This window comes from Poecilia reticulata, chromosome 6, assembly GCF_904066995.2.
Source record: "Poecilia reticulata chromosome 6, P_reticulata-male-v2, whole genome shotgun sequence".
NCBI classification, from domain to species: domain Eukaryota; kingdom Metazoa; phylum Chordata; class Actinopteri; order Cyprinodontiformes; family Poeciliidae; genus Poecilia; species Poecilia reticulata.
This window is the reverse complement of record NC_088835.1, coordinates 13909942-14136525: the sequence shown is the minus strand read 5'-3', so window position 1 is coordinate 14136525 and position 226584 is coordinate 13909942. Positions and strand designations below refer to the sequence as shown.

The 226584-nt window shown below is 37.3% G+C and overlaps 4 protein-coding genes across 4 annotated transcripts; 3 read left to right on the top strand and 1 right to left on the bottom strand.

Annotated features, from left to right (window-relative positions):
• The first annotated feature begins 5024 nt into the window (after nucleotides 1-5024).
• Nucleotides 5025-94514, top strand: spon1b (spondin 1b). The gene is made up of 16 exons (XM_008411699.3): nucleotides 5025-5737; nucleotides 9432-9538; nucleotides 27520-27653; nucleotides 37045-37118; nucleotides 39120-39242; nucleotides 39750-39898; nucleotides 68692-68756; nucleotides 72234-72435; nucleotides 75549-75689; nucleotides 75926-76001; nucleotides 77772-77954; nucleotides 83601-83771; nucleotides 85725-85892; nucleotides 86509-86667; nucleotides 90882-91085; nucleotides 91330-94514. The coding sequence occupies exons 1-16, from the start codon at nucleotides 5512-5514 to the stop codon at nucleotides 91494-91496; spliced, it is 2349 nt and encodes a 782-aa protein (XP_008409921.2). The 5' UTR covers nucleotides 5025-5511; the 3' UTR covers nucleotides 91497-94514.
• Nucleotides 94515-107452: 12938 nt separating this feature from the next.
• Nucleotides 107453-143127, bottom strand: syt9b (synaptotagmin IXb). The gene is made up of 8 exons (XM_008411700.3): nucleotides 142489-143127; nucleotides 128709-128884; nucleotides 127970-128187; nucleotides 127049-127589; nucleotides 115193-115313; nucleotides 114627-114798; nucleotides 114372-114501; nucleotides 107453-108344 (listed from the first exon to the last, which is right to left on the bottom strand). Exons 1-8 carry the CDS (start codon nucleotides 142634-142636, stop codon nucleotides 108261-108263), a joined length of 1590 nt encoding a protein of 529 aa, XP_008409922.1. The 5' UTR covers nucleotides 142637-143127; the 3' UTR covers nucleotides 107453-108260.
• Nucleotides 143128-167783: 24656 nt separating this feature from the next.
• On the top strand, nucleotides 167784-173592 carry olfml1 (olfactomedin-like 1). Its single transcript, XM_081608000.1, has 9 exons — nucleotides 167784-167936; nucleotides 168031-168245; nucleotides 169005-169108; nucleotides 169201-169391; nucleotides 169515-169618; nucleotides 170570-170758; nucleotides 171776-171956; nucleotides 172881-173040; nucleotides 173183-173592. The coding sequence occupies exons 2-9, from the start codon at nucleotides 168114-168116 to the stop codon at nucleotides 173337-173339; spliced, it is 1218 nt and encodes a 405-aa protein (XP_081464126.1). The 5' UTR covers nucleotides 167784-167936; nucleotides 168031-168113; the 3' UTR covers nucleotides 173340-173592.
• A 919-nt stretch (nucleotides 173593-174511) lies between these two features.
• Nucleotides 174512-222542, top strand: LOC103466246 (uncharacterized). The gene is made up of 15 exons (XM_081607999.1): nucleotides 174512-174787; nucleotides 175793-175880; nucleotides 175959-176066; nucleotides 176282-176468; nucleotides 177398-177523; nucleotides 178630-178753; nucleotides 179223-179292; nucleotides 181361-181475; nucleotides 181715-181832; nucleotides 184896-185008; nucleotides 204917-205015; nucleotides 206669-206853; nucleotides 209090-209217; nucleotides 211241-211489; nucleotides 222279-222542. The coding sequence occupies exons 1-15, from the start codon at nucleotides 174642-174644 to the stop codon at nucleotides 222343-222345; spliced, it is 1923 nt and encodes a 640-aa protein (XP_081464125.1). The 5' UTR covers nucleotides 174512-174641; the 3' UTR covers nucleotides 222346-222542.
• The last annotated feature ends 4042 nt before the right edge of the window (nucleotides 222543-226584 follow it).

Sequence of the window (226584 nt, the reverse complement as noted above, 5' to 3'; positions counted from 1 at the left end):
GGTAGAATTATTTCTATGTTGAATGAGCGAGTGATGGAAATGAACACACTTAACAAGCAAACACAAATTAACAGTTAACACAACTTTTGGTTTCTGGGTCAACTGGAAAATGCACCTATAAATATTTACAGTCATTTTATGAAGGAAACAGATATTTGTGAGTTTATGTAAACAATGAATTCATTTTTGACCTGGTGTGACCGTTTTATGGTCTATTCACAGACCAAATACTTTCCAGCAGCCAGTAGGCAGGAAAACTCATTTAGCCTATTCTAAGATTAGCTCACAGCTGTTTCAGATGGAAAACATAAATTGTAAAAAGGCTCTGTCAGAAACTGCAGTTCATGTAATTCCAGCTTTTTACAATAACATAACCTGCCTGCTAACATTATTTGAGTCGACTGTAACTTAAGGAACATGTTAGATATCCCTTTCTGAAATCATTTTACACACGCACCAAACTTAAACATTTCATTTCTGTCGTTGGTGCAGCTGATTCCAAGTCGGTTAGAGACAACTTCAGTAGTTGGCACACTAAGTAAATGCCAGTGCCAAGAACCAGCCCAGAGAAGATAAACACTGTGAGGCATCGTACTGGTACTCTTAATTGCAGATTGCTAATTCACTGGGGCATTTCAGTTAGCGTAACCATAATAAATGCAAGCAAGATATTTTATTATGAGTATTTTTTATGATTCTTATGGCATTGGTTCTGGTTTTGTGTTAAATTTCTGGCTAGTGTTGTACTTTTAGTTTTAGAAATATTGTTAAAAGTCTTGATTTGTTTTTTTAAAATATTACCCTACTTCCTGTTTTATTTTGGTAATTTGTCTGCCCTTATGCAAGAACTACGTTTTTCAGTGTTCCTGGTTACACCTGTTGCTGAGGCATGGCCCAAAAGGCATGTTCTAGCACCTGTCTCTTAACCTATCCTCTGATTAGCCATTGTTTCCTCCTTTTGTGTATTACTTATGTTATTTATGGGTTTTCCCCCCTCCAAACCCTTCAGCACCTTGCTGTCCCTCAGCTGGTTTTAATTAAGTGATTAGACTCATCAGTTTTCCATTCTAGTGATTAACCTCGTAGGTATTGAAGCCTCTGTATTTTATTCTTTCCATGATTCTGTTGTTTCTCTGGTGGTCCTTTTTCTTTCCGCTGCTCATGCCACTTTCCCTGTTGCTTTCTGTCAGTGGCAAACCTAGACTTCCATTGTTGGGGGCACAGTGGGGGCTACGGCTAGCTCAGGAGGTCCAAAATAGAATACCATCTACTGCAGTGGTGCTCAAAGTCGGTCCTCGAGGGCCGGCTCCTACATGTTTTAGTTCTCTCCCTGGTTTAACGCACCTGGATCAAATGATGGCACCTTAGAAGCCCTAAGAGGAACATTGACAAACTGAAAAGGTTGTTACTCCCACCAGGGAGAGAACTAAAACATGCAGGATGCCGGAGCTAGAGGACCGGCTTTGGACACCCCTGATCTACTGGTTAAAGGTCTAATCGACTCGGCACAAAGGGAGTGCTGAATGACAGCGGAAGGTGAACAACAACAACATATGGGATGAGACTGCAGCAGCAACAAAAGTTTTAAAATGTTCAACTTCCTTATGCTACATCACTAGTTACATCACTAGTACTACATGTGCATGTCTACATGCACATGTGGCTCAAAATTTAACATGCAAAAATGACAATCCAGTTTTCCTGTCAAGCTAATACATAAACAGTTCTGAATACACACATGAAATTAGCCCCTATGCAGTAAAGTACAGAAAATAAACTTGGTAAGAATAACCATCACTGAATATCATCAAATTATATTTGGGGATCATATTTTCACTTATACCAGCTCCCCTAATGCAATAAGTGTGTGTCCATGCAATAGATGGACTGATGGTTTTCAATCAAGTAAATGATAACACCATTAGCTGCACCTAGTCAAAGCATTGAGTCCAACCAAATGTAACCAAATGTGAACAATTTATCCTTAATAACTTAGAAATACATTTCCCTAGTTCCTTTTTTTTAAGCAGGCAGTGATTAGGATGTATGCACAGTTGCTTCATTTTAAGGTTGAGTAATGTGATTTTTCAAAATTTCTGAAACTAACAGAAAATTGAATTCATGACATCTCAACACTAAGCTTTTAACGGACACGGCTTGGAGGGTCATTTATATTACTGGAGGCAAAGATCTAAATGAAGCAAATGCTTCCTGACTTCCTAAAAGTCTATATAAAATGATTAGAAATTCTATTACACACCTGAGTGTAATACAGAGGTTTTTTTAAGAACCTTTATAGTCCATTAGAGGAAATTACTTGCACAGTCTGAGATCTTTGCAATTTACATATTTAATACACCCTTTTGACCCATGCTGTCTGCATCAGAACTTTATCACCCTCATGAAAGGCTAATTTGAGCAGGCAAATTTATTTGTCATAAGAAGGCCTGCAGGACTTTCCTGAAAAAAGAACTGAAATTAAGCACATCAGATTTTGAAGAGATAATTTTCTGTTAATTCTTTGCTTTAAAATATCCCTCAGAATAAATTCTCTATTTCTAACAGGGATTGCTGAAAATGATACATTTCATGTGTCTTTTACAATACATTTCATTTGATCAGATTACAGGATTCACTTTTGATTTTCCTCCTACAAAGTTGTGGGTTTGCATGGGAAAGTTTCTGGCAGGCCTTGAAACACATTTGTTTTTATTGCAAAAGGTCAAAGAGTTCTTTTTTTTCAGGCTCCGTATCTTGGTCCAGACCATATTGTGGACATCGGATATTAGCCACCCAGAGGACACACCAGAGACTCTCCAGATGGGATCCATCTGCAGTGTCTCTGGGGGTGTTCAGGCTGAGCATTTCCAAATTGAAAAACTGCTTTCCTTTTGGGAGCTCTTAATATAGAAGAGAATCCACACTAGTTTCACATGTGAACATAAAGCCAGAGATGCAAATGGAAGTCAAGTTTAGTTCATACTCATTTCACTGTTGTATTTACATAGAGAAACAATGTGTTGCAAAACAAATTAAAATCTCGAGTAAAAATAACGAAAACATAATGGACTAAAATTGAATCTAATTAAAACTTTTTCAAATCAGAAATTGATGCATTATCTGCATTTTTTAAAATCAGGTAGCATCATACTCCCAGCTGAAATGGTACTTTGAAAATTGCCAGGTGAATTTGGCATCAGCGGACATAAGAGACATTTAGCAGAGTTGTGAAATACCAAAAGCTCAAATCCAAACCTCTTTTTCTCTCTATAAAATTTACTTGTTTTTTTGTTGGTTCTCTTCAGGTACTCTCACTTTCTCCTGCAGTCCAAACCACAGAAATGTTTGGTTAATTTGTTTACCTAACGTTCGGGCACCTGCAGATCTCATTATGGTTGAGCTTGCATGGAAAATTTCCACCTGTGCTGTAACATTGATTACTGTGACTACTTTACCTGAAGACCCAGTGAGGCCTTTGGGTGCTTTCAACCTGACTATGAATCACTTTCCTTGCACATTGCAACATTTACATTCTCTACTCATGCACACCATTTACCACTGACTTTCACGTCAGGAATTTTGATTTACAGTTTAAACTAAATCTATAGATTTTTTTTAGCAGTATTTATGTATGGTGAAACCCCTTTAAGTATGAGTGTGTGTTTGCATGGGTGATTGCTATGTATGTTACTGTGTTGTTTTGTGATGGTCTGGAGCCATGTCCAGGGTACACCCCTTTTCACTCTGACTGCTGGATATTGGCACCCACCGTTGCAACCCTGACGAGATGAGACAGGTCATGAGTCTGTCACAGGGCAACACAACCAGCCACACGCACGCACGCACACACGCAGTCATGTTTTCATCACTTGTGGGGACTTCACATTGACTTCCATTAATTTCTACAGCCTAACCCTTACCCTTAATCTTAACTCTAACCCTATCCATCACAGACCTAACCACTAACCCAAAAACAACAATTTCCCTTATGTGGACCAAGAAAATGTCCCCACAAGGAGCAACGGTCCCCATAACTCCACATTGTAGACGGAGGTTAGGTTCCCATAAGGATATAAAAACCTGATACACACACACACACACACACACACACACACACACACACACACACACACACACACACACACACACACACATCTAAGAGGGATTAAATGTGGATGTTTTCAAACTTTGTTTGAACTGAGAGTACCCAGAGACAAGTGCTGGTACATTATGCCGGTCTGGCTGAGATTCAAACTCTGAATTTTTTTTTTCTGCAGCGTAGCAAAAATGGGTCGTATCGGAGTATTAAACTGAATAATTAGAACCTCATTCATTTGTTGAAACAAATGCACTGAGTAAGGTAATCTGAAAGAAAATAATGACCAGAAAGAATTTGACAAATTTAGTTGTCTAAGGATATCTTGAAAACTGGTCAGAATGTAACAAATTAACTCATTCAGAAATTTTTATCTAAGCAACTTAAATTTGTGCAAGTTGAATTGAACTGTAAAATTGTTAATTCTTGAATTTCCCATCTGTGGATAATAAAGGCTATTTATATTTCTAAATTGTTACTTTCACTTCCTAATATCACAATACGGTTAGGTACAAAATTTAGCATGTTGTAACTCCTTCATTTTCAGTTGGAATATAAAATAGACAGCTCTAATGTGTTTAAAATAATGAATACAATAAAATAAATAAAATCTGATCAGTCAAATAATTCATCAGGTTAAAACTAAAAGACAATCAGAAAAAGTCATGTTAGTCAGGAAAAGCACGATCAGGGGATAGTTAAACTTGCTTTGCATTATCAGCATGCAGAAAATGTTCACGATGAAAAGCTGAGATTAATTTTGATCACAAATAGATAATGTTTAGAACATATGCTTTTGCCACACAGTAGATGGACATGTTTAGATTCTTGGATACATTTCTTGTTTATCAAATATTTTTTTGCACCGTTGCATGACGAGTGACGTCACGTCACAAGCGGCTAATACAATAAACTAATGCAAGTGACCGGAAAGCGTGGGATTATTTTACACCGAGACGTTTCTGCATCCGTGCACATTCAGACCGAGAGTTAACTGCTTGTGTGAGTTAAGTGCGAGGGGAGGAAGTGTTTGGGAGTCAGTCTAAACTTTTCCTCGTCTCGCATCAGGGAGATAATCGCCTGTATCGGCGCACCGTTGTTCGCAGAGCCCTCCTATCTCCTCTCTACCACCCCAGCACATCACACTGACTGATCCAGAATCAGCAGCTGCTGCTCCTCTCCCCTCTCTTCTTATAAGCAGCGCGACACCGCGCAGAGCTCCAGCCGCGCTCTCTCCACTTCGGGATGGACTTGTCTTGGTCTCCTTCTGCGCATCGCTGTCTCCGTCTGTAGTTCAGCGGGAGTTTTCGGCAGGAGGGAGCAAGCGCTGGTCTTTGCTTTGCTTAATTTAAATTTTTTTTTTTTTTTTTACCTGAACGGCCACTGCACAATCATTTCCGAGCGGCAGTTCAGAAATGGGAATGTATTTGCATCTCCTGCTCTTGCAGGGTTATTTTGTCTCGAATTTTTTGTGCAATGCCGTTGCTTTCGTGGAGGAGCCCGCCGGAGGGAGGTCGGACGGGTACTGCGGGCGGATCCTCCGGGCGCAGACGCAGGGGACCCGGCGGGAAGGGCACCACGAGTTCAGGATCAGGGTGGAGGGGGACCCGGAGACCTACCTGCCGGGCAGCACATACAGAGGTACATCTCCACTTTTCTTTCCAGAATCTGCCGTGTGCAGTCAGTGCGCGAATCTGCATCCAATTAAACAACTGGATGTTTACCAAATTGAAAACAGATCACTTTTTCAACATGTTTATTTTTTTATTTTTATTTTTTTTATTTATGTTGTCTTTTACAATGTTAAGTGGAAACTGCAGCCGCGGGAGATCCAATTTCCAAAGCAAGTCTTCCTCAGCCTCCTGCTGGGAGATACCGTTTGATAAGGCTATTTAATGTTAAAATATGTTGCCTATATTCACTTCCTCTTCTCTTCCTGCCAGAAAGTGGAATCTCTCGTATAACAACATGCAGATACAGGCATAGAGACACACACGGACAGATCTGGATCCAATTAAGTTGACAAAACAAATTTTAAGTTCCCATCCGGCCGGCCAGATGTGTTTGGCCACAGTGAAAAAGGGGCGACTTTCTCACAGTGATTTCAGATGAGCTCCGAAGAACGCCTTAAAAGTTTTTCAACCATTTAGACAAAAACTCACAAAAGACGGCGTAAGTAGGCTTACTCAAACCATTTAAGCTGGGATCATTGTTTTTTTTTTTTCAGTAAACTGAAAAAGTATGTAATAAATTTAAAGAGATGTAGAAAATTGTAAAAAAGGGTCTTGAAACTGAAACTGAGTTGCTTGCCCATCTTATGGCATAATTATCCTTGCTACTGCACAAAGTCCTGCAGGTGATTGAGCATGTGAAGCAGAATGAAAATTAAAGTAAAAAAAAAAAATTATTAAAATCTAAAATGTTTGTATTTATCCCTCTTGGGTCAATACAGTACAATCGCCCTTTGCTGTAGTTCCATATTTAGGAGTCATCTCACTCAGTGTGTGGTTTATGGTTTAATATCTCAAATTAAAGACATTTTTCTTTGAAAATGACTAAAGCCAATTTAGATTGGATGAAGAGCATCTCTGATTTTCAAATATTTATCTTAACTGTATTTACATTTGGACTCAAGTAGATATGCCTAAAAACAAACCATTCAATTGTAGCTGTATGTTTAAGACCTTTGTGCTGCTCGAGTCTGGAGTCTTTTGCAGTATCTTCCAGAACTGGTCTGTATTTACTTACCTTCACAACATTATGATCCCACCACTTTGTTTTTATTTATTTTTACCAACATTATTATGCTCTGGCTGTTTTGTGCATGGCTGACTGGAAATGGGACTCATAATGGTTTTGTTTTAAATTAAAAGGGTTATTTCCCCAGTGTTTCGAAGTGGCATGTACTCTCACACATGCCACTCCTCCAGAGGGAGTGCAGCCATAGACCATTTCCCTGATTAACACTTTTTGCCTGTCACTTCTGTTTGTTCTACTGTTTTTGCATACTTGGATAATGGACTGAACAGTGCTGTGTGAGATGTGCAAAGCTAAGATACCCCTGACCATTGTGATGTTTCTTGGTCTTCAAGATGCGGTTTTTTCACCAGTACTCTCTAACACCTGGACTTAAATTGAGATTTCACATTGATGGAGTCTAATTGGGTGAGATCTGATGGCAGATGCTATGTTGTGGCATCAGAATAAATGCAGCTGATTACAAATGCATGCTAAAATGATCAGATTTCAGTACAATTTTCTTTGATGTAAAGTCACAATAAAATATGTTGAAGCTTGTGGTGTAAGGTGACTAGCACTCATCCTTTGTGTTACTTATTTTTATGCTGGTTTCACATGGTGAATATGTTTGATGCAAAACCCTAAGAAAACAAAAACTTCTGACCTCAAAGAGGAAACTGACCCAGATAATTATTACACTTTTTGGTTTTTTATTCCGAGGAAGATTAATTATTAGGAGCTTATTAAACAAACAAAAAAAAAAATCCCTCAAAGTCTGCAGAATCGCTTTACATTAAGTTATTAAATGTTAAACAGATTTTAACTTTGCTGTTCAAAGTAAATTATTTCCAAGCAAGACAGATGTAGCGGGTTGAATATTGAATCGTTTCTTGCCGTCTGACGCTTTTGTGTTTATGATTTTTCTTTCTTTTCATAGAAGTTTTTTTTTTTTTATGTTGCTTCAGTAATGAATAGCTGCATACAAAAGATAATTTGCTACAACAGTAAAACAATTCCAGGTTTCTTGTGCACAGCGCACAAAGCAGTTCTGAGTTGGAGTGGAGGTAAACAGTAGGGGAGAGAGAGTGGAGCTGTTTTCAGAGACTAGAAACAGATTAGCCCAAAGAGAAATACCTTAAACAGAGAAGGAAATAATCTTCAAATCGTATTGCAAACAATGTCCAAGGAGGGCGCAACAGAACTGACTGACAGCTGTCATTTGTCTCAGCCCATTCCCAGCAGTTACGAGTTTGTCTCTTTTTGAATGCAACTCCACTTCCCTTGTTTTTTTTTTTTTTTTTTTTTTTTTTTTTTGTATAAGCCGTAGGCTTCAAAGTCGCTGTTTGGATCGGCGTTTAACCAAGCCTTACGCTTGTGTCTTTGAGGCTAAGTGTTGTTGAATTTGCATTTCCCCATTCTAGCAGCAGTGCTTCTTTGGAACATCGTGTGGTTTTGCCTGTAACAAAAGAAGCTGGTTGACTGATTGTATTTTTGGAACTTTTGTAGTTGAAAATACAGTCCATAAATGCAATAAAGTGTTGTGGCATTTTATTAAAATTTTAAAACATACTTGTAATAATTTAATACTTCACTAAAAGAATTAAATGAATTAAGACTTTTGAAGGCCTAATGTTGTGATTTTGAAATTTTAGACTTTTTTTTAAGACCCCATGAAAACTTTGAACATTAAAGTTTAAGGCTTTTTATTTTAACATGTAGCCATATTTAATAAACTAGAGAATTATTGCAAAATTAATCAGTTTTAGTAACTCGGTTCACTAAGTGAAATACATATCAACTAATTACACACAGACTGATCTTTTCAAGCCTTTATTTCTGTTAATTATGGTGATTTTCTGCTCACAGTTAATAAAAACACAATTACGATTAAAACATTACATTAGACTAAAAATAATAGAATTAATACAGAAGTGTGGAGTAAATAAAACCTTAAAGATCATTTTCAAAAGGTACTTTTCTGACAAACGAGCTTTATCAGAACACATAACCTGATTTAGTAGATATGATCATACTTAAACGTACTTGCAGTTATATTGCTTATGAGAACTCTTAGCATCTGTTACTTTTGGATTAACTGTATCATAAACAATATTTTTTCTTTGTGGTTTTGCTTTGTTGAAAATCTAAATGCATTTGAAACATATAAAAGTAGATTTTATTTTATTGTCATGCTTGAAGGCTGTTAACTGTTACACATTTTATGTCCTGTATGTTTATGTAGTAGAAATCAACAAGAACTGATGCTGCTCCAGGTTCTTCGAGGAGTATCCCATTTCTCAGTTGATCGTTTTAAGTAATATCTGATTAATTAACTAGTGCTACGGATGAGGGGAAAGCTAGGAAGTGCGATTCAGCTGTATCCTCCTTTATTAACTCTTGTGTGAGATGCTAAGCTGCTGTTTGCAACCTTCACTCTTCCACATCATGCACACTGTTACGATAAACCCTCTTGTCGCGATTATCTTCAGTGACCCTGGGTGCCGCAGACAAACCATGAAAATCCAAAGCCAGTTTAATACCCTGATTCTCTGTGGCGCTGATACATACTTACTCACATTCTTGTTTTCCCTCGCAGTGGTGCTTCTAGCCAGCAGCCCTGCTTATTTCAGAGGCTTTACTCTCATCGCGCTGAAGGAGGGCAGAGAGGGCACCACAGACGAAGACTTCGCTGGCCAATTCCAGGTAAGCCTGACAAGGTGGGGAGAAGAGTCTCCGCATATAGAATATGTTCTGTGTTCTATGGGAACATTCGCAGCAAAGGAGCTCATTTGCAAGCTTTAGTGCACCTTGCAGTCGACGAGGCGGCGCCCTGCTGTTCTCTGATGTGGAGGCTAAAGGAGGTGTTTCTGACAGATACACCTCCTTTAAGGTGTCGAGATGGAAAAGAATAGAGGATCTCTTCCTGTCTTTGGTGCCACCCTTCCAAGGTGTAGCAAACATGGCACCCAGTTCCTGCTAAGTACCAAATATTTCCTCCAAAGGAAGAATAAGGTGACAAAAGGATTAAGAGGGGGGGAAATGCATGTGGGAACAGAGAGGAGATATAAACAGTGAGAAAGAGATGTGAAATGTTTGTTTCAGTAGTAACACAGCTCCCACTGAGCAGCAGAGAGCTCCCAAGGAGTGAGCCAGACTTTCTCAATTACCTTCCTCTCAGTGTAAACAGGAACAAACATCTGTGTTTCCACACTGATTCCTACCAGAGTTACAGCAAACAGCAAGAAATGGCTTTCCTGTTAGTAGCAGTTCAAAAATAGCTTTTTCCAAACTTTTTAGCTTGAAGGATTCTGACTCACGAAATGAGAGTGGAAGACGTTTGGTTCCGATTATTGGTTGAATGCTGAGTCAATTAAGACAGCATGGCGGGACAGACAATATGTTGCTTTTGTAATCTTTTTTAATATTTGCAGAATAAATATGTTGTACTGCTACCAAAGCCTTGCCAAGATTAATTTCTGCATAAGACCTCACCACCCCAAATGTGTTGATACTCGACCCTATTGCAGCCCTAATCACAACTGCAGGATCTATTAGTTCAAAGAAAGGACCGAATCTCCTGACTCTTCTAAGGGAGGGAAAAGGGAATCCTTCATTCATCTAGCTAACTGTGCACAACAACAGGTGTGTGTAGCTTAGATAGTGCTCTATGTGTACTCAGGACAATGCAGAATGGATCTATACAGATGAAGACAAGAGTTATTTACTTAAAGGTTCAGTTCCCTTTAAGGTTGATGGGATTAAAGTATATACATACATATTTTTTAAGGTTTTATTGGCTCTAGTGGCCTTAATTTGATAGTTAGTTGACAGGAAATAGGGTAATGAGAGAAGGGGGAAGACATGCAAAGGTCGCCAGACCGGGAATTGAACCTGCGACAGCCACGTCAAGACTGAGGCATCCATATGTGGACTGTGCTTAACCCCTGTGCCACCAGATTAAAGTAAATAAGGGAAACAAGTCAGAGAAGAGACATCAAAATAAAGTAATTTTTTTGTTGGAATACCATCCATTGATGTTTCAAAATTAATTAGATTTTTTTTTAAATGTCTTTAATTGATAAAAATGTTATAATATCAGCATATCAAAAATACAAATTCAGACTGCTTAAGATGTGAAAGCACTTAAGCAGTCTTAAGAATAACTGGCTAAACAGTTATTCTGTTGAGCCATAAAATTCTTAACTTTAAAAAGTGACTTCATGACTGATTCCACCCTATGTTTATTCTTAGTATGTGAATAAATATAGGATTAAGTGAAATTATTTGAAATTTTATACCACTGGAAATGAACCCTCAATTTACAGACTGAGAAGAGAGGATTTGCGTCTAGATGAGGAGGTGTTCTTGATTGCTCTTTTTCCGCCTGGAAATGATGCATTTCTTTAAAACTCCAGGCCTCTATGGATCCTGGTTAACAAGACAACTGCAGTCAAGTTAATACGTTGCAGACAGTTTCAAATTCCCACAGGGGCTTCATAGGCTCTAGAATCCTTTTAGTAAAACATATTTCCTTGTTCTCTGTGGTTGTAAAATATGTTGGTGTAATTTTTACATTATTGTGGAAGAATAGAGGTTGTGGGAATTCTTATTTAAACCCCAGCATCCAGATACTTGACAACGTTTGTGAGTTCTGCTTGTGTTGGCATTTATTCAGTCCATTAACCTCTTACACCCTAAGGGGTATAAATAAATTTCCGCCTGACAAAAACACACAAAAGTAAATCACTTATAGCCTCACAGCTATTAGATTTAATAAGAAACTTTTGGTACCTCTGTAAAGGTAAGATGTCATAGAATGGTTTTCTGGTGTCAGCACCATTGTAGCTTTGACCCTGCCTGAAATATTAGGGACAAAATACAAAATATTTTGCATTTTTTTGAACCTCGCCAAAATTTTCTTTGAAATAAACATTGAAAACACTACCAAAATAGTATTTGTAACACAAAAAAGTAGTACAGACTTTTAAATCTAAATGTTGTGTAAAAGTATACCAAATTTGGACTCAATCAGATGAATCATATTTATTTTAGAATGGTATTAGTGAGAAATTTTTTAGGCGGAGAGGCCATTTTGGCACATTTATCCAAAATGTCACCAAACTGTGCCAAATGTGTTTTTTACATCAATACTGGGGGTTTGTTAAAATTAAATAGCTTATTACCACCTAATGACACTTTCTACATATAATATAACCATTGGTCATGACATTTACCCCATTTATATGCAAAATGTACCATTGTGCACAGTGTAATATGTATAATAATGATGATGTGAAAGCTCTTTCTTTGACTCCAAATAGAAAACTTTTATTGAAACAAGATAAAACAGTCAAAAATACTTTTTGAATAATTTAAAAGAGCAAATAAACAATTTTGAAAATCCACCACCACCATCACCACCAAAAAAATGGACATCTTACCTCAAAGAAGGTGAAGAATCATGAGAGGTGGGGGAGGTGGGGGGAGGTTCAGCGTCACCCGAGCTTGATGGTTCGGCTTCCACTCGACTATAAATAAAAATAAAGTATTTGAAGAATTAGAGGTTTATTACAAAGTAATGAACCAAAGTAAACATGAAATCCTTACTAGTAAAATAAAACATATTTTAGTAAAACATAAGTAAACAAATAACCACATGGTTTTACTTCCTGCCGTTATTACAAGCATATAATCACTGAAATAAATAAATAAATAGAACCAAAACATCAAATATTTTGTGTGAAATTGCGGGGGGAAACTTACACATCACCGAGATCAAGTCTGTCAGCTGTGTCCTGCTCTTCCTCTTCCTCCTCGTCCGAATCCCACCAGCTATCAGAAGATTTAGCTCCACTCGTAGCAAATCGGAAAACCGTTGTTGTTCAAAAGCCTTCAAAAGCCTCTAAATCGTCCAGTTTCTGCTGCTATGATCGATTTATCATAAAAAAATCAAAACTGAACTCACGGAACCGAGATAACTCCACGTGCTCAGACTCCCGTGTACCACACGTGCTTATGCACGGAGAGCCACCGAGAGCGCACCGAGAACGCGCCGAGAACGCATAAATTACGCACACATTTAGATCGGGTTCCGAAAAATACGTCATGATTTTGCATAGCCGACATCTTGTGCCATACTCTGAGAGTCTTTCCACTGTCTCGTGAAGCCATAAAATGGCCGTGATGATCAGCTGATCGGGGGTTTTCCGGGCAGTTGCGTCATCGCCCGAGGACCTTTAAATCTCATCAGCTGTTTTTAAATAGCTCTAAAATCTTAACATTTTGGGCAAAACCTTTATGCGGAATAGTTTTTGAAAGATTAAAGCCTCTTTTAGCGGATAATAATAAAAAAAAAAATTTAAAGGCACACGGAGCCTTTGTTTACAGAGCGAGTCGAGGTCACATGGCAGCTGGAACCCTCGGAGGGTCCGTCGGGCTTAATTAATGTGCTGTTTATCTGACTGTTGCTGTGTTATGAAAAATAAAGTCACGATTGGATTGAAGTAAACAACTGAAACATTTGTGCACAAAGAGCTGTGGGTGAAATGAGTAGTGCAGTGCCTAGTGTGAACTAGTGAGACATGCATAATGGATCTCTGTATAAATGCACCTGAACACTGACCCCAACAGCATCTTCTAATGTGTACAGGTGAGTCATCACCTCTGTAGGACAGTTTCAGCAAAAAACAAACACATTCATCTTTTACTGCAAAACTGCATTCCCTTAGCTTTTCACTTTTTCATATAGCAGACTTGTACACTTACATGTCCAGGATGGAAACTTGGATTAGTTCCCCCGGTGAGTTCTGGGCACTCCCCAAGATCTCTTCCCAAATAAGATGTGCCTGGAAAAACTCCAAACTGAGGTGCTCCTTGTGAAATCCTGATCAGATGCCCAGATCACCTCACCTGACTTCTTTCAATGTGGAGGAGCAGCAGCTCTCCTTTCAGCTTTGAAGGATAACAGAAGCCATCAAATCATCTTTGTGACAGAGCTACGATAATACACAAAGCATCAAATTTCAGCTGTTGGCATCTGAGATCTTTTGCGTTTGGTCATGATCCATTAATCATGACCGCAGCTGAGGTCTGGAACCTGGAGGGACCTGTAAATCAAGAGCTTCACGTAATGGCAGAGCTTTTTTTAACCTTGACAGTTTGGAGTAGAAACTGCTGTACTGCAGACCCCAATATGTCCATCCATCACCCACTTCGTCTTACCATCACTACTGATGAAGACACTAACATATTTGAACTTCTTTGCTTGAGGCACAAACTGACCTCTGACCAGGAGGGAGCAGTTTCAGATAAAATCAATCACCACATCTTTTATCACAAAAACTTTTTCAAGACTCCTGTCATGCTATCTATGGTCATGAACTCTCTGTTATACTTTCCCTCTCCTTTTCAATCATTGTTTTGCTCCAAATCTGTGCAATACCCGTTTATACATATCAGTTGCACCAAACAATGCAACTGATATGAGTTCAGCTAAAAATATTTCATCTGGAAATCTGTCCATGGTCTTGTTCCACAGTTTTCTTTCATGACCTTTGGGTGTACATGTGAACATGCAGTCCTCCCCTGAGACTCGGGTTATCTTTCCCTGACCTGCTCTCCATGAGTCAGCCCAGATAAAAAAAATAAAATAAATGTTGCACTATCTAAACTCTGGATGACTCTTCTTGTCCACATTGGGATTACAATTATATTTTACATTCAATTAAAGCACTAGACATTCAATCTAGAATATTAGACTCTGTGAAGCTTTGTGTTTTCTATTTCTAACCAACATAATGGATTTATTTAGTGAGGAACCATACACAGAGAGGGATATTTCTTATTAATCCAGAGTCATGCATCCTCTCTTATTGTCTCTTCTCTCTTCAGCTTCTTTTCTGGAGAATTTAGGCTTGTGGATTGAGATGACAATGGAAACAGACTGATGTTGTGTCTACAGACTGCTTCTTTGTGGACGTGACCACAAGGTTTAAAAGCATATTTTCTTGAAAATAAGACCAACTGACGACTCATCCATTCATTCATCGCCTTTGGCTTATGTGTGGTCAGAATACGGGTGTAATGATAATACTTTCAATCTTATTTATGGGAAATATAATCTGAGTCTGCCAAAGAGGCCAACACGTGTCCTTGGATGGGTCATAGGAGGCATCCTGATCAGTTGCTCGTAGGATGTCATTCAAAGATTACCCATTGAATTAAAGATCAATTTATTTAAAATCTTGTGACAGCACTTTGCACAGCAAAAACAATACAAGTAGTATGAGTAGTGAAAGAGCAGAAAAGACCTAAGACAAATAAAGAAAGCATTAGTAAAAGGTTAAAATCTCAAAATTTGGACACATCTTCACGAGGGATGCCACCCGAATTTATTTGTTTCAAAATAATTTTAAATGTTGGAAAATATGGACAAGCTGTTCTTTTTCTGTTTGTGCCCTCAGGGAGAGGAAAGTTTCAATATCAGATTTTCTTTCTTTTGCTTGAACTTGCCTACCCTTACAATTTTCACAAACTAGTTTGTTGTGTGAAAATTGAGACGAGAGAAAAACATGTCGGGCTTCAGCTCGAGGACGAGATTGCTCTAGGACCTCTGTGAAGTTGTTGAAAAATCCAGGCCACGGGAAGGTCAAAAGGACGGAGAAGGTTAGTGCAAATATCTAGCTTTTTGGGGTTCAAGTAGTTCAAAACTCAACATCTCAGTGAAACAACAAACAGCTTGCAGTCTAAGTCGAAGTCCCTGCAGAGTTTGCAGGGAGAAGGCAGCGAGCTGAGACTGGAACCATGTGGGCAGAGCATGAACAGAATTGATGTTGACAATCTGGCTTTGCAATCTGTCTGATATATATTCAGACTTTTTGTGGTCTTTAAACGACAGACGTAATTTACCCGTTTACACTCAGGAAACAAAATACTTTTGGCAAACACTGTCAAATGTTAAAAAATAGTTTTCCTTTTCAAATTTTTTGAAACACGGGGTGCTGTGGTGGCACAGGGGCAAAGCACAACCCATGTATTGAAACCTTAGTCCTCATGCTGGTGGTCGCAGGATCGATTCCCAGCCTGGTGACATTTGCTGCATGTCTTTCCCCTCTCTCATAACCCTCTTTCCTGTCAAATTACTTTCAAATAAAGGCCACTAGAGCCAACAAAACCTTTAAACAATTTTGAAACACAGCTGTGAAAAAAGAAATGCATCTGGTTCCATTGTAGAAGCATTACCGTGAAAATATGTAAAAGCAGACATTAGCTTTAGAATCACTTTATCAAATGTGATGTTATTCTTATTGCATTCATGCAGAGATAATAGAAAAATAAAGCATGATGGTGATTATGAAAGTTCATATAATTTATTCAAAGTATATCTTTCAAAGGTTAGCTATGACTCTACATCTGCAGTGACATGACTGCTCTTATTCACTGGAAGGGAAGACAGTCGAAGGAAGTTGAGGTTCCCTGCATGGCTTTTCTGTCTCCTCACGCTGTGGTTGTTTCTGGCAGCCGTCCTGGAATGTGCCCGCACGCTGCTTCTCTAAAACACCACAACTAGGAGCTGTTGTTCATTGACAGCTCTTCAAACAATAATATTCACTTTTAACGCATTACTGCCACTAAAAGACTTTCATTTGAATTTGTCAAACATTTGAAAAAAGTCTGAAGGTCTGTCTGAACGTCTCACTGAATTGGCCCATTCTCTGCTTTTGAGATGTGTGTCTTTGTGCTTAAATGTGCTTTGACAAGACATACATGTCTGGTTCTGCTTGTGTATGTTTTTCCCAGCCCTCTGTGTGTTACTGTGGGACGTGGGTCATATTTATCTAGGTCAGCAGTGTGTTATTGCTCTGGGAAACAAATGGAGGTTGTTTGAATAGGGGAGGCAATAAGAAGAGGTTAGATTATCTTTTATAAATGGTCTGGAGTTTTTTCGGGATACAAACACTTAATCAGTTTAACCCAAGCCAGAGACATAGAGGGACAATCTCAAAGGCAAGTAAAACGCAGCAGCTGAAATAAAGAGGGAACAAGGCTTGACAGTGACCTGATATATAACACAAACTCCAAGATAATCCTTAAATAATTGTTTCTGTAGTTTGCAAAGCTCTAGCTGAATATCTCTCGGTCCCTGTTTTCCTTTTAACATTACCTTATGAGGAAAAACCCACAGGCTTGTTGATTTTATTGAAATGAAATGCGTCTTTGAGATGGCGAGTTCCTGTGTGCCACTGTTTGTCCTTCCGGTAGTGGAAGGTAAGGCCCAAGCGAGTCTACTGAGAAACTCACGAGAGACATGACATGATTATATAGGCAACATCAAATGAGATCGGAAGAGGAAGGGTTGATTACCACTACTTTGATGGACAATCAGGCACTGAGGACTGTCCTTTAGCACCTCTTATGCAGCCAGGCTGATCAGCCTAATGGGGACCATGTGAATTGGCCGTATGAGCTGCCATGCCCTCACAGAGCGGAATCAGCAGCACAGGAAGAACGAGAAGAGGAATGCAACAACCAACCCAAAATCAGCTTTATTATCTGGTAGTTTCCTCTTCTACAAAGGGAAGAATTTCATTTTTTATAAACAAATTATTTTTCTGAGGAACCAGAACTGAGAGTTTGAAAGAGCAAAACATCTGCAAGTAACCTGTCTACCTGCACTTTGGAGGTGTGTGTGCTTCCTCACCACTGGTATCTTAGTGTGGGTGTGATTAGCTTCTAGACATTGTGTGAGTCCAGCATGTCCAGTTTTTCTTAATTCTTTAATGATAAGGTTGGTCTGTCTAAGCCACACTGCATGGGTTAGATGATCAGTGTTGCTACTATGCTTTTTCATGCAGCACCAAGGACTCGGATACACTCAGATCTATGATCGTGTTTATTAGTGTAGGACCCAAATGCAGGCAGAAGGTGGTGGCAGGAGGCGGAGGATCGAGAGGCATCAAAGAGTCTAAACACACAAAGGGATTTGATTAGCGTTATCCTAGAGGAACAATAATTATTGGCAATACTGTCTTCTGTATAGCAGAAGAATCCTAAATAGAATAGGTGGAGAAACTGAAGAAGAAGACTGGCTTCAGATACATAGAATAAACACAGATGTGGACAAGCAGAAACATGGGGCAGCAGCAGCTTACCAATGCAACCATGGAGTGAATTACTCTACATAAAAAACAAGCAATGCACTTTAAAGTGCTGACTAAACAAAAAGCAAAAAACTGAAAGTCCAGCACGTCACGACACCACCGTGATGACAAACCACAGTGGAATTTTTGTGGATGCTCAATAATATGCAATGAAAAGCCTGTTGCATTCCTGGTGTACCACAGTATGCCTCTCCAAGTTGCTGCAGAGACCGTCCGTGTTCGGACAGATTTTTAATGCTGTCACACAGACATAATCTCATGTGAAGTGATCCTAAGGCATTTTAGAAACCACGTTTAAAACACTACTTGTCTGGAAAACTATCACATTTGAGTAACTGGTCTACTGATCCCTTTTGTCACACTTTTTGCATTGTGACTTTGTCTTTCCCCATCCAGCTGCTCCAGCCAATTCAATAGAAATATAAGACATAAATAAAAATGTAAAGCTAAACTATAAATAATATATTTCTCTTTTTGCTTTAATTAAGGGGAACATTGTAATGAAACTTACATATGGAGTTCAACCTGAGCTCATCTTTTGATATTTGACCACTTTTAAACAAGTTAAAAGGATACAGAAAATTCTGACTAGTCACAAAAAATTGTCATTTTGCCAGCCTGTCGGTACCTCAGTTGCATGCTTTTGGAAGATCTGACTTTTGCAGAAATATTTACGAGAGAGAAATACAAATAAGTAAATTTCTACGTCTGCTTTTCATTCCACATTACTATACTGACGGAAGTGTATAATGCACGTGTATCTTTAGGCTAATGAAGGAAGAAATAGCTTGAAGAAAACCTAAGATGGAAGTAAATTCACTTGACATAGCTTGTTCTTGCCTGCTATGAACTTTGTGACTGACATGGGGGAGGTTGTGAACATTAACACCGCAGCAAAGAAAATTCGGTTTCAGAAAAAAAAGGGTTACATGAGGATTTTGAAGGTTTCTCATCTTGCCACATTAAAGCTTGATTAAGGTGTATTGTTCAGAATAATGCTATAATCTGCACTACAGAAATAATGGGTCAGGGGAAATTACTTATGAAAGAAAATTAATTACCACTCCATGATGTCATTAGAAATGTCTCCATTTAAATCTTTAGTGGTTGGAAGCCAAAAATCATTATACCGCTGTAGTCATTACAGCCATGCGACTCTGTGCGGGAGCTTGTTATAGTTTATTCATGCTGTTTCGCATTGATAACAGCTTAAGCAAACAAATCAAGACAAAATAGGCTGGAAAGACAGCAACACATGCAAACACAAGAAGGCTCACACATACAGATTCATTTGTTAAAAGTAGATGCACTAATATGTGGTAAGACTGCCAAAATGAGGACAGGGGGAATCTAGAGATAAAGCAAAGGTTTGATAATGGAACACTAATAATGCTGCAGTTCAATGACAGGTTCAGAAAGTCCAGTCAGAAAAAGCCTCAAGGTAAATCCATTTTTGTTTTTACAATGACTGTATAAACAGAGACAGAACACAAGGACAAGATGGAGCTTGTCAAAATAGGCTGCATAACAGACATATGGACTAAAAAAAGGTAAATTGTATTATATATCTAACACATGACTGGAGCAACTTAAAAGAATTGTAGACAGTAGCTTGAACTGCTTTCGCACTGATTGTTATGCAGGTATTTTGGATCAAAAGCACAAATGAATCACGTTTTGTTAGTAATCAACATCTTACTTGTGACTTTTGCAAATATGCTTCTGTTAAATTATGATTGTATTAGGAAAAGGTGTACATTTTGTTAAGTGATATCGTTTATGCTTAGGACTTTTTTTTTTACAGTGGGAGTAACTATCTAGTTTGTTTTTCTTTCATAGTTGATAGTTTGACCTTTTAAACATTCAGCTTAAAGTTGAATGCTTTATTTTGCCCTACAGGTCACATAACCGTATGTGGAGATAAAATAATTATTTCCAAATGCGCAGCTCTAAAATAAGACTTGATTTTGTATTTTTTATTTTACAGCTATTGCATTCCAGTTCTAATTGAATTCCAACAGAAGCTCACATCTTTCAGCACACTGAGGTTCTGACTGGGTGATCTTCTGAATCCAACAATAATATGAAAGACTGGTGTTTAACAAAATGAAAGTCAGGGTTATTCCATGAAATATTTATTTAACAATTCTGTTTTGTTGCTTAGCAAGGTATACAAACTTGTTTTTTTTATTTGAGGTTTTAAAAAAAGATGTATATATTTTTTTCTTTCTAAAATGAGAGAAATTTTAAGTTTCACAAAGGGTGTTTAATTATGACCAGTTCGAAATACTGATAATAAAACATGTTTTCAGTATGAACAAAGTCCTCCTGTAACTTAGTACACTGTGCATACTAATTGTGGCATGATGTAGCATTGGGACTTTACCGAGGCTGTTTGGTTTTGAAAATTGATTGGATTCCCTGTGGTGTTCCTATGTTTGACGTCCTGTCTGACTAATCTAGACTGTAGATGTCAGTTTTATCAGAACTAAAACAGATGTGTGTTTTTACACAGAGCTCAGTTTCGAAGACATCTGGTGGAAAGGAAAGCATTACACGAGAGTGGTTCTGATTCATTCCAGTGGTTGCAGTAGAAAAACATGTTGCCACTGCCTCTGTTAGTTTGAGGTAGACCAACTGTTCTTGTTTGTGCATGCGACGTGGGAGTGATTTTTTTTTTTTTTTTTTTAAGACCTCATTTTTCTTTCGCAATAAAGTCCAGTTCTCTGCAGCTGATGTCCCTGGACACTGACAGGATGGTTGTCACGTCTTTTCATTAAATCCTCTATTATGCAAGTTGTGTGGACCACCACTTTGTGCTAATAAATATCAGCAGAAATGACAAAACATTATCAACACTTGCCTCTATGTAATTATGTTGCCGATCAAGCAATGCATTACCTTGACATTTTAAAATATTAGACACTCCTACATACATCAGTGCACATCTGTTGCACAGATGTTAGAGAGAATAGCTGTTGCAATGCAAATGTTGATTCCCATAATGCTTTGAATATGTGTGAAAAGGGTTATCACAATATTTAAATAAAGTGCAAATGGTACCTTGGAGATGATGGCAAACTGTAATTAGGATTGAAGGAAGCATCTGTATCCTGAGGACAGCACAGTGTCAATAATGACACATATCACAATGATACTGACATAACAAGATGCTAATGGTGCAAAAATCATTGGTTATATCCCCTTCGGGATACTTGGGGAAGATCTAGAACAGTAATTTGTTGATGGATGCTCCCAGATGGGATATCTTCAGCTTGGATACTTTGTATTGTTGGTGTATGTTAAGCAGGGAAATAAAGAATGCGTACCACTGCTGGTCGTTACTCCTGTAGGAGTGACGACAACAAGACAAGTGACAAACCAGTGGCAACAACAAACAATAGCAAACGACAAATAAAATATTGCCTTTAGCAACTACTACGTCTACTACTACTACTACTACTACTACTACTACTACTACTATTTGTGAAAATCCTTTAGTGAAATTATTAAAATGTTAACTTGCTACAGATATTGGACATTTTACTGTTTCATTTACAGAAAGCAAGATAAGATAAGTTTATTTATATTGCTCATATTATGTACAAGACAATCAAAAGTGCTTTACAGGAACTCAGCTTAGTATGTCAAACACCTACTAGCCTGACATAAACGATACAAACATTAAACTACAGTTTTAAATGTGGTAAAAGGTAGCAAAAGTGGCAAAAATATTTGTCCAGTGATCGTTATTCTCTGTGTTGACTGTGTTCAATCTTTTGCTTCAATCTCTCATTTGTAATCAGCCAACAGTTCATTAGTGAGATTCTCTGATTAAAATCTGAAGCAAACACATTTCATCCTGTCTAAAAGATGCCAACAGTTTTTGCATGTTTAAGGTTTGCAGGGATTTTTTTTTTCTAGATATGAAAACCGTAGACCTTTTTTAAACACACCTGTTTAGAGTTTCTTTTGAAACATTACAAATGAAACATTGATAAACATTCTGATATGTAATACTACCACCATTTCGTTTTAATTGTTGACTGTCGTCTATGACTGTATTTTTTGTATTTTATGACGTAAAGCACTTTAAACTTTCTTGTTGGTGAAATGTCCTATACAAATAAACTTGATTAGAAGATTGATTGATTGATCGATTAGTAATGTAATGTGTTTTTATGTGTAAATGATTGGTGTCAAGCACTCCAGTGCTTTCACTTTTTTTGGTGATATTTTGCCTCAACATGTTACGTACTTTGTTCCCCTGATATGTTGTCCGGGTGATAAACTTGCCTGGTATTGTCAAAGCTTTTTACAACATTCACACAAAAAGACAAACGACAAGAAAAGGTCATGACAAAGTGAAAAGGCAGAAAATGAAGCCTTCTTTTCAAAGCAGAACAGACATTCAGACCTTCATTCAAATACAACTGAAATCTTTAATGCGAGTAGTGTGATGAACAGCTTTAGGATACTTGCACACTAGCTGGTTGATATGGATGATATTCCAGCCATTATACTGAAAGTATAGATGTATACGTGGAAGAGTGTGAGTTGTGATAGTCAGTGAACAGCATGCAGAATGTTTTTCTGATTGTTGCTTTGTGCAATTGTACAGTTCAGGTCAGAGAATCACATGTTGGAAAGTGAAGGGACTTTCAAAGGGCGGCTGTTTTCACATGTGACTCTGCTGCTATGGTTGGGTGGGTGAGACATAGAATGTAATATGATGCAATATTGATGATAGCCCCAAGATCTCAGAGGTGTTCTGCAGTAATAGAGCTGCTTTGATTGATGGAAAACTTCAGGCAAAATGTCGGTGCCTCCGAGGTCTTCATCAAGACAAGAAAACTTTGTGATTCTCTGAAATGAGCTCATCCTCAAGTGGAGATGTGACATTTCAATATATCATTCTGTCTCCTTGTAATTCTTTTCTTCTTTCTCATATTTGAACTAAAGTCCCAATGGTTTTAACTGTATTCACTGCTTTGCAACTGCATGACATTTAATTGCTATCCTGGAATGTGTGTGTGTGTGTGTGTGTGTGTGTGTGTGTGTGTGTGTGCGTGCGCACACAGTGACCAACAAACACACACACATGTGCTCGCTAATATCAGCCGTTTCTGTCAGATTTCTCCAGAGGATCGTAGGTTTGCCGTGCCTGTCGCCCAGGCTTTGTGTGAGTGTGTTTGAACAGAGCTCTGCGTTTGCTTGTGCAGGCACTCTAAAGCATCTGTGTTTACCGACTGAAGTGGGAGCAAGAGATTGAGCGAGATTGAGATAGACAAACCGTGGACTTTCACTGACATGCCAGACTCCGCAAAGAAAACAAACACCTCTTTTGACAGTCTTCCCACACTAACCTGTCCTGCTACTCTATCCTTCACTGGCTCAGTGTTTTGTACATGCACTGGCATCATTGATAAATTTTAAATTGTGCTGCATTAGATTTGCTGAACGTTTAATTGGATTATGAGCAATTGCAGTATTGCATATAAAATTTCATCGCATGAAAGTTGTTCCCTTCCACTAAAACTCTCTTTGTCTTGATGTAAACAAGTTATCAGTTTGAAATGGAGTTTGAAACTGATAAAGTCTAACCTGACCCGGTCCGAGCCCATAGACGACGTGCCTGAGCTCAATCCAACCAGACTAATTAAGTCTAATTACAGTCCTGTGCCTGAAGTAAACATGCATTATTATTTTAAGCTGCTATCCGTCTAAAATCAATTCCAGACTCCTGACTTTGCTCTTTTCTGCCTTATTAGCGTAACTTCTTCCATTTTTAGCTTTGTTTGACATCTTCCAGCTTTGTTTTGTCAATTGTTGTAACCACCAGGGTGAGTCGGGTACAAATCTGACTGATATGAGTGGAGCAGGGCCATGCAATGCGCATTAATTGTGCAATGTGCTGCACAACTAATGCACATAGTATAGATCTAAACTGTAATTTGAAACTAGCGCAGAGTAGAGCTGGACGACATGGCTGAAAAAGTATCATAATACAGTAATTTCATATAATTTGGTGTCGATAAATATTGATTAGTTTTTGTTTTGAATATCTGAAATACTGCTAAACTGGTGAAGTGACTTTCCCTGTTTTATCCACAGAGCTGGTGTATTAATTTAGCATGAGGCATTTGTAGTGGTTTTCAAGGCTGAAGCAGAACTTTTGACCACACAACAGCAAAGGTGTAACATTGTTTTTGCGAAATTTAAATTGCCAAGTCTTTGTCACACTTGGAAAAACATCAGTGTAAAGAGCAGATCCTCTACTTTCAAATGATATTGTGTTTGCAGTTGGTGACGCAAACAGAATCATTTATGACAGAACTGAGTTTTCTTAAATTGGCTCATTCTTTTGCATGGACTCCGCCATCCAAAATATGCCACACACTCTCCATATGGTTGTGGTTGGGACGACTTTGCTTCTCAAACAGTAACAGTGGTTTGGGAATAAACCACAAGCCAAAAATACTTATAATATAAATGTTCTTCAAGTACTTCACCCAGCTTTTTTTCTGGTATTTGGAAAACCCATCCATCCATCCATCCATCCATCCATCCATCCATCCATCCATCCATCCATCCATCCATCCATCCATCCATCCATCCATCCATCCATCCATCCATCCATCCATCCATCCATCCATCCATCCATTTTCTTTACACCCTTGTCCCTCAGTGGGGTCGGGAGAAGTGCTGGTGCCTATCTCCAGCTAACGTTCTGGGTGAGAGGCGGGGTCACCCTGGACAGGTCGCCAGTCGCAGTATTTGGAAAACCCACCTTAGAATTTAAAGTTCATCTCCTGGGAACATTTTTAAATGGACATACTCACACATTGCCATCATATTATCAGTTTCAATAACATTACTCAGGATTGTTTTGACTGCAATAGTTTATTCCAAGAGTAATGAATTAAGGGATTGCATTCCAGTCATATGACATATTCAGCCATTTGGATGATGTGCAGCTGGTGTTGATGCTCATACCTGATCGCAGAGAGCTGGCAGCAGTGTGTTGAGAGATGAGGAATAAAAGTGAGTAAAATGTGTTTTGATACAGAATTGGACTATAAAGTCATTACTCATATAATTTTGTAATATTATCCTGTCTTTTTTTTTTATAAATAACTACAGCTTTTACTTTTGGTATTTCACTCTGTTCATTTGACTTCAGATTTTAGTGTATTAAGTTGACTGTAATAATATTTAATCAAACCTATCTTGAACTATATTTTGGGATCAACTGACTTGCTTCATAAACAAACCCAGTGTGGTTAATATCACTGGTTTGCTTTTTTCCATGAACGTCTTTGTGATTGTTTGGCATCTCTTCAGAGCATCTCGGTTTTCTTCTTGTCTCCAAAGCAGCGTTGTACTTAATGCTTACGCCTCAGTAGATTCAACTTCAATTTAAATTTGCACGATGCAAATCTACCTTTATATCCCTGTCAAAAGGCAGTAGCTCTTTGCCGTCATTCTCCTTTGTTTGGGTCTTTCTGAAATCTGTCTCTTCATTTGCTTTTTAGTGAGTTGTTTGTTTCAGCATTTGACTGACAGAGCTTCAGTGTTAGTGGAAAAAAAAATGTAAATGAAAGGCGGATCAGTCACCGTAGAAATATGGAAATTATTCATCAGCGAAAAAAAGCTCCAAAAGTAGAAACTGTTAGTCAGTTTACGCCAAGCAGGATTTCTGGGAAAGAGTGCTGAGTCTTTGTTATTATTATGGTGAGACAGCTGGGGAACACATGCTACAAGGTCATAGGGCCACATGAGGTTCTGTTTCGCTATGTGTTTAGTCTGTAAGGTTCGTGACAAGGTTTAAGTATTGAGACAACTGGGCAGTGCATGTCTTGAATGTACAAGTCTGTTATTATCCAAATCATCACCTTAGGACTTTGACAAGGTTTCCCTTTCCCACAGCTTTGCTCTTGACTCAACTTACTGCCAAAGATTGGTCACAGAGAGTACAGTACTACTTGATAAGTTAAGGTCAGGTTGCATGTCTGAACATTCCCACATTCACAGGAAGTGGTGAAAGAAATGAACCTTTTGTCATTTCCCCCCGAACATCACCCTCCCTTAGCATTCACAAAATAGTTTTTATCTTGATAATATATGAAAAACATGTCTTTGTTGAACTCTCTTTTATTTTCCCATCTGCCTCTTGTTTCCAGTGACAACTGAAATTTTGCAAATAACTTGTAGACGACAGCAAACCGCCCGTAGCAACCTGTTTTACGAGCAGCTTGAAAGACGGAGTCAAATACCAAATTCTAGTGATGTGTACAGAAAAGCTATAGTTATGTGTTGAGAGAAATAAAAGATTAAAGTATTTATTTTCTATAGAGCAGCAAAATTGAGCTTTACGGCTTACTACTACTACTAATACTATGCATATTAGTTTTATTACAGATTGCATGTATCAGATTAAAAAAACAGTCAGATCAACAGTGTCGGATCACCAACCCACCTCCTACAAACAAATAAAGATAAGAGACATTGTGTGAAGATTAATTATCATGCTGTGAAATAATATTATTCCGGATGTAACGATCAAAAAAACATTGTTGGCATCAAAGAATAAATATTTATTAAGCCCTGACAAAGCACTCTATTACTTCCTGTCCTTCAAAGGAGACAGGATGTTGTGGTTCCCTGATGTGAAAAATAATTACACAGAGATGACATGGTGTTTGATAGCCATCTAATATTACTGCTGTCTTTCCTCATCACTTTGAAAGTAATGTACAATAAAACTATTGTTCACATGAGTTAAAAGAAAGAAATGTCATGATTTCACAGTGATTCAATAAAATCACATTGCAACCTTTTTCTTAAAGTAAATTTTAAGGTTTACTATGTTGCTCAAATCTAGTTCCCCTATCAAGAACTAGTTCTAAGTCCAGTTCACACAGGTTAAATCGAAGATAAACAGTTTGAACAAAGTTCCTAGTCTTAATATAAACAAAATATTTTCTTGAAATAAAGTCTTACTTGATTTATGGATCAGGGTGTGTGAATAATCTTACATTTGCAACTTGGCCTCTTGTGTTGTCTTTGCTCATAAAAACTGTGTTTCATGTGTTCAAGCTCTCAAAAAAGCTGTTCTCATTCACATATTTTCATATCTTTTAGAAAGCCAACTCTTAAAGCACTATGAAGTCGTGTCTCATATTTAATAAAATTTTGATGCTGCATAAACACATCAGCCGACAAATCATTATTCAAAATACGTGCTATGATTTCAGCTACTTTTACTCTACTAAAGTCAAAGAGCAAAGTGAGAATAATTATAATACATCAAGCTGTGACTTAATTCCTCTATTTGTTACTGTTGTAGCTCCAAGCTCCCACTCTGTGTGTTGAGTTGAACTTTTAACCTGTTGGATCTTCAACTTTATCCACTTTTTCTGCACAAAGCAACATACATTGTTCTGTTTCGGAGACAATATATGTTTTCGTGTCTTCTGTAAATCTGATATGATATGTGCATAATGCCACTTATTTTTTTGCCAGATCATCGATAACGACGACACCCAGTTCATGACCAACTGTCCTCCTGCGGTGACAGAGAGCACACCGCGCAGAAGAACCAGGATACAGGTCTTGTGGACCGCACCACCCAGTGGTACTGGGTGTGTTATTCTCAAGTAAGTTTTATTCTCATCTAATTATTCTCGTGCCTTTATGTTCAGAGCAACAACGGATGTTGAATGACAGTTTTCCATTAAATATCAGGGTTGCAATATCAAAAAACTAGCTGGGTTTAGTATTTGCATGTACATTAATATTTAAGTCAGTTATGTAACTGCTGTTGCAGTTACATAACTGACTTAAATTACTGCAAATAAAACAAAACATGTTACATTTTTTATGTAGTTTATGTTTTCTGATTTTCATTCAAATTTTTAAGTTGAGTTTGCTATTTTAAAAAGAAAAAAAATGTGTTGGGACTATTATTTCTACTGAAACAAAGCTCAACATTTTAATAAATGAAGTTCCCAGGCCTAGTTACCTTTGACCTTACAAGCAGGTGTTACTGGCTAAAGTCAAGTCGGTGACTCCAGGTGTTTTTTGTTTTTTTTTGTCTAGAAGCACAGCATACCTTAGCTCTTGTAAAGGGATGATCTTCGCAACACAAGTAAAGATGATTATTGGGTACAATTTGTTGTTTAAAACAGGTGTGACTTTGAGCATCAACTTTACTTTCAAGGAGTACGTCTGCATTATGTGTCTTATCGTTAAAGTGGGTGCTCAAACTTTAGGACAAACACTTTAAAATTTCAAATGTTTGCTCAGAATAGTGAGGTGTTCAAGTTTGAGGATTTAAATGGCTGTTCAGGAATGTATCATTTTATAGCTCCATTGAAAAACAATGTTAGGGTGTCATTTTTTCCCAGTGATATTTTTTCACCATTGGTGATGGTCTGGGAATATTAATCAGATAAATGACATTGAGCAGCTACTTAAAGGTTTACCCTGACAATTAAATTGCTCAGTCTAACTAGAAGTGTGCATATTGCCTGTCAGCTATTAGTAAGTGACATTTTGCTTTAATGAGATTTGGATGGCTCACAGGGAGCTTTGCTTTGTGGGAGATAGATTCCTTGGTTTCTTCCCTCTGTCTTTTATTCCTTCCTTCTTACTTTCCTTCCTTCCTTCTTTAGGTCAAATTGTGGTATCAACTGGTGAGACAAACCCAAACATTCTTTCCAGAAATTGAACCACTCACTTCTGAACATTTAGAGGATTTCATTCAGTGTAATGGAAAAAAAAATACTTAACATAAACCAGTTTAAAAATAAAGGCAGTTTGTGGTAAAAGTTATTTGTGTTGCTCAAATGGGTTGAGTGATGAAATGATTTATGGTCAACTTTGATTGACTACAGCAGACTTCATGACATCGGTGTTCAGCCTCTGGACTGTTATGATAAAGACATTTATTTCCAGCATGTTTTGTTTCTAAAAGCAGCAGCAGGCTGTTTTACCATTGAGCAAAAAAATTGGTTCGTTGGAAAAACAGAACAGAGCCAGAAGAGCGAAACGCAACAGCCCGGAGGGACTGATTTTCATGCACATCAGCTACAATTTGTGCTTCTGTAAATGTAATATTCTCTGATAACAGAAAGCACTTACTATTAATACATGATGAGATGTTATTCAAGCAATGTGCCAACAGAAATAAAACAAATGTGCACTACATGGAGTGATAGCACTGCACATACCTTCAAGACATTTTTTGACAAATAAGAAATATAAATGATAAACAAGGTAAACCTTGCAAAGAAAAATGTTCCTCCCTTGTTCATTTCCGTCTCCTTTTCTGACTACCTGAAGGGAATAAACTCCCTGACATGCATCTTTTCCTCCACTGAGCGATGAGCTTTAACTTGCCCTCACCTCCACAGCACAAGCACAGCTGTTGCTTTTAATTTATCTACCGCCGTTGTTTGACAAGTGGCATGTAGCCATCTCCAGTAATTGCTGGTTCAATAAATCTGACCCTGTGTTGTGGAACATCTGCTATTTCAAATTCACTTCATATTACTGTCACAATTGTCCAGATTTAGGATTACCTCATATAAACTCTCTGCATTATAAGTCTTAATTTTACCTTGTTAGGCTATTTTTGTTTCTGTCTACAACACTATGTTAATAGGCCACACTGGAGTTAAAGTGATTAGAACACGTTTAGATTTCTTCAGTTCTTCCTCTATAGTTGCGCTTAAATGTTTCAGACCATCAAGAAAATTGTCATATCAAATAAAGAGAACTGAATAAATACAAACTGCAGATTTAAATGCAGGATTTCAAACAAGCTATCAAATTCAATCTGACATATGTAATCCAAAACAAAAATACTTAAATAGAAACTGTCAAAAAACATGAAGTAGGTGAAAAAGATAAAAAAAACAACAACACATCACACCAAATTCTAAATAAATTCAAGAATAGATTGGAAACAAAATATCTGTCCCTTTTGCCATGACAGGCTACAAAGTCATTTTTAAGGCTTTAGGACTTCCATGATTCAGAATGAGAGGCATTATCTACAGATGGAGAAAAACAGAAAACAGATGGAACAATGCTGAACTTTGCCAAGACTGACCAACTCACCAAAATGACTGAAATAATGCACCGATTGATCCAGGAAATCAAAGAAGATCACAGAACAACATACATACAAAGCAGAAAAGGCTTAATTTGCCTCTTTTATGCTCAGCCTTCATGATTCAACAATAAGAAAGAAACTGGCCAAAAATTGCACCCATAGGAGGGTAAAAACTGAAAAATGGCCAAAAATGTCTTTCCCAAAGACTTTAGGGAAGATAATCTGTGGACTGACAAAGCGAAAATAGAGGTTTTTGGGGACCATGTTAATACATAAAGGTCTGAGGCTGCTTCAGGACATGGTCAATTTGATGGACACATGAATTCTGCGCTCTTTCAGAAATTATGAAGGAGAATGTCAGGCTGCCAGTATTGAGCAAAAGGTCAAGAACACTTGGGTTGAATCTGATGAAAACAATTGATCAAAATCAACTTTACTACACAAGACTAAATCTGACTTATTTATGCAAACTAATATCAATGTCACTTAATTTAATAATCCTTAGAGCCAAACATTTCATTCTTGTGTTTATGTTCAGTCTGTAATATGTTCAGTGTTGAGGATGTCAGACTCTTATCTCCGTGTTAACTGGGACTGGTTCCAACTCCGACTTCCTTAAATTGGTCTTTGTCTTTGTGCCCTTTTGGACTCTTATTAGTTTTTTCTTTGCCCTCCTGGGGTTTTGATCTAATAACTTGAAAAAAATCTGCTCCCTCAAACCACCAGTAGAAGCTGTAATACCATAAAGACTGGAGCTTTTTTTTTTTTATTATTAAGATCGCTGTACCAAGATTTCAACAGACACAGTGGAGGAAAAGTAATGTATGCAGTAAAATTTACTGTATGTGGGTTTGCCAAGAATTACATAAGATGTTTTTTTTTTTTATTTCTCTCACTTTCAAAGTTTGCAGCTGGCAGCTAGTTTGTTTATTCTAACATAAAAACGAGAAACAGGGAAGCCCAGCCAGCTTCATTGTGCTAGGAATAGTTACAGTTGATGTAAAGTGACGAAAAACAGTGGAACATAAAAATAAAAGGTGTCAATTGTAAAGTCTATAGTTTTCTTAGAAGTAAATGGTAAATGCCTTGTACTTGTACAGCACTTTATCAAGTCCAGGTGACCCCACTTGCTTTACACTAGAAGTATTAGTTATAATAGCGTTATACTCACAGATTTGTTTAAATCAACTTTAAATCACTTCTAGGATAACATTTTTAAATTGTTGTATGCCAGGTCACAGCTGCTGAATCTTTTAGCCTCTCTAGCGTCGTCACAGGTGTCCTGGAGTCCTCTCTCATTTGTCTCTTTCTTTCACCGCCACTCGGTTTGTGAGAACGCCTGACCTTAGAAGATTTACATGTTTCATATTGCTTCCATTTCATTGTCTCAGAGATTTTCTGTTTCCATCCGTTGGCTTATACTTTTCAGTGACCTGTTCTACGTTTTGCTTGTAATGCTCTCCTAGTCTTCAAGCTATAAGCCAGGAATACTGATTAACCAGTGAGCAGACCTCCCAGACACAGATGTCTTTACATTACAATCTCTTGAGACACACTCACTGCCCTGAGATGATCTCCGTTCCACCCCCTGTGAGATTACAAACAATTGACTCTTGAATTTTTTTGAATTAGGTCAGTCACTTTAAACGGGGCAACTATTTATACGTTCATTTTATCTTACGTATTTTTATTTAATTGAGATTATTCCGTACAAATCGGTTTTCAATTTGACATTCTTTTTGTCAAAAAGCCAGATTTATTTTGCTCATGATTGCTTTGTAAAAGCATTAAAAAGGTAAAAAGTGTCCAGTGGAATGAATACCTTTTATAGGTTCCCTCACTTTTGAATCCCAGTCTGTGTAAGCAGTAAACTGATGGTAAAAATAGATAAAGTCCAAAAGAAAACTGTGAAACGTCCTAGGAAAGTTTGGCTGTTCAAGAAACCTTCGAGATTTCACAAGAAAGTTACCTTTAAGGCACAGTTAAAGTAAAATAAAACATTTTTGTTGTTGTCACACACTTGATATTCAGGTTATTTTCTGGACATTCACAGATCAGGATCCATTGCTGTGTTCTGCGGTTTGCCAGGCTTGTTAGTGCTGCTTCTTTAGAGACACTTTTCCTTCTAATTTACACATTGTGAGCTGAACCCTGGAGAGAAGTCACCTGTTACAAACACTGCTATCAGTTTCTTGGCAAGCAAACCATGTCAGCATCTTTTAAATAGCACACTCCATAATGCGCTGTCTTTGTTTGTCTCACTTGTTCCTGGCACTTGAACTAACAGCAACTTGAAGATGCAGTATGCAACTTATCTTCTCGAGGCTGGTTGTATACTGTCAGGACTGCCCTCCTCCTCTGCCGGTCAAATTCTTGTCATTCATCTTGCTGAGCTGCCTAGAAATGTTGCCTCAGGCAGCGGGAAACGGCAGCTGTAAAACCTCCACAAAGTGTTGATCCTCCTCCCGCCCCACTTTTCATAACATATTTATATTTTTAACTTACCGTATTTTCCGCACTATAAGGCGCACCGGATTATAAGGCGCACCTTTAATGAATGGCCTATTTTAAAACTTCTTAAATATATAAGGTGCACCGCATTATAAGGCGCATAGGATAGACGTTTCAGTTTGGGTTGCAGATTTGTTCCGTACTCTATTATTACACATCCACATTTGTAAAGAAGTGGTCCCCGAGTACTTTATATAGTAGGCTGCCCCAGTCATTGTTTCACTCACGTTGTTGGTGTTGCGATATTGTGCCCAACTGCTTTCTGGGTAACACAGACTAACCAACACGCTGCCGCCGCAGTCTCTGTCTCTCTTCCCCCAACACCCCCGGCTTTAAATGTATAGGGGCTGGTCCCTTGGTACCCAAGTCAAAGCACACCGGATGAATGTCTAAAGCCACTTTGTTGACATAAAAAATGTCAACAAAACAGTCCGACTCGGGTCGGCGAGGAGAACCTTTCGCGACTGGGCCGGGGCGTGGCCGGACGATGGTCGTCCTTCTCCGTTCGCGCACAGCATGTTCGTGGAGAACGTGGTGCTAAATGACCTGCAGACGACCTGATTATCAGGTCGGTAGGTAGATAGGTCAGTCAAACTCTAATTATCACCCCTGGTTGTTTTGCTTGGCTGTTGTATTGTGTTGTATACTTCATTATGTTGTTTTGATGTATTCTAATTTCATTTAAATAAAGTTCTTTGAAAAAAAAAAAAGGTCAGTCAAACTTTATTAAACTGAAAACTATCCCAGCATGCACCGCACGCTTCTTCTTCTACGGGGGAAAATTAAGTCGGCGGCTGCTTACCGTAGTTGCTAGACCTGTTGTGGCTCAATATTGGTCCATATATAAGGCGCACCGGATTATAAGGCGCGCTGTCGGCTTTTGAGGAAATTGAAGGTTTTTAGGTGCGCCTTATAGTGTGAAAAATACGGTACTTATCCATCATATTTTCTTATGTTAAGACCTAACTTAACATAAGAAAAGTTGGGGGAAATTTAAATACTGTTGAAATATGAAGCTCCAGTGATATTTGATATACAGATGTTTGTTTATTTTTTTTTAATCTAGCAGGAATTGAGGACAAATAGCATTTAATTTAATATTTTTGAAGGAAGGAAACAGTTTAAACATCAGCAACAATCCAACATTTTTAGAAAATTTTACAGTTGTTGAAATACACTCAAAATAATCTATAGTTACAAAAGTTATCGATTCAGAACAGACTGTGCAGTAAAAATATTGCTCGAAGTAAAACATTTGTTTGGTGAGAGTAATTTTAGATAATAGATCTACCGTCCCTGGCCTAGATGACCATACCTGATTATAAGATTTGAAATCCATACATAGGATTTGGAGTAGAGCAAAAAAAAATTGATTTACACTCGAAAGTTTGGCTTGTATTAGAACAGACAACATAAACAACTTAATTAAATATTCTCAGATTCTTGCAATAACGATGACTCACCCACCCGATTTTCTTCCCTTTTTCTGTCTTGAAGTCTTCATCCCATTTCATCTGACACATGCTATGATGAGTATTTTCAGCCCTAAGCTCTTTTATATTCCTGCCTTGTTTTGACTTTTATCTTTTGCAAGCATAAATTTCTTGTTTAAGCAAGCCCCCCAGGCTGTAACAAAGTGCAGAGTGTGAACGAATATTAGACTGCGTGGGTATTTGTGTGTGTGTGTGTTTGTGTGTTTCCCACCTCAGGTCATAAAGGTCTTTCTTGTAGCTCTGATGAGTTTACCTCAAATCAGTGCTTTAATCTCAAGAAAGTCCTGAAAAGTCTTTTGGTGTCTAGGAAGTGTTTCCCACCCAGAGCTAAAATAGAGAAGGGAAGGTGAGAGAAAAACAAGTGTGTGTGAGTGAAAAGATGGTGAGGAAGACGGTTTTTCCAATCTAGGTTTTGCTGTCCTGGTGATCGTTATCAGGTTTATACTTAGAATTCTCCATCTCTGCCCTACGGCTGTCTGTTCATCACATTTTCACCCCACATCGACCTCTGGTTCATTTCTCCCCCCATCAGTATTCGGATGCTGTTACCGGGAGGAAGCCGGCGGGAGGAGGGGGAACACCCTTCGCCTGTCAGTGACAACACAAGTCAAACTGTGCGACTCTGAAGTTGTTTGACAAGATGACTTAAACTTCTCTGTCTAGTCACAGTCAAACGCGTTTTTTTTTTATTGATCACACGACAGGATTATTTGGAGCATGTTCAGTTTTTAAGAACTACCGCTCTTTTATCCTTGAAGTTCCCTGAATAAAAACCAGAGGACATGAATTCAGGCAGATATGAATTCACTTATTTTGCCGTGCTTCTTGCTTTCCTCCGCTGTGAAGAGTAATGACCTCTGAGTGTTACTATCACTTTTAATATTAGGCACCAGTTAAAATAAAAACATTTGTACTGTTCATGTCTAATTCATCTCCCTGCACTCAGATGAGAAATTTGGTCAGAGAAAAGTTTGATCCTATGCGGTAAAGGCTTCGACAGATAAAAAAAGAAGATTTTTTTTTTTTTCCTCATTATTTCCCCAGTTGCATCATGTAGCATGTAGCATGGCTTGTTTGACTGAAATAGCAGAGTTTATTCATGAAAGGTTATGTACTTTGACATTGACTATGACTATTCCTTAAGGAAATATGAGGAGTGAAAGTAAGGAACCTAGGAACGATAATGTGGCACGGCTGTTAAAAACAAATAGAAAATAATATCAATTTGTTGTAGAGCAATACTCAGGTCACAACATCTGGAAATAAATATCTAATCAAAGTAAATTTAAAACTGTGATGCATAGAGTAGTTTTACAGATGTTACTAAAAACATACAACTGACAAAATATGCATCAAAACATTGCAGATGAACAAAAAAGACACTTAAGTTCATAGTGTAACTCTCATTTACAGAATTAGGCTATAGCACCATAAATAAAGTTTTACATGAAGTTTTACCTATTTGTGCCTACAAGATGCAGTAACCGAGTTTTCTGCACACGTCTAATACAATTTGCCTTGCTTTACTAGCAGTGGCTGCTTACTGACAAAAAAAGAATAAGCAAATTATTTCAAAACATCCACATTTTAACATAGATGTTTAGTAGAAAGGAGAGCTGGAGCGACTGTACGTAAGGACTCATCCTTTCTCTGACTTAGTGAATAATACAAACTACCAGAGTTTTATTTTTCACCTATTAGAAAATTTGATAAAAAATGATCAGTCTCAGTAATAGTCATTATATTTCACTTTTGTTTTCCAATTTTATGCCCAAGTAGTCACCCCATGTTGCAGAGTATACTGCACCATTCAGCCCACGTGAGATTTATAGAAGCAATATAACCGATAACTCCTACCTAAAGTTGGCGCGGCCTCCTCTGTCTTCATTGCCAGGGTTGTTCAGCTCACTTTGAGGCAGTTTTATTTCTCTCTATTGTACGTGGGGCACACTACTTTTATAAAAAGAAAAGCACAGCTATTTATTTCTTTTCTGACCGGTGTAATATACAGTTCTACTTGCTTACAGTATCAGTTTGGATTTTTCCTTATGTTCAAGTAATTTCAAGTTTTGATGGAATAATGCTCTTTGCAGTGCAGAGCAAAGAGGATCTGTGAGAAATAAAACAGTTGAGGTTTTTTATAAGGATATTATTTTTGAATTTTTTTTGGATTATTCTTCCAGTCTTTCCTGCATAGTTGTCTCTGTCTGTTATCTTACCAGAAAAGCATGATGACTTTTAGAACCATTTACTGGGTTATGTATTTGGGGGTAGTATATTTGATTGAAGAACTTGCAACAGACTGTATTATTTACTGCAAGAACATTTGGCAGGTTTGTTTGGAAAGTTTTGTAAGGGCACCGTACCTTTGTGCTCCTCTGACTATTTGTTACTGTCTTTGTTTTCAAAATGTCAATAGAAGAGCTAAAAAACAAAGCATCTGAGCTATCCTGGTCCTCCATTATAATTTTTTACAAAACAATGCAGAAGCATTGGTAAAAAACAATCAATTTTAGACGGGGTAGTTAAATTTTCAGTCGAGATTAACTCCTCAGTTAATGGTTTTGTCTACAACAATTGCACAGATCTATATTCTGTCTTCTTAATGTAACTCCTGGTCTTTTCTCCCTCCTCTTTGTATCCGTGGGTATGATTGCTTCTGTTGTGGCAGGATGATTGTGCTGTGAGAATTGGAGAATGTGTTTCTTCCTGTGAAAAAATGTGTACTCGGTGTCCATTATGAAACCTCAGGGAAGCCATTACCCTCCCGTCTTACTGAGGATTTCATGGATCAGGCGTCGAAAAGAAACTCTGAAAAATCTCAATTTCATGCAGCTTTTGCACTCCTGTGATGATCCAACTTTTTTCTTTTTCATCTTTATCCTTACTCTACATTTCCTCCAAACTTGTTCTCTGTGTCTGCAGGGCCAGTATTGTCCAGAAAAGAGTCATCTTTTTCCAGGATCAAGGCTCTCTCACCATTCGACTGTGTGAGAAAGGTAATGACAGCTGCCCATCTTCTCTGCCACTCTGTCTTTTGCAGCTCATTTTTACAACCTATACTTGTCATCATGTAGCTATTGTAGCCTTCTCCGAATGTAGTATTTTCCCTCTGTTCTGGTTCAGATAACCTCACACCTCCCTCATCATGTTTTAAAAACTACATGGGAGAAATTTTCTTTATAAATATACAAAAAAAAAATAGTATTGACATGATATTTGCATCAGATATTTGTAAGAACACTAATAATCCTCACATTCAAAAACATCAAAACAAATTAATTCTTGAATGAAGTAATGGCTGAAATAGTATAATATATATAGTCTAAAAACATTAGGATTAGGTTAATGAATCTCTCTAATCTTTTCTGCATTGGTGCGTTCATGGTTGTTTGTCCAGAGTGTACCCTGCCTCTCGCCCAGTGACTCCTTCAGATAGACAAAGATATAATTTTTAAAGCAAATAATGTCACTAGTATGCTGTTTTGTATGGAGCTGTGTACTAGGGATAACTGTCTTGCATCTTCAGATTATTATTAAGAATGTTTCATTAGATTTCTCCTTTCATCCATCCTTCAATGCTAGTAGCCCACATATAGCATGAAAACCAGTCCCTCTACATAAATTACATATACAGGTCTAGGGAAAGAAGAAAGGCAGCCAGCATCTCTGCAGACCATACACATCCTGGACACAAACTGTTTAACTCTCCCACAGTCCTAACAAAACACTCAGGAAACATGAGGTGGATGTCACGGTCAAACTGTGAGATCACCAGGGCAATTTCTGAAGTTTTATGTCGATTGTATTTTCACAAAAAAAGAATTTGTCACCATTTTTTAAAATCTCTTAAAATCAGCACAACGGTCAGGTAAGATGGTACACTCACAGGCGTCTCTCAGCTCAAACGCAAACATTCATTGTACATTGAAAGCCGTATCTGGTTGAATGGTTTTATCATGCTAAATCTCAGAGGATTCCTGTCTTCATAAAGCTTTTCACTACACACTAAAATCTAATTTTCCATGCTATTACGCAAGTCAATCAAGCCACCCTGCTTCCATTTTCTGACATAAGCTAAGTGCTTAAAGTTTGACTCGCCTTTCTGCAACTTGGATGTCAAGAGAAAATTTCCACTAAATAATTGGGTGATTCATAAATATTCAAACTATCGCCTTGACCTATCTTTCAGAAACATTGGTCCAGGGCAAAATTAGAATATTTATGAGTCTGTGTGTCATTCCTTTTCTCTTCTTTTCCTGCTTGCTAGATTCTTACTGCCTCTTATTGCTATCAGTCATCATTTAAATTGACCCAAGTAATTGTTTATCAGGATTGCACACCATAATAACTTTGAAATAGTTTTGTTTGAGTGGAGTTTTGTACTTAAATGCACTATCTTTCTTTTCAGCAGACAGAATTCATGTAAATCAGTCAAAAGTCAGTGAGTTTCCCATTGAATGTTTGTAAAAAGGGACAATATTGCATATTTTACAGGCACTTTTTGTCTGACCATTCATGTGGACCAGATTAAACAATGCGCTTTTTTCATATTGTAGTCATTTCCCGACTTCTAGGTTTCAGCACATCCATCCACCCATCATCTTATGTTTACTGGTTAAATATATGAGAATATACTAGAATAAAAGCTGACTCAGGAGGATTGTTTAATGTCCTAGTGTGATGCTTACTTTGTTTGGTTTTGGTGCTTACTAAACTCATCCTATTAAAGAAACTGCACTGTTATTTAAACAACAGCCGATGTTCCCCCACTGAGTATCTATAGAGCTTAGGTTTTGTGTCGAAGTTGTTTATTTGGCTTGCACTGAAGCTGAAAAGAATGAGGTCACAAATGATTCAAAACCTACTTACATGTTACCTTAATAAGTTGGAAAATATTAACATTTTTATCATGGTATTATTTAGGTTACTGGTCTGTGGATTTATTGTATTATTTGAGTATTTGTGTTTGGTATCTTTCACATCCCGTCTCCCTGCAGAGCGTGTTCCCGGTGAAGTCACAGAAGTACCTGCAATCGAATGCTGTGCTTGTGGAACTGCTAAATATAGACTTACCTTCTACGGCAACTGGTCAGAAAAAGTACATCCAAAAGATTATCCAAGTGAGTAATTATAGCATTCTTGGCCCAACACTCACATACACTCTGTGTCTGATTAGTTTGTTCCTCACAGTGACTGGCGCCAACTTTTCTTTTTCTTTTTGTTTTTGTTATCCTGGACTTAAAAGGCAATTCAAATGGCCTGAAGAATCAGAATTTCCTTTGACATTAACCATTATGCAATGTTCTAATGACATTCATTATTAGTTAGTCTCACAGAAGAACTCTCTTCAACTGATTGATCTTATATAAAGCTTCAAAGAGTAAAAAAAACTTCAATCTTTAGGGTTTGCTTAGGTTAGCTGTTTAATGTGTATGATTTAAGGATGCCTATACCCTTAGGTATAGCTATGACTCTTTGACTTGCCATATCAAAATTAGTCTTTTAGTCATAGGTTGTTTGTTTTTTTTTTCTTTTAGGTTTTTAAGTTACTGACAGAGAACCCATGTTATTGTCTAACATCTTTCACAAATTAGTAATTTAAGTGCTAAAGCTCCCATCTCCTTTAGGACGTGCCAACCACTGGTCTGCCCTGATTGGTGCATCCCACTCCAGGAGTTATGTGCTGTGGGAATACGGCGGCTATGCCAGCGAAGGAGTTCGACAGGTGGCTGAACTCGGCTCCCCCATCAAGATGGAAGAAGAGATTCGACAGAAGGTAAGAATGGCATTAATTTTCACTTCTTAAGTTTTATATTTTCGTCTCCATAAAAATTTACTGTCCTTATGACTGAATAATATCTTCAGGTATTTTTTCCCCCTGAGAGCAAAATTTGACTTATCTTTTTACATAAGTTAAGGACTTTTCTTTTTTAAAATGTAGGGCCAGTCGTTATCATTCTCTCTTTTTGCTTTTAAGCTTTCTATGTATATATTTTTAGAGGTTTTTCATGAGCCAACACAGTAATAGTCTAACATTTTTTAATGCTCCACACACAGGCACACATAAAATTGGTCAAAAATAAAACCTAATATTTTGGCATTACTGTAAAATCTTCATGTTGGTATTTACATGAAGATGGGGTTACTGAAGATGTTACTCTTTTAATTAACAATTTTAGCACATTACCAGCACATAACCATCAGTTCTGTTGAAAAGAGCAGCAAAACCTGCTTGTCAATATAATGTGGTATCAATAAATTACATTTGGAATATAAGTCATGATCCAGTTTTTAATGGCTTTGGTTGCATGGAGGTAGGTTTTATCCCTAACCTTTGTTATCATGTATCAGATTGTGTTATAAATTAATTTTGCTGCCAGTCATGGTAAAAACATAAAGCCTACAATATTCCTCACCAGTAAAGACACTATTTTTGCTTTTATAATGTTGTTATGGCCTACAGAATCATTGGGAAGACCGTTCTCTTAGCTAGTCATTGCCACCCTCCACAAAGAGGGCGGAGGAGCCACAAAAGGTCATTGGTAAACAAGTTGTTTGCTCACAGCTTACACGCATATTGATGGAAAGTTAAATAAAAGGAAAGTGTGGTGGAAAAAGGTTCACAAGTAGCCTTTTTTTTTGCTATTTGTAGCAGTTGGAAAGTGTCGGTCACTGTGCTTCCTGGGTTTAAATGTTGCATGGTTTCCTGTTATTCAAACATTGCTTGTTTCATTGCCCGTTTCTTCCTGTTTTGAATTTAAGTTTTATGTTGGACTTCTCAGGGGTGCTTTTGTTACCTTCAAATAAAACTGCTAGCTAATGTTCATCTTGGTACTCCTACATTCTACATCTGCGCTTTCTTTCAAAATCTCATATTTCATTGTATTTCAGATCAGCACGTTTACCTAAAACCTGTAGAATAAATGAAGTGCTTTCAAAAAGCTGTTATGATGATTTTCAAAATAGGAGCAGGGCAAAAATGGTGGAAATGATTGTTGATGGCAAATGGTAGCAGTAATGGACTGCCTTTAAAAACCTTTTACTAAATACAAAAGGACATTGTATAAGGTTCTTTTCACTCACACACAGAACAGCACCAAACAGACCTGCAGACAGTCAATTTAGTTGTCGAGTTCACATATTAAAGACCAGCCTCACCATTCTGGCATTCAAACTGTTTTTAATCCATGAATTAAAACTTTAGGATTGAGTAAAATGACGCTAATATGTATAAAAAGTAAGATAGTAAATTATTTCAAATTAACGTGCTGCAGATTTATCCCAGTTTGATGTGGACGTCTGTGTATTGCCACACACACTCCTTTTTCTCCTGGCTCTAAAAGGTGTGGGCTGGACATTTCAGATGGGAACAATAGTGAGTTGTTAGAGGACTGTCGGCGAGGTGTGTGCCTGTCAGTTCAGGTTTGGGCTGCTGTGTGGAGACGTTTTATGCTGACAGAAAGCCCTAACCCCTCTGTTGGCTGGCTTGGTCTTTCTCATGAGCTAAAAACCACCAGAAGACAATGAAAACTTCAGCCTGTTTCGCTGAAAACATTTGATGGCTTCATTGTGCTCAGTAGGCTGGAATGCTAGCTGTCGAGTTGGAAGGAGTAGTTCGACTTCAGTAGTCGTGCATGTGAGGTTACAGCAGCAGAATGATCTTTCCAAAGGGACACATCTATTTTGGTTTGTGCAATAAATTCCAGTTTCTGTATTGCGTACTCCCCAAACAAAAACCCTAAGACTGTAAAACTAACTGATTTCAAAATAAAATCGGGGCCTTTCTCTACAGAGATAAAACTTAGGATGAGTCCAGATTTATTCAGAACATCTGCAAGGTCCAGCTTTAAAGTAATTTTTTAATTTTATAAGAAAGGGAGCTAAAGATCAGGATGATGGCAAGGAGGCCAACCATTCACAGAGATTTGAAGCTCATTACCAAAGATAAAATCACCAAATACCAGTAGAGAAGTGCAAAAACTCAAGTCAATGATTTTATGAAGGGCATGATGACTGTGGCAATACTTAAAAAAGATATTGTCACAAATCACTGAGAGGAGAATAAATAATTTTAGATTAACTGATTAATGCATAACTTTGGGCTTAACTGTATCTGTTTGCAAGTCTTGCTAATGACCATATTAAGTGTATTTAGAAGCAAAATATCAAAAAGTTACAGGATGTCAACCCTCAAAGTTTGGAATGTAAATCAACATCCAGTTAATTAATGTATCAAACAATCAGTAGATAATTTTTTAAGATTCTTTTACTTCATTTATCCACCTGTAAAAAAATATTTAAAATTTCAGCTCATACATGGATACTGAAAGAAATGTTTGTCTTGTTTGGCTTGTTCTTTGGCTTGTTCTTCAAAAGAACTGTTAGCAAGGCAAAATGAAGGATTGGTGTAAAGTCAAATATTTTATGTAATTGACTGGGCTGGGCCTCCTTGTAGTTCTGTTTTACTAATTAAAGTTTTATGATAAGCTGAATTGATTGAACTGAATTTGGACAGTATTATATTGAATTGTTTGTAATTCAATCCGAATCAGGTCGTGTGGTTCTTTGGTTTTCAAATAAAAGGTGTCAAGTTTTATGGGACTGGGTTCTGTACACAATTCACTGACAACTCAGCAACAACTTTCATTGTCGCATAATTGGTGAAGGAGTTGATTTTTTTTGTCATGAAAAGCAACTGCTTGACAGAAAATTTCAGTGATTTTTAAAATGCATAATAGCTTGAAAATGAAACCGAAATTGGCAGTTTAAATCAAAAGGAAAGCAATTTAAAAATGATGATATGACAATGAAAAACTAACAATGCACTGCTTAGAAGGAAAACTCTCAGCCAGGTTGCTTTTAGAGGTAAGAGTTGAGGGGATTTTTAATAAACATTGAAAACAAGACAAAATCAAAAGCTGTTCACCTACAGAAATACTCTTTTTCAATTCTCTGAGTTTTTGGAGTTCCGGCTGGGCACACATTGGAAAATCTGCTGTAAAGGTGGGAAGCAGACATGGGTCAGTAATTTCAGTCTTAGCAGAGAATCCCAACCATCCAGAAGAGCAATCAGCTGTGGTGAATTGTGGACAAAGCCTTAAGACCCACATCTCCAGCCGAGTGCTGACCGGCACTCCTATAACTAAGAGGGCTAAGCCTGCAACAACACCAGCAGACATCGCAGCCAGACATGAGCAGACACACAGGTGCTAAAGAATGACAAGAGCTGAGCGCTTTCACTGTAATGATGTGAGTACAAAGCCAGAAGTTCTCTTGCAGAAAAGCTCTTCCTCAGACAGCGCTGCACGCAGCAGGAGGACGTTGTATTAGAAAGTCTGCTCGCACAAACGAATTACCTGCGAGAAATTGCACACAGGTGTTGTCTGGAAGAAGCAAATATTTAGCAGCTGAATATGATGTTGACATAACAGCTTGCCCCATCTCACTAATGTAAACCTCGAGAGAATCGAATGGAAAGTTTTTATTTGCACCATTACTCAGCAGCCACGAGTTAAACGATTCTCCTTTGGATTGTTGCCTTAAGTTGAGCTAATACACCTCCTCATCAAACACTCCTTGCTAAGCATCTGAGCGTCAAGGTTCAATGAACACAATTCATCATGTAGAGACACGCGTAAAATGTGTGTGATTAAGACCATTTTCAAGTCTCCAGGCATCAGTTTGTGCTGCAGTGCATGCGGTTCTTCAGTCAAGTCAGACTTAGTGGCATGCAGTAAGAGATCAGATGTGCAAGCATCCTTCAAATCCTTACGTAAGTTTACTAATGTCTTAAGGTGGAAATTCTGCATCTAGGACAGATTAACTCTCATTCAAAGCATCTCAACAACAACAAAAAAGTACTTGATTTGTATCCTTTTTCAGTAATTCAGTTCAAAAAGTGAAACTTTTATCATAATTCGGTGTTGGAGAACCTGGATGCAGGCAGACTGGAGGTGTAAAAATGCATAGAGAGGGTTTAATAATTAAGCAAAGACGCTTACAAAAATGACACTTGGAGAACAGGACATAGAATAAGTGAGCTTAACAAAGAAACTAGCATGAACAATGAGAAAACCAAGTGAAGCTATAATCAAAGAGAGAATTGACTAACACTAAAACAAGAGCCTAAACCAGTGTTTCTCAACCTTTTTCGGGCCAGCGCCCCCCTAGCCTTTATCCAGGTCCCTCACCGCCCCCCACCAAAGAATTTCTAGGCTACTTTGCACTGACAATTATTTTATTATTAATGTTACTATCATTATTGTAGATGTTTTGAATCGGCACACCGATGATGTTTTCCCGTACACTTCAGCGCCCCTTACGCTCCTTCACCTCGCGCACATAACGGGGTAAATGTAGCGAGTTTTGCCCTAAACGTATCGGCGTCTGGAGGAGGGGGTTGAGGGGGAGGGGAGGGTATGTTTCTGCGCTCCTTCGGGGGGGCGCCGATTTATGTTTTCGCATCCACCTGAATAATGTGTAGTTGCGCTCCTGCCCATGACATTTCAACAATATGATTTTACCTTTTATCTGGAAGTGTCTGTTTATTCTTGCCATACAGTCCTCTGTATTAATTATTGCTCGAAAGGTCTTGCCTTACCAGTTTATTCCTCCGTATTTACTTTAGTTTCTTTCCTGTTGCTAGATTTATATGATCGTTTATTTGACCGTCAGTAATGTTCACTTATCACCTGCTGCGCCTCCAAATCGCCATGTGTTTCACGCAATGTGTTGATTTTTCACTGTTCAGCATCAGATTCTCTGTTTTTATGCCATAATTCACACCTAGTTCGTCGCTACGTTTGGCCCGCTTCTCATGTTTCAGAGTTTTGCGCAATGTGCGCGGCTTTTTTTTTTTTTTAACCCCCTAAGGTGCAGGGCCCACGTTGAGAACCGCTAGCCTAAACCAAAGTGCAAAGAAAATAGAAACATACGGGGCGACATTAAACAATAAGGGGATGAAAACATTACCAGTGTTAGTCACGTCCCGTTTGTGGTCATAATGTTATGCTTGAACTCTGTATGTAAGGCAAACTACTCTATGGTACAACAGATTGAAATTGAAACTAAAGGTACCGATGTCCGCAGGTTAAGGACAGACTAGTAAAGTCAGATTTTGACCTACGTTTTTAATATCGCCTCTCAAGGAACAGATTTCCTCAGCGCCTCTAATTATTGATTGCAAAATGTGAAGTGCTGCTGGTCTGGGAATAAATCTCCAACCTTTTTAATGCCACAGCACAGCAGCAGAACCAAAAGGACAATCTGTTACCACCTTATTATTGCTCGCAGAGAAATGCCACATGCTCGGCAGCCGGGGTGTGATCACATAAAGCTTGGACAGCAAAATGTCAAGAGCTACCGTGCAACAATTATGTGTGTCACTGTTAAAAATGTAGAACTGCAATTACGGTCCCGCTCAATTGCACCTTATCGGAATTTACACAGTTTTCTCCCTCTGTGGTGGTTTTGACCACCCAAACCTTAAGGCCTATCTGGGCTTGCTCGCTCCCATAATGCACCTTTGCTCACCTCTGAAAGGATTTTCCATCTGCATTCTTTTACTTTTCTGGAAGCTTCATTCAGAAGGTGCTTCAGGGCGCCGCCTGCCACGGCTACAGCTGTTAGGCTGTGACATTTGATGTGCAGTTCCTTTGTGCTGAGGTTCAACATGTTTTTTAAAAAAAAAAAAAAACTGGCTGAGCTTTTAGCAGTGTGAGAAGAGGTCTTTTGAAACAAGACAAAGGAGGCAGGAGTGTAAAGACAGGTGGACACAGTTTCTCTCCAAACTTTGCTCTAAGACACAGAGCTGATCATTTATTTTTATCCCCGGCAGGCATCTGTGAGGTTCCTTTGGGGAAGCCACAGATGATATTTCCTTTGAGAGAAAGAAACCTTTACCATTTCAAATAGTCAAAGCTGGACAAAGAGCTTAACCGTTAGAAATGTGATATGTGTCACAGTGACCTTCTCAAAGCCTGGAGAAGTATAGCCAAGGCAAGAGGATGAGCTGTGTGCTGCTCATTTCAAGTTACTTCTGCTATTTTTATAACGTTAACATTTGTTTTATATCTGAACCTTTGCATCTTTAACATGATGTTTGCAACCTTTACCATAATCATCTCTGTTTTTGCATCATAACAAGTCTTGATCTCTTTTTGATTTAGAATTGCCTTCACTTTCATTTTCTTCACTTTTTTACCTTATCAGCATACAGTAAATGGCAGACAGAGGTTGGGAGCAGAATTTGAAAGCACTAAAGAATGAAGTGAAGCATTTTCTGCTGGATACTTATTTTCCTAGCAATGTTTAGAGAATCACTCTGAGATTTTTTAACAATTGTAACTGTACTGATATCTAAATATGTTTCTTCCTCATATTTAAATATCTCCCAAAAAAGGCCGTGCTGATGCAAGCGCAGACCATTCTCCACATCTTCATTGATTCCCACAAAAGTCTGGATTTCACTACCGTGGAAAGTGAGGCAATGCACTTTGCTTCTAGAGTGCTGAAAAGTCTTCCACCCATTCTTTTCCCATGGCTGACAGCTGTCAGGCTGAGAGCTAAGGAAGCAATGGTGTGGAGTGCACTGTATCATTGACAGTGTGAATGCTCACAAACAGTTACTGCTTTCTGGAGAGTTTTGTCAAGCTGTCAGTGTCCAGACACAGTGGAGGGATCTGTCTTTGTGGTTCTTTTCAAAAGGCCGCAGCAGAAAAATTCAGTTAATTTGGGAAAACAATTGTTCAGACTGCCTTGCAAATATATTCAGAAACTTTGAACTTTTTCACACTTAGTCACATTGTGACCAAAGAACTTTAATGTGTTTTACTTAGATTTGAAAAGGTAGAAAAGCACAAAGTACTGCTTTATTACAGAATGGAATGAAATTGATCTGCTAAAAAACAAACAGGAAGGTTTGAAATTTGCCACAGATCATCTAGAGGACCCAACAAATATGGAAGAGGTGACAAAACTTGACCTTTTTGGCCCATACCCAACACATTGTGTGGAGGAAAGCTGGCTGTTCACATCACCCTGAACATATATTACGGTGAAATATAGTGGTGGCAACGTCATGCTGTGAGAAGAAAAGTTGCAGAGTCTTTTAAAGCTGAATAAGTTTGTAAAACGAATCCTAACCTGGGAGGATTTCATGGAGCATTGTTCAAACAATCATCTGAACAATGGGACATTTATGGCACAACAGCAAGCCTAAGAAGACATGTCTGTCCACCCAACCTGACACTGACACTAAATCATAGAGGCATCCAAGAGAAACACGGGAAAACTTTAAAAAGCTGCAAAGATCCACAACTTAGGTGAGAGAATCTGTTGTCAGAAAAACGTGTCATTCATGAAAGAGCAACAGAGAAAGAAGAACCTGAAAAGCCATGAATAAATGTGGTGGAAAAACTAACATTGGATCGCACCCTAAATACACCATGTTCATCTTACAGCATTGTAGCAGTAGTATTATGTTTTTCCTTACTGTTGACAAGCTGGTCAGAGTTAAAGACAGATGGAGAGTAGAGTTTAGATTGGGCCTGAAAATCCAACCTGGCCCAAGCCCAAAAGCATTGTGTCCAAGTCCATTCCAACCAGAACAATTGCTCTAGTTAGTAGCGAGACCCTGAAGTAAATCTGACATATTATTTTTAACTATGAGTTAAAAATCCTTCCAGACCTCTGACTTTGCACACTGTTGACTTATCAACTTCCCCCATTTATTGGTTTTTGCAGCTCCATTTTGTCACTTGTTGTAACCACAGGGTGAGTCAGGTGCAAATCTTCTGGATGTGTGACAGATAGGAGTGGAGAAAGGCAGAGCCAGATGTTCATTCAGCGTGCTGCGCTTGCTAGTCTCATTAACTTCTTTCCTCAACATGGCAAACTTCCACCTTCTCCATTATCATATGTCTATTAAAACATCATGCATTCTCCGATAGTTTTATCTGTGCTGTGTATATTGTATACTTATTCAAACTGTGCTATAAAAACCAAACCCAAATAAGAAACCCCATACGGTAACACTTTATTTGAAGGGGTGTACATAAGACTGACATGACACTGTCATAAACATGATATAACATCTGTCATGAACATAAAGGAGTCTTTATGAATGTTTATGTTTTTGCTCTAAAAGTTGCATTTAAAGTCCATTAAAAGTGGCAACTTTGCATGATTTTGTAAATTATGATAATTTAATGCAAAGTTGGCATTAGATGATGCCGAATGATTTGGGCATTAGGCAAATGCCCAAATCATTTGGGTAAATACCAAGTTTCATTTAACATCTAATCAGTTTTAATAAGCAGTAGCTGTTCAATAAACAGTTCAACTGTCATGCAGTTTATCCAAATTTTTATGGAATCACATTTTTTTCAGAGTTTGTTTCATTTGACATTATTTTTGAAGCTATTTTTTTAAAATACCAAGAATATTGGATATTTGCTCTATACCATGACAACTCTGTAATTACTTCTGAGATCAGGGCACTGGGACTTGTTGTCTCTCCTAACAGACAGAAAGTAATAACCTGTCAGAGCTCCAGATACATTTACAAACTGAAGCTAACTGTTTTATTTTTATTTTAAAATTGCCATTTATTCAGTTTCATTGTATGCTGATGAATTGTCATACAAATGTCAATAGCAAAAGTTGATGCTCCAACACTAACGCCTTGTGTCTTCACACTTTTTAAATCAGATTCTTTTTAAATTTAAAAATGCATAATATATATAAGCTTCAAAGCTTGAAAATAAAACCCTTTTTTTCTCTTTCTATCAATGTGTGTCTTCCCTATGCATCACTGGTCTCAAGGGTGATTCCACTGTTTGTCAAGCTGGTCATGTAGCAGGTTGCTATGAAGGGTGTGTTGTCATCCACACTATATTTGGACTCCACCTCGGTTGTCTCGGAGTGTGAGAGGTGGGTGGAAATGAAGAGACAGCTCAACCATGTGTTGGCTCTGTGCGTGTGTGCCTGAGTCTTCACTATTTTTTACTTAGGGCTATCTTGATTTCTTGATGCAAAAGACAGAGATACAGTTAAGTCAGAGCAGCCAGTGAGAACATACACACCTCACAACAGAGAGCCATTCCTGGGGGATTCTTGGAAAGCTTTTGGCGGCTAAAAGATGGATGGCAGCTTATAGCCATCTCTAATTGGCTGAGAGTTATAGGAGGGAGACAACTGGACAAATGAAGCAGAAGATAGTGACAGCCAAGCAACATCATCCCAAGGATTTGACTCCATTTTCCTGTAACCTATCAGCTCAAAGCACCAATTAAAGGCTGTGCTTCATGTATTTTAGTTCTATATTTCTTTTCATTGCATGCCAGGACATTTTATGTTGTACTTTTTTTTGTCTTTCTTTCGGCAAAACCAAGAAATCAGAGACCAGCTACAATTTTAAGGTTTCTAGGAACTTGCTGTACTTTTAAAAAAGTATGTTAAAATGCAATCAATAAGCATTTGTGGATCACTGAGAACAGATGTCAGTTCACAGAATTACTTTTTCTAAAACCTAATTTCGAATTTCAACTAGAATGAAAGCATTCTGTTTATCTCTGATAAGACAGATGTTTATTTCAAGATATGAAATCAAAAACCATTTTTGTATAATAATTAATCAACTTCACTGCTCTCAATGTGTTTGTCAGTCTTTATATTTTCATGGAATCTTTTATTTTTCCCATGAGACAAATCTCACAGAAAAATGTCTACTTATCCCAGCTGTAGGATCCTTAAATTTGCCGAAGTTTATACTAGGGGTGCACCAATTTCAGATTTCTGGCCGATCGCCGATTACCGACCTTTTAAAAAGCCTAACTTACCGATTCCGATTTTGGCCGACACCATTTTTTTGTCTGAAATGTTGCTCAATATATCAAGAAAGTTGCTGAATTGGCAACAATAGGGAAACTATTGTTAACTGTAAATGTGCAGACATGACCTTGTTGGCCAGTCAAACATCTCTCACTGGAGAAAAGAAAAGCACAGTGGTTGATTTTTAGACTTTTTCCGAGGTTGATAACATCAGTGGATTAGATCGGCTTCACATGTAAAAATTGGCCGATAACCAATCTCACAAAAAGAAAAAAGAAACAAAAAATCTTTGAAGAGTAGGTTTTTGTCCCTTTTTACCAATTACCCATGTGCAAATTATTGCATTTATGCAGCATAAACAATTTACACTACATGGAAAAAAAAGTTATTTAGATGAGGTAAAGTAAAAAAAAAAAATTATTCACAACTTGTTGAAATTGTATATTATTTGTATTAACATGACCAAAGGTTTGCAAAATTAACATTTAAAAAGTGTTCAGCCCAAGGAATTAGGTAAGTTCTGTGGCTCTGCTGTGGCAGGTGCCTTATGAGCAACATGGACTCATGAGGCACCTGCCACAAAAGGAAATGTGAAGGACTTTTTCTACCTTCAGAATCCCCAGATGCAAATATTAGACTGATTTGTGTGGTCACATTCAGCCCTGGTAATAGCTGTATCTGGAGCTCTGGTTGTTAGATATTGTGTGGCATAGATTAAAGAATGAAGTTCAATAATGCCTCTATAGAAAGCATAAACAAATTCATAATAGTGGAATGCAACTTTAAGGTCTAAAGAATTACATGAAGCTCTGTGAATTCTATGTTTTGCTGAGAATTCACAAAACATAGCTGCATCTTCAACACAAGCTATTTTACAGTTGTTTTTGTGAGTGTGGACTGCATTACAGTATTTGTGGTTCAAACTCTAAAACACTTACAGCCAGTCATGATTATGAGTGGAGTTCACTTTTTAAAAGGCTCAACAGGTGTGGAGGATAAAAATACATAAAGCTCGACTCTAGTAAACATCTTTTTTTGTTCAAGATAAAATATTTTGGCATGGAATGTACACCAAGAAACACCAAAAAGGCCAATTTGCATAACAGCAGATCCTCATTTTCCTGCTTCAGTTGTGCTTCAACCATCCACAGTAAATATTACCGATCATGACTGTTTTTCTCTGCTTGTTATGATGCAGATTTTATTCCTGTTGGTTGGAATTTGATTGAACTGTGCTCTGGTTCCTGGGATTAAATTATGAGTTTAGAGGAGGTTGCTTCCACTCTTGGCTGAGGAGACACATCCAAGCTCAAATGTGAAATGCAGACTCTGCACCGAGAGACAGCAGGACTCACAGACATAGGATATCTCTCTCCTTCATCCCCTTTTGATATAAAGAAGCGTATACCGTCTTGGTGGGTGACCATTAATGTGCAACTTAAAGATAGCAACACCTCAGAAATTCTCCTTCCTCTTCCTGCCGTATGGTGATTCCAACATAAAAGCAAAGTTTTGGCAAGCTTTAATGCATTTCGCAGAAACTCTTCAAACAAACGAACTTTACACAAATGATTTAATCCGAATAAGGTTTTCCTCTTGGTTATTAGTAGCAATGGACTAAGAGGGTTTATAGCTCAATTACACCTTGGTGTTAGACAGGATGACGACATCCCTCGTAGCTCTTCTCATGTCTATGTCTGGCTTTCATCTCGTGTTGAAAGGCTTTAACGCTTCGCTTTGTAGTGGGACTTCATTCCAACTCAATGCTCAAAAGCACTGAGGGAATTTGTGCTTTCACAAGTCACCGTTGTATCATATCCACTTTATTGTGGAGATTACCTCGGCTCAAAAGTACTTTTATCCCACAATTTGCCCACATTTTAACATATCAATTCTTATTGTGACACTGCAGCCATTTGCGCAGTGAAGTGATACCCAGTCTTACATGTCAGGCCGTACTATGAGATTGAGATGATTTCTTAGATTGTCTTTTGAAAGCCCAAATCAGATTCGACCTCGTAAAGTTACCGTGACAGTTGATCATTACCTCGTGATGTATCCTTTACATTTATAAAGCTGTAAATTCAGCAATACTCGGCCAGTCACTGACCTATATTAATACATCCTTAGATGTATTAATAATGTGGAAATTATTAATACATCTGACACCACTTTTGTGCAAAGTGGTGTCGAAAAATTTCTTCAGGTCTGGACTGTGAGATCTTAGCCACTGCCGAACAAAGACACTGTGCCCCGACGGACTCGCATGCTGTTGGTTCACCTCGTTGTTAAGCAGATGTGAAGTGGTTTGCATTGGTTTATTATAACCAGTGACATGAAATTATGTGATCACAATAGTGGAATATGACATGAGAAAAACAAAGGCAACTTAATGAGGGTCTCTTCTATGCATCTGAGTCTTGAAATATTTTGTTTAGTGGTTTTTTTTTTTACAAAATCTGAAATTAATCTCGGGTCTAAATGAAAAGGAAACTTTACAATGTTTTTTTTAATAGGATTTGTTTTTTTTACAGTTTTTTTGTCATGTTTTACTTGAATTTCAATACATTCAATACATATCCCTTCTTGATGTCCAATCACAGGTAGATAGGTGTCCAAATTCAGGAGCTACTAAGTAATATTAAAAACCTGCTGGACACTTTTGAGCTCAGGTTTCTCACTCTGCAGATTTATTTTAAACCATTTAAGGTTCACACATATTCCTTTTAATGATTTACACTTTTGGTGTCTCTTTGCTGTTTGTTGTTTTGTTATTACTCTAAAGCTTGAAGCTGCCAAAGTTAATTACTCCAACTGAGAAGTGAATCTACCTTTTCCACAGTTCATCTTAACTTTTTGGAGTATTATAAACCCAAAGGTAAGCCTATGAATGTAATGAACCCTTTCTGTGAGAGGGTTCAACCTTGCAAATGTTCTTTTAAATTACGCCCCAAACTAATGCAGAGTAGATTTTACTTTGTGAATATGATGAAGGAAATTAACGGTTAATTGCGATTTTTATTTTTACCTGAAGATGGCATAAAACCATAAAATTTGAGTTCAGATTTTGTTTCTTGTACAAATATATTTTCTCCATAGCTGGGATCCAGGGGGAAATAAATGTAGTCAATGATGAGGATAAAAGAAATGCAGAAAGCAAGTAGATGTCTGCATTCGGTAAACAGAAAATAAAATCAACTACTGGGCAATTGCAAAATCTTGTACTATTCATTGTGCTGATCAAAAAAAAAATGATGGCATTTCCTGCCATACTATGTCTAATATCATGATGTGATGTTTACATTAACATTGTTTAATTGGGTTCCAACATTTTGAAGCCATCTTCAGTATCCTCCCTTAAGTTATTTTCAATCAATATTGTTCCAGTGAGAGAGAGAAAATAAATTACTGCAAGCCTCTAGTCTCTCTTTGTTACCATCTTGTTTTTGCTCCTGGTGAGGTTTAAAACCTGTCATTCTGTATGTTTGCTTATGAAACCGCTGTGTTTGTGTGCACGTCTGTGTTTGCGCGTTCACCCTCTGCTAATTTGGAATTTGTATTCATTAAAACCTATAATTGAGCACAGAGATGCACGCTCACACCTGTTGTTTATGTCACTAGCAGCTCCGTTTGAGGCGGGTCTGGATAAATAGCATTCAGCCATCCTCTCCACTTCTCTCATCAATAATCACAATCACTTCATGAATCTCCAATTATCTCCCAAGCTGCCGCCCGCCCCCCCTCCTCCGGCAAAATCCGAGTCCGTCTTTTTGAAATGATGAAAAGATACTTTTAAGCTATTAACATGCTGCACATCACTGTTTCTATCGTTATTATTCTTTTTCATTTTACCTCATTAGTGTTGAAAAGGAAAGATTAAGTTCTGATGAGAAGAGGTGCACTTGGGCATGTGGGCTTTTGGAAGCATAATAAAACAACATAGATGACATGATCAGGTGTCTCACTCACGGATGGTACCAGAAATACACTGACTGGAAATGAAAGATGCGGAGCAGTTAATGATGTTTACTCACCTATCAAAGCACAACTATTCTGACTTCTTACTTCTAAAATAATTAACTCCACCTTTTGCTCCTCTTCTTTCCACAGTTTGCGCTGTCACTTTCCATGTTCCTCTCTGCTTCAATTTCATCTACTTTCTCACACTGTTTCTTCTGACCTTGTCGTCTTGTTAGTATTCAAACTGACTTACCCAGTTTCTTTTTCAGACGGAACATCAGCCAAAATAATGTCAATTCCACTTGGCATTTGCAATGTGGGCAGAATGGCAACAGTTAGTTCTCACAAAACATAACTTCTATATCTCATGTATATATACTTCACTTAATTAAAATTAAATCCCAATTGAAAACTGAAACTTATGTTTACTGGTTCTATCTACTGACACTTGGATGTTAAGAAGCTATTAGGCCAATTCACAAATGTCATCTTGGGCACTGTATTTTAATTCAGTCACACATGCATTCCCATTGATCCCAGTTACCAAACAGTACAGTAAGCTTAACTAATTATTCAAAGTAGTTTGAAAAGTTTCTTTCTCAGCACATCATTGTGGAGAGAAAAAACTGAGCGAGAACAGAAAGTCAACAGTTGAAATTACAGCAAATTGGAGAGCAGTAGAAGAAAAAAGAGAAAAGTGATCAGTTTGTCCTCCAGCATCCTGAGCCGCATAAATACAAAGAAAGTGCAGAATAAACTCACAGAATAAACTCAGTCAGTCTAACTAAAAGCTTTATCAAAACAAAAGTTTCGAGCTTTTAGTTTATGCCCTCAACATGAACAGGTTTTTAGAATGTAGTTTTAAACTGCTTCTACATCGTTCGCCTTCCTAAGTTTGAAAGAAAGTGATTTTAATGAGACATGGGAGGAAGTGCTGCAGGGAGCTGTTTTGTTGGTTGGTCTATCAAAGAGTAGCCATCCAGTCAGCTGGATGAACAAAGGCTGCCACACTTTTTTCATGCTCACAAGATAGAGAAAATTGTCTATTTAAAATATTTCTGGTAGTTGCAGTTTGGAAACTAAATAAAAACTGCCCAATTCCTGCTATTTAAGTGACACAGATTTACAACTACACTTGGAAATCTACAAGCAACATGTCTGTGAGGCAGCAGATGGGCGGGTAGTTTGAGTAATAGTCTCAGCTAATATCTGCTTGTTAGTCTCCACACTTACTACGTGGAGAAAAGATGAGCAAAAATATTACATTTTTCTTCACAAAGTATGTTTACTTGATGACTCATATTGCATTTTCCTTAATCTAAATCAAATTTGCTCGTAGGTCTTTTTTTTAATACTGAGGAAATACCAGGAAGCCTTGGTAAATTTACTTAAGCTTGTCATACCCAACAATCTCATACTGGCTAATGTTTAACCCCTAGAAATATATTGTTAAATAAATAGTCTCTTTCCAATAGTGACCTTGCCTGTGTGCTTTTTTTTTTTACATCAACAAGATGATAATAATAATCATAATCATAATAATAATTAATGTCAAATCTTTGTGTAAAGATGTGGTGTGAAAGGGAACATTCACACCCGATGATAACAAGGAGCCAGGCTGCAATTTTTGTGCCATAGGCCCTTATGCCCAACACCAGCAGGCAAGGTGGTTGAAGTGTCTTGCCCAAGAACACAAGCAACAAGGGCGGGTTTGATGAGATTCATGCTTAGTTTTGTCTGGATATTTGACCGTGCGTCCTGCTACAATTGGCTGAGCTTGTTTGTTAAGCTAGAGTCTATTATTGTCAACAGTGCTGAGGTCAGTGCTTACAAAAGGTCATTCCTGAGGCTACATGTTGCTTTATCCATCCCAAGGCTAGTTTCTATGTGTTTTTGCAATTATTGTCCTGTTCAAATCAGTTATTGCGTCAACATCTCAACTGCTGAGTTGAGGTGAAATAGATGAATCTGAGGTCATCCTCCTCCTTCCTTTTTGCGTCCATTTTGTGCAGCACTATACAGCTCAACTTTGCCTGATGAAATTCAATAAATTTGGCAGGTTGCAGTTTTTTTTTATTTCCTGAATTGGTAACCATAGAAACACATTGTTTTGCCTTCTGAATAAATGTATTGGCATATTTTGAACAATAAAAAAATAAAAATAAAAAATAAACTTCTGTCATTGTCTATCCTTTGCTTTTTCCAGCAACAAAATTTTACTGAAGTCTTATTTAAAATGTTTTTACTATTGTAAATACTTATTAATTAGCATTCTAAACATGATTGTATTTTTTTTACTGATGCTTCAAAGTGGAAAAACTTTGAGTTTAAACCTGAGTGCAAAACTCTCATTGTAAAGAAAACATCTTCTATCCCTGCATTTGTGTTGTAAAATAAATACTTGCAGCAATGTAAAGACATACATCACATGTGAGTCTGAGCTGGTATTAATTGGATAATCTCTTTTTTTCATTCATTGTTGTAATTTAATTTGAACCAACAAAGCCAATTAGTTTTAGACTTGTAGACCATTGCTGTGAAAAGAACTGGTTTCTCCTGAGTTAAGTGGCACATTTCAACGTTGGCAGCGTTTTAACATGCCTGTCAGGTAGATTCTTTGTTCTCTGTAGGAGGACAACCACACCTCCAATGTGCTTGCAACACTTACACCTCCCTGATCAGGAATAGAGAACAGAGACACATTGCTTCCACAAGTCATTTAATTTCTTATTTAAAAAATATGTAATATGTAAAAACAAATCTATATTTTTTTTTTTTTAGGTAAAATTATATTTTACCCAGATATTTGTTCCTGCCACCTTTCCTCGCCTCCTCTGCTATGTGTTATTCTTGTAAGTCCATCGTTGTTTAACACTTATCAGCCGGATATTGGATGATAAGGCGTAATCAGGGCCCTCATCTCCACCTCAGTGCCCGTGTCAGCGCTGACATGTGGGTTGGCATTTAATGTGTGACAGCAGCTCGACACCAGTTCACATCCCTCTTCATTAGAGACGCTGGAGCCAGTTATATTTTGCGCCAATCAGCCTCAGTGTAATCACTTGTGTTCAACAAACCAATCTCGCCCATGACAAGATAATTATCATGGAATCTCGAGGGAGACGTGCACTGTGGAGGACCGGAGAACTCAAATAGAAGTCGGAGAGGCAGTTGCACCTTTTAAGAGTTCTGTGCAGCTCTGGTTGCATCGGTTTAGTGACGGTTTCTCTGTAGCTGTTTTTAGAAATGGGAAGTTGGAAATGCTTTCGTTAGGGACCGCTGCAAAGGCCAATCAGTGATTAATTACCTATCAGAGTGTTCATGAAAGCCATTGGAGTGTCAGATGATTACACAAAGGTTTATTTTTCATTGAGTGCAATGATGTTGTATTTCTCCTTTCATTGTTCACTGCATTTGAAATGAATCTGACGTGGAAAGCTAAGAAAAGCGACAGACTGCAGCTCAGACAGGTGATGTGATGCGGTGTATATTTTACTGTGGAGGGACGACCCTTATCATCAGGCAGTGACATCAGTGCGTTATGGACTGCTAGTAGCTCATAACAGTCTGTTGATGTCAGCTTCACAATAACGACCGCATGGATTTATGTAACTAAACAATGTTTTGAATGATTTAAGATCATTCCAGAACAAAATAAACTTAACTTGACCCTGAGAGTCTCTCTCTATACTAAAATGAAAATGAATAGAAATTCTTAAGGGTGAAATTGAACAAAATTAAAAGTGTTACCTTAAGGGTTAAACACATAATCAGCCAGTCACATATTGGCAGAGCATGACAAAGAGGAAGAAAGGGCATTGGTGTTGGTTCCAGACAGACTTTTCTGAGCATCTCAGTAATTTGTGATCTACTTTTATTTAAATGGACAACTATATCTCTGGTCTATAGAGAATAGTTACAGGGTGCAATTGTACCTAATACATTGGGTGATCAGTGTATGTGCTGTGTAGTAATGGATCACCAGAGTCTGGATATTCATCACATAATGGTTTTGATCAGATGGGTATCTACCCAGAGCGTTGTGAGGCTAAAAATATAAATCAGGGAAACAACTAAAAATGTTATGTCTGTTCTGAGGCCAATAGTCACATCAGAAAATATACCCTGCTAGTGGTGGCCAACATTTTATCCAGCTTTGGCACCGATGTATGCAGAAAGGGGGACGTACTCCATCAGTTTCAAAGAACAACAAAAAATACCTCCATCACACACAGTGGCGGTAGTATATAAATAAATGATCATTCTGTGATCCTTTTTGCCTCAACATCGACTGATAACTTAAGACGAAATTAAATAAGTGAACCTAGTAAAATTATATTTAATGTAGGTAACTCAACTAAGAGTGTGCTCTTATTGTTTAAAGTGATAAGAAATACAGTGCAGAAGAACAGGGATTATGTATGAATTTGAAGTTTGAGTGCTTGGTTGTACTCGCAGCAGAGCATCACATAAAACATTGAATACCAAGAAGCATCTAAAAACTCTTGAGTCCCTTCCTTGTTGAAAAAATTGATGTTATAATGTAGACACTTTGCACAAAGGTTTAAATAATAAAACAAAACACTGAAATTCAGCAGAAATCTCCTAGAAAATACTGTTGTAATCTTGGGGTCTAAAACTGCATAAAAAGCACAAAATGTATTATGAAGAATCATTCATACAGTGGGGTCACCTGGTGGATGCAGTGTACAAGATGACAAATTTTACTGCTGCTGTGGGGCTTATAAAACTTTAATAATAAAAAAAATATATATTTTCTGTGCTAGAAAACTCTGCAGCTGCTGTAACTTACCTGGGAGGGGAAAAAAGGGGCAGCTTTCTGCAGGTCACTCTCAGTGTCCAGGATATCGAAACTCATGAACGTCCATCTGACGGGTCATACAATCACAGCCCATCTTCCCTAAACGTGTTACAATTTTCCCAACTGCAATCCGTCTTGTTTCTCTGGACCTTAAGTATCCCCTTCAGTCTATCTCTCCCATTTAACAGTTTCCCCTGGCTGCAGTGAGAGCTCACCCGCCCAGAGTCTCCCGCTGCCAGTCTTCTGTCTTCCATACATGTTTTGCTCGAAGTGGTCATAAACAAAAACCCTGAGAGTGGTGGCTTTATTCCCACAACAGGGCCGAGGGCATGAAATTCATCACTCGCTTTGACTGAGTTACACCCTGTCTCAACGCAAGGTCAAAGCAATTACTGGACTTTCACTCTCTGACCCCCTTCTTCTCCGTTTGCCTCAATCTGCACTCCAACAAAACTACTTTTTTTGCTCCCTTGTGATCCTTGCTTTATTTTTGCCTTACCAGTCTGCACAGTGCTTCTGTGTGACATCCGTGGTGTTTTGTGCTTTTGGTGTTTCTGTGCTGCTCCTTTTTCCTTGTACTATATACCTCAGAGTTGTAGTTCTTTCTGTAAATTAACTGCCAGTAAAATTGTGAATGCAAAGGCCAGGTCAGCAAGAAGTAAACCTTCTGACTTGTTTGTGATTCAGGTCTCAAATAGTAAAGTGTGATAACGTTTTTGCTTCCAGATGTTTGAGAGTGTTTGATAAAATATGGAAAAAGTCTCAGAATTCAATAGTTAAAGCAAAACTTGGCTTCAAACAAGAAGAGAAAAAATGACAACAGAGCAGAATTTGATGAAATACAAGAGTTTGTTCAAACTAGATTTTTCGGTCTAAAGCATTTCTGCATCTGCAACAGCTCTCCAAATAGTTTGGTAAATTCCCTTTCTCCTCTATTTGAAATACTTTTTTAAATCAGTGTAACAATAACAAAACACTTACTGTACCTACGTACTTATAATCGGGTGGAGAGAAGCAGAAATCTCCCCATGTTCACTTTAAATATACATTATCTGCACTTCACATGGTTTCTTTCTGAAAGGAGAATAGGATAAAATGCAATTTAAAACATTTTTTAACATTAGCAAACTTCAATTTGATTTTGAGAAAATTAAAAACTCTAGACCAACTTTCTTCAGTCTTCTGGACCTGATTGGCTGGATTGCTCCTGCATGAATACTGCATCTGGTTTGTGAATAAAGTGCAATAATAAATCGGATAACGGCAATAGAACGATTGCAACAATTGGATGAAATGGCATTGCTTTATGAAAACCATTCTCAGTCTTTTTATAGAGAATTTCACGCTCTGGATCTTTCCTTGCAGTGTTTTAAGTATAATTTTCAGGTACAAGAGACCTATAGTCTAGGTGTAGTGTTATGGTTACAGTAGAATAGCTGTAAATCATCTCTCTGGATAATGCACGAAACATTTATTTTTCTAAAATGCAATCATTTAACGCATACTCGACCTTAATGACTGCCGATACTGCAAGCCTTAGGATTCATCATATTTTAGATCAAAGAGAAACGCAAAACATACAAGAGGGAACAAGAGGCATCACAAAGCGTAAAAATCCTTATTACTTGTGACAATGTATTAAATTACACAGGTTAATAAGATTATCTTTTTATCTTCCACCTCTTTTTATTCTCCCTCTCTTTCCCTCGTCTTTCAGTGGATGATCATAAAAAACGACGTTTAAGATTTAAAAGCCTCTGAGGTTCCTTCAGCTGAGCAGCTGAGTTTCACTGGATAACAGTCTTTAGGACGTCATCTCCATTTCCAGATCCACTTCAAATGCAAATTCATATCGTTTTCTGCAGCAGCTTTCCTCATTTTCCCTGTTTTATAACCAGGCCCTTATTACAAAAGCACTTTCAAGCCGCCAATGTGTTTTTATGGTAATTTCGGTGTCTAATTTCTTGTTTTACCTTGAGACTGTTCATTTTGTGCCTGCTGTGTTTTGTGATCTGTAATGTGCTTTTATTGTTTGCTTTGTTTCCGTGTATTATATTTCTATTGAAAAGTGCTACACTGCTCACTCTGTGGAGTTATTTACTTTCCCGTACAGCCTCAATTTTAAAGGGGTTGGTAAGGACAAAGGTTACATTAGCTTAAAATGAGATGTTTTATTTGTATGCTTTTGTTTAAGCATTTTTTTTCAAGTAATAATATTAATTGAAGGTTGTTTGTAACAGAGACTTTTGCAGACCTGGAGCTTGACGAAAATCTATGCTGATTGATGTTGGCTCCCTCAGGTGAAATTTTTATGTATTAGTGATGACATTGGTGTGTAATGTATTAACAGGACCCCGGGTTATCAGCAATGTGGAGACTGATACACAAACACACAAAACAAATGATTTCAGCTCTGAAATTAACTCGGGTGACTGCTGAGAAGAAAAGGTTATGCATGCAATTTTCTCATGAATAAAAAAATCACACACAAAGCTTAAGTTACTTTTAAAGTAATAAAAGTTGAGATTTGGTCAGAATAAATGGTCACACATGGGGAAGACGAGGGAAATAGCACAAAGGTAAAACGGTACAAGGGAAACAGATTCCTATATGTTTGAAAATCTAGAGTAGTTCTGATTAGACACTCAGACAGGATCATAATAGTTATCAATACAATTACAGCAGAACAAATGTATAAAGTTAGGTAAGCATAAGCCATCTCCAAAGATATGTCAGGGAATATTGCACTACTGCAGACCACATGTAACCACACCATAACAGGACATCCATGTCCAGAACGTTCACCTTCGAGATGAGGCCAGACACCCGGACAGCTGCTGCAGCAATGGTTTTCTACAGCCAAATAATTTCTGCACAAACTGTCAGAAACCAGGGACTTAGGGAAGCTCATCTGAATGCTCGTCACCCTCATCGGGGTCTCGACCCGACTGCAGTTTGTCGTTGTGATTGCCTTGAGTGGGTAAATGCTGATATTCAATGGCATCTGGCACACTGGAGAGGTGCCCTCTTCACAGATGCAGCCTGGTTTTCACTGTTCAGGCCAGATGACAGACAGCATGTGTGGCTGTATTTGAGTGAGCGGTTTACCGATGTCACCGTTTTGGATTGGGTGACACATGGTGGCATTGGGGTTATAGTATGGCCGGCTGTATGTTATAGACAAGAACCATTTCATTGATGGCATTTTAAATGCATTGAGATACTATGACAGCGTCCTGGATCCCTTTGTTGTGTCATTCATCCATGACCATCTCCTCATTTTCAGCAGGATAAGGCACTGCCCATGTTGCAAGGATCTTTGCACAATTACTATAAGCTAAAAATATCCCAGTTCTTGCATGTTGGCATGTCTGGTTTATCCCACTTCCTACCTCTCTAAAGAAAATCTATAGAAAAAATTTAATAAGCACAACAGCAATCAAACCCTTTATTACTGGCAAGCTTTTTGCATCTTTCCACTAGTATTTTTATGATTGTCTTTGGGAAAGAGTTCCACCTCCAAAACAGTGATAAAGCTTTTAGTCAGAAAAAATGTCTTGGTAAAATTACTTTAAGCCAAAATTACATCAAACCTAAATCTACCAGGATTATTTATTCACTTTACAGAACTTTAAGGTATTGTTTTCTTTGTCATTGCATAATTTCTAAGTCCTTATTGGCATTAACGATGTTAAAATGTAACAAAACTGTTGACTATATATGAGCCCAGGTTTTCAGGCTTTTAAATAGTGATTCTGTCTTTTTTGTGTCAAAAACCATGTGGAGATTTTTCATTTTGCAAAAACAGCAGTCCTCTGAGCAGCACCATAAAAAAAAAATCATGTTTTCTTCTATTACAGGATGATGTTACTCCAGTGGCTGGGAGTATCAGAGCTTCCAACATTACATTTCAGGAAAACATTCACTAAATCTCTGTTCTAACATAAGTTGTAGAGCTTTGTATACTCAAACTGTGGTTTTCATCAGGAAATAAAATTTTACACAACTTGCTGGAATATGAGAATTGATGGAGATCAGAGAGCACATACATTCTGGTGCCACCACTTTGGATCTATCTAATTACTACCCAAGTTATGAAATATGTCTCAAACACAAACCATTTCACTACCAGAATTTATCAGATGTCTTGGAAATGAAAAACACATTAAATGATTGGAACTGGTGATCCCTCAGGGAAAGTAAGATGTGGACTTTGTGCATTTAAGCTCACTGTTGCTTTGAGGGAATGCAGGCTGTTATTTTGTACAGTACAATTACAGCCTTTTGCTTGAGGGACAAGGAAATTGCAACATAATTGGACAGATGATACAGCTTCATGTCACAGGTGGTTGATAAGTAAGCTCCTGAGCCAATAGAGTTGTGTTTGCAAAACAAGATTCAGCAAATGATTGAAGACACCTTGCGAGACGAGTGGAACTGCGGTCTATTTACCCCAGGTTAAACTGTTTCATCATTTACTCGCCTTTATATAAAACCATTAAAATCGTTTGCCATTTTTCAGCCTGTGTGTGTGCGTGTGTGTGCGTGCGTGTGTGTGTGTGTGTGTGTGCGTGTGCGTGCGTGTGTGAGTTCTTACGTTTTGACTTGAGCTGTGAATTTTATCTGACTGAGTTACAACAGTGGCCTCGTAACCAATCTGTTCCACAGCCTCTATGCGATTGTAATTGCATTAGTGCAGTGTTGATTTTTTATTAGACACCTTTTCCCAAAGTCTCCAGGCTCATTTTCCTTTATTAGACAAGTCTAAAAAGACAATACAGAAGCTCTCGTCACTGAGTCTCTCCAGACAAAATTCATTCCAAAGTGAACAGAACTGGGCAGAACTGAGCCAAATGAGGAGATTTGCCATGGAAATGCTGCAGGTTGCCTTTTGTTTGTGCTAAATATTTTAATAGGAGCACACGGCTCGCCTGAAAACAGCTGAAATTTGCCAAATAATTAATATGTTACATGAAGGACCTGTGAGTCAGACATAAATATATTTTTCATATCCATTCAGCAAGAAATTACAAATAATAAAAACTACCTACATGTGAATTTATAGTGTACTAGGTAGTCACAACGTTACCAGATCTAAATCTTGCAGATAGAATTGTCTTTCTAGACTCAACAGAGCCTGTCGACTCACTGATTCTATCAATCCTGCTGTTCAGACATTTGCTTTTTTGAAAAGGGTGTCAAACAAGCAAATGTAAAACCAACTGAGCTGGTTTGTTAGATGGTGACAAACGAGTAAGTCTTGCATGTAACTGTAAACTTGAATTCATGCTGTGGCATCTACTGTCAGTGTCCTCAAGATGCTGGTGCAGTGATGCTTCAGGAGTGAGACTCTGCATGCATGACTTTGAACAGCAAAGTTTTATTTTATTACAAACTACAGCCTAGGACAGCACAACCGAATCCCGAGGAAATCTTGGCCCAGTCACAGTGAAATCCCCCCCGAGCTCTGGACAGCATCTCTTTCATAGGGTTCTGGCCAACACAAAGTAAACGTTACCACATAAATATGTTCCAGATATAGGCATGTTTAGGTATGGAGTTCAAAGATTAAACTTGTTTTTTACAGTCGGTGTCTTTTGGCATCACTGTTTCTCTCAAGCATTTTCAAACAAAGTCCTCCTGTACGACCAGACAGTACAATGTTCTCATCACTAGACAACCCCACACCCTGGGCCACTGGAGCCACCAACTTCCAGTTACAATAATCCATTAGTGTACTTTACATGACAGTTCAAAGTTCACTGTTCCAGCTAAAATTGGGATGAATCAATATTAAACAATCATATGAACATGCTTATGGTAATATTTTTAGCCAGTAATTTGAATTTTTTTCATAAGTCTGTTGATTACTGCAATCAAAATGTCTTCAACTATTATATTATATTATATTATATTATATTATATTATATTATATTATATTATATTATATTATATTATATTATATTATATTATATTATATTATATTATATTATATATTATTTTGTTAATGGCATGTGGACTTTAAATTTAACCCCTTAACTGTCACAAGGACACTTTTTTTGTGCGAAGGCTGAGGGGTGTTGTGATGAGCTATCTGCATCTACACGTTTATCTTGTCATAATCTAAGTTGTTTTATGTTTAGTAACATATGCTTCAGCCATTCAGCTTTTCATTTAAAAATTCTTGCACAAGAGCTGAATGATTGGAGCTGTTACATCCAACATGCCTTTACATTTTTCCATCTCTCTCCTTCTCTGTGTCCTTTTTATATATATATATATATATATATATATTTCACATTTTTCTCCATCCATCTGTTTGACAGACCAGATATAGATGTTTGCTGTCACAGTGCAGATGCAGCGCTGAGTCACAGTAATCGTTTTACTGAAGCTTTCACCTGAGCTCTGCATGCCCTCGTGTTTGCCAGCAGTGTCACTCACTAATCTTTGTAATTTCTTTGAAAGATGTGTCCGGGGCCTCAGCTGTTTCCTCTTTATTTTTATTGCTGTCACACCTGGTGCTGTGGAGGCTGGAAAAGAACAGATGACAGCAAAACTCTGACAGATAGAGGATTCAACAGGTGGAGAAGTCATTATCTGTAAACTGTTTTATAAAATTCTTTAAAGTCAGGCTTTTTTGGCATCTCAGTGTGACATAAGATAAGGAATGGTGGAACTGAAGGTTTAAAGTCAATAGGTGGCTGCCACCTCTCCAATAGAGGATCTAAATTGGTGAGGAGGCGTAACGATTCATGATGCTTCCATGATGCTGCCCTCATATATCTCATGGGACATGGTCAGCTAATGGGGTTAAATTAATTTGGATCCAAACAGCAACTACAACCTAACATGGTATAGAGGCCATAGAGCCATTCTTGCTTTTGTTCAGACTGTTTGTTGTGTGACTACCTGTTTAAAACTAAATCCATAAGAGTTGTTTCTGTGTAACATTGTTTTTGTTTTAAGAACAATCGGTGTGTTTCAAAGTTCTTGCATCGTATCCGCAGAATGCATGCTTTATTATCTCCCTGTCTAGCACTGTTTAACCAGCTTATTTTGCCGTTTGCTCAGTTATTATCTATGCACATGGAAAATCTCACTAAGTGACTCATATCAGGCCATTGTGTAAAAATGGCAGAAAGGAACTGGCATGTAATAGAGGCATTTAAAGATGTAACTCCAAAGACAATATATTGACTGAATGAAAAGAATACAAACTCAAAGAAATCTATATTTTTTATCTGCTCTTCATGTCTTCATTTTTATTCTCCACACTTATTTTCTCCAATGACTGCATTGTACTCCCTCTCCTTCTCTCAGATGTGTTTTTGTTAGTACCCCAACCCACTTAATTCCCATTCCTGTTCCATCTGAGTGCTTATATTCCTCTCATCTTTCTTGCTATCTTTGTTATGTTCAGCAATATAATTTTGTGAGTCCTCCATCACATCTGGGGCTCTTTCTTTCTATCATGCTGTGTAAAAATTCTTCAGTTTTTTTTTTCTTCAATATAATTTTTTTCCTTCCCAACCAATTTCTGAAAGTGTGCCTTGCTGCGCTCCTTTCTTTCTTCTCTTCTTAAAAACATTCTGTAAAAAAAAAACATCATGTGCTTTGAAAAATTGGAAAATCACAGTTATTTTGTACCATTACTATAATTACCATAAACAAACAGGACCATTACAGAGAAATTTGCATTCCCAAACAGCCTCCACAAAGCTTTTTGTGCCATGTGTTTTCAGCTAAAATGTGCAGGACAGTGTGACTGTCAGAGAATGCATTTCTTTTATCCTTTATTGAGGAGAAGCATTGGCTGTCTGGTAATGAATGCTGGTATGAAAAATTACATCAAATCACCTTAAACCTGTTTATTCCAAGAACCAAATTGCTGAGACGAGGGGGAAAATTTAAGCATGACTGACTGACTCTCTAACAGTGGTTAATCTGATTGAGATTTCATTATGCCATCCACTTAATTTGTACAAAACAGACCAAATAGTAGATATGTGGCTGAAATAATTTACTTGTAGATCAAAGAACTTGCAATTTACTTTTGAACTGCTGATGTGTACTGGACAAAATGCAACGCAAAACAAGCGACTTGAGCTTCTGTTTGGTATTTTATTATTTGTGCAATTCACCAGACGAGGTGGCAGCACAGTGTCGTTATAATTGAGAGTAGAGATGAGCAGTTATCACACTGTTTATCTTCTTTATGATTCATGTTTTATCACAGTGAGAATATTGATTTATTGTGACAATAATAAACTCTTCATGATGATCAAATCTCCCAAAACTAAACATTAATGTGATAGTTTGTCTTCATATTCTTTTGTTAGTTCCATTAGTACAACAATAAATAATAATATTTTTTAAATGACAGCTGTTGTTGTCTTTGAAATCGCACCAGTTAACTTATATGGTGCCCAGAAACAGCCTATTCATTATTAGTAAATGGCTGTTTGGTTCTGTTTGCAGGGGGAGGAGTTAGAGCAAGTGTTGGGTTTATGAGGCATTTATGCAGTGATGCAAAATAACATACAATGTATTGCTAAAAACGACTTCATGGGAGTTTTTTGTCATCACTTTATGGTTGTCACAATAAATATAAAGTATTTTGAAAAATGTTTAAGTTCATACTGCCCATCCATAATTGACAGCTATACAGTGCTCTTAGGTCTGAAAGCCTCATATTAAGTCTTCCATACATTATTCCTACCACTGTGGCCAAATATCTCATTGTTTCTTTCTCACCTTAAACATCTCTGGAAACAATTTGAATTGTTTGGATGTCACCAATACTTTTCATCGCCAATACTTTATTAGTCTCAGTTCAGAATTATACACCCCTAGCAACTTTATTGTCGTTACATCTATAAAAAAATGCATAAATCAAAACAAATGCCTTTATTTTTGCTCGCTCTATTGAATACAATCGTGATGTTCTCATGCAAAGACCTGTTCTATTTGAAAAGATGCCAAATCCAGAAAAGTCGAATAAATAGTTTTTCTCCTCATGAAATGGGTTTGCTGCAGAAGGAAATGTATGATTAGGATCTCTGTTATTGCTTTACCTGAAATCACTCCTGTCTGGATTTCTGTCCACTGCACATTGATTAATGCATTTATGACTCTGTTCCTCTTGACTTCTTGTTACTTTGCTGGAACTGTTTTTGGATTCTTGCTCTATGGGTGTTTTTGTATTTGTCTCCATATCTATTTGTGTGTGTGTGTGTGTGTGTGTGTGTGTGTGTGTGTGTCTTTCTGTCTGTATGTTAGTTTGTTGCTTTGCTGCGTGCATGTGTGTGTGTGTGTGTGTGTGTGTGTGTAAGTGTGGGGTGAGGTCTAAAGCCACTGAAGCCTCAAAGCCCCAGGATGCTCGAAAGAGAAAATGAACACTCACTTGTTTAAATTGTTTTTAACCACACAAACTCAAACAGAAGACACAACACGCATCCATGCTCCAGCCTGAACTTGTTTTTTTCTTCATTCAGCCTAATAGAGAAGATTGTAACCTTTAGTCAACCAGATAAAAAGTTTTTCTTTCTGCGTGTCTGAGAAAGTGTAATAGATGGAGAATTTGAGATTGCATTAAGGATATTTGTTGAACTGTAAAGGTGTGTTTAAAACTTCAAATTAAATTCCTCTACAATTAACTTCTTCAAGATTAGGCAAAATCTTACATTTTTTTTCTCCTGCTTTTGACATCTAAAGCAAAACACCTGAGGACCATTTTGTCATGATGACTCCCACTTTACCGACGCTCTTAAGCCTAAGAAAATTGGGATATACTATGCTGTCCTTGAATGAGATTTCTCCCCACCAGTCGTGTCAATTTGTCAGTTTTCTTCTTTTCCCCGTGAATGTTTCTTTTCACTCCCTTTGCGATTGTACATTTAGAAGCACATTACACTGCGTAACACCCACTCTTCACTCCATCTGTCTCTTTGCAGGGTGATGAAGTGCTGACCGTCATTAAAACCAAAGCTCAGTGGCCAGCATGGCAGCCACTTAACCTGTAAGTATCACACAATTTCAAAACAGAGGGTACTTCTGTAAGAGATGAGATTAAACAGAAATATAAGTGAAAAGTGTGTGAAACAGGAGTATTTAGTTCTTGTTTTTTAAAGTGTTTTGCTGATTGTGAGGAACTTCTCCAACTCCAATATACAGCGAAGGAAATGGGATCATTATATACATAGATAGCTACTTAGAATTTACTGCTGTGTTCAGCAATGTGGGTATTTAAAGTTCTTCACATTTTCTGATAGTATTGGTCTTCTTAACTGAATTTGAATTGTATGGCTGATGAAATAAATAATTCAATTGACAATATGCTTTAACACAGGAATGTGAATTTAAATATTCTTAAATACTTACTGAAATACTTGTATTTCCTAGAAACACAATTAACTGATGCAGATTAACTCAATTAAATCAAAAGGTTCATATGATGGCTTATTCATTTATTAAACTAACACTTTCAGTCCTTGGTATTAATTAATATTAGCATCACGTTAGTGTCACCTTAGTGTTACCCTTATTCCTGCAGATTTGTCAGGAAGCTGTTTTTTAATGCAACTCTAATTGTCTGAGGACAATTCTCTAAATCGTATGTGAGCACAGCAATAACAAGTTGTCACTTTGTGTTTCTGCCGAAACTAAAAACTTATTAGCATTCAGATTGGGATCTGAAATGATCTACAAGAGCGGCTGTAGCAGACCTCCTCAGTTGTTGCCACAAATAAGACAAGGTTCTGAACCTATGGATTGAAGCAAAAAATGAGCAATAAAGATGGCTTTCCCCAGCAAAAGTTTGGGATCAACAAAATAAAAAAGATACACAGGTGTGCATGTTTTTTTTATTATTTTGACCAAATACTAATATTTTAACTATTTCCAATACCTAGGAAATTGCTGGAGGTGAGTGGCATCCTTTGACTTCACAATAAAGCTTAGTTAAATTCACCGAAGCTTAACAATTGTTTGCTTGTCTTTGTTGTGCTTCTTAGAATGTGTTAGTGATTGAAAACAGATGTTAGTGGAAAGATGGGACTTATGCTGCAGCAACTGTGCATGTGTTTGTGTTTGTATATGTGCGGTATTTGGTAGGTAGGTGTGAGCAAACATGTTTTCATCTCGCTTCTTGAAGAAATGTGTTCATCTCATTTTGTTGTAATTTCTGTTTAAAAAAAGAAGTTGCTCACTGAACAGTCAGAAGTCTGGACAACCTTGACTTTACTTTTGAGACAAACAAAGAAACGGATGATTATATTTTGTTGAGAAACTACATGGACACGACTACAAAATTATTCAAAGCATATCCCAAGAAACAACAAACCAAACAAACGTGACTAAAAATAACAAAGAAAGTTCATCATCTGTAACAGACGATCAAAAGAAAACCATGAGACACTTTATTTCCTTTGTCCTGGATGTATCTTCAGATGATGTGGTTTATACATGAATGGCAGAATTAATCTGCATCATAAGTAGCAATTAGCACAATTAATAAGCAGAACATAGAAGTTGTTTGAATAAAGTTTCAGCTCCAGCACAATCAATGAGCTATTGTTGTGCATGAATATTAATAAACCTTATTGTTTTCTGACGGCATCGTTTATATGCTTGGTAAGTGGCGTGCAGACTTGTTTGAATATTAACACACTAGCATCCTCTAGAATTAGTTCAAGAGCAATTAGAATCTTATCACGACTGCAGCCCTGGAGGCTTTATGTGCACACTCACTTACACGCCGACACTTGTGTATCTTTCACTAAACATCTGTTTAATTGCCCTTCCTCGAATTGTCAGCAATTTGCGATAGCTTGTGCAACTCTTATTTTTATGAGTACCAGCAGTCACATATTTGCATGCACCTGCAGAGTCACACTCTCAGAGAATCTGAAACATTGTTTCTATTCTGCAACTGTGTTCGCTGAGATGTAATGTTTTTGACCCGTGTATGAGTTGGAATAAAAAGTTTAAGGCACTAACAAAAGCTCTTGCAACCTGATTCTTTCCCAGATGTCTCAATGCAGCCTTGACTTTATGGCTTCGCAAGATGATTGCAGCATAATCAGACATTTTCAGCTTCCGATTAGCTATTTTGTGGATGCAATTACCAAGCAATTAGCGGTCTAACGGAGGTCAGAGGTCAAAACATGTAAACTGTCACATTTGCATGCAATTAATTGAGATTCCAAAGATTTTCTGAACTTGCAAATGACTATGTATGTGAATAAATTACAGACTGGACAAAGGTTTTGAGACTAACAGGAATTTGACTTTTCATTAACTCTTCTGTTTTAGGTGTGTTGTTTTGATCTTTGAAACATTTCATGCTGGAAGAAAATTGTTTTAATTTCAAAATTGTTCCTTGTTTTTGTGCAAAAATTGCAGAACTTGGTCTTGGACAATGTTAGGATCCCATTTGTTGTTCATCAAAGCGTTTTTTTTGGCTAAATCTAAGTAGTAAGTACTTTTACTAGTAAGTGATGACAGATATACCCAGACATTAATTGTTTTAGCCTGCCTTGCTAACTTACTTACTGTCGGCATGATTCAGGACTTATGGTAATGTTAACCTTTTCTATCCACATTTTCTTCTCCAAAGAGCCTGAAGGGGCCATCATCAGAAAAAGAACTTTATCCCAGTTCTTCGCTGACATTTCCTGGAACTTCTTGCATAGTGTCAGCTTGGCCTTGATGGTTTTCTTGAAGAGAAGTGGCTTCTTTTCTGTCCCTCTTGGCATAAGGCCAGAATCCAAAACTCTCAGTGAAACAACTGCGACTCCTGAGCAATCTCTGCACTGACAGCAATCCGATCCCTCAGTTGAGTCATCTTTAGAATATTGCACTTAGTGGCCTTCGTTGGGTGGCTTGACGTTTCCTTCACTGCAGCACAAGCTTCCTTCTTGGAGATGTTGACGATTCTAGCAAAAGATTGATTTATGCTAAGTTTCACTAGAAGCAATATTATTGCCTGTGAAGATCTTTTGCTGTGAACCGAAGAATGATTTCAAGCACTATGCAAATGGATGACTGTCACCACAAAAATTGAAATAGTAAACTATTTCAATTGTTAAAACAAGATTTTTAACAACAAGACTTGTTGGCACAATTTCCAAAAAATTGAAGGTTTTGCAGTGGCCAACTCAAAGTCTGTATTTGAGTCTGATTGCTGTGGTATGACCTTATGCAGCCATTCGTTTTTGATCACCCCCGAATGTGGTGAAAAAGCTGATTGCCAGTCATGAGAAAAGCTCGATGGTACTTGCTGCCACCAAGGGTGACTAAAGCAATTCTTAGCTTTAGAAGGAGATTACTTTTGACGCAGAGCGTTAATGATTTGGATAACTTTTATTCCTTAATAAATGAAATCATCATTTCAAAAATGCATTGTGCTTTTACTTCAGTTATTTGTGTGTGATAATAAAACGTCTCTGACGATGTGAAACATTAACGCGTTTTATTTTCTCACCACCTAAATCAGGCGAGCTGCTCCCTCGGCAGAGTTTTCTGTGGATCAGAACCGGCACCTTATGTCCTTCCTGACTATGCTCGGGCCCAGTCCAGACTGGAACGTGGGGCTGTCCGGAGAGGACCTTTGTACCAAGGACTGTGGCTGGGTCCAGAGACTTGTCGCAGACCTCATACCGTGGGATGCAGGCACAGACAGCGGTGTCACATATGAGGTACTATTTTATTACATATTTTTATGTCGGACGATAACTACCAAATTAAGAATCCTGCCACAAAGAAGCATCTTGTTGACAATTTATAAAGTCTGTCATCATGACGGTCAATAAAGAATCATAACATCAGTGAGGAAAAAGGGTCATTAAGTGAAAAAATGAAACGTGGTCACATTAGAGACACATTACTGAAGTCTTTGCTGTTCAGCATTGCCATCACAGTGAAACATGAGCTAATAGGCAAATGCTGTCACACAATTAGGATTTATCTTGTTAATGGTCTCTCAAAATGCAGCTTTAGCATTTCAGTCCGGTTAAGGGCAACATTGCTGGACTTTGAGTCCTTTCTGTTTCATTTATCCTGTTGTACATTTGCTGTTGTGCTTGGGATTATTGTCCTGTTTATAACCCAGTTTGGGACAATCATCAGACAGTCAGACAGTTGAAAATGTTGGCTTACAGAAGAGTTCATAGTAAACTTAAGGAACTCAGTGTGCAAAGGTCTTGACAAGCCCATATCATCACTGCACCACCGTGCTTGAAAATGACTAAAACCTGCCTATGCAGATATTTTGAGATTATATTTAAATGTGGTGCTGTAAGTTATAGTCAGACATCCCAACTTTGGTCGTATCTGTTCAGATTTCATTGTTCTGGAAGTGTTTTGGTTCATTCAAACTACATTCTTCTTAAAAAGAAGTCGTCTTCACACAAGAAAATTAAAACAATTTACTGACTTCAGTCTCTAACTGAGGCTTTCAGAGTGTCTGAGATAAAGTCACTGTGATTTTCAGTTATTTCTCAGAACATAGGGGTGGATTTACTCTGATCCCTTCTCCTGGTGAATAGCAGCTGTTCTAAATGTTTTCCACTTGTCAATAACCTTTGTTAGTTTACGTGATACAACAGTTCCTCCTCTACATTCATTGCAGTTGTCTGCTTGGCCTGACGTGGAGCCAGCAGACATAACAGCTCCATTTTGTATTTACTTAAGTTATTTGTATATGATGGTAAATGGAAGCTTACATCTTCCATAAGAGGCAACAAGGTTGGAATGTATGTGTTTTATTTTCCCCATGATTCTGTTTTAGCTTATACCGAACATCTTTTTAAGGGCAGTCTATCAAACCTATAGACTTTCTACATGTTACTCTGTACAATGATGGAAGGACCACAGGCAGTATGTCTAAATTAGCCTGTTTATAAAACACAGCCTCCGAGTGCTTTTCACTTTCTGGTACTGTGAAAGGCGTCTTTAGATTCTGCAGTCATGGAATAAAAGAGGCTTATACATATTCACCAAGTGTTTTGAGACTAGAGCAATTTATTTATAGCTTGTGTACTCATGAATACGCATGGATCTCATCCCGCAGAGGAGAGATGGTAAATATTTTCCAAAAATCTCACTCACATGAAGCCAGGTGTGTTACTTTTGAAAGGCGAAGTGTTTCTTCAGTGTTCAGAGCTTCATTTTAGCCTTGTGAGCTTTTTGGTTGTGCCACTTCTGCAAACATTAGCACTCACAGCAGGGGAAAGTTATTCTTTATGAAAGTCAGGTTAATAGTAGAACAAAGACAAAACCATGGGAGTTTATTTTCGTTCTTTCTTAAGATTAATGTGAGTTTGAAGAATTTTCCTGGAAACACTTATTTGTTAAATTGTCTGTGTGGTTTTCTAAAACCACCAAGGTTCTCCAAGGCCTAACCTAGTCTAGGTACTCTTCGCACAGAGTGAGACTAATATGCCTGAGTCGTACTATACCCATAAATTTGTAGATTTATGACTATATTTTGCATACTAGATTATACTAGGACTTTTTATTTCTCTTTAACAAAAACCTTTATCTTTGTTATCTTGGATCAAACATGTCTTGCGTTGATTATAATAACCTCTACCAGTATTTATGTTTTAATTCATTTTGGTTCCTCTGTTGAACATTGTATGCTAACAATTAATCTTCTGAAAATAACTGAAAATATCATTCATATTACTAAACAAAAATGAAGTGGGAGTCACAATGCAAAGCTCTGTCAATGTAAATTAAGAACCCAAGTACCTGCCACTGATACTCCAGATACAGACATTAGCTCTGTGAAGCTATGCTGGAGCAATCCTGTATATATTAATGCCACGCACTGTTCATAGCAATATTGTTATGGTTTAAAAAAAACTTTCAATTGATGAAAAACATAATGTTGCTAAAGTATTTATTCATCCATATTTTTGGTCAAAATGATGAAATGCACCCAGTAATGCTGCATGTTGACTTTAATAGATCATGCAATTTGCTGTCATTGATGTTTGTCATGTTTCTTTCTTTACATTTTCTTTTTAAGTGCATCAGAAAACACACACTTTGACTCACCTGAAAAGAGAGCTGTGTCTCTCTTATTAAAGCAGAATACGAAGGGAATCACTGATGCATGGCAGAGATCAGATGATAAAACACCTGCCATCCTGGCTGGTTATAAAATCTATGGGTTATTGTTGCATTATAACTTTTTTATTGACTCTGTTTAAAGAATTGCGACTAAGTTGTTCTCATCATCAAGGAATAACAATGCCATTGTCCTTCTTTGAAATGCTTGTTTTACAGCCATTCAATCATTTTATGCTGCAATTGGATTAGTGTTCTTGTTCCATGAATAACTTCTTGGTTCTAAATTTCAGCTTCTTATTTTTAATTACTAACCATTGTTTCAAACCTGTACTCTCCTCTCTTTGGCATATCTGATGTACAGCATACAAAATACACAGTATCGATTAGTAAAGATATGGTTGTATGTACACATATGTACAAAACACACATATTTGTACACCAGATTCAGGTGAAATCTTCTAAACAGGTAAATATTTTGTTGTTTTATAAGTTTTTTTTCTTTTTTAGACATTTTCAATACTTACAGAATTGTGTTGCTTTGAGACATTTCAGTGATTCAAAATGATCCATGTTTATTGTTTCAATTAATGCCTCAAGGTGGCAAAAAAAACTTCAAACACCTCTTGAATGTGAAAGCTTATGTTTTATGCAGTTACTGATCTTTGCTTCTTGATTTGCTATTATTTCACAATATTTTACAGATCACTGACACTTTTTCCTTGTGGTTTTTCAGTCACCAAACAAGCCCACTGTCCCTCAGGAGAAAATCCGGCCTCTGACCAGCCTGGATCATCCTCAGAGCCCCTTCTATGACCCAGAAGGGGGCGCAATTACTCCGGTGGCTCGGGTAATGGTGGAACGTATTGCTAGAAAGGTAAACGATTCACCGTATATGTATATTGTGTAACTGTCAATGACAGAGAAAATGGGCATGCCCAAATAACAATCGATGGTTTTATGTGCAAAAATCTAGATATTCTTTTGATGGCATAGATCTGGTCCAACTTTGAAGGAATCATAGATTAGACATTGGTAATAACTTGACTTAAAAGCGACATCTAGGAGCTACAGCCCCTGTGATCCTAATCGAATCTTTCCTCCTGTTTACAGGGAGAACAGTGTAATGTGGTGCCAGACACCATCGACGACATAGTAGCCGATATTGGACAGGAGGAGAAGGAGGAAGGTAAAGCAAAATGGACAAGCAGACACGTTGTACTACAGCTGAGCAGAAAGTGAACCCTCACACAACACAGTAGCTTTAAGATGTTTATGAAGTGTTTATTAAATAATTCAAGCCTTATTATTACTGGATTTTATATTTCCTTCATCTTCCAGGAAAACGGTTCTCTTCTGATGTCTGTATTTATTACATAACCTTTTAAATGTAACATTTGAACCTCTTTAGCTGAAACACCCCGGAGGCTGTGTTGAAAGTCTTTTAAAGCTTGAGAAATCAAACCATGCTCATTGCAGAGACAGCTGGTTTCAGATGAAGCTCAGATTAGAGGTCAAATAGTAACTTTATAGATCTAGCTGGCCTTTGGCTTCAACCTGCTGGGTGAAGGTGGAGCTCCTGTTGTTGCAGAGCACAGGCCCTGGTTCAGGGTCCTGTCCTTCTCAAATACACCCAATAAGGTTTTTTGATCTGAATGTCAATAGCACTGCATAGCGGGCCTTTGGAAAGTCGTACCCCTTTAAATGTTTCTAAAAGAAAAATTTCACAATAAAACAACAACAGAAAACTTGTGCTTTCCTGTAAATACAAGGAAACAAATTAGTGCATTTTATGAAACAGAAAGAAAAGGATGCAATAATTTGACATGTGACAAGAGTCTTTGATGTTTATGGTCATAGCATCCAGTTCAAACAACTTCTATTCTATTCTATTCTATTCATATGGATATATATACTGTTTATTTATTAGTATTTAGATTTAAATATTTGTATGATGAGAGTGTGTGTGAAACTGTTGTAAAATTACTCTTTGTGTGAACAAACTTGGTCATTAGATCTGATTAGACTTCATTTTCCACTTCTTTTTAATCAAAGTATTCAGATTTTTTTCAACCCACTGAACAACTCATTATTAAGAAAACAATGTGTAATATTTTTCCTCTCTCAACTTGGGCCTAATACTTGTTTTTACGTGAAACGATTTTTGGTTGAGTGCAAGATTTTGCACGCAGGGCGAAAATCTTAGCAGCATCACCAGCTGTCTAATAAATTTCTTCCCCACTGAGTCACGACCCGTTTCCCCTCTTCCTGACTTTCTCTGTCCCTCTACATGTCCAGGATTTCTTTCTCCCTTCTATGTGGGATGATTCTAAAGAGGAGAGGTTCCATTCAGGCTGCTCCCTCTGGTCAGCCCAGACCTTTAACGGTTTCACTTAGAGATCCACTCATCTCTCTCTTTAGCTTTTCAGCTCTTTTCTTTCCTCATTTTCCTTTGTCATTATGTGTTATCCCAGGTAACTGGGTCCATTTCGGTTCGTCCCTGCAGTCCTAAAGTATATTCACTCTCACCTCCTCCTCTCATTTTCCCTGCCTTTCCAAAGACCCAGGAGAGAAATTTTAATTGAAGCTCATAGCCCTGCTGGTTCTCATACCTCTGCCTCTGCTGATAATTGGATGAGACATTCACAAATCACATTCGTCTTGTGCGTAGCCCGAATCCCTTGCTGCCTCCTTTCTTGTCAAGATATGATTTGGGGGATTCTGGTGGTCTGCTACGTGCTGTACTCACATTTACACTCGGTGTTAAGTAATTTTCTTCATTCTCACCGCACCTGAAAGAGAAATCTGGCTCATTCACAGTGAGATAGATTATTAATCTGTTGAGATGCAAATTAAACTTCCCACATTGACCGTTTCACCCGAGGCTTCCCCCCAAATAATAGGAAATAAATGAACTTAGTGCTTACCCTTTCATGATCTGTCCATCCGCCTCTCTTAGACGACACACCGGAGACGTGTATCTATTCTGCCTGGTCTCCCTGGTCAGCCTGTAGCAGCGCCACCTGTGACAAAGGTCGCCGAATGAGGCAGAGGATGCTAAAGGCTCAGCTGGATCTCAGCGTACCTTGCCCTCACACCCAGGACTTCCAGCCCTGCATGGCGCCGGGATGCAATATGGAGGGTAAGAAGGCGTACGAAATGCATGCAAAGATTTGGAAAAAAGAATAAGCATTCTGTGTCAGCTTGCTGTCCATAAGTAAAAATTATTTGCCTATGGAGCAGCTTGGGTTTACACTGCTGAAATACAGATCAGGATAATTCTTTATTTTCTCTCATTAAACTGAAGGAAAGCATTCTTTAATTCCCTTTTAATGGGGTCAGCTTTATCTTGCTGAGCCTCTTCAATACTTTGGAAATGTATGAGTTAGCCCTGATTACACTTGGCAATAACAAATCCTAGCTCCAGCTTATGTGTATTTAGATCTTGTAGTAAGCTAAAATTTATTTAGAATTTATGCAGTTTAAAAGTTTATTTTTTGGCTTCTTTTATGTTTGTAATTAAACAAACATAATTTGTTTGTTTAATTATACAAAGTCAGTAAAAGTTAACAATGTGGCCCACTTGCTCCCCACAGTTGGACCCACAGTTTTCACCAAATTGCTATTTCAACTGTGTTCTGAGTTTGGTCTGGATTTGAAGTTTTCACACCATGTCTAGTTACTTGTAGGCCAATAGTTGCATAATGGGTCCACATTTTGACCTAGACTTCCCCATTTTGGACCAACCTGAGCTCTATAATCTGTTGCACAAGGTTCCCTAAATCTAAAAATTATGTAGTTATTTAAAATACACATTTTTTATTTCCTGTTGTTATATTTGTCTGAAATTAAAATTTTACTTTTAAGTTTAACAAAAAAGCATAGACTAAAGAGAATACATATGTAAGTTTAAAATTACTTTTTTCCTTGCACTGTAAATTCATATAGAACACATTTAAATATTCTGTTTAAATTACAGAATAAATACTACTGTCTTTGGTTAAAAAAAGGGAGCTTTGTATCATCCAAAATATCTAGCTAAAAATATTATTTTTTACAATTTAGCTCATTTGGTACTATATTTTTTAAAGCACTTGAATACCTAGCCATGTCATCTCTAGCTTGGTTACCCAAAAGAAAAGGAGATCAGTGTAGTTTCCACAAAACATCAAAACAGGATTACACTTATGTTTTGTTTAAGCAGCTTACAGCAGCACTTTCTTGTGTTGTAATTATCTCAGAGTTTGGGATGCTCAGGCAGATTAAAGTTCAAACTAGTTAAAACTATTTTAATGTCAGGCCTTTTTGAAGACATCTCTAAAAACAATTTATTTTCTTTCAGTGCTTTAAATCCGTTCTTTGAATTGGCTCTTGAAGGTACAGGGTCAATGCTGACGTTTGAACTACCTCAGCTTTGTCTTTTTGGTGCAGAGGAGCAGATACTCTACTGAGAGCTCCTCTCCCTCCCTACACGATCTCTGAAAGCGAACCTCGACCACCTTACAATGGAAGTAAAGTGTTTCAGCCACTTGAATCTGGGATCTCATTCTTTCAGTCACAATGGCTTTTGGTCATAGATGAACTGGTAAACTGAGAACTTTGCTTTTTGCAATAGCCGTTTCTTTACCACAACAGACGGGATCAACACCTGCATTACAACGGAGTCATGAGCCTCCACTGTGGGCATCCATCTCCTGCTCAATCTCACCATCATTTGTGAACAAGACACCATGATACTTGAACTCCTTCTAACCCTTCTCCATATCCTCTAAACAAGTGGAAAATCAAGCCAAATTGTCAGTACCCTCTAAGCAGCTTTTCAAGGGTAAGAAGCCGATCTGCTGTCCCGTGCCTTGGATGACATTAACAATTTTCCTCCTGAATCTGAGCCTTCTTTCCAACTACCTCGATAAAAGTTATTTAGAGAAAAATAAAAAAACTCGATCCCAAGTTGTAGTTGTCAAACAAATGTCATTCTCGAGCGCAAATTGTTTGAACTCGTATAAAGTCTTTTTATCCATCCTGATGACTCAAAATGCTTTTTCATCAGATCAGGAGTTTTGAAAGACAACCGCTCTTCCTACTAAGATGTGCAAAGGAGAATCAGCAGCAATTTGATGAAAAAGTGATCCTACTAAGGTCACAGATCTTTGAGGTTGATGGGCAAATAATGAATGTACACAGAAATCCCATGTTGCATAAAGACTAATAACCACATGGTAAAATTGTGAGGATTAGCAGTTTAATCTCATCAGTATTCAGCTTCCAGGATCTCTAAAGGATTTGATTGTGTTTTCTGAGGATCAAAGAAATCAACACCCCATGTGTTGATTGTTATGTCAAACCTATCCAGAGCAAATAAAAAAAAAACTGTATTTTTCTGAAGGGTAATTAGGACTAATACACACAGCAGGGAAATTAAAGATACATATTTAATAACTCAGATCTCTGTTAATTTTCAAGGTGTTTACAAATTAACATCAGCCTTTGACTGTGTTTCTTATTTATTCTCTTCTGGCAAATGTGCGCTTCTTCAGCATCATCATCTCTACCTTGCAGGATGATGATGCTGAAGAAGCGCACACATTATCACAAAAATGCCTGAAGTTTGCTTTTGCCCAATTTTTATTGAAAGCATCTGGAACAAGTGCTGAAAGGCAGTGCCTGTCTTTGCTGTCTCCTCAGGTCCTCAGTTTTCACTCCCAGGAAGTCTTTTAGTGATCAGACAAGTGAAACAGTTCAAGGCTAAAGAAGCTTCTCACAGACACCCACGCTTCTATCCTCCACTACACCCTTTATCGATTATTAGACAGCAACACAGATAGCTTTTTATTCCCAAGCACCTCTCCTTTGTTTTCATTTAGTGCTCCATTAGTGTGTGGTGGGAGATTGATAATTGTGGGGTCCATGCTGGGGCAGGATGGGAAGCAACGCTCAGGATGATTAATATTCCAGGGAAACACTCCGACTCTCTGGAGGCCCTACTGAGCTTGAGATACCTGTATCTTTTATTAATGATTCACTTAGTTCTGCTTTATTAGGCTGCAGCTGGTAAGCAATGTACAAGAGTCAAGTGTTGTTAGTCAAAGAAAGGCTCATTTGGGTTTGTCAGAGTTCATTGATCATTCCCGAAGAAAACCTCCAATTTACAAGGTCTATTCCCACATAATCATCTGCTTTTGACAGCCTCCCTTTTTACACTTGTGATATGTTATCTATTCCTATCTCAGAGGGCTTGTTTCAGTCGAAAGCAGTTAGGGTTGTACAGTGTCTTTCCACAAGCAAATAAAAGTGGGGCCGTGGAGCACCACCCTGACTAATAGTGATGGGAAAAATGGCAGAGCTGAGCCTCATTAAGCTTCGGAGGCAGCAGTTCACTCTTCACCTGATCCAAGCCGAGGTCATACATATTGACTTTGGCTCCCTCAGGCCCTTGCTGTGAATAGGACAGTCCCTAAGGAAAAACGGGGTTGAAATCATTTCTGTGAAAAGAGAGCTCTTTGAAAATGCTTCTTTAAACTTTGAGCTTAGTGAAGAGGCTGCTATCCAAGCAACTGCATGGAATATTCAGTGTGTAGGGACAGGTGTCCTGCGACCAGGGGACAGGTGTCCTGCGACTAGGGGACAAGGCACAGACATTCCTGTCATGCAGCCTTTGAAACTGTTCAGTTCAGAGAGCGTTTGACTGAAAATCTAAAGGTCCCTGGTGTGATCCTGGATTCCAGCAACATGATGTTTATGCTCTTTGGACCCGCACTGAAAGCATGGGACATATTAACAATTGGCGGTGACAAATGGGTTTGATTGAGTAACAAAAGCATGTAATGAACCAAAAACATTACAACTGCATTTCACATGATGATCAGAACGGACATGTCAGATTCAGAGCTTCTAGCTTCAGGGTGCAATAACCATTTACCTCATGTGATTATTGCACAGTCTCCATTCAAGACCGAAATACCTTCAACTGTTTTTCAAACCTTTCTTTTAACCTGAGAGAGAGAAAAAAATCTATTTATCTATATTTCCTTCTTTAAACTACAGAAATTGAAGGATGAAAAGACTACACAGTGATATCTGTTTAAAGTTCTAAACGATCGTGAATCAAGCTTTGAAAGGCCAAAGTTCACTTACGCCGGGGTGCCGCCTGGTTCATTGCTACAGCAGACACATGTACATAGCTGCTGCAGTCCTCCACAACACTGTTGTGGTTTTCATTCCCTGTGAAGCTTTTAATCAATAAAGGCCACAAGTTACACAAGCTTGTTAAGTCTGTCGTGCAAGCATACATTCGTACATAGAAGAAGCATTTCACATGTATTCAGTAATTTAAACAGTTTGGTGATTACATCTCCTGGTTCTAAATTTTCCATAATTTTAAGATCTTGGGGACATTATTTGTGAGATAAAATATTATTTGATCCTAGTCTGAAATCATGGTGGAGGCTTTTTCAGAAGCCTTGGTCATAGTGAAATGTGGCAGATTTCTGGTCACTATAATAAAACACCTTATTATTATTTTTTTTCTTCCAACCAGCCAGACCTTACGAAGTGTTAAAGGTGCTCATCATCAATAAGTCCACAGCCATTCTTAATGTATTTCAAACTTTTTCTTTAAAGATTGGCTGCCTTTTCATCAAGGAGTGATGAATCTAGATGGCTTAGAGGAAGTTGTTACTTATTTCACTTAATGTTTTGCTTGACATTTAGGGGAAATGTCAACACAACCTTCCACACCTGTAATATGAATCCATACCAGAAACATCTATTAACAAACATTGAACTTCTATGTATCAGATTGATTATGTTTCAGTAAAGGCTGAAGTGAATCACAGCTAAACAAGCAAAAAAAAAGTCAATGTTATTTATTAAGTAAAGTTTGCATTAGGTCAAACATACAAACCCATCATATCTGCAGCTAACTAGATTTTAAAATCCATTCAATATAAGAACTCAAAACAGCTTATCTGATTCAAAAGTGATCTATTTAATATAAGCATAAGATGGTTCTCATCTATAGTGCTAGTTGAGGTGAACACCCATTTGACTGAGGGTGTAGCAAATAATTTTAAGAAACGTACAATATATATCAGCATTTCTGACTTTTTGATTAAATCTGTCTTTCTTAATTGGGCTTTTTTGTACAAAAGCACAAATGTTTTTTTCTCGTTTGTTCTTTCTTTCAGTTCAGTTTGCAAATTGTGTCAAATAAATTTTAAACTTGTTTCATAAATGTAAAAAATTGATATCCATAATGAAATTATGATGACGATTAACTTACTTTGAACTAAAAAGAACACTTGGCAAATGTGTTTTTTTTGGAAACCACATTTTTATGACACCAAGAAAAGCCACTCATTACTTGTATTTTATTATATATATTTTTAATGGAGTTTCATACTGTTGGCATTAATAATCAGTATATTTTGATCTCAAGTTGTAAAATCAGAAGGAAAAAAAAACTTGTCAAGAAAATGTTTTTTTTATGACTTAATTGGGCTTTTTTGTACAAAAGCACAAATGTTTTTTTCTCGCTTGTTCTTTCTTTCAGTTCAGTTTGCAAATTGTGTCAAATAAATTTTAAACTGTTGACGTAAGAATTTTGAGAAATATTCATTTGCTTTTGTAACACATTTCTATTCAGATTTGCTCCGAGTCTCTGAGCTCAGAAGAATCTGTGTGTGTTCTGTCATTTCACAGAACACACACATTTCTCTTTGTCAAATGCAAAGAGAAAAAAAAATACCATGTATTTTTAAAAGTATCTGTTTCTTATCCCGGTCGACAGAGCCTTCAACGTGCATGATGTCGGAGTGGATCAGCTGGTCCGCTTGCAGTGTTTCCTGTGGGATGGGGATGAGGTCCAGAGAGCGATACGTCAAACAGTATCCTGAGGACGGTTCGCTCTGTCAGCTTCAAACTGAGGAGACTGAGAAATGTGTTGTCAACGACGAATGCTGTGAGTCTGCCTTCAGTGACGCAGTGCTTGTATCACTGTGTTCAAATATGTTTATATAGCAAATTAGATCAAAATAAGCAAAAAAATAAAAAATCACAAGTTACATTAATGGGCCAATGATGTACCGGTTAACTGCTCCTCTCTGTTTCCTTATAGCCACATGTAAGCTAAAATTCACTTTGGTTTTTACTCTCGGGACATTTGTTGTACTTTATCTGGGTTTTAGGTGATAGACAAATACAAAGTTGAGGTGAAAATATCACAGCACATGAATTTACAAAAACCTGAAAAGTCCTGAATTTTAGAATGTTCTTGTGAAGTATGTAGCTCTGTTCGTCTTCACATTTGATCAACTTCTCTGTTCATGCTGAAAAAAACATATCCATACATCTAAAGGCCTTGAATTTATACTGGGAATAAGTTGTTGATTTGTGAAACCAATTGTTTTTTCCAGATCTTATTGAGGACGCTAACTATAAATTCTCACCACACTTTTCAGTTTCTTGTTTGTCATAAAGTTTCCTTCCACTTCTCAAAAATGCATTTCTTTCTTTTGTTCTTTCAAATTAAATTAAATCAATTTGAGTATTGAGGTTTAAGTCTATTGCCTCTAAACAACTGCAAGTACACTTGGAAACAGTAATTAGTTTTTTTCTTTACAGAAGTGATCCAGGAAAACATTGTATAATTTTTATAACATAATTCTTTATAGGCCTGGAAAGAACATGGTGTCACAGAGCTACAAGCTGGATGATGAAACTTTTTTCACTTTCACAATCCTCTGTGCCCTCTGTGCTTTTCAGGGCATTGTAAAGTCATACTTGGATTGTTTTTGTCTACAATACTGAAATACTTTATTTTATATATACGCACAAGTTAAGCTTACCAAACTTCAGACTGTATTAAATCATGTGACCAATTTGCCAGAACCTAGAATCTGGTCAAATTTTGATAGTTACATTTCAAATCTAGTTACATGATGCCCCACTTCCTCTTAATCACTTGAAATATAGCTAGATTAAGTAAAAGTATTGAAAACTAATTGGTAAAAAGTACAAGCAATACTCATTTATTTCCACTATTAAGGCATACATTGTGTGGTTGGAAACAAAGAAAAGAAAAATATATGAATTTAAATTGATTAAATCTTTAAAAAAGCAATAAGTCAGTGGAAATACATTGTTAAACATGTGACATTTTAGTAAGATTAAAAAAAAATGATTGCAGTTAAGCATCGGACTCTATGTCACTTTCATTCTGGCTGCTGTTGTGCTCAGTGACAAGGTCTTCCAGAATCCACAGTGAAACTCCTTTAAACAGTCCAAAACAGCAGCACATCTGGTGTTTGATCAACCAAAAACAGACACGCGTTTGGTCAGGTCTCATTAATCCCCAGTGGCTGCCTGGATACGATTCAGGTTGCCTGCAGAGGGACTTCTGGCTCTCTACGCTCTCCACTGCTATTCACACCCTGTTATTGAGCCTTATGCTCCTTTTCAATCATAATGGGTTTCTCTGAGGAACACGATCTTGCATAAATAATCAGTTGCAATAAGAACAGCTTGAAGAATTTCCTTACAGTGTCATTTGTCCCAACAATTCTCCCTGTCTTGATGCTTGTCTAATATTTAGATCTTCTTTTTTTTTTACCTTACAATTTACATTTTACGGCACTAATTAAGCTTGAATCTTACTTTTACATCTATTGTGAATAGCAGATTAATAATAGTATATTCATTTATTTACTAAAGTATTTCTTCCATCAGTGTGCACAGTGTGATTTTACGATTTTATTTTTACATTTTCTGCAGCTGTTATATCCCATAATTTCTGCAGATTTAAAAAATTTAACTAAAAGAGTGACCATTTCATTCTTTTAAGATGAAGCAAAAGTGTTTAATTTGGAAGTTGTAGTTTAGCTTTTTTTTTTTTTTCTCGTTTCGCTCCCCACAGCTCCCAGCAGCTGTGTGGTGACAGAGTGGGGAGAGTGGGACCCCTGCAGCATCACCTGCGGTGTTGGCATGAGAAGACGTGAGCGCATGGTGAAGATGCCCCCTATAGACGGATCCATGTGTAAAACCGAGGTGGCCGAGGTGGAGAAGTGCATGATGCCAGAATGCCGTGAGTTTGCAGTTATTGTTACTTTTATTAGCTCGAGCCAAAGATTGTTAATCGTTCCCCAAGCAAAATTTAAGACCAGACGACATCAATGCTTTTGTTCAAATTGTACAATGCTTTGCTTCCATCTTTGTGCTGCCTTGGTTCTGTAGATTTTTGAAAAAAAAATATTTATTCAGACTGACTTTTAACTAGTTTTATATTGCATGACATTATATGTACTGTTTTTATCTTTCCTTGTTTGTTTTATCGTGATCTTGCTTATTTTGTATTTTGTAGTTTTTGTCCTATGAAAGCTTCTAAACAAGAAAAGTTTACTCTCTCACAATTTAAATAACCCACTTCCTGAGAACCTACTCACGATGTGTTTGTCCTGTCACTGTTGCTATGAGGGTTGATTTGCGTGTAAAATATGTAAAGCAGAAACCGACTACTTGGAATTCATGCTTGTTTCTTCATGTTGTTTTGCATTTGTGTGAATCAGTAACCAACATAAAAGTCACAATTTAGATCTATTATTACATATTTTTCCTTTACAATGTTCTCTCTAAGGAAATTGATCTACATATTTCAGATTGTAACTTAATGAGTGTGTGTGCGTGTGTTTGTGTGTGTACAGACACTATCCCCTGCATGCTGTCCCCCTGGTCGGATTGGAGTGAGTGCAGTGTGACATGCGGCCGGGGAGTTCGAAACCGTCAGAGGATGCTGAAGTCGGATCCTGCTGAGTGCACCGAGGAGCTGGAGCAAACCGAGAAATGCATGTTGCCTGAATGCCGTGAGTTCTTGAATTTTAAACTCTTTGGGACAGTGACTTGCAGAGAACAGAGGCAGGTGAGGCGGCCTCACTCGCCATCATGACAAGTAAATTAACAGTGATGATAGAAAATCAATTTGTCCAGTTGACTAGTCTATGAATTTGCTTTCTCTACAATTTCAGCATTTCATGGTCAGAATTGCTGAATTTATGCATTGCCTTTCAAATACATGGGAGAAAGGCAAGGCGAAGCAATGAGAAACTGTGTCTCCTCTCTGAAGACTCACTGAATGATCCTGCCGTTTCTGTCTCCCTTTATGTCGTATATCTCATGTTTAATTAAAGTGTGTGTGATATTTAGTGTTTCTGATTGGTCATAAATGCACAGTGAAAATGCACAGATTGCAGTACTCTGCTGTACTGATAGAGGGCGGTGTTGAGTCCCAAAGACACAGAGGGTGGCAATGGGTCCCTGCATGTTTCTCTTTTGATTATTGAAAAGACCAAAAATATTGTCAAACTAGGACCAACTCTCTTCTGTGGTGATCATCTCCATTAAGGCAGTGATATTTTCATATGTATGTAGTTCATTAAAATATAATTAAGTCAACTAAATGTTTAAAAAGTGAATAAGCTTCTGTTTGGGATTTACATATGCGACTCCAGATGAGTCGGTGCCTCACCAGTCATGAACCTCACTGCATGTCACTGGTGCAGGATATATGTACTTCTTCTTTATCAGCCTGCCATGTGCAGTTCTGTCATTCTTCACTGTGGTTTTATTGTATATAGTCAGCTTTGGAGAAGGAGCTCCTGGATCAATCTGAACTTTGTCCTTATTGTAAAGATAAAGAAAAATGGGACACATTTAACTTCCCCCCCCCCCCCCCTCTAGTTTCTTGCTTAACAAAATGAGTCACATTTTCAGAACACTCAACATTTTTTCTACACGTGAGTTTCTGAGAATTAATCAGATTTATAATATTTTTCATTAATTCAGGAGATTCACTTTTTTAATATTCTTAACTGACTGCATATGGTTACATCTGACTGGTTCTCTTCACAGTTTTTCTGCCCAAATATTGGCCGCATTACCCAATGAGGTGGTGTGCCCATGTGAGACCACTGCAGAGAAAATTATGTTGTAATAAAAAGACAATAACCATGATTAGATTAAGTTTTTATAAGAATTTTGGATGAATCTGTTTTAAAAAGATTATGTTGGTAAAATTGAATCTGTTCAGATTAAGTTTTGTAATGCAGCTCCTGTTCTGGCATATTGAACTTGTGCACATTCTGCTGCAGACTGGTCTTATTTGCTTGAAAGTGACTCTTGTTCAGGAAGAGACTGCAGCATGTGGCAAAATAAGACTTTTTTGAATCTCTACAATTCATCGCAATTTACTTCAACCTGGTTCATGTAGATAAACTATAGTTGAACTATTCTGATTTGTCGCAAAGTGTTCTGCCATGTTCTACTAGGCTAGGCTACTAATTGTGATTATTGTTGTTGTTACTGTAAAAGTGCAATAAATTATTTTTTTGTTCACTTCTGTCTATTCCTAAAAAGCTGATACTTTTATCTCAATTTAATACAGTCTCAATCTTTTGAGCATATTAAAAGATTTGCTGCCTTGAGCTCTGTGATGTACAGTCGCAATATATACTAATTTTCATGATATGCGGTTCAGACACACTTGCTGCAGCCAGGAAGTTCTTGTTACCTAAACAAGACTCATAGCTGCTGTCGGGAGTCCCTCCTGGGTCAAATGTCTGCCTATAGGAATTCATATCGAAACAAAACATTGAAAAACATCATTCGTAAACATCATTTTATTAACATATTTGGATGCAACACAAAATCATTTGGGTCATTTTTCCTGTTAAAAACAAATGGCTTTAAAACTAAATTAGTATTTTAGTTTTTCTTCTTACTAGAAAGATGACAATGCTGCCACAACATATGTACTTCTAAGAAATACCCTAAAAATAATGTATTTTTAATGTTGCATTTTTCAACCATTAGCCAGCATCTAAACAGCATGAGTCGATGCTGGGTTTGAAATGCCAGGAAAGTTTTGTGAGAAGTGTCAGGATGCTTTGTTTTTTTTGGGCAGACTGGAGGGTTACGATCAATGACGGGGATTTCACATCTGAAAATGGTTCGCAACCTTTTTTGCAGCTTAGTTTATGCCAGTCATCATTTTCTAACAGCACACACGCATTCTGAGTCTACTTGTTCTACCTATGTAACATATACCACCACAAAGATGTGTTTTAGCTGTTGTACAAAGATTACTCCATATTTGATTTTAGTTTGTGACTCTTTATTTCCTTAAATTGAAACAAAACAAACCAGTGGAAAAAATGTTGACCACCTTTTCTCTCAAAGGCCAAATGAGTTTACACCGATATGAGTTTGATGGTTAAAACAGTACAATACAAATGTTACTGGCTTTTTTTTTTTTTTTTTTTGCAATATTGGTAGGCGTTTTGTAACTGGGATTCATTTAAAAACATTTGAACATTACAACAGAGCAAACACCATCTATCATAAGCGTCTCCTGGTCATTTCCCTTGTCTTAAAAAATGCACAGTGTAGCGTGACACACTTGCTTTTATGTTCTATTGTTTCTGGACGGGAAGGTGCAGCGGCAGTGGGAGCAGTTCTGCTGTGTGCTGATCTGTCCAATGTGATGATAAATCTTCACAAGCCCTGGATTTGCAGAAAAGGCTGTTTCAAAAGTTAACTGTGAATGTGCAAGTTTCATAAAATAAAATGATCTGTTGGGTTTGTGGTATCAAACTGAATCTCATAAATGGTAGAAGGTTTTCTGCTTAAGATCCTCCTAAATATTCATTACTGTTTAAGGAGTCAGTCTCCCAGGAGCTCTGCACAGTTTGTGCCCAACCAAAATGTGTCACATGCTCAGTGCCTTGATAAAGTTATCATAAGCTTGACCTTGTTCTCGTTTTGGAACATAAGAGACGCAGACTTCAATCGTTTTTTATTAAGATTTTATGTGATAGACCAACAAAAATCTATGGTTTGCTCATGGTTTACTCTTAATAAGTAAGAGTAGATTACTTGTATTATTGATCCAACTGTGCTCAAGAGGTTTAAAGAGGTTTAACAGACACCATTGTGCATTGTGGAAACCAAGGGGGATAAAAGATGTGTATAAGACGATGTTGAGTAAAAGTTTAAAACAGAATTGGGTTATAAAACGCTACACCAAACTCTGCACGTCTCTGGAAGAACTGCTCAATCTGTTATCTGAAAGTGGAAAGAGTACAGCACAACTGCAAACTTAATAAGACCTGGTTGCCCATCCAAACTTACAGGTTGGACCAGGATAGCACTAATCAGAGATGGACCCAATAATGGTAACTCTGAAGGAGTTTCAGAGATCCACAGCTCAGTTGGGAGAATATGCCAACAAGGTAATCCCAGTAATTGTATTCTCCGCATTTTGTTTTTCCTTTAGAGAGGCGTTGCAAGAAAAAAGACATAGAAATTCTGTTTGCTGCACAAGCCATGTGGCTGACACAGCAAACATGTGGAGGAAGGTTCTCTGGTCAGACGAGACCAAAATTGGACGTATGCAACATTTGCGCTATGTGTGATCAAATACTATCACAGAAGATTACCCATCACACATCATCCCCACTGTGGAAACTGGTGATGCTGTGGGGATGTTTTTCCTTTAGCACTGGCTGGAAAGCTAATTTGAGTTGATGGGAAAATGGATCTAGCTAACTGCCTGGAGATAGCCTGTTAGATGTTGTAAAAGACTAAAGATTGGGGTCGAGGTTTATCTTTTACGAAAGACAACGACCCTGTAAAAGGTAAGGTTTACAGATCTTCTGTCTAGCCTTGGTTAAAGTCGAATTTTAGTTTGTATGTGTACAAAGCTGGTTGAAGCTTCCCCAGATGGCCTGCAGCTGTTTTTGCAATGCGCAGTGGTTCTGCAAAGTATGTAGATGAGAACGTTGAAAACAAAAGCATGACATTTTCACATTATCACCCAATAAATAATTGAAAACGATGCATCTTTTCAGAATTAAACACTTCTTTCTGCTGGTCTACCACATGAAATCCCCCCCCAAAAAATGATAGAAATTGTTTGGGTTGTAACATAAAAACAAGTTTATTTATTGCTTTTCTTTATCTTCTGATTTTTCTTTCTCTTTATGTCTTTGCCTTCCTATCATCCTATCATCCTATCATCCAGCGGTGGACTGCATGGTCTCAGAATGGTCGGAGTGGTCGGAGTGCAACAAGTCCTGCGGTAAAGGACACACGATTCGCACTCGAATGATCAAACTTGAGCCGCAGTTCGGGGGCAGCTCTTGTCCCGAGACCATCCAGCGGAAGAAATGCAAGATCAGGAAGTGCCGCACAAAAGGGGGAGGCAGAAGCAAGGCCAAGGAATTGGGTAAACAAAAGTATTTGGATAATTGTATTGCATCTCATCTATTTAAAATCACACTAATTCATAACTATGTAGACATACAGTAAGTCTTTTTTTTTTTTTTTTTTGCGACGTGCATGCATGCACTGTGTTGTAAAGCAGGGAACTGCTGCAGCAACTGATGCAGCAGCATCCGTGTTGCTGATTACTTCTGAATGACGGTTTCTCACTTTGTTTCTGCCTCCCCTGCTGCTTCTCATTTGTTCAGGTGCAGCGGGTTGCCGTATGCAGCCATGGACCAGCTGGACTGACTGCACTAAACCCTGCGGAGGAGGCTTACAGGAGCGCTTCAGGACGGCAAAGAGAAGGGGAAAGGGCAACTGCAAGGACCGGAGGGAGATCCGGGCCTGTAACAATGATTCCTGCTACTACTGAGCAGGGAGGAAAGGAGTGTCGCAAACATCAGAAATGTCAAAATTTAATAAGAAACGTGTTCTGTGTTGGCAGAAGGGAAGAGAGGGCGATGATAATGGGTTAGTTTCAAACTTTAAAAACAGGAGAGACGGGCAAAGGAGGAAGCAAGTGATGAACTCAGAAGATGGAAAACAGAGTACAGAAAGAGAAGGTTTGATGTTTAGTGAAGCTGTTGTAGAAATTAGTAAACAGGGAGGGTTTTCATTTTAGAACACAAAGAAAGTATTAAACACTAACATCTGTGTCCTGCAAAAATGCTTTCAGAGAACTAACAGCTTTGTTAACCTCAGCATTACCAACTCACACAACCCTCCCACTGTCTGCAGTATTGGTTTTAAATTATTCAATCATGGTTAAAAAAAAAAAAAGAAAAGAAAGAAAAGACGCCCTTTTTCAAATGTTTTAGCAAAGTATAACAAAGATGATTTGGTCTTTACAACATTTTGAAGTCTAACCTTGAGTGTAAAAACACGTTATAGCCTGTGCTTTCTTTTCAACAAAGATGAAGCCAAACGGAGGAAGCTTCATTTGAAAAACTAAGTACTCACATAATCCAATAGCTTGTAGAAGCACGTTTAGCTGCAGTGACTCTCGGTAGTAATTTGTCTGACTTTATCACTTCATTGTGAATGATTTTTGGGCCTCTTGTCTTTCAGCATTGTATCAAACTGAGGTTTGTAGACATTCGGTTCTGAAACATCTCTTTTAAGGTCCAACCAAAGCATCTGAACTATGTTGACGTCTAGACTAGTTCACAAACCTATAGCATGATGCCATTTTATTTTTAGGCAAAGGAGGATTTGCTCAGTAACTCTTTGTAAAACTCTATACTTGTTTAGAATTTTTCTAATTATTCTTTAACTGAATTTGACTTGTAACTGAGATGATCGTGAAGTTTCTGTCACTTCGCAAAGCACTGCAGAGTGTGTTGTTGGGCCACTGTCTCTGGGATGTCCACCCCTCGCTAGATTATCTCTCTTAAATGTTTTCCAACTGTAAGTAATTGTTGTAACTCTAGAATGACGGACTCAACTAATATAAAAATGGCATTTTAACTGTTCCTATCATGGCAGGCATCAACAATTGCTACTTAGAAAATGTATGTTGTTAAACCCCAGAGGAGCAATCTGTCAAAACTCCTGAATTTATAGTAAGTTATCACGCCGATGACTCATTTATCAAGTAAATCTGATGTTTATTTTATCACACATATTCCTTTTGGCTTCACATTTGTGCAGTAATTAATAGTCTAGAGTGAATTGTGTGCTTGTACACTTGAAGTTAGATTTACATAATTGTAGAAGCTGTTAAAGGCCCGATCAGTTCTGTTATGTTTTGTCCTAGAACTGAAAGGCGGAAACACTTTTGTTTTTACCATGCTTGTAGTTCAAGTTTAAAATGTAACTCCAGACATTTGAGATTTTAATTAATGATTTCCATCTGTTTTCTTGTCCAAAAATATTATCAGGCTGCCACAGTTTATCACGTACTAAACAAAAACATCACTTATAAATATCAGTAATACCAATATGCAAACATTTAAATTCAAATTTGTTCTATGCATAAAATTTGTCTTTGAAATTTTCTTTTGAGATTTAAACAAAAACTTGGATTTGTACTTTAAATCAATGAAAGGTAAGTTTAACGACAGAACAGATCGCTTAACGGCCGCATCTGCTCTAGTTAGTTCTAAAAAGAAAAATTAGATGGGATCCTAGGAGAGTCGCCCTGAGCTGATCTGCTGTTCACAAAAACCCCTTTTACATTTTTGTAGTCATTATTTAGTACTAGATAATACACAGCATATGTAACACTATTGGTGTGATTTTACGTGTGAAATCTACAGCATCAACTTGCTCCACTTTTTCTTTTTTTTTTCTCAATATAAACTAAACATATGAGAAAACTGGAAGCAGCCAGTTTGCTTAGTTGCAATGGAAAAACAAAACAGCTGCTGGTAGAAGTTTCATGTATACTACACTACGAGAAGAAGTATGATTCAAACTTTTCCATCTAACTTACAATGGAGAAGGACAGTAGATAAAACTGACTCCCAAGTTACCAAACGTTTCATTTCAAATGCGATATCCCTGGTTTAGTGTGCTTTGAAAAGTATAAAAGTAATTTAGTTGTCAAAAGAGGATTGTTATTCTTCCTTACAATCATGTATTTTTATAATTTATTATCAACAGCTTTTACTTTTCATCTCCAAAAGCATAAGGCTATGTTGATTTTTTTTTTAAATGGAAATATTGGGGGCTTTTTGCAGGACACAGATGTTTAAACAGGAAATCTTTTAGGGCTTCAAAATGTACTGTAAATCTATCTAACCACACTTATAAAAGACACTGCTAGGTAATTACTAAAACCGCTTTCTCTAATAAACAAATACTTTATGTGGAAATGTTTTATACTGTTCAGATTAGTTCTTTATATACTGTACTGCTGTTTATCTGTTTCAGCTGATGTAGCATTTAAAGCTGCGGTAACTTTGATTTAGCATGTGCAATTTTTTTTTGTTTTCGGTAGTATGCTTTTCCAGGTGTACTTATTGCCACAGAACAGATAGTTTAATGGCCGCATCTGCTTTAGTTAGTTCTGAAAGGAAAAAATTAGATAGGGTCCTAGTAGAGTCACACTGAGCTGATCTGCTGCTTTGATCTGGAAGTTGTAAGACTTTTCAAACATATGGCACAGCTCTCCATGCAGGCAGTCACTATCTGAGCTTTTTGCTAGAAGATTTTGTCGTATATAGTTTTTATGTTGCTTACTTTCTTTTTTGTTTTTGTACTTTTTTTTTGTATTTGTCAGCAGGTTAGTTTTCTGTTTAAATAAAAAACATCACCAAAGTTAGATTTCTGTAGCTACTTTCTTTAAATTCTGCTTATTTAGTTGCTTTTGCTCTTTTTTTTTGTTCATTTCTGTGTCACATAAGTGTTTTGTAACAAACCGCCTTTACAATAAAAGTGTAAATGTGAAGATTTTTTCAATTATTGAATTTTTTTTTAGTCTAAGATTACTTTCGGCATTATCTAAGTTCAATAAGGTGTACTATCAAAATTAGGGGGGGGAAATGAGTGCAATATGTTACTATTCATAAATACAAATATAGAATTGTATTCAGGAAAGGGGTTTTTATTTCTAAAATCAGTAATTCACTTTTTAGTTCCCAGAATGATAATTGGTCTGGCATCCTATTTCAGTTTAGCAATCATCAAAACTAGATTTTATTCTTATATTTAAGATCAAACAAGAAATATCTTTGTTAGTAAAATCAAATTTAAATGAAAGTAAGCATATTTACTTTGTAAAACGTTTGAAACCAGGTATTTGCACCCACTGTCTAAAATGACACATAACTCTTTTTTCCTCCATTACTCTCTTACATCAAACCACAATAAACTTTTCTTATTTTAGGTCAGTTTGGATTTTTGGAATTATTTCTATTTGTTCAATACCAGCAACTTTTTACAATAACAGCAAAAAGTTGCAGAGCCAGAATGACATTCTCTTTTTGTTATCATTCAGAAGTGTCTTTTACTGTAGGTGGTCTTGGAAAAAATTCCTCTAGAATTTTTCCTGTAGTTTGTTATTCTGATATTTCTCACTCACCTTATGTGAAGTACACAAGCAGGACAGAATATTGTGCAGTAAATGTTTTTTTTTAATAAATGTAATTTTGATTAAAAGAGGAACAATCAGCTGATTTATTTCCCCCTGATCCTTGGAGAAGAGATGTAACTAAAGATTGTGTTGTAATGTGTCACGGCAGTACTACATTAAACTGTGTATAAAGGTGGATGTTACTGAAATATTTCTTATTAAACTTTTAACAGTTGACACAATATTGGTTCATTGTACAAGTTTGAACCTACTTACTGATTAATAAATATAATTGTCTTACCAAGGAGAATCCATTCTGGTAAAAGTGAACAAGTATTGAAATTAATATGGACAAAACTTTGCCTTGTAACAAAAGAAATACGTGTAGAGAGCATATTAGTTTTATACACAGTTTTCTACTTATCAAATGTAACAAAATAACTACAAAACTAACATGCAGCATCATTCTCTGATGGCGAGAAACATGTTCTTCACACAAGGTGAGAACGTTCTCTATTTTTTAAATTTTTTTTTCATGATACAGAAAGCACATAAATACTCTTTCATGTATCTAATTCAAGATTAGAGGACTGGACTTGAGCACCCTGTACGAGTCCGTTTCAAAGAAATTATGTAATTTCAGTTTTTGTCCACTAGATGGAGACACAAGAATGTAGATTCCTGTCATAAATGGTGAGGAGAGACGCAGGTAGACCCAGGATGTAGATGAAATGATGAATTTAATGTAGAAGCTCACACAGTCCGATACAGCAGAGTTAGCACACAGCTAAATACCGGTAGCAACTGACGACAGACTAAAAACGAGAGCTAAGCAGACCAGGACTTAACAGTTCAACTGGAGAGCCGACACACAACAACAACGGACATACGACAACTATCCGACAAGAGACAAAGACAACAGCTGGACTTAAATACACAGGGAGGGTAATCAAGGAATGAGACACACCTGGGAAGCAATCAACGGGGAAGACCCAGAGACAACAGAGACTCACAGGAAGGAAACTGAACACAAGAAATCCTAAAAATAAATACACAGAAACACGGATCATGACAATTCCCAGAAGTTCAGTAACAGTCAAAATTAGTAAAAAAAAGAAAAAAGAAAAAGGATCTTGGTCTATTATTATTATTATTATTATTATTATTATTATTATTATTATTATAGGAAACAAACTCATTTTCATGAAGTCTAAGAATTCTGGCATGAAGAGTCGTTAAATTTCCAGCCGGACCTGTAACAGCCAGAAAAACAAAACACAAATCTCACACACAAAACATATGATTGGTTTGCACCCTGCTATTTAACAACACATTAGTGAGGATGGTGTATAGATGAGACTACTGTATTTGTATCATTTAGACTAACAACTTCACATGTGTACAGCCAATTCTTATTTTTGACATTCTCAAAGATGTATGTTTGAAAGACCAGTTCCAATTCTTAAAAGCAGCAAAATCCTGCAGTATGTTGCTGCTTTCACCCAGAAGTTTAAATCATCTGGGTTAAGATGATTTAAACTTCTGACAGACTTCCTTGTTCTCTACTCTAAATGGTGACAGTTCAGTTTGCAGCAAAGTGAACACCTACTCAATAATAAGCAGGTGGTCATATTGTTTTGACAGATTAATGTATCTTGATAAAACCTCTCCTGACTTGCAAACCTAATAAACCTTTAATAGTCTTAGATGTAGCAACTCTTTACTTAAACTGCCAGATGAACTCAACTGTTCAACACAAAGAGACATTAAGACACATGAATAATGAAAACTGAGCAAAGTATGATGGCATTTTATCCACCAATGATCAATAGTGAATGATGTTGTGCTTCTGTTTGTGTTGTGGGGATGTTATTTCAGCTAAAACAATGAAGGAAACCATTAGACATGCTTTCAGGTTAGACGAGAACAGAGGCACTTTGTAGCAGCTCCCAAGCAGGCAAGTCAAGCCTCATGGAAATGTTTATCTGTGGATGTTGTGAATCTGTGGAAGACTTCCTGACATTGCCAACATATTCAATATTTAAACCCTTTAGCTCCCCGAACGGACATGTTACAGGAGTCTTTTGAAATTCTGAAAACTATACAGTACCTGTAAAACGCACTGACTATTGTGGATTTGCACAGTCCTTTTCAAGTCCTGTCACAGATTTTCTATGAGATTGAGGGCTGGGCTTTGACTGGGGCACTCCACATGGTGCTACCAGCACAATGCTACTACCACCATGATTCACAGTGGGGATTCTTTGCTTGTGCAATGTGTTGTATGTTTCTCCCAGCTTGGCTGCTGAAGCCTGTAACTCTTATCGTGGTCAGGTGTCCTGGTGGCCTATTTCACTAGATTCCTTTCACAGACACTCAATTTGTAAGGACAGTTTGATCTAGGCAGATTTGCACGCGTCATATTTTTTTCCATTTCTCTGTGACAGATTTAACTGCCTAAGATATTTTTTCTGTTTTTATCCTCTGTCTTTTCAAAAACCATTTCTCTGAATTTCTTTGAGTGTTATTTCGTCTTTATGCTTTAATGGCAGCCAGAAATACTTAGCTGGTCTCCAGTCCACTCATTGTTAAACTACTAGCTCATCTGTTGCATACAGCTTTACGTCTGTTGGATTTGGTCAGTCACCTTAAATAATTATGCAATCACTTTTTTGTATACAATATTTTTTATTTACTATCACTATTTTCTGAAAATCAGTTTTCACTTTGACATTAAAGGTTTTGGGGTGTTTTTGTCCATGATTTATGAAAGCAATTAAAAGGGTAAGGCAGACAAGAGGGTGAATACTTCATAAAGGCAATGTACTAGATAAAAATACTGCGCCATCACATAATGCATTTTGGAAAGTTACTACACAAACATTTCCACATGTTGTAGCATGTTCTTCCCACATGGTGGCAGTCCTGAACAGCCTTATACATCCTTAGCTGGATGACAGATGAAAACATAACGAATGTAAGTTTTGTATATATACTCTTCCTATAAAAGACAAATAAATCCTCCGAAGCCTTTTGAAGGTTTACTTCTTTTTCTTATCTACTCTACATACTGACGTACCCCACCAGGGCTTTTGTCTGGAGTACTAAGGGCAAAGGAAAAACATATGACCCCTGGGATCAGCAGTTCTTCAGAGAGCTAAGGATTGATATGTACATAGGAAGGCATTAAAATAAAACGGTAAGAACAGTGAGTTTGTGTTAAAACATTTGGCTCTTTATGCCAGTTTTAAAGGAGATTTATAAAGTACTATTCCCCAGTCTGGACATCATGTTTGTCTGTCCAACTTTTCTGTCGTTTAGCATGTGATGAGTCGATTTTGCTTGAGAGCGAGGTCACGCCTCTAGTTACTTAACAAACTTACATGTACTCACTTTGTCTTGGGCTCTCCACCACAACTACTTTTTGTCACTTGTTTATTAGAACGCAGGGTCCTCACACATCAAGTGTCCATTTGAGTGAAGATTGAGATAATAAGATAACAAGCAGTATCTGAATCCCTGTCAGTAGCAAGAACACAAAGAGTAGACCAGAAAAAGCTTAGATGGAAGCATAAGTTTTTGTTGTTTTTTTTTTTAAATACAGCATTATCAAAATTTAAAGCATATTTCTTCCTGCATTTTTTTCTAAAATGTATCGGCGAGGAATTCTAGCTGAGTCTGTAGACATAAAATATAATCATAATCAAGTCTTGCTTCATTTGTTTAGCCAATGATTTTTATGCATGTTTTCATTTGAAGCATGAAAAACACAATTTTAATGTATCGTAACAATTATTTTACACATTAATTTCTTTAGCTGAAATGCAATGATTTTAAATATTTGTCCTGACCTTTTAGCTTCAACCAGACTTTTCTTTGCACCTTGAGAGGAATATTTTATAGGCTTTGTGAATTGTCAGTGCAGCTCTGACTCTTCTAAATCAATACATTTTCAAGTATGCACAGAAATATTTCATTAGTTGAATAAAAATAAACTGATGCGGTTATAATCCGTCTATGATTCTTTTGAAGCGTGTAGAGGTTTGTGTTAGTTCTTAAAGAGTTTCTCTTGACCTATGCAAAGCAATAAATAACACCACAAGTTGTAAAGTAATTTTATTTTACTTAGGAAGTTTTATTTTATTTTGCAATAGTTTTTTGACATTTTAGCTTTTACATTATCAGCATGAACCTTACAATTCTCATATTCTAAGGTTCTCTCCAGTTGATTTGTCCGTGGTCGCTACTCTTCCTTTTTATTAACATGATGCTGGTGACTTTGCAGCTGTAGAGATTCATGAAATGATGTTCAATAATGGAACTTTTGGTTTTTCAACGACACAGCTGCTTTTTAACATTTTAACATTTCTTAGCTGTTGAAGCTTCAAAAATAATATCTTGCAATTTCCATGAAGTTTATATCTTAATTGGTCTGTAGTCCTGTTTACAGATTCCATTTGCGAAAGCATAAACTACCAACCCAACATGATGATGCAAAGAAGATTGATCCAGCCTGAAAAGGCCTGCAAAGTTAAAGACACCCGAGCTATTTAAAGCTCAAGATGGCTGCAGATGCATCACGTCTATGTCTGTAGCAGCTAAGCTGCAACACTTTTTATTCCAGTTTATCCCACCAAGCATCAGCGTATTTGTTCACAGATTTGTATGTACAGATCTAACTAAAATGTTTGCTCATTTAAGTGAAGGTGTCTGAATAAAAATCAAAATTTTAGAGGACCAGAAACTAAGGTAAATGAAGCCATAAGCTGTGGTGCTCCAGGCAGACATTAAGGCTCACTCAGTGAAGGTGGAAAGCTTTCCCACCTTCTTGGGTAAACAAGAAGAAGAAAAAAGGTTTTCCATATTTCATGACATTTTAAAGTGGACCCTCTTCAAGTAAAGTCCAAAATTTTCAAGTGTTGGCATAATGTGGATAATCTGTAATCCGAATTGAATCTATCTGAGAGCATGACTTCAGTTCCACAAAAAAAAAAACAAAAAAAAAAGTCTGATTTATGTTGGTAATTTGTTGGATTTGTAGGTTTGTCAAAACTTATCTTCTTGCTTTTATGTTTAACTTACATGCACCAGAAAAATGTATAAGAATATTAGTTTGCTATGAACATTTTGTTCTCCTTGAAACTGTTAATAATTACTTAATCTGGAAGGATTAAGTAATCCTTAGTTAATTAACTGATTAGTTGCTTGTGACATCTGAGAAATATGATAAATAATTTGGCAATATTGGGAAGTCAGAGTTCACTTAAGGGGAAAATCTGTGGCTTGGGAAGGATATATATATATATTTTCTTTTTCTAAATGACGAAAAACTTTGAAAGTGCCCTGAACTGATATTCACTGATTATATAATAGTATGATTTTTGCCTTGCAAGTAAAAGTACAGCACATAGAGAATGGAAAAATTAACATGTGGTAAATTAGCAGTATTCTTCAATATTATTATGCACTTTGCAATGTTGGTGTTGGCCCTTATTAGAGGGACAAGTGTAAAAGAAGAAATGATCACGAGATGATATCAGTGCTCTTTCACTTACTCTTTTATTGAGTGTAGAGAAGAGCGCACTAGTCCCCCTAGTGGACTCTTTTCACTATGGCGCCAACGCACCCCTCTTGCAGACAAAGGACCCAACTGTATCCCTTGCACCCCCCAAACCAAGCTAAATTAATGCAGATAATCAAAACTATTGGACCTAATATTAACAAGGTCAAATCAGTATTATACCCTGCAACATTGCCGTTAAGTGGAGAACCCAAAAGCTGTAGGGGAGAGACAAATGTGCAATAATGAAAAGCTTAACGAAGAACTGAAAATAAATACAAAGACTAGAGGAAGGCTAGAATAACAGAGGATCCAACAAAGAACAATAAAACTGGTGAGTTATAAATACACAGAGGAAGAATGGAGACTGGCATTGGATGCAGGTCATGGCAATCAGATGATAGGCAACAACTGTGAATAGAAGCAGATTGACAGGCTGTCAGAAGATGAGGCTGGTACTGGCACGCTATGGGTGAAAGGAAAAAAATGATCCAAAACTAACAATAAAACAGTAATTTAAAGAGAAGTTCAAACAAACAGACAAAAATTACAAGCAAGAAACTACCAAACACCTAGAAATTATGCTAATTTAAAAATGTTTACATTAATAACTGACATAGTGAGTTTCTACTTTTGGTAACAATCTTAAAATGAAATAACAGGATTTTCAGAATCACCATGGTATGTTATTTATTTTGTCCGACCATCAAGGCAATGCGTGTCTTTTTTTTTAAACAATAGATAACACTAACATTCTTTAGGGAATAAGAATGAGCCATTAGCTCCAGTTTTTCCTCACTGTCACGGCTTCCTGCTCCTCTCACAGCTGTTTCTTGTTTGCTTATATGTTTCCTCTTTTCATCCTATAGCATCCTTCACAACTGCATTCAAATAGTGATCAAGTAATTATGCTGTAATAAAAAAACTAAAAAATTGGCTGTGCAAGGCAGTTTAAGGATTAGATACAGACATAAAACCATACAATCAAACACAGGTAGAATAGATTTTTTGTTTTATATTAACGTAATGATGAAAGTTGAAAACTAAATACAATAAAATAATGTAAAAACACTAAAACATTCATTTCAAATAAAATTTTTATTTTCTGCAAAATGACGAAGGATGGACAATGTACATTATCTCTTCTCCAGTTTAAATGCCTCTTTTTAGTCGCAGTACATTTTGAACATAGCACAGTACTTGGCATTTTTTTGTCCCACAAAGATCACAAACAAGTCAGTAACTCACTGCTCACTGACAGGAAGAAGAAAATAGATCTCGATAGTGGTACCATTAGCATGCCTGAGCAATTACGGTATGTGAATCGGTGTGTGCGTACACATGTTTGTGTGCATCGCAGCTGATGCTCAGAGTCCCGCTGGGGGATGAAGTAGCTGCACACTAAGTGACCTCGTTTGCAGCTCTTTCAACTTACTCTTGCTTCACATCTACTTACTGGTGGGATGATCCCAGTACCACCTCCAAGCCCCTTTTATCCTGTTTTTTTTTTTTAGAGATCAAAAACACACAATTCTGTGCGTTGACAGTTTCCATGTTGATGAGAATGTAAAAATGGGGCATCATTTACCCAACCTTCTATAATTAGCTTCCCTTCGGAGCAGGCTATTGTTCACTCATAATTAGTGGCTTGTACCCTCTTTTTAAAAGGATATTTCAGTTTATTTTTAAAGTATAAATGAGTATTGTACCCATACTACATAGCAGTCAGATAAAATTTTGGGAAACAGGAAGAAAATGTCATACAGGAGTCAAAATAACTTCTGCTCATAAGAACATCTGACCAATAAAATCTCTCAAAACGTAAGAATTTTAGAACAACTTAAAAAGTGAACTGTGCATTTTCAATGCAATCCCATCAGAAACACTGTTTTATACAGGGGCCCTAAAAAAGTTGTGAATACTTTATAAAAGAGTGAACAAAGAGGCCCTGTTCACTCTTTGTACTATGTAGACATAATAAAACTGGACTAACTTTAAATAACTAAACACAAGACACAAACAGTGAATTAGAATCACTAAGAAAAGACTAAACTAGAGACAACAGCAACAAAGCTAATCTAATCGAAGAAGGAGACTAAGGAACACAGAAAAATAATGAGACTAGAATCAATAACTTTAAACAACCCAAGATAAAAAAAAAATGCATTACTTGTAATGGGCAAGATGGAGTGTCGTTGATGTGTGTTACTTTTTTTTTTTTTTTTTTTAATCAAAGGCAAAAGTAGCAAAAACTAAGAAAGTGTTTTGTCAAAATAACTTGCCTCAGTTTTGTGTGCCATTTAATACTGTTTATAAAGACTGAATGAAAAACCAGGCCAAACTAGAGCTCTCACTATGATTGGCTGAATATGTTGCCCTGACAACGCTCCCACACTCTATCCCCTCCCGCTAACAGCTGGGTTGTTATACAAACAACTTGGAAGACGTGGATCTGAAGTCACACATATTGAGCAACAGATTTGTGAAGCTGTGTTCACTGACTTGTACTTGTGGCAAAACTGAACAAAAATAGAAATAAGTGAATTATTTGTGCACAGAGACACACAGGACAAACAACCATGCACACGCACAGTTCTAAGGACTGTTTAGAGACGATTTATTTACCTAACAACCATATTTTTGGACTGTGGAAGGAAACTGGGGTGCGCAGAGAGAACGCACCCGCAGAAGAAGAATGTGCAAACTTCACACAGGCCAGTGTTAAGTTTTAATTTGTATCCATAATGAAAATTAACAGTTGGTTTTGATTAATATTTTTGATCACTGACCATGTGATTTGTGAATACAGTACATCCATGGACAAACACAAACAGGCCTTTGTCTCAAAAAAGTCTCTTGAAATCCTGTATTTTCTGTAAACCCAAAAGTTTGAATGCAAACGTGTTCACAGCTGAGTGTAGAATCTCCGTTCTCATGTCAGTAAATGGTCGAGTAGCACTAATTCAACAGGTCTCTAAGGAAATGAAAATATTATATGTTAAAATGGGAACAGGGAGATAAACAGCTCAAAGCATCCGTGTGTGGGAGAGTAATCAAATTGGGCCCTAGTGGAACACCTACATGTCTGCATAAGCAGAATGAGCAGCAAAGCAAACCACAACTGGAACATTTAATGATGAGTGTCTCAAATTTCCCCTTCTCTTATACAGCATGGTGCTGTCTATCTTAAATAAATGTGGAGGGAACATTTTTATGGAAAAACGTGTTTTAAGAAATTGCCAGTGAAAGAGCAAATTTTTCCACTACGAAGTTTGACTTGTTCATGGGAGGTATTTCTTTTTTTTTCACTAGGTGTTTCCGAGATCAGTATTGACCTTCAGAACATAGAAATACATTTTACGAGAACACAGCACACAACCCTGAAAGTCCAGACTAGAGAATAAACGTAAAATAGTCATAGTCTGATTTGTAGGATATCAAAAAAAGGGGAGGCCATATTTTGAGATGGTGTGCATAAATACCATTGGTATTCTGTAATGTAAATTACAATAGTTTTGGTGCTTTGATGTTGAAAAGCAATCAACACCTGAAGACTTAATTAAGATTTCACCTGGTTGTTTCTTTATAATGTGAATATTATCTAAAAGTTTTGTTCCTCCAAAGAAAAACACGGGAAAGTTTCTCAAAGGACTGCAATTTCGTCTTGCTGTAGTTTTTTTTTTCTTTTTTCTTTCTGTCAAGGGCATTTCAAAAACACCACATAACAGACAATAAAAGTTATTACAGGTCAAACTGCAGAGTGTCACCTCAGCACATCTCTTACTAACTGAAGAGAAAACCCAGTTACGTCTTTGGGCACAAATCATTTCTATGGACTGAAAAGAGGATTCACATGAATAAAAATCAGAGAAGAAATGCATGTCTGATGGTTTTTGTACTAAATCTTCTCCTACTTTGCATTGTCTTGTAAAACGCTGTTTTTTACGAGTTCCAGCTCTCACAGTGTGACCTCTCATTTTAAAGTCAGTGGAGAGCTCTCATCTTTCTATAACCTGTAAGCAGACCTTTTATTTTCAACAAGTTCTCTGACCCAGTCTGTTAAATGCTGTGTTCTCTCTCTTTTGTAATTTGCAGATGTTACAAATATAATATATATGTGTGTGTGTGTGTGTGTGCGTGCGTGCGTGCGTGCGCGCGCGTGCGTGCGTGTGTGTGTGTGTGTGTCTCTATTTATGACTGACTGGGTCAACAAACTTGTTGAAAATAGAACATGCGCTTTTCCTTTTACGGCATAACAGCACAAATGCCAACGGTTGTCTGTATGGCTCATGATAAATCTAACATAAAAAACAATTGAGCTTTATTGATTGAACAAATTGTTCATTTTATGACACGTTTCTGCTTTCACAGAGACCTCTCTACTGCCTGTCTTGGGTCTTTGGGGAAAAGTAGGATTAGTGATTTATTCAGGTCAGTTTGGGATTTTCAGTGTCACAAAGCTGGTTCACTTCTTACCTGGGTCTTTCACCATGGCAACATGTGATGGAAGCCCAACCTGCTTAAAATTCAAGTTCCAGTTTAAAGATCCAGGCTAAAGAAGCATGACCTCTCATCCAATCAATGCACCCAGGTCTCCCTTTTTCTCCATTTCTTCGTAACAGCTCCATGTCTTATTTTCAGCAGAAAATGTGAGATATTTCAGAACACTCTAAAGGATAGAGTGGTTTATTTAAAATTTGATCCTGAAGTTGATGATTTAGAAAGTAAAGTTGAATGAGTTTCTTGCTTGACATTGGTTTGAAATCTCGTAAGTGCCATCTTTAGTGTACGTTAAAATATATCTCAAATAAAATAGGAATATCTTGAACTTGTTTTATGGAACATTTGTTAGAAAAACTAAAAGACTGGAGGGCTTTGATCAGTAATTCAGCAGCTTGTGGCAAAATCTCAGAGGTTTTTGAAGGTGTTTTCTAAGTCTGAACAATTAATTTTAAAGCCATAAATTCTGTTTTATTTTCATTTAGATTCAACTTCAGTGCTGCAAGTCAATTACAAAATAGGTAGCGTGTTTTAAGCTATGGTTGAAAAGACTGGTATCAAGTCAGATATCTTAATGCTAACATTTCTCTTTTTGCACAATTGCATAAGTTTTACCAAACTAAACAAATCAGTTTCTCTTCAAAGCTCAGAGGAAGTGTCTGTGGCAACATTTACTTCTTCAGGTGCAGAATACAAAATTGTGCAACAAACAAACAACAGCAACAACAACAACAAACACTGAGACAGTCAGCTATTTGTAGAAGAAATCTGTTATTTTTTTAGCAATCCTCACAATGAGTCATACTCCTTTTTGGGAACTGAGAATGTTTTATTGAAATAAACCACAACAAAAAAATTAAACACTTTGATTTAAAAGCATTCATTTGGGTCATTTTGTATGATATCACAGAAAAGCCATTACAGCCTTAGATGTAAGAGAATGATGTTAATCATCTCTCTAGAGTGTCAACTGGAGCACACCGATGTTAAAGATAAGCGAGTCTGGCTGCCATATTCAGAAAGTCAATGCTATAGTAGCCTCAGGTCAAGCTCTGATGTGGGGTTCACTATCTGGAGCTGCTTTTTTTTGGGCACATACCAAAGGTAGTGGTAGATAAAAAAAATAACAAATCTGTATGCATTACTCCAAAAGGCACATGCTAACCAATATTAGTGGAGCTTTGAGAAAAATATGACATAATACTAAGACATCAGCAAAGCTCCATGAACCTAGAAAAGGAAACAGCATAAAAAGACTTTACTGCTTTAATGTGTTGCATTCATTAGAAAGCTTAAGAGATATTTTGCTACTTCCTCATACGTGAAGATTGGATATAATGATTTAGTGGAATCTGAGAGGGGTCTATTAAAGCGTCAAATTCAGAGATCATTTTCATTCTGCTCTGCTGTTCACCTCAACTCTGTGGACTGCCTTAAAACTAATTTTAGGATTTTTACAATCCACAACTTCACTGCTTCTGTCGGCATTGGTGGATGGATATTCAAGGTGAAGATTCTTTAATTAAACAGGAGACGGCAATCGAAAAGTTGAATGCTTACTGAACACTACACCCAGAGAGCCTGTGTTCACATTTCTGTATGCTAAATTTACATTTAGACAACATTGCTCCCCATTGCCTCCACAGTCCATTTAAAAATGAAATGATGTAGCTCTTTATGGCAACAAACCAGTAATTTTTACTTGTCCCAGAAATTAGGTAGAAACTCGGGAGGAGATTGTGGCTTTTTATATTTGTCTCTAAAACTTTGAAATACCACACATGCATTTTCACCTCCTGTTTTTGATTCTCTTTTAAAGACACACATTTCTGTTCTGTTTTCTATTTTATGTCTTCTTATTATCTTATTTTATTATTCCATTTTTATAGCTCACAATTTGTCAGATGCGTATGAATAAATAGGACCTGGAGTTGATTGGCTTGGACAAAATGATGAGGTGGGTCTAAATAACTACAAAGTGGCATAATGTCGTCAGACTGAACCGAGTTTTTCCAATTCAGACAATTCAGAAACACCGATGTTTCTGAATTGCAGCTTCTGATCAAGTTTTCTGCTTGATGTGCTTCTGATCAGGCAGAAAACTAGGTAGTTTTCTTCATCCAGTATTAGGAGGAGACTTATTTATGACACACACAGACAAAACAATAAATAAATCAAAAAATCAAAGAGCACATTCGTTTATCTGAGACAATGTGCGGCATTTGCTCCAGAGGAACGACTGAGGACAACTCTCAAAATTTTCTTTGCTTTATTTTGACAACATCCTGTTAACAAATAATGACAATTTAACATGCACAAAAACAATATCCGTCTCTGCCATTGACAGTCTTTTAGCAAAACCTCTTAACAAGAAGTGCTCTGCAGGAAGGTCTTCCACTGGGGTAAAACCAAAGCCTGCAGTACAAAATCCCCTTTGTTCATTTCCGCCAGTACTGACAACATACAGTGCATGTTAAACTTTGACAACTCTCCACAACAGATAAAGAAATATAAAAGTTGAGTTATCTAAACAAGAAAGTTCTTATTAAATTCTAACTTATCTTTTGTTATAAAGCAAACACTTTGTCTATAACTGGCCACTCACACAAATTAACAGTTTAAGCCAAAACACATTTGCCTAAAAGCAAATCATTTTAGTCCACAAACATCAACAAGCTTAGGCAAAAGCAAGAAAAACAAAACACTAGACTCATCAAATAATTTCATTTTGTTAATACTATCAGTAACAGATTGGTATGACAAATAAGAGCATTCTGGTGGTTCAGTTGGAATGTTAAGTGTTTTTTTTTGTTTTGTTGCTTTTTTGGTTTGTGAGGACACAAAAGGATGTAGACGAGTGGAATAAGCCTTTTTTGTGGTATTTGCACATTGAAACTGATTTCAACCCATTGACAAATCAGCTTTAATGCTGGCCTACAGCTGACGATGCTACTGTTAGTCACACCTTACATGTCTTAACTCCCAAACAGGATTATCAGTTGATAACTCTTGCAACGCTTCCCACCCTGAGACATTGGATCTTTTTGTACTTGTGCATGTGATCATGGTGACGGTGGTGGTGGCGTCTTCAGAGAGTTGGTAGATCCTCCTTGGCTTCCACTCACCGTCGCTCCCTGTCCGACCCACTATAGCGCAAGAAAGACAAACATTTTTTTGACAGATGTGAAACAGAAGCGTCAGAAAGTTTTGAAGAGACACAATTGATATGCAGTCAGACCACTTGCTTGTGTATGACAAAAATAAAAAGAAGATTCCTTATTAATTTAATTTAATAAATGATGATAAATTACACAGTTGCATGAGTAGAGTTGGCCCATCGCATTAGCAAATTAAATGTCTGTTTGGTACAGAACGGACCAGTAGGGGGCCCCAAAGAGAGCTTGGCCTCTAAGGTGAGTCTCAATTAAATAAATAAAAAATAATAATTCAACAGGTGCTTCATTTGGGTGGTTTTCTGCTTTTTATATGTTTTTTGCTGGTATTTTGATCATTTATCTTTGGAGGTCTACTCCATGTCTTTAGCAGTGGAAGACGTCTTTGCCATTATTCTAATCTTTAGCTCCTTTCCCAGAGTCTCTTTCAAGTTCAACTGGACTCACTGGGCATATTACATATTACTGCTAAACAGTAATGTTGCTTACAGTCAGAGGATAAAGCCGGTAAAATCCCAGGAGTTTACCTGCTTTAAACACTGACTTTTAAGGTTGTAATGTGGGAAATTGTAAAATGGTTCAAAGGGTGAAAATATGTTTTATGTTTTGGTTGTTTCCCAGCGGCTCTTGTAAATGGGATTGAGTATTACAGTTCTTCTGTGTCTGTTGTTGAGAATCCAAGACTTGATATAAGATTTCATATCCGCCTATTGACCATAACCACTTATCCTTCCATCACAGGGCAACGCAGAGGTACACAAGACCAACAACCATGCACAAACACACTCACTCCAAAGGACAATTTAGAGAAAACAATTAACCGAACAGTCCTGCTTTAGGACTGTGGGCGGAAGGCAGAGTATGCAGAGAACACACAACATGCACAGGGAGAACATGCAAAATTCATGCAGAAAGATCAGGAACTCAAGACCTTCTTGGTGCACAGCAACTATGCTACCATAGTTGTTGGTAATCTGTGCAGCCAAGACCCAGATTTACAATCATTTTATTTTGGTCTGGTTGTCTGGTTCCAACAGGGAAAATCCAGATTTTAAAATTAGATACCCAGACTCAACTGCTGGTGCGAGTTTATGATTTAAAAAGTTAGTTTTGGTCTGATTTGTGAACTTTAAGTTCATTTGACATAATTGTATGCATGAGCCTGGTACATCTATTAAATACATTAATTGGAGATTAATAAACATGGAGAGGCTCTCTGCTAACAGAGGTTGTGCAGTGTGCTTGTAAAAATAAAGATTTTATTCTATTGTACATTTTGGATAAAAAAACCAAACTCGGGATTTAAAACAAGGGCTCTATGGTGGGAAAACATCTGTCAATACCTTTGTACATCATTGGATTGTGAACAGTTGTGGCATGTACAGCTGACTGAATGAGGTACTAATTGGGGGTACATCAGAGTTTTGAAGACTCTTGGCTCTCAGTGGTAGCCCTAAACACTAAAATACATTTTTGGCACTACAGATATGCACGTGTGGGCATAAAATATTTCCATATTTGTGTACAAATGGAGCACAGAGAGTAGAAGTCCCATTTCCAAGGAAAGCAATGCCTAATGAAGCCTGCACATCACCATCATCTTTATGATTTGTGCAACTATTTGAATGATTACTACCATTTACATATTAAATAAATTGTGTTTTTATTTGTAGATGCTAAAATAGTTATTTTATTCATGTAAAGGGAATTATCACCCAACTGTGAAACTGTCTTAACTCATTTAAATTAATCTTCTGGTTTCTGTCTCTGGTTTTATGAATATCATTTCCAGCCACGAGCAGTTTCTCAGAGACTAAAAACAAGTTTTTCAGTCCCATCCTCATCAGCAACTGACAGAGACCGCAAACAAGTAGCATTCAGAGCTTCTTTCACTTCCAAAAGAAGTATGATAAAGGTTTGCTCTGGTTTTATTTTAGTGTCTCTTAAATATATGGTCTATCTTTAGAAGAAGAAGATTTTCTTCAGTATTACTTGACTACTTCATTGGTTGTTGACCCTATAGGGCATAACACATTTCACATAAAAAATGTGGGGGTTGATCTGGTCACTTTTGATCTGAATTTAACCTGCCCAGGAAAAGGCAGGATGACCCAGTGATGGATTCCAACCTGAGTCAAGCCCCTGAGACCACAAAGGCAGAGACTGAAGCTCAAAGTTGGTTTGTGAGCACACCTACCTCTCTTTGAGCAGGAAGTCCCTGCAGTAAACCTCTTTTGAGATTCAGTCATTCATTCATGTGACAAAGAGAAACAGCTTCCTGTATATTCTTTACTTTTCACCCAGTGGCATCAGAACTGGTTGGAGTTATTCAGGGGGACTCTGCTGTTTTTTTGGTGGACGAGTGTGTGTGTGTGTGTGTGTTTACAGCAGTGGCTGAAAAAATCAAACTGATGAATTATTAATGTCCCCAGTGAGAAGTTCAAAGTTTCTGTTAATGTATAACATCGGTGTATGCGAGTGTGAATTTGTAGGTGTGTGTGTGTGTGCGTGCGTGTGTGTGTGTGTGTGTGTGTGTGTGTGTGTGTGTGTGTGTGTGTGTGTGTGTGTGTGTGTGTGTGTGTGTGTGTGTGTGTGTGTGTGTGATTTTATGCGGTACACTGTATATAACCGTATGTTTAGCCTGCTTTACTCCACTACCCCAAAGTAAAATTCAGTGCAAACTAATTTATTGAGAAGTCACCTAATTTGCAAAAAGCCCCCACCTGAATTAGGCAGAAAATAAATACTGCCATGGTAACTATTAATCCCTCTTACCTCCTACTTTCTCACACCATTAGGCACTAAAATGCATTGAAGCTTGTGGCAGTAATGTGACAAAATTTGAACATGCTTATAGTGTGAATACTTTTGTGAGGAGTCATATGAATGTGTCAGAGAGAAAGAGAGCTTTTCTGTACTCAGAGCTTGTGAAAATATTAGGGTCACTATCCCTTCACTACCACTGAAAATCTGTGGGTAATCTGAGTGAAGGTTCAAGCCTCATCTTGTATGATGCAACTCTCACAGAAACACTGATGTGCTAATTAGGGAAAGTGGGTGGAAATTTGGTGGAAGAAGAATTATGATAATGTTGTTTGACAGTGGGGTGTAAAAAAAGCAATTGCACAGCCTACCTGATGTTATGTAAAGCAGACAAATCAACTCTTTTTGTAAAAAGATTTAACCGGAGGTGGATCGAGTCAAATTGTTGAACTCATCACTTGTCTGCTATGTAAATAGGATTTGAAATAGGAATGTTAAAATGATTCTTAAGTAAATATTTTAAATGTTGTAAGTGCACACAGTAATTATGAATGCTCCAACTGGATGAAGCTGTCAGTGCCTGCATTTTTTCTAAGGCACAACTGAGGCTTAACATCATTTTGCAGCAGATACATCAGTCATGTAGAAGGTGGAATGATGGAAACAGATTATGTTCATTAAATTTGGTCTTGTTTCTGAGGGAAATGCCGTGATTGTTGCAAATAAAATCTGAGTGTTCGTTAGGGGCAGAATAACGTTCCAGGAGTCCCTCACCTTTCTCATAATGAACGCTGCCAGATCTGCTGTGGACGAATATAAAACTAATGATGTCTGGAGAGGGTTTGCATCAACAGATTTTGTGAGGACAGGACCAAATAGCCCATAAGTTGACGAAATAACAAAGCACTTTGCATTACAGCAAGCGCGGCAAGTGGAACATAACAGGGAAGCTTGAGTCAATCTGAGCTTACGTTTTAATTTCTTTAGTGAGAGGAAATAAAACAAAAATAATGCTGGTTGATGGAGATGATCTCAATCACTGGGACAGATATAAATTTTGGGAGGTTCTGACGGAAAACCAACATATTAAGCTTTGACAACGCAACATGAATTTACATGAATCAGTGCAGGATCTGTTTTAGCATGCCCTGTTTTTTTAATGAGTGTGGGCTGGGAAGTCAGGAATAGAAGCAGCTCTGTGAATGCAGCCACCTCGCTCCCTCTGTCTCTGAAATCGGAGCATCAGTTGTGGAAATCACAGCAAAACAAGTCAAGTGTATGTGAGGGTTATGCAGCATTCCTGTTACATAATTGTTTTTGTTCTGTTGGAAAACACACACAGTAAACGTGGGATTACAGACGCGTAAGTCTGGAAGTTATCCATCAAAGTAACTTTTGTAATGAAGTGCATCTGTTATTTACTCCATATGCTCAATGTCAATGAATAGCGCGAAGCCTATATTAATGTAGCTAATATAGGCTACATTATATTATGTAGCCTATATTACATAATATAATGTAATATATTACATTATATTATGTAATATATTACATAAAAGAACAAAACAAAACATACCATGCATTCAGGACTGGATCCTTCTTCCAGTACATGGTAAGCTAATTTCAATGACAAGTGTGCTAACTTTATTTAAGTCTTGGTTTCATGACATTTGAGTGCTAATTCAGAATTATCACTCAGCAGAGACAGTATTTTACAATTTATACTATTATAGGTAAATTGGTCACTCATGGAAATGTAATTGTCGCTTGCAATGACATCCGGTTGTATCAATCTGCGATAAAAATGAATTTTCATAAGAGACTGAATTAATCAAGAAAAAGTCCTCTTTAGCATAACATTTTAACTGCTAACTGTTAGAAAGTAAGTCTGGTAGGGCCAGGATTAAACGTGTTGATTATGATTAATAAATTACATAGATTTTAACACGTTACATATTTTAGTGCAATTAATCGTATCTACACATTTGAATACAAAGGTTCCAGCCAGAGTTTCTGGTGTGCCTATATATCTGACGCACAAGCGATCTTTTGGTTAATTTGTGCATTAAAAAAACAATCTGATAGAGGTCTGACAAGGGATTTTGAATTAAGTTGCTGTCTATCTTGACTATATATAGTTTTCTACTCAAATGTGAATAATTGTGATTAATTAATTACAGACACAGCAAACGCCTCAATTAAAAATTTTAATCGAGTTGCTCCACTAACGTTCATTGATTAAAGCCTAAAATTAGTGTTCCTTAATAAACTAACGATTACAAATGTCCTCCTACATGATTGCCAATGAAAAACCAGTGAGATTTGATGACCAGTGGGTCTGCTAAAAACAGTGAGGTTATAAAATGTGTTCTCACAAGCTAAAGTCATGACTAAAACAAAATAAAAGGAAGTTTCAAAATAAGTGTGGAGTGTAAAAAGTGTCCCATGGCAGGAATGTGTGAGGGAGAATATCTACCTTGTGCACAGCTAGATCTGACACCGTAAAGTTTTAATTACTCACTGAGGATTTAGTGACGTCAAGCAACATGTAGTGGATAAGAAAATGTCTTGAAAAGCAAGAGGCAGATGACAGGGAACAAGAGCAAAATTATGTTCTCTGCAAGACGTTTCAGATGATAGGGGGGTACGATCAATTCAGCATTCTTTCTTTTTTTTTGAGAAAGAGAAAAATACTGAAAATGTAGATAACCAACACTACTTAGAAGAAAGCAATTCAAAACGTTTCAGTCTTATTAAGCCTGGATGGGATTTTCAAACCCCTCCAAGTTTACAAATTGTGTATGTCTAAATGTGCTACCCATTGTTAGCAGCTACTGTATTTTTTAGTTGTGTTATTGGCAAATAACATTAAGCAAGCAATCTGTGATAAGTAAATGAATTGAGCATTGATAACATTGTATGGACAGGAAATAGGTCTACATCGGGGTACAGAAAAAACATTTTTTAAGCCTTTATTAACTTTCTTTTTACAGTAAAAGCATAATCTCTTACTTTTATAATGATAAAATACCAACTATCCTTGTGTTTACTACTGATTAGCATGCTATTGCAACAAAACATTTAAGTAATTTTTTATTTGAAAAAATCCTGTCATTTTATTATTGCCTTAGAAGCGCAGAAAAGTAGGAGTCTTAAGTTCATGATAATTTTGTTACATTAACATCAATTTAGAACATTTAGAGATATGCTTGGCCGCAAAGTCTCAGAAGGCCCTACCTCAATGAGAGGGTGCCAGTGTGCGATGGGTTTTCTGGGGTACGTTAGCATCTCATTCCAATGGTCTCGACCCAAGCTTTCGGCTTCGCTACCAACCCTGCATACTCCGATTACTTCATTGTGTCCAACCCTGTGGGATAGTATTATAAAAAAAAAAACACACACACACAATTAGTTTTTCTGGGTTTTTTCTTTTTAGTGAATGCGCCTTTAGTGAATGCGCCTTTAGTGAAAGGGAGCTCTAAATGTACAGACCTATCATAATCCATGACTGCAATGAGCAGGCTGATTTGGTCAATATTCTCGGGAGGAACGTCAAACACAATGGCTTCATTGTACACTGGGTTCAGTGTGTTACGCTTGGTTGAAGTCTTTCTTTTCTTTAGCCTCCTTCCCTCGCACATCAAGGACACTTTCACGTATGGATCTAGAAAGAGATTACATAACAAAATAAAGCTACACTCTATTATTTGAGGGGATTTTACAGTGCAAGAATTGGCATCTTTTATATTAAAAAGCCTACTGACTATTAGGCTACTGCTAATATAAACCCCTGGTATTCACCCATAAAAAGCTGAAATCTCCAAACACTCATAATTGTCTATTTTAATGGCTCAAGCACCATATGTAGCTTAATATGCATTTATACAAATAGTGGAAACTGTCTTGGCACAACCGCAGAACATAACATGGTCTTCCTTATCTCCGCTCATGAGCCAAGCAGAGCCAAAGGAAATGAGAGAATTAGTTTTCCTTTCTTATACATTTTTAAATACTTTAAATCCTCTCTGAAAGGAAACACTGAACTGTTCAACTCTCACCTGAGGCTCCAGTGATGTCCATGGCTTTTAGGTTTCTGGCTTTGATTATGGTGATGGTAAGTCTGCCAGCCGTGGGGAGATAGCACAGCGAGAACATCAGCTCTCCAAGATCCACATTATCCTACAACGAAACATAGGAGAATATTTTACTAGCATGCGTCTCCTCTCTTACAGAAACCACATGTCTATATAAAAACTGAAATCACTTTAGAAAGTTACTGCAGACACATATAGTACTTGAAACCTTCATGCTATAATATACAAACTCTGACAGATAGAAATAAGGTGCATAGAATACATAACATGAAAAATTGCCCAGACCTGTATCTTATTATTGATTGATAGATCGGGATGGGAATGAATGTTTGGTGATTAAATTAATTTGACGTTCAGGTGGATTTAAAGTACAGCAAATTCCAAACATGATGAAGCGATGAAGCGTGTCTTCACCTCAGGCATGGATCACACCCAACACACCTCAAACTGAAAATATCGAAGACCTTTCATAATGACATCTGCCTCATCTCACATGGCTCCTCTTATTTTTCTATAGTTAAATTATCCTTTCGTCATTTTATGCTGCACTGCAGCTGTTGTAACTCTAATTGAGCCTGTGCTCAAACTTGTTGACTCCTACCTCACATTTTACCTTCTCCTGTTTTCATACATTCAGAACGAATTTACATTCGCACTCACGCCAGGCTCCCTTTTCCCAATTAGCACTTCTGAAAATAACGTGTGACGGTGTGAAGGTGAGCTGTGCATTCATGAGGCACAAGTGCTGACAAGCTCTAGTTTTACATTTTCATAAACATATTGGGCTCCAAAAGAGCTGCTTGTGAAGACATTTTCTGAAAGAAAAAAAAAACCCAAGGTTTTGTTACTACCTTTAATATTTACATTGAAGAAATGCTTTCATCATATTTATGCAATGCCATATGAGTCCCTGCTGAATAAACCTGTTAATAGTAAGAATATTAGCACAGACAACTTCTGAATAGCATAATGTAACATTCCCAACTATCTTTATCACAGTGACAATTGTCATTCAACTATCCAGTAAAATACAGCACAGTGGTTATGATTAATTTTGGCGATTGTATTTATGTCATCTTAGAACCTGAATAAACACCTTGAAACCTTCTACATATTGGAATAAGGCATTGAAAATCAGCCAGGATTATCTTTGTTGGATCTTGTAAAGTTCCCTGGATGGATTGAAATCAGTCCATTCTGTGTGATGGAAAATGTTCTCCACCTGTTTGGTCATGCTCAACATTTCTGTAATGAAATTGCTGTGGTCATTATTGATCTTCATTATTGTGATCAGAGTTATTGCTTAGGCAGCTATTCTTGGTCTTGGGTGGTGCCATAGTAAGACTGCACATGCTCATAACAATGCAGTTCTTAATTATATTAAAATAGTCACAATGGACTCGTGTGAAGGTGGAATTTTGTTACATATTTTAAAGAAAAATCATTGATCTAGACGCCCTTCCTGCATTCCCACATTCCACTGCTAGACAGCCCAACAATGTAGTTGTTTTCATGTGTCCTTCCGTTCATCCTGCCTGTCTTAAAATTTCAAACATAAGCTGAAGAAATTCGCTGAAAATAAATGAAAAGACTATCGCTTAAAACTTAAGCTACAACTACTTCTAGAAAGGCTCTAGCCCAGCATTGCTTTAGCCAGGCCTAGTATCTGTTGAACTTTACTATAGGTCACATTAACATTGTTTCCCCATGATGGGGCAGTATGAGTCACACTGTACTTTTCATTGGAATCCCATAGACTGAAGACTTTTTCAACAGAGAAAAAAATGAATTCATAACATTTTTAGGAACAATTTTTTTGCCTAAGCCTTGAACCAGTTTGAAGAGGAATGACACTTGTAGTGAATGAGTGTAGAAATACGGTACTCCTTCATATGCTTATTAAGATTAATTGGTGTTATTTAAGAGACACAAACACTCTCACACATGCACATTAGAAACCTGCTGCTCTGGGTCTTCTTCTCAATACTGTTGAAAATCAAATGGATAAAAATGAGTTAATTCATCATGGTTGACAGCATCTGCACGCCTGGGGACACATAGAATATGTTCACACTTCCATGTGTTCACGCAAACAATCATCAGCCGGGATCTCTGACACTGACTGATGAGTCAATTCATTACAAGTGTTGCCGAGGAAGAATCTACATCTGACACCTTGTCATCGCTGTTGCTTTGAGCATTGGCTGGTAATCACGTATGGCTGGCTTATGATGTCTCAGAGGTGTAGCGCACATAAATCCTGGCAGAGGCACAAGAATCTGCAACCTGATACATGCAGGCAAGGAAAGAGATGCAGGATAAATAAGCCCTTAAAGCGCTCCAGCGATGATGTGATCTCCTTCTTCCATCATTCTCTTACACACAAAGACTGTAGAGTTAGGCTTACAGGATATAGAGTGTCGGTCACTACTATTATGAGCACTCAAATCAAGCCTGCGGTTAGGATTATGGTCACTCACGCTCTTCCAATGAAATTAGCCTGTATCTCTAAAGCACCCCAATAAACAAGCGAGAGTGTGAGCAGTCCATCTTCTCCAATATAAGACAAGCACCTCACTTCCCTCAGGAGCTGCCAGGTTTTTTATACAAGCATCTTGCAGACTTAGACCAGCTCCACTTTCGGTCTGCGTGTGGTCTCATTAATACCATCCGATCATTGTTCACAAATGTATTTGTATGCAGGTCAGACTAAAATGCTCATGTTTTTCAAGGTAACTTATGTTATAGTATTTCTTATACAGTACATGAGTTTGATTCCGGTTTTGCCGTCCAACACCTTTGTGAGAAAAGTTCAGACAGGATTCTTACTTTTGCCAGTCATGTAACATGGAACAATTTCCGCTCTTGTTGCACAGAGCTAGATGCCTGGAGATAAAAGGGACAAAATAAACCTGCTGCTGCACAACAAGGGAATTGCTTGTTTACTGGAACAACCAGCAAAGTGTTATCAAAAATGTTCCAAAGCAACTTAATGGGAGTGGAGGGAGACCACAGAAAGTTAAAGATGCAGAAGCCACGTGATCTCCTGTTTTTTTAGTTGGGTCAACCAAAGAAAGACAATCCTACATGTTTTGGAAACGCAGTGAAATCCTTTAATATGCTAAAATCAAAGGTAAATGGTAAAAGATATTGAGTACAGCGGTGACTAAGGTCAGTTGTTAAAACTTTAGATGGGTTTAAACTAAAGATCTTGTTCTCTCTGAACTTGTCGACAGTACAGTAGCTCTATCTGCCTGAGTGAGCACACTGGAAGTAAATAAATCACTGCCTTGACTGCACTTTAGCAGTAATAAATACACCATGGCAGAATCAGGCTAAGCGAAACGATCCTTTATAACTGCCTGTGAAGGATAGTGAGATTGTCATTTTGTCCAAACTGCCAGTTTTTTGCAGTTTAAAAGAACTGAATAGTTATTTTATCTTAAAACACGTTTACTGGCCACAGTTCTATGTATTATGTAGAAAGCTTCTCTTTCATGCAAACTTTTTAATTATTTAGAAGTGTACACAAGCTTCAAAGTAGGTAATAGTAAGGTTATCTTCAAAGGGTTACAATGTGAAACGTATTTTTTTTTTGGCTTCTGTAGTTCAGTTTGCATATTTGCTTTAGTTCTGTCCATGTATACTCACAATACTTTGAAAAAAACAAAACAAAAAAAAACACTTAATAGATCTTAGCTTATTATCAAAAACAGACATTTCTGACCACTTAGCATGGTAGACAAAGCATAGCAGATTTACTTGTAATTTAGCAGTTAATTATCGTCATTTCACTGTCTCTTCACAATATAAAGATGAAATATATCTGTGTCTTCCCTCTTGTCTTGTAAGGAGAAAGAAGAACTTCAAGCTTTGGCTAAATGTGGGTGCATAAATGATGCATCTTAAAAAGGCTGAGGTATGTGAATGAAGTGAACAGCTGTCATGAGGTATAACATCTGATTACATATTTTTGTCAGTAAGACATTAGGTTAATTCAAAAACTGAATATTATTTCCTTGTCTTATTTTAATGCCAACAACTACAACAATGCTTCCCACCAGTTCAAGTAGGGGTTAAATCATCTCCCAGTAAGATGGAATACTCCTTTAAAGAGAAGACACTTGATCTTGTTAAATCTTATCATGTAAAAGCAGTATGCCTTATATAAAGGCGAGACTAGATATTTATACACAGGTTACATGGGAAACGTTATTTCATCACATTCTGACACAGATGCACCTTTTTCTGTTTAAGCTGAGTTTGCGTTGTTAATGCAGGACCAAAATGCAGGAAGGAGGAAAAGAGGCACAGAATTTAATAGCAGAATTGAACAAACAAACTAACAGAGAGGACACAAGGAGAACAGAACTAGAGAGCAGAGCGGCATAACGAAAGGAAGCAAAGTTAACAATTGAGACCAGGGAGTTTAAGTACATAGGAGACGTGATCAATGACAAGGGAACCAGGAGTCTAATTTGGAGAATTTGGAACAGCTGTTGGAGCAAAGAAGAGCAAAAAGGGAGACTGAGGGAAAGGAGACTCATAAACACAGATAATAAATACACAGGGACCTGAACTAGATATAAAATTGAGAAATCAAAATCGGAAAAGACATGCACAAACATAAGAGAATAAACCAAAATGCATAAAGGGAAGAACACAGAAACACAAAAATAAGTAAGAAGCTAAACATAAAGGACAACAGGAAGTGAACTGAACATGGAGAGAATGTGCTCACATAGATAAGCCAATTTACTAACCCTATTATCAAAAACAAACACCATAAAAAAACACAAACACTCATGGATTATTCTAAAGCACTTTAGATAGAATTACCAAAATTATGTATTTGCCAAATTCCAGAATAATGAGGGAGAATTTTGAAAGTTTTCTTCAAAGTCACAGGTTTACACACACTAAGGTTGCTTCTAGGAATTTAGGAAATCCAAAGTGACATTTTCATGTCTGTGTAATGTTCTGATTTATCACCCTAAACACACTGCTTCCTTTAGTGACATTATAGAAAATTGAAAAATAAATAAAGCGTGATATCTGGAATGGACTTTTGGACTTCCAAATGTCTGGTTCATCCTTTGGTATAATTTATAGGTACCTGAAGGTGCCAAGTTCATCTGTTCAAGTGATCATGTGCAACTGGAGTTCATCCCTAGGCCTTATAAATCAGTCGTAAACTTAAGTTGCTTGACAACATAAGCAGGCTGCTGCTTTTCCAGAGCAGTGAGCAACATATACAGATTTTTAAATGCCAGGGCTCTGGGCCTGTCCATTTTTTATTTTTATTTTTTACATGTGTGTATTTTCATCTCAGCTGCTTGGTGAGTTGTTTTTAGAGCAGTCAGAGATGCATGAAAAAAATGTGCATTACAAACACAATGCGAAAAAGGTTACAATTAATTAAGCTATACCTGAAGAATAACCCAGTTTGTGTAAGACAAATCCTTGTCCTCTTCCTTTCTTTTCTGATGATCAAGACACATAGATGCACACAGATCCCATCGCTAAATCAAGCTGCCTGTCCTGCTACAAGGCTACTCTACCACCTGGGACCTTGATATATTGTTACAAAACTAACAAACAGCACAGAAGTCAACGCAGATGTTTTATGCGTGCTCATAGCTTCTGAATGACCTCTCTAACCCTCACACACATAATGGGAAGTGAACTTGTTGATGCAGCCCAGAAAACGTCTCCTGGAACTTGCAGAAACCATCCATGCCAAGGATGATTTTTATTGATGTAGCAGTGCATTCATAATCCTCAAAAAGCACAAATTTCAAGGTTAAGAGAAAATTCAGTAATTTAAGGAAGATAATTGTTTATGCTATGGATGTCTCACTGTGTAAAATGTTCTTTTTAAAATAAAACGTAACAATAAACACGAGACGTGTAGTTATCGCTCCAGAGATCAAGTCAAAGTGTTATGAAGGGATAAGTTAAAGGAAGAGGATTCTTTTCTAGGCGGCAGACGTGTGGCTTCCTGAAGAGGTTTTAATTAATGTTCCACTAATTAACAGCATATGGATTAATAGTGAGGCGCTACATCCTTAACATGAATACACAACGAGTTGCTATTACAAGCTTGAGGTTGCAGTTTATTAAAACTCACACATGATGCTCACCAATTTTCACCCACAACACTAATCAGCAGGTTCAGGCACAGTGGGGCATGTTGTACTGAGCCTGCTCTGAGACAAAAAAAAAAAACCTTAAAGGCACCGTCTTCTTCTGAAAGATGATGCCTGTTATTTTCCTATACGGTTCTAATCTCAAACTCTGTCCACAGAAAATAATCCTGAATGGTTAGAAGATTTTTCTGTCAGAAGTCACAATTAACATGCATGTATGCACACATATCGAAGAGTGGACTAACCAGGGTCCCAGCCGATATCCCAAGGGACGTAGCCTAGTTCTGCTTGGGGACTGGGAGAGAGTGGCAGAAGAAACTTAATATTTATCATGTCTTCAGACCTTCCTTACAGATGGAAAACTGTTGAAACTCTAGGTCATATTTCCACTTCTGTGTCAAAAACGGCGGCAGGAGTATGGAGCAACGCCCAGGATCAGTTTCTACATTTTGTTAAGCCCAATAAAACTGTTGAGGCAAATATTTGAAGTCAGCTATAAATGAATGATAAGTTAAAGCAATGTTTTACACTCGTTTATACAAATCAATAACAATCAACAATATCTGGATTTTTAAAATACATTTTTAAATAAAAAATACCCTTTCAAGTCAAACTGAAAACTGGTTTCTATAAAATAATTAAATAAAAACACTACTAAGCCAGAGGTCAGAGGTCTGGAAGTATTTTAAACTGGTATTGACAACAGGAACTGTGTTGGCTTTGAAGATATTTAAGTATGTGCCTATGAATGCGCATATATATATATATATATATATATATATATATATATATAAGTATTTTGCATGGCAACAGTAAAGTATATTCTTTGCTGGAGCACTATGAGTAGAGCATACAAGCAGCTGATATGATCATTTGACATTCTCACTCCAAAATCTGCTTAGTTTGAGGTTACTGAAATATTATCTTGTGATCTTAAATAATCTGCATACTTATAATAGTAGTTATTTGCAGAAAGAGGAAAACATGTCTTTCACATCTGACTGATATCGAAGTATGTGATGGATGCATGCATGATTAATAGGAGATTATATTTAGGAGTTCTGACGCCTCTGACTTTGACACAGGAGACAAGAACTGCCACATTTCACATGTTAGATGCCTCAAAAAAGGACCTAACCCAATTTATACTGACCTCATTTAGCTAGGGATGCTGTTTGAGTCTGAAGGGGAAGAAAACAAAATTTGCGATCAAACAAGATGCGTCTGCCTGCTCCGAGGTGGGAGTGTTTTCCCCGGGTCCTTGCATTAGTTACCGGGCTACAAACAGGTTAGAGCTCGTTTAGTGCTGGCCTGGCTAATGATCATTGTGTTGCTTTGAACTTAAAGTAGTTGATGAAGAAGCAGCTGTCTTTAGAAATCCTCATCAACAAAATTCTAGGTAACAAGTGGCCTCGAAAAAAAGGAGCCGCATGCATTTTTTAAATAGATTCTTGCAGAAAATGTGTATCTATGGGATTCCTCTTGTTCAATTTATGAAGGAGTACAAAATCCATGAAAAATATCAGTTATAGAAAAGGAAACACCAGCAAGTAAGAGATGCAGTTTTGTTTAACAAGAAAGCAAAATATTAATATAAGGGGAGAAAATTAAACGTTTTGTTTGATAGTGTCAGTTCTGCCATCACAAAGAGAACAAATGAAAACCTCAACAATCAAGCAGAATAATGGCAATTTGCTGAGTGCTTGTTACTCCCACTCACTGTAATGATAGTTCATTTCTGTCCCAGTTTTTATGGGCTAATCAGTTTTCCCTGCATCCATAATTATTAGGGATTCAATGTAACACACATCAAGCAAGCCGAGTGACACAAATCAAGAACGCCCACACACTACGTGTACCGTCTCTGCTTGATGTTACCAAAGTGCTGAAGGGGAGATTTTCCATAAACTTTTAATTTATGAAAAAGTTTCTATAATAATTTCCATCTGTTTTTGACCATGTGTGGATCTTAAGCACTGAACACAAACTGCATTCCTCAACGGCCAGAGTCCTGCAACTTTCAGGTGTGTCCCTTGTCCTACACATTTGATTTAAATGGTGAAAGTTTCTCACTAGCATGCAGTCAAACTCTAAAGAGCTTTGCTAATGAGCTCATATTGGAGTCCGGTGTGCTGAAGCGCAGAACTGGAGGAGGACTGGAGTTAGAGACCACTGATCTAAAGGCAGATTATGAGACACAAGGCTCTGCTAAAGTCTGACTAGTCCCTAAAGTATCATTCGTGAGTAAAAGTTACACTCTGTTGCTCTTTAAACTTTCCCTAAAGCTACTTTAATGCTGTTTTCATCTTGTGGATAGTATGAAAAAATAAAATAAAATCAAATTAATGTGAAAAAAATTTAAGATTTCAAACAAGACCTGAAAACAACAGTTATTAAAAATGAATGAGAAACAGCATGCGACTACAGGGAAAATGAACCCACCACCTATTATAACATAAAGCTGAAATATGAATGGGTTAGCTGGAGATATTTTTTACTGTTTTTTTTTATTATGGCCTCTACAAGGAGCCTGAACTAAATATTATTTATCAGATACTGTTTCTTATCATGCTTCTGCTAAAGAGAAGAAAAAATGTTTAGAGAAAGAAGAGAACAACCTCTAATGCATGAAGTGGCTTGAAATGGCTAAAAAGTGAAAAAAGAAGCAGGTGAGCACAATTACAAAAGATCCTCTCACACTGAGAATAACCAAAGGTAAGAGAATTCAGAGTAGTCATGAAATCTGTCGATGAAGAAGGTTGAAATGCGTCTACCAGTGTCAGAGCATTTCTTTTAATATTCTTTAAAAGCACTTCTAACTGCACTGTGTATGAATGGTGCTATATGAATATACTTTTGCCAAAGCAACTTAAATGAAAAGCAGCTTCACACAAGCAACTGGTCCAAGGCTTGAATATCTACAAACACACTAAAATCTTACCCCTCTTCACAAGATTTTTTCATGTTCTGTATGCTCAGTTATTAAAACTATATATCTTTACATGTTCAATGCCCATTAAATTAGGGTGCTGGTGAAAAACATGAACGCTGGATGTTGTTGCTGAACAAAAACATCCTTTCATGCCGCCCAGGTGCAGTTTGATTTGTAAACTCTCGCCACTGGTAATTCACGCCTTAACATTTGCCTTTAGCAACTCTGGAAAGTATGTTTATTGGTCTGCTAAATGCCCACCTTTGGAAAGCAGCGGCTCTTTACAGTCGCTGTGTTTCCTAGCAACATGGTTTTTGTGCATTATGTGCAGTGCAAACTGTGACCTGTGTTGAATTGAATTGGGTCTAAAAATTTGACAAAGTTCGATCAAAAATGACATGGTATTTAATTTGGAGATCAGACATGCTGGTTATACCGACGACCGTCTATTCTCTCTTTCTACACATCAATAAATTAGATTGCTGGATTTTGAAATCCAACAATTGATGATTACAACTAGGGCTGAAACGATTCCTCGAGTGATTCGAGTACCTCGATTATTAAAATTCCTCGAGGAAAATTGACCTGCCTCGAAGCTTCGTTAATTTATGTTTTATCATTTAGCGCACCGTGTTTCAGCCGGAACATTATTTGCGTTGAGCGGAGCTCTGACTTCCGCCTCTGAGTTGTTGACGGAAGCTACGTGTTAGCGACATAACATCCAATCTTCAAGTTCGGCCCGCGGGGATTTTACTGATTGGTGATAATTCCGGGTTTTCATAGTTTTTGTGGGACCAATAAACATCCTTAAAATGACCGGCGCGATGCCGGGAGTTCAGCAGCCTTTCTGCTCCGGAGCTGCTGGTTGAACGGCGGGAAGAAGCTGAGGAGGATTTATACAGGTGAGCGGAGAGACTGAACACGGCGGGCGGCTGAGGGTTGATGCTTACAGGGTAAGAGCAGCTTTACGGATGAACCGCACAACAAACGTATATCATCCCGGTCTGAACAAACGGGAGGCGGAACATGGCTGGTAGATGAGTTTCTGAACGGAGGAGCCGTAAATATCCTGTCTTGCTCCCAACTGAGTGACCGCAATGAACCCTTGACACTCAAAAACAATTAATTTGGTTATGTTTGCTGTTTAAATAGCAAAACATTGGACTCTTTGTCTTTATTAAATTATCGATCACTACTGTGAGTAACTAAGAATCAACTCTCCACAAGGTTATTCATCTATAATTCAGTCAAATTAAAGAAATCTTCTTTGAAATAATGTCTTGTGTTTGGAAATGCATATCAAGTTTGTCAATTTGTCTAAACTAATTCTTATTTCAATTTAGAGCTAATCAGCATCAAAAGCAAAATAATTATCACCTGAGGCATTTATTATTATATCAACCATATCTTTGGTATGCATGGCATTTTTTGGAGAAATTTTCTAAAAACAAAACTTATCTGCCTTATCTGAATATCTTATTGTGCATGCTGTAATATCAGATGAGCAGAAATGATATGCTTCAACATTTACTTTGAGGTGTGTGTCTTCATAGATACGCAAGACTAATGCACACCAGTGTGTGATGGGGATCTAGGAATTAATGCATAAAAAAAGACTCATGCAAAGCCTGGAGACAGTGTTTGGATCATAATGTCAACAGAACAGAAGGTTGAATGGATCATGCTTTGCAGTCTATTGTTCAGGAGGACTTCCATGAGGCATTAGAGTTGCACCATTCAAAGAACTGTGAATATCATTCTCAAAAGCATTGGGTCATAACCAAAATAGAGACTGACAGTAAAAACATAAAGTTTAGAATTATCCTCAAATCAGCAAATAGATCAGTTTTGATTATTGTGCACAAATAGCAAAAACTGAGTAACATTTAACAGTCTAAATCACTGGGTTCCATTTTTTCCTTATATTGTAACAAACACAAAATCTTTGCTACAACTGGATCCTCTGCCTTTGTTTTGCTCTATAGTGTGTAAACGTCTGTCCTTCTAAAATGCCCATAATGCTTCCAAATTATTTCGCTTAAGAAAGCTAAATATGCAGAAGAATTTGCCTTCATCTTTTCCAAATATTCCTGTAAATTTGTGCTGGAATATTCACAGTCATCCGGTGTCATCGTCAGAAACTGCTAAGAAAGAATGAAATGATCCCAAACTGATTCATGCTGAACTGGAGCCTTTCTAAATGAGGAAGCTAAACCGTGAGGGACTTCCTGGCAGGAGAATCTGATTTTCACTCCTATAGATTTATCTAAGTGAATAATGTAATATAGACAGCGTTGCTGTATCTCTGTCAAGCCAACCCCGGTCTTATGTCAGCAAAGATCTGGGTCACTACCCCCAAGTGTTTCCCACTGCTTTCATTAAACATTAACTATGTCTAAGTATATTTCTATGTCCTCGCCTCTGAAAACCCAGATGAGCTCCACTTGGAGAGAAAATAAGATGCAAGGCAGCTGATATGTTTCTCCATCTGCTCCAATGAAAGGAATGTATGGAAGTTTTTGCTCTTTTTTTTATTGTTTGAGCAGCTTTTTCCTGTCTAAAAACGAACTGAGATGGAGTTTTTTTTTGTTTTCTTTTACAGTAATTTAATTTTATCAGATATATAAAAACTAATAACCTGAACTGTGTTTGTATAAGACTACTAAGATGGCTATTTTTTAAATGGAAGACAAAAACTGTGACGGTAACAGAATTTAGAGAAAAAGATGGCGTTCTCACCGAGGTCACGTATTGTATATCCCGGCATAGTCTTGTTTCCCGGGGAAAGTCAGCCAGTTCCAGGAAGTTGTCCACCACCACTTGGCCAATCAAATCGTGTCGTGAGAACCTGTCAAAGTCATAGACGCTAAAGTGCAGCTTGCGGCTTGACAGCTCAGCATACGCCACGGGAAACAGAAACACCTCATCAAACACTGGGTTGAGAGTCTTGCGGTGCACCTTGGTTTGGTGCTTGGTTTTGCGGTCAGGCAGCAGGTAGATCTTGACATAAGGGTCTGAGGTCCCTGAGAAGTCCTTGGCAGGCAAGTCCTGGGCCTTGTGAATCTTCACAATAAGCTGCTCCAGGTCAAAGTCAAACTTTAGGATGAAGTGAAGACGACCGCAGCTGTCAGTCCGACGACCGTCTTCAGCATCTATAGATCGCTGCTTGTATAGCTCTGGTTTTATCCGGCCCAAACCGGACAGGGAGTCCTGGCGCTGAAACTGAGCTGGGTTGAAGTCGGGATTAGACAGGTTCATCTGACGACGAATGGAGTTATGCCTGTGAAAACGCATGTACATATAAAGCTTAATATATCCTTCTTAAAATGCCAGGTTTCTGTAACATACAAAACAAAACGATGTGAAATAAATTCAGAACCCTTTCTCCCATTTATACGGCAATAATCTGTACAATGTAATGTCAAAGACAAATACCGCACAACTGCCCCAATTACAAATTTCCACTGGAATGTCCACAAAGTCATCTGCAAACACACAATTGCAACTATTTTTATTTCAAGGCAACAAAAACAAAATAGTTTTCTAATAGCCATTTAGTTTTGTGAAACTCAGTGCGTGTAGCTGTACTCAATCTCTCATCAGCATTGAATTGAACACCAAATACTGGAACAAAACCTTCAGGGACTCATTTCTACTAACCGTACAGACGAGGTGGGCTCAGTAATTTGCCTCTGAACCCTGTCTCTGGCCAGAGTGTGAACTTGGTTTTTTTCCACTTTAGTCTGGGTCTCTAGCGGGATGTCAGGCGATGTGTGGCTTATCTTCAGGGCCGACTCGGGCACAGTCACAGCCGAAGGGGGGCCCGATGGTTCCTTCACACAACCATCCTCGCTGTACTCCCTTTCTTCTCCGTCCACCTAGACAGCATCCAGCAACATTTATGTTACTACAAACAAGTTGGTAGAAATATTACCTGGGAATATAACTGTAGAATCAAAAACATGTTGCATAGTTTTTTGTTCTCTTCAAAACAATGGCATTTGAAAAAAAAGTAATGGTTGCTGATTGTTTCATAATTGGCTACTGTGTTATGTTTTTATCATGTACATCACTTTGAATTGCCTTGTTGCTGAAATGTGCTACACAAATAAACTTGATTTTGTTATAAACACAGATCTAGATAATTGTCATGTATTTAAGAATACCACCTGACTCATGACACATACACATTATACATACGTCCTAACTCACAAACATTTAACCAGAATTATCATGCACATCTGAACTCCAAATGATGTCTAAATTTGTGCTTGAACAAAATATTTGTATTCAATAACACACATAAATGAGCTGTTTGTTGTTGGTCAATTTTGAGGCTGTATCCTTTATAAGTCGCATTACTAAAATGAAACATCATCTCGTGGAACAACTTCTTTACCTCTGTGAGGACAGGTTGTTGATCTCCTCCCAGGAAGTGTGCCCCCTTGAGGACATCTGGGAGGAAACGGCCACTTAGTGGCAACCAGCACAGTTTCCATGAGACAAAGAGAGAGACGCTAAAGAGCGCCAGACCACAGGTGGTCACCAGTAGGGACAGCAGACTCACCGATACATCTGCAGAGAAAGAGCAGGTGTTCAGTGAACAGGCAGTGAAAAATGCTGGCACAGACAAACCTACAGCAGAGTTCCAGGGATGGCAAGTTGCATTCATTCAGAATGCTAAATGAGAACACAATGTGACTTTTTTTTGTAATGCAACTATTACAAAAGATGATGCAGTCATGCAAGTACAGTCCACAGATACTTTCAATGTGTGGTGTACCGTATCGGTATTTTGAACCAACAAGATTATTATTGGATCAAAATACCGATAATGAAACACCTTAATCAGTCTAAAATAGTAAATACTAACACACTAAAATGCTTTGGTTATGTTTATTTTGGGATAGTAAGAGAGATTGGGATAGTAAGTTTAACCTTTCATCTGAGTACAAAGATAATTTCATAATCATAGAGGAAGTGCTTTTTAGCCTGCATACACGCTCTCAGCTGCAAGCTTACACATACACACACCTAAGTGCTGAACATCACAGAGGCTTAAGGTTTTGGAGTTACACCCCCTAGAGGGGGTGTAGCATAGAGAATAAGAACTGCAGTTTAGTTCCTGGTTTGCGGCTTCTCTTTTCTCACAAGTGGACTAAGCTGAAGTTCCACCGCAGGGACAGATTCTCTGCATCATAACAAGTGACATTTTGCTTTGTAATTGATTGAGAATTGTTTACATTAACTTTTTGAACTTATCCCAAAAATTCCTTAATTGTCGAGTCCTTGACCACCTAAAGAACCAGGTGTTTCACTGACAGGCACAAGGATGCAGCACTGAGGCACATTTATTTCAAAGCCAAAAATTATAGACTTTTCTTGTTCTAGGATGTAAGAATTTCACATCATTCATGGTGTTTCTTGTTAATAAATCTTAAACAGATCAGTTTACTTATTCATATTATGTATCTAATCCTATTTGAGGAGGAAATATGTATCCAGGACTTTCCTGTTGTTTTCTTACAGCAAACAACAGACAAGAACTAGGATTCTCTCTGCACTGGTTGTCAATCCAGCTAAGTCTAATCAAATTAGATTCAAAATGAACTCCCCGGAAATAAAAACAATCTGATTTAAACTAAAACAATTTAGTTTTATATGCATGTTTCTGCACATGTTCACCTACAGAGTAGTATTTCTTCCATAATCCATATTTCATTTAGACTGTAAACTGTATCACAGAAAATTGGTATCAATTAAGCGCAATCACATGCATTAATGAGTCCCCTCTATTAGTGAAACTTCCACCATGTCATTCACTCTGGAGCTTATTGGTATAAACGTGGTTTTATCTGAATGACGACTGGAGCTAAAGTCAAAAGAGGCAGAAGTAATGCAATAGAGAAGAAAACTGTGGATGAATAAGCTAGGTTTGTATTTGGAAAAAAAATACTCTGCCATGACAAGATAAAAAAAACAAAAAACTTTAGCCTTACTACACATCTTTTTTGCAAACGAGGTTCACAACACATTCAGAAGTGGATGCATAATGATTGATGGATATTTGAGCTCATCAAACATGAGTTATGTTATCCATTAGCAGAGAAGAGGTTCTTCCTCTTTAACAGCTGGGTAATAGCACAGTGTAGAGTCAGACAGATGATGCTCCCCAGTACATCTTTCTTGGGAAGCAGCCTTTCAGTAAGTCATCTAAAAACCATGGCTGATGCGGTCTGCTGAGGTCAGATGCTTTTCAGGGGAAGGGTTTCAGAGCTGAGAGCGTCCCCCTGTACATGTCTCTCTGGGTGGTTTTCTTTGCTGCTAATCATTCCAAATTAGATTCAACAAACTGAAGGAACATCTGAACTGTTGAGCAGCACCAACATTTGTGATCCATCGAGCACCCACAAAGTTTCAAGGAGGATAATTTCCCATGTGCATTGAAAATTATGGAAAAGAAATGCATTATGCATTCTTCCAAGACATCAAATGCAAAATATGAGTGAAGGTTATTTAGACTGATATGTATAGAAATCCATCCATCCATCCATCCATCCATCCATCCATCCATCCATCCATCCATCCATCCATCCATCCATCCATCCATCCATCCATCCATCCATCCATCCATCCATCCATCCATCCATCCATCCATCCATCCATCCATCCATCCACAATTACAGAATTTATTTGAACACCAAGCCAATGATAGCTTTTTGTTTTAGACACTTCTGGGTTTTTTAGGACTGAGAAATTAAAATACTTTGTGTTTAGCAACCTGAAACTCCAATGGAAATAACTTTAAATCCAGTGGTTGTGTGCAAAATGCCAGACTTTCTAACACTATAACATTCTCATAGTTCATTGCTTGAATTTTGTAATGCAGTCTTGTCCATGATAATGCCTCTAAATTCAAACCACGTTATTAAAATGCAAAGATGTAGAAATTAGAATAGTCAAATGGTTTCCATAGCAACTACCAGTGGCTTTGTCAGCAAAGCAGGTGGCTGTGAACGTGGAATCGGTGTGCCAGGGACAGGTACATGCTCATTTAATTCATATTTTTGTCAGTGTAGTATGCTGACTGTAGTGAAAAAAAACTACGTTCTTGGTACGAGTTTCATAAAACATAATTAAACCTAAAAGAGGCAGCTGAACTAAAAAACTCAGAATCTCAGCAGCTAAACAATTCATGATTGATCAAAATGTGGAGCAGATTTTAAAACTAGACCTGATTTACCAATGAAGCAGATAGACAGCAGGTTATTCCAGCAGTGAAAAGCGGGAGGATCACCTTCTTTAATAAATTGGTTTAGCCGAGGATCAGAAACAGCCAATGAGACGAGACCCAAATCAGACTGCCAGAAAGCGACATAAATAGATGCTGTTTGCACCTTTACAAAATGCATAAACATATAGTTTATGCATTAGATGTGACTTTTGACACGTATTCGACAAGGTTAGTTCAGCTTTATGAGTTGTTTGTGTGTTTACACATCGAGGTCACATCAAAGTAATATGAAATGTTCATGTGCATGTGGCCAGGAAGGCTTTCCATAACTTTGTGCACCTGTTGCCACTGAACAGATTGGAATGCAGGTGACTTTAAAAACATCGTCAGCGTTGTGATTTCTCTTGTATTCAATTTTGCTCTTATTGTTACAGAGACAATAAAAAAAATGACTATCTACTTTTATTTTCAGCAGACATGTTTTCGTGTCACAATCCTACCTGCATCGCTGTCTCCTTGATGTTTTTGCCCACTATTTTGGGTAAAAACCCCATACAAAATCCATTAGTCTGAGTCAATTAACTTTTTAAAGCCTTTTTGAAACCCATTGGGTGTCTCTTCCTTTGAAGTCCTTTTGCGGGGTGCAATCAAGACAGTCAGGTCTCCACTCTATTGAGTTAATTGGATTCTGTTAATCAGTAAGCTCATTCGTCACTGAAGGAAGTCAACAATTATAATTAAAAAAAGGTCAGAGGTTTGCTAAGAAACTGTCTGCAGTGGGGCTGCTTCTTTTTTATGTGACAATAAATACAGAAATAATGGTAACAGAATCAAGGTTTCTGAGAACCAATAATAGTTGAAGATGATCAATGTAAACAGTGCAATCTATAATGGAAAATTTCAATTACTTGGTTGGTTGTCATTTAAAGACTCCCGAAGAGCATCTTTTTACTATTGGCTAGTACAGTAAAATCATGATGCATTAGGGTGAAACAGAATTTCACAAAAGAAGACCAACGGTAGTGTTTTACTCTACATTGTGTCAAATAGACTGCTGCACTAAAGGTGTTTTTCTGCCCCTGAAGCTAATAAAACTTTAAAGCCCCAAAGTGAACTGACACAGCAACGGCGGCTTTTATTGATTTCAACTAAATCTCCCTTTGATGAGGCAATGTGTGTACACAAACAGCGGGTTTTAGTGTGGCTGATGATTGTCTAAGGCTTATTTGAACTGAGAATTGTGATGCACAGCCAAAAAATGGAAAGTAAAAAATCCCACCCCCACTAGCTTTGGGGGTTCAATATGCTGCCAGCTCCACATGTTTAGCTCTTAAAATAAAAGCACAAACACAGCTACCACTTTACAATGTTGAGCAAGATTGGTTTCTTCTGTTCTTTTTTCATAACTAATCAATTGGTTTACCAGTACTTCAGCTGGAGATTAGGTCAAATAAAATTGTATTCAGCTCACAGTCATATCCCATAATTACTCAATCTGCCTTTTTTGTGTAAGACAAAAAAGTCAGCCTTAAAAATTCAGACAAATACGGTAAGTTATATTTCTACATTTTTGTTTCTTATACCTATTTCCTATTCCATACAAAAAGCCGTAGCCAATACCTTTACATTTAGGCAAGCACATTATTTAAGACATTTTAAGCTGATCTGTACTGGCCTCTAAGACAAAACCCAATGCCCATTATTTGCTTATATACTTTGTGTGGTTTTATGTCAAGCAGTGCTTCTGCATATTGCACAGCTACATATTGCACAGCTACATTTTAAAACAACTGCCTGGACATTATTCTGGTGATGAAATAAAATCTAGGTTTCCTCTAGAAACCCTTTACAATTTTGTCCGCACAGTGAAAGAATGTCTGTTTTGGTTGCTGCAGCTTCCTCACCTTCTTTATATCTGCTTTTCTCAGACATATTGCTGTCTGAGTTGCCTGGAGTGCAACTACAACACGAGATTTAAAATTGTATGATGTTCATAATAAATAAACAGCTTTTTTCCATAAGTTTTTTTAGCTTCATTAACTGGAACCGCAATGATCTATGACACAAGCTGACCCATCAACAAGTCATATCAAAAGTGACAGTAAACATGTCAACATTCAGCTGGTGCTCCACATGAAAACATGTTCAGCAGGAGCAATACATGAATTTACTAGTGAGGCATAATGCACTTTTTACATGACTGTTTAACCCTGAGCAAAACTTTACTTCTCTTTCCTAAATACAAATTATTCTCTAAACTTCTACCTAACAGAATTTGCTTACATTTTGTCAACACCACACCTCATAATATACAGTAAACAGTTGATTAACAATATACTGGTTAAAATAGCATGTTTCTGGTTTTAGATTGTTGTTTTTTCAGTATTCTTTGCAGAGGATTTTTTTTTCCATTTTGGTCTCTGTGGTACACACATAACACATCATGACTGAATACCAATATCATTATCCATCCATTATAATGGCTTCCAATGAGTTCCAATCATCTGTTATCCAATAGATTGCACAGCCACTTTTACCAGGAATAACATTATGGATTTGCTGCTTTGTTTGAGGTAATGACTCAGTTTGAGAAAATCTTCAGCTGCCATAAAGATGGCATCACAGTTGCATCTGGAATACTTCTAAATACAGATGAGTATAACATGTTGGTGGTACACTGACTGCAAGATGTTTAGGTTCTTTGTCCTGGTTTTATGGTTGCAAAACAAGCCCAAATTATCAGCTCTCCATCCCTTTTCTCTACAGTTGGTATAAAGTGCTTGTGCATTAGCAATGTGTTTAGTTTTCCAAAAACACACTGTATTATGGAAAAAGTTTTAATCTGTAACTGTATAACCTGATGTTGCTTCATATATGTAATCTGCTTACTCAATATTAATCTGTTTGTCTTGGACCTTTTATACAATTCTTCTGCATTGTCTTGCCTTGTAGTAAATTTTACAGAACATGGACTTCTGAAAAATTGGTTGCTGTCATGAAAATTTTCTACTTCTGAATAAACTTTACTATCATGTAACTGAAACTCTTTAAAGCCACTTAACTATTCCTATAAATTACAATGAATTGATGGACGTCAATACTTGTTTTCTCTAACTTTGATAAAGGTACACATGACTTCTACTTTTCCTTCTAAATTCAATGGAAACTGCAAGAGTATACTTAGTTGAATCAACTGTACATCAAAGTTTTCTGACCGATCACTGATTACAAATCTTTAAAAACCCGACCTGCTGATTCTGATTTTGGCCGATACAAATATTTTTTGTCTTCAATGTTGTTGAGTTGGCAACAGTGGGGTGACTATTGTTGACTGCAAACATGTAGACATGACATTATTTTTAAGTCATCCAGAGGTCACCATCCCCCCATTTGCTCTACAACAAACCATAGTGGTCTACGTTTTTAGTGCCTCGTTTGAGCTGGTTTGTGCCGTTAAAACTGTTCTTTGTGCAGCTTTCATTTCTGAGCTCCACAACAGGCCAAAGTGCTCTACTTTGCTTTGAAATTTTAACAGCACAAAACTGCACAAACGTAGCTTTAATACTTTATTCTATTTGCTGAAATCTTTCACAAATCAGGTTTTTGTGTCTGCAGGAGACATGGATAGGCCTGAGGAATGTTTATTTGATGTGGTAAGGAATTATGCACATTTGTCCAATTCTTCAATAAATAATACCATAATAACAAGACTGACGAATGGTTAATAACTTCTGGATGGAAACGGTAACTTCGTTGTTTATGGAGAAGGCTGTCTGCAGAAATGCGTGGCACTCTTTTCCTTACAGGTTTGCAGAAGCAAAACAGGATTCACGGAAAGAAGAGAAACACACACGGGTAGTTGCATGATGCATACTGAAGTGAGCACGGTGTCCCTCAGGTTTGAAACCACATGACTGCGGATTGACTGTTCGGCTCCAGACAAAATATGTGTGAGCCTATAGAGTGACCAATTAACTTGTGAAAAGAAACCAGAGTACCAGGAGAAAACCTACCCAAACACAGATATCCTCCACACAGAAATCGCTGGCCTGGATTTGAACAATGGACCTTCGTTCTTTGAGCCAACAATACTGACAACTACTCTGGCATGCATTCCATAAGCTTTCTAATATCAGTAAATGATTCACCCTTATGGTTATACTGTTACTCCAAGCAGATAAGACAGAGAAAGCCAATGATTATGACAGAATTGTTGTTTTCTGCAAGGTCTAGCATCACGTACAGACCCAGGTCAAGTTGCAGCCTGTGGCTATCTCGTTAAACGCTTCTATTTCCAATTGGAACAATCTTCTATGTTCAAAACATGTTTCAGTTCAAGAAATAGTTACAGCCCAGTCAGTTGTGGGTCATTAACAGGCACACAGAGACTGAGGGAAAAGTGTCTTTCAATGGCAGTCATGTTTTAGAAGTATATTTACAAATGGCTGAAGGATAAGAGCTGCACATAAGTTCATAGACATTTTTAGGAGAGGAGAGGAGAGGAGAGGAGAGGAGAGGAGAGGAGAGGAGAGGAGAGGAGAGGAGAGGAGAGGAGAGGAGAGGAGAGGAGAGGAGAGGAGAAGAGAGGAGAGGAGAGGAGAGGAGAGGAGAGGAGAGGAGAGGAGAGGAGAGGAGAGGAGAGGAGAGGAGAGGAGTCATTAACTTTATTGGGTTCATTCAAGAACATCACCAGAGGCTTGAAGATTTCTAAACCAAATATCCAATAATGTCATGTTGCCGAGCAACGATACCTCCAAAATGCAATCAAGGGTGTAATGAAACTAAACCTGTTTCTCTCGGCATTTAATCAATCTCCCAACTCGGAGACCAAGAAATGAACGTGATTTTGCCTTTCAAACGTTTAAATTTCAACATTGCTCTCATGTGTGTGATTTGGTTCGATCTGTTCTGCTTGATATAATATGAAACAAACTTGCTTAACACTTAAAATCATCATGCTGCATAGTTATAGATACAGCAAGCTACAAATTTGAGCAGACGAGTATTTATGTTGTTTCAGCTTTTTACACAGGATAAAATGAAATATGGTACTTTTGGCTGTACAAATACTGCCAAAAGAACCTACACAGATTGAAACTGTAACACATCCAGTTTTAATCTGTTTAGTGTAAGTCACATGAGTTACTTTCCCAGCAGCAACCTTCCCCATGTCAAAGTTTGCTGTTTTTTGGTCTCAGTTATTCAAAATCTTTTTTATTTATTTTTATAACTAGTTGTTGTCTCAAAAAATCTATAATGACAAATAATAAACGGAACACTGGCAAGTTTTGATACCCATGTCACACATTTTCTTGAACAGATCAACTGTGGCAGCTTGACTTATCTTAATATCAAACTAGATAAATTACAATATCAGGTACATAGACTGGTTATGGTGGAGCATTTTAAAGCCACATGGTGTTATGGGGATTTCAGCAGATGTTCCAAATTAAAAAAGTACTTAGTAGAAATGTGCCGATCAGGCTTTTTCCTGCCGATTCCGATCACCCATGAGGGCCGATCACTGATATAGATCACCGATACCGATCACATAATTATTATTTTTTTAATCATAAGCACTACATGTTACATTATGTGGAAAAAGGAACCATGAATTCACCTTAATTTAGACAAAAAACGTGTTTTTAATAACTTTTTCCAAGAACAAAACAAAACAGGCATTACTGCTAGTTCTGATTGGCTGTTTCTGACTGAGCGGAGTAATTATGCAGAACAGGGAGGAGATCGATTAGGTTTTCAGAGATTATCTGTCTCATGTTAGGACTGCTAAAGTTTTAATACGTATGTAAAAAAAAAAAAATTAAGTTAGATGCTGCAGCTTTAAGCAGAGGTTCGGTGTGAGAGTCACAACCAGGTGGAGCAGAAGCGGCGCTCCCTCTGTGAAATATTACTACCTGTAGCGCGTAGCAGCGGTTCAACAGCGAGAACAGAACCAGCGTCTTACATCGCAGCTCGACGACTTAAATAATTTTGTGGGTTATTTGTTTAGCTTTTCTGACTGTCTCGCTAATCCGGGTGAGTGTTTATAGCTGTACGCTGCTTTACCTGCTATCTGATCCTCCATATGTATTTTTTTACTGCAGTGAGCCTCAATGTAGCCAAACTCCGTCAAGTATGCCATTGTTTTTATGCCATATTAGATTCGTCGTGTTGATGCATTTTGACGTGCTTCACCCCACGTGCTTCGCCGCAACACGCAAACTTCCCCATTTACTCAGTGTGTTATAATTTCACACCACATGCTTAGTATTTGTTGCTGCGCGTTTGCTCAGAGTGAAGGAAAGAGGAGACCAGCTGCACCGGCAGGCTGCGAAATGAGATGCAAGTGATCGGTTTGTGTGATCGGGAATATGAGACAATGATCGGTGATCACCGATCATACACTTTTTCACGGAAATCGGCCAATTTTGATCGGTGGCCGATCGATAGGCACACCTCTAGTACTTAGACATGCCACTATTGTAACTGTACCAATCATTGAGTCTAGGAGGACGCATACGGTTTTCATGGCTGGATCTGAGTGGTATAGTTATCTAGCATTGCACATAGTGTTCAGACACCATCTTAGTCAGTCCGTTCTGTACGCTGCCATCAAAGTAACTCTGACCTAGTTAGGTGTTTGAAAATGTTCCAGTCAAGTGAAAAAGAACAAGCCTAGACTTTGAAAACGATGCTTATTGGACTCTGCAAATTATGTATTTTGTGAGATAATAGTAGCTCAAATCGTACCTCAGATTTTGTAACTGCAGGCATTTTTATGTTCAAAAAGACACTGAGCAAATCAACTTGAGTAGAACAAGTTGGGATAATAAAAATTGCTCTTATAATGTCTTATCTCCTCTTCAAACAGAGAAACTGAGCAAATGTTTGTGAAAACCATCATGGAATTTGCACATTATCCTCCTGAATGAAGCTGCACCAGAAGCCTGAAATAATCAGACACAGTTTAGGGGAAAGCAAAGGGAGACTTAGCCACTGAGTTTAATCGTTGTCACAGCCACAGTCCATATCTATTTAAGTTTACACGTGTAAGAACATATTTATAGAGTACAGTAAACCTAAATAATCTATTTTAACCTGAAAATAGTACAAAAGGTTCCTAGAGGCTTACTAAAAATGTGCAGTAATTGTGAAACTAGACAATATGGGCAAGAAAGCAGACTTTGTGATTGTGCCACCAATCTTAGCACCCACCGCAGGCGGCATTGTGAAGTCCCATCAAGTAGCAAGCAGCCTCATAAAAATAGTGGCACAGTAGTAATACGGGTTTACAAATTTCACAGCAGCAAAGACATATTCACCTTTCACAGTACGCAGGTGAATTGATTACAATTGACCACAGATTTTAAAGGTCTTTATAAATGAGCAGCACACAACTGTTCTGCAATTTTCGCCACACGTCAGGTGGAGCCGTTAGAATGTAAAGAACCGATTCTGTGAACGGGTTTGGTTTGTATTGGAAGTTTCAGTATCGACTGATTGTAATCTGTGTGGCACAAGTACAAAGACTATTTTACCAGTCAGTTTGAGCCGTGATTCTTGCTTGTCTGTATGTATCCATTATTTTACACAGTGAAATGCAAATGTTACTTTGCACACATTGCAGTTTTTCATGATTGTTGTTCAATATCTTTGCTTTACACAATAAAATAAGCTACTGTTAAAAATGCAGATAGTTCTTCTCGTTCGCTGAGAGCAAATTTCAAAATCAACAAATATCAAACAAATTTTTTTCCAAATTGAACATTTTTAATTATTTCCCAGCAAATGGGGTAAATCTTTCATCCATTCATTTATCCATCCATTAACCAGCTTATCCATGTTGAGTCTCAAAGAAGGGCGATTAGGCATGCCATTGGGCAAGGGATAGGAAGCTGCATCATACTATTGCACTATTGGCAGTAGTTTGGTAGTCATGACAACTTTCGCAAGGAGAATAAGCCACAGAAGGTCATTGCTGAAGAAACTGGACTAAGGCCTCATGCCAGGGTCTTTTTTTAACTTAAAAGACCCAGTAAGTATTTTAAGTTAAACCAAGAGAAATTGAGTAAAAACAAAAAAAAGCTGTTTTCAAATGATTACATTCCTTATGAGGGGTTTAAAGCCACCCAAACCAACCTGACCCTGAGCTATAAAAAAGTGATTGACCGCTACGTCTAATAATCTCCTCAGGAGTTTGGAGTTCAGAATTTTAAAAATGAGAAGTTGTTACTGGTAATAGGTTCATAGCAGTAGAAAGATGTCATTTCAATCATTCAATTGTTCAATTTCAATTATATGCCCAAACTGATATAAAGCTAATCAAACATGAATTGTTTAAGTTCCTATCATCAGCTTTTTTTGGGGGGGATTTGCTGATTATAAGTCAGGATCAGTTTCAATCAATTGTATTTTGCTAATATTTATATAATATTAGTTTAACCAAACTGTTCAATAAACAATTCAAATGATTCCATTCCATACTATACACCCCAAGACATCAGCAGAAAAACTGTCCTTTGTTGTGACTCTATTTTTTTTCTGTGAGCCACTTATTTGGGCCTCAGCTGCACAAGGTCCACATTGAGACTCTTACAGCTGCCAAAATGAGAGAAAAAAACAGAAATATTGAGTATCACTGCTAATCTCCAGCCTCTCCCACAATGATCAGAGGGAAAATTGGTTGTTGGGAATCAAACCGTGTTTGTGCGTACATTAATAGTAGTCTACAAGAGGAAGTGGGTCACACTGTCTCTGGGGAACCAATCTGGTAGCTTGAACCTTTTCTCCAGCACACATGTTTAATAATGGATTGTAAAAATTTTAAAGGGTGTGCTTGTTACAATTTGATAAGGGGGAAATAGTAAAATGAACAAAACGTGTGGACATGCACTACATGTCGTCCATCAAGACCATCAGTACAAGTATTTCAATTCATTTTTAATAGAGTAATTTAGATATATTTCATGGTGGTTTTAGCTGCAGAATATCTTTACAATTAGCTTAAAATGTGTGCAGACCAAACGTCTCTTATGTTAGGTAAGTTAGAATTATATAAAGTATTTCTATTTATTAAATAATGACAGAGAGAATATGTCAGGGACCTATTAATGTCTTCAAAATTAGAAGATCTAGTCTCATCTTTGAAGGATTCTCCCCAAAGACCCGTGGCTTTCCAAGTTAAGGTCAGCAGCTCACCATTCCAACCATAAACAGTGCTGGTGGCATCACCACTACCCTTTCTTCACCCGAGGGTATAAGACATGCTTCTGCAGCTCAGATGACAACAAAGTTGACCATCAAACTATGACTTAAGATGTCCTGGTCCCAAGAGCACAGATGAACAACCTTTTGCTTGTACATCGTGTTTGCTATGAAGACTCCATAATGAGCACAGAAGTTCAATAACAAAGCAACTCGGGTTCATATCGAAGGGGCCATTCGTTCCAAACACACTCTAAAAAAGGGTGGGTAATCGGAACTACTGTTAAGACAACACAAACAGAATTTAATAGAGGAATGATGGCTTAATGAAAGGTATGTTTAATACCTGCTTAAATATTATTTTAAGGTACTTTTTTATCTGGGAAAAGAGTCTCATTGGAAAACATATTCTTATCAATTTAATGTGACTTTAAAGGAGTGTGCACATAATGCCATTTTATAACACAATCAAGTAACTGTTAACTTCAGTTGTTACAAAAAATACTATGCATCAAATATGACCCATAAGAAATTTGACTTAGTAATTTAACACCTTGGAATTAAATGTCTGTCTCTTTAAAAATTCCCACTTATTCTGAAACTCTGCCTTCAGACAGTCATCACAACATCGCTCCACGTTTTTGCTAGCTTTGCACTTACAAGTAGCTGATGTAATGAGCTCAGCAGAGTTCCACCAGATGTTTGCTAATTGCTGCTGGGTAGTCTGAAGGAGCTGAGCGGGGGCGTTGTGGGGGAGGGGGGCCCTGTGATGTGGAAGTTCAGTATCTTGCAAACTGTGCAGCTCTGAAGAAGAGCTGCGACTCAAAGGCGGCGTTCAATCCATCCAGGCGTTTTGCACAGCTTAATGGTTGCCAAAGGAGACTAAAGGATTTATCAAACATGCATGAAACTCCAGATATGTTTTTGATAAGGGAATAACATTATATCAAGATGTAAAGCTTTACATAATACTGCCTCTTTAAAAGAAAAACTAGGATTTTATTTATATTGAGAGCTCCATTATGGTTTTATGTCAAGCAGCACCCCTGGTTTGTACAATGGATTCAAAATGAATCCTCGAGGTTTACATTGCTGATCTTAGTGCTGGGAGTTGTGATTGATAATGGGTGGGGCTGCTTCTCTCTCTCTCTTTCTCCCTTTTCCAGACTGGCTGAGTGAACAGCAAATAAAAGCAGCAGTTCTATCCAGCCGATGTGAAGGAAAGGGTTTCTCACACACTCAGATCTAAAGTGCTTTAAATCCAGTGGATCTAAAGGATCTGAGCAACAAGTTTTACAGCTTAAACTTCTGAATTGCTAGTTAATTTGGAACATGCAAAAACTGTTGGTGTATGTTATTTATTTTACTTTATTTATTTATTTTTACTTTTTACATCAGAAAATCAGGGGTTGCCCTCCTTTCTTAAACTGACCATAGATTTAAAAAAAAAAAGAAATTAAATTCAATTAAAGTGTTATTCTGCGATTCAATTTAAAATCAGGTAGAACAGGTGTGATCTGTTTAAATGTTACATTTTGTTTCTTTAAAGAGGAAAAGGTCCCTCTCATAGCAGTGCAACGCAGCTGTCGAAATAAATAATAAAAATAAAAATAAAAAAAAGCTTCACTCTTGTTAAAACATTTTCTCAAATAGCTCCACGAACTCACTATAATGACATACTATAGCCTAGATTTGACTAAACAGTAACTACAGTGAAAGGCTTTGTGTCACAGAGCCTGACCTGAGTCCGTGTAGCGCGGTCTGGCGAGGTCCCTGAAGTAGTAGATGAAATCCAGACAGTTGTCGTCCTGCACCTCTCCCTTTGAGCACAGGTCGGAGAGCAGCTCCAGCGCCTTTCGACAAATCTCATCCTCTCTTTCTGCAGGCATTGCCTTCCAGCATCCTTCTGACTGCTCCGGCTGATCCTCTTTGCCCCGCACACGAACACGCACCCACTCGGCCAAAAGCGATCGCTCCGTCTCACCAAAGCATCCACCGGCGTAAACACGCGCGACAGAAAAAGAGAAAGATCGCCAAATAGTTCCTGCGCGCTCGGCGCATTCGCGAAATCTGCTGGAAGTCGATTGTATCCAAAGTTGAAGTGAGTTTGAAGGGGAGAGGAGACGCGCAAGGTTTAGGGTGAGGTTTAAGAAGTTTTCATCTATTAAAAAAAAAAAAAAAAAGAATCCGTGTTTTTTTTTTATGTTCACTAGGTATTGCTGTTATGCGCCCTCGTTTTCCTCTGATTGCTTTTTTGTGCTCGTCGCTCAGCGATGCTTCTGAATCACTCCTTCTCCAGGCTTTGGCTGCGCCAGTCAAGGTTCCTCCTGAATGAATGCGCTCCTTTCACCGCGCTCACTTATTTCTCAATGCACTGATACAAAAAAGGCAGACAGGAAATTCAGCCTCCATCAACACTACCTCCTCCTCCTTCACCACCATCACAAAGCCATCCTGAAAACCAGTGTTGAAAAGCCCCAGTCCTTCCTTTTTCAAAGGTGCATCTCAGTGAATCATAACATTTTAGGTTAATTATTTTTCACTAATTCAATTAAAAAAATAAAAATAAAACACATGATAATATTTATTCTGTCAGATTATTTCTGTTGATTAAGGTCAAGGGTCTGCAGCTTTTAGGGGCCAAGAAAAAAATGATGGTAGGAAACCTGTAGCCATTTGTTGAACTACTATTTTCTAATTGTAGGTTTAAAAATGTAACAGATTTTGCCAACATAGAGCTAAAAAGAAATTACAGGTACTTTATGTTGCTCAAATTGATAAAAACCTGTATTAGCAATTTATATTAGCAAATTGTATTTTATATTATAAAATACAGGATTTACAGGTATTATAAAAGATCATTTTAGGCTATTAGTCGTCATTAGGACCTTGTTATAGGTCAGTCCTCTGATAACAAAAGCCCAAAATTTGTTTCTCATAAAATATAATAAATATTAGAATTAATGATAGCGTTACTTTTTATATATAGTGTCCAGCAGATTGTCATACTCCCTCCACAAGATGGATCATGTAAAGTTCTAGGCTGAAGAAGGTGGAGTTTGCAAAGTGCTGTGTTCAAGTTGAGTAGAATGACAAAGTATGGCTAAAAAAGTAAACAGACGATTGGAAAAACTGGAACCTTCAGGAGAAACCAAAGCGAAGCCTATTCAATAGATTGAGATTTACAGTGAATTTACTGCAATTAGATTCAGTGCTTCAAGAGCGCTACCCCACTCTGATGAATCCAGGACAACGTTTAAGACTCACATTTCACATGCATCAAGCCAGTTCAAAACCAGATACAAAAATCTTAACAGGGCTAAGTAACAAAAAAAAAAAGGTCTTGACCATTGCTTGGTGATGCTGAGCAAGTTTTGCGTTTCATCTGGAAGCCGAGGTCACAGAGTCGCAAGGAAGAGCAAAGAGTCACGGGAATCCAAGCACCTGTTTTAAGTCAAAAATCTCTAGTCAGCATGTAAGCACGTGGTAATGAAGTTATTTCGGTATGCACTCCTGGGCAGCACATGTTAAAAATGTAGTAGGGGGCCTAAACACCTGAGAAGGGCCGCATGCATGAGCCTGACCTTTACTGAGCCAAGTAATGAAGGGCAAGAACGACAGATAAATGTCACATTAAAGCCGCAGTAAAGGAAGCTAAGAAAGGTCTCCCTCCTCCTTCTCTGTTTCTTGCTGTGGATGTTTGGCTCTCAACAAAATTGACAGATAACCACAATGAGTTGTTACTGTGGTGTTTATCTGTGTCTTGCAAAAGTTTTCATACTGTTTGAACTTTTTCACATTTAGCAACATTGCATATTAAGAAAGTGAGCTTTTGTTTAATTGTGTCAGATGAGAAAAAGTCAACAAGTTTGCAGCTGGCATAACATTGTGAATTAGAGTTCAGAGCTTCTTCTTAAAGCTTCAAAAACAAACATAACTCCACAAATATCTCTTTATTTTAGCAGGATTTTTGTGATAAACCTTTACAAATAATCGTAAAGTTACACAGAAATGCTACATGATTTTCACTGTTTTGTGTTCAACCCCGTTCCTCTGATGCAGCTAAATAAATTTCAGTTCACACAATTAAGCTAAGTTGCCTAATAAGTGGACAGGGATTTATTATTGTATAAAACAACATAATTTTAGGTCCTCTTCCCAGTTATGTTGATCTGTCACTCAAAGCCCAAGTCAAAAATAAATGTAAGTTTGTTTGTATCATGATAAACAGCTTATGGGGGTGTGAATACTTTTTACAGTCACGTAGGCTGTTGTTTTATAATGTTGAAGAACCAAGTTAGAGCAAGTAGATCTACTCAACCCCTTAATCCTCACCCCCGGAAAATACAATGGAAAAACAGAACACAGGCGTTCCGCTGCATGATAAGGGGTTTTAAAGTAGCTCTTTAAAAGTGATGAAAGATAATTGCAAAATGATTTAAACTCATTTAAACTCGCCTCATATTGTGGAAAAAAAAAGTTAAATAAATTCCTGACAATTCCTCCTGGTGGAAACTCAGAGTTATTGTATTTCATATGTTTTAGCCTGTAGCAACGAGGTCTTGGGTCCAAATCTCATTGGAGGCCATTGTCCTTCAAGATTGGTTGTTCTCCATTTGCTTCAGGTTTTTTTTTCCTAATGTAGTCCTGTTTCCTCTCACAGGTCAAATGCATGCAGATAACTGGTAACTGAAAAGTGTTTTTTTGTGCACAAAAAGAACACAAATTCACCAAATTCACCTGTCTTATGTCTTGCAATGAGATACATCAGATAGATAAACATTTTGGACATAGGTATTGTTTGTACACTTGGTTTTTTGCAAACATTTTCCATTTTGACTTCCTCTTTTGGGTTTTGTAATGTTAGATTTGCAATTTTGTAAATGTAAGGCCAGATTAAAATTATTTTCTAAAGACAAAATAATTTATATCCTGGAGTTGAAGGTGTGTGTGCTTTTTTGACCATGGCTGTGTACTTCTTTCTTTCTGCATTGTACATTAAAAAGCCTTGCTTTAAAACATAAATGTTCCTTCTACTAAAGGGAGCAAAATGACTGCTTGGTTTTGCATCATTGACATTCAAAATAACATGAACTTACTTTAAACATATCTTGAAAAAGATAGTTTAAAAAAAACTGAAGTTTTTAAAAATTCTGTTCTACTTTTTAGAAAAAAACAGATTTTTTTTGTTGGTGTTGGTAATTAAAAATATATATATCTTTAATACATAAAGCATGCACAAATAATTAGGTCAATTTTACAAATTTCTTGTTTGTGGTCTGCAATTAGAAAAAATATTGAGTGACAGAGAGTGATAAAGTGAAACTGCACAACACAAGGTTTTAAATTCCATATTGGACCAAACGGCATCGCAGCTGAATTTAAACTAATTAATTTTCCACATAGAAATAAATGAAATATTCATAAATTAGAGGCTTAAGGGAAAATCATATAGCGGCTCAAAAAAGTCCAAACATCATGTGGCTTTTCCTGTACAACTCAACTGTGAAAATAAGCAGATCAAAAAAGAATAAAAACTTGTAGTAGATTCTGTGCATAAGTCTAAACTTAATATTTGCCCGCCATCTTGCAAAAGTTCTCCCAATCTGTTTCATTGTAAGGACATTTTTTGTCCACTTTTTCCTAGTGATCCCACAGATTTTCTTTCAGACAAAGTCATAAAAAAAAAGAAAACATTTTCCTCTCATGCAGTCATTTTATTTGTTGATTCGGAGACATATTGGACTTACTGTGATGCTGAAGGTTTGGGGTGAAGGTTTTGAACTGTTCATATATTTTCAAAAACTTCTTTGATTTGATAGATAAAATAACATTTAGGACACGGCTCTTCACTTAAAGATTCTGCTGTTTCATACCTTCAAACAAACCGTTTCATACTGATGCAATCAAACCATGCAGTGTCAGCTTGGTGTCCTTATAGTTTATTATTGTCAAGAATTATTGGGATAACTGTTATCAAAACACTATAGTCTAAAGAGTAGCTTAAGAGCATAAAACTTTGTGTTTCAACACTTCCCTATTTCTTTTGGTTTTATGTACATTGAGACTTAAGAAATCTAGTGTATTATGACCCCTCCTGCTGGTAGATGTTCTTTACTTGAATCGTAAAATCCCTTATTGTAAATGAACGAGCAAAATGCTGAGAAATTACTTTAAATCGTCGGAGGCCAAAGCGGGTCCAATATGTCCCCAACAGTGTTTGAATTAGCCGGTCCATCTCACAGCGGACAGCAGGTATGAAGCCATCAAAACTACAAAGGCGCAAAACTGATAAGTTAGTAGCCCTCCTTTTCAAACAGTGACTGAAAATAATTATTTTCCAAGCTCCATTGATAGACTCCATGTTGCGTGCAAGGATGAGTTATTTTTTAATTTGTAAATAATAATGCCACAATTAACACTGGTATTTTTTGTTCCTTTTAAAGCATGCAAGTCCACATTGAAGTATTTAAAAAAAATTTTTTTTACAATTCATATTTGTGCGCCATTGCTGCATGTACCTCCACCTACTGACGCAACTAATGGGTTTTGAGAAGCTTTACGATGATGTTTAACTGACCATACTATGACAAATAAATTTAACCGCAACATGTTTAAAAAGTTGAGCTTGCTGACGCTTTGTTTAAATCTATTCAGCAGTTTAGATAGTGTGGGAGTGTGTGTGGGTGCCTCTCGTACTCCGTTTGTTAGAAACTTGGTGCACATTACGTGTTCATTTCCAAAACTCTTTCCGATTGTGTTTTCTCACAGCATGCAGATGTACAAATCAGTGCACCTGCATGGACCAGTTCTCTCCAGCTGTGTGAGTGCGTGCGCTTCCTGTGAATATGTTTGACTTAGCGTCATTTGGGAGGATACTGCCAGGGCTCGTAGCCAGCAGCCCAGCTGGCTCAGGGGAACTGAAGGCTTCTGTTCAGCCTCCACACCGGTCGCTCTGTTCTTCAGAGCTCTCTTCACAGAGCAGAAGCTGCACACCAACTTCTAGCTGAGGTTAAAGGGGGTTTAGATATCCCCGAGCTCAAACCTGTTCTCGCTAAACATACAAAGATAGATAAGTGTGCTGATACCCTTCAAAAAAAAACAACAGCAAAAAAAGCACAACTTTCCCTGAAAGAACCTGAAACTGAAATAATTTAACCTGAGCTTATGCAATGAAAATGGCACTGACATAAACTATGGTACTCTTCTGAACATTTTTACAGCAATTTCTGCCAACAATTGATCTCTGCACTTCGCAGTGGGTAGAAATGTGCATTTTCCAGCATTTTGACCCTCACTTCCTCAGCAAATTGCTCAAGCTGCCTTGGGATTGAGGTGTCTCTTCTCCTCGCTGCAGTTTCCTAGTCTTTCCTTTGAAATCTAACAGGATTAAGATTTGGTCCCATGGGGGGGATATGAATAAATCAGTTTATACACATTTTTAAATCAGTCCATATACATTTTTACATTTTACCATTCTTGAGCGTTTTTAATTATCTGAGGAAGTGATTGGACAAACTCATTAGGAATACCAGCTCTTCCGTAGGATGTTCCTTTGATTCTGGGCAGGTGGTGGGAGGCAGGAAAACTCCGATAAAAATGACATCACTCTTGGACAATGTTTCTTTTGATATCATTGCATCAGTGGAGAACTCATTGAGTGACAGTCTGTGAAAAAATGAAAACATGAATGTCGCAGTCAGAAAGAGAGGTTGTAGTTCAGCTCTAATGATTTTGGATGGTATCCTTGACTTAATTTTCTATCTATTTTGACATAATTGTCTTTGGAACATTGATGTTTTATTTGGAGGAACAAAACAATGACATCTTGTGGCATGTGGCTTTCTTAGACTTCTAGAATAAAACAATGACGGGGAACCAGTTTGCTAATCATCTTTTTTCACCTGAGGAATGTTCGAACACAAGCGAAACAAACCTGTTCTGCTTTTGGTCTGCTGTCGTTGTACTGTAGCTTCTTTTTAGTGTAGCGTTATAAGTGCAGAATCAAATGATATCATGGTAACTGTTATGAAAACTGTTTATATTTACATTAATAATAAATGCTAAGCTATGTGAAGCTTCCTGCCCCACTGTAGTCAGTTTGGTAAGTCCGTAGCTAGAGTATGCAGAACAGAAAGAACACAGAGAGCCCACAGGATGCCTCAGTCTGAGGTTGTGTTTTTTCTCTGTCCATAACCTGTTGAGGTTGGATTCAGTTCCATGAAGCTTATTCTTTGATAATAATGACAGATTTGGTCAAAGGAGCCTGATGCTGCATGGAGATGGTCTTTTCATCTTTACTTATGGCATGGATATTCTTTCCTATCTTCTTAATCACTCCTCTTTTTTCCTTCCTCTGATTTTGTGTGTTCAGTGTGGCGCAAACAACAATACCACAAAACCCAGTAACATGCTTGTACCACTCAACTAACAAATAATACATTAATGAACAGTCTGATTGACAGATGAAGAACTTCAAGACATCACTTTTGCTAATTTGGCTAAACACCTGTAATCAAAACTGGCAACACCAAATCTGTCCACTGGTAAAATGCACAGTTTCTAGCTTCTTTTGTTTCACGTGCTTTGTGCACATTGGTAAATATATCATAGACTTGCAGAGCAAAATTGAACTTGCATGTTCAGAAGTTGAGATGCAAATCTTCTAGGAAGGAAAAAACAGAAACAAGTTGCACCATGGAGGATTGAAGCAACATAAGTGTGTGGCAAACAAGAATGGATCAGGAAATAAACAGGGCGAACAGACTGACTCCCAAAAAAGACAAAAACTTGGGACTATATATATATACACCCAAAGGCTGACGAGACACAAGCCAGAATGAAAGTAGACGGTAAAGTGAGCAAAGACACACAAGCAGAAGAAACTGAAATTCAAACAGGGATTGTAAACAAAACTGTAAAATAGCGCATTTTTTATTAAACTAACATCAAGGACCAAATGAAAAATTGATTTAATCAAAGAGTTGAAATATTCACCGAAGAGCTTTTTAAAATATTGGAAAGGTAAGAATTTACAACATGTCTCTGCTTGTGCTTTGATTTTGTCAGTCTTGTTTTGATGAAACTGGGCTACACTATGAGGAGGTTGTTAGACGTGTTGCCTCGAGGCAGGCTTGGGTTCGGTACCTACATTATTCACATTACAGTTACATCAAGGGCAATGTAGAGTAATTAGCTACCAAACAGTCCTGAACCGAGGTTGGAGGCCAGCACACTTGGAGAAAAGGAGAAAGGAGAAAATGCAAACTCCATGTAGGAAAGACGAGTAGGATTTGCATCCAGGGGCTACAGACTACAAGGCAACAATGCTAACTGTGCAATCATACAAGGCATCACAAAATGACTTTATAGTAATTTTCACAAACCCAATTAAGGTTGCAGCCACAGATGTCTGAACTTCTGAGGATAAAATGAGCAACTATAAATAACTATAAACTATAAATAACAATAAATGGGGGAGAGTGCAGCATCTTAAACTTCATGTAGGCCAGCTGATGAAATATAGTGTGATACCTCATACATTTTTTGCGTACGATGGCCATTTTAACCAGGACTTTAATTACATTCTCCTAAAATGCATGTGTGAACCATTTTACTTTCTAAAAATAACTTGAGCAAAACTACTCCTTGTTGGTTTATCTACCTTTATTGAGTTTGGGATAACTGTATAAAAGTTAATTTATATTAAACATTTTAGAATCTAGGCACATTGCGTGAAAAGAATGTGTTATACTGAGAAATTTAAATTGATAAAAAGGGATTTTTGGAACTTGTATGAAAATACATGATATTTATTCTTTTATTTTTCTTTTATTTTTATCTTTTCCAGTCATCTGTTGATTTAAAAATAATTTTCAAGGCTTTCTATTCATTATGCATGTCATCTAATGTGGTTAATTCCACTTTTTGTGTCCCATACACAAAACTTTAAAGCTGAACATTGTGCTGAACACTATAAAAGTGACATGCAGTCACTTTTATACAGTGACTGCATGTCAAAAGAATAAAAAAATAAATAAATCAGTACATTTTTGGTTTTGAAGTTGAAAAGGATTCGACTGATGGACTGTTAGAAAACGTTCAAGGGTCTTCTCAGACTACTCTACCTTCAGAGTAAAAAGAAAATTACCTCTTTCTGTTGCATTTTGCTTCCTCACATCTCACCTTCTGCAGTCAAATGCAAAGGCCTTCAAAAACTCACTTGTTTACTCAGTAAACTCCATTCCTGTTCTTCTGTTCCCTCCTGGATTCCCTTTTCCTCCCTTATTCATGGTTAGCCAATAATTCAACAGTTTTGTTTTAACAAACCTGATGATGTGATTGAATGTGAAGAATCTGACTTCAGCTTCAGTATGCTGCTGAATAAGCATGAATTGATGTCTTAACCCTGACCATGTTCGTGAGCAATTTTTATGCATTAAAGCAGCAATAATATGTGCATTCCAGGCACCTGGTGTCATTTAATAGCACTTGGTTTTACTTTCAGATAGCATATGCCTATAATGCTGTGTGTATATGACTTAAAAGAAATTTGACTTTGTAATTTAACGCCTTGAAATTGGGCCTCTGTCTCTTTAAAAAATTTTACTCTTTCTGAAACCGAAACTCCACTTTCAGGAAGTCACTACAACGTTGCTCCTCCATTAGACCTTGTAGCATTAAAAAGTAGCTCATATAATGAGCTCAGCAGATGCACAAATCTGCATCTGCTTATTTCTGCTTTCTAATCTGAAAAAGCTGAGTTCAGAATTTGCGGAGGAAGGAAGACTGCTCTGTGAGGCAGAAGCTTGGAAACTGCAGCTCTGAGGAGGAGTTGTGCCTCGAAGGCGGCGCTCCGTCCATCCAGGCTTTTTGAATATCAGACTTATTGCCACAGGAAATTAAAGGATTGCTTAAGCATGAATGAAAGAATCAAAGCAACACCCCATGTATGCTTTTGATCAGGGAATACAATTCTAACGTGATTTAAAGCTCAAAAAGTCAACGTTACATCATACTACCCCTTTAAGGAAAGAAGCTGATGACTTTAAAATACAAATAAGTACAACAAATGCAAATCACTCTATCTGTTGTCTATGCATCATATAATTATTTTTGGTAAATACCCTAAAATTTACATAAAAGGAGATGTCCTTTTTTTCTATAAAGGTAAGGATTTGCTCAGTTGATGTCACTCATGTGACTCAACCAGTGACGCCTCCTCCTGGTCAGTCAGTGATCCACAGTCTTCTAACCTCCCATTAGTGGCTCGATTTGGCCACAGCTGAGTAAATACTGAATAATATCTAATAAAAAATAAATAAAAAATGAAAACCAAGTGGAGCCAAGTAGGTACTTGGAACATGGAACAGCTTCTGGACACCGTAAAGCATTTTGAACAAAGCTTGTGGACTTCAGGCACAAAAGAGTTGCAAATATATATTTTAAAGATAGGCTGTGGTTGTGTGTCTTGTTTGTTAAACACTCAGGTGTTTCATTTCCACTATGAGAACCAACATCAAATCAGATTAGTTCAGACTTCTGAACAGCTTATGTTTTTTTTCTTCTTTTTTTAGTTGAGTTAAAATTGATTAGTCAGGAATGACTCACACTTTTGTTGGCAAGCATAACAGTCAAACAAAATGACATTCAATTCCTACATTCAACTGCATTAATAAAATCAGCTAACCTTGATGGAAATATTGATTTAAATAAATAAGAGGCATAGATTTTTGCTTTCAACTGTGGAGGAAGAGAGCAAACATCTTTCTGAATGTTTTGGCACATGGGTTCTCAAAAATAACCTGAAAAGGTTGGGCACCTACAGCCACAGAGCGCATTCAGATCTCAACAAGCAGACGGGGAGGAGGGGAAGCACAGTGAGACAGTCATGAAATAAAACCTTAAAACTTTATTCTTTCTATTTCTTTTTGTAAGTGTAAAGGAAATAACAGCATGTTGTCTCAAAATTACACGACAGTTTGGAAAAATATTGATGGAAAACATCAATATGTCGTACGACATCCATTTCTTTTTGCATGGAATCACTCTGTGGTATGCATAAACTTCACATTGTTGCTTTTGTTGACCGGATCTAAAATATAAATATTAGAAAATTACAAATACATAGCTACTTGACATACTACATAATACTGGCGTTTGCAAAACAGCCAGTCAGAAGTGCCATTTATTTTCCTTGCCACTGATTACCTGCATACACCAGGAGCAGAAAAAAAGAAACAGTTTGTTAGCTTCTGTAGTAGTGCTAAGACATTTTCCACTGTGCATATTAAAGCACATTAAAGTATGTTTGGTGTTTGAACTGTTAAAATAGGCAGTTATAAGCATTTTTAGAGGAATCTGAAGGATTTGCAAATTTCAGCTATTCAGCGGTTAACCACATGTGTGGAGTTGTGGATATGTTTTGAGCGGGTTATTTCCTAAAACTTTAAGTATGAAAAGTTAGCTTGATGAGTCTTCTCAGAACTAAGAATTCACTGTTTCTGAAGCCATTTTAATCACAAACACATTTGAGAAATCAACATCGTGTCTGCTTCAAGTATAGTAACGGCCTCATTTTGACAATTGAGAGGATTTCCTGCAGATGATAAAAAAGCAGATTGATCCTTCAGCTCTCCCTCGTTGTGGCTGCCAAACACACTTCCCAGATCAGAAATCATTAGGAACATGATCCCTCGCGGAGAAACACAATCGGAGCGCTGACTGTGTGGTACATACTCACTGCTGTTATGTGCCATCTTCCCCCTTCAGTTCTTCAGCGTGTAATAGAGTAGAGTGCTGTGTACCACATTAATGCTGTTGGTCTGCCATGTAGCATTAAATTATTGATGAGTAAAACGGCACCAAATAAAAACAAGCAAACACTGTTGAACTCAGTAAGGACCGTCAAATCGTGTTGCTTTTACCCATTAGGACATGTTGTTTGTTAGAGATGAAAATGATTGTGTGTGGTCTGAGTCAGCAGTGAGAAGTATTAAAACTAGAGGTTGAATTGAATTATGAAATTTAGGATGGTCAAAAGAAAATGAAATACATTATTTTTGGTTTTGTTGGTTATGTCATATAAAAGCAATCTTATCTGGACAATGCTTAAAAATGCAGGAACTTTAAGTAAATAATGGAAACTATTAAAACAAACTTTTAAGTGTATTAAAAAAAAACATTTTGGAGAGGACATGCCCCACATTTATTCTAATTTATATGGTGAAATTACAAATAATTTAGTCACATCAGGTGCTCTTCACTGGAGGCTCAACATTTTGAAGTAGGTTTTTCCACATTGCCATTGAACCAGAGTGCAAATCCAACACTTTTGTTTCTGTTCCCATTTTGTCATCCGCTGAACTCATCCAGAAGGATTAGAGCATTAGGTCTACCAAATATGTTTTCACAAATCTGTCTAAATCTCCGTTAGAGAGCACTTCTCCTTTGCTGAGATCATCCAACCCATCTCACAGGCGTGTCATTTCAAACGCTGACTAGACAGCATGATTATTGCACAGGTGTGCTTTTTGGCTACTTCATTGAGCTCCTGATTGTGGATGTGTGTGTTAACACCATAGCAAGATCGAAACAGCTGTCAGTGTCATTCAGAAAAAATAAAAAAAAATAGCCGCTTATGATTCTTGTTATGGTCTGGCTCAAGGACAAAATAAAAAAAAAAAATATCTAGCATTGTGCCCCATGATCACATTAACCTTTCTTTTGATATGTTGAATATATAAAGGGGAAACAGAAACAGAGAGCACCGTATGAGTCCCTGATTTGGATTGCAGAAAGAGTTCAAAAAAGGTCAATAGATTGTGTTATTTATGTGTTCCAGATTGTTATTGCTGGCAGGAGAGAAAGAGAGAGATTATCTCATTTAGCACCAATTTACCTGGAGCTCTGAAACACAAGCATGCTAACAGATGCACCAAAAGGTCGCATTGCTAAAAAATACAAATAGAAGTCAGTGGAACAGGTAGAGATGTGCTTCCCGGTATGATACAGTTGACTGTACTCGTGCTCTGTTCAGGGCTCAGTTCTGTGTAGTCTAATATTATCTCTTTACCGAGACCTTTTGGTTTTTCTGCATAACCATTAGACCCATAGAAACCATTAAAGCCTCTTTATTTCAATTTTGCCCTCTGCTAATTTGAACAGTAGCTGTATCCACTCCACATGTACTAGAGCTTTTCCCTGCATCTGTCTGTTCTGCAGTTTAGTCCATCAAAACCTTTAGTTTTTTTTGTTTGTTTTTTACATTCCTTATATTTTGCAAAATGTTATTCTCTGATGTTTCCAATAAGACAATAAAACTTGCATTTAATTGTGTGTCCTTGAAGACTTGTGTGTTAAAAATACAAAAAACAACTTCTGAAATTCCCGGAAAAGCTCGAGCCCGTCTGGACATTTTCTCCAGTGTCTGGCGCACACTGAGAATTGAAAGGTTCTTTTTTATGCCTGAGAGAAATTTTCTAATGTAATCCAGACAGGAATTGAATTAGATTTTCCTATTAGCCATTCCCTGACTCGACCAAGACATCTGCTTTGAATTGCCCTTAATACAATAAAATTATCTCTGAATCTTTTCAGTCGGTTGTCTTCCTTTTCCATCTCCCTTTTAGTGCGGCTCTCCTTTGGGATACTCTTCTTCTCCTGGATGTATTTCTCAATTTCAGGTCTTAGTCCTTCACTGTGTTGATGTAAGGCACTTGTTTTAATATATCACTATATTACTATTTACTGGTTTTTCTAGTTACTGATCACAAATTGAGCACCTCTCTCTTCCTAAAGAGCAAAGATTTTTTTTTTGTGTCACATAAAATACGATTCTCTGCCTGTCTGCCAATAATTTAAAGAAACAGTATTAACAATCGTCTCAAGCCTCTTTGTCTATAAATGATCAAAAAGTGTGGACTGTCTTTTGCTTAATTTGGCAGAAAATTGTAAACAATTTGGTTTATTTTCTCCCGTGAATGACAGTACTCTCACTGAATTGCAGTTCCTTTAAAGTCAACAACAAGTCAGAGAAAAATTATTTGGCTACTTTAATGTTTTAGAGTGTGAGGAAACTGTTTTGCAGAAACACATTAAGCAGAAACATAATGTTTCCTTATCTGGAAAGCACATTCTGAATGCTAACTGAATTTCAACTGTGTGTGGTGAATAGATTTCTTTCATTTTTCCCAAAATGTTGCTGCCAGACCGAGCTAGCTTCTACAGCCACACTCTACTAAATTGGATGTTTTGCACAGACCACTTCTGCACGAACCAGTGAATCAGGCTGTTCCAACATTAACATCATGAATTTGCAAACACACCTGTAATCTGGGGGTTTTGAGAAGAAGTTAAAGACGCCTTTCCTTAGAAACACAAGCACTAATTTTCCCTTTCTGCACTGGTGAAACTAATTGTTTAAAGAGAAGTTTCTGAATGTTTTGCCAATTAAACTGAAGTAGGAAAAGGGAAGTAGCAGTACACCAGATTGAAGGAAGCACTAAAGCTGCAGAGCCGGGTTAAATACAAATGTAAAAGGCATGCAGTCAGAGGAAATGGGCTCCGTTTTAATCACAGTGGAACCCTTACTGCACCCTTCTGAGAAGACGGTGACTCAAATTTGAGACTCTGATTCAAGTTCCAAAAATAAAAGACATCTGACTTGACAAACAGTGGCGACCTATGTGATTTGAACTCTTGATGTGAGACTTGGGTCTTGTTAACAGTTTTTATCTAAGAGAGAAAGAACAGAAGCCGGTGTTTGAGCTACTCACTGCAGCTGCTGTGCATGTTTTACTTTGAAAGGATGTCCTTTCACGCTATGTTCACTTTGAACATTTTTACCATCTAGAATTAAGGACAACATTTTTATTTGGAAAATGGTTTGCCAATATCATTACAACATCTCCAGCTCAGACTGAGAAGTAAACCCCAATTATAATGTAGTGCAGATTATAATGAAAGAGTGGACAATGTGAGCAAAGGTATTTAATTTACATCATTCAGAAATTCAACATTAGCAAGTTTTAATCTGTTATTTTTCTTAGAGCATAATTTCCTGTTTACATTTCTAACAGATTAAATATCACACTTCAGTGGTGCAGAGTTAAAAGTGCTATAGATGAAAAAAAAAGCTTATTTTACTCAGCAGAGAATTTACTTGGACATACCCCCTCAAAGATTTGAGACTTGGACACAGCACACTTGCTTAAGTTGCATTGCCTGCTGGCTGCGTTCACTGAAGGAATCAGAGCATTTGCTCATTACCAGGGTGTGGTTTCCTGTATATTCACAGTGGAATGAACTTGTACTTGCTGCTCATCACTGAGAGTGCTATGATGACCAAGATACAGTATCATCATATGACTCTTGTGCTGCTCTTTGTGTTCAACTATATGCTTCTGTTTGCTTTCCGTTGTCATTTCCATCTGATGATGAACATAAATCATCAGATAAGCATCTTTACAACAAAGGACTGAACATTACATACCACTAAAAGTTGTTACATAATTTAATTATTTTTTTATAAATATAATGTACTTCTCTTGAATCAAGTTGAAGTAACTTTTTCAGTGTGCTGCATGTCTGAAAGTATAAAATGCAGTAAGGGGAACAGAGACGTAAGGAAAATAAGGAGGACTAAGCATGTCTTCAACTTTATACACACCTGCTGTATTTGTTAATGAGATGCATTTCAGTGTGAGCTTTCTGGTAAAATATGGTACAAATAAAAGTCAGGCAATAGCAATATATACACCAAACAATAAGTATCAACATCTAAATTACCCTCTGTAAGTTCAGCTTTAAAATCCAATAGACATACATGGTTAATATTTAACAATACTTGACAACCACTGTAGATCCACAGGACAAACAACCATTCATTTACACACTCACACCTGAGGTTATGGAGACCAGTGAACAGTCATGTTCCTGGATTGTGGGAAAAGGCTGGAGTACCCAGAAAGAACCCATGCGTGCATGGGGAGAACATGCAAACTCTATCCAAAAGATTTGAACCTATCCTGCTGCAAGGCAACAGAGCTACCAACTGCAGCACTGTGAAGTCCATGTGTTTCCCATCAGATTAAAGTATAAGATGTAGCTTTACCTCGCATAGCAGCATGAAGAAGACACGGTTCCATTTCCCACTTAAATTCGACTGGGAAAATAACCTTTTTGTGATAGAAAGCAATCCACTGTTCACACTGTGATTTGCAACTCAGCAAAAAGCTAGGAAAGTCACGCATCAAAGCTCATGGTTGTGTGTGGATGTTCATATGGTACATGGGGTTCTTGTGCATTTGTAAAGTTGAGCTGTGACCTTACCATTCCTACCTTACTGCAGGTATATGGTGTTAAATCTCTTTCACAGTCTCTATGGAAACCTGCAAGATTCTACTGGGTGATGAGATGCATCCTTTTTTTTTTAAAACCTTTCATTCAAAGGCCACTCATTTTGCAAAACATTGCACCTTTGTGCATTGTTGCTATTGTATTCTCCTTATTCATCATCTGATTAGAATCACAGTATTTCACTTTCTAAAGAGGTTTCCCTTCTGTTTGACAATAGGAAAGCTTCCAGCTTTAACAGCTGCATGACACAGTTCTTTTTACTTCACACACATGTATGCAAATTTCTGTGCTTTCACAACCTCTGCTGCAGAGATGTGATTACAGAAGGTGTTGTTCCCAACTTTCTCATATTTTATGAAATGTGAGGTAAAGGAAACCTAGGAAGGTGCATTAGAACTTAGAGTGAATAAAGAATAAAATGGGTGGGACAATAACAGGGATGAACAGAACTGTTTAGTTGCTTACTTCAAATTCTTAATATTTCTGAAGACAGATTTCTAAGTTATTACTCTTTAGAATGAAAATATTCATTAACATGTTGTGAGCACTTCTGCCAGGTGTTCTGTTAGTAATGTCAGAAAATTATCTGCAAATTTTAGCACCGCAGTGTCACAAATTTATGAGAACGATGCTGTGAGCAGAACACTCTCCCAGACAATGTTCGGTTTTTGGGGCTGTCAATAAGGTAGAAAATGCAAAAGTTCATGTTGGGCAGGATATATCTTATGCAAATAACAGCTTAGGGAAATAGTGACATGATGAATGACTTTTAAATGTTCGGTATAGGTCATTTTCTCTCAACACTGACTCTGAGAATTACAGGACTATGAAACAGGATTTTTCTTTTCTGTGACTACTATAGTCTGATAATGGCAGCCTCTCAGAACATTTTTTCATGAGTATTATTAAAGAACATGCTTAATCACAGTCCCACAAAACCTACAATTCTGTACAACATATACACAATACAATACATAAATGATTGACATTTGTCCTTCTGACCATTTTAGAAAGCCAACTGGCAAGTTTGCTCTTTTCTGACTGTGTCAAAGCAAAGAGCCACTGCCATCTGGGGCTACAAAAGAGACTGTTTTATTTATTTATTTATTTTTGCTTTTAAGTAAAGGCATTGTGAGAAATATGCTTAACAGATATATAACTGTGATGGCAACAACAATTATCACTCTTCTGTATCAAGTACACTGTTTAAGCAGATGTTTGGAAGAATGGAAGTGCTTATGAATACCTATGGAGGTCAGTATAATGGTGCTGGACAGACTAAGGATGTGTGTGGGATAATGCAGCCAGAATTTCAGGGTTTTTTTTTTTAGCTTTCTGCCCTCCAAATCTTAGCTTCAAGTCCTGGCTGGACTTTTTCTGAATGGCATTTGCATGTTCTCCCTCTGTGGGCACTAAGGCTTCTTCTCACAAATTAAAGACATGTATGCTAGTTAGGTTAATTAGTGTGTCTAAATTACCCTTTGGTGTAAATATAGATTCTTGCTTCTCCTGGGTGTCTCTGTTTCCCCTTGCATTGGACTGGCATCCTAACCATGGTGTATCCCACCCATAGTTAGGTGGGATATACCTAACCTTTCATCTAACATAGATAAAAGCCCCTCACAACCTTGGATGGATAAATCAGTACATAAAACAAAGGCATGGACAAATTAACAGGATGCCAGTCTGTTAGATCTCCCGGCATTTGTTCTAAAACATCTTATGACTCCTGTCATAAGTACTGTGTGTTTTTGTTTTAATGTGTAAATTCGAGTGGAGATGACTATAAGAAGACATTGTTGTAGATTTATTCCGTCTAGCCACACCTTGGTTTATGCAATAACTTTGCATAAATCATGTAAAACTCATGATAAATTGAGGAACCCATTAAGGAACTGACAACATACGGGAATTTCTAACAAACCTCTCTTCCCACTGCTGGACCTCCTGTACATGAATCCACATTCAACCTGGATACTTTTTAGTCTCTACATGTGACATTAGTCCACATGCTCAGCCTTGTGCTTGCTTTGTGTCTTCATGAGATCTTTTCAAAATCACTTTAGTGTCTTCTTATAGACATGCACCACATGAATCATGTAAAATTTTCTGCCAAAGACAGTTCTTTAGTCTCATATTTTGTCAATTTCTTTTTATGCTTTAGGCACCAATTATCAGCATGTGGCTTCTATGACTTACTTTATTGTGAACTTCTTCTTTGAACATGCACTAATTGATTTTATTGACCACTTTCAGACATTGCAACAATACAGAGGACCCTGTTGCATCCTTATCTGAAAGGATACAGCAAACATTCACTAATTAGCACATCCAGTAGACACAAGGTAACTGACAATTCATCTTTCAACCCCGTGAAATTAAGTCAGAATTATATCCTGTTTTTGCACCTTTGTGTTTACCAGTTGCTAACCTTGGTTGCCATGTGGCTCTGGGCAACTGGTGTACAGATAATTTATAAGGTTTGTATTATTGAAAACAGCTGCCTGTTGCAGATAAATACAGAGTAAATAAGAGCCTTGAGCCAGAACCGTAACAGGACAGCTGGATTTAATCAAACCTGAAGGCTTATTGAGGAGGACCAGAACAAAACAAAAAATATATATATCCATCCATTTTCTTACACCCTTGTCCCTCAGTGGGGTCGGGAGGGGTGCTGGTGCCTATCTTCAGCTAACGTTCCGGGCGAGATACACCCTGGACAGGTCGCCAGTCTGTCGCAGGGCAACACAGAGACACAGGACACACAACCATGCACACACACACTCACACCTAGGGGCAATTTGGAGAGGTCAATTAACCTGACTGTCATGATTTTGGACTGTGGGAGGAAACCGGAGTACCCGGAGAAAACCCACGCATGCACAGGGAGAACATGCAAACTCCATGCAGAAAGACAAGGGCCGGGAATCGAACCCAGAACCTTCTTGCTGCAAGGCAACAGCTCTACCAACATATATATATATATATATATATATATATATATATATATATATATATATATATATATATATATATATATATATATATATATATATATTACTTTTATCCTTGCTGATCCAGGTGTACGCTACCAACATATATATATATATATATATATATATATATATATATATATATATATATATATATATATATATATATATATATATATATATATATATATATATATATATATATATATATATATATGTTGGTAGAGCTGTTGCCTTGCAGCAAGAAGGTTATATATATATAACCTATATATATATATATATATATATATATATATATATATATATATATATATATATATATATATATATATATATATATATATATATATATATATATATATATATATATATAAAAACCCAACATAGATAGAAATTCTAACATTTATCAATAGTTTTAGGATTGTTTCAAGAAATTGCTGAAAGTGAATTCCAAATCAGTCCATACCAGTGAAATACAAATATGAGAAAACATGCAAGCAAGTAATTATGGACTGGTTATGGCCTTGAGTGACCTAGGCTCGGTGATAGAGCAGTCATTTTGCAATCAGAAGGTTGTAGGTTTTATTGCATCTTCCTTCTGTCACATGTCAATGAAATAGTATCCCTAAGTTGCCATCTGATGTGTGTATTGGTGAATAACTTGATCATGGTTATTGTATAAATTCAGTTTATATTTACACAAGTTTAATGTGCTTGTATAAATTTATTTGAATTGAGAAAAGGAAGCCAAGGCTTACTAAAGAAAGAATACAGCTGAGAAAATGTGCAGACTTCAGACAGAATAATAAACTTCTGTTTCTAACCTCTCAGGTAACGCCATCACACACTGTGAGTTTACTCTTAATATTCAGATAAATAACAACCAATCAATGTCTACTCACACTTTTGGTAGCATAGGAAAATGGTGGTGGTTTGGATATTGGGAATGTAAAATCTGGATAGGGCTAAACAACCTAAGACCAAAACACAAACAAGTTATGTTACTTAAGCCCCACATCATGCTTCCTGGAGCTTATATGAATCAGATACCAGTTTCATGACTGAAGTTTCTGTCAGATATTTTATTTAATCTGATTATTAAAAGATTAAAAGGTAATTCTTAAATGTTGGTGTGCTGATTCCATTATTGGCCACGTCTTTCTGAAAAAAAAAAAAAAGATTTTTAATCTCAATGAGACATACCTGGCTAAATAAAGGTTAAATACATACATATAAATGTTCATTGGTAATTCAGGGTCTAAGGCCTAGGGATAAAGATGAGAAACAGGCGGGTGATCTTTGTGATATTGACCAGAAGGAAAGATGTGCAGTGGATGATCACATTTGGAGGTAAGTAAACCTGGAAGATGTTATTTGGGCCTGATGTAGTTTCTAAAGCACCTTCAGGTAGGAGCCATGTAATTTTTTTAAAAAAATACATAGAGATACGTGGAAAGCAATGAGAAAGCACTGAGAGCAGAGACAGTCACCTTAATTACCACTACACAACTGACAATCAGGCACCAAGTGGCCATCCCTCAGATCCTTTAAAGCTGAGAGTTTGATTAGATGATTGGCCTTTAGGTGCGTAGGAGGCACAGGGCAGCAGCACTCAGCAAGAATCAACAGTCAAAAGGAGGATGGGGAAAGCTAAAAGGAAGTAAACAAAGAGGAAAGACAACCAACCCAGGATTATGACAGGGCATGACGTGGCAAAATAAGCAGATTTGTCCTTTCAGTGTTTCATCAGTTCTGGCTGATGCTTAGTGTATTAAGTTTCATACCTCTGGGTGAAAGACCTACAACAAGATAAAGATATTTTAAAATCTGTGGAGTTACTCATCCAGCAAAAGATATCCTAAAGCCAGATGATCACCTTGAACTTCAATAGCTGATCATTTAATTGATCACATGATTGCACAAATTAAAATTACAAAAATAAATTTGTTTAATGGAAACACCCAAATTTCACAAAAATATTTTTATGCTAGGATGAAGTGGTTTTGTGGCTGTATTAAGTGTATTTTGTGAAACTGCCATGGAAACACTTTTTTTCACATCACACGAGTCACATGATCACCAATCAGATGTTGCTACTGGCGAAAAAATGAAGAAGATGGAAAGAAGTGGCACGGTAGGATTTTGAAAGACTTATTGTGTGGACAAATTCATTTATATGTGATTTTAATTGCTTTTCTTGCTTAATGGAAACACTGCAATGCAAATTTATGTTTTTTTCAATTTTAGTGGAATATCAACGAACTTTTGTTCACTGTTTACTTTTATCCTTGCTGATCCAGGTGTACGCTGAATGTGAAAAAATGTTGATGGATCCTTTTTTCAAAAAATGGATACATCCTTTTTTCACACTGAAATCCTGCTGTGAAATTTTTTTCTATCATCACCCAGCTTTCTTTCTTTGTTTAAAATTGTACAGTTGATAGAAAAAATGCAGCTATAGCCATCACATTTGAAAGTAAAAACTTTATTAAAGTTAAAGAAGGAGGAATAAACTTCAGGATAAATAACTTGCTTGTTAAACACAAGGTAGGAAAATCACCAGTTTCTTAGCATAAAGATATCTTTTTGAAGATGTAGCTCTGTTGTGTCTTTATACGTTCGGTCTAATTACTTCCTTCCAAGGTTTGTCATTTTCATGCCTACAGTGCATCTTAACACTCAGATCTGCAGTAAATGCTGACTGTTGAATTATCAGGATTGGAAGAGTAAGATTTGTGCTTCTGACAATAGAAATGCTGCTGGGAACGAACAATGGCTTGCACTTGTGTTAAACCCTAATTAATTTAAATACCTGGGGTTGACATGGCATTCATCATGGCCTGTTGCACCAGGGAGCATCCTGCTAATGAAATTTTTAAGAGTGGAGCCACAGGAAGCCTGGCGACCCGCTGAGTCTGAGAGAAACAGACTAAGTGACAAAGTGAGGGAGAACAGAAAGGAAAGGTCAAGTAGTAATTGTGAAATATTGTTCAAAACTAAAGGAGCTTTGGTGGGCGGAAGATGTTTCTGTATGTAATAGGAAATGTGAGGTGGTAAACAGAGATTGTAACAGTTTTGCAGTAAATTCACAGGTTGTGATGAACACTAAATTGCAATCTAACAATACAAGTGCTGTCAGTTCTAAGCAGATGAATCACTCACAAAGACACAACTGTAGTAAAAATAAAACATAGAAAATAATCTCCTAATAAATTTTTTTTAAAAAGGTGTGGTAAGTATTTAATTTACCAGAGAACCAATCCACAATAAGTCAATCAATCAATCAATGACTTGCCTTCCTTCACAATTCAACTTGATGCAACTCTCACTTCAGCTCTCCAACTGGGCTTTCTGCTATTTACTTGGATTCCTCCAATAGAAATTCTACCAGACCAAGCAGCGAACAGAAGTTCTGAACAATGATTTTGATTTTCTGTTGTGTTTTAGAATTATGGTCTGCTTGTAGTTTTAGTAATGGCAGCAGAAGAATTGAAAGAAGCACAATAATTCAGCATGGAGACCCTTTTTCCCACAAATCCAACCTTTTTTTAATTGCGAGACTCGTGGAAAAACACTTCTCTCAAAATGTAGAAAAAAAAAAAATGAAACGATGTCCAAGAGTCCAACATGTTTTCACAAACATTGCATCTTCTCATAGACTTTTAGTTTCCTACAATTCCGACAGTAAATGCACATATATTTTGGGTAACATAACATGAGACACAGCAGAGGCTATCATTCAGCATTAGCTTATGCTAAATAACGAATCATGTTCATGCCAAACAACAATACAAAACCCAGAAGACATCTTCATGTACTTCCTTTGCCACCATCTGCAGATTTGTGATGACCAGTAGAGACAGAACCTTCTTCCAGTCAAAGTATTTCGGCAAATCCTTCCATGCACTGCTGGTAGTTTGTAAAGGACTCCTCCCTAAACTGATTTGTGCAAACTGATTTGGCGATATTGCAGGGACTTTGCAAGCAAAAATAAAATGAAGCCATGCCGCTCTGTTCTCCGTGACTGGGAGAAAATTCACAGACTTATTTGGTAAAAATGCCTCAAAATGCCTCATAAGTATAAAACACTGAGTTGTTTGGATCTCGGATGTAATACTCATCATTTAGTGTGGACTCTGCCCTTTAAAAACAACTCTCTCCATTGTATCTCTGCATTTTACCCATATCACTACTATTCTCTCATGGGGAAAAAAAGAAAATATTTACTTAGATTTTTAATTTTAAAACGTTGTTTTCTTCCCCATGTTTGACGTCCATGTTCTCCACACTCAGTCGTATTGACATAGTTGCTCTTTGCTTGGCCTGGCATTAAAAACTCATCATCTGCCAAACACAAAGACTGATGCAAAAGGTCAAGAGACAGAGGGTGGTGGAAGGTTGGCATCTCTCACTCAATCACCAAGACACAGTGATTCAAGCACACATGCTCTTACATATAGTTGGTAGGAAACCTGCACACAATTATTTACATTCTTCTGACACACATGCATGCATTAAAAAGGACAGATGTCTGGTTTTTATTTTTCTCTGTAAGGAAATTGGTTTGCAGCATTGTCAGCAGGCACATGCATGAAAAGACCGCAAAAAAAAAAAATTCCCTTCTCACCCTCCGCGGGTGGTCTGTTTCATCCTCTGAGCTCGGGTCCTCTACCAGAGGCCTGGGAGCTTGAGGGTTTTGCGCAGTATCTTGGCTGTGCCTAGAACTGCACATTTCTGGACTGAGTTTTTGAATTTAATGGTGTGAAATTGGGCCTCTGTCTCTTTAAGAAACTCTTACAGAAAGTCACAACAACATTGCTCCTATGTTAACCCTTACCATGAGACAGTCTCAATCTGCACTCCATATGTGAAGGTTAGCATATCAAGAAGTTACACGGAGAAATAAAATATGCAAAATCCCACAGATTCTTGCACATATGCATAACAAAGTAAACGCAACAATATATTACATTTTTAAAAAAATTCAACAATGTGTATCAAACATACTGTCATACCTCATGCACATTTGGTGCTCATGGGATTCCTGCTGTCATTTACAGATGTGAGCTCAGTCACATCTCCTGCTGTGACTCCATGGATATTTTATGGCACTCCTCGGTGAACCATCTTCAATATTTCATTAGGTTACATCTCATTCTGTGTTTATGTATGTAGGGTCTGTATACATACATGTAAATGTATCAATGAGAGTAATCTGATCACCTAAAAAAGAAAGAGCAAAAACTTTGGCTTTGATATTTTAACAGACGCGACGAAAACAGATTGGATTTATTTTCAGTAATTCTAAATAAGACAATCCCATGACAAACTGTACTCACCGCAGATTTACTGGATTTTCATAGATTTATGTGTTTACATCCGCATGAGTGTCCTCCCTGCTGATATGAAGCAACGCATATCATGGAAGTTTAAATCAGGGACAATGTTCATCGTCATCTATTCATTCTCATTTAGTGTTGAGAGTTAATTATAGAAACATCTGAAGATAGAAATATCTGACACCCAGATATGTAAATATTTAGACCAACTCTCCAGACAAAGTTTGCATAGAATTTTTTTGATTGTTTCCAACAATCTCAATACATTTAGAGAAGACTGAAGGCATTAAACCAGTAGGTTTTCATTTGAAAATGCACTCGGTACTTTCCATTGGGTCCTGGGATTTGTTTTTGTCAGTTGTTTATTACGCCAGACCACAGGTAAAAAGCTGGGCAAGAAGGTGGTTGTTATGGGTTTTGTGGGGGAAGAGCAGCTACACTGTCAGGCTGGTTTTGTTAGCCGTTCTACTATATTCTAGGACGTAGCACCTCCTTGTGGTTGCACAATGATATAAACTTGAGATTTAAAATGAAGATGAAAAAAGGAAAATATATTTCTGCTTTGTGAATTTACTGGAATTTCTTCTATGTTCTTTTATGCATTTACTCTGAGTTCCCTGTTTCATATCGTATGCCCTACTATGTATCAGAGAAGGCATCCAGATGTTGCCTGCCTTCAAGACAAAGCAGGAAATGGCCTCAGCCCACTCTGAAATGCTCCAGATGGAGATAAAGGGTTTTCTTTTCTTTTAAAGTAACACCAAGCTAATGATTATCTACAAAGGCAGTGACAACTTTTGGATCTAATTCAGAGAGAATATCTTCAGGCTGAAAACAACCCTGCCAACAGTGTCCACTCCTTTAAATGTTCACAATCTGATCAGGATTTTAAAAATCAGTTCACACCCTTTAAAAGTTTTAGAACAACAAATATTGCTATTATAATTGTTCTTGTCAGATGTGCAGAAAAATAGATGGGAAGTGAAATAAAATTCATGTTGGCATGTTTTAACATCAATAGGAGAAAAAAAAGTCTACACATATTGGCATATCTATTTTTTATTGTTTACATATGCAAATGTAAAGCTAGGCAGCAATTTACTGCGTAGCTGACACCTTTTGTATTTCCACATCTGCGTGGAACTGAGGATGTGTCCATAAGCCAACCGGGGAGTATTCCAGCTCCAAAAAACTCTAAATGGATCCAAAGGTTTTGCTTATTTCTAGCTCACTCTCTGTCTTTCCCCCCTCCTCTACTGGCATCCTCTTTCATACCACAAATGTACAAAATCCGGAGAGGAGGAGAATGAAAGAGAGGCATGCAGAAAGACTGGGAGAGTGGGAGATTGGGAGGGACTGTGGGCAAAGAAAAGTTTGATCCAGCAACTGAGCACAGGCAGAAAGTTCATGAGCTGAAAGACTGACAGCAGCAAGAAGAAAGGAAAAGCAGTCAAGCAAGGAATCAAGAACTGCTCTTAGTACAGGAGGAATGTTATAAAGTGTGCCTGAAGCTGCCTTTCTTTTAGGATTTTTCCAGCACATTCTTGTTGGAGCCTGATAGAAGTTTAAGGGAGGATTTTGTTGTTATTACAGGTCATTTCAGGGCAAAACCACTGAAGACGTCACAGCAGTTTCAGGTTTTTTCAGGGACGTTTTGGGAATCGAGACACGGGGAAATGGCATCAACGAGGATGGTTCTGCTGTTGCTTTTATCTCTGTGCCTGACTTTGGGATCCGTCCAGAGCCAGGGTTCCTCCCAAGATGCCTTCATAATCCAGTATCTAGAGAGAAGGCTTGTTCAGATGGAGGTGAGTTCATTTCTGCATTACTTTTCCTCAATAACTTGCCACCTTTAATACTTATTCCACACCGGACATTTTTCTTCTTTATCACCTTGTTTTCAAAGAGTTTGTGTTTTCTTTGGATTTTGCGCCTGCCAGATCATCTGGCTGCAATGTTTTGGCACGCTTTCAGCTATCTGACTGTTTTTTATTAGGAACTCCTGGTATAGGAATCTGGATGAGCCAACACAGAATAACTATTTGCTTTTAATGCATGGAAAAGCCCAATATTCCTCACTAGATGGGCTAAAATGCATGCTCAGTCCTCTTGCTTCTTAAATGAAATTTCTTTTCTGTTTTTGAGAGAATGGACTTAAAGTGGAGTCTAATACTAAACACACCGGGGAGGTCACAATATAACACCATAAAAGTATCAAAAGTTTAGCTATGGATACTTATTAAAATGTAAATCAAGGTGGAGTACCAAAATGTCAATAAATGTTAATATTCTTCATCTAATACAGAATAAAATAGTGTGACAATAAAATAAAGCTAAGAAGTGATTCTAAAACTATGTTCAGTTTTTTTCTGGTTGTTTGGATCAGCAAGGTTAAATAATTAAACGACTAAAGTATTTCTTAGTGAGTAAAATTTGTTCTCTATTCTAACTAAAGATACTGTATTTTATGTAATTATCTCTTATGTTCATTTAAAATGTTGCTATGTACATAAAATAACAACTTTATTTGTATTCATTCTATTCCTTCCCGCTATGAATAAAACCAGGAGCGTCTCAGTCTATGTGAGCAAAACACAGTGAGTGCCACCCAGAAAACCTATGACCTCTCCTCTGAAGTCAGAGGATATCTGTCCACTCTGAGCAGCTTGAGGTAATCCTCCCTGAATTATCTGAGAACAAGACATGATTCAAATGACAAAATTGATTCTTCTGACTCATACATATATGTTTTTTCCTTCTTAGATCAGAAGTAAAGAGCCAGGTGGACAGTGTTTCTGTGCGTGTTGACCGGGTGGAGAGGGAGCTGGAATATTTGGAGAACAAAATTCCCACTCAGTCTAACATTGAGATGGAGGAAGCACTGCTAGAGCAGCAGGTAAAAGCAGTAGAACTGGAGCAGCTGAAGAAGAAGGCCAAGATAAATGTCGAGAATGGTAGGTAGCATTTGCATAGAGGAATGCTGGAAAATAATGCAAGAGGAAAAGAGATTAATAAAAGTTTTCAGTGATTTTGTTTTGTAAGACTATTTTTTTCTTGGTCTTATGCAATATATCTAGACTGCAGCACGGCTCTGAGTCAAATCAAGTCTCTTAAGATTGTGAAGAAATCTGGAGATCCAAATGGATGCTGGTTCAAGGACCCTTCTGAAGGATCAAATAAGGTATTTAATATCTGAAAAATACAGTGACTGTCACTGTGTTATTATGGGGCTGCATCAGTTTTCTTATCCAGTTACAATCAAAATATGCTGTCCTTAGTAGTGTTATTATCCCTACTCAGCTAAGTTTTCAGTGACTTCTTTGTTGATATTAATATCACAAAACATTATATTTTCCTGATATAATGACATCAAATTTTCACATAATCACATCAGAGACAAATAAAATTCCAAAATATTACAAGTTTTGATCAAGGGTTTCTATGCAAGAATTGAATTAAGCTACTTCAACATCAAGGTGAGCATAAAAACGGAATGAAAATTATTATTTTCTTTTGTTATTATTATAACCACATTTTGTTGAATGTTGTATCTATGTCTATCCATTCATTGGTACATCAATCTATCAGTATGTCCATGCACCTTTCCTTCCTTCCATCCATCCATCCATCCATCCATCCATCCATCCATCCATCCATCCATCCATCCATCCATCCATCCATCCATCCATCCATCCATCCATGCTTCCATATGGATGGAAGCGTATCCATATGGATGTGCATCTCCATCCATATGGAGATGCATATCCATCCAAGCTTATGGATGGATATGCATCCATATGGATGCATATCCATACTCTAGACTAGAAAGTTGTGGAAATGTGTAGTTACCCTGCTAATCTGTATATTTTTAAATGCGCTCTATATATTCTATGTGTATGTTAAAAGTTAGTCTTTTCAGATTCTCTGTTTATGACTCATATTAAGGACCATGTGGGGAATCTTTGGGGATGTGGCTGCCTTTAAAGTCAAAATTATCTAAAAATATCCCCAAGTAATTAGGTATGAAGTAGTATTGTCTTTATTCACCAATTAGCAGGCTGGGTTTTGCGTCAATGAAAAAAATAATATCTGTTTCCTTACATGTTCTTTTTTTTTGCCTTTTCTCTTCCAGGTGTATTTATTCAGTGGATTTCGTAACAACACCATTCTGGAGTACAAATCTCTGAAGAGTTTCACAAAGACTTCCACACCTCCAGCAAAAGAGGTGCAGCTGCCTTTTTACTGGCAGGGCACGGGTCACGTGATCTACAATGGATTTCTGTATTGCCACAAGGCAGATACACCCAATGAAATACTGAAGGTTTGTCACTGAAAATTTTTGTCAAAGTGCTTTTCTCTATTGAGCTACATCAAGCAAAGAAAGAAAAAAACAAACAGCATAGAGAGGAACTGCAAGTTCATGTTCTGTTATTGGTGTTATAAAGAACAGTCTCTGACTGCATAGTTTATCACCCTGAACATGATTTCACACAGATAATCTGTTAAACTCATGGCAGCTGTTGGCCTTCAGTCTGGTCATTTTAAGGAATCGTTGACAACAGGAACATAGTTCTGTGCTCTTTTCTTTGTCCCACTGTGTTAACTGAGGACACAGAGAACACTGTGCCAAAAGAAACAAGTTTGTTCCAATGAAGCTAATTTTCCTAGGAAACTCTGAGTGTTTATGGGGAAATTGCATTTTTACAACCAGTTCACACCAAAAAGTGCATGAACACCATTTTTTTTCAGATTTGGGGTTCAATTGTCTTTGTTTCTTTCTCAAACATGAGATTATTGTGCATGGAACATGCAATGAATAGATGGATTGAGCCTTTCTCTGTACAAATGTGTTCTATAATAAAGAAACCAGGTAAGCTTGAAAAAATAGCTTCCAACTTATATTTACATTCCAATTCTCATCTGTAATTAAGAAATCTGGATCATGACTAAGAATCACATTCCAGAGAGAAGCAGCTAAAAGATTTTCCTTTGTAGGGTTTCTAGAATTTGCTGTCGGCAATAACAACTGTACCTTTAATTAAGCTGAATTTCGATCGACTTCATTTTGAGGTTTTCATGACATGTTCCACTAGGACGAGGGCAAAGGGTACCAGATGAACTATACATTCCTTTTGGCTTGGGAACACCAAATGATCCTTATGCTGAAAAGCATAATAGGAACGTTTGGATTCTACTTTCGGACCTGTTACCTCTGTGACCTTGCATAAGACAGTGAATGGATAGATGATCTGTTCCGAACAAGAAAAACTCAGGCTCCATTTTCTTTGTTGATGAGCACAGTTTGTATTCTTTAAATTATTTCTCATCACATTTAAAGGTGGATCTTCTGAATGGCACTGTGGTGGATAGCACCCTTCTTCCCGGAGCAGGACGTCTTCCCGTCTACAGCCTCAATCCCAACACTTACCTGGACATGGCTGTAGACGAGCTTGGCCTCTGGGTTATTCATGCGGATCTTGAGTACGGAGGAAACCTGGTCATCACCAAGCTAGACAAAGGTGTGACGACCTTCTACTGTAGAATTATTTTTTTTTTTACTTAATTCATTAATGATAGGGCTGTGTTGCACTCAAATAAAAACTACCAACATTTCTCAAATAACTTCAGTTAATCTTTAAACAAACTATAATAAAACCTGTTATCAGTACACCTCTAAATTTTAATTAATATTCAATTTATTATATTCGATTGACAAGAAAACCTCATCTAACAAGACAATAAGGTTGAGTTCATATTCAGTAAGCTAAAGCGTGGATAAAAACAATATGTCAATGAATGGCTCTGTCCAGAAAAAAGTATACCAGGACCATTTACCATTGGAGACAATGCGAAAGAGTAGTTAATTAGGAAGAAACAGGGTTATGTTTTCCACCATTAAACATTCTCCATTATTATTATTGATTATAGGAAGAAACGTAAAATGACCACCACTCACAATCAGTCTGTTGCTACTATCAAGGCTTGGCTCATGCTGAGAGAATAATCATGACAAAGTTGAGGGACAGTCCACAGCTACATGTGGAGAGATTGTTAATAATGGATTAAAATCTTGCATTCAAAAGATTTAAGAGAGCTTCAATTTTCTTAACATCAGCCCTAAGGATTAAGAGTCTCTTCTTAATTAATAAATAATTATATTCCCCACAATTTCTTTTGGTGTATACAATATTTGTACAAAATCTTTGTTTCAGTTGTACCCTGAACAAGTTTGCTATTGCTTTTATACATTTACTTTCTGCTAACAAAAATAGGAAGGCTATAGCTTGCATGCTTTGTGCAGGACCACCTAGTAATCTGTTCCAACCATTTAACAAATGTAATTGTTGGGGGGTGGAGAAAGCCCGGGTTTGTCCAGGTTGACATTCAGGCAAGAACTGCCAATAACCGGTGGATACCATTTTAACAAATGTTGTTTTCACCAGTAAATTTAGCAGTGGAGTACACCTGGGACACACAGTGCAGAAGCAGTGACGCTGAGGGGGCTTTCCTGATATGTGGGACGCTTTACGTGGTCTACAACACACGCTATGGAGGTCGCTCCACCATCCAGTGTCTGTATGACATCCATGACACCATTCACAGGTTAGTGTACAACGCAGTCTGAGTGTGCAGCCATAAAGGTCAGGCTTACCAACGACGCACACTAAAATCATAAACTGCAGTTTGACACATTTTAAATGGATGTGCTTAAATATTTTATGTTTTCTATGTTGTGTCCATGCAGCAATGAGAGTCCAGTGATGTTCTTCCCAAAGCGCTACACCAGCCACAGCAGCATCCATTATCACCCAGGAGATAAACAGCTGTATGCCTGGGATGATGGCTACCAGACAATATACAAAGTGGAAACTCGCAGCAATGCCCAAGTTACAACCCAGTGAAACATGTTTTCTTTTTACTCTTTACTCAGCGTCAAAACCTGCATTAACATCTATAACATGTCAGATAGACCTATCCTCCACCCCCTAAAAAATTACAATTAAAGCATCAAGGAATTTGATGGATCTCATCAAATGTTACTTCATTCATCCTTTGCTGGCAATGGATGTGTTCTTTAGTAGTCATGGTTATCATTGTTTCATACAAAGCTTAGTGTTTGTGTCAGAGCAATAAAGATAACATAAGTTGTGTGCATTTTGGCTGGGTGAACATAATTTTAGATGACTTTGGAATGATAATGTTTAATTCATGTTAGATATGATACTATCTATCTATCTATCTATCTATCTATCTATCTATCTATCTATCTATCTATCTATCTATCTATCTATCTATCTATCTATCTATCTATCTATCAAAGCTCTACATGTATTAAAAATGAAAGTGGGCATCCATCTTCTAAAGAGAGGGAGTGGGTGGGTAGGGAATCAGTCCAGCTGAATGTGGTCTGCTTTGGTTTGTGATATCTATACATAAAAGCTTCTTTCTGAAAATTAATACTATTTCATTCATTCGCATTTCCAGATATCGACGCAAATAAATATTAAAGTACACCGTGGCTTCCCCCCCCCCCCTTTTAATTAAAAATTTCGACTTTTAAAAAATCTTTAATTTGGCTTTCCTCGACCTCATTAAGAATAAACAACAATACTGCATAAGTAATTTATCATAAAGTTCGCCAATGACAGGTCACCTTTTTGGCATCTTGTGACTTGGTCCGGGTCCGCATCATTTTCCAACCGGCTTGGATAGCGGCGGAGAAAGGGACTCGTATTACCGTCTGCCATTGCTCGTACAGCGCGTTTTATTAAACTATCGACGTGCTTTGACTGTATTTTTTATGCTCAAGATAGCAACTCTTCCCTCGCTTCTTGTCGTCACTTTTAGCCCGGTCATTTCACAGGCTGAACGGTAGGTAAAGAGTTAAACAACAAGAAGAAGAACGAAAGTCTTTATCCCGGGTATTTTCATTTCACAAAGAACCAGATTTGTTAAGATATTTTAAACTATTCCGAAACTACATTTACTATTCTAAATAAATTATAGCACCTAATCGGAATTATTTTGCCAATGTTATGGTATAAGAAAAATAATCCAGTGACGCTTCGTGACGTAGGATTAGGGGCGTTCTCAAATTTGAATTTCGTTGAGTTTGAGAGTAGTTGAACAAAAGCGAGTCGTTTAGGAACGTACTTAATCACGCTATTTTATCAAAACTTAGTAGATTGAAAAAAGAAAGTAAAATGAAAAGAAGAAGCAGCAGCAGTAGCGCCAGCTGGAGAAACCCAACAGATAAAAGGCGCAGTGAGAGTGAACGTTTTGATGAATTCGGCTTTGCTTTTACCAACAGAAGGGAGCAAAAACTTCACCACAGATGTCACGATTACAGGTGCGACACGTTGACCTAATTAATGCTGGTTTAGTTCCGTGAAATTAATACAATCCAGGCTTGTAATGACCTGATAAGGCTAAAGATGTGCTTTTCATTTTGTGATGTAAAAAGTTGTTTCAGTCTGATTAAATACCAGATTAAGTTCAATATTACTTGACACACACTAGATTATTAGCAGACCTTTAAAAAAAACAATAAATTAGGCTTAAGAACCTGTGACCACATGAAGTAAGCAGAAAAATTCTCACAAAATAGTGCATTTTGACCTGAGCTTAAGTATTTTAAGAGCAGAAGAGAAGTCACTGACATTTCTAGAACTGGAAATTGTTACACATCCCTTCCTGAGATTTTGGGACTAACAAAGCACTGTGAGAGTCTCTATATGGAATGGTGTGGGGGGGACTGGCCTATCAAAATTACTCCGGGAGTTAATTTTAACTCATCCAGGGAGTCATGAATCAGAAGACCATCCAAAGCAAAGCAGGCCTTGCATGATTTAATGGAATGGTTCATGATTCCACAAAAGAGAGAGACTGGGAACAGTCTATACAATAATTCTAGGGGCTTTTCAACCTACACCCACACTCAGCGGTGGAGGCTTTGTCCAGAATTAGATTCTCAGGATGTATTGATTTTTTATTTTTTTTTTACAAAAGTACCATTGTTCTGCTGTATCGTAATACTAAAACAAAAATTCAAAACATTCAGCATCCAGTTATTTCCCCAACTGGCAGAACTAACTACTGAAAGCCTGAAATGACCACTGAAAGCCAAATGACTATATCAGCAAAACTGGGACCTGAACTTGTCGAAAAACCTTTATGTATCTTTACGAATAAGCTGCAGAGTTTCCCTTTGGGGAGGGACGTTTGGATTTTCCTCGTGGACCTTCTAACTCCATGACCTATAATTTCCAATAACAGGAGAACATTGAAAACATGACTGGCTATATTGCTGTGGGCGAACAACATTGAAGGTTATTCCACAAATGTTTTCTGTCAGCTACCCCCAGCTTAGCTCGGTGAGGGTGAAGGAGCTGTGTGAACTGCTCAGCTACTGGAATGGAGCCAGCTTCATCTGCAAGAGTCAGGTTAGATCTATGTAAGAAACAGTGAAATCTTGTTCCTTACTGTCCAAGCTTGTTTGTTCTTCAACTTATTGTTTTCAGATTGAACGCTTTATCCGGATGGGCATTCCTCCAAGTTTGCGAGGGAGAGTGTGGAAGTGCCTTCTGAACATTGACGGTGTGAGAGAATGTAGTGACTTCAACTACCAGGTAAATTACAGATTCTCTGTTTTTACATGATATTTATGTGTTGTGTGTGTGTGTTTTGTCCCTTTTGTTACAGTTTGTCTTTACAACACATCATTAACTTATTAATCTCAAAACAGTTCTTTTATTCTTCAACAGATGAAACATTATACGTTTTCTTATAAGAAAAGTTTATACTTGTTTTTTTTTTTTTTTTGTTTGTTTTTTGCCCTAAACAGACATGTTTGTCAGAAGTTCGAGGGCCCCTTGTGGATTTGGGCGTCAGTGAATATGGCATTTTGTCTGCGATCGCCACGCTGAGCGACACTCAGAATGATCTGGGTTTGAAGCAGCGACAGCTCTCAGACTCAAATTGCTACTCTATCGATGAAATAACTCTGTTCAGACAGATCGCCCTGGACCTACGTGAGTTCGTATGGAAAAACACATTTAAAGTCTTACTCCATTCCTGACATTGCAGTGCTGTGAAAAAGCATTTAAAGAGCTCTTCTGTTTTTGTTAGATACATTTGTTTTATATGATTAAACACATGTCAACACGAGAAAAAGATTGCCTGAGTACATAACAAAAAAGCAGATTTTGTTTTGATGTAAAAAAAAAGTTGACCAAACCAAGTTTTCTCAAAGAGAAAATAGAAATGCCACATAAGCAGCTTTCTGTGCTCCACTTAACCGTAACAGCTGTTCATCATTGTGTGTGGCCCACTCTTCTTTCCCGAGTTGTTTTGATTCAGACAATCCCAGTTGGATTTCTAAGGGATGACGTGTAGCTTTGATATCTTGTGGCCTTTTGGATTTTATGATTCTATAGGTCTGGCAGTGATCAATCCTGGGTGTGGGTGGTGAAACTGAACCCAGCTTTCCAGATTTATTTTTTTTTTTGTCTTTTTCAGTTAATTTCTAATTTAAAAATTTGACTGTTAAAAACTGTACATAGTGATTGGTTGTTTCAGACAGCTTTTGTATTTATTTAAGCTATCTTTGATATTGAAATTTGTCTAATCTCAAACATTCAAAGATAACAAAAAAAAAAAAACAAGGGTGCAAAAACTTCATCACAGCACTACTGATTTTTTTTTCTCTCCATTTTACCAGTTTTTTCAAGATATATGTGAAGGGGTAAACAATATAAGCGACCTTTGTTTTTAGGTTGATTTACTTCCAATCATATGATTTTAATCCCTAATTTTTCCATCATGCATGCCACACTACTTCTCTGTAATCATTTGTTTATGCATTACAAAGTGTTAAGATAAGACATTACCTTTTATAATGATTTAGGCTGAGTAGAAGAAATTCATGTTGTTTATTGTGTGGGATCTCATCCGACCACAGAGCGATCCTTTCCAACCCACCGGTCCCTGATGGGACAGAGCTCAGAGGCCATCGAGGGTCAGGCTAAACTCTTCAGAGTCCTTGTTGCTTATGCAAAATACAATCCACAAGTTGGTTACAGCCAAGGTAACGTTTTCTCATAACTGCACACCTCTGGCTTTCTCTCTGTTCCTGACTTGTCCTCTCAGCTTAAAAACCTTACTTATGCAAACTTTGTCTTTATGCAAAGTCATTGTCTGCAGGTAGACATCACTGTCTTTAAAGGAGAGTTCATATATTTACAAGTATCTCGTTGTACATGTTTATTTGCATTTCCCTGAGGTGACACAGCTGTGTCTATATTTTTCTTCCATTTACACCCTGTAATAACAATATGCAGCATTGCATTCGAAATAAAGCAAGTCTGTTATTTATACTACTTACACTTGTGTTTTAGCACTGAAAGAAAAATTTTAAACTTTTTCCAACAATATTTACAAATGTCGGGAGTTTTCAGAAGAGGGGACTGCAATACACTTTATGAACAGAAGATGGTAGTAGAGGACAATAATTATGTAGTTTGATGTTTTGTTTTATTTTATTTCATTTTATTTTATTTTTTTTATTTTTTGTCCCCATCTTGAAGGAGTTACAATAAATGTGGAGGGCAATGTATTAAACATGCTTTACTTAAAAAAATAAAAAATAAAAAAAGCCGATGCATCTTACAATCAGTGAATGAGGTTCTGTTCTGACATTTCTGCTCTAGTTTAGTTTAAATAAGAGAAGTACCTTGGTGATTATAAACAATAAGAAATAAAATAAATATTTTTCTTTTGAAGAATTTGCCTTTCATTACATGCAAATTTAAACCAAAGAAGTAAAAGTAATCTAAATAAATATAAAGCCTTGCTAAATCTTGTCTGCTGTATTGTGTAAGACCTTGGCAGCAAGTTACTCCAATTTCAAGTGATATTTCATTAAAACTGTTATGTGAAAAATAATTTGACCCAATAAATGGACTAGATGAGAAAAGGAAAAAATGTTTTTGTTGTCTCTCTCTGTAGGATCAGTAAGGAAACATGTATTTATTGTAGTTGCTCTGTTAGACACAACCACTATAAAAGCGTTTCAAGCAATATACAGCCTATTAACTACATGTTCCCATGTTTACAATATTTGCGTTGAATCTAATTTGTACTTTGTCATCCAGAAAAAATCATACCGTGTGTGCTTTCTTGTTTGTTTCACAGGGATGTCCTACATAGCTGCTGTGCTGCTGATGCAGCTGGGAGAGGAAGAGGCTTTCTGGGCTCTGACAGCCTTGTTGGATAAATCCAAATATCTGGCTGAACTGTTTGACCTCAGTCTCACAAAGTAAGAACTGAGTTCGAAGGTGCACAACAACATTTGGAAAAATTATATTCCAGTTTTCTGAGAAATCCATGAAATTTGCCTGGAAAAGCATTTACTCTTCAAGTACTTGGCATTTATTTCTGATTTCTGAATCCACTCAGTCTTAAGAGTTCTTTAAAACTTTGATCTAAATGAGCTTAAGGATGTTGATATTATCCACAGCTTTCTGGTTCTGAATCTGTTTATTTTATCAAAAAATAAACTTTACAATATGTAGCAAAAAGCATCGGAGTAGTGATGTTTTTTGTGTAGGTTTATGTACAAGAGACAGATGATGAAAGCATTTCGTTTCTGCATTCTCTTTTCAGTGCATGTTAAATTCATCTCCTGAAACTGCGTTCAAAATCCTTTTTTTGTTGTATCCGCCTCTGTCTCTCTCTATTCCACTACAATCAAACAAAATCGACATTTTTATTCTTCTTCTGATCAGAGTCCAACATCAAGTGAAGGTCTTTGATCAGTTCCTCAAACACCGGAAGGCTCGGCTCTCCAAGCACTTGGTGAGAAACAAAAGGCCTTTGGCTTTACTTGCCAACAACGTAGTGTTTATAGGCTTAGATGTTTTTTTTTTCCGTACTTAAGAAAATCCTCAGTGTTGATCTAAACAGCAGTGATAGAAAACTTTACTGCACTCATCTCATTCTTTCAAAGTGTTCTTCTCTATCATGTGCTTATGTTTGATTTTTTTTTTCACTCGTACTCTCTGTCCTTAAGGATTTTTTTTCTAAGGAAACTTAGGGGTTCAGGGGGGAAACCTGCTTGTGCTGTTAATAAAAAAATGAACAAATTATTACTTGAGCGATCATTCAGAAGTTTTGAGATTCATCATCTCAATATTGCTTTGCAATTGTAATAGAGGAGGTAGCGCAATAAAAAACACTGTCAGGTAAAATGTCATGTGTTCTGTAATCAAAGCACTGAGTCAAAATAGGGAGTCATAGTTTTAAACTATCCACTAGAATTACAAAGCTATAGCCTGCATGCTTGTCCACAGGCTTGCCACTGGAACAAATGACAAATTTAACTAACAAACCCTGGCTTATTGGCTCCTACTTTAGTGATTTGGTTTTTACTATATTCTTACAGAAGTCTACATCTCAGAATACCAATAACTAAATATTACAGATTCCATTATAATAACTTGTATTATTTTCTCTCAAACAGTATGAGTGTTTGCTTTTCGGTGTAAAAATAAAAAAAAACTGACTGGATTAAATTTTTTGCTTAACATATATGTGTAAGCAACACCAATTGTATTTTTGCTGAAACTCTTGTCCTGCCCCATGCCCGGCCACAATTTTGGGGAAAGCAAATAAATGGGAGTAAACTAGGCTGTTCTGTTTACTGTGGACTTTGGAGGCTCTGAAAAGAGAGAAATATTCAGCACACTATCAAGTCCATGTCATAGTCAAGTAATAAGTAAGTCCTCTGCTTAGGGAGCTGTGTAATGAATCCATCATCAGCTGGGCCTCCTCTGCCATCACCTATTGGCTTTAGGCTCGTCATTGTTGTTGATGCAGTTCTACATTGAGCACATTCCTGGGATGTCACTTTCCTGCCGTACAAAAACGTGTACGGCACCAAACCTTTCATTTGGTGCATTTAGTCTTCTGGTTTGATGCAGGTTGCGTAAGGACCGGTCAGTTGAATCAAACAGATAATTTGTATCCCTACATATTTTTCCAAATTGATTCGATGCAACATTTACACACATCAGTTAAAGGGTGAAATAAGTTATTTTCTAGTAATGTTAAGCAAAAGGATGCAAAAAGGAAAACTGTCTCGCAGCAGCCCTGTAAAACAAACTTTAAAATCTGTGTTAAAACAAATTTATTTTATTAAATTTTTTTTGGGGGGTGGAAACTTATTTAGTGGCTGTTTGTTCACCAGATAGGTGCACTAGCAGGCCCACATGAGATGAAGCAATCCCACTTGATCCCACTGGTGTACATTTCTCAGTCGTGGCCATCACATAATCCTCTTTGAGTCTTCTTTTTTCTTCTTCATGGAGCGCCATTTAAAGCATGTGCAAACAGGAATAGAATTGCATGTTGTGGCTTGTCTAAATACTGTTTTTTTTTCTGTACTGTTATCAGTTAAAATTAGTTTTTTACTGCTTTAGAAATTAGATGTGTGGGAAGGTGGTGTTGGCTAAAGTCAACTCATCCACTCTTGTCCTAAAATGACAGCTTTTAGCCAATGTTTTCTTTCAAGGAAGCACAGGGGAAAACTTTCTCCTCCACTGACTCTTTTCAGTCTTTGCTCTGCAATTTATATATATACACACAATAAAAATATAAATTATACAAAGGTTTCAAATCAGTCTATTACCTTTGGTATTTTTCACAGATCAAATGACAGAAAATGTTTGTGCAAACACACCTCCAAGGGGAAGTGGCCAAAGAAGTTTGTCATTCAGAGTTTTTACAATACACAAGTGTTGTTGGATGCTTGACTTGGGATCAATTTAAAGAACAGATTTGTCATCCATGTATCTGTAAAACACATCTTGAATACGTTGTTGGTTATGCCAAGTCAAGCTTTCCCGTTGTGTCATCCTCCCTGCAGGACTCGGCTGGAGTCTTATTAGTCCATTTTGTGATGCCATGGTTTCTCACCCTCTTCACTTCCCTGCCCTGCTGGGACTCTGTTCTCGCTGTCTGGGACCTCATCATTTTACAAGGCAGGCAGGCACACACACACGCACACACACACACACACACACACACACCAACACGTAAAAATATATATATATATATTTTAAAATGACAGTTCATTAAATTTGAGTCGTCTATGCCAGTGAGTATTTGTGTTTCACCTGCACTGAATTTGATATTCTCTTGTAATCCAAAGGAAGAGCTGACGTTATTCTGTAACTTTGCAAGATGGACATTATTTTTAAAAAGGGTTTTCTCTGGATAGGCCTGCAAGCTGTGTTCCGAACTGCTCTGACCATCATCGAACTTCTGGAGCCTCGACTGATGGAGCTGAATGATGAAGGAACAATGTTACCCCTGCTATTAAGAGTGCCAGTGGAGATGTAAGTGACATTTATTTTATAGCATAAAAAATCCAGGCACACATCATTGCTTTACTGGGTGGAAACACAAGTATGGAGACATAATTTGAATTTTGTTTTCTAAAATATGTTGCCTCAGAAATGTCCCTCATGAATTATCTAAAAGAATGTGTCGTCTTTAGAAATGTGCAGCCGAGGTTTTAGGCTCAACTCCAAATAGATCTATTCATGAATCTCAATCAGGGTGTCAGAACTGGAGATGTTCAGATGCTGAGCGTTTTGGAAAAACAAGGTGGTCCATGATTCCGAGGAAGGTTTTTTTTTTTTTTTTTTTGAAGCTTGGATGACATCCTTTTTGCTGAATTTGTTCCTTCAATGGCAGTCAGAGCAGCTTTCTGTCTCAGTTTTCTATCTCTTGCAATGTTGAATACAAGAGTCACATGGCGACTGACATGTTTGCTGACATGGAGCTGTAGTTATGGCAACTTGGTAGGGTCACTGAACCTGATTTATGAAGCATGTGTCTATGGAAGAACTGATGCAAGTTAATAATTAAGATCTAGTTGATCATCTTTGCATAAATATATGCTCCCTTAAGACACTGCAGTTTTACCCATGTGAGGTTTTCATAGTTCCAGCATTTTGGATCATAATTGGTCTAAACCCTCTGGTTTAGTAAGTGCTGGTAACTTCGAGGAGTGTAACTAAGGACATTTATTTTGGAAAATATCTTTACAGCTGCTCATCCTAAAATGCTATTCATGTTTTTCCACCTTATATAGCTGAATTATGCAGATATTTGCTTGATCACATTTTGATCCATGTGTGAACCTCTTTTGCAGTTTGTTCATGCATAAATTAAGGCAACCATTCACAAACCGGTTTTGTTCTTGCTCTGGTTTTCAGTGGGCAGACTGCCACCACATCACATTGAGAAGTCATTGTTGCCTTCTTGGCATTGTTGCGAAAGGTTGGTCAGAAGTCAACACTAAGTGGTATGACTGGACGGGATCTCCTTACACTGGGAAGATCCTGGGAATAGTACAAAATGATGAGAGGGAAAAAAAAGGTTAAGTGCTGTCGGGTCAAAAAGCAGCAAGGAGATAGGAAATTGGGAGGGAGACTATCGTCAGTCTCAGCTTTATTTTTTTCCCCATCTCAGGCTGTGGCTTGTGTTCTTGCAGCATTAGGATATCCCTTTGCGTGGTGCCTGTTTATACAAACGTATGTTAAACAATTGCATTAATTTATTGAGAAACAGAAAATGTCAATACCGATGGAAGTTGGACTTTAAAATTTAATAAGACAGACATGTGGCCTCAAAGGCAGTACGTAGGATCAGCAGATTATAAGCATTTGCACAAGATTAAGGAAGCTCAACAAACATTAGTGTGAACTTGATTTGCAGTAATTTCTTGTATTTGAACATGTTTGCGGTTTTAAACAAGTGTCATTTCTATATTACTGCACAAAGTCCTGAAATGCTTAACGGAATTCTGTGTTTTCGACAATTTTGGAAAATTTCACAATATATTATAAAATTAGAATCAAATCACTTAGATGTTTACACTAACATGAGCCAGTAGTATCCAGTATTTGCTGATTTTTCTTTCAGATTCTGTTTAATCAATTGTACATGTTATGTGGACATAACATGTATTAATGCAGAGCATTTAACCTTTACTTTTCTGAAATGCATTTGTCTTTATCTTTTTTTAATGCGTTGTCTCCTGCAAACAGTCCCATCTCTATCAGTCTCCATCCCACGCAAGCCCTGCGTTTCCTTCCAACTCATCCTCTATAGACTCTGTTTTTATTAGCTTATTTGTTTTTTTTGTATTCTAAACTTCTTTCTTTATAATCCCCATGACCTTCTTGTGCCATCCGTCCTCCCACAGTCTCTTTTTTTTCTGATCCCCATGTCTTCCTCTGTGCTTCTTTTCATTCATTCATTTGTCCTTTTTGTGGTACTGATGCCTTCATTCAGTTAAAGGATTTGACACATCATTTGTTTACTTCTCACTGGGAAAGCTGGCTTCATTGAAAGCTCAAATTTTTGTCACTTATTTAAATCTTAAAACCATGGATACTGTAGTTTATTTGTTGGTTTGATGTTGTGTATTTTTTTATAAGTGAATTAATAATTGTCCCATTTTTTCCACATGAAAGGGAGAAACGGTAGAAAAAAACTTTTCGTAAATGTGATCCGTATCTTCATTAACACCTGATAACAGTAACCTACAAATTGGATGTTGGGGCTTTAACAGATCCAGTTTTGAAGAAAACAGTCCAAGGATGTGTTTAAGATTAATCTATATACAGGTATGGAACAAAATAACTAAATTTATGATCCACCAAATAGATTATACGATGGTTTTACACAGATCCAGGTTAGCAAAAGTAATGACATAGAGGCTGACTTTGCACATACCTAATGATTTTTGTGCTTCAAACCACAACGGTGAAGCTATTTTGTGAGATGTTTTTGTTTGTTTGTTTGTTTGTTTGTTTTTCCTACATCTGTCTGTCATGGTCCTGATTCCTTCTTACATTAAACTTCAAATATAAAAAGAAAAGTCAAGATACACAAGCACTCTACAAAAAACTATATATGCCAAATGAATCAGTATCATGTAGGGATAACTGGTGGCTACAATAAAGTTATTTTCCAGAAATGAGAATTGGCAGATCATGCTTTTTAAGTATCGGTGATCGGCCAGAACACTGCAATCGATGTTAGATGTTAGAATATGTTGGATATGATAAATTTGCTAGTTGACAAATATTCTGTGAATAATTTTGAGTTATTTTCCAGAGGAAAATCCAGAAATAGGTGAATCTGTGAAAACTAAACACACTGTAAAAATGTTTATATTCGGCTCTGTATTCCTGCTGTATCTGTTTTCCCTACTTGTTTTAGTCTGTCTTGTGTGCTCAACCAAACCCAGTAACAAAAAACATCCAGTATAAATCTGTAGTATTTTAACATAATTTTCTTAAATGCATGCAAACACATATTGGCAATTTCCAGTAATATTTCTTAACCCCCATTTCGCTCTCCTCCAAACACATTTCCTTCTGCAGGGCCCGCTACACTGTACTGGTTTCTGCACTGTGGAAAACTGAGGTCCAGGACTGGGAGCTTAAATGCATGAATAGCTTGCTGCTGGATGAGAGCCACCATGAACCCGAAACAGGTAAAGTGGGAAAAAAAAGACATGCTAACACTGCGTGTTTGTTCCCAGAACAAAAAGGACCATTTGAACCCTGTGCTGTTTATCAAACGCTGGTATCTTATTGAGGATAATTCACTTTAGCTTTGTTGTTTCACTGCCAGTTTTCTCACTCTGCAAGTGGTTGAATAATAGTTCTGCATGTTCCTGAGAATACTGCCTTAATAATTCATTTTTACTAATCAAAAAACATGTTAAAGTTGATAAAAAAAATCCATCCAGCTTTAAAAATATCAATTGCTTGTTATAAAAGTTATATTTCCAACAACTGAATTGATGAATATGAAATGGCTAGCATATACAAGTGAATAACCAATACTCTAGAAATAAACTTTTCTGGTTTTGATTATATAAATGTATACATTTTTTTTAAAAAGCTGCTCAAGGAAGCAGACTTTTTATAAAAGTGAATTCTTCAGAAAACCAGACATAAAATTCCTGTGTAAAAAAAAATAAAAATAAAAAGGAAGAATCTCATGTGCACATGTGTGTACAAGAGAGTCTGAGAGTGTAACTGGAAAGATCAAAGGAGCTGATGTCTTTTGAAGCTTGTTCAGATATCACCCACACACAATCTGGAAACCCCTCACCACCGGAGTCTGATCCTCTCTAAAGACACGTTGGAATGCAAGTGTCTTATGAACGTGCATGTGAGAGCACGCTGTGCACAGATGCTTCTGTGTGTGTGTGTGTGGGTGTGTGTGTGGGTGCGTGTGCGCGCGCGTGTGTGTGTTGGTGCATCCTGACAGGCTGAGAAAAGGCTAATAGATGAGTCACATGTTGGTGACTGCAGGGTATTAGTCTTGCTTGTGTGTTGCTTTCTTTTATTTGCTGAGCCTTAAAACTGAGAGCCCACAAACGGTTTGGTGTCTGGCTTCTCTTTAGGAAAACCAGACACTTTCCTAAAGAGACCAAAAATGCCGAAATCTACAGATCTTAATACATTTTAATGGCTCAAAACCATTTTTTTACGCTCTTGGATTGTAAATTCAATTCAATAAAACTTTATTCATCCCAATGAGGCAGTGAAAAAGATGCCGAGAGCAACAGCAGCACATTCAAAAACAGACATGGCCACATAAAAGCATCATGGAAAAAAGAAAAAGATAAATTGCTGCACATATAAATGATGAAGGTTAGCATGCGGATATCTGGGTTTGCGTGTTTGAAACAATAAATGTGTTTGAAAAAGAACAAAAAAACCTCTACTGTGAGTGTGTGCGAGTGTGATCGTTTTATACTGGAGATAATCCATCCCCATCACCGTGTGCGTATATGTATGTATATATATATATATATATATATATATATATATATATACACGCACACGTGTGTGTGTGTGTGTGTGTGTCTGTGAATCGAGATGAGTCATCCTTATTTTCTGGCCTGTCAGACTGTCTAGCCCCCAAGACAGCTGGGAAAATTGAGCTGATTCATTTGGTGCCTACTGAGGCTGTTTTACTGCTTTCTCTCTCTCTATCAGATTTTCACTCACTCCCTCTATATTTTATCATTTTCAAATTAAATTCTATCTGAGTGGTTTTTATTACCTCATCAGTTCAGGTTACCAGCATTCGGTGGTCCTTTTTCTTTAATCTCCACATTGGAGCATTTTTAATGAGATTGCACAGAAATGTTGAAACTTTCCTCAGGGAAATGTCTGAAATGCAGAAATGCAAACACTAAGTCCTGTTTTTAGCATCAAAAAGCAACATTGTCCATAATGAGAGATGAGTGTGAAGATTTTACAGTTCTTTTTTTAAAAAAAACATTACTGTAAGGTTGCTTAAATGATCTGAGAGAAAAAAAAAGTCCTCTGTCAAGACCTGTATGTGAGGTCCTCTCAATACGTCACATTGTTTAATCTTGTCATGCTACGCTGCGTCTGAAGCGGCATCAAATGGTGGGAAAGAATTTCCTCTCCTTGCTTTTGAACATGAGTAGCTTATGCTGAACCTTTTGAACATTTTTGTTGTTTCTTTTAACTACAAGGCTGCTGAATCATCAAATAAAAACACAATCACGATGATTTGACAAAGACACCGGTTTTGAATTTTACTCTTTTATTGCACTTAACAGGGAAGTGCAATATTTGTGCAATATTGCACTTATTTTTAGTTTTAGCAAAAACTAAAAAAATATTTTAGTTTTTGTTAAAATATTTGTTGTTTTTCTGAATAACATGTTTTATAGTGTAGTTAATTATTGTCTTCCTAAAAAGAAGAAACATGGAATATTAGCTTCTCCCATAAATGTAACACTTTCTTCTAGAGATGTGCCGATCGATTGGCCACCGATCATAATGGTGTGTGATCGCCGATCACGGTCTCTTGTTGCCGATCACACAAACTGATCACCTGCATCTCATTTTGCAGCCTGCCGGTGCAGCTGGTCTCCTCTTTCCTTCACACTGCGCAAGCGCGCAGCAGCAAATCCTAAGCGATGTGGAACTATAACGCACTGAGTGAATGGGGAAGTTTGCGTGTTGCGGCGGAAAATTGAAGCACGTCAAAATGCATCAACACGATGAATCTAATATGGCATAAAAACAATGCCATACTTGACGGAGTTTGGCTACATTGAGGCTCATTGCAGTAAAAAAGACATATGGAGGATCAGATAGCAGGTAAAGCAGCGCACAGCTACAAACACTCACCTGGATTAGCATGACGGTCAGAAAGCTAAACAAATAACCCGCAAAATTATTTAAGTCATCGAGCTGCGATGTAAGATGCTGGTTCTGATCTCGCTGTTGAACCGCTGCTACACCAGCGGTGGAGCAGAAACAGATGCAGCCGTTTCTGCTCCACCTGGTAGTGACTCTCACACCGAACCTCTGCTTAAAGCTGCAGCATCTAACCTAAAAAAATACATTTTACATACGTATTAAAACTTTCGCTGTCCTAACATGAGACAGATAATCTCTAAAAAAAATAATCGATCTCCTCCCTGTTCTGCATAATTACTCCGCTCAGTCAGAAACAGCCAATCAGAACTAGCAGTAATCAGCTAGCCGCCATGCTATCAGGAAGTTTTCATTCAGTAACTCAGGATTGTTTATTGTAATGGATCCTGTATTTGCCTTTGAATGTTAAGTTTTGTACTTGAATCTTTTGGCAATGTTGAGAGGTTTTATTTTGACTCTTTACATTATTTAGCCTCTTCAGAGCCTTCATATGTTTTCAGTCTGTTAAAGATAGCATTATTGATAGCAGTACAATTTGCACAATGCCTGTTTTGTTTTTTTCTTGGAAAAAGCTATTTAAAAGCTTTTGTCTAAATTAAGGTGAATTCATGGTTCCTTTTTCCACATAATTTAACCGGTAGTGCTTATGATTAAAAAAATAATAATCATGTGATCGGTATCGGTGATCGGCCCCCAACATATGAGGAAGGTTTCTTTACGGACTTGAATGAGCTTCTATCTCTCATATGCATTGATTATGATTGTTTAATAATTGTCGGTGATTTCAGCATTCATGTTGACAACCCCCAAGATCGAGGGGCAACAAAGCTCTGTAATATACTAGAGAGTTTTGGTTTAACACAACATGTTAAACAAGCAACACACACTCAAGGACACACACTGGACCTGGTTATCAGTAAGGGTGTGAATATTTCCAATATCTCTGTAACTGATGTCGCCCTGTCAGATCACTTTGCTGTTATCTTTGACAGTTCTTTATCCGTTAACCCACTTGGACAAACAGTTACTGTCACAAAATGTACTTTCACAGAAAACACAGCAGAAACATTTAATCAAATCTACTCTTCTTCCTCGCCCTTAAGCTATAGTGACATAGATAAGTTGGTAGATGATTTTCAGTGCAAACTTTCAGATATCATTGATTACATTGCCCCCATTAAAGTGAAGGTTGTGACTGGTAGGAAGAAATCTCCTTGGAGAAATGCACAAATAGTTCAATCTGCAAGACAACTCTGCCGTAGGGCCAAACAGAGATGGCATAAAGCTCAATTGCACGTTTATTATGACATCTACAAGGAAAGACTACGTAACTATCACACAACACTAAAACATGCAAGAGAGGCTTTCTTTGCAGATGTCATAAACAAAAACACTAACAACGCTCGAGCTTTATTTGCTACTGTTGACAGGCTCACAAATCCTCCGATGACGTTGCCACCTGAACTTCAATCTAATGCCGCCTGCAACAAGTTTTCCAGTTTCTTTTCAGAGAAAATTCAAAATATCAGAGGACTAATCTGCACATCTACTCCAAAGACGGTACCAATGCTGCCCCCAAACAAAACAAATGCAGGAAAAATGACCCATTTTCAACTACTTAATTATAAAACCCTAGAAGACATAAGTCAATTAAGCTCCGGTTCCTGCTGTCTGAATGTTCTACCCACACATTTCTTTAAGAAAGTCCTGCCTGTCGTTGCTACTGATCTGATCCAAATAGTAAACTCATCGCTCTCCATGTGTTTCCCCCAGGCCTTGAAAACAGCAGTTATCAAACCACTGATAAAAAAGAACAATCTAGACAAATCACTACTGCAGAATTACAGGCCGATCTCCAACCTCCCATACATCAGCAAAATTATTGAAAAAGGTGTTTTTAAACGATTAAATAACTTCCTAACAATAACAAACTGCTTTAACTCCTTCCAGTCTGGTTTTTGTGCTCACCACAGCACGGAGGCGGCCCTTGTAAAAGTGTTCAATGACTTCCATATAAATACGGACTGTGGGAGAACCACAGTGCTGATTCTGTTGGACCTCAGTGCAGCTTTCGACACTGTTGACCACGACATTTTACTGAATCGACTGGAGAGTTGGGTCGGACTCTCCGGTACAGTGCTCCTCTGGTTTGAATCTTGCATAAAGAACAGGGATTTCTTTATTTCAATCGGAAACTTCTCATCAGAGAGGTCAAAGGTCACATGTGGGATACCCCAAGGTTCAATCCTAGGACCCCTTCTTTTCAATATTTATATGCTCCCACTGGCTCAGGTTATAACAGGAAATAGGATTAGCTACCACAATTATGCGGATCATACGCAGCTCTACATCACTATGTCACCAGGTGACTCTGAACCCATCCAATCACTGAATAGATGCTTAGAACAGATCAATGTGTGGATGTGCCAAAACTTTCTCCAGCTGAACAGAAACAAAACGGAAGTTATTATCTTTGGATCTAAAGATGAGCGAACTAGAATCAATGCGCAGCTTCAGTTATTACAACTAAAAACCAGCGCTCAGGCCCGAAACCTGGGAGTAGTGATGGACTCTGACCTGAGCCTTCAGCCTTCTATCACCTGAAGAACATCTCTAGGATTAGAGGACTTATGTCTCAGCGCGATCTAGAGAAACTCATCCATGCATTTATCTTTAGCCGCATTGATTACTGCAACAGCGTCTTCACTGGTCTGACTAATAAATCAATCAAACAGCTGCAGCTGATCCAGAATGCTGCTGCTAGGGTTCTCACTAAAATCAGGAAGATAGAGCACATAACACCAGTTTTAAAGTCCCTACACTGGCTCCCTGTAGTTCAAAGAATAGACTTTAAAATACTGATGTTAGTTTATAAATCACTGAACAGTTTAGCACCACAATACCTTAAAGATCTGTTATTGTTGTACCAACCGTCTAGACCCCTCAGATCTTCTGGTTCTGGTCTGCTCTGCATCCCCAGAACCAGAACCAGACGAGGAGAAGCAGCATTCAGTTTCTATGCACCACAGATTTGGAACAAACTTCCAGAAAACTGTAAAACAGCTGAAACACTGGGTGCCTTTAAATCTCAACTTTAAACCCACCTGTTTAGAGTTGCTTATGGCTAAATTAGGGTTAGAGTGCAGGTTTTGATGTCTTTGATATGTTTTTACCTTTTTAATCTTTTTTTTTTATCTCTTTAATTTAAAACTATCTTTTTATCTTTACTTTTTAATTTCTTTTTATTTCTCTTTCTCACTGTTTACGTTTTAATGATGTAAAGCCCCACGGAAAACGTCCCAGTTAAACGACATTTAACTAAAGTCCTACGGGGTTTAGAGTCCCAGTTGGCTAAAAACCTAGAGGTTGGAGTCCTTGTCAAACGGTGTTTTTGACTAAAGTCCCAGAGGGGTAGAGTCCCAGTTAAACGACGTTTAACTGAAGTCCTAAAAGGAGTGCGGGTTTTAATGTTTTTATCTTTTTTTTAAATCTTTCTTTCTCACTGTTTATTCAATGTCACATGCTGTTTTTATTTTAATTATTTAAAGCACTTTGAAATGCCTTGCTGCTGAAATGTGCTATGCAAATAAAATTTGATTGATTGATTGATGGGTGATCGGAATCGCCAGGAAAACACCTGATCGGCACATCTCTACTTTCTTCTCACATCAAACCGACAGGAAGCTGCAGCATCCAAAATTATCTCTGTCCAAAGACTTTCATTATCTGTTTTTTGATCATAATTTATTGGATTACCACAGCAACACATCAGTCCTCTCTAACTCCACCAAGAATGCAGTAAATCTTTGGATTTTGCACTAGGATTGCATTGTGTAACAACATTCAAGATAGTCCAATTCAATAGTTTACAAGTTTCCTATAGTTTGCTATTGTCGACTTATGTGGCAAATCAGCATACGAGGCAAATTGTGCAACCACTAAAAGACTGAATTAGTCCTTTAAGTTGGCACACTTTAGATACACTCTGCAGGCTACAAGTGAAACGTGAAGCAGCTGACTACCAGAGCACATAGCCTGACTAATTAACCGTCCAAAATCAGCTTACGTACTTCTTAGTTTTACTCTATAAAGAGCAGGCTGGCAAAAAAGTAGACGATACTGGGGCCAATATGAAAGTTTACTTGAAAATGATCAAATTACTGTTAGGTGTGAGTTTAGCAGGGGTTTAATTCAAATTAAATAAATAGACAAAATGTCTCGTAGATGACTGTAACCAATGTTACTTTTGTAACATAGAAAAAAAGAAATAATCTTTAATTGTACCAGCTCATTCTTACTCGTCTCGTTGCTCTTGTAGTAAACTAGAAAAAAAACTTTCTTAAAGGTCAAACCAGCCTGGCCTGCCTGTGTGTTTAGCGTTGTCCTAGCGAGAGCAGGCATTTGTTGCCTGTCCATAACAGAAGGCTGAGTCAGCATTTGAAGAAAGTTGATGTGATTTAAAATTATGCTTACTCAGGCTAAGAGGGGCTGAGAACACAAAGGCGTGTTCTTCTGTCCTCTAGAGGCTGCTTACCTCTTTTATTCTCCTCCTTTTTGTGTCTATTCTTTCTCCTCCTGTTTTAATCTACACCTCCTTATCTTTCCACTTCACAACCCTTGCCTTCTTTCTCCTTCATCATTCCTTTAATTTTTCAGAAAATCTCTTTCCTCTTTGTTTTGACTGCATCTTTTTCATTCCCAGTGTGTCTTCCATTTTTCTGTCTCTTTTTTTATATATATATTTCTCTCCCTGTACTGTAGCAGATGCCAGGGACCCGTTCTCCTCAGCGGGCTCCCAGGATACCTGCTCCGTTGTCTTCCTGTCTGCCTTCTGCTTTGGCCTCAGTGCAGTGACTCAGCTTTAATTTCAACCAGTAACCCAAAACAACCTTCCACAGCCACTGCTGCATAATTAAGATGCATTTCACCATTGGCAGACCGTGCAATATTTATATGCTTCTATTATGCGTCTAGAGTGTGATTGATGGGTTAATCATAGTGACTTGATAACCAGACCAGATACCAAAACTATTGCTGAAATGTAAGTGAATCATCACTGACGAGGGAGCCTACTAGTCTTGCTGAGAAAGGAAAGTACGTGAATGAGTTTTTTGCTATCATAATTAGACTCTCTCTTTCACTCTTCACACTCTTCTGCAAGGCTGGTACTCATTAATGCTCAGGTTGCTGTGGGCCAAGGACATCTGTTTTGCAACTAATTATGAAGTCATTAAATCAAAAACCTGTTTGGTGCTTGAATTTCAGCATTTGCATGAAGTTACCTAACATTCTGAGTAGTTACATCACCAACCCATAAACCTAAAGAAATGGCGCACAGTAGATAAGAAAACTACTATTCCTACTTAATTTTGATATTAAAATTAAGCACTTCTTCTGTTTATGCAATGTTATGGAATAAACTGCCTAATCAATGAAAATGTAGCTGGCATTGTTGTTTTTATAGCGAATTAAAACTTAGAACTTAGTTACTTGGGCAATTAGAGAAGGTGGTTTGGTTTCAAGACAATGTCAGACAAAACCAATCCAAGAAGTCATAGGTGGTCACAACAAAATTTTAAATTATGATGGAATTTATTTTCCCATATAGAATACAGTAACTTAATGGTTTTAAAGGAAATTGGATCAGCCCCTCATGCTCATGCAGCCAGAATAATTTTAGTCAAATTGTTCTATTTTAGAAATAGAAGCATTTGCATGTTTTGAAAGCCGACTGCCTTGGAAGTGTTTCAAGAGTTTGCAAATAGAAAATGGTAGCAGGACAGCAATATTCTACCATGGTAAGGTTTAATAACGCATACACACACACAAAATAATTTTCTGGTGTTCTAACTTATGTCTGCTTTGTTATTTACAAAGGTGAAGATTATTTTTGTTCATTTATGTCATGTTTTTTGTTCACATTTTATTTTTCAAGCCTAAACTACTCCAGAGATTAAAATGATCAGAATTAATTTCTTACTGCTTTTTATACAAACTTTTGATTTGAAAAGTACTTTGGTAAAGTTTTCAGTTCTTTCTTTTTCATCCCTCTCCATTTCATTCTATCTCATTGTTTACAGCACTTTGACCTCTGCCCATCTGCCTCCCTCAGACACATGCACTGCTTTATGTATATTAAAATGCTTGTGCATATTTTTGTGCGTGTGTTACTGTCCTTGTGGGTCCCTGGACCATATCAGAACCCATCTAGAATCACTTAATGAGCAGCTTTTATTGTCACTTTCCTCTCTGGTATCATGATAAATGATTCAGGCTCAGAATAATAACTTTAGTGCTCTGTGTGTTTTTATACATGGGGAATAGTTTTCAGGAGAAAACATTTTACTTTTCAGGTTTTAAATGAACATGGTACATGGATATCAGTGCTATCATGACAAATTTTTGGTAATATACCATTGTTGAAACTGAATTGTATCCTTTAGTCCTGCAGGAATGTGACCTATTTAACCTCTAAGGGTGTTAGGCCTACTTATGACCCTCAGACCAGCCTTGCTTTCTAGTAAGCTGCTGTAATCCTCCTCCTTCCCAAAGTATTTGTTTCTGCTAGTTAAGGTGGAATGCCACCTGCTCAATCAGCCTCCAGGGCTGATCCAGCCCTATTATTAGGCAAAATCTTATGAGCAGGACCTTTGCCATTTAATTTCATAAATTTTTGACGGGCACATATAGCAGTTTGCATTTAGTTTATCTAGTTTTTGTCAATAAAAACACACACTTTTTTTACTTTGTAGAAAAAGAAATGACTGCTTTCTTAAACTTTCTCAAAATTCCAGATATTTCCTTATATTCTACTTCCAATGAGTTCAACTTTGATATAATCTCTGAGTAGCAGTTAAGCGTTTTTACTCGTGGAAGCTCCCTAACTGTATAAAAAGTTGAAGTGGAAAAATGTTGTTTTTTTTTTTTCTTCCATTTTTCCTTTTTCAATTAGTCTGCTGTTTGACTTGTATCAAGATGAATGTGTTGGGACGCTCGTAATACTTCACGTTATAGATGGGTATCTTTCTTTGCACACCTGAATTTAGCCATTTTTTGCAGAATCTTGTTAATCTGTTGTCAGTTTGAATTAGATGTGTTGAAGCAGGATGACATTCAGGGCACACATCCCTGAATCTTGACTTAAGACACCTAAACTCTTGTGCATTAAAATACAGGATTATACTGAGGTTATTTGGAAAAAACTTTGACTCAATATGCAGATCATGACTTTAGAGATGACTCACTCAGCTTTTGAGATTTAAACTGCAGTGGGTGTTCTTTTATCAGGTTTTATTCTGAAAGGTGTGTGGATGAAATGGGGATTGTATTAATGTCAAAGTAAATAGTTTTTTTTCCAAAATACTTAGTGATTTTTTTTTTTGATGAAAGGAAGCTTGTACACCATTTCTTTCTCCCTTTATGTAGTCATTGAATTAAGAGTTGGGTTAGTTCTTCTTTTTGAGAATATGTGTCTGTTAATGGGATAAGAAGCCGCAGTTGGGGCATGAAATAGGAGAGAGAGAAAAAAGAAAGAAAATAGGAAAAATATGTTGATCTTGGCTCATATCTTCCTGGGTTAGATCCCGAACGTTGCCCTTCCAGTCTGACATCATTTTTGAATGAATATTCACATTGCCAGCTCTCCTGATGTGCAACAATACATTTCTTTTTGTCATTTTCCCTCTTCTGCAGTTACACCCTGTGGCTGTCTTGGAATTTTGCCATAAAACCGAAGCAACGAAAGACTGCGTGTGCATTCGGAGTGGATGAAATTCCACAAAGGGAAAGACTCATGTGAATAAAGAGGGGAATGTGCTTTGTTAAAGATTACTGGATTATCTTAATTGTGTCAATTTTTACTAAAATCTAGGACGTGGTATTTCAAAGAGGCTTTGATGATTTTCATGCATGCAAATCATCAATGTGGGTCATATTTTACTTGCCAAATAATGTAAGAAGACTCTGCTCTTACATACAAAACTGACCTCTGGCAGGAAAATGTATTTGTATGGAACAATATAAGGAGTAGTTGGACAAAGTCTGAGAGTTGAATGTTGTCCCATAAACTGAGTGTTCTTTTGGATTGATGAAATCTTTCTGTAGCTCTTTCGATATTCCCCCAACCTCTTTGTTTCTAATAACACAAAGTTTACATGACCAATCTATTGCTCTAAACCAGCACTGTTATGCTTTTGAATCACATCACCACCTTGGACAAATCTTTAGTGCCGTTTATAACATCTAACATATTTTATGCTGATGACATTACGCTGGCTTAAGTTCTCTTTGCCTGAATGAATACAAGTGTCTGTTTTCTGGGTCAGCCACATACGTCACATAAGTTTTTTGGGTTTTTTTGTCATTACATTCTCAACAATATGGCTATATTTAATCTTAGCATTTCGTTTGTGTTTGCTTATCATCTGGCCACAGTTCATCTTATCATGCTCTACCAACGGTCAGAGAGTTGGGTTTTAATTAGGGATGTTTTTACATTTTAGCTAACATTCTGAACATTGCTGCAGTTTTCTGTACTTTTACACTCCTCCTCGTTTTGTTCAGGTGGTTTTCTAAACCTATTCATGTGCAATTTAAAAAGCTTTAAAAAATGTTGAATGAAATAATAACAGGGTCAAGATCTGATGCATTTTCATTCCATTCCTTCCATTTTTAATTGAGCTTTTGGCACTTTGTTGACTGACTCTTTGCAGGCAATTGTTTGTTTGTTTTTTTTCCTCTTCTCCTTATGCACCTTCTAAATACTTAGTATTCTCAAGCATCATTTAATACCACACTCCTTAGGGAGCTTTACCTGTCTGTCATTTTCACGCAAGCGGGAAGCACAGGAATGATTTGGCTGCTGTCTGATTAATGAGAACATAGTCTTTGAGATGAGATGTTGATCCCCTTGAGAACTGAAGTATTATTACAAACTGTTGTGACAAGTGTGTGTGGGTGGAAGTATTTGTCCGTAATCCATATGTGTTTGCTCAGGAAAAAAAAGGAACATGTTAATGAAAACTTTTCAAACAAAGTGGTCTTAAATGAAGTATTTATTACATAGTTTGATTATTAAGAAGCTAGATTAAATATCACAGTCCTTTGAAATCATTTTGCAGTTAGCTTACTTATGAAGGAGGTCACGCAAGGGGATTTAGTCAATTTTCTTGGGAAGTTTAAGAATCCATATGTTTTTATTTTTATAAATTAGATCTGTAAAAAAAAAAAAAAAAAGATGGACCAGTCAGGCTTTTATTTGTAACCTACTGATTCAAATTTCTCTTTGAAGACTAAAATATTACAAAATATAAAATTTGCCTTCAAAATGTTTTATGGAATTCCTGACATCAGCCGGAATTATTGGTAGCACTTTATTTGAAGGGGTGTGAATAAGACTGACATGACACTGTCATAAACATGACATAACATCTGTCATTGACATAAAGAAGTCTTTATGAATCTTTATGACTGATGTCATGAAGTGTCATTCGGTAAATGACACTTTTAATGCAAAGTTGCTCTAAAAGTTGCATTGAAAGTCCATTAAAAGTGCCAACTTTGCATGATTTTGTAAATTATAATTTAATGCAAAGTTGGCATTTTTAATTTATTTTCAGTGCAACGTTTAGAGCAACTTTGCATTAAAAGTGTCATTATTTAACGAATGACACTTCATGACAGACGTTATGTCATGTTTTTGACAGTGTCATGTCAGTCTTATGCACACCCTTTCAAATAAAGTGTTACCGAATTATTTATATTGGATGTACAACCTCAACGTGATTGTGTAAGGGTATTTCTAACATACCTCAACGTGAATGTGTAAGGGTATTTCTAACATAAAACAAGATAAAATAACTAGAGTTTAAAGTTTGGGTACTTTACAAAAAACTTTCTAATTTATATACAGAGCAGTATAATCAATCTCTATTAAACAGTTTTTACATTTACGTGTACCATTAACTTCAATTTTAAATTTTTCACCAATACTTCCAAAGGAACACGATCCATTATTCACTCATTTTCCATTTCTATGAATGTTGTTGTCGCCGTTGCTTTTTTATGACTCAAAAAAAGGTTACATTTTTACATTTTCAACAGAAAGTCATCATTTATAGTCAGTTCAGCAGATGATTGCCTAATTGTGGTCAGTAGATTTGTGTATTTCTACTAGTTCTTGAAATAGTTTTTAGGTTATCTGTTTTTCATCAGCCATCTCTATCAGTAAAATAACTACTCAAGACATTCTCTCTTTCTGATTTCAAAATAAGAACCTCAGTACATCAAGGGTGTCGAGTTTAAAACATTGATTCTTGTATCTGAGGCGTGCTATGATAGCTTACACTGACCTTTCCAGGCAAGGTCACATGCCAGCAGAGCATGTATAGTACACAAAGAAACGTGACATTGACAGGAAGTATTATGGTGCTTTAATACAACAAGATCTCATCCTGGCATCTTATTACATATTTATTTTATTTTTGAGAGGAATCATACAGGTTGAGCATTAAATATGTAACAGTATTTAAAATGGCTTTGTCCTGCATCCCATCTAAGCAGAAAGTGATTGATTTGGCAGTCATAGCAGTCCACTATTATGGAAAGCATTGGCTAACATAAACATAGCCTTTAAAATCTAATTTCTAAAAATGTTTTATTTTTATTGTGTGGCTCTAAATTGTCTAACTCTGTTTAATGAATTGGTAAGGAGATTATTTTTTTGTAACTTATTGTGTAAGCTTCCGTACTGCTTTTATGTTTATTTTACATACAGCCATCTTGGCCCCATCCCTCAGCATTGTACCTGCTGAATGCTTTATTTCCTTAACCTGCTTATCTTTTTTCCTCCATCCACTGGTCCTTTAACTTTCACTAGCTGAAGAACTATTGCTCTTATCATGACATTATTCTGGAGGCCAGAAAAATGAGAAAACTTTAAAGGTACCAGGTATTTGTTTTTTTTTGTTTTGTTTTTTTTTCTTAGTTTTTCCAACCGTATCCTCCATCTTGCTCTCTCTACACCATTTCTGTTTTGTTTCTGGAAGTCCCCATTCTTTCATTTATAATCTATGACTGCATTTTTCCCTGAGTTCACACATCTTTGTGCTTCCTGCTGTTTGCTTACTTTTGGCCTTTTTCAGTTTTCTATTATTACAGACGAATCAGATTGTCTTTTAGCAAGTAGAATGAAAAAGACTTTAAAATAAGCAAAGGTTTTTGAGACTTACTATGGTACACTTGCATATTTTGATTGATAAGTCTACCCTATAGAATGTTGATTTAACCTGTGTAATCTTAGGGAGATTTAAAGAGACCTGATAAGACCCAGAAGCTTTAACTAACTTTGATGTTCATGATGACCCAGATGGATAGAATGACCAAATGCTCACACCTCCTGTTGGTAATTTTATTTTATTTATTTATTTATTTTTAAGGAAAGGCTAAGATAGACTGGCTGAGAAACAACTGCCTTTGTTCTATAATCCAGTGTACCTTTGTACTATAGATTTTTTTTAAACATTTTTTTTTCATGTTGAAAGGCAAAGAGTCCTAATATAAGGTCTTTATATTGGGACTTTTAAATCATCAAAGTGATCTTATGATAGTTTAACTCATCTAACTTAAGGATCAGCAGCTTTTTCAACCCGAAGAGCATTTTTTGCCATCACTTTTACAAATTAAAACTTGTCCAGTGCTAAGAAACCACCCTTATGGGAAAAAAAGAGATACAACTTGATATGTACTGTATGAAATGTTTTTTGTGAACGAGGCAGAAGTGCTTCATTTCTTTGCTTTGGAGGAAGGTTTCTGTATGTTTAATTTAGAAAGTAGGCTACATCAGCATAATCTCTACAAACGCAAAAGCATCTGAGCATCCTGCTTTGTTTTTCTAACATCTTGTTTCTTTTCTTCTGGGAGTTTTTCCCTTCTTTCTGCATCTCATCACTTTCTCTAGCCTTTCACGTCTCTATCTTCTTTTTTTTTTTTCTAATTGTAAAATATTTAGCAGATTGAATTTTCTCTTTAAACAGTCTGCATAGGCAGGGATGTGATGACTGCAAGCTGAGTCATGTCCGCGAGTCTAAAACATGGACATCTTTTAACCTCGTGGACATCAGGGAAAAACTGACCTGGTCTTATTTTTTTGATAAAATTTTAGAAGATGACTTGTGCTATGTCAGATATGTCTCATGTTTTTTTTTAACCACTTGTATAACATTTCCCTGTGCTTTCAGTCCCATACAAATGGCTCCATGGATTCTCAAACATAAATAATACAAGAGAAGTCAGAATTTGACCCCACTTAAACCTGACATTCGCCTTCAATTTGTTGTTTGTGAGGTAAAATCTCATTCCTGCTTTCTTCAGTGTTGCATCTATTCTAAGATGAGTTTTCAATTGATTATGAGGAGAGTTTTCTTGGGTATTCTGAGGCAGGGTTGAGTAAGAGAAACTGTCTTGATGTCTTCTATTATTCCTCGGGGAAATTTCCAATCTTCATTACTTTCTCTTTCCCTCTCTAAATGATCAGCACCTCAAAGCTGCCATTGAGCATTGTCAGTGAATTCCCAGGCTACAGGATCTGCTGATTCCAGGCCTTGCATCAGAGCTTTTCACTCGGAGCTACAGGTGCTCTGTCCCAGAGGACGTCAGAGCTTCAAACGCACTAATACACAACCTTCAAATGGCTGTGTGTCATCAGCATTAATGGCTGGACATTGAAGAATCAGCAGTGCTGCGTTATCCGAAACTGACTTCCAGAGAGAGAGAGAGAGAGAGAGTGGGCAGTAAAACACCCGTTGTCATTCATACCTTCTCATTAAATCCCTGAGTCACAGAGGAAGCTCCAGACTGAGCTCACCGACTCTGGCATTTACAACCGTGCGTCATTCAGGATTTTATCATATGTTTTTATTTGTTAGTTTTAAGTTGACATAAGTGGTTTGTGTGCCATGTCGTAGATGCAGTGCAGCTTTTTCAGTGATTATAGGTTAAGTTGTCTGATAGAAACCGCGCTCCGGTCCTCATAAAAGTAAATGCGCTCATTGCATGACAACCTGTCTCAGCTGCCATGCTGACATTTAAGGAAATGCAGCTTAAAAGTAAATGTATTTAACAAATAGTAGCAATTAAAAATGCATTAAAATTCCACAACATTAATGTATGTTTGATGCCTTTTTTTAAGACCAGCTTTTAATTTGAAGTTGACTAAAGTTATTTTTGGTTACAAAGTGAGGCCTCGTTTCAACTCATCCTAAAAAGCCATCATCCTACTGTAACAGTAGATGCTCTACTAAATTAAGACTGAACAAAATGTCTTCATTGCATCATTTGCATTGCAATTGGATATCCATCCTGCTGGACAGACTGTCACTGAAGCACACACCTGGCACAGATGGTGATGCATAAGGTGCTAAAGGTTTTCACAGATTATTTGTCTCATACCAAACTGTCACTGCATAGTGACAGTTTCAACGAGTATGTAATCTTTTTGTTTTTATTCAGTTCATTCATGTTCAGTTACATACTGTAGCCTTAATGGCACTAAACCAGTGCTGCCCAGTATATATGTTTTGATTTAGTGGAACTGAAGAACCTGTGCAACAGGACTGCGCTGTGTTTGGAAACACCTATCATATTCCAAACTGGCTGAGTTACAGTGACAGAGCGGGATCCAAGATTAAATCATCTGAAGGATTTTCTTTGATCCTTAGCCAATACCCCAATGAATTATGGTTTTTAAATAATGTGTGGAGATAATCCAGAGACCTTCGTCGCACCCAAAAACCGTAGAATAACAATGCAGTAATCTTCTACTTTGAAAAGTAAAGATGGGAAGAAAGAAACGGCTTGCAATAAGTTATGTTGTCAACTTTTTCCTATATGACATGATTGAGTCTCTTAAAGGTGTTTGAAGTAATAAGACAAAAATCTTGTATCAAAAAGGGTTTACAGTTGTCATAAAATACTTCTGGGGAATTTTATTAATCAGGGTGTTACAGCATTAACGGTTGCAGGAAAACTTTTTATTCTATGCCAAAATGACAACGAATGTCAAGTAAGCTGTTTTTCCCCTGTTGAGTGCTATAACCGTTTCTGTCTCGTATGCAGGTAATATGGGCTATGAGGTTCTCAAAGTATGATAACCAAGATTTATCATTGTGGTCACACAGAAATTAGAAATAAAATGCATGACAATCTAATTGCTCTCTAATTTTCATTTTTCCTTCTGCGGTTTTGTGGATTGTTGTAACAACAACTTTACCATAATGGTGATTAGTGGCATGATTTTAGTTTCTACGTCATGACTGTGTTGTTCTTAATTGGAAATATATTTGAACAATCAGCAGATTAATATCCTTGTGGCAGCCTTCTATTATCCATCTCTGTAGTTCTGACCAAAACCTTTGACTTCATGTTTTCATATTTTATTTAGTGCGACTAATTACATGGCAGGGCCAGGCATGTTGTAAATTGGAGCTGGTAGTCATCTGATTAAAATAGACCTTGTCAAGACTCAACTCATTGTGCTGTGCTTGGTTTTATGAACCTGGTATCTTTCTAGTACTAAGCAAATACTGTGTATGGATCAGGAGTAGTGTTGCGTTTTATTCTGACATTTTATGACATGCTGAGGGCAGCTCGTTTTGTGTGATGAAACAAAGTTGTTTTCAGTTTTACTTTAATTAAAGTTGTTTGAGGAGGACTGACTGAGTGTCTGGCTGCTGGGTGGCAAGTCTAGTGAGGGCAGAAGTGCCTGCAGAAGGCTTAGCTTCAACAATAAATCACTCCTACATAGTCACACATTCACGCAGGCCTACTCATTACCCACTTGAGTCATACAGAAACTGCTCAGGTGAGCTCACCCGTGTTAATACTTCCACTGTCTGGATTTAAGTCTTCAACAAAAACGAATATTAAACACATAGATTTGTTTCTTGTTTGTTTACGACAGTTCTAACACCAGAGCTCAGAAGAGGCAACTGCATGCTAGTATTGAAAATGAACTTCCAAATAAAACCACTTGCTCCCTTGTAACTGTGATTTTACTGTAAATTGCATGCTGTTAAAGCACTTCGTCAACTGCGAAGACGCTTCATAAAGCGAGGCTACATATTTATGTGTATTCAATCGTGGTGGATGTCTTTTCAGTCCTACAGTTTCAAATTATTTACCATGTTATTTCAGACCATCTTGGTTGGTTTTTGGGTGGTTGACTGGAGGCATGCTGTGACACGTCGGTGTTTTGATTTCTGCTGTGGAAGGGAACCCCTCCTTAACTGATGTCTGACGGTGATTGAGATGGATCGCAGGGAGGGAAGGAAGGAGACAGAGACATGAGGCAGAGGGTGAGAGCCATGGGCTATAGGAAACGGGGAGGGTGTGTCTGGGAACTGAGTCGCTTTAACATCAAAGATGACCCTAGTCAAAATTCTGCAAAGACCTTGCATTAGGCCTGTAGACGCTGCACTTTATCATCGTCTCTTCCTGTTTGGCAAAGGAAGGCCTTATCCTCAAAACTCCTGTTCAGGCATATGGAAATTAGAGGAGTACGTCATCCCTTAATGTGAATGTGTGCATGAATGAAGTGCTTTGGAGTCCTCTGGACTTGATAAAGTGCTACACAAGTGCAGACCACTTACCGTTTGTTTTGCTGTGATGGACACCTACAACCCGACATGCGTCCAATTTGTGACTGCCAGTTACACTTTGAGAAATTCAATCTTTGCTCTGCTCAGTGTGATTTTTGACAGAAAATCAAATTCACTTTAAGTCAAGTTTTTGTTGCACATTTTCAGCAGCAAGACAATTCAAAGTGCTTTACATCATGAAAACGTCATACAGCTACCGATTATGAAACATGCAATAAACATCGCCAAAATAATCAAGCAAATACATATTTGTCAATGTTTGATCAACATAAAACAATGGTTAAAGCAAAAACTATATGTTTAGTTAGATAATATTCTGACCTTTTTAATGTTATAGAGATTAAGATAAAGTCTAACACTTTTAGAATAAATGTCTTCTTATCTGAATGGAAGGACAAAGCCGGAATTTGACTTCGAAAACAGAAATCATTGTGTTGATGCCCCAAAAATTATCATTATGGCATCAGAGATTTAAAAATAAGTGAATGCATTTTTCCTAAAACAATGGCATAGTTTTGTGAAAAAAAGACGAAAATCCTTGTCAATGTTAAACTGTTTTAACTGTGCAGTGGGATATATTTGAGGGTCAGTGCTGAGACACTTGTATATTTAACCAGAGCAAGATTTTCTTTACCAACATTGTCAACATGTTGTCAATCTCAATTTTTGTTTTGTTCTTGGGGAAAATTGTCTCAGAATTGATGAAATGCTGATTTGATTGTTTGTTTACCTGTTGCTAGAGATGTCCTAATCTGATACAATATAGCTAATACATTTAATGCCAAGTGCAGATAATTCAGTAAATTATATATAGTCAAAAGGTTTATTTATGTCAAGCATTCGTTTTAAAAGTTAAACTTGTTATTGTAAAGATTCATACTGGTATTAACAGTGTTTATCTGTTAATTTTACAATTTTAGCTTAGAGCTAATGTAGATCCCAAGACGTTTTCCAAAAATTAAAATAAAGATTGAAAGCTTGATTGATGGTATGGCCAGGTATTTTTGATAAATCAAGCACAGTAATGACATATTGATTATACCAGTCTGCCACTGACTTTGGCAACTTCACATTGGACCTCAAGCAACATTGATTATAATCGACTCTTCTTCCTCCACATACATTGTATATTGATTTACAAATGCATCCAACTTTTATATTACAAATGATTATTCTTAGCCAAAAGGACAATTAGCCCTAAAACACATTGATTCTAATACAGGTCGATTTTGACCCACTTATACAAAAGTGTAGGATCTTGTCACCCATCCCTCTAAGGATTAATGGCATCTAGTCAACACAGAGATACTTTTCAAAGCATTTTTTTTCTCATTGTAGTTATCGTATGGCTAAAAACCAACAGAAATAATGAAAAACGTTCACAAACATGGAAAAACTGTTCTGTTTAGTGCAACGTTCTTAACTATATAAACTCTACTCACGAACAAGTTCATGTGAATGCATTTTTGCAAAAATACTGCTTTGATCCAAGACATCTATACAAAAAGTTGGTATTGGTTTTATTTCTTGCAGAAAAGTTGGAAAACCCCCAGGACTCATCCAACAAAGTCGGAACAGGAAACGAGACACGACATATTTCAAAATCTGGAGCCAAGAAAACTTCTGAAAAAGGTGAGCTAATGTCTTTATGTATATCTACACTTAATGTATACATTAGTCGCGTCTCCTGTTTTGCTTTAGAGTCTGCTCATGCATCACTGTATGCTTCAGCTACCCAATTAAATAAATGTTTTCTGCAAAGATGAGAGGATTTTAGTGGCAGAAAGTCATTTGAGCTTGTCAACAAGTGAAGTTTTATTTTTAAGTTAACAAGTGCAAGCTTGCTCACCGGTGCTTTTCAGTCGGACCTCTTCAACCAGACCGTTCTTTGTAATGTTTTATCCAAAGTCTTTGTCACCATATTATGGAGAGAATAAAGACGGAGGCAGCTGGTAAACATTGGTTTTAGAAGCTACAGGCACTCACAGGTTTCATCAGGTCCCTTTCAGTGAGAAGGTTATTCATCCTCTCTTTAACTCTCTTTTTGTATTTTCTTGTGTAGGTGTTAAAAAGGGGCTTGGTTTTAAGAAAAGAACATCACTCGCCTCCTAAGAGATCATCTCCTAAGGAGGTTGTATTATAAGGCACCAGTGGTAGCAAGTGTGAGTGTAAATATCAGACCCGAAAATTCAACATTTTCAGTCTGTAGCCACATCTGAATGATCACTGATGTGTTTTGATAAAAGCGTAGGACTCTGGCTTTCTTTTTTTTTTTATTTGATACAAAATGACTAATATAAAGCATATGTTTTGTATTTATGGTTAGAAACAGTTTGGCCTTTATTTCATGCTTTCTTTAAAGTCTATATCCAATACAAACCTAACGCTACTATTATACGCTCTTGAGCTTGAATATGGCAGGGATTGCAGTGCAGTAGTGTGCAATCTCAAGAAAGATGACAGCAGAGTCTGGGTTTTTAATCTGATTGGTAGTTTGTGTGGGCAGGACCGTGTTGCACAAATTAGTGCCTAATTATGTTTTTTTTTAATAGTGTTTGAGCTAAGTGGTGTTGAGGTAGAAAAATGTATAATTTAGATAAGCTGTTGCTCGTTACATAGATGTGCAATATGCCTATACTGGTTATTGTATAGCATGTGCTTAGATTGATCTTGTTAGCAGAAGTGCTTGCAGGACCCAGAACTGGGTCTGTTTTGAAGCACAGTGTTAAAGAAAACCAAATAAATCACAATCCAATCTCGGTACCAGTTTGCTGTTATCAGTTAAGATGGGGGAAGCACCAGATCTTAGCTTCCTTACTGAAAGAGGTGGCATAAATATCCCTCGACATAAACAGAAGATATATGCTGTAGAGTCCATGACTGACTGTGTGCATGAGGGACGGGACAAGTGAGTCTTTGTGTTCACAGCTTGCCTAAGCAGACAGATTCTTCCCCCCTGAGTAAATATGGTGAGGAACTGATAACATTCATTTGTGTACAACAAGGACACATTCACACACCAAAAGTATGTGTACTGTACGCCCACCGAGCGGTGTCAGTGGGGGTTATCATGTAGTGGAAGGATGAGTCGTTTTGTGAAAATAACTTTGCATTGGACTGTTGCTGTTCACTGTAGCTAATTGGTGCTCAACAATAAATGTTTGGGAAATGAGACAAATATTATTCCTCAGTTAGATTTCCTACAGTTTGGATCCCTACAACTCAAAAGCTTTTCAATGGTGGAGAACCCAAATGAATAACAATCTACGGTGTTTCCACATGCAGACACAGTTCCAGGGGGTGTGAGTTTACTGACCCGTGTGCTGCGCATGGCGCACCGGGGCCTTCTCAGCCCTTTGGGTCGGCAGGGAGTTGAGGAGAAGTGTTCACAAACACTGGCTGTGCCGAGACACCAGAGTCCTGGCTGCATGTTCCGGAGACGAGCCTCGGCTTCATTTACACAAGCTCAGGTAAAAATGTTATCCATGCATCTCATTGTTTAGTTTTCATCTGCTTGGCCAGTACAACGGTGCAGCAAGCAGCCGATTTGCTTAACTCTGCATAAAAACAAGAACTATGCTGTTTGCCTCATTTGTCATCACAATCACCATGAACATGTAACGATTAAAGCACAAAACCTTTCTGCTGGATATTACTTTTGTTATTTTTTTCCTTGCATTAAAAAACCGTGGTGTATTCATAGGAATATCAGAGGTGTTAGACACTCCAACTAACACCATTACTAGTGTTTGTGCCAATCCAGTTTGCTGAACCTTCTTGGTTTCTTTTTATTTTCAATTAATCAAAGCTTATTTAACAAAGCCGATACAACTGTGTTTAGGACTGCCTTAGCTCCTTAAAAAAAGGAGTCTGATATATTTCTCAAGTCAAAGTGTGTCGTCAAAATATAATCCTCACCGTTGGACCACGACCACTTGCTTGAGCAGTTGAAATGAGGCTGGATGGATTGCTACTTTTCCTTTTCTAGTCAATATTTTGAATATTTCCGTTAAAAACCGAGGCTCAAAAGGCCAGACAAATTTTTTTCCAAGTGATTTTGTGTGATTTGTAGCTTCAGTTTCTCATTCCTGGCTGAAAGGAGCTGTTACCCATTGTGCTCCTCAGCAGCTCTGGCAATCTGCTTTAAGGTTTCACATGTTGTGAGATTGGCAACAACAACTGGTTATATTATTTATTGTTACCTTTCTATCATCTCAAACCAGTCTGCCTTGTCTCCACTGACATCAACAAGGCATTTTCGTCCACATTTGATGTATTCCATTTTCTTTTTGTAAGCCTAAGAGATGGTGTTGTGTGAAAGTACCAGTAAATCAACAGCTTCTGAAACACCCAGACCATCTCGTCTGGCGTCAATAACCATGTGAACTGTTTGAACTTCAGCAAGTTGTTTACACGGTCTTGATGCCGAAGTGCGTTGCTTGCTGCCACAATCTGCTGTTTGTGGTAAGCTGTTGAACAGTTGTACCTAATGAAGTGGCCTCAAGTGTGGAGGTTAATAATGTTGTTCTTCAACATCTGCTTTATAGGGTGTGGTTTTTGGTCCAATTTACCAGGAAGGATGTTTCCTTCTCCTCTGGCTTTCCGGGACTCTATTATTAAAATCTCTTTCTTTAACGGTAAAGATTATTTTTAGCTCTTGAATCGATTCTGATCCTCAGAGGAGTTTAAATGCCTCCAGCAAACCTCAAAGAATCAGTCAAATGATTTTTTTAAAGACTCTGCTCAATTTAGGGTCTAATGCCTTGAACTTAAGCCAAAACAGGCTTGAGTGAGAAAATCGCACAAAGTTAGCATGTGACTTGAAACATTTTGACACAACATAGCTTATCCTATTATTGAGCTGATCTTTCCTCATATTTGACAACAAAGGGCTTATGATTATAAAACTGCAAGTGTTAGAGGATACTTGCTCCTGAAAAACAAGTAATTTAAAATTGTGTAGTTATACAATGATTGTGATTTACTAAAGCTAGCTGCTATGGGTTTAAAATAATTTTTTTAAAAGGTATCGCTGAATTGATTGCAGTTTAATGGCATCAGAGTAATAACACAGTTTTTCCTCAGCCATTCAGACAAGATCCTGCATGTGCAGCAACATTATGAAATGCCACCAATTACCACATATATTGGTTGCTTTGCAAGATCTTTTTAAGTTCAGCCCCCAGAAAATGCACTTTGATACTTCAGCTTGTTACTCAAAGGATTATCAGTGTATGGAACCAAAGCTTTATAGAATTATTTTGTTACAAACTTGTAAACTGTGGCTGTGATTGACCTTTGGAGTCGCATGGTGGTCTAGAAGTTGATCATAGATTTATTCCTTTGTTGGGGGATTTAGTTTGCATGGTCTGGAATTGGAAAAACAAAAGTCAAGAACAAGAGATTAATTTGTCACTACACAACTTATGTAGTAAAACTACATAAGTTGTTAAAATATGACAAAATAACCAATGACATTTATACGGTTTTAATATACTTTTCAAATACAACTCATTCTAATGGATTTGTGCTTCTGTCAGTATTTAGAGTTACACAAACCATTCAGAGACTGTTAATAAACACAACAAGGAGGAAATTGATACATTTCATTTTTGCCAGAATTGATGAATATTGAACATCCCAATATTTCTGTCTTTAACAATATGGGATTTATTTCAGTTTTTTGTTTTTTGTCTTTTTTCTTAGGTGAGATTGAAAAGGCAGAGCAAGCAGAAAAGTAGCATTCACCAGCCTGCAGGACAAGGGAGCAGTGGAGAGGTGGCTGTAGCCCCTGTTACTGGGACAAAACCTGCTGGCTGTGGGAAAAGTGAAAGGTTAGAACATTTAATTTTTTCAAGCATGAAACGACAAACTTGCTGCTACTTATTTTCAATACACTTATGAAAGCATTATTCTTATTTGACTTTTGGTTTAGCAGTACTCCTAAGTACCAGCATATTTCAGCTGCTGTTTTCTACATATGTGGATGTTTCATATGAAAAAATATGGACTAGACAAGAATCATCAAGCACATGAAACGTATAGTAAAGCTTTCTGAAGTTCGTGCTCATTTAATGTTTATGATGCCATAAATCGTTTCTCAACATTTTATGATCCTTTTTATTGCCCTAGCTGTAATTCATATGACTGTCTCACTTTTCATCGTCAACATTTTTTATTTCTCACTAAAGTAGCTCAATCTTGATTCCCACAATATATGCTTTTTTCCCTTCAGCTATATAAGGGCTGTAAATTCCCTTTTCTCTGTGATGTAGCCTCAGATTAAATCTGAGTTAAGAGTTCATCTTTTCCAGGTGTTGATGGTCAGCTGGCCGCTGATCAGAGCATCATAGCAAGAAAGGCCTATATAAACCAAGTTCTATACATTAACTTTGAATTATTCAGTAAACATTTTTGTATTTTCTAATATTTTGTCCAATTATCTGGAAAATAATTGGACACACATTTGCTCATAAAAACATGCAAATCCTTCATGATTTGTTGGTTTCCTGTTAATTTATTTTCATTGATTCTCTCTCACACACACACACACAATACACACTTTGCAGCTGTTTGCTTGCAAACCAGGCTCGCTACGTGTGGAGATGCACACTTATTGAAGTGCTCATTTATATGATTTTCTTGGAGCCATGGAGCCTGTTTCAGTAATGCTAAAAATGTCTGCTATTCCACAAAGTCTTCCTGTTTTTGTTTCTTGTTGATAAAGCGGTCAGTTTCCAGCCACAATCAGAATTTCTCAATAGTCCTCTAATCTTCTCATTGTAATGCTGCTCCTTTTGTCCTGTCAGCACACGGCAGACAGCAGAAACATTCGGTACCTTTTGAGTGGTTTGTGTGTTTGTATTTATCTGTGCATCCTCCCCTTTGTGAATGTATGCACATATTTGCACCCATGTTTCAAGAATGCTTGTAATTCCTCGCAGCTTTGCTCTTTGTGTCGGGTGGATCAGGTTATTTGAAGCATGCGGCGGGTCATCGGGGGTCACAAAAGGGATTATTGTTATTGGGTGGCAAATTAGCTGTAGACAAGAGGAGGCAACGGGACAATCGACAGCTTGCTTCAATGTTAAAAAGAATGTCAGTTTGACTGTGTACTTATAATTGTAGTAAAACTGCATTTAATGAATTTGTCCACCACCGTTTTGCCGTAGCTTTCTTTGTGTGAGGTGGTGTAAAATTTTTATGTACTTTCCAGTACATAAAAATAACTCGACTCAAGTTGAGAAATTATTTAGAAGGTAAAAGTAATCTACAGTATGATTACATTTAATGCAAGCAAACCACTAAAAGGTCGTTTTAACAGTTAACTGACAGCAGCTCGTACAGTCTCACAATAATTAAAAGAAAAAGGCCCAACAATCTTGGGACACTTTACCTCAACACAACACCCAAAAGATTAAGACAATAGTTTTTTCCAAATGTTTTTAAAACCAAAAATCCTCGAATTTCAGGATCTATGCATTCATGTCCTGCATTCCAATAATCTATGTGGCTTGTTGGGATTTCTGCCTCTTTTCTGCCCATATCTGACTGATGATTGGGTCCAAAATGTTAAAACTCACCAGGTTTGACTGTAACTTTTCATTGACACAAAGGAAAGTCTGACAATTTCACCTGTTTCTGTCATCATGGAGTTGAAGAATATGCCATCCATTTTTCCTCCCTGGTGTCTTGCAGTGAGCTTGAAATTCGTCATTCTTAGAGAAACCTTTTCTTTTTTTTTTAATGGGGATTTTTAAAGCAAAAATAATTATTGTATGTATTAATCTTGATTTCAGTTTTTGAACAAACATTTGGGAGCTCCTGTAAACCTACTCTTTGTTCTTCTGTTTAAAGATATCAGCAAACCTTTGAGAGATCTGGTACAGGGTCTGTTGGCAAAGTGACTCATCGTCGTAGCAACCACACCATCCGTAATCATGCCAGGGCGAAATCTCATTGTCTTCCTCAAAATGAGAAGAGCTCAGTGGACCAGAATCCTAACTCCAGTGTGATTCTCTCCTCCACCATTCACTCGAGTCCCCAACCCACCAGTGCGTCTCAAAGTGGAGAACCCCATGAAACATTCAACGCAGCTCTCATCAGGTAAGATTAACAAATTACTTTTGCTTGCCAAGTAGCTTTAAATATCAAAAGCTGTTCTACACTCATGGAAAACAAAGGAGGCATGATGTCTTTCTGCTATAGAATTTTTCAATTCTTTCAGTTTTATTTCAAGTATAAAAATAAGCCAAAGAGTTTGAAGAAAAGTTGCAGCCACTTGTGTTGTAGATTCACAACAACAACAACAGCAACAAACAAGCTCTGTTTTCTTCTATTCCACACAATGAACATCAAGAACTCTAAGAAAGTTTCTCTCTGTCGGACATGACTCTGCAGCCAACTCTTATTCCTTTGGGGAGTAAGTTATTTATCCAGTGAAGACATTTAGTGAATGCACAGTATACTACAACATGCTGACTTGACTTTAACAAAGGTTTATATGAATCCATACACCACAGCCTGACCTCCATAAGAATGAGTGTGGAAACTCGCTTTTACCCTCATCGACAATTTCTTTAGAAATATATGTGCACCAAAACAGCAACGTTTTAGGACATGTTAAAAATGCCAGCACTGCTTAGTTTAATTCTAATAGTCATGATTTTCCAAACCAACCCTGCTTGTAAGAGGCTGGGAAGACTCAAATGGTCATTAAAGAGCTCAAACATGCAGAGTAAAACTTTTTTATTTTATTGAGAGATGACGGTTGTAATAGAAAGCTGTGGTCAGAGTTAAAGTCTGTATGGTAAGCAGAGGCAGCCACATCAGAGTTTATCAGGTTTCACACAATCAAATGAGCAGCTCGTAATTCTCTGTCAGTCCTGTCTGAGGCTTTGGTTATAGGAAGTGGGCTTGTTTTTCAGACTGTAAGACTGTAACCCCCCACATCAAAAGTCTGTTTTCCTCCTCTCAACTTCCTTTAAAACTGCTAGACTCCAGGGGAGGCAATTAGAGGGCTGTCACTAATATACAGTATTTGTTGCAAACTAGGTTAAGTGTTATGTGTGTCACATATTTTGTTATTTTTACCCTTAACAACCTAAGGGGGTTCCTCTTTTGTTGTATTTCATAAATATGTCTGAAGTTTAATAATGTGTGGGAAAACAAGTTTTTATACATTCAGTCAGCTGACGCAAAAAACCTGTCAAAATATAACGATGTGCTCGTTTTTTGTTTTTTTTATTTAGAATATTATAACAAAAAAAGCCGTCCATCTTAGAGGACGACCCTCTTGATACAAGAAAAAACTCAGATTTTCAGGAAAATGGCCACTAATCAATTAATCGTTAATCAATCAGATCAATTATCTCCAGATTAAGTCATTAATTGAGAACAACAAAAAGGTAAGGGTACAACTTGAATAGTTTTTTTTATAATGAAAGCGAGTGAAAGTAGGCGGGTACTGCGTACCCCTAAAAGATTTAGTGGGGGTACGCAGTACCTGCAAGAGAGTGGAGCGGCTGTCTGCTGTAAAGAATCAATGGGTTCACTGTTCAGCCTGAGTGCGCCCACTAATCAGACGTGACTGATTAGTTTTTCAAGAACAATCTAAAACACGACTTAATCAGTTAATGAATAGCTTTTTTTCCCATTTTCTGTTGTTTCTGAAATGTTCGTGCTTTGCTAGAGCAATATGTCGATTGCAGAAGGTTTTGAGTTGATCTCAGCTTTAGGTGACAAACTGAACGCAGCCAGGATGCTGAGACCAGCACGTCCTCCTCTGACTCCTTATCAAAACGTTCATTACTTTATTAAAGAACAACAACAAAAATAAATCAACAAAACGTGTTGATTTTTCAACAAAACCCAACTACAATAATAATCTCAGTGATTATTGTTTCAACAAGGTGTTGCGCAATTCTCTGCCTTTCGGTTCCATTATCAAAATAACCAGCAGAGCAGGAGTTTAAGATTAACTAATCAACCACCGCTGTGTTCAGGGAGCTTATTATAAAAAATAGTTTGGTGCTCTCTGGCATCTTGCTTTGAGCTCAGAGTCTGAGAGGCTTTTCCTCTATCAAACTATTTTTTTTTACCTCTTATTTAGTGGAAATATTGATGTTGATGAGACTTTCTCCAAAATGATAACCTTTTTCAACTTCTATAACTCCACTTTTGAAAATGAGATTCTAACATTCACAAATTATATTGAAATAAAATCCAGTTCAACATCTGGTTTGAGGTGATTCCTCTGGAATCTGTTGGAGGAAATATATCAAAACTTCAGAAGACGTGCTTGTAACTTAACAGAGCTCTGTGGTTCCTCCTGTCAGTATGAGAGTCTTTCATGTTAGAAAGAGAAGTGGAAGCTGCAGGATCTTCAGAACAAACAGGTCATGATGCTGGGCTACTGATTATCCCTCTGTCTGGACAAAGGATCAATATAACCAGTTTAAAGGATAAAATTAATTGTTATATGCCAGACATGGAAAACTGGGATGCACTTCATGCCATGATGCTCAGAACTTAGGTCTCATGGCATCTCAAGGTGTCAACATTGCAACCAGTGGGCTGAGAGACATACAGCTCCATTCTGTAGCAATTCAAGAGCTACCCAGCTGTTATCGCTTTGCAAAAAAATTAATCAGCACAGAAACTTCAAAGCACACAAAGAAGCAATATATATATATATATATATATATATATATATATATATATATACACATACACTTTTGTCATGGTACCCCCAAGAATTTAAAACTACTTTCACCCCTGAATGAAAGCTATTTAAAAATATTAGTTCTGAATTTGCATTATTATAGTAAAATCTTATTTTGTTTTGTCTAGAAAAGGTGTCATTTTAATTAATCGACTTTTTTTTTTTTTTTTTCCAAAAAGCATGTCAAAAAATGTTAATTTACTGAATATGGCCATAAATAAATGGTGCAAATACAATAAATCTGTTAGTAACCACGGTTTTCTTATAATATGTGCTGCCGCAGACCAGCAACGTAACAACTGGAAGCAAATTGTTGTGTTTCTAGTTTTCAAATATGAAATGAATTTGTGTGACTGACGGACTCACAAATTCAGGAAAGTGAAACGCTTCCTGTTGAGTTTTCCACTCGTGCTTCTAAGCAGGGCGGGAACGCCGCAGCACAAAAATAAACTTGTAATTTCCTGTTTGGTGAGCTACACACCTTCTGAACATTATGTCCTGTTCAAAAATTTTCCAGGAAGTCGATGCACTTGGAGTAACAATTTAAAATCAGCTTATTGCTTTAAATGCATTGTGGTGCCACAATTTCAATTAATAAACATTATTTTGACTGACCATCCACAATGATACCAAGCTGAGAAACATGCAGCAAAGATCCATGATAACAGATGTTTATGAAATTAAGCTTAAAAGATGTGTCCCAGCAGGACATATAAACACAGCAGCGATTTGTTTAAAATCTCTAAATAATTTATGTTCCTTTATGGATGTCTTTTGGTTTCATTTGTGCTTTAGAACATAACAGCAGTAAATAATTTCAACCAACTCTTAAAGCTCCTAAAACGCTACATTAGCAGTAGAATTGACATCCTTTGTCTCTGTAGACAAGCTGGAAGCTGTAAAAACTATTGCAGTTAAACATAATTTATAGTTTCTTCTGAGTTTTCTGAAAAGTAATGCTGAGAAATTTCCACCCATCCCTTGTTCTTGGTTCTTTTCCACAGAGGTCTTCCCTGAAGGTTCAGGTGTAATGCTACCTCTCACATCACCGTTTTCTGGCATATTTTTCTACCTGAATAATCTGATTGTATCCTGTCGGATACAGTGGAAACGGATTGGGATGAGTGTCTAAACTTGTACAACCGATCACTAGTTTTATTGTTCGTGTTTCGCTGTCAGTTTTGACAACGTTAAATGCTCATCCATCTGTCCTCTTTCAGGAAAGTATTTAGTAGAACAGCAAGCAGGATGGCATGTTTTTCAACGTAAGCAACTGATAAAGTAACGAAACTGACAAATGTGCCAGGTGACTAGCTCAACCAGTTATTTGGCAGTCATATTTGAACAGGCTGTTCCATGTTTAAACACATATTCATGTTGCATCAGGTTAGTTTTATGTTGAATACATAATGCTCATGTTTTCTATGTTGTAGTTTGTCCGAATGAATTTGAAATATTCTTTTAAATGCACTGTTTTTGTTTTTATTTATGGAAGCTGCGTGTGTGTGTATATAAATTCAAATTAAGGCACACCTCGGATGACGTTCCAAAACATGATGGATTTTTTATTTTTTTTTATTCTTTCATTTTACAAACACAATACAAATCATTATTTAGGATGTAGTAATTATCAAACTAAGAGATGCTGGCGTTTTATTAATGCCAACAAAGGTTAAATACTGGGATGAAAAGCTGCAACTAAAGCTGTATCCAGCGAAGGGGGTTAAAGTCATAACCGCTGTTTATGAGGACAGCAATTAAAATGCAGAAGCTTAACCTAATTAGGCAGAATGTTCCCGTCAAAATAGCGGCAGTGCGCACGTGACTCTGCTCTCTGCCAGAAGGGGACTAGCTGGAAAAAAAAAAAAAAGTGCATCGAGCTTGTCGTGTGTTTGTCGGCTGAGGCTTGTCATCTGATCCTTCAGTGTTGTGGGTCGTATGCTGAGCAGTGTGGGAGCCACTGTTGTACTCACTTCTCTTCTCCTCCCACCTGGGGAATCTGGTTGTGTTCACATGTTTTATGGCACACTTAGTAATTTGCTTTTGGGTTGTTTATCCTTCTCGCAGTGGAGAACAGCTTAAAAAAACACAATTTCTTTCTATTGCTAACTATGTTGTTCTTGAGAAACGTATATTCACCGCGCTCATGTCCTTGTTTGTGTGTTGTGGTGTTATGTAACAGTGTTGAGAGGTTACAGGATGGATGAGTGATCAAACACAGACAGAACAAACTCTATGCAGAGAAGCAAAGCGGCAATGAAAACAGTGGAAGTGTTTGGTGCAAAGACAAACAAAAGGGACCCATCCGCACAAATCCAAGCCAGTCAAGTATCGCTTTAATCATTGTGTCCTGTTACTTAAGGTAGAGTCAGAATGAATCGCACGATGTTTTAGTTAAGTTTACAGATTCAGAGTCACAGCTGACGAGTTTGGTAGTTGCTGTCAGTGGGGGGTTTCTAATATGAGTGATATTAGAATCCCTGTCCAGTGATTTTCCACAGGAAATTAAAAATTGTCAAATTTCTGTTGCCGGTCAGCAAGTATGTTTAATAAACATGAGTGCCTCCCTTAATAAGCTGTTTGTTGCTTTCGCCACTGTAGTCTTGAGAAAAAAATCCATCCACATGACAGAGTATTCTAGTTTGAAGAGCAGTATGAAGTGGTGTCGCCAAAAATGGAAGATCAAAAACTACTGTAGATCATCAGTTCTGCTTTTTCTTTTTTTAAATGTGCTCAAAATTATTGCCCCGTTTTTCTCTTCAAGGGCAGATTTAATGGAAGGGTCGTCATTCTCCCATTCTTCCATCTAAAAGCTTGAGGTATCAATCTTAGTTTTCTGGTCGGTCCTTTGACAAACACAATTAAACTCCATGATGGCACACTAAGCTGGTTTGAAATATGATCACTTTAATTGCTAATACTGTTATGATGTCATAATGGATCCACTTTTTGCTGATTTAACCTTTTAGCCAAATGCCCTGGCACCCTCCGCACTGTCTGCAGATTGCTGTTCCCTGAAACCCTGCACCATTCTAGTCTTTTATTTATGACATCATTCCTGATTCCCAGCAATTCCCGGCTGTTGTTTGGTGTGCGTTTCAGCTGGCTTCAGCAGTACTAACTCTTAACAATGTGAATGCCAAGACTCTGCAGGTCACACTCGAGTGAAAAGGGGGAGAAAGAAAGAGTCCCACTGATATCCCACACCTCGGCGTTTGTTTGATCAAAGACTCTGCCTCCAGCATTTCAGGCTCACAAGCAGTCAGAGCCTGGCAGAACCAACAGAGCTAGCTACGTGAAGAAGAAATGCAAAACTTTTTTACTAAATTCCCTTAAGATTCTGTTTATCTTAAAGGTTTTGCTCAAATTGCGTGTTCAAAATAATAAGAAAATCTGATATAATTTCCACATTTTGGCACCCATTCGCACACAACTGTTTTTTCTCAATACTAATGTATTGAACTTTTGTTGCTTTTGCATCAAGTATCGAGCATCGTCTAGCATCTCATAACTCACATTCTAGCATGTTTTCTTTCACAAATTGCAATGGTAATCACACACCAGGATGATAATACAACTTAAAAGTTTATGCCATGACTCCCTCAAATATTCCAGATAATTTAGCACACTAAGTTAGACTTCTTTTATTATGATGGTTGTATTTGCTCATCTTGTACCTAACGGTTGGTATGCTCAGCTACATCTTTTCTTACCCTGATAGCTGAGTATCAAGGTAAGAAAAGACCTTCATACCCAAGAATTTATGTCCTTTCTCAAGTTTATTGGTTTGCAAATTCACGACAGCAATTTCCTTTGCATCAGCAAATGAAAAGGATGGCAAATTAAGCAGAGATTTTGGGGAAAAAAAGAGAAAATTTTCCTTACTTGCATAGATTGGCAAAATCAGGAAGTGCCCCATCAGGAGAGGTTACTTCCGGTAATAAAAAAGGGCCTATTAAAGCTGGTATAAAATATTGCAGTAAATTAGTGAAAAGTCATAAATCCCTGAATGAAGCACGTCCAGGATGTCTTGTGGAAGCTAAATAGAAAAGGGTCCCCCCTCATGCTAGCTGTACACAGAAGGTAGATTGGATTTGTTGGCCATAAATTACTTTGAGTAACAGTTATCATTTTTTCTCCCAAGGTGACAAGGTATGTGTCATTCCTTATTGAAAAATAGAAAAAGCATTGCTTGTGAGACGTTGCCTAGAAACGCGTCATAAGAACATTGCCCATCCTCAATCATCCTGAAAAGGTTTTGTTTGAATGAAACTCTGTGCAGTGAATGGAAAAGGTCACAGTTAATGACTGTAATGCTAACACCTTGGAGGTTAGAAATATAAAAAGAAATGGAGCCTGGCGAAAAAAGGACAATAGACACTGTAAGTCCTCTGGTGACCAGGGAGTGTAGAGGTATTTATTTTTTACATGGTCGTATTTCTTGTCATCTTTTTTTTTTCTCTTCTCTCAACATTTTTGACCCTTTTTAAGCCATTTTTTACACCAGCATGGATGTGTAACTTGCCGAGACCTGGCTCAGTTTTAAATGTAATTTAGCTTAGACAGCAAATTTTAATTTAGGTTTATTTAGTCTTTTCTCTAGAACGTAATTTTTTTTATAAACAATTGGTAACACTTTATTTGAAGGGGTGGTGAATAAAACTGTCATGACACTTTCATAAACATGACATAACACCTGTCATGAACATGTTTAAGCCTTCATGAATATTTATGACTGTTGTCATAAAGCGTCATTCGGTAAATTATGACACTTTTAATACAAAGTTGACATTATTCAAAATGTCTTTGTTATGACAACTTGACGTTAACCAAGAAATCATTACTGTTTAAACTTTACCTTTAATAATATAAAGTTACCTAATTTTTAAAGTGCAATCAGTAATACTTTTATAACAAATTTATATCGGTAATGATTTCTTGGTTCATGTCAAGTTGTCATGCATTGTGCATAAAATATCCATTGTAAAATATAAATTGGTTTTCTCAATGTTGAAAACTTGAACAAGTTTGAAACTCCTGTGATGTATGTGACCTTCCAGCAGAAATTTGTATTTGCAGAGCGTACTTCATGTTCATGGACTGAAAGCGGTTTCTTGTATGCTGTTAGTCCTATTTTCACATTCTCTGAACGGTGAGAAAGGAAAACTTTGTGTTTGAGAAGCCCTGAATGCTCACCCTGATCTTATGCTCCTCGTGTTTTAAATAAACAGTCATGCTAGAGTTCTTTAGTAACTCCCCTCTACTTCCTGTACCCATATGTTAGATTGTATCTGATACTGTTCTGCGAACACCTGCTGAGGACAGGATGGGGGGGAGATGGTGCTGTAAAGGTTGGTGATGTATGACTAAGTCTATTGTTTCTGTTTTGGAACGATAGAGCCTGTCACCAAGTTGTCAAAAAGACATTTGTTGGTAAAAAATAATCAGCCATACAAAGAAAGGAAGCACTGACCAGACATCAAAAGAGACAACAGTAAGTTATTGGCTGGTTTTATCACCAAACGGTATTTTTAAGTCAAACCATCGCTGGAGGTGGGTGATCTTCTTTGTCTCGCTTTTCCTTCCTCCCACCATGCTTGTTTGAGCTTCGCCCCTACCTTAACTTATTGTCTTCAGACCTATACAGTCTGGTCTGTTTGGTGGAACTTCTTTGGCAGTAAAATAGTTTTGACATTTTATATTTTAAAATCAATTACCATTTATGATGTTCATACACTGTTCAGTAGGCACAGTTAACATATTATTACCAAATGCAGCTGAAACAGATAGCTGATGTCAGGATAGGTGAATGATGTTTACAAATCCTCTGTAGTGAACTGGAGGTATTGTCAACTCGCTCTATAATTCATGAGGTTAATCTAGTGATGCAGATTTGCGTTTAGACCTCATAGGCTACTTTATTAGTTACACCTATTCAGTTGCTTGTTGACTCAATTAATCATGCGTTTTCCGCTTCTAGAAGGTCTGGAGGATTTGTGGAAATTCAAAATGAGCGTCAGAATAGAGGAAAAGGGAGAATGTAAGGGTGTTTAAATGTGTGTATCTGTTGGTGCGATGCGATTTAAGATTTCTCTCTGTTTTGAAATCAAAACGTTTTATTAATTTTCTAAATTTGGGACCAGCTGTTCCAAGAAATATTTATAAAAGCTTTACATTTTGAGGAATCTTGCTTCTTTTTGTCAAACATTTGTGTTTTCCTGAAATTTTTGTATTATCCCTTAAACATGTATGTAGAGTGACTGTTCCTCAGTGTGAGGAGTGCTTTCATTGGTCAGCATGTCCAATGACAAGAACCAAACAAACTCAGTCCATTTACTCTTACTGTTTTAACTTGAGTGCAGAGGATATGTTGTCTAAAACGGATGACTGAAGTTGGTCACTCGGAGCGGTCACAAACATCTTAACAGACTAAAGAGGTCCAGATATAGCCAGGCCGTATTTCCTTCTGTCTTTTATGTCACAGTGCTCCGTTCTGGTAAGGACCAGGGTTGTTTAATATTTTAGATTTTTTTTTTTCAGACATTATATAGCTATCTTCAGTCATCCATATATCCATGTTTTTGTTTTTTACATTTCATTCTTCAAACCTGTCCTCTAACAAAAATGGGCAGTACATTCATAGTGAACCTTTGTGTATTTAGTCATATTCAGTATATATTACTCTTAAATGCTTTCATTAGCTGTAAGCAGAAAATCATCATTAACCAAAGTGAAGGCTTGAACATATCTCTGTGGGTAATTGATCTATTTAATGCATTTCACTAAGTTAAGTTACTAAAAGGAACTTTTCAATAATGTTTTTATTGATCAAATATGACTGTGAGGACAAATGTAGTCAGACTTTTGAGTCTTGAAAAGCATGGAGCTTTGAGACTGCCACGTTCTATGCTGCTGTTGTATTTGTATGCACTGACAGTACTCTCTTTTCTTTCTTTCTTTCTTTCTTTCTTTCATTTTGTACTCATGTCAGGTAAAATGAATAAGCCCAGTTCATTGGTGCTTAGAAAGGAGCGTTTAAGTCTGCAAAGACTTGCTTATATGAGTTATAATGCGGCGCCAGTGTCAGGGACCCCTTTACTGTGACACTGTCTTTGACTGAATGAATCTATAGAGTCGGTCTTTAGTTAAAACCACACTGCTGGTCATACTAAATGGCTGTTTTGTGTCAGATTTGTTCTGCCTGTTACCACATGTAGACTAAAGCCACCATGGCTAACCTGCTCATACTAATTACTCTTTATGCTCTGTAACAAATGAGCCTGAAAGAACTGGCTCAAAGATGCAGACTAAAAAACATTTCCCACATTTAAACAGTAAATGCTTTCACCACAACTTCATTCTCAAAGCACACCGATGTTTTAATCTGAGCATTTCTGAGCTCATAGCGTGCAGCATTCTACTGCTTCTGATTTTATGTAAAATCAAACATCAAGGTGTACATAAAAAAAATAAATAGTAGTTTTCTGTACAGGAAGCTCAAAGGCATCATACTATGTGTGGAAGATGTTGTTACACTGGCACCTAAAAGGAGAACTGAAAAATTCAAGATGGTGATAGATGGTAGAAAATATAAAATGGTAATTATATTTGCAATAAGAAATAATTATCAAATTGAAGAAGTGAAACATATTACTCTGTGTGCTGAATGTTACATACAAGTATAAACTGTTCTACTGAAATAACTTTTTAATGATATTCAAATCTGGAATATGTCTGCTGTGGGGTAAATCTTCATCTTTGTGGTTTGTTTGGACTGGAATAGTTTGAGTGACGAGCAAATTGCCAAAGGCTGAGTGGGATTATGGGTCTTGGTGCAGTTTTCATTAACATAGTGCTTCAGTAAGTATTTTTCCAGTGATGATTTACTGTAATAATTCTGTCCCAACTGGAATCAGGAATCCATAAAGAAACCCGGTGTTCCTTAGAGCAATTTAGCTCCATGTCAGACTAAAAGTGTTGAGCATCAAGAGTTTGATTTCCAAAAGCAATTCTCTCTCACCATTGGTCCAGAGAAGGTAGCAGTGGGTCCTGATGTTGTAAATACAATTTTTGCACCACATTTCTCAAAGTGCAAAAACCATTTTCCTTAACTTACCAATCACCATGTGGGAAATATGCTAAACTGATTCTCTGTTCTGATTCTTTTTCCAGAGAATTATCATCCAGACATCAGACCGGGTTGCCCTTCACGAACGCCAGAGAATCAAAGCTGATTTAAAAACTTAAGAACAGCAGAACATGAAAGTACCAACCAGGATTTATCAAACTGTTGAGCTGCAAATCTGCTGGTTGTTTAAAACTGTCTTCTCCAGGAATTTGTCACTTTCATCACAATTTATTGTCTTTTCCAATACTTCACACACTTTCTTTTTAATTGCCTCAAAAAGGTTTAATAAAATGCATATTTTTAATTGTTTGAATGGTCCTTTTTTCCCCCTATGTTGGTCTTAAGTGAGCATGTTATGGCGCTGCTTTTTCGCACAGTGCAATTATCTTCACTCATGATGGAAATGAAATTTAATCCACCGCTGCTACGGTATGTTGACAGATGTCACAGTCTGTCACGCACGCTTTGATTTTAAAATGCTGGTAAAATCATATCTGGGAGCTATGCTGTCTTCAAAAATGCTTTCCTTGTCTTGGAGCGTCTTGTATGTCTGACAGACTCTCCTGTTGTAAGCAAAGCTCAAAAGTAACAAGATAGTGAAGCAATGAATCATTCTCTAATTGAGCTGAAATCCAAGGTTTGAAGTTTTAACCTAAACAAGAATAATAGAGACTTTATAAGGACAGATATGTTCCTTTTAAAATCAAATCAAGTCCAATCAACAGAATTTACCACAGGTGGGCTTCATTTAACTTGTAGGAAGACCTCCATCTTAACTTAATTGCAAAAACTTGTGAATACTTATGTAAATATGATTTATTGGTTTTCTGTTTCTGATAAATTTACAAAAACACTCCAAAACTTTTTTTATTCAAAGTGTCACAATGTGGTATTTATGTGTAGAGTTTTGAGGAACGAAAAACGAATGTGATGCAACAAAAAGTGGAAAAACTGAACCGCTGTGAATACTTTCTAGATATATTATTGTTGACTTTTGCTTGGGGGGGGAATCTGTCCTCACTGTTTGTGTTTTATTCCTTAGCATAAAGCCTCAGATAACAAGCTTCTGTTATCTGAGAAAATGTCAATGTAATAATAATAATGCTTGTTTTTTCTGCAAAATAGTTATACTATTCTGGCGTTTGCAGTGTAAAACATCTCGGCAGTGACCTATTAAAAGTTGTGGAATGTTCTCTGACCCGGTAATGGCTTGACCCTGTAGTTCGGGATCAAAGGCGATCTGCAGAAAGGCGGGGGGGGACGACGCGGAGGCTGCATACCTGCACTCACCTTGGCTGCAAAGTTTCAGTATGCCGTTGTGTAATCAGTGTTCAGTCTGGGAGAAACATTAAACTTCTACTCAGACATGCAAATTCATGAGTGGGGATTTTGTACCTGAATTTCCGGGAAAGAGAATCTATTTTTAAAACCAACTTTTGCACACAGCAAAGCAGTTAAGACTTCATTAATGCTCGACTTTGCTCACGTCTTCCGGTAGTCCTCTAAAATGCCAAAATCAAAACAAACACATCCAGCACACTCGCTTATTTTAAAAACAAGATATAATTGCCATTTCTGCATTCTTACCGTTTTACATTGTTTTGCAGGGAGCTTTGTTGTCAGGAGAAATGTCAGGCCTCTGTGAAGTTTCACATGAAGAACTGCCTGAAAATTGCTGTTTGGGATGAGCAGAGAGATGAAGGATTTAGGGCTGGTAACGTGTTATTACTGCGTCCACAAGGGAGGAAAAGCTGTTGGATTTGTTTTGCTTGTGGTTTCAATAATTCAGAAAATGTTTTCAGAAATAGGAGCAAAACCTTTAAACAGGAAATACTACTTTTTTTTTACATTTGGACTGTGATTAATCAATTTATTAAAAGAAAATAAATCTTAAACCCAAAGGATGACCCAGGAAACTACAATTTTCAGAAACTACAGGAATTGCAAATAAAAGACACACATTAAGAAAATTTCAGTAGCAAAAAATAAATTTCATCAGCTGTATGGGCTGCTCTGGTTGACACCTTTTAAATGTCCCGTGGACAACTACAATAGTTTAGTAAGAGTTTAATTTTTGTATTTGGCTCACTGAAATCCCTGAGCTGTTTGCTGATCGCTAAACGTTACGGAATGTAGATATTACAAAAGCTCATATATGTCTTGCTTAAACTAGGCATGCAGTTTTGTTGAACCGCAATAGACATGAAAAAGAAATTCAGTGAAAATTTGAAATCAACAGTCGGACAGAAACTGCAGGTTAATGATTTCCACCCGTTCCCATCATCTGTCTTGTTGAGCTAATCTACAGTCGCATTCTTTCATCCCAGACAGAAGCAGATGAACTCTATGAAAGGGAAAGATGTTTTGGTTCATGTTTTATGGAGGGCCAAAGCACCGCTTTCGGCTGTGATAGTGAAAGCAAAAAGAGAACGGCTATCTTTTCGCATATGCACACACGCTGTAGGTGCATTGTAGTAGGAAGTGGCAGACAGGATGGGGGACAGTCTACATCTGTTTCCCTCTATTCATCTGCTGGTTAGGATAACGATAAGGTTTGGATATCCTGCCATGTGTGCTGCCTCTTTCTCATACACTCAGCATTTCTGGCCAGATGTGCTGCCCTTCTGTTGCTCTAATTGGCATCACCCATACAGTTACTAAAGCTGCTCAATCACCCTAAATACCTCCTCTTTTTATCATGAGTATTAATGTATTATAAGTTTACTGGAGTATTCTAAAAACTCTCCTTGGTTTTAGGACAAAATAAAGTCACATAATACCTTTAGGGTACTGTGTATTGGTGTACTTCATTAATCCCAGAAGTTAAAATAAAAATTGTGACAGCAGCCAATCACATAAAACGGAATGCAGAAGACTGCGCTCGACAACTTTATTTAAAATAAAAATAGAAGTTGTTTATGTCTAAAATTTCAACCAGGCAGTGAGCTTCGCACACAGAGAGCAAGGCTGTTTTGAGTCCAATAAGAAGAAATATTATAAACCAACAACAGCTAGCATTATTCCTTCTTTTAAAGTCTTTTTGCACATTTTCCTATGAGTGGAGAGACTTGAGTGAGCTAATGTCAAGTCAATTGCTTAAACTGATTCTTTACTTTTAGATAGATAAGTACGACTATAGCAACTGCAGAGAAACAACGAAACAACCATCCGACAGAATGATCGAATGCCGTACTAATGCTGCACCGCGTGAGAAAATGTTGGAATATTGTTACCCATCTCGAATCCTTGTAAAGAATGATTGATAACTTGTCTGCACACGTATCCAATAGCACCCACCTCTGGGAACACATTTGAGAGTTCACACACATTTGCACAATGCTGCAGCCTGTCAACTCTTCTATTTTCTTCCTTGCTTCCTTCTAGGAACATTAAATGTTCCAGTGACAAATTGTCAGCGGAATGTTCCCAGAATGCGTTCCAATCATTCTCACACTGACAAAGGCATTCATACAAAGAAACAGAGATTGATCCAACAATCTAATCTGGTACCACTCCAGAAAACACGGGTTTGTTTGCCTTTGACAGGAACGAGGAATGTGAGGTCAAGGTAGTACTAGGTAGTGTGTGTGTGTGTGTGTGTGTGTGTGTGTATTTGTGTACCGACTCCTGGTTGTTGTTTAACTCGGAGTTTACATGTTGTCTCGGGTCTCCATTCTCTTGACTCGATCAACCTTGGACAATTTTTAAAAGTCAAAAATAACATCAGTGTTAATACTAACACTGTGGAGCTCACAAGAGTTCACATCCTTTTTAAAATCTCAGATTTTTGATTATACTTATGGTACCTTTTAATCCTGTACAATTCAACAGAAACACAAATCTGTGAAAAATTTAAACGTACATTTAAAAAGCTGCTGTAGCTTTTTGTTGTTCAGTTTCAGCGCTGAAAATCTACTTAGCCATATATAAAAAACATCTAACCTGAGGGTTTTTACTCTGATTTCTTTAGTTAAAATTATAGTCTGCAGAGAAGTGGAATCAGGAAAATGTTAAGCTATGGCATGAGAAGGTACCACAAACTGTACAGCACTGAAACAATGAAGACAGTCAGTAGAAAATAAAGGGACTTCACTAAAAAATTTTATTTTTTCAAAATTCACAAAAAAATAAATACATTGAAATCTGCAATGATTTCTATATGTGATAACAAGTGGTGTGAGACAAAAGCCTTTTCTGTCAAAGAATACATCCAGACCTGGTTAAAATTGACCAAAACCATGTGAATGTCAGTTTTTTTGTTGGTTTGTTTGTTTGTTTGTTTTTTTGCTTTGATGGAACCAAACTTGGTGTTTTTATGGCCACAATTGTGAAAGATATGTTTAACACAGA

Excerpts from the sequence above, each read along its gene's own strand:
- olfml1 (XM_081608000.1), top strand. The coding sequence starts at position 168,114 with ATGGCATCAACGAGGATGGTTCTGCTGTTGCTTTTATCTCTGTGCCTG. Across the intron at positions 168,246-169,004 it reads GAAGGCTTGTTCAGATGGAG|GAGCGTCTCAGTCTATGTGA; the intron begins GTGAGTTCATTT and ends GAATAAAACCAG. Across the intron at positions 170,759-171,775 it reads CACCCAATGAAATACTGAAG|GTGGATCTTCTGAATGGCAC; the intron begins GTTTGTCACTGA and ends TCACATTTAAAG.
- LOC103466246 (XM_081607999.1), top strand. The coding sequence starts at position 174,642 with ATGAAAAGAAGAAGCAGCAGCAGTAGCGCCAGCTGGAGAAACCCAACA. Across the intron at positions 177,524-178,629 it reads ACAAGTTGGTTACAGCCAAG|GGATGTCCTACATAGCTGCT; the intron begins GTAACGTTTTCT and ends TTTGTTTCACAG. Across the intron at positions 205,016-206,668 it reads CAAGAAAACTTCTGAAAAAG|ACACAGTTCCAGGGGGTGTG; the intron begins GTGAGCTAATGT and ends TTCCACATGCAG.
- syt9b (XM_008411700.3), bottom strand. The coding sequence starts at position 142,636 with ATGCCTGCAGAAAGAGAGGATGAGATTTGTCGAAAGGCGCTGGAGCTG. Across the intron at positions 114,799-115,192 it reads GGACATCACTGGAGCCTCAG|ATCCATACGTGAAAGTGTCC; the intron begins GTGAGAGTTGAA and ends ATCTCTTTCTAG. Across the intron at positions 114,502-114,626 it reads GCAGTCATGGATTATGATAG|GGTTGGACACAATGAAGTAA; the intron begins GTCTGTACATTT and ends ACTATCCCACAG.
- spon1b (XM_008411699.3), top strand. The coding sequence starts at position 5,512 with ATGGGAATGTATTTGCATCTCCTGCTCTTGCAGGGTTATTTTGTCTCG. Across the intron at positions 9,539-27,519 it reads ACTTCGCTGGCCAATTCCAG|ATCATCGATAACGACGACAC; the intron begins GTAAGCCTGACA and ends TTTTTTTGCCAG. Across the intron at positions 37,119-39,119 it reads CATTCGACTGTGTGAGAAAG|AGCGTGTTCCCGGTGAAGTC; the intron begins GTAATGACAGCT and ends GTCTCCCTGCAG.